Here is a 288,358-nt window from a genome sequence, read left to right on the forward strand (position 1 = left end):
TGTGTTTATATTGTCAGGAGTATCCAGTGCGGTGTTGTGTAATTTCTATGTGTGATTACTAGGATATAGGATAAATTCCAAAAGAAAAGAAAGGAAAAGAAGATTAGATTATTAAGTCATTTTTAATAAAAACAGCATAGTTTGGATTCGCTTATAGCTTAATTTGTAATTTTAAAAGAATGCAGCGCTGGCTTTTAAGTTTCTACAATTATCTTTTCATCTCTTTTTATCCTTTTTTTACTAGAGATGGGGCCCAACCCAAAACCTTGGCTCTAAACCCAAGACCCAGGTTCAGAACTGAGTTCAGAGCTCCAACCTCATTCCTGAAGAAGCTTAGTCAGGCCAGCGAGCTCCAGCTCATGTTGCATTCAAATTTCCAAGCCCAGGTTCAGGAGCGTTTGACGCTCAGGAGTTACTTTTGTTGGGTGGAATGGTGCAAGTGGTGATGGCCGTGGGGCATTGGGGTGCCTCCAGCCCTGCAGAGAAGCCAGGTGGGCTGGCAGGGGCCAAACAAAGGGATGTAGCAGGTCAGGAGGACTGTTGTAGGTCAGTGATATAAGGAAATACTCACTGAAGGTATCCTGGGGCCAGCTTTGGTCCGGTCCAAACCCATGCAAGGCAAACAATGGCTGCACTGGACTGAGCAATGGCTTTTGGGAGGTGGCAAGCCCTTGCCATGGCTTGGAGGAACACGTGCTTCCAAAAAGGACTAGAGGTTTGTGGGGTTTTTGGTGTGTATGAGCTTGCTTCTAAAGGTACTGCTTTGGGCCTCGTAAAAAAGTCACAGGACAAAATTTTGCTTTCAGTAGACGTTTGAACTGCTGCTTATGGGGGAAAAAAAAAGTATTTTTCCTACAGGTTTTGATATGTTTCTCCTTTTTTATGTAAACTCCATAAGCGTTGGCAAACAACGTGTGCTTTTCTTTACTCACCAGCACATTCCCATTCCAATAGGCTAACTGGGCTCTCTCCTTTATATTGCTGAGTGAAATCACATGGAACAAAAATAATCATATTTAAGCAGTTTGAAGTATATTTTTTCCATGGTTTACCTTTACCATCTCCTAGTAAAATATAATTTCTTCTTTAACAGCAGATGAAAAAAAACCACCATTATAACTTTAAAGCATGAGATTATAAAAGACCGCAGCTAGTTTAGATCTCACAGTTAGAAGTTAATTCTAAGTCACTGGAATTGAAAACATCAGTTTACAACATTTACTGGCTTGCTATAAAAATGTATTCCCCTGTGTTATGTTAAACATGAGAAACTACACCTCAGTGTGTCCATTATTTATATATTTATTCATATCTTGCTGCTTCTGATTCAGCTGTGTAACTGTATGCAAAACAGATAATTACTGGGGAACAGAATAATTTGTATTTTGAGGGGAATAAATACCCTGAAGGATTTGCTTTTGGGGAAAGAACACACTGCAAAGAAATTACATAGATTTTGTAAACAGATATGAAAACAAACAAAACAAAAAGGTGAGGAAATATTTTGGGCTTGGCAACTTTGACACTACTGTGTTTGTGGCAGGGGAAGTAATTTTTCTTTCTAAATACCCAAATCCACACTGTAAAATTGAACGTGAGGCCCATTATTCAAAACGGTTATGCAGAAAACAGGGTTTAATGGCAACCCTACCCAAATACCAGCACGATGCTAAGGGGCTGTCTGCTCTTCGTGGAGCAGTGGCATTGGGATAAACATGTTGGTCCACCACCTAGGTAGAAACGTGCTGCTTAAGAAATACCTGCACCGAACGTGCCTCCCACGTGGCAATTGTTTTAAGGAAAATGCCATTTTCCTCTCCTCTTCCCAGCATGTGGGGACCCTTATGCTCACCCTGATGCGGTGCTGGTAGGGAGACATCCCTGGATGGGCGATGGGAGCTGGGCTTCCCGCAGGGGTAAGCACCACAGACCACCTCTCCTCTGCCTTTATTCTCTGATTTAGCACCAGACTGTAGAAGAGATTCTGGAGATACTAATTCAGCATTGCCTTACAGAATTACTACTGGAAATGTGGCTGAATAACGGCATCACCGTTCATCTCCCTCTGATTAGTGCAAGCATTTCCCTGTTCCATTTCTGTCAGGAAATGGGAGTCTCCCAAACCTCTCTGCAGTGAGTGTTTAATAGGTAAGTCCATGCCAAAAATGATTGTCTGGTCACCTTAGAACTACCCAAATCTCCCCAAATCCTGGGTGGTGCAGAGGGGTGTCGAACCTGTCCCATGGAGCACCCAAAGGGATCCGTTGTTCAGCATCCAAGTGACGGCTGGGACACGAGCGGGCTGCTTCAAGAGTTTGTGTTTGCCTAGCGAAGTGACATTGCGCATGCCTGCGTTAACACTGCAGCTGGCTATCCGTTCATTTTGGATGTTTGGAAGGTCCTTTTGTTGTCATTGTGTCATGGTCTCTGGCATATGCACCCCATGACACTTGGGAGAGGTGGGAAGGGCGACCAGCTGCGAGCAGCAGGGCTGGGAATTGGGTGCAGGGGAGCAAAATGACATGACTTGGGGCACTTGAGAAATCAGTGGCAGGAAATGGGGCGAACCCCAGTTTCCTAATTCCCTGGCTAGAACAGAGAGATGGTTTCTGTGACAGGCTGCTGCATGGGCTGTGCCTTTCTACCATCAAGAAAAAAAATATCTTTAACCTGAAGACACTCTTCAGACAAATACAGTTATGTGTAGCAGTGCACAAAAGGCAGTTTAACACAGTGTTAAAGGAAATTGAAGTGAAAAATCTCTGTCTTAAGATTGCAGCCTTAACACTTTCGCCAGGGCTGATCATAAGTTTTTCTTTTCTTTTTTTTTCTTTCCTTTTGGTGGAGAAGTTTTCTAAGGTATTTTTCAAACTTTCCAGTTTAGCAATGTGTTGGCTCAAATTGAAAAGAGAACTAGGCACTGGGTCACAGGCAGAAGAATTAGGTTTGTGCTAGTGGTGGGGGCAGGTTGCTGACACAGCTACAATCAGACAAAACATTTAAAACTTCTGGCTTTGTACTTCTCAAATGCCTCTTTTAGAAAATCGCTTAAGTTGTTATTAACATCCACCACCCACCTTCCCTTTCTGGTCTTGACATTGTGTAATAATAGATAATGTTGACATATGTTCCCTGCTGGTCAGAAATACTATACTTCTGTGAAAGGTAACATTTTCAAGCAATGACAAAATGTATTTTACTTGGACAGAACATTAGTTATTGGACTAATCTCACAATGTGGGATGTGGGGTAAAAGTTTTAACATTTTAGTTGTGGGAGAAAGTTTGTTGGGACAGTAAAAGCATCAGTATGGGGTGTGTTTAGTTTTCTCCATTTCTAGAGGTACTGGCTTGGTATCAAACTCTTGCGTCCATAGGAATTTAAAAGAAACATTTGCAGTATGTATGAGGAACAGCTGTCTGTGTACTCCCAGCAACTTTTCAAAATGACTATTTGGACATTTTTTTTCTAGGAAGGATTAGAGAACTAAGGAGTATGTATGTGTGTGTCCCACAAGCTCTGAATAGTTTTATTTTTTTTAGTAGATCAGTTTTTAAATGTTGAGTATCTGTAAAAAGATCTGCATTTATTTATCTAATTCCCACTAAGTGAAGCTGTCTGAAAATAGAAAAAAGAGGAAGAGACAGCAAAATCTTCCAAACAAATATGTTGTGAAAAAACTACTTTTGAAAGTAATCTAGGGTGAGATTCTATAAAAATGTGTCTGCTTCGCACGCCACCAAACTCAGCACAAGACTGCGCAAGCTTGGAGAAATCAAGTTTTATTTTAAGTCTTGCATAGATCTCTGTGCTGTGGAAGCTGGAAATATTTTTTTTTATTGAATCTGATCTTTCTACGTGCTACAACAGAATCCAGAAATAATTGCGGGGGGTCCTGTCATTTCGTGGATAAACATCTTCTCTTGCAGTGGGCTCCCTACGATTTGTTTTTTCCCCCTGCACTAAGAAGTGGGCTGAGCAGCCCGTTAGAACCAGTGAAGTTTTAGGGAACAGCCCTTTATCCAGCATCCGCCTGCTGTGGGCCCAGCTCTGACACACTAGTCTATGGGGACCAGGAGCTTTAATCTACACGGCCCTTGCCCCAGGCCATGAGCCGTGGCTCTGGGGAGATCCTGGGGCTTCCTGAGCGAAACCTTTCAGCTGCGGTGAGCTGCTGCCGTGCGGGTCTGGGATGGGGTCTCCCATGGAGCGGGGTGGCTGTGGGGTCCCCCACAAGCTCCCCATCCATCTTCCTTCACCCATCAGGAGCATCCTGTTTGTTTTCAACCTCTCCTTGTGTGTGTGTCGGGCTGCCTTGGGTTGGCTCTGTTCTCAGTTACACCCATTGATGTCAGTGGGTTGCGTTGGTGGAATCAGGAGAAAAATTTGGCTTCTTGTCTTTTTATTCCCCCCCCCCCCCCCCTTTTTTTTTTTTTTTTTTCTTTTCTCACTGCTCAGCCCAAGCCCAGCCCGCTGCCTGGCTTGTCCCGGGCTCCTGCTGCCGCTGGGGTGAGAGCTTCTCCTCTGCAGCTCCTGCTGCTTGGCACGGCTTTGCTGCTTCAGATCCAATCTCGGCTCAAAACATATCTGTTCTGCTTTCTGCTTCCTCCCTCCCTCTTTGCTTGCTGTAAAGCATTTTATTATCCAGACTTTATGGAAGGCTCTATACAAAACGAAGTTGTGAGGTTATTTGTTTTGGTGCAGCCAATCCAATAGTGTAAGCTACTTCCCTCCTTTAATCTTCTCTTTAGATAATACATAGGCTTTTATGTCCATTAATTGTCAGAAATAAATGCTTCTTTAGCTATTACTTCCTGAAACAGAACAGTGATCTCTCTTACATACAGCTGTTTATATTATGCATAGCATAGCCCTGTCACAAGAATACATTATAAGTTTTTGTAAGATCTTGCACTCGTGTTTAGCATAATTTCCAGTTTAACTTTCCTTTTTCCAAAAAGGAGAGAAAGTATCCAGTGGGCTACTGAACAGCAGTGCCTGCTGTCCGTCGGTCCATGTGGCTCGGGAGTAATCCCTGCTGAAGCGAGCAAGCATGAGAAGAAATAGAAGAGTGATAGGAGCAGTGGGTAAGGTTAGTGGAGTTTCACATTGCTGCTGTAGGACCTAATCATTATTAATTATTTGCTTAGTAGTAGAGACTTCACATCCCAGCTGAGATTAAGACCAAATGGTGCCAGATGTAGTGCAAACACCTATTAAGTCATGGTCCCTTTATCAAACAATTTACGGTCTAAATAGACAAGACAGAGAAAAGATGGGAGACGAACAAAGAGGTGTCGACACTGGAGACAGGAAATTGGAGGAACGGGGCATTAGGGATAGGGAGAGAAATGAAAACCACAATGTAATTTCTGGAGATAATTAGGGGAAGACCTACAACTGGGGTAAGAGCATAGACATACCTCTTTGGAAACCTACTGTGCCAGCTGAAAATGCTCCTGCCCGTCACCGCTGCCCGCAGAGCTCTGGAGGGGAAGAGGTGGTGTAGATGCTCATTATCCACTTCCACCACAGCAACCTGGGCTGTGTTACCCTGCTGACAGAGAACCCTTGAACTAACCCAGCTGGGTATTTCTGAGTTGGGCTAGGGGATGTTTACATGCACCCTCTTTTGCTGGCCTTGCCGGATGGTGAGCAAGGGATGCGGAGGATGGGTACTACTGTTTCAGCTAGCACAGCTAGATCTGGAAGAAGACAGGTCCATAGCCCTGGGCGCTGCTCCTCTCCCTCCTGGCTTGGTTGGTACCTTTCTGAGCCCCTTGGTGTCCCAGCACCACCAGCCCAGGCTCACACACGCTCACATCTACTTACACCTACTTACACAATTTAATTTGCACCACCTTACAAATCACCTCTGAATTTGGCCCCCAGTTCAGTTCACCACTAAAATAAACAGATCTGTGTGATTGGCTACAAATGGTCCAACCGCTTAGGTCTGCTACATGGAGTTGGTTGCTTTGATTCATGTCCATTTTCAAGTTTAGCTCTGTGCAGCAGAAAAGAGCTGACAACTTTAAAAGTTCCTTAAATTCTCAAAATGGTATACAAATGTTAGCTATCTAGCAACAAAGTATTCAAGATGCTTTGCTTATGTCTTCATGAATAACTTTCTGAAATGGGTTGTGACATACTTGTACCATTATTTTGTATGGCAGTTGAAGAAAAAAAATCTTGGAAGGATGTTTGTTTTTATTTTTCTTCTTCTGACCACTCTGTTTGGAAGAACTGCCAAGTTTGACTCTAAACTTGCAAGCACAGGAACTTTTTTTCTTTGAAACTTGGGTCTATAATGTCTGGAGCTGCTTTTGGTTGAAAGCAATTGTTATGTTCCTGACTCTTGTGATCAATTGAAATCAATTTCTTACAGAAGGTTAACAGAGAAGGTCCAAACAAATGAATCCATGTGCATTTATCTGACAGTATTTCATATACAAATAACGAAAGCAGTACATTATCAATTCTCCGTAGTAAGAAGAATTCTTCATGTTTTTATAAAAAGTACTTAAGAGCTGACTTTGAAGAAAGACTTTGAAAACTTGCCAAACCTTCTTTGTATTTTGAAAGTCCACATCAAGAAAGTAGTAAATAGTCATTGAGCGTAGGAAAAAGGAAACTATTAGCATTGTTTTCTTTGAAAGATAAAAAGAAAAATGCAGTGCAAAACTTCATAATCTCTGAAATGTGTATTTGTTATTTGAATCAATTTAAAACAATTGTCACTATTAAGTTCATGTTAGCCTGCCTACTGAACTGTATAAAGTGGTTCTATATCTGCTAGTTTCATATATATGGGTTCCCCCCTTTCCTCATCTCCTTCTAGTTTTACAGGCTTAAGCATTTCCATTTAACTGCAGAGTTAAGAATTGTGTGAAGGCTCTGCTTAAAAAAATCTACTTCAGCTCCCCAAACTTCTTCAGGATTTTTTAACCTATATTCATTCCTCTAATGTAAGGATATCTATCCTTGATTTCCATAAAGTGATAGTTCCTCAGATTCCCCTTTCTGGGGCCCCATTGCCATCGTGCAACAGTTCTGTGTAATGTGTTAAGATATCCTACTTTTTTTAAAAAATACATTTTTTGTTGTTTTTATTTTCAGATAGCTCCTGGGCCAGGCTTTCTGTTGTTGTTAGTGTGATTTGTGCAGCACCATTTAAAAATTGCTGCTCATCACCAGGAGAGATGAGACCAGGTGCTTTCCACAGGGTGAAAAAATAAAGAGAATCATGTCAGAGCAAGTTAGCCATGTGTTTGGGTGAAACTCTGTACAGGCTCACACCGTGTACCAACTTTGAACAGGTATAGCACAAGAACCTTGGTTGCAAGAACCTTGGTATTGTTTTCATGCGTAACCAAGTAGCCAACTTGCCTTTTACAACCACTGCTGCAGGTTGTACTTATGCACATATTAATTGCAAAGCCATTAAGCTGTCCCGTGTGTGAAGCAGTACTATGAGGCAATGCCTGTTCACTTCGTCTTTAATAAGTTCAGTTTACGTTCAGCTAAAAGGGGATCTAAGCTCCGTGTAACTTGTGAGAAACAGAAGTGGAAATTGGTATGTGAAGAAACATATGTCTGCCATGTAGAAATGGGATGTTTTCCCCTGTTTGCCATAGAAGTGTCTGCAGGTTGTAAAATAGGTGGGGTAAAGAGCTTGAATGGTTGTGCAGGTATACTGGTGTGTTTGGTAGCCAGCTAAAAATGCTAACCTTTCATGAGGGATCGTGTCTTTATATAGCAAATGTATATTTGTGGATGAGATAAAGGTGGGATTACAGTAAGGATTTTTTTTTTTTTTGGCAGGAGTTTCTATAATTGTATTTCTTAAGAAGATAGTTTGTGGATCAAACGATCATCTGAGATTTTCAGAGTTTGCAAAGACTTTCAGATTTACCCATTCATCATCTCTTGTCTCCATCTAATTATTACAAATCTGTTGCATCTCAATATTTGTTGCTGCTGGATATTGACTCATCTCCTGCTCTAGCTTTGTTCAAAGTATCTATCCCATTTTACAATAAACAATCAGGAAAACAAAATAGATTAAATTGTGATAAATGCCAAATGCATGAAAATATCCTGCTGAAAAGTATGAAAATTTTTCATGTTTCCCTACCTCCATTTTTTTCATTGATAAAATGGACCTAATCACATTCACATCTCTTATGGCTTTTTTGTAATGAAGAGGCCAAGCCTGGACCTCCTGATGGCCTGTTCATGACCTTCCTCCCTGTAGGGAGGTGGTGAGTGGAATTTGGTGGGACGAGGGTTTGTTCAACTAGCTTTTTCATGGGGGGGAGTTTGTTACCTGTGGACAGGACAGGGCTAAGGGTTTGACCTCACATCTCTGGCCCCAGAAAAATGCTTTTTGGATTGGCAGAATTGATGCAATGAATATGGGAGGATGCAGGAGTTACTTCAGGCTTCCAGTGGAAGATGTATTTTCTCCATCACCACCCTCATCACCTTCCTTCTCCAGATCCTCTAATGTAGCTCTTTGTGGCTCTTTGAGATACAGCATTCGGGGCAGCACAGACATCCAGCCTGATGGCATTCTTCATATGCTAAGACTCCCAAAATATAAACTGTTAATAGCATCTTCTCTGTTTGCAGAGAGGGCCTGCAGTTCGTGTTTGTTTACGCTCTGTGAAATGGCAGTGTCCTCACATGCACACTGATGACATTCCAGCTTGATTACTTTCCTAATGAAGATACCCTGTTAATACAAGTCTTGCAGTGAAAGCACACTTTTCCCCCCAAAGTTCTCTTCTCAGCTTGTTAACAAATCTTCCTTGAAAGTAAGAGTGAAATTTTAGACGATCTTTTTTCTAATCACCAGCATCAAACAGGCACCCCCACAGCAGATGAAGAGGAATGTCACATTTGTCCTCATGCCTAGTCATTGCAGATGACTATTCAGCATTTCAGTTACAGTTTTTTCTTTTGTAAGGGTGCTCGAAGAATCTGTTTCAAGAACCTTTCCCATACTGTCATTTCGATGGTGATGTTAGGATCTATCAGACAGCTGAGTAAATGTTTTATTTTTTCATTGGTGTGGGTTCTGTGATGTTTATCAAGCAGAACATAGCTTGAAAGACACAGATTTTGAAGTCGCTGGGAATTTGACTGATTTCAATGAGGCTAGGTCTCCATCACAAGTCGGTTAGCATTGCCAGTTTCGTGGGGCTGGGTAGGAACAGTTTGGATGTTCATGCAAAACAACAACAAAAACCCCCATGTTTTTTTAGCAATGGCACTTGCCCATTTCTGCATTCCTGCTAAAAATTGTCTACTTGTAGTTCTTTTAAGGATGACTTTTGATCTAGTTGCATATTTAGTAATAACGTCAAATGTTCTTTATTCTGCTAAAATGCAAAATGAATACTGCATTATTGTAGCCAGTATTATTCCTGCAATGAAGCAGAATTTCATCAGGTTAAACTTTTCTGTTAGAAAGATTGAATAAGGCAGAGGGCCAAATTCTCTCCTGTTGCATGAGTGTTGAGCTAGACGACTCACTAACATCAAAGAAATCGGGATTTACACTAGTGTAGTCAAACCCAGAGTTTCTTGCACAGATTTTCTTGTATGTTTTTCTTAACTTTCAAAATATTGGCCCATAATAATCCTTCTGTCCCTAAAGATGCGCAAACTGCAATCCCAGTGGCAGTCATTCCATAGCAGGTGAAGGAGGTGTGGTTTGTATTGCTTGTGTGAATCCTAAGATAACTGCAGTCTGAATGACTTACAGTGCACAGACGGGCTCATTAATACATAAACTACTGTAACTGTGCCTTGTGCTTCCTAGAAGCTTGCTGCGTGCGTTTTTAAGGCAAATCCCAAGTTATTCAGCAAAAATATACTCATTGGTGCTTTGCTTTGGTTTCCAGTTGCAAAAATGTGCTTTTTCAAAATCCAGTATGTAAGCGCAGAAGAAATGTGTAGGGGGTGCATGTCTTTGGGAAAGGGGGTCACATCTAAGCCCTACGCGGGGTGTCACCATGTGGTGCATCCAGCCACCATCCTGAGCATCCTCTGAGTTATGGGGTGAGAGCATCTCATTGCCGGCCCCCACCCCACCCCGCAGCCTCTGGGACATTCCTGCAGCCTCTTTCCAGCGAAATCCCACGCCGGCAGGGTGACTCACATCAGAAGACATTCCAGAAAGAAGAATAATTATGCCGTTGCTGGAATTGATGTAATGGTGTTTTTCAGGATGCTTTAATAGACATGAGTGATGTTTTGGCAGGCAGTCGAAATAACCCTAGATATCTGATTGCATTACTGACTGCTACCAAGGGCATCTCTGGGGAAAGGGACATTACTTAAGGTACTTTCTCTGTATTTTTAATATGCTGGAGCTAACTTTTAGCCCAGCATAGGGTTCTTTTTCAGAAGACAGGCAGATTGGAGAGCTTAACCAAGACATATAACAAACCAAACTCTAAACATATACAGATTCCAAGAGACAGGCCTGTGTAAACAACATCATAATTCCCTGGGTTATGTGCTGTTTAAAATAACATTCAGTTATGCATTCACCTCAGAAGATTGCCACTTAACAGTGTTGTTTCTTTTTGTAATCTTTATTGTTTAGGTTTATTATGGCTCTCATTTTTTTCCCCCTTTAGAAAACATAAACAATTTCCTTCTTTGCCCCACAAGTGGGACACCCGTGTCCTGGCAGCGCTTCGTCTGTGCGGTGGCCAGCCGAAAAGATAATGAATGAGGACTATGGTGAGCCTCTCTTTCCCAAAAATAAGTTTATTCTCCCTGTCTGTATGTGTTTTAATACCGTGTTCCTTAGGATGGTGTTTCTTGTTATTAATGATTACTACCAGTTGGAAGCGCACTCTTGTTTAAGACCCACGCGGTCCCACTGAGGGCTCGTTGCCTTCATTTAAGCTATATATTAAAAAGAAAGTAATAAAAAAAAGCCCTTCACTCTGATGTCCCTGGGTTGTTTTGTAAAGCCCCGTCGTTTAGCTGCTCTCCGCAGGTAAATAGGTCTTTTTCTTGGTCTGGCACGTTGATAAGCCTTCACACTTGGCTGGGCTCGAGGTGCGTTTGTGCAAAGGCAGATTGTTTTAGTTAACATAATCAGTGAACTCACTGTTCTACCTGGATGTCTGGGAGAATTGCCAAGAGATTTCCCAACATTTCAATCAGAGGCAGGGGCTATAAAGCTGTCGGTTTACTTGTAGGCCAATTTGCCTTTGCCATGGTTAGAACGTTGTGCTCATTTATAAAGAAATCAGCCCAGGTCTTTTGGGGTAATATTTTATGCTGTTTTCAATTTTAAGAAGAATGATTTCTTTTTCTCTCTTTCTTCTTCTTTTTTTGTTTTTTAATATTTTAAAGATACGTTTTTAAAAAGCATTTCCTGACACAGAAAAATGCCCCACTTTAAGAGTCATGACACAATAGTAATTTAAAAAAAAATAATTAATTATTATTCCATTTTTGTTCACAGCAGTGGAGCCGAGCTCCTTTCACATATTGCACCAGCCTCAAGTAAATCTGTTCTTAAACAAAGAAATGGAGCTACTCAGGTCAAATGTTCAGGGTGATCTTGGTCTGTGTAGTAATTACAATCAGAGATATGTTAAACTACCTGAAAATAATTCACTTCCACAGGAAAAAAGTATACCTACAAGTTTATGGTTTGCAGGTCATTGTCATCTACCCTACTTCCACCTGCTGTAATAAATTCCAGTGAAATATCTACTACTGAGTACTGAACTTAAAGATTTTTTTTTTTTCCCCAAGCCTTCAATATTTACCACCTTGTGCCAGATTACATCATGTAACCTTCAACAATGTTGTGACATCTTTTTAGTTGACGGGATGCAGAGGAGCAGGGGACCACATCCACTTGATATTTCTTTGATGTTCCCCACAGGAAGTTTTTCAATATTTGGTCAATTGGATGTTTTTCAAGCATTTCATTGTGGTCAGGACCTAGGACAACCATCTGCTATTTTTGCAAGCTGGCAACGAGAAAGGTGGACCTGCTTGTTCTGCTCTGCAATGCTCTGCAGGGACGAGCTGTAGGGAGCGGCAGGGGACGATGCTGAGTGCGTGGTCCTGTGTGAGCTTGCAGGACAGGTACGTGGTGCCATCAAACACGTTTTGCAAAAGCACTCTCAGTCGGTTCATCATTTTGAAGTCTTGGGCTCCTGAGGGTTAACATGCCTAGAGCGTGTTGGTGCAATGAAGGTGGATGATGGTGATGCCAGGAGTTAGGAGAGACGGGTTGGGAGAGCTGGGTGTAAAACCAGGTTGAGCATCACCTGTCACGGGAGGATTTCTCTTCTATCAGGGGTATCTCAAGGCTTGACAAATTCACTTCTCAGAGGCTTCAGACAGCTGATTTATTTGCCAGGACAGGTGGAGAGCTGCCCAGGCTTATCGCTGAGCAAAGTGGCATGGGAAGAGGCACGTTAAAGAAGTTCTGTCTCTGATTGCAACAACAGGAGTGCGACTGTTACAGCGTCGCAAATTAGCAGTTTTAAACCAGCTCCCAAACACTGAAATTAAAAGCACTTAATACAGGAATCATATTCTCTAGCTAAGGCACAACGGGACTCTGGTGAATTTAGTTTATAATGTTTCTGTGTTGTAACAGAAATTTGTCTTTTTGAGGCAATCAGGGGAGCCGCATTACAGCGGGACTTGCAAAGACTCATGTTTGTGTCTAGTGAGTGCAAGTGCATTAACTCTTTCATGTGAACTTCTCTGTGAGTACCATGATTTCTTCTACGCTGAATTCACTGGACCTCTGAAAAATAATGTTCAGTTTGAGGTGGATAGGGCATAGGTTACAAAATCTGTCTTGTGCTCATTTCTTAAGGAGAAAAAAGGTTCTTGTCATGGAATTATATAAGTAAAAACATATTAAGACCATCGCCTCTCAGGGTAATTTTTTAAGACTTTAACAAATAAGCAACAGCCAACCTCTGGTGATGTGGCTCTGCTAACACCCACAATCCACGAACGCTTAAATCAAGAATGCAATTTTTGAAAGATTATTGTTCTCAAGAGGAAATAAACCAGTTTTACATTAATTCTTGTTTTTCTACCCAAGATAATATTGGGTAGACATGTCAGCCTTTTTTCCCTTTCTTGCAAACATTGGCAAACACACCACAACATCATGTATTGTAATGAGACAGCAGAGAAGACGACTGCCATGCTCATTACTGTTTCATTACTTGGTGATCATGAGAGCTTTTTTCCATCAGTGCCTGATTTCTATATTATCAGGAAAAGGGCAAGGTCTTTGATGTTTTGTAACATTCTTTAGCTGTACTGGAAAACTACTTGTTTTCTTCCTTTTCAAGGATAAATCAGTGCTTTACAATTGATCTATAGAAGATCTTTCAGATTTAACCTTAGGTTATATATAAAATATTAATTATGGCCATTATAGGGGCTATGCCTTTTTAGAAAACTCTATGGGTGTTAGCCTTTATGTCCTAGACAAATTCCAATTTGGGTAATTAAATTTTGCCTGCATTCATTTTCCGTGCAATTTTAATTGGATAGAATATTTTTCACTTCCAGTGCAAAGTGGTAGCGCATTGTCCTGTGCTGTGAAAGAGTTAATACGTGCTGAGCTAGAGGTTGCTGTGCTTCAGTAGTAAGTGAATCTACTATGTATGTTTGAAGAAACCAGCACAGAAAAATGCCAAAGCCTCTTGAAAAAAGGTACAAAATTTGTCAGATGTTTTGGCATGCTGCAAAAATTTAAAATTACATTAGTGGCATCCAAGTTATCACACACATATCCTAAAAAGCAGATTTTCGTAGTGTTCAAATATTCAGTATGCGGCTCATCAGATTGCATTAAGCACGGCTACAAAAGGGAAAGGAATCAATACATATGTAAATGTGACTCTGGTTTAGAAAGCTATTCTTGGTTTTACTGTTGCCATGCTAAAAGACATTGTAAACTGCAACAGACCCATTTCCTAAGGGTTGGCTTCCCTCTGCCACCGGAGCAAGTGGAGCATGCGGCTGGCCAGAAGATGCGCGCAGTGAAACGAGGGCTGGTGTTAATCATTTACAGAAGATCTTGTTCCATGTTGAGGAGGTGCCTGGAGATTAAACTTGTCTGAGAGGTTTCCCTGGACTTTGGAAATCGCATAAATTGTTTAAACATTTATTATGGCTTACATATCATAGATATCCAGCTTTGGGTTTTGGATTAGGCAGTAAGTATTGTCACCAGCACTGGGCTTTGTCTAATTTAAGAAATCTAAGTCAGTTAGCTGAGGCTGTGAGGTCCATTAGCACATTTTTCTCCATCTGCAGGAAATTTTACAGGCCATCTAGCATTATACTTTTCAGTTTTCTACTCTCGAAGATAAAAACCGATTGAAAATGCTCACAAAGTCAGAACATACACGTATAAAAAAGAGCAGGCAAATAACATTTTCACTAAGCAGTGGTCCTTGAAGTTGTTTACATTCATATATATCAATAAATTCAAAAGCCGGGTGTTCTTCTTCATTCTCTCCTTTGTACAATGTATTTGTTTCCTTTGAAAAGAGTTGGCACTGGAGAGAATAATGATTGAAATCCCAAAGGTGACAGAATTTGACCCTGACAAGGGCTGAGAAGTTTGGCTAATCACAGCAAAGGAGTGAGACCTGTGAAGTGCTCAGGGGACAACAGTCACCCCAAGGGTGAAGTGCAGAAGGCTGCTGCAAGGGTGGGAGCTGCTCCTGGTAACCCCGAAAGATGTTAATCGCTCCGAGATGGCATCTCCTCCCTTCAAATTTGCTCACCCTGACGCAGGGTATGGAAACCTGGCAAAGGCGAGTAACACGAGGGGAATTTTGGATCGGTTTGCTAACAGATGCCTGGGGGGGATCAGAAAGGCCATGTGGACAGACATAAGGATTTAAACCGTTTAGGAGATAAACAGGCAGTAAAGAGAAGGCAGAGGTGAGAGAGAGCAGAGACCTGCTTTGCCATCGGTGTGGGGAGCAGAGGCTGCCTGGGTTAGGTCGCTGGCGTTAGGGAGAAACCGTCCTAAGTCATGAAGGAGCCTCAATGCCTGACTGAGGGATTTGCTCCCAAGTCCTTCAACAAAGCGTGTGTCCACAGTGCGGTTTCAAAGATGAATTCACATGAAAATTCAAAGTATTTTGTAGAATCGAAATCTCAGAAAAGAAATTCCTGTGCACTAAATACAGACAGGTGATCAACAGGGAAATCTATTCACAAAAATGTGATCAGAGAGTATTCTGCCTTTTAAATTCTGTGTTGAATAGCTGCAGTGGAGTTTCGGTTTGTTTATGCTGAGGATCCCAAGAGAATCCTCCAGAATATTTGAGGATAATCTGTGGGGATTTTTGCTCCCATCTGTGGCTTTCCTCTTGGAATTTAGTTTTCATGCTGTAATCTGAGCATCACTTTAGGTCATTCAGAAACATTTATTATCTTATTAAATGGAACTACCTTCACTGTTCCTGCATCAAGTTTTATGGGAATAAGCCCACAAAGCATAATGAGTGATACTGTGCTTTGTAGGTTAAAGTAATGCAAATGCAACTTTTAACCTTGTGTTTAATAGAGTAGCAAGTGTTCTCGTTTTATGGGTTTTTGGTATGTGTTCTTGCATGTTTAGCTCTGCTTTATGGCACATGCCACCACACCAGTGAAATGTCATGATGTGGCACATGCCGCCCAGTTCCCCAAGAGCATCCATGAGATGGCTTGGTATGGAAAGCAGCTGTACAAAGCTGTACACAGCTGGCCCTTCAGTCTTAATCTTGCCATATTGAATGAATGAGGAGATCGGCAGTCCTTTTGGCAGTGCTGTTTCATTCAGCCTTTCAGTTGACTCTGGAAAGCCAGCAGCAAGTTGGTCTGCGTTGTCCCCAGGTTACCACAAGTATGGCAAACGATTAGAAACAGGAATGCTCAGTGTACAGTACAGAGAAAGGGAAATTCCACATCCTTAGGGTACATCCATCTTGGGCATGTTGAGATTTTGGTTGGGAACCCTGGTGCTGTGCTATTGAGGCACCCCAGGACCCTGTGCTGTACCTACATTGTTGCTGTAAGCATCTTGCCCGTCAAGGAGGACCCATCTGTCTCTGGCACCATTAACTTGATATGGGGATGGTTGAGATAGCTGCTGTTGGTAAAGGATGAGTACTTTGAACAGTATTGTCTCACTACCTTGTTCTTAGCTCTACAAGTCTGGGGACTTGCAAATTCAGAGATCTTTAATAAAATACCTTCAGAGAAACTGGAGGTAAAGAAAAATTATGCTGTGGACCCCCTAGTGCAATAACTGCTTGGTCACTTGGATATTTAACAGTGATTTAAAAGCATTAATGAATTGGAGCCTCAATTACATCCTCAAGGGCAAGGAAGTATTATCAATGCATCTCCCTTTCCTCCCCACACAATTTGCAGATGGAGTGAAGGTGGAACAGCAAGGAGGGGGCTGATGATTTCTCATCTGATGCTTTTACCACTGGGATATATTTCCTCTTCTCTCTCTTTCCCCTTCCCCCTATCCCAAATGACTGAAAATAACACTTTCTGAGTATCCTTTGATACACTGATGCAGAGTGTCTGGAAAGCCAAAGTTTTTGATTTGAAGTAATAGCCACTGAGAATTCATTGAATATAGCACTTATTCTTCTTTGCAACCCCTTTTTTCTGCATCACATCTCCAAGTTTGTAATCTTTCAGCTATTATATGACTCCGTTATGACTCTATCCAATGATTAATGGGGGATTAATAACTTTGTCCAGTGAATGTTGGTGTAAAGGAGTGACTGCTGCTGACCGTGCCCCTATTAATGGTATGTTTCCATTGGTTTGGAGAGCAAATTATTGTGCTCTTCACCTACGCAGAAACAGCTGTTCCATGAAAAGACAGAGCAAAACTGTATCTTTAGGAACAATCTGTTTTCTGTCTGTAATTAATATGTTCCGGATTGTTTGGCTACTTTGGTCGGTGTATCACAAACTAGACTATTATGCTCAAAGCTAGTTTTGGGACATCCAGTAATAGCTCCTTTTAAAAGCATTAAAATCAACCCCTGTAAATCACTGTGGGTTTGAGTAACTATCTAGCTTTGCCTAAACCATGCCAGGTTTCTGTAACGAGCTGATGAGCTATCACTGGGTAAAAAAATGTATCCTTGGTTCACACCTCTCTGGTGTAAATCCTGTTCCAATTTTAAAAGCACCTTGTTATAACAGTGTTGGACAGAGGAATTCTTGAGGCTAAGTGACATTTACAGCCTATGATACTAGTGTATCTGCACTGTGTATCCATCAACATTTGGCATTTAAGAAAATCTGCTCATCCTCGCATCGCCTGTTAAACACTCACTCTATTAACAAAAAACCAAAGAAACACAAAAAAAAAAAAAAAAAAGAAAGAAAAAAGAAGAACTCTTTGCATTGGAGTTTTTAATGGGCAAAAAAGGGGTAGGTTGACCACAATGCCATGAAATCAGCCCCAAATGACCTCAGGCACACCTGGAAGCAAAAGGTGGGTTAAAATGACATTTTATTTTTTGTCCACCAGTTAATGCTGGAATAACTCGCGCTCTTCAGAGTGCACAGCTGTATTATCCCGGGGCAGTTTTTGGCTCGGTGTGAATTTACACATCTGTCAGATCGCTTGGAGATCCATAGGCAAAATGTAGCGCTCGGGAACATTGTGTGGATTTGGGATGTTTCCTGTAGGACCTGGAAAGCACAGACCAAAAGGCTCGCCTTCTCACCACAGCCAGCACTCCTCGCTGCCTGTCACCCTCTGTGCTCCAAGGAGCAGGACAAAAGCATTTCTCTCCACAGGTGATATTAGGCTCTGCTTCAGAACTTCATTCTGAAATCAAATCCACATTTTTTAGTTCAAAACTGCATTCTTAGTTTAAAACCTCTTGTGCATTTCCTCCAGTTTATTCCAAATAGTGGTCCCCAAGTGGTGTTTGAATTCGCGTGAAGGACTATAGGTTTGTCTAATTTGGTTTTGAGGAAGCACAAGATGAGCATCAGACTATGACTGCTGGAAGCTAATCCAGGGCTTTGGCCAAGATCAGGTTTTGTGGTTTCCCCCCCACCTCTCATTTCCTATATTGTTTCAGCCATTTCTGTGTCATCTTTTCTTCCTGGGTTGCCTTGCTGTGGTTGTTCAGCTCCCTGGTTTTCTGTGTCTTCAAAACCAAGGGCATTTCCCATGTCTTCTCAAGGTGCTTTGCTTTGTATGATTCTGATTTCTACTCCAGAGCTCTTCATACCCTCCCAGTGCTGTGGTGTGGCCTGAGCTGAAGCTCTGAAACCACATGATTCCTGCACCTGCCTCTGCTACCAGCTTGCCAGGTGGCCTTTAGAATATTTTCATTTATTCACTATACAGTGGTTTTACACCACTCTGGTCTCTAACTTGCATTAAGATTGCTGCCATGTATTTTAGTGCATAATGCATTTTGAGATGTGGTTTGTGTGCTGCTAGGTAAAATATAGTTGTACCATTCATATGACAAATCGTTTTTTAATTCATGACCCTGGGAAAAGTGAAACAAACACAGATTTTCTCTAATTTTTAGAAAGTGAGAGTGAGCATGGCTTAGCAGAAAGGCTTTTTCTTGTTTGCAGAGCTGCCTTGCAGCATTCGGGGCTGTGTTGTACGTGTTGGTGGAGCGAGATGCAAGGCAGACATGCTCACTTTGATAGGGTTTGGGGGAGGCTGGGCGGTGGCGTAGCTCACAGTGGAGCTGGCACAGCTTCCAGGCCTGGGGTTAAGTTGCTCAGTTTGGTTCAATTGGTAATTAATAAAAGCAATGGCCAATTTGACTTTATACCATGTGTCTGTCTGTGTGGAACCTGGCACACGCAAACCCTTTTTCTACCAAGCAAGATGGTCAGTGTATTTTTTTGATGTGCATGCGTTTTTTTCTGAGAACTTGGACATGTGTGAAGTTTTGGGGAAGGGGAAGAAGCCTCCTGGCCCCTGACATGGGTTTGAAACTCTGGTTACATGCAACTTCCCAAATGTTTAAGTGCCAGTGTAGGCTCACCTCCTACAGCTTCCACCTTCCTGCTAGACAGCTCCACCAGAATTTCAGGGCAGCACCTCAGCAGTTGGGTCACCTCGTAAACCCAGAAGGGGCCACGAACATTTTGGTGCAGGGCTTCCCCCCGCCACCCCTCCACAGAGGAACATCTGCTCCTTAGCATGCTGCTCATTTCCATGGCAGGACTCCAGTTGCTCTTCCAATGCAGAGCTCAGCAATAGTAGCGCTGGTGTCTGAGCTCTGGAACAAACCAAGTGGTTTGCATGTGCTTTTGTGTGCCATGAGTTATTTCTACTGTGTGCTTATTTATAATAATGGGCATTCATTATTATGAGAGCGCCTTTTTGCTCAGGAATCATCACAGTACACGCTGTAAATGCATCTTACAATAGTTTGCATTTGACAGTATATTATGGACTCATAATATGTATTTATTTGTGTGTATAAAACTGTAATACCGAATACATAGTAAAAAAAAACACAACCCAAAACCAAAAAACCCCACCAAACCCTTAGGAAATTGCGTGAACAGTAGTTCCATTTAAAATATCATATCTTGGCCAATTTTGTTATGTCCAAATATCCTAGTCACATTGTAGACTAACAGCCTGCCAAATTTCACTTAAAAGCCCAGCCAATTTTTAAGTTACAGAAGCACAAAGAGCAGTGGAATGTTCTTTTTTAGGACTCCTCTAACTTAAACAAAAATTATAAGGTTTTTATTGTTTTGCTTAAATCCAAGAGAAAAAAAATATTTGCCTCAGCCTGGATCACACTGCAAAATTCAGCATTTGGCTGTCTACACAACCAGAGTATGCTACTTAAAACAAGTTGATTTGCCTTGCTAGCAGTTCAAAGCCCGTGTAAAAGTATATCTATTAGTAAATATGAGTCAGTCAGAGGAATTTTTATTAATGGAATCTAGCTTTATTTTTTATTTATTTCTTCTCAGCCCTCCTCAAAGCAAAGCAGTTCTCTCATTGGGCTATTAGCTGGAGATATTTTCCCCACTGACTGCTGTTCTGGATTGGGGTCTTTACAGATGCTTTATCTTGCTTTTTTTCAGATTGTAACAGGATATGCTCTCTCACAGTGCAATAAAGTTTAAAATAATCTAGAGTGAGAAATAGTGACTGATTTTTGCTCCAATCAGTGGTGCTCAGGAACTACCATTAAAATGTCTTAAAGGAAAAAAAATAATATTTAAATTGTGGACATAACCCCAAATGTTGCATGAAAGAATTGGTGTTTGGTATTTTTTTATTTTAACTAAGGTTTTGTTATCGGAAAAAAAAAAGGACCCACTTTTAAGATTTCTCATCTACATACTTAAAATCATTTTCCACTGGCATCAAAGGAACAAATGCATGGATTCATTAGAATAATTACAGAAAAAAAAGAGAAAAATGGAGTCAGTGCATTAAAAATCTCCATTTTAGCTCTGTATAGTGCCTGCCACGTGGGGGGAAAACAGTTAATTAGTACAGCAAAAGACAGCACCGAGCAAATGTGCTGCGTGACAAAGGTGGTAGAACTCGTCAAAGATTCGCATTGAACGAGTAAGTTATGACCATCCCTATAAGATGGCTTGAAAAAACACGCAGAAAAAATAAACACTTATATATATGTATGCATATATAAAAGCCCCCCCCAGCAATCCCCCATCACTTGGTGAGAATATTTCCAAAAGGTTACGGTTGTAAAAGAGTATTTATTTCTCCTGCGCAGCCGGCTGGCTTCTCCGTCTCCCCTCTCCGCGCCGCCTCCAGCCCTACGCCGGGCTGCCTGCTCTTTATTCCCAGCGCAGCTTTTAGCCCGCGTGGCCAATCGGGGCGGCAGCGCCGGCCCAGGACCACGCTTGGTGCTGAGCTCCAAATGTGATTCCAGCCCTGACAGGGGGATTATAGGAAACAGATGACTTACGCTTCTAATTTGTGGCCTTAAATTGCAAACAGAATTTCAGGAGTCGAGCAGAGTAATAAATGGCAATAGAGAAAGCCACACACAGCCAAATCAGTATGTGGTGGTTGTAGGTTAAACTAAATAGGAAGAGACAGGTTATGATGGTTTAGTGTATTACAGAGAAGAAAGTCTTAAATTACTAGTGCTGAGAGGTATTGCACTATGGCAGACAGTATTGCATTGTGTAGTCTACAGATATCACAAGCAGAACAATAAAAAAGCAGGTTTAGCATAAAACCTGTTGCTGGACAAATCTTTTTTTTTTTCCCCTTAGAAATGGAAGCAGTGTTTTATGTTTGTTTTGACCTTAACTATATGCTTGCCCCTTAACATCTGTTTTCTACTGTTGCAGTTTTTCACACCAAATTAACTGTCAGGTCTTCAGATAAAATAAGTTAAAAATACTTCCAAATTATTTTTTGTTGACTTTCAGGACTAGAAGAGCATCCTGTTACTCTTCCTGCCCTGGATTGCAGTACTTATCTCTCACAGGCATAAAGTATATGCTGTTCAACATTTTCAAGCGATTAAAAATTAGAATGGCAGATTTGAAACTTTTTCCCCCCTTTTTTTCTTGCTGACGGCATCTCTGCCAGCCACCGTTTTTTTGTGTCATGGCATCAGAGTACGTTTCAGAGGAGGTTTTTGCGCTTTCACGCTGGATCTGCTGATTTCTTTTGTTATCATTTGTAGCTTCTAGTTCTGAAAAGCTTTGGCGTGTTTATTTAATGATGATTTGTATCAAAAGCTTGCTCCATGGTGTTAATTGGTGCATGCTCCTTGTAAGCCTTAAATTATAAAGATATATTCTTAGAACCTAGAGCGGTTTTAGATCTCATATGCTGATGACTAACGTGGGATTTGCTTTTTTTTTCTTCCCCCCCACCCCTCCCATCTCAGTACAAGAGGGAAGGAGAGATGAGGAATATGCTTGAAGGTCTGGAGGAATAGCTGGTACCAGAAAGGCATATGTCAATTGTTAGTATTTCTTAAGCCTCTTAATTTGAAGATATATTTTAAAAAATGGGATAAGTCTTTTCTTTAGCAATATGTGATCTCTGGAGTTTCTGGAAGCTGTTAGAAAAACATTCCCATTACACACCAAGTAACACGGTGGTATTATCCCACCACCCAGATAATGCTGCCCTAAAATGACAACTGGCCAGACCTGCAAATAGCATTAACCCAAGATTTAAAACAAGAGAGGAAAAATAAACCTTTGGCTCCCCGGTACTTTGCATTGCAGTGCCATACAGGGCGTTAATCTGTGCAACCTGTAGGCTCCATCTTGGTGATATCCCGGTCGGAGAAACCCTTTTGCCTTTCGGGGCATCGTAGCGGGGTCCAACATTGACATTTCATTCCAGGCAGCAGAGCCTGCCTGCGTTTGAATGAACATAACTGTTATTATTGCAAAATGATTATTGTTTTAAGCAGGTCTTTTGATTATCATTGAGAATGACTGGCTAAATACATTTTGATTAATCACTTGCAAAAATTATGCTTGTTAGAGCTGTTTTATATTCTCTGTCGCTGTGTTCTCACTGTAGGTTATAGTCATTTCTTTACAGCTGAAGATTTTTTCCCTTTAAGTCACCTGGTGAGAAAGGAAAACAAATCTTAGTTGAAAGCTTTTGTCTGCGAGACAGACTCCTCTTTTCATCCCTATGTCCTTTAAAAAAATGCTCAATTATTGTCTGTGCCATAGAGGAAAGAATGGGGCCTACACAGGACCTGAACCTTTTCAGACAGGAGATGGCTTTTGTTTTTGCACCCCATCAACACTGCTCACCTAATTAAATCTGATATCTCTGGCTGAAGCAAAATGATTTGTTAATAGTTCTTTGGGAATTTCCTTAATGAGTTTAGATGTCTTTTGTATGGTACATGTGGGGGTATTTTGCAAATGGAGCTGAAAAAAAAAAAAATGGGGCGAAGAGAGAGAAGAAAAAGCACCAAACCAAGGAGCAAGGTGTGGGCTGCCGGCGGGTCCTGGTGGGCTGCAGCCAGTCATTAGCCAGGGACACGCGGCAGAGATGCTCAGGAAGAGCCCTCCCCATCCCGCACAGCCAGGGACATCTGTCAGGGACTCAGATATTACACCTTGATCAGGCTGAGACAGTGACACCATTTTCTTTAACAAACACCAGCAGCTTTTCTTTCTCCTTTATTTTAACATTTCTCAGGGGTTGGATTCCCTTTCTTCTCCTGCTCTGCTGAGAGTAAAAGGAGCTTGTTAACTTGCTTAGATATTTTGACTGCTGATGCACTTTGGCCACTTGCCTGTGGTAACAGTGTCAAAGCATTACTTGGGATAATTGCTATATTTGCAGTCTGAAGAGTGCTCTGACTTAGTGTTCAAGCTGCTGAATAAAAAAGAAATTGTCATTTTGGAAGAAATCTGTGAATTACCCTCCAAGTTAAAAAAGCACACAATTTTCAAAATGTCTTTTCCCCTTGTATTCAAGCATAATGTTATTCAGATAATTAACATTTTAATAAATTGCTTAAAATATGAGATAGCAGCTTAAAAGCCTTTGGTTTCAGTAGGGTTTTGTTTTGTTTTTATTTTTAGCTTTGGGGATTAACCACTATGGGGCTCTATTTCTTCATTCTGCGCATACCCAAAAGTACCCACCGGTCCATAAAAACACCCTACGCTTCTAGCTTGGGCTTTTCAGAGGATGCAGGATCCAGCCCATAGGTTTCGCCAAGTTTACTAGTCTTCCTAGTTTCACACTTTGAACTAGTACTGTAAAATATCAGCGTTCTTGTAATTACGAAATAACTGAGATATTAAAAATATTAGTTACATTGTCAATTGCGTCTCAAGTCATACTGCGTATGGATAGCCTATGACAATTTTTTGATAGCCCCTCATTTAGTAAAGATGTGAATAATTTATAAATGCTCTTATGACATCCATTTTCCGAGTGGAAATTGAGACTATAATAGAATTTAATTGTATGAATATGCTATAAGAAATGGTACCTTTAAACTATATTTGTTATGCATCATACCTTTCTGATATGTTTGTGCATCCCACTTGTGCAATCTTTTTCTTTGGAAGATTAGGGGAGATATGGTAAGCAAGCTTTCATCTAGGAAAAGATCCAGATTTCTTGCAAACTCACTGAATGCCCTCAAGCTTCCTCTGATCCATCTTTAGCAAGGGCACCCAGCAGGATCATGTCTGGTAGCAGCAAGGGGTTGGAGTCCAAGGACCATGGACCATGGACCATGGACCATGGAGTGAGGTCAAGAGTGCCATCAGCAACTCAGGGCAAGCAGAGGAAGACATGCTCCAAGCAAAAGTTGATTCTTGTGGCCCCCTTTTTCAAGTTGCCCAAAAGCTTCGAAATATCAAATAAACAAAAAGAAAAGGTGTTTTCTGGTAGTCCACATCGTGTTTCAAATCCTGCTCTTCTGGATTCATTCTTTCAAAATTGGACTGGATCTACTGTCTCATAGCCCCTAGGCAATATATAGTAGGCTAAATCTGTCTGAAAAGCCATTGTTTAATATGATCTAGAGGACACCCAATGGGAGAAACAAACTATTAAAGGCTCGAATGAACTTTTCCAATGCCCATTCTCAGACCAAAGTTAATCAGCCTAGCAGCTGCTGGCATTAGCTGCCCTGCCGCTGTTCCTCCCTTACCTGTGCTAGGGTTCAATCCTGTTGCATCTGCCTCCTGTCATTTTATGGCATACTGATAAACAGCTATTGATTGATTCGAAATTACATAGGTTGGAAGCCAGGACAGTGCTTGGCTCCAGGAAATCTTGCGAGGAAGCACCTAGTAAAATTACTCATCCTGCGTTTTTCTGTTGCTCGCAGGCTTCGATGCTCAGCCGCTCTAATGCGAAGTGAAGTGTACTTTGTTCTTCTGCCTCCAGACACCTTGTGTGGCCACCCGATGCACTCTGATGTGCATTTCACCTGGCATTTGGGAGTATTTATTTAACATGGGCATGATTACTTCTCTTATGGTGTTAATTCTGAAAAATGCTGAGCTTTTCAAAAAAGTGTTGATCGCTCTACTGACGGGCAAGGTGGCAAAGGGGAACAGTACTGGGCATGGTACAGGGTCCCAGCTGAGGTGACCTGAGGCTGTTGTTGGAGAGGGTTTAACGCGCATGACAAATTTGCTGCTAACAAAATTGTTCAGGGGACAGATTTTACTCTAGGTTATGTGGATTTAAATTTGCAACAGTTCCAGAGGCTCCATTTGCTACTGGAAATTTCAAAGGTGGGTTAGGTCAGAATGTGGCTGCCTGTGTCTTGGGGTGCGTTCTGCTCAGTGAGGGAAATCCTGTCCAAACTCTTCCTTTATTTAATTCTTCCTTTATAAATTACCTCTATGTTTTTGGAAGAGCTCTCTTTTTCCAATTGGCCATCCTGTGCATTTTCAAATTTCTTTTGAATTAAAAAACCCCAAACAAACAAAACCCTAAACCCAATCCCCTAAAATCCACTAAAAAAAAAAAAAAGAACACCCCCCTTAAAAAAAAGAAATTCCAAAAGTTAAATAGTATGAAAAAACAGCTCCTTTCTGTTAGGGTAGGATCACCAGGGCTGGGATAAGCCCCTTGCAATATTATACATATTTGAAACATGAGAGCTATTGTTTTGAAGCTTTACTATGTTATTGTCCTGCTTGTCTGAGTAAGAAGCGTATATCTCTGGTGGATGGAGGTTAGCTAAGTAAGTCATGCATAGATGGAATTTATTAAGTTTGCATGGTAGTGACAGCTGTGAGTGGGAACAGTAACTCTGAATGTGCCAAGGGCTGAGAAAGGGAAGGAATTTTCTTATGTGTCTTAAAGGAAAACGGCGGGGTAATTGTGAAAGCTTTTCTAATCACTCCATCTCATTACCAAGGGGGAAAGTCATCGAAATGATTTTTAAAGTGTAATAGTCTGGCAGGGGGCTGTCTTTGGACAATCTCACCAGGCAGATGAGGACAGGGAAGAGTCGGGTTCTGTTAAGAACCATTGAAAATCAGACAATTTAATACAGATCCATTCCAATAGCGTTATAAATATACATCAGTGCAACGTAGCAACTGGTTAAGTTATCTGTTAAATTGACTAAAAATGTTTTTTAAATATAGAATTCACCCCCAAATCGCTTCCTAGCCATCTGATCTTCAGGAGCTTCTTGTGGAAACACTTTTTTTAAAAATTTTTTTTTTATTCCTGTTCTGCCTCCTGAGATGAAATTCACCTTTGCTGTTGGATCATTAAAATGGCAGCTGTCACTTAGAGGGAGACAAATTCCAGTTGCTGGGACTGATCCTGGCAGTGCTGTGTGTATGAGTGACACACGGCTTGCCGGGACTGCCTGGAGAAAGGTTGGCCTGGCCTGCGAGAGCCAGGGGTGGGCACACTGCGCGCCACCCCCCGCAGGCCGAAACACCAGGAAAGGGGGAAATAACTATCAATGACCCACCTGATATTAAGTCACCACATCCTCCTGCTTTATTGCTCTGCATGTGGTGGATCAGGGCAAGCAACAGAACCTGTCTGGGGCAGGTATGCTCCAGTCCCGAAATAGTGAGAGGAGATGTCTCCTGCCTCCCAGTGCTGTGGGGAGTGGTTATGGATCAGAGTATACCAACATGGCCTTTTGATGTCCCTTTGAAACCCAAGACCCTTCTTGTGGGGCTACCAAAATGAGAGGTGATGCCTTTGGACGTCCTCTGCCCCTGCTTTTGGTGCCCTCCCTCCCCTCGCCCTAACCTCACTGCACCCTGAATCCCATCCCTATATGTTGTATATATCAAACACGCCACAGGATGGGCCCTGTCAATACATTTTCATTTGCTATAGGTATAACACTGACCAGCAGGACACAATACCTGCCCTGTTTTATTAATAGGGCTGCTTTTTCCTTCTGTTTAATACTGTATGTATTTTTAAAATAGCCCCCATCTTCATAGCTTTCAGCACCATCCAGATTTTTTTCAGGCAGATTCAAATTAATTTTAATTTTAGAGATCTCTTTAGGTGGCATCTTTTAATTTTCACCTTTCTGGGGCTTTTGTTGCAGCCTAAAAATGAGCTTACAGTAGGTTAAATCCATGTTCTTAATGAAGCACTTTTTGCTCTCTATTTTTCTGTTGTTAGACCACATAGGATATGTTCTGTTGATGTGTGGGGACTTACGATTAGATGAGAATTTACCTCTGAGGAAGCTCAGATTATCACACATAAAGCATCAGAAATAGAAAAATGATGTGCACAACCATGAAAAAAAACAATGGATCTTATCTTTATTTTTTTTCCTAATCACCCTCCAGCATCACTACAGCAGTTAAGTTGCCTCAGGGCTCGCTAGGATTTATAGTTTATTATAACATTGATAAGAGCAGCTGAGCGAACAGCGAACTGGATGTTCGGCAAATATTAGTTTGAATTCACGGCAGAATTTTGATCCGATGTGTTCTCAATTCTCCTGTATTTACACAGTTCACTGCAAAATTGCAGTGCATCTACTGCTTCAACAGACTTTGTGTGTGTGTGTGCGTGAGAGCTTTTTCCCCGAGTAGGTGCCTGAACTAACCCGCGTAGATCAAACAGCTCACGTTGTGGCTGAAAACACAGTTTGAAGTTGATGTTCTGTCCGTCACATGAATTACATATTTCAGTTAATAATTTATGCAAATGGTGAATTTTATGTTTAGCTTTTGTGGGCTTGAGTTTTGAATAGCATCCAGGCTCATAGTTTGATGGTGAAATTAGGGAATAATTGGGAATGTCAAATCATTGTTTTTGGGATCTGTCAGAGAATCGTTTAGATAAAACTGTTCCCTGTGAATTGTTTCCTTGCCTTTTATTTTGACACTTGATGCCACATCACTAAGGGATTACCCTGAGGAGCTTTCCCTTGATTTGCAGGGGAGTAAAATCAGCTCCCCAACGTGAAGCCCAGAACTGAGTGGGAACACCAGTGCTACCTTAATGCTACCTAATGGATGTCACCTCCATGGATTTATGAATCCCATTGCATCTAAATAATGGAGCAGAAATGATGCAATACCCTTCACCCCTTGTTCTCTGTGCCTTGCCAGCGCTGGGGTCTGAAAGCAGCTTCCCATAATCCAAATTTGCTATTCAATGGGAGTTTTGGTATTCATATTTTTTCCAAGCAAATTCATAGTTAAGAAATCCTGGATTAGACTGTTTTAAAAAAAGAGATGAAATAACACAAAAACTAACCCCAAGTTTTAATTACACATCTTTTTTTTTTTTTTTTTTTTTTTAAAGCAACAAATGGAAACCCAGTGTAAATCCCACCATGAGATGAGCAGCTACAATAGGTTGTAAAAATACCACATTACTTGTAATGAGACCATTAGTTTGCAGTGTCTGGCTGTCAGTAGGTAGGCAGAAGATTGTGCCAGGTCTGATGTACGCCATGAGCTCACATGCGGACATGACCCACTGCCCAGCCTGCCAGAGAGGTCTCTGCTCCCCAAGGTGCCACACCTGGGGCTCACATGTGCATGGCAAGGAAACCTCCATCACCTTCCTGAGAGCTGTTTGTAAGCTCATTAGAATAAATAAATAAATACACGTAGAAAAAAACCAACAAAACAAACCCCAAATCCCAGCTGATCAGATCTCGCTGGATAATTTAGAAAAAATGCTTATATTCTACCCATCATAGCAGAGGGGAGGATTTTCTTTCAGGATTTTCCAGATGAAGGAAGTCTGTTGGTGCTGTGAACAAAAGAAGGAAGAAGCAGACCCACCCCCCCTGTTCATGCTTCTCCTAGTTAAATCAGTTATCCGTGTTTTACCAGCCTTTATCAGAGTTTGTACACTTGCACCAATTAAATTATTTTTTCTTCAGGGGCGCTCGCAAGGCACTTACATAAATTCTCTTAATTTCTGAGTAATGCAGTCCTGACAATCACTTAAGACAGTATAGTTGATACTGCTGTCAGGGAAGAGTCTTTTTCAAAAGAATGTTTTTATAGAATATCACTGTGACACTTCGCTTAGATGAATGTCTTTAGCAGAATTTGATTAATGTAATGTAATAAAAGAGATGCACACTAAAGTGTCTGTACATGTCTTGTTAAGTATGTTTGATTCATTATATGTAGTTCTCCTCACTTCTTTTCTCTTTCCTCAGTTCATTTTTTATCATTTCAATAATATATCTATAAATATGAAAAAGTTGGCACTTTCTTTGACATATATAGCTATTAATTCATAACTCTAAAAAATTGTATCTTTCAACTTGTCACTTTAAAGCTTGTACAGTTTATTACAGTAAGTAACCTGTGTTGGAAATTAGATTTTGAACTTTAGCAAGGAGATAAATAAGCTTGTGGACATAGAAGTTATGGAGAAGATACCTAGATATAGTGCTAGAATAAAATTGCATGAAAAGATCACTTACTTGAAGATGATAATTCCAGAGCTCCCTGAGGATCACATTAAGATGGTGTGTTGGAAATGGGCTTCAGCTTGGATTCCAATAACTTTAATTCCTAGAAATACCATTTTTCAGTTAATGTTTTTCCTTGGGTGGGTGTGTTTGTCTCATTCTGTAGGCCAATAACACATTTAAGCAGCATGCCAGTTCACCAAATAGATGACATTTACTTTAGAAAAGACTTCTGAAAATTCATTTAGGTTAAGCTTTTTCTGTCCTTTTGCAGCATCAATCAGTCTGAGGAAGAGAAAAACCTGGAAAATTTTAATATCTTTGTTACACAGCATACAATGACATCTAAAGTGGACTGGGCTAGTTATTTTCTAGTTGGCCAACTAAGTCACAGGGAAGCAAGGATGGTCCTTAACTTCTTTACTTTGTTTTGCTTTCATAGAAAAATAGCCACTCTGCTGCTTTTCTGGTTAGTTTTTTGTCTATGTCTTTTTCAGAGCATGTCTGACAAGTCCAGTCCAACCTTTGACTGTGTTGGGTTTGGGACTGCAGAGTTTGCTTGCACTGAGGATTCTGCAGCTGGTGTGTCTTTGTGTGAATGCTTCTCACGGCTCATCTGGACTTTGGATGCTTTCTTAAGTGAGTTAAGCAGAGCAGGAGCTCCTGAGCTGGATGCAGCTGGTGGCACATCTCAGCAGGACATCATCAGCCCTCCTGGTGTGACTACATGGAGGTCTACAGGGGCAAAGCTTGGACGAGCAAGCCATGAGGAGGAGAATGGGGGGAAGGATGCAACCACTCTGTAAAATTACCTCCATCCACCTGCCAGCAGGATTATTTCATTTGGTTATGGCAGGGTATGGGGTGCTGATCACTGGAGCTCATCAGGCAGAGCGCGCAAGGAGCTCTCACCGCTGACACCCTGAGCACAGACCACATGAAACAGGGGGTGGGTGGAAGCATGTGCCCTGGGGCCTGGCAAGGGATGGAAGGTGGGTTTGTTGGCAGTAGAAAATACAGAAGTCGGGGCAGCCCAGGGGCGATGGGAAACCACACAGTGTAACTGCTGTGCAGGTTTACAAATCACAAAGTGCCTGAGGATTATACAGTGAGATGTGGTGGGTAAAGATGTGTGAAATCAAAGGTCCCAAGTGAGGACAGATGGACCAGCTGCAGGAAAAAGGGAGGCGAGGAAGGTGGAGATGCAACAGAAGACGCGCCGTTTGGTATGCGGCATAGGCATGTTTGGCAGAGCAGGGGCTTTATTACTAACGTTTTGCCTTGGTTTCTGTTAGACCAGGGCATGTGGTGTTGATAACGTGTAGCCTCAGTGTGAGTCTGCTAATCAAGTGTACATAGTAAACAGGATCGAAAAGGAGGCAGGGGGATTCACTTTTGAGAAGTGTTCGAGCTTCAGTGTTTTCTGAAGCTTTGAGGAAGCACAAGCAATTCCCTGGAAGCCACAGCCAGTTGCTGTGGGTTTGCAGGCACCCCTGCAAAGAGAACTGAGTATTCACAAAACAAAGGTAGGGTCCTGGGACGAACACCGGACCGGTGGCACGTACACCAGCAGAGATAATGTTTGTGATGTGGAGAAAAGATGGCAGTGTTAGGTACCACCCCACTGGAAAATGCTGGCCAGTAAACTGGGGGGTGTGTCACATGCAAGAGCTGGGATAGCTACTCCAAAGCTGGTCCTCCATGATGCAGCCGCATCTCAGATGCTGAACTTTCTGTCTCCTGTGCAGGGAAGATGGTCCTGTCAGACATGCACAGGGAAGAGGTGAACTCTGTTTGCTCATAACTCTCTTATTTATAACAGTCGTTAACCAGCAGGTAAAGAAAGCCCAGCAGGCTTTTCACCTTGAACAAGCTGTATCTCAGGGGAGACAAACCAGCTGTATTGATTCCTGTCAGTACACTTGTCTTTGGGGAATCACTTGTTTTATAAAAACAGATTGCCAGATCTCTACAGCAGAAGGAAAAGGGAGAAATAACAGGTTTTGAATGAAAATGAACAAAACTTTTAGGAGTGAAGAGCTCCTATCAGTGATAATCTGCAACATCTGAGCATGAGCAGCTGGGATAGGCACCTGAAAAAATAAGTGAGCAGCAAGAGAGAAGACCACTGCTATAAGAAATAAACTTCATTAACTTGCTCACTTCAGTGTGAAAACATCTCACCTCCAAGCTAACTCTTTTGGGAGATGACAAGTATCCTGGTGTCTCTGGGGTGTTTTCACCAGGGAAATTCATCTTGCCCTTTGGGTGCCACAAACCCTCCCTGCTCCTCCCTTCATCTGGGTTTCAGTTCCTGATGCTGATGCTCCTGTCCCACACAGATGTACAAACGCTGGATGCCAGCAGGTGATTTACTGCCTGTTTCGTGCCTAAAGCTGCTGTGACTCACTACATCTCTGCCCTGCACCTATCCTGCCCAAGGGGCTCAACTCTGCAGCAGCCACTTTGAGTGTGCTGGGTTGCCCGCAGGGGCGAGGAGGCACTGCAGGCAGTGGGTTTGCTACAGGAGAAGGCCAGCACTGAATATTACCTTCTCCTGACTTGTGGTAATGATCTGGAGGCGAGTACCCAACATCCAGAAAAATTTACTCTTGAATGTACAAAGATTTTTTCCACTCCTCTTGAAACCATTGCACTTTAATATGAGCATGTGTGTAAGTGCAGTGGCATGTTTGAGGTCCTAGGGCTGCTCAGGAAGGGCTTCACCCAACAGCTGCTCTTATTGTCATCTTGAATATACTACTGTAAAGCGGTAGAGACCCAGAGGAGCAACCTCAGCTATAGAAACTGAGGGACCCTCTCATTGCAGCGACTTGGGATGTACATGCTGGGGATGAAATGACCAGTTTCTACTCCCACACCTCAGGATTGCTACCTGGAGGCAAAGCTATACATGACTACCATGAATAACAGAGAATAGGTGACTAGAATGCCTGCTCACCCTAGGAGGCAGACTATTACTGGTCTCAGTAGATGTAAACATGCAAGCCGCACGTGTCTCGCCAATTTAGACAGCTTGGCTTATGGAATGTCATGAACCTCCTTCATGTGCCCCCAGGTGTGTGTGGTAGAGGAAATCCTTGACACTTAGCATTGCTGAGGCTTCCCGGCCCAGGTGTGCTGCTGGCACAGGTGGGGCTGTTCCTGCATCAGCACGGGTGCCTTCACTTGGGTCTGATTGCAGGGAGGTGACTAGCAGAAGAGCTGAGCTCTGTTGCTTTTTGGGCCAAGGAAAAAGGAAAAAAAGAAGCAAGCAAGCATTTTCATTTTTAAGGTTCAAACAGCTACCGGAGGTACATCAACCAAAGTTACGGTAGCTTTTTTATTTCTTTCTGTTTAAAAACTAAATGGTGAAACTTGAATTTTTTTTTTGTGCTGTGAAAGCCTTGGAGTGGTTGGTCTTGTGGATGTTTAGTATTTGAGCTCTGGTCTTGCTGTTTGCTTTGGTTTCTTCAAGCAAATCTCTTGAATGTGTTCTTAGATAAAATAAGCAAATAAGTTTGTCTCAAAGGAGTTAGTGCATTTACTTGTGTGATTATAGTAAGCATGTGCTTAATTGTTCTTTTGTTACTAGCCAATATACATAGATAGCTGACCTGGATAGTCTTGGTGAACTGATTTTTCTTCTTTCTGTGTGTTTGTGAGCGAGAACCCCTCTGTTTATGTATTAGCTAGTGAGGCTTATAAGGGGGAAAGAAATAATTAATGAAAAACTGCTGTAGGTGTAGAGTGTTTGTGTGCAGTTAAAGTTGAAGGCATTACAACTGGTTTTCAGTGCTGTTTTCTAGCAAGACAAGTGACTTTCCTTCTGGAAGGTGCCTGTTCCCCAAGCAGAGTAAGAAGAAGAGTGTGGAAAATGTCTGTGCCTGGTTCACTCAAGCCCCATAAATGCAATGAGTCAGGTATTTCGCCTTTACATGCTGAGCAGCAAGCTACTAGAAATATGCTTAAAAACGGGTAAGTTGGAAAAATAAAACCTTTCTGATCATTGATCCTGGAAGTACAGAGAGCTGATCTGATCCCATACTGGAAGGGGATGGCCAGCTGCATGTCTGCAGGGAAGGGGATGGAGAGCCATCTTGCTGCCTGGGGCTGAGGAGCAGGTTACCCAGCACCAGGACGACGAACAGTTTGAAAATGAGGAAGGGGTGTCACAGGGTATAAAATTTCTTCTGGGAAGAAGGGTGTGTGTTGTGGTGAGAGCACAAGGAGGTCAGGCAAGAAAACTGTAAACACCTCTCTGACTGGGCTGTTTCCTTCCCTGTTCCCTCTGCAGCGCTGCCCTCCCCTGTTATCCCCAGCAAGAAGAGAAGTGAGAATTAAAACATGGTGTGTTTGGGGGTGTCAGTGTCCCTGCTGCACCTGCTGAAGTGCTGAACTGCAGGTGTTTGTGGCCACGTTTGTGCTGCTGCTCCTGCAAGGGAAGGGCTGCAGCCCCACGAGCCGTGCATAGGGTGGCTGCACCACAGCTGGGGTGCTGGAGAAGCCTTGGGTGCTGCAGGGATGTTCATCAGGTCACACCAGGGAGACAGCTGAATGCTAAGTCTTTTTATGTGCTTGCTTGCTGTAGCCCCCAGTTCATTCCTCTGCAATCCCTTTCCTCCCCGCAAATGAAAATCCATGGTTTATCAAACCTTGTTTTCTCGAAGTGCCTCTACTGCCTTTCTAAGTTTAGTCTTCTCTCTTAATTGCGTGTCAAGTTGGGGAAAGGTGGTGGGGGGTGGGAATTGGTTAATTGATTAGTAATTTACTCTCCGGTGATATGCTTATTTAAGAAATCTACTGGAGTTATATATGTCAAATGATTCATATAAAAACAACATCAAGTGAATCATATATAAAAGTGACATAATTGCTATTAAACTTAGAAGCCATATGTGTGGCTGAGGAAATTACTTTACTGGCTTTAGCAACTCTTTCATATTTCTTCCCAAAGCCAGTTATGCTCTTGTGAACAGAGGAGGCATGTCTATGTGCAGGAAAATAGCCCCTATGTGTGTTATTTGGAGATCTGTTAATTCAAGGAAGTAGGTGCATATTCCAACAGTGCAGGAAAAAACCCAAAATTTGAGTGTTGGGAAGCTGAGAAAGGGGTCTGTCGCTTTTTCCCATCAGCAAGATTAAACGGCAGCTCTTGCAATATGCACCATCTGAGATTTTATTGCTCTCTGTTATTTTTAGTACTAGGAGGGAGATTAAATGACATCCGGGATTATTTCAGATAGTGTTAAACTTTTTACTGCTCGTTTCTGCCATCAGGCTCAGGCTGACCCAGTTGGATGGGTCATTGGAGAAGGTGGGCTCTCCTCTGTGAGCACCCAGACAATTAATTCCTCTACATATACATTGTCTTATAGGAAAATCGAGTGTAGCAACAGCATAAGCAAATATAGCTATTAACACAGCTCGTCTTTTATTTGATATTACTTGGTTTTCAGAAGCCTGTTGTGTGCTGAACTTCATACATGCAAACAATATTTTACGTGTGGCTCAGGATCCATATAGATGCATCAGATCACAGGCTTGTGTGGCTTTCCTGGGTGTTTTGGAAGCTTATTTTTATTTATCTCTTTAAAACTACTAAACTGATTTAACATTTTGCATTTCTTTATCAGGAGGAGATTTGGAAAAAAAAAAAAAAGGCCTCTTTTTGAGTCTGTAGTTACTTCAAATCTTTCCATTAAAGTTAGCTTCATACAGCTGACTTGATGCTTGTTACTGATGGTTTCTTCATTTTTATTCCTTTTTATAGGGTGGTGCCTTTTACATTAGTCACAGCCCTAGACATGTTGACATATGCAGTAAGGAAGGCTTTAGGTGGTGGTGTTGATGAATAGCTGTTGTAGCACTCTTCTGCAGTTAATCTTGGGATGAAGGAAAAATTCTCGTCTTCTGCAGGTTTCAGAGGTCTTGCTTGTCTTCGGGGTGGGTTTTGTAGGTTCATGAGCATGCCTGCCAGCTGCTGCTGGCGCAGTTTTAACTCTGGACATTAGCAAGTCCTCCCTGATGAAGAGGAGGGGTCAGTAGGCAGCTATTCAGCTTTGACAGGGGGCCTGTGTCATTGGCACTGAAGGATGGAGCCTCTATTGTAGCTTACGTGATGTGAAGAAAGCCCCCCAGTATTTTCTGTAATTAGCTGCTGATAAATCAACTTCTAGAAGACACACATTAAAGGCTGCCCCACTGGCATGTCATTATAAGCTGTATTTGGTTATGTTTGGAATAACATGCCTTGTATTTTGTGCACCCTGTCTGTCCCACAGTCTGCCCTCACGTGCGTGGCACTCGGCAGCGAGCCTAAGCGTGCACCGCTTCCACCGCAAGTGCCTGGGCTATCCTGGCACAAGCAAGTCAGTCTGGAAAGTGAGGGTTACACTGTCCCGAACCCGCTCTTTCCCGGCTGCTTGTCTGTCTAATCTTGCTCTGAAGTCACCGATGTAAGAGGAACGAGCTTGGGTTAGAGCGGCCAGCACAAAACTTCTGCGATGGGAATAACAATTTAGTCTGTAAAGACGCAGCGCTGGCGGAGCCCTGCAGCTCTGACTCAGCCACCCTCTTGTTTTCAGCCCCTGCATGGGAAACCCAAGCCCTTCTCTTTGCCTGTGCCCGCTGGCCCCTTCTTTCCCCTCAGCCTTTCACCAAACGCAGGTTGGGAGCTGGTTTCTGAGGCTGTTATCTAGGGGATGCGGGTTGTTTGGGTAGGACTGTCACTGAAGGTGTTGGCGAACATAAAGGGCTTTTGTTTCAAAAAGTAAATGCAGTTGGTTTGCTTAATTATTAAAAACAAGAAAGGAAAGGGATCTCAGGCTAGGTAGGGAGCTGCAAAGCGACCCATGTTTCTACAAGAATATTCTGACTTGTAAACTGTCTAAATAGGAACATGTCTGAATGGAGAATTGGTATCAGCGGTCAAGGTTTTTCTTTTTTTTTTGATTTTGGGAGCTCTTACTCATTTTCGTCTGAATTCAGGTTCACAGCTGAGTCATTCCTTCTGCTCTTCTTCCCCCGGTGACTTTTCCATGCTGTTTCATTTTTCCCAGATAGATGTTACTGGAGCAAGACTATGCTAACCGCACCGCAAGCAGTGAAAACAGTGTGTGATTTGCTTTGGAAGAGGAGAACACGCTCCATGTGTGTTTCTGCCACCTGTACCGCAGCCACACAAATGGTCTGTGCTTCAGAGAAGCATCTCAGGATAAGGTGTGGGAGAGGCAGAGGCCATTAGTATTGCTGGATTTACCACTAGCTCCAGCTAAAGAGGAAATAACAAACAAGTGTGTTGTAATCTTCACTCCAGTGCTTGGTTCAGCAGCGCAGAAGGTTGAACAGGGGCTGAAAGAACTGGTGTCAGGAGCTGTTCTTGCATGCTTTATATTTTCACCTCGTTTGGTATTGACACAGCACGAGGTAGCATGAAGAGAGATGGAGAGAAAAAAATGTTTCAGAAGAGGAAAGGGGCCCCCATATAATGAAAAGTTCAACCGAAATAAGTGGGGGTAAAAAAAAATAAAAATTTTCATGCCAGATTTCTTGCCACTTTCAAGCTAATCCTTTCAGTTCACTTCAATACAGTCACTGAAGTAGCTTAGAAAAAGAGAGAAAAAGATCTTTGATATGCTAGATCAACCAAAGTTTAAAAAAAAATATCTCTTTGTATATGCCATTTATAATGCAAATCTCAAGTTGGCATTTTAGGCTCACTTACTGCTGTTACTGAAGTACCTTGGAATACAAAGGCTGGAGATGGAGGGAGATCCCAAATGACAGAGCGCCTTTGATAGTTCAATAATAAATTAAAAAAAAAAAAAACATTTTCTCATTTCTGTAAATACCTTCTACTTCTGCAGTGTGTGTGAGAGACAGGGAAAAAGGGAATAGTACTAGCACAGAGGCTGAAGTTACTGGTCTGAATCTCCTGGGAATTTGAATTCAGCTTTGCCGGTGTGTCCCCAGAAAGGATTTGACCCTGGCTGGTGTATCCTGTGACTTTCTGACTTTCCTCCTACCAGGGAGAAAGCGTACGTGCTGACTCCGTTTGCTTAGTCAGTGAGCAACTGGTTAAGTATTCTTTTGGAAAGAAGCCTAATTTCTAAGAGTCGCCTTCCCAAATACATAACCTGATTTCTTTCCCTTGTGTTCCCAGCATTTAAGCACTGATTAAATGTCACCAAAGGCAATAGGAGAAATGCTCATGACGGCCAGCCTATTTTAAATAGCATGGGCATGCTTAAAGCAATAAGTGATTTTGCCTCTGTTACACAGTGTGTTTAATGCATATTTAAATTAATCTGTAGACAACTTTGAGCAAGCTGGATCTGGAAATGAGTTATCTTTCTAATTGGGGATATTTTGGGATTCACCCTGCTGAATTTCACGCAACCGCTCCATGAAAGGTGACTATCAGATAGGTTTGCTGTGGCCTCCTGTCCTATGCGTGCCCTGCGGTGGGAGTGGGGATGCTGAGATGACCCTGTTTTCCTTCTGAATCCTGGTATTTTGCTGTTGTAAGGGCTGTGGGGTAACTCTCTGGTCTGCAGTTCGTAACCCAACCTCATGCTCTGTTTCCAAACCTTGTTTTCCCTTGGTGACATGTAATAACAGCAGAGGCAGGTTTCTTTATGATAATTTACAACTTGATTTGCTGGAAACTCTTGTCTCACCACAGACCTACAGTGCAAGGCATTGATTTAAGGAACTGGCCAAGCCCATACAATTTCCCCAAATGCTGTGCTCTTTAGAATTGCTTTACAACCATTTCCTGCTACTGCTGCTCTCTGGAGCATCTGCATGTTGATATTTGTGTCATGTGCAAGTCAGTAGCCCCTTTGCAGGGTTGTGACACGCTCAGCATATCTCAGCTAGCATAAAGTGGATTTGTCCTACTTGGTTAATTAAGTACTGTTTTATAGTACAGACGTTATTGTGAATAAAGAAACAAAGTTGAGAAGTAAGTAAAATGGACCTTGATGCAAGAATTAGTCTCCATTTCTACCCTCCTCTTGGTGCCGATGTCCTCTGTGTCCACTGAGGAACTCCTATGGCATAAGAGTTGAAACATGCTTCAGGGGAGCAGCGAAGAAAATGCATCTTCTGGGAGTCAAAGTGCCAAGATCATGTTTTCTTTTCATCTATTTATTTTTTTCCAAGTGTTGTGTGGTTTGTTTTTTTTTTAATCTCCAAATATCACTTAAATCGTGACTATAGTGTATGACACTGTATTCGCTGAAAGTGCTAGTCTTTTATTTTGGGGAGTTTGGAAATGTTTTGTTGAATCTGGGTAATGATGGGTGAGGGGAAAAAAAAAAAAAAAGAATAACGTGTGTCCTTTAACTGAGCTGTTACTGATTATCTGAGTCCAATGTACAGATTAAGGACCTGATCTAAAGACCACTGGGGTCAATTGACTGAAGTGGACTTTGAATCAAGTCTTATGAGCATTCAGCATATGCTGTAACGGAGGGTGATGGAGACGAGCAAAGCACATTTGCCAAGAAGCCTGAAATTCTAAAGCAGAGTTGGTTTTCTGGCTTGCATTGAAAAACCCTAAAATGATTGCATAAGGGCTATTTTTAATATGTAATGTGAGAAACATTCAGCTGGGAGCACAGACTATTAGTAGCATCTCAAGAATGTGACTTTTCAGGTGTAGGAACGGGCATTTCAGAATTTCTTTCTTTTTGGACAAAAGGGTGTTTCATCAAACTTTCTGCTTTTGAAAATTCTGTGATCTAAGTCCACTAGATTACATGTTTTCCCACCCGATGGTAGTTTTATTGCCTATTTCAGGCTGCTACGGAAAAACTTGAGGAGAAAAATACAAATGAAATATGCCCAAGCATGCAAGTCAATGATCTGTGTGTTAAGCCTATTGGCACATACTGGACAATTTTATTGCATGACCTACTAGTTAAAAACATCAAAAATATAAGTCAAGTCATTTGAAGAACTGCTGTTTAGTGAGTTAGAATGAATGAAGTCTTTATTGAGTACATGCTTCCAGATTCATCACTGATTCTGTTCTAGTCGTGCCCTATCCTAGTCTTAACTGCCCCAGGCAGTCTTTTTGAGGCCACTTGACCTGCCAGTCATATTTCAGAAAGTACTGATATGGTACTTGCTGATTTAGTTTAGATTCCAAGCAGGCTAGCTGCTGGATTACAGACTAATGACCCATCAGATGCTAAAGGCAAAAGCTTAAAGTGCACTAGTGAATTAAGCCTCAGTGTTGTCTGAAGGGAAGAATTTATTATGTCATTAAACTTGATTCAATAAGTTTCATTTCTTTAGATGCGTTGCACTAAGCGAGAAGCAAGGAATTAGTGTGACCGAGAGATACCATTTTGATTCTATTCAGGTAAAGCATTGATAGTCAAGTATGGCATCAAGGGATGCCATTTCATAGAATTTTGGCTATATTGACAGAAACAATAGGTTGAGAAAACTCTGCATAGCTAATTAATCAACCATGGACTCCTCAAACTAGGTTCACTTGAATATATGCTTCAGTTGGTAAATACATAGGAAAGTGAGGCTTGCCTGATTTGATGAGACCCTCGGTGAGGTTTCAGGGGCTTTCCAACAAATATCAAAGCCTCGGTGGTGTAAAGATATTAGTAGTAAGTTATAGTTGGCACTGGGATTTAATGCAGAACTTAATACGAGCACATAACTTGATGAGTCAAATGGGGATTGCAGCTTGCCTCTCAGAAGACTGTTCCAGTGATCTGAAGGAAAAATCCTGCATAATGCAAAGATCACTTTAAAACATAAAAAAAAATAAATAAACATTTGGTGTTTTATCTATCTGCATATGTCTCCTAGTTGTGTTACAGCAACAGAAAAAGTGTTTATAAATAATAACAAAGATACTTCAGGAAAATCTTAGGATTTCTGCCTGTAGCTTTTGTCACATCTCTTGCAGTGTCTGATGAAGTTCTCTTGAGCTCTTCAAGACGTTTTTGTGTTGTAGAGGTGGTCACGTTAACAGAAGAGAAGTAAAAGGCTAGAAGCAATCAGTGGTTTTACTTAAATTCTTTTATATCAGGCAGTAGGATGGTAAAAGTGTATGTTTTTGAGTTTCAAAATTGATTTAAATGTGGTTAGATTATATTTCTAATAAATTATGTACTTCATTACAAATGTTACATTGCACTGAAACATTGTGAACTGTATATATTTATATGACAGCAGGTCTGGGATTAGGATTTTTTTATTAGAAGATTTTAATCACTTTAATACAATTCATAATCAAAGGGAGTATTAAATATTCTGGTTTTAAAATTAAAATTGACCTAATGGGCTGCTTGTCTCTTCCTTTAACGGAGACTATTCTTTCCTAAAATGTGATGGCTTTTCCTTGTGAGTTAAAGAAGTGGTAAAGGTCACTCTGATTTATGTCTATACACAGCTCTACTTCTTTCTTTAACACACTGGAAAGGCAAAATTCACTGCTGTGCTAAAACTACTTTCCATTGTGATCGGAATGATTAAATCCCAGAGCTATGTGTGTCTATACACATACTTTGGAATTCATATTTATCTTTAGGCTTCTAATGAGAACCATATATAATTCAACTGACCACTGCAAGATCTTAATCTACTGGATGGGCTTCTGAAGAACCAAAGCCTGGAAAGTCGTACAGCTCCAGGAGATTCAGAACATCCAAAATGTTTTTCACCTTCCACTCCTGTTAGAATGCTTAGTTAGTGTGATAATACAAAGTAGGTGGCTCATGGTGTCTCAGACCAGCATGAAACTCAGCTTTACCTGGTTTACGGGGGGCTGTTTTGTTTTTGTGCCTTTTTTTTTGTGTGTGTGTGTGTGTTTTGAATTGGACAGTCTGCTAGGAATGAAGGAAAATGCTATACTTCAGGATGTACCAGGCCAGCTTACATCAGCACAGACTTCCAATACTTAAGTTTTTGCGTTTGGGACTGGAATGGGCTCTTTAACAGCCTAACTATTGCAAAAATTTTCTGAAGACTTGATTTAGTGTTTATAAAAATAATCTTTGGAGTCTCAGAAGCTGCTGTGTAGCAGATTTGTGTTGGACTCAGCTTTTCTGCCATCCTTTGTGGTGGCATTTTTGTCAAAGGCCCAGACTGAGGTGACCCACGGTGCTCTGTGTGGGCATCCTCAGCCTTGGTTGTCTTGCCCCTTCTCCACTGAAAATGTCAGGAAGCTCTGAACTGGCACTATGAAAATGAAACAGGCTTTAGCATTGTGCTAAAAAGGCAAAATATGGTGCTTAAATATGAAAGGGTGTATATTTATCTTCAGGCATCATCTGTGGCATCTTATACTGGTTGCAAGTCAATGTTACCCCCAGCTGGTGCAGTAGGACCCTGTTTCTCAAAATGAACTTTCCATTCTGCTGCTTCTGGCCCAGTAAGGGGAAAAACCAGCTTGCTGGAGTTTGAATTGCAGAGATATTTCAAATTTATGGGACCTCCCAGATACTCAATCTCTTTGTAAGTGGCCAACGAGCAGCTCCTCCCAGGAAGGAGGGGTAGCGCTGGCTGGGGAGGAGAAGGGTGAAGAATGAAAGAGGGGAATGTGGAGTGGCCTCAGCATGCTGCTTCTTCACCTTTTGTGAGGCAAAACTGTTGCACAGTCCTATAGCTGGTATGGGGAAGGCCATAAAAGCATTAGAAACTGTCCTTCCCTCAGAAAATCTGTTTTTCAAAAACATCATGCATTTCCCTCTTTGGTGCTGAATACGGGTGTAAAAATGGGGACCTGAAGCCAATGAGACCAAACTTGGCTTCTGATGAGTGACTCCACGTAGTCTTGACACAATCTCTGTCTGTCTTCCCTAGCTGTGTAACAGGGATAATATTTAACTAGCCCGTGGTGGTGGTAAGTGATTATTGCTTCTGTAGTAGCATGTTTTATTATCGATCCCATGTCTGCTCCTTGCTGACTTGGGCAACACGTACTTGCCTGCTGTATTGTGTGGCTGAGTAAGTGTCATCAAATGGCTTCCTCCGCGTGGCAGAGGTGACAAACCAGGCTTGGAAGCTGGGGTAGTAGAGTATTAGGACAGAAGGTATGCAGAGAGCTTTTTCACCAGCTTTTGGCTGCGTGTGCATGTTTGCTAAACTTTCCTCGGGAATAGTTGCAATCTCAAGCTGCTTTAAAAGTGAGAGCCCAAAATACTGGCTTTGTCCATGGACAATATGTGTGTGTGGGCTGAGACAAGAGGGCAGCACTGCCTGAGGGCCACCTGAGACTCTTCTTTGTCTCCTCAAAGCCTGTCTCACTTGAAACTATATTTGGAAATTTTAACCCAGGCTTAAAACTTTCCATAGCATCACAAACACTCATTAATTTCTTTTCTTTGACTACTAAACACATCCTACAAAAGAAATAAACTGAAAGAGAAGAGGAGAATGTCTTTCCAGGTTACTGCCATCGTGGCTCTGTAGATCAGATTCTGTTGGGCTACGCAAACAGAGTAAAAAATTCCTGCTGGCGAGTATGAATTTCATTTCTGTGTGCCAGTTACGTCGTCTTTTTATGGTATTTCTTCAGCCTTTTCAGAAGATACTCTTCCAAAAATACTTTCAGGTTTGGAGTGCTTTGTAAATGTTAGCTTGCAGGAAAGGAGGTGAGATTTAAGCAATTCTCCCATTTTACAGAACATGAAACTGAGGCATGAGGAACCACAGCCGGTCAAATTTCTTTTGTTATATTGTCTGATAACAAAGAGGTCTCATTCTGGAAATTAAATTTGCATCCTGTTTGTACAGGACAGAGTATGGATTGCCTTGGCCTCCCCTTTATAATAGGTGTTGTCCTCCCCCCCTCCCCCCCTTTTTTTTTTTTTTTTGTGGAACTAACACATTTTTTTGTTAAAGGCATATTTTATTTATGTGTACATGGCATTTGTTTAGCAAAGTGTGCATATATAGGATTTGCTATTGTTTACTGTAGTCCTTGGTTCTTGTTTCTGATTATTTCTTTGGGTTTTTTTCAAATATATTGAGATACTTAATTCGAGCTTATCTAGATTTACAAACCTGGAGAGTCAATTTAAAGGAAAAGAAATAAAAAAACATTCATGTGTCAGGTGGGTTTTCTCTCCCAGCTGTAGTGTATAGGTTTACCACTAGATCTTAGCAATGGGAGGTGATCTAACCACAAAGACAACAAACTAAAATGACAAAATGTCTTGTCCTGTTTTTTGCAGTGGATGACTTTCATTTCAAAAAAGGACTTTCAGTTACCTATTTCATAATGCTTCACTGGGTTCCAGGTATTTCAGGTAGATTAATAGCTTGATGTAGCATGCCCGCTGTGAAATCAGTGATGTGGTAGTTACCTTGTATGCAATAGGTACAAGGTACAAACTTCATATTCCTGTTTTTCTCTTACTGGCATTCTCTCTTCCACCTTTTGCTAAATTTTAAACACACATTGCAGCTGTAGTAAGGTTATTATTGGGTTTGCTTGAAAAACTAGTATAAACCAGTCACTGAAAAGGGGAACAGATAGTTATGTTGGAGGCTAGGTTGAAACATCAAGGAGTTCTTGACAGTTCCAAGCATTTTGCTTCTGATTTGTTTTAGTAAAATATCCATTAATCAGATATAAAGGTGGAATATGATGTGTACTGTGTTTACCTACCTATTGACCTTAAACATTTTTGCCACTCCTATTGCCTTTGTTTGTTTCTCGGCTCATGCTCCCTCACGAATGGTAGTGTGGAAATATATCTGGCAGACTGATTGATAACATAAGGGCGTTATGCTCTCAGGAGAGGAATGTCTGGAGGTTTGGAGATATGGCCTCCCACCCACATGTTGGCTTGGGCTCAACGATATAGCTGTAAGCCTACATGAATTTTGAATTCAAGAGTGCATTTGGACCTGGGACTAACATACACTGAGCAAGTATTGTGTAGTGCCTGAGGGTCTTGGTCTTGGAGACCCCTGTGAGATGGTAAGTGTGGCTTCCCCTTACAGAGAAATTAAGGGGTGGAGAGTGTCATATTTCTAGATGAATTTGGGTAGATAAATGATTTTGTAATTTAGATTAGTAACCTAAATACTTACGTAAAATATGGCCCTCAAAAGGATTTGAGTGACTTCTGTTGGTGCATCAAATTACAAACAGAGCAGTCAAGTTTTCTGACCCTGGGCTGGTCAGCTAACTTTCCCTGGCTGTCCCTTTTCTCTCCCTCTTGCTCCTTTGGGCAGTAAAGCAACACTGGAAATCATTTTAGAAAGTAATGTTCATAGGAGGATATTCCCATTTAAGTTCATGAGATCAAATGCTGGTTTTGATTACAAAAGTGTAAACCTATTGCCCTCCACAGGGTTGTGTTGATGTAATACAGCCATAAAAGAGCACAATTTGTTTAGCCTAGCAACAATGAAGACTAAGAGGGGTCATGATTTCTCTGTGTTTTAAAAAAAAAAAAAAGTAAACAACTGGAAGGGTTGAGTGGTCTCAGTTAAATTGCAATATTGGCATAAGAACAAACTAATATCAAAGAGCTGTAAATAAAATCGGACCCTAGATTAGGGGACCTCAAACTATCCAAGGAGTGAAGTTCTGGAAAAAACTTCTGATGGAAATTATGGGGTTAACAAAGTTCACCGGTTTTAAGATGAAGTTAAATAGTTTGAGGAGCATTGTATGATGAGCTTTCTTGGGATAGCAAGGGACAGGGCTCTGTATCCCAGAACTGAATGATTTCCTGTTTTTCTGTAAGCAAAACTTGGCCTATCTGCTCTGTAGTGCCTCCGCCTAAGAAGACATGTTTATATGAGCTGAGTAGGACCGAGGGTGTCCAAGCTGCATTTCCAAAATAGGATGATGTATTTGCTTTCTTCATAGACAGCTGTCCTCCTTTAGTATAGGTACGCTGTAGGGTAACTGATGAACTGAAATGATCTGAGCCCTGTGTGTTTCCCTGGGTAGGCAGGTGGGTTACCCTGCGCGTCTCCCTTTGGCAGGGTTGCCCAGCTCCGGATGAGGCCAGGAAGCCATCTCTCCCTGTCCTGTGGTGGTGGTGACCCCCTGGCTCCTGCTGCTTGCCCCGTGATGGCAAAGTTCCTATGTGTGGGGCTGGGGCACCGTATCCACATACATGCCCTGCTGGGGACCTGGGGATAAATTAGAGACGGTTTCAACTTTAAATTTCCTTGCTCTCTTGGGGGTGAAATATAATCCTTGCCCTCGCTCTAACATATCCTTTGTGGTTTAATTTAAATGGTGATTTTTATGGTGACATGTGATGTTCATCTGCTAACCTTTTACCCAATATGTTCAATTTAAAGAAGCATCAAAGCTCTGAACGTGCCTCTATCTATAGATACAGAAGCATGCTATAAGGTAGTTTACCACCTTAGATTGGTACCTAAGAGCTTGTAAACAAATTTATGAATTTGTCATGATGATTATAGTGTTGGCAAACACAATGGTTGATCATGTTATAAATGTTTATCAACACCCGCACTCACCCACCTGCTAAGAGGTGCTACGCTTTAATGAAATTGTTTGAATATCAAGGCTGGTTGCTAAGATACAATGTTCTTGTTACCAGGGATGTGATGCTTACAGATTTCTGTTATCAAATAATGATTAGAGATGTGCTAACCTCAAGGTGCTTGGTGCAGTGAAAGGTTTACTGAGCCACAAATTAGTAAACTGTCTGCCTGAGCAGACACTTACAGAAGGAGCACATGTGCATCAAACTTACCGAGCTGACGTTTTTAAAGAAGACAAGATCTGGCAGTGTAGATGTTCCTGTATATGATGAAAGACTGTCATAGGAAATGTTTACATGATCTGTTGCCTAGCACAATGTCTTCGTGCCATTTTTCTCCCAACTTAGAATTGTGTTGAAATCTCCAAGTCAAATAACTGCTTTCTTCTTGCTTACTAAAATGTCTCCCGGCACTCACCTCTTGAAACTACACCACGGCTTGCAAATGCTGATTTCTATTTTCTGTAGGCCACACAAAGAAGGGAAACAAAGATGTGTAACAAAATGGCCAGCATGTGGGTCTGGTGGGCAAAAGATCGCATTTCTGCATACTGTGCTGGATTCAGGGTCAAAAGCTTTATTGATGTTAAAAACACAACTGGATTTTAAAGAAGACAAACATCAAATATTGATGATCTTTTCTTTTTAATGTAGGTGCTCCCAGTGCTCTGATTTGCTAATGCACTTTGTAATAAGGTATAAATATTGTACTTCATTTTATTCTTTTTAACAACTGCATTTCAGTGTTATTAACCATCAAAGAAAATAACGGTGATGCACAATATAGGTGGTCAAAAGGATTTTGCTTGCTGAAGTGCTAAGTAATCTTTAAGTGTAATTGTTGATCTCATTATTGAATTAGGGTTCAAGCTGTATTTACAGTATCTACATTAGTGCAAATTTGAGTTTAAAACCAATTCAGCTGAAATAATCTAAATCATAAGCAGGGTTCATGCTTGCCTGTGGGACTCCATATTTGTTGATTCATAATTGTTTGTTTCAGTGTAAAGGGATGTTATTTCCTCATGTAAGCGTCCTTCTGTAGCTACTCCACAAGATGCTCCTATTACTATAACTACAAATCTGTTGACAGTTAAATTCAGCTTGGTGCAGTTCTAGCAGATAGGTAGACAACTTTACAGTTACAGAATTGCAACCCCCCCCCCAAAAAAAAAAAAAACAAAAAACAAACAACAACCCAAACCCCAGCAATAATTTACTACAGTTATAATTCATGATATTAAGCTTACCCCTTGGATGTAAAATTTGTACTTTATAAAATGATACAAGGCTGCATCTTACAACAGGCTCTTAACATAACCCATGTTCTACCTACGCTGTGTGGGATGTTAAGACAAATAATCGCCTTCAGCAGATGCCTTTGTCATAATGAGTGTGATAGTTTAATATTTATGGAAGAACTGCTGATTTTCAATGCCTGCTTTAAAACCCCAAGAATAATTTTGCCAGCTCGAAGGACTGCATGCAGATGAAATGTGCATGGAGTATTTGCACGGAGTGTACAGACCTTCCTATGCCACTTGCAAATGATGGGAGTGGGTCTGTTGCAGGAGATAACCTGCACAGGGGTTCCCTCTCCTGCTGCCTGCCCTGTTTTATGTAGGGAGCAGCAGGGGGCTGGTAGAAGAGGCTGATCATCATCAGTTAGGTAGAGTCGATGAAGTGATTCAGAATTACTAATTTCTGTTGCTTAAGCTGAGGTAGGAGAACCTGAAATCTGGCCTCTATGGGAATGGATTTGCATCACGGCTTGTGTTCACCTTCTGGGACAGCTGATCCCCTTCCCCTGCTCTCCCACCTGTTCCCCTGCCTCACCAAGCTGGTTCTCACAGAGATTTGGCCCTGCATTGAATTTTATGACTATGCTATAGTATTTCTGACATCTTTCCTTTTGTTGTAGTGTATATTAGCTAAAAAAAAATTAAGAAACATTCTCTAAAATGAAGTCATAAAACACCCATTCCTTCTATCACTAGTGATCAGCAAGCTGGGACTGCAGCTGTGGCCACCACAGAAATAGGGGTGTGCAGAAACACCTTGAAATAACATCAAAGCACAGATGCTCTCCTGGCCATTTATGACAATATGGACATTTTATCTGCTGAGTTGCCTGTGAGGTGGGAGGAAAGATGGATTTCTTCCCTCCTTTTTTTTTTTTTTTCTTTTTTTCTTTAAATTTGTTGTAATGAGTGATTTATATCACATTAGATTATGCTGGGATATACTGTGTCAGGTGGCATGACCTGATATAACCCAACTTAATGCAACACACATGTTTAGATTGTATTACATGTGAAGAAAAATTCCCTGAGAAGCTGTCAGGAGCAGGTGATTTCTGCAAGTGGAAAATATTTGCACAGTGATATTTTATATGAGACAAAATTCAAAGGTGTATAAAACTTTAGGGTGGATTATAGGAAACTTAGCCCCATTGACTTTGCTGGGACTAAAACTTTTAAATGCCATGGTTCCCTTTGGAAATATGATTTAATGTCTGATGTTGAGTTGGAAATTTTGCAAATCTTGCTTTCATTATAGCTAGCTTTGAGCTGGTGGAGCTGCAGTGGTGGAAGAGGGCTGCAAGTGAGATCCACATCAACTGACCAGCAGCTAGCAATACAGCGGGATGCAAAGAATTCACAGAGGCAAGTCTGGATTATTATTTTCCTTTTAAAATCTTGCATGCTTGATCAGTTCCCCTTTTGGAAATAAACTTGATAGGAATGTGGGCCGAAGTGCAAGGTTTACATTTCACTCTGAGATGACTATGTTGAGGTACCCAGCTCTAAATTTGGAGGCTCATATGGAGTTTTTTTTTTTTTAATTTGGTGTCAGAAATAGGAGCCTAAATTTAGGCTGCGAAGTTCATTTAGGAATCTAAATATAAATGTTCTGCTTTTTAAAAGTGCTGAGCACCCTGCAGCTCCCACAGACTCCATTGAGCGCCTTGGTGTAGGATGTTGCTCCCAGATGCACCCCATCCCGGGGGGAGGCCTGTGCATCTGTGTAACGTACGTTAGTATGTTGCTTCAAGTGTACAAAAGCTTGCAGTGCCCAGGATTCAAAAGTCAGAAAATGCCTGTGTGACCTTAATTGTATACATATGTAGTGGCCTTCTCATGTGTATACATTGTGATACGGTTTGATCACGTACTTCGCCGTATGTGATGGGGTAAATGTTTGGAAGTGTGATGTGAGGGAGACAGAGGTTACAGCAAGACAGATGTTTCTGTGAAAAAGAGGGAGAAACAAAAAGCCTGTGGTTTGAGAAGCCAAACATCAACGCTCCAAACTTTTTCATGTGGGTTTTTTTGCGGACAAGCTGTGTTCTTTGTGAGTTTAAAACCAAAGCCAAAGCACATCGCTCTTCCCTTGCGGGATGACTTTTACCTGTAGCCCAGTTGCTGTTGGTATGTTGCTGGGGAGGTCCCTGGCTCGGGGGGCTGGGGCAGTTCTACCCCCCCCGGCTTCTCAGACTTTTCTCATACCCAGCATTTCACCTGATTCTGATCAAATTTTCTCCTCTCCTCTTTATTCTTTTTTTTTTTTTTTAGCAAGCTTTTAGTTACGCTCTACCCAGATTGCGTCCACCTCCCCCAGCCCCTCCTTTGTTCAATTTCTGGCTGAGGAGCATTGATAGTTTGACTGTGGGTTTGTTCTGGGTACCCAGCCCTGCGCTGGAGCCAGGAGCAGCATCTGTGGGTGATAATTTCTTTTACTCCTGTAGCCCTAAGCTGCCTGCAAAACTCTCCCATGCTGTGTAGATGGCTTTTGAAAGCCCTGAGAAAGCGTAGGTTTGGCCTGTGAGAAAACATATCAGCTTTTAGAAGATTTTTTTTTTTAAAAGATAATTAAAATAGTCTCTCACAAACTTGAGATGTACAGAACAACAACCTGGACAAGAGCTACCCTTGCTTCCACTGAATCTCAAGTTCCTGCTCTACATAGTGGTAAGATCTTTGGCAAGGATGAGTCTTGCTGTTATTCTGGGCAAGGCAATGCGTTTCCTCTCCCCAGCCCAGCTCTCATCAAAGAAATGCCTCAACTTTTTTGAGCTAAAGTGTCTCCAAAGCATCTGTCTCTAAAACAGATACCTGGCATAGAAATGCCAGCTCAAACAGTTAAAATTGGCTAGTCAAAAAGTGACTGAAACCAACTTATTAATAAGAAGAGATTTTGGGCAAATGATGATATGTACCGCTGCCAGTGCCAGTAATGCTGGTATTTACTTTTGTGGTCTTCTGCAGCACGAGTGTTACGTACAAAAAGCTGTGTTTAAACAGGATCATCCTTGTTACAACACATTGTCAAGGGCTACTACTCCATTCTGAGCATATGGCAGGGCTGTATCTGGGAGAAGCGGGTATAGCTGGTATATAGCTGGTAAACGCCAACAGCTGAGAGCAGACCACCGTCACTACCCCAGGCATGTCTGCAGTCAGGTTGCAGAACCAGAAGTTACCTGTTTTGAAAGCTCCAACTTCTCCTTCCCTGCCCAGGGAAGCGGAATAGATGGGAGCAGATGTCAGGAGCCTCAAATTTGGATCTGATAAGGACTTGGATCAAAATATCAAACAAAAATATTTTAGGGAAAGTTTCAGGGAGGAAATGAGCTATATGGGGAGCATGGCTTGCCAGGCTTTTTAAAAATAAAACATTCTCGCTCTCTGTTTAGCTCTCCCACAGTTTGAAACACTTGTGGTGATTGAGCCTAGCAGCCCTTGTCAGTCTACAGTACATCATTCCCCTTCGGTTGGCTGGGAACATCTCTCCTGTAAGGGCAAAATAAAGCTGCTCATTTTGCACACATGCTTTTAAAACTATAGGCGAGGAATTCCTAAATATAAAACAAGGGCACCTTGGACTGAATGATCTCTGACTCAGGCTGTTATCGCCCTTTCCCCTTGCAGCCACACATGTGCTCTTCCTGCCTTTCCTTAGGCACACCTGTGGCTTGCTGACAACGTGCTCGATCGCATCTGCGCGCTGCTCGGATCTGTAACACTGTTAAACCTCACTCGCTCCCATGCTCAGGAGCGTTTTCCTCCAGTTAAATACCAAAACACAACAACATATCTGCAAAGGCATCAGGAACGTGCACAGTGTGTGGGTAGGCGAGAGGGGCCTTCTGATGTCTTTACAGACCAGTGCATTAGCCCAAGTCCTTTGTTCACAGGGGAGGTAAAAGTTTTGGGGGTTAGTGAGCACGCTCAGGATCTCCTGTGTATTTTACTTGGAGAACTACACAAGCAAACAGCCTTGTGGTGTTCTTGCAGTGGCGTGGCCAGGAGGAAGGCTTGTAGGACTTTAAAATTACTATTCGTATGGCACCAAAAAATACATAATGCGGAATAGCGTTCTGCACCCTTCTTTTTGTTGGCACTTTCAGTAAAATAAAAATAATTGACTAAAAATAAACTTAATATTAACTGCCTGTAATCTGAGGTATGGGCAGGCTTTTCTGGTATTTTTTGACTTGCAATTGCCTGGGTTGGGAAGACAGGATGCTTTTCAATGCATAGATTAGGAAAGAGAAGGAGAATAGCAGACCTTCATCAAAGGACCGTGAGCTACAGTAATCAAAAACTAAAGCAAATGGTGCAACTTAATTTGGGAAAGGTGCTGTAGAGGTTTTTGCCAATTAACAAGCAGTAATACAAGTTCCTATAAGTCTTAATATGTTAGTTTCTGAAAGGATGCAAAGTAAGTTTTCTGTTTCGTGGCAGGATTTTTGGTTACTTCTCTTTTATTACTTGATAATGAATTGTAGTGTGGCTGGTTCCCATTTACTGTAAAGAAGTAACCAACAACCCTTCACTTGATGGGCTAGGTGGCCTTCTCAGGGGTGAAGAGAGTGCTATTTTGGCTATGTTCAGCCTGTGAATACATGATAGAAATGTGTATTTATCAAAATGCAATGCAAAACCTACTTGGCTGATATCCATCCACCCCTTTTGTATAACAAAGTTTGAATACTGCATCCCAAATTAAGATGTAACATGGTTTATTGAGGTAGGTGATTTCACTCTTCTTTATAATACCATAACATCCAAACGTGGCATAATGTCTGCCAACAGTCCCCATAAAATATTTTTTAGGGGTATGGTTTATAGGAAACAACTGAGTTGGAATGAGCATATTGCAGAGCTTTGTTTTGTATACTAATTATCTACATCAATGGATGTGCAGAGTGGCTCAGAGCGCTGTACCTGCTGTGCTGAACAACTTGCTCATAGTCATGGAGTATATGCTTCCTGTGGGCACCTGCCTATTCTGTGCATCGCATCACATTGAGTTATGTCACGTTATGTCACATCACAGATGAGATGTGACCCAGTGTAACCTGACACAGTGCAGTGCCAGCACTGCAGTGGATCAAAACTCAAGAAAACCTAGCAGTTGTGTTTATCAAGGGCAGTAAAATACAGGCAGGCTGCCCGTGAACCTGCAGGTACTCTAATTTTCCTGTTAGCCTGGCTATTTGTAGATAGTTTGGCATATCTCTCTGGGACATAAATACCAGAATTTCTCTGCTTGTGTTTATTTATGATACTTGTCATTTGGGAAACAATAATCTTCCTACTTCTTAATCTGAATTGAACCACAGTGAGTACACCAATAAAACACGTCACAACAAACAAAGGAAATTCTCCCTGTATTAATAATAAACTCCTTTAAGATTTATCATTCTCTCCCTCTTTCTTCCCTTTGTGCAATGCAGTCTAAAGCAACTGCTACATTTATAGATGTCTGATAAAATTTTAATAGAAGAACCCATTACCTTTTGAATCTGGAGTAAAGAGACTATATCAAAAACAGGAGTGTTGAGCCTGAGCTAAATATAACTTCTTAACTGAGAGCAGCAGCGCGTGAGCTTTATAATGCTGATGGATTTACTTTTTTTTGCCACAAGCAGGGGGACAGGGAGTCTTGTAGCAGGTGAGGTGTCGCAGAGCAAGAGCAAGAGATGTTCCAGCTGCTGTGCAATGAGATTTCCAGTAAGAGCTGGTGGAGGCTGTATGAGACCCACTGTGGTGGGTGCCTCCTTGAAACCATGAACTCTGAGACTTTGCTTCCTTAGTTTTGATGGTGGGTGGGTTTAAAGTCTGAACAACACTTGTGTCCTTGCTAGAGATGGGGTCTGTGATTCGTTAAGATGTACTTTGAGTCAAGACCTCAATAAAGGGTTTAACAGTCAAATCCAGAATGACGTGGGGAAGGAAGTGCTGTTACCTTGTGCTCCATGGGAGCTTCCCAGGAGCTGACTCCTGGATGCTCTGCTCACCTGGCATTTAGTCCCTGCATAACCATTTTGCTAGGGAGGACTTCAGTTTTTGTAGAGATATTGAAATTTGGGTTTGCTTTTTGAATTTTATTTTCTATACTTAGTGATGTTTCTGCTAATTTTTTTCCTAACACTTAGATCTTTAGCAGAATTTTTTAATGCTTCTGACACTAAATGAAAATTAATGACATATTTAAAATATATGTGCACACACATAGATATGCACACCTCATAAACCAGGACATTTTCAGTGTCATTTAGAGCAGAATCTCTTTTTCCATGGGAGGAGGAGCTGCAGCTCAAAACAGTTCTTAGATGTGTATGTTACTGCTGATTACGGCTAAGCAAGTAGATGAGAGTGCCTTTGGCACTGGGAACTTACACTGTCCCATTGCTCTTATGGTTCATAAGCTAAAAATTAGAACTATGCTCTTTGATGCTCGCATTCCACCTCCCCGACCCCCACCTGCCTTTGACTAGAAATGTGCTATTTGCTGAGAGTGGTGTATTAGCAAAAAAATCCAGATATTTCTCTAGCAGGATGGAGCTCTAATGTCTTGGTGAGAACATAAAAGTCAAATGAGGGTCTCATCTGAACCTGTATTTGTAACAGAAGGAAGAGCTTATTATTGAGCTAATACTCAATGTTGTAACTAAAGTTGCATGATGCGGCAGGGTTCAGACAGAAGCTGATGACCTCTATTATGACACATCCAGTTTAGAACCAGATGGAATAGAGTAAAATGTATTTAAAAATACTTCAGAAACATATGTAGCTACCAGAATCTAAAGTCCTAAATGCATATAGCCTCTATTTCCCCATCAAAAGATGAAGTCAGTAAATACAGTAGCATCCTCTCTTTCCTTGAGCTGAGCTGCATTTAAACAGAGCTTCATTTCCACAATTCAGTGTCCAATATGCAATCTGATCACACCTCCACTTTTGTGAGTTGTAGCCATGGCCTTAAATTAAATTACAAATCCTACATTGGACTGACGTAAATCTGATTTTGGCCTGAACTTGAAGTGTTTGAAATACCAAATCACTATTCCCTGATCCCTAATGAGAAGTAATCAAAGAATTTAACCAGTAGTACAAACACTTACACATCACTACAGATGTAGCCAAATTGACTCAAAGTACTTTCTTTCTCTATGAAAAAATTGTGCGCAAATATACCTTACTGACACTGGCTACTCCAGTAGAATCGCTAAACAGGACGGAAAAACTTTTCTGGTTTAATTGTCAAAAAAAGAATCCTGATAACCTTTTCCCCCCCTTCCCTTCTACAAATATTTTTTCTTTTTTTCCCCCACTACTATGTTATATACCGTGCCACTTACACGTAAATAACAAACTGTGATAAAGACATTGCCCAACCTGCCTGAATGTAAGTCAGACAGTCCCTAACCTGGTGCACCTGCTGTGTTCCAGACACCCATGAACTGGTTGAGGCTCCTTTCTCTGGCCTGTTGCTAAAAAGCTGGCTTGGCAGCTCACTGCCCCAAATGATCACAATTTTTTTGACTGCCAAACTTCCTTGTTGTCTCCTTAAATTTTCCACAGCAGTTCAAAACATCAACACATTAGGGCAATTACAATATTATGGAGTGATGGGTATGGTGGTACCAACACAGACTACAAAGGATGACTAAAACCCAGTAGTGTTTGTATCCTTCTGCAGGGAAGCATTGATGAAACTTGCCTTGGTGGGAATGTGAAAAAGTATGTCCTGAATAGTAGCTTAAGGTGATGTAAAGTGAAGAAAGCAGTCTTCTCTAATGAACTGAAGCCATTGCCTTTTGACTCTATGGAGAATATAGGTTATTCCAGCCTCCCTGCCCCTTTTTTTCTGTTTTTTGGTGGTGGTGTTTTTAGATTGTGTGGTGTGTGTGTTTGGTGTGGGTTTGATTTGTGGGTTTTTTTGTTTGTTTGGTTGGGTTTTTTTGTTAGTGGTAGGAAACCTCTGCCTTTTTTTGGAGTGGGTGTGGATGAGAAAACAGTTGTCATTAATGATTCTCTAAGCAATTTTTTTGTTTAAATTCCTGAGCAAATGGCATATAATGCCAGCTGCTCTGGTAATTGTATAGTGGGATTTAGGATACTTCAATAAGGTGACCAGACTTTAAGTCATTCTCTGACTGCTGGAGCACAGAGTAAGATGTAATTTTACACCTGATATTTAAGATAATCTATCTACGTCATGCATGTCATCTTTCTCTAACATGTATTTTACTGCCTGGGAAGGCTTTGTCTCTTTCCTAGGCTGGAAGCTTATGTTCCTGGGCCAGTAAAGTGCTGTGAATTATGCTTTGTTTAATACACCTATTTAAAATGTACAGCTATTGTATGAGGAAAAAGTGATGGTGGATGATATGAGTAACACTGCAGGTGCTGACTGATATATGCTCTTAAGGTCTTACTATAAATTGTGCTGATTGACACCGATGGAGATCCTCTTGTATGCACTCCACGTGTATAAGATGCATTTAAGTAGGGAAGGTTACAATAATCTTAATTAATTTTAGAAGTTATTATTTATTATTTTATACCTGGCTATAAATGTTGGTCTCTGCAAGGACATAGGCTGCCATCCATTAAAGCATCTGTTAGCTGTTAGAGCAACACATGAAAGGTATCAGCAATGCTTTGACCATCATTTTGGCAAGGAGACTTATTTTTACCTCTGCTGTTAAGTAACAAGCTATACTGGTCAGTGTTGATTGAATTTCGGAATTTACATGATGAATCAGGAGTTTTATGTCCCTCCTTGTAGAATGGGTGAGGCTGATGCACCTTGGTGGTTGATTCTCTGGTTGGTTTTTTTATGGATCTTCTCCTTGGCTATCTGACTACAGGTGGTGGAAGAATGTCTCTGCAATTATAGATCCTGTGATTCAGGAGTTAAATAAACAGACCACAGGCCAGTGAATCACAGGTTCCCTGCCTGTGCACGTATCTTTCCTTAAGCACTTGCAAAATCTGAAGTCATGAGGCTCCAAATGAAAAAGTTCAGAAAAAAAGTTTCTGTTCCTTCTTTCTAAATGTCCTGAACTTTGCCATCCAACTTCCCTTGAAATAAAACTCATGGTCTTGTAATTTGTTGTGGATTCTTTGTAATGACTTTGCTTTTGCTAAGGGACAGCCCATGTGACTTGCAAGATGTCCACGGGGGTTTGTAAGAGAAGGTATGTAGAGTTCTCTGTGCTGCATGGGGAGAGTTGTAGGAAATATGTTCACTACTAAGATGTCTGACCTGGGGACAGGGCATTCGGATCCCTTTAGCATCAGCTTTCTGAGCGCTTCCAGCAAGGAACAACTTTAGGTCTTTGAAGATAATTAGATTTCTAAAAATACAGGTTCCTGCCAGGTGAGATTTTTGAGATTTCAGAAGTTTTGGATCTAGAAAAAGATTTGAGTTTAAGGGGTCTATCTGGGCTTTACCCCTAGAAATCCCAAACTCTGACCCCTAGGCTCTGCATCCTGCTGCCACCTAACCTTTGGCCAGACCTAGATTCCTTAGTTACGAAGTATGTGTTGATAAACTGTAAGTGTTTTTGCAGAACTCCAAAATTGCTCAAGCACAGCAGGCAACACAGAACAGGGCTTCCCCTGCCTCCCTCCTGCCTTGTCTGCTTGTCGTGTCAGCCAGGCAGGACTTCTCGGAAACGATGAGTGGGGCGAAGGGAAGCAGGTGGGGATGCTGAGGTTCAAGTCCTTCCTTCTGAAGATGTTCTCTCTGGCTGGTGTGGCTACTCCATGGGGTAGGATGTGCCCATAAACACATACATTTGGAAAACGTTATGAAAGCACGGTTTCTGTGTAGAAGGAAAACCTGGTATCTGCTCCAAGTGATGCTTTAAGTATTTGTAGGAACAAACAAGGGGTGGGCCCTGCATGCACGTTGAATGGAGACGAATGTGCTCCAGGAACCAGCTCCTGCCTTTCCATGTGGTCACTTGGAAGCGGCTGATACTACCTTCTACAAAGCAAAGTGGTTGATGTATTGCATACAGAATATATGAAGACATAAAAGTGAGATCTGTCTGCCAGCTTTTACAATTGCTGCTCTTGGTGTTGTCTGACCTCCTGAAGACCCAGTTTTTCCCACATGTTTCCTCGTATTGGCAGCAGTATGCTGACACTTGGGTGGAAACGGAGACCTAGGGAAAGGAAGGGTTATATTGACAAAGTAGCAAGAAATTTTGCTCTTTAAGCTTTTCTCACCACTCTTCCTTTGTTGAGTTAGGAAGATGTCAAATGACATGAAAATTAAGAAATGGGGGAATTTTATTTATTTATTTAATTTTATTATATTCAAACCACCGCTTTGCAGGAGCTGCAGGGTCGTGAAGTTCATGTCAGATTCATTCTCTTGAGTCCAGTAGAAGTATCAGCTCACCTATACGTGGAATGAGCTTGGTAGCTCTGGACAAGTGTCTCTTGCAAAAGCCACCCCACAACATCACTAAGCATTTAGCTGTTGCTGATTGTTAGTGAGAGGTGAAGGAAGGAAAAGTGCTTTGTCAGAGACCAGCGAGTGTATGAAGTTATACAGGGAACTTTCTGCTGTGATAATCTTCTCTGGAGATAAATATGGGAGATTTTTCTTTGTAATGTTCATGGCAGTTTCTCGATTAACAAGGAAGCTCACTTAATTTAGGAGAGCTGGGGGGAGGAGAAGAAATGAAAATGAGGAAGTTCTTAGTACAGTACCAGAAAAAAAAAAAAGCACATATTAACGATAATTGAAATTCACCTCCGTGAGGGCAATGAATCATCAGAAACAGCCTGTGGAAAACAAGGTTGTGCAACCTTGACCAGTGTGTGTCACTGACTGGTGGAATTTTTAGAAAAGCAGCAGTTTGGGCTCATCGCTGTGGTTCGTGATTGCACACACCTGTTCAGCACAGAGGTTTTGCAACCAAATTAAAAAAAAGGAAGCTGAACTTGCTGCTTCTCCTGAGCAGTGCAAAAAAGCAGAAAACCACAGCTGTTCTAGCTGTTAACAGATATCAGCAGCATACCCCCTGTTACATAATTGAGGATAACGTTTTTGAAGCATATGGGCTGAAGGTATTGTAAACTCATTAAAACTTTAGGTGGGAAACATTCTAGCACATTTCTAGGTTTGATATCTGTAACAAATGTTTACAATTAGAGCTCCTATAAGCAGTTTATGAAATATTAAATGAAGGAAAACCTTGACGATCAAGTAGAATGACAGGAATTTGTGCCCGGTGACATGCAAGTTGCAAGCTGAATTGTGAAAGATTGCTGCCCGTTGGTTTGATAACTACTCACTTTGGGTGGCTTGAGATTCAGGATGCAGTTATTTTGGCATGTATATAATCTGAGAGAAATACAGTTTTCAGAAAGCTTTGAGATGTGCTTTCTGGAGTTACTACCCACTGTTTGCAAACTTCCAGCATCTGACTGTAGAAAAGCTGTGGAAAATTAAATGGTTACAAAGTGGGTCTTGAGAGCCTCTGTAGTTCCACTAATCTGATGGTTAAGACTGAAGAGGGCAGAGGTGGTTCTTGCTGTAATTGCACTTACAGTAGTAGTGCAGAGAAGAATTTGGCCCGTTTCTGAAAGCTTCTTTGTCAAGACAAATTAAATAATATTACAACGCTTAGAGGCTTAACATACGGGCTTTAGTGAGCATAGGTGGTTAACATCTGAAAACAGCTAATGGTTTCAGGGATGCAGCTGCTGGTAATGTGGTTTCTGATGTTATACAGCCATCTTATTGATTTGGGAGACTTGACTGATAATGGACTGTGGACCTCGGGTTACAGGTCAGCAGTTCAAAACCAAGTCAGATCAGTGAACAAATCTGGGCAGAGTGCAGAATTCTAAAGGTTGGGAAATACTTAGTCCATGTGTTTTCTACTGAATTTACCAGCAAAGCTACCAGCTAAAGCCAAAGAAGAACATAGTGTTTGTTTTGCAGAAGCGATGAAGTTTGTCAGGTGGTAGCAACTTCTGGTACCATTTTTGCTGTCCTAAGGCACAATCATGAGTGATTCAATGTTTATGGGGAAGTGGATACACATCCTGTAGTTCTCGGGAATATTGCTTCTCCAGACAAGGCTGAAGGCAATGTGTTTCAGCCAGTTTTCTGTCCCCTGGCTTGCAGTTCTCTGCCTAGGGTGGTCCTGCAGGTACTTGGTACCAAGGGGACCAGAGCAGCAATGTGCATAAGCTGACAGAGCACCCTACAAAGGGTTAGGGCAAATCTGAGTCTATATGTTACCCTGTGCACCTGTACCCTGCTCTACTCCCCGTGACACCGGTCAGCATATGTAGCGCAGTGATTTGAATTCACTGTAACTGCTTTCAGTGGCATAGGAAATTTAGTTTAAGCTGTATTTCATTTGGTTGGCATCAAAGTGACTAGAGGGCTATGGGCTGGCACAATACAGCTTATATGAAAAACATGCTCTTGATGATTTATTATTAAGGACCAAGTTTTTCTTTTATGACTAAAACTTGGCTTAAGACTTGGCTTTTAGCTGGCTGGCTGGCGCATTCCCCCAGAATGAGATGTGGGCTATCCTAAAAACCAGTTAGCTGGGCCTCTTAAAACACGCACTTGTTAATGAACATCATGATGATTTTGTAGCATAGCTATAGCTCCAAAAACTGTAATTTAAGCAGCGGGCTTAAGAAAAAAAAATAATAATTTCTAGGATCTGACATCCTCTCATGACTGAAACAAATTTTGCCTAGTCCAGAACTTTATCCTCGTTGTTCTGAGGAAATTCAGAGCAGGACCTGACCATCAGGTGCTGCATAGTTGCTTTCACAGGTGACCCAAACAGAGCGGGATGTTGTCTGTTATGTATGGACTATACAAAAACTTAGCTATATTTATCCACTAGTACAAGGAAACTGGAGATTTACTTCCCATCTGCCTGTGTGTTTTTTTTTTTTTTGCCAAATCCTTAACATGATTAAAAATATTTTTTTTAATGCAATCAGATGCTCTTTAGGAAAAGGAATGTGTTCAAAGGCTCTCCATACTGGATAACTTCTGTGAAGCTATCTCTTTTTTTTTTTTTTCTCTTTTTTCTCCCTGCTTTGCTTACAGTTAAGATTTAAAATTATGTATTGCATATTGTTGCTATTCAAACTATTTGGAAAGTATCGGGTTGCGGAGAAAGAAATGGGAAGTTGTTGGCTTGGTTAGGAGCTTACGAATTATTCATCTTGCTTATTTTAAGGAAATACCCTGTTCACTCTAAATGCAACAAATATTTGAAATGGATTCAAGTTATTCATCAGAAAGCTTTTCCTCTGCATGAATTTCAGATCTATAACTTCAGCATAATTAGAGGTTAACCTGATCCTTTTGTTTTAATACCAGTTCAAAACAACGTAGCGCAACTCTTTGTAAAGCCAGTAAAAACCCCCAATGTTAATAATATTCTGATCGCTTTGGTAAATCTCTGGTATTCATAACAATTGAGTATATCAAGTTCATATGTGGCATTAATTATACTTCAGCATTACGGATAAAGAACAGCTGAAAGGGAAAGATTTACTGGGGTGCTAGATAACCTATGGAATACTTGTGAAAATTTGGCCACGTGTGCAGGGATTTTTGCACACCATCTGAACCCTGGTCTTCCTAAAGTCCTGTATGGCTGCACAAATTAATTGCCAGGAGAAACTAGTTATAAAGTTTACCTGATCACTGGTACCGACTGCCCTTGAGACCTGTGTTCCCAAAGTTGCCTTGTTGCCAAAATCCTAGCTGATGTAGAGGTTGCTTCTCTTTTGTTTTAGCTCGCATTGTCCATCCACAGCGTATGGGGGAAGAATGGTGAGCTTTTTTTGTTTAGTTGCAACTTGATGTGCTGTTTTAATCAAGGGGTCTCACTCATCCCGATGTAGAGCGTATAAGCAACACTATGGTACAAGTTTGTTCTGGAAGATAGTAGCAGTGTGTGTGGAAAATGAGCACTGGATCTCCAGTTAATCAGGTTATTTCAGACTAGTTAAGCACATTTCTGAAATCAGTATTTGTTTGCATTTGTTTATGTATTTCATTCTAAGATGCTCTGTGATGCTTTCATCATGTTAAAGTGTGTTGGGAGGGGTGGATAATTGATGTGTTTTGCGGAAAACATGTCTGTTCACTAAATCAAATTAGAAAATACTTAATTTTTAATTATAAATTATTATTTATAATAATTTTAAATCTATAAATTTATAAATAAAAAAATCTATAATTTTTACTCTACAAGGACATCAAGGCAAGGGCTGGTTTTTACTGGTAATGGTAATGAAAAAGTTGAACTATTGAAATGTTTTGAGCTCTATGTAAATATGTAGAATGGGTTTACATGGCATTTTTTATTAGTGAAATAGTCCTCCCTTCGTTAAAAGCACTTTACCAGAAAGGAGCAAGGCAGAGGGTAAAACTTGCTAGGCATTTTAATTATCCCAAGTTTTCCGTGAAATTTCTCATCTTGTGGTGTGGGTGTTTTCTTTAATAACCTCCCAAATACCTGTAAGGTTTGAAAGTGGTAAAACTCCCTGTAGGGTTACAGAAATCCATTCCAGTCTCACCTTTGGAAGTGAAAGGTCAGTGCAAAAACATTGACTTTTCATGCATGCCATAGCGGAGACTTTTGCCTCGTTGTTCGTGTTTCTTGCTTTTGAACAAACACATCCACTTACGTCTCCCAGATTTTTGTGGTAGCTGAACACTCCTGCTTAAGGTGGAAAGTGCTCATAGATGCTTGTATGACAAGGCAGTTGGTGTTAGGGTGAGTCTTTGAGATGGGTGCTTTCCAAGGTTGTCTGCAGCTCTGAGCACTCGAGTGAGGTGTGTTCACAACAGCTTCAGATTTTGCAGTGCTATATGTGCTGCGCTTCCCACAGAAGCCAAGGGCAGAGATGAATTAATAATTTCTGAAAATTAGATTGCAGATATCTAGGGTCAGATGCCTACAGTAAAGAAAAAACCTAGCCCTTAATTTTCAGGTATGTGTTTCCACAGATATAAGAAGGAGCAACTGTGGTTTTCTGAAGAATATTTCAAACTCTTTGAAATATTTGATTGAAAGATACTGCTTAATTGTGAAATACTGGCAATTCCTGTAAATTCAGGGCTGTGGGAGAGCCGTTGCCCATTATCTGGCTAATGTGGGCATTCGTCACACTGTTCTTTTAATAGGTGTATTTGTGAAACCAGAGTAGGGCTTGCGTGATCTCTTCTGATGATACAAGATACTCAGTTTCACAGCAAACTGTGACACTAAGGGATTGGAAAAAATCTTTCTAAGTTATACTGAGATTCTCACGAATCATCCTTTTGTCTGTCCCAAAAATGTGGGTGCCTTTGCCTCAGTGCCGAACACTGCTGCGACTGTGTAGTCTCTGTTTCTCTATAAGAAGACAGAAACCATCTGGTCTCAAACACAGCCCCCTTTGAAAATACATATCCTATTATGTTAGCTCTGAAACAGTATGAGCAGCTATGCCTCTGAAAAGGAGATGGTATCTTAATATGTAGAAAACTTTTTTTTTATTCCCCCTTTTTTTTTTTTTTTTTTTTCCTGGGGGGATGGGGAGAAATGGTAAGATTATGATTATTTTCCCCCACCCCCCAGTCCTGGATTTGCCTGGTAAAAGAAATTGCTTCCAAAGAGACCATGCAGAGTGCCATGCTTGCAGGGTGACTTATTGTCTTGCCTTGCAGGGAGTGCAGAGTGGTCCCCTGTGACACCCTGGGGACCATGCTCCAGTTTGCCTGGGGGGAAACCCAAACCCATCCTGGCCTTTGGGTTGGCCCCTTTCTCTTCTCATCTGTGCCAAGCAGCTTGGGCGCAGGAGGGCAGCAGGCTGTGTGGCTTCTGGCCACCTGTACACTCTTCCTCTTTCTCTCCTTCCTTCTCTCCCCCATGCCCCGCCCCCCCCCCCCCCCCCCGATAACTCATGAGGTCCTTGTTGCTTGTGTCCGTTTGCCTCTCTTATCAGAAAAGCCACTGTGCTGCAAGAGACCTGGCCCAGGCATCTTCTGCACCCCTATGCTTTGAGAAAAGGTCAAATGGGCAACTAATCTGATTTGGTTTCTATTCCGTACTCACAACTCTTCAGCAAGAAAATGGGGGTGGGGTGGGGCAGGGAGACATATAGGTGGGTGGAGGGGAAGGTCCGTGGACCCTATGCGATGCTGCAGTGAGCCTGGTGCTCTCAGGCTGGGAAGAGTTTACTCCTGATTTACAGCAGTGAGTAGAGAATTAGATTCACTCAACCTCCCACCTCCCCTTCTCCTGAGTGGTGTTCATAGGAGTAGCAAATTATGCTGGCTTAATTTTTTTTTTTTTATGTGCTATAACTCCCCTTTAACAAGACAGTGAGCCAAATGGCTGTGCAAAGGTTTCTAAATGCAAATTTGGTGATATAATTAGGCCTTCACTATTGTTTTCTACTTTTAAAACAGCCTAGGTTGTTTGTTGGGGTTTTTTTTTGGCTGTTTTATTTTTTTTCTACTTATTTGTCTTTTTGATCTAAAGGTGCAGGGTTTTACTTTAGCTTCTGTAATAGGTCTTCTGCTGATAGATCTCCAAATTCAGTCTGAGAAATCTGTCACTGTGCTACTTGGGAAGCTGATGTTCTTAGCTGCGCAGAGCTTAAAAAAATGCCCAACAAAACAACCCCAACAAGCACAACTCAACCCCCTCACTTTGAGTCCTTCATTTGGTTGTGACAGGCAGCTCGAGAGCAGCACTCATGTTTCTTCCCTCTGAGGATGTGAAGTGCATGCAGCCAGTAACATATACTAGGTAACCATTATGTTTAAGTCAACACAAGAGCACACCAGGAATGTTGCTGATGCTTTAAGAATGCACCCAATTAATTTAAAAGTAGTTCTGTGGGTATTAGTCACTAAACTAATCCTGAAAGCAATTGCTAATTTCTTTTAAAAGGAGATAAAAACAAAGCAGAGCTGCTCTGTTTAGGTGGGAGAGCTGCCTAATTTTCAGGGCAGGTAAGGTAGATTAATAACAGACCACTCATAAGAAGGTTTCAGATCTTACTGTCAGAGGGTAATAATTAATGATCAAATGTTAATGGAGATGCTGGGCTGTTGATGCCATTAATTCAGCTCAGTGGAGCCAGTCGTGCCCAGGACCTGCCACAGCTGTCACTGCATTCGCTTAATTATTCCAGTGCCTTCAGGCTCTTTTTCCCTTTCTCCTGCTAACTGCAGGACAGTATGTTTTCATTGAAGCAGAATTATGAAGAAAACCCTGATTCCTGGGCACTGCCCGGCCGGCTTCACGTGCAGACCTACAGGCAACAAAGACGACCACAAAGTTAAATGAATAACCTCCTCCATCCCCTCAGAGAAGTCTGGTTTTCTCCAGGAAGAAGCAGGACGTGGCTGGGAAGGAGCTTGGGGTGGGAGGACTGCAAGGCTGGGGTGCTGGGGGCATCACCCCCATCAGGGATCCCACCACTGGCCTTGGGGCTCCCAAGTGCTGGGCCATACTGGTAGTTTCTATACTTCTACAGGGTGGTAGGTGGTTCCTACCGTTTAGACATTCCTGTGGGCTGGTAGGTAGTTTTGGTGCTCCTGAGGACTGTAGTGGTGAAGCATCAACCAGTTTTTGGTTGGAGAGGGAAGTTAAATAGGGCAAGACGAGCTAAAAGCCGGTGAAGTCCAAAATATTTGGACACGAGTAATCCTCAGAGCAACAGTCAAGGCCAGAGGATCTCAGACTAAAGGTGAAAACTGGAATGGTTAAACAAATATTATCATCAGACTTTAGGATAGAGAAATAGGAGTTTTTCCATATTTCACTCTCTACAGTCCTGCTGAAACTTGAGAAAAATCCTAACCCAGTCTTTCAAGCAATGTTTTAAACTGTCTTTTGAATACCTTGGCTCTTTTTCTGATGCAAAACCCTCCAATGTTTCTCCCAATTCTTCTTAAAGGACTTGCTAATAATTTTAATTGTCCTGCCTTTGCACACACACACACAGAGGGGAGGGGGGAAAAAAAAAAAAGGAAGAAAGGTGTTTTTTTTCTTGAATTTCCAGTTCTGAAGAGTGCTACATTTTCAAACCAGTCCAGTGTGTCTTGAGCTGTGAGGCTGGAATGCTTCTTGACTCGCTTCCAAACTGAAGTGCTTAAAAAAATGTGAAGCACTACAACAATTTTAAATCACTCTATACACTGCACATGGTGATTTAAAATAATTGAAGCTCTTCAAATTTTTATATGCCCTTGAATTTGGAAGTGATCAAGGTTCTGAGCATGTGCAGTACACAATGATTTAAAATTATTGGAGCTCTTCAAATTTATCATAAGTGCTTCAGCTTGAAAGTGATAGGGAATCTGGACTTCAGCAGTGTAAAGTGATTTAAAATTATCAGAGCACTACAGATGTTTTATAGGTGCTTTAATTTGGAACTGATCTCTGTTCTGGACTATAGCAATGTATAGCATATTACTTTTAAAATCACTGAAGCAGTTTCATATTTTTCCAAACAGGTTTTCTTAAAGTCAAACATCTTTAATAATTTTAAAATACATTATGTTGCAAGTGGCACCCTTTTAATAGAATACTTTGCACTTCATAATGATAGCAGAAACGATTGCAGTTTGGTTGCAATCTGCTTCTGTGACTTTTTTTTTTTTTTAAGGGATCAAAGGTTCACGTATGGATGCTTACTGCTTCACCTTTCTAATGCATCTGCTGTGGATGCCATGCAAACCTCGTGCTGGAGTTTGGCACAGAACTTCTGTGCCCACAGCCTATGAGGAATGCGGGTTCTGTCCATGTGTGATCAAATTAGGTAATAGCATGTGCAAATGGGTATTTAGTCATGTAATTGCCCAGTTTGGGGGTGCAAATGCCCATCTGCTGTTCCTAGTTTGACTGGTGTCTTGGTGGTTTCTTCTTAGATATTTCAGGTTACTTTAAGGAAATGAGAATAAAATATTCTTGAGTAACAAATATAAAATCTGAAATACAAAAATAGGAACTTTTCTTAAGAATTATTACTGAATTCAATTGAGATCAAAGAATGAGGACTACACTAGTACCTGGAAGTAGCATGAGCTTATTTTTTCAAAGTAAAAACATACCCTAATATATATTTCAAATTATGTTTGAAGCTGTAAGTGTAAGCTTTGATTAGATGCTGGGAAGAATATACTTAAACATCCCTTACTGTTTGGTCCTGAAGTTTTTGTTTAACTCTTTTATGTATCTTATAGCCATATTTACACTGGAGCTGAGCCTTTGCTGCTGGGATGAAGATAGGCTTTCTGGGTACATCCATAGTTCATCTCTGAAGCCTTCAGGATGTGTGCTGTGTGTTACAAGGAGGAAGGCTCCTATGATATCCTTGCAGACCTGGGTAAACTTCCCTTATGCGTAAATTAGCCAAAAGCCTGGGCATGGGCAACTGGATTTCAGGTCAACATCACACTTGTGCAAACTACTTTCTTTGGGATAGCCGTTGGCAGCATTTCTGAAGTTGTTTCTGTGAGGGCCATGATTATGGACGATGTGGTCCAGAATTTAAAGAAGAAAGTATGTGCTAGATGTCATGGATGTGGCCGGTTGGGATGGTGGACTTGAGGGGCTTGGGTGCTGGCTGCCTGGCATCACCCTTGGCGTAAACCAGTTGTGTTGAGGCAGGAGCACGGATGTTTTGGAAGGTGAGGGCACGGACTTGATCTGATGTTTGCTCTGGAGCATACAGCCCTCCAGCATCACAAGGCTGCCAGGAATGGGAGTCTTGAAGGGTTCAGTGGCACCCAGATCTTTTCATAGCTTTTGCCTCTGGTCTTAAGGAGCTGTGTTGCATGGTGGGTTACTATCCACAAGCCTTGTTTGTTGAAGATGCAACAGATATTTCTAGAAACTAAGGCATGCTGGGTCTGAGCCAAGGACTAATGCAGTCAGTGAGCCCTGTGACTTTAGCATGGTGAGTGCTCACTGCGTGGTCCTTGTCCTCCTTTTTCTGCCGCCCATATATTCCCTGATTTTTATTTAAGGCTACAGCCACGGAGGCAAAATCCCAGTGTTTTTCTACTGACTTTCCATCCTTGGCAAATATTTTAGTTTTGATTAAAGGGGAAGGAAAAAAAAAAGTAGAGTAAATGAAAAATTAACTTGCACACTCACAGAAAAGAACAACCTCCACTTGAATTAGAAATTTCTAACACAGAGGAGTTGTTTGACCTGTGCTCTACTTCTCTGACTCTCCAAGTCACTGTGAGAGTAGAAATTTAACAGGATTAGGAATGAAAGAATCTAATAATAGCAAGTATTTTACATTTAGGATTATGATGGGAGATACCATCATTAACCTCTAGCCCTAGGACTTGTTCTAACACCATTAACATCCTGACCTAGGGCTTAACACCATCCTATTTTCTGTGGTTGGTGAAATACTTGGCTTTGTCTTAAATTTTCTTTTTCTTATTAAAAAAGCAAGTCTAACAGTTAGTGTTTGTTTAATGTTGTAAGGTCTTTCTCTTTTGATGTTTCTCTTTTGGGATAAGAAGCTTATGATGAGAAAGGGGGAACAGTAGTCATCGTTTTCAGGTTTAGGTGGGGGATATTTAAATGCAGGAGGTTTAGCGAGGTGGCCTATTTCTGCTGCAGATCAATGGTGGTGAGCGCCTGACTGCCCTTTGTACTTGGAAAATCTCTTGCCAGATGCGTGAAGGCAGGAACATAAAATCATACATGAGCAGCAAAGTGATTTGCTTTATATTAAAAAAGTCCAGTGTATTTCAAGTTTCCAAAATGTCTGATTTGGGTTTGACTGACTATGAGTTTTGGAGCCAAGCCAGTGTTTTGGGTGAGGGCGGGCTTTCGTTCCAGTTTAAGCTTAATCTTGGGGGGTAAAAGCTGAACCCCCTTGTGTAGACGTAGAGTGCATCTGCTCTGTCTGCTTTTAAAGGGTAAGAAAGTTGGGGGGTGTGTGTGTGAAAGGGGGAGCAGGGGAAGCCAGGACGGTAATACAGTGTATTCACCTGCTGTATTCTGCAGCATCTCTTGGGTATAATTTCTGATAAAAATAAATTTTAACTTCAACTGTGTCACATGGCATTAGCAGGTAAAGGAAATGGTTTAAGAGAAGGTTGTGTAGTTTACGCTCTATCACTATTTCAGCATTTCAAAACAACAAATTTAAAAGTTATCTATGAAGTTCACAGATATGAAGAAAATTAACAGTCATATTGTAATAACCCTCTTGTGCTTTTCCACTGATTACTGGGTTTCACATAACAGGACTATTAAAGTCTCCTCTGTGGCAGAAGGTATTAGGACTCCTTTAATGGTACCAAGTGCCAAGATTTTGCTTCCTACCTGAAACGTGGTGCAACAGACCAGTATCATGCCCTTTCTTCCTTACTTCTGTCAAACAGTAGCTCGGAGATAAAAGACACTCTTACAAGTTAAACCCATCATACACGGTACACTAGAGTTGGTCCCACATTGTTATCTGTCATGGGCCACGTTCACGTCTGCTTGACTCGGTCTAACTCGTGTTTGAAGTAATATGAATCCATGCAGCTTAAGAACCTAACTCGACGCGGTGTCCTTTTGTTGATCTCTAGAAATTGCTACAAAGATTATTTTGTTAACCTCAAGATTATTGGCTGCATACTTAGGGCGCCTTTTTTTTTTTTTTTTTCTTTTGGAAGGGGGGGTTGACCCACTTCTCCCCACCTTGTGAGTACAGTCATGACAGTCACTAGAACAGACTATTAGCTCCTCAGGCACGTAATGCTGTGAATAACGTGTACTTTAAACTAGATCCTGCATAGAAAAGATACAAAAGGAGTTTTAATACACAAATCATATTTAATGGCCTTTGTCAAAAAATAGTGAAAACTCAACTTCTCCCCCCTGTAGTCCTATTCCATTACAAAGTGTATGAGAAATTACAGTTTTTAAGAAACAGAGGAAAGTGAGAAATTTTTGCAGCAAAAAGTGAACTATGATATATTGACACTACAAATCCTTAATTAAATGGGTTTTTTTAAAAGCTCACGTAACGGATTTTTTTGAAATAATTTTTTGGCTGTTCAAAGGGTTTGCTCTTTGTTGCTTTCCTAGTTGAAAGGACACATTACTTGGCCGTTACTTTTTTTTTCTTTTTTAACAAAAAGAGTCTTAAAATAATATGGGGTACATTATTTTTATTTGCAGCGGTAATAGATTTGCACTTTTAATTTGACTGTGTTAAATGTTATGGAAGAAACAGGTCACGTTAGGGTGAACTGTCTTTATTGTTATCCTAATACATTTAAAGGGAGACATTCAAGTCATACTAATTTGTGTGATAATAACACCCTCATCTGGGCGGTCCCAAGCCAGGGAAATCACTTCATCTTATTCAGCCTTTTGCTGAGTTATATTACATGTATTACCATGCATTAGTACATTATGTAAATGTGCTGTCCTTTGAATGACAGTTTATTATAGTGGCACTGGCTAGCGCCTCATAGGTAGAGTTGTGTGGACATCTTAAAGCAGGTTTTCTTCTTCAAAATATGCATATATTTTGAATCTGAAAAATGGAAAGTAATTATATGAAAATGACAATTTTTCCACTGGGGGAAAAACTGTCAGTTGTTATTAAGAGGACTCCAAAGATCTATGACAATTAGTTTTGTTTTTCCAAGTTGAGTTGTGTTTTGAGTTGGTCTCAGTTAGTCTCAAATCACTTGCTGTGGTTTGGGTTCCCTGAGTGAAGGGAATTGGACAAGTGAGGAAATTCGGTCGCTGGAGCCATTTTGGCTCTGTCTTTTTGCATGGTGAATGTGTATTTTCTGATGCAGAAAGGGAGAAGCAGCTCCATCCTTGCAAGTGTGTGCATGTGGTAGGTATGGAGGCAAGTAGCTGAAGTTCCCCTTGAAAGCCCAGCTTGGTAAGGCTCTTGCTGGATGCTGCTTCCTAATGTATTAAAAATAATGGTGCAATGGTAATGGGCAAGCATGGTGGTGTTGCTGCTTGGGTGGCTGGAGGGACTGTCTGACTAGAAATACCCATGGTTCTGGTAACCGTGGCGCTCCTGGAAGACTACTATCGCAGTTGTGCTTCTGGCAAAGCATTTCCACCTGGCTTAGCAGGGCTTGCTCATAGAATGAATTATTGTGAGATGGAGCCAGCATATTTTCTTTTTTTGGTTTGTGGTGTGTAATTTACTGTGGTGTTTCTACTTTTTCCCTAATTTGGTTTTTCATAAACAAAAATTTCAAAGGATGCTTGTCATTTTATCTCCAAAGGAAATCAGTTCTGTAGCTTAATTTATTAAACCCAAACAAAATCATTAAAGCCAACAACACACACACACCCCCCACACCCCAACCAGAAACCCTAACCCCCTTCATATGTTGTAGGTGTAACATTTAACAATTGATGTTCTGATGAATGTATATTGAATTATGCTTTGATGGAACTTAAATAAAGTTGCTCACTGTTTTACAGTGTTTTTTACCATATATTGTTATTTTAAGATTCTTCCAGAGGCTGAGTATATGATATATATATATATATATACACACTAGGCTAAGAACGTTTTAAATACATGCTTAAAAGAGAGAAAACCATTGAATTTACAGAATATTAAAGTATTTATAAAGTTTAACATGAAAAGAATCTCAAATTTTCCTAATTTCTTTCTAGGATACATTTCTATTTAAATAAACTAAACATAATGGCCCAGGGAATGAGCAGTCTCTTAAAAGTCCTAAATATATATATATATGAGAGTGACAAACCCAAGTCAAGAAACTGACTACTGGATTAACTACCTATCTGACATTGCGATCTGGGTTATAGAGGGCATATCCATGGCCTGTTGGAGATACGAAGTTGTGCATCTGGAGGCCTTGAGGTGCAAGAGGAACTGGTTGATCACTCCATGTAGCATTACTGTTGTGGTGGGGTTTCGCAGGGACAGAAGCTTCTGCCCACACAACTGCGTTTCTGGAGTTCTACTATGAATGTGCTATGCTTTTCCCATTTTTTTTTTTCCTTTACAGAAAGAAAAAAAAAATTAAACAGATTTTGTCTTACCCACTTGGGCCAGGCACTTGTAAGTGCAGAGGAAGGTGGAGGATAAGCCAGTCATGCCCTGCCTTATTCTGCTGTGCCCCGTAGGCTTCACATCTCTCTCTGGCTCCTCTGTGTATGCATGTGTCACAGCAAAAAGTCTATGAAAAAGCTATGCATGGAGCGTTTGCCTCTTGAATTTTTGTGCTTTTGTTGATTTGTCGCATAAATGTTATATAAATGTAGCTTTTTATGTGTTAATATTACATACTGTCGAGGTGCTTGTAGTCCCCTCAGCATTCAGAAGCGCTATTTAAAAATTAACTAAAAAGCAGGTTCCACTATTTTATGGCATTACCTGGTTTAACGTGAGCACATGAATTATTAACTGTCTGTCTTGTTAAGTACCAGATCAGTGGATTTTGCTGTAGATGGGGAAGAAAAAAAGCATGCAATGTAAAAGTACTCTGTGAAACAGTTGTAAAATAAAAAAGAAAAAACAAACCAACCCCAAACCAAGTTGAAAATGAATGTAAAGCATGGGCCTTGCATGGCTTCTTGTGAGACACTGGGAAATTTCCACAAACTGGTTGAGCCATTGTTGCCAAGGTGCTCATCAAATAAAAATCACAGAACTTTGCATGTTTGCAAACTTTTTTTGATGGTAAGAAACTTGAGCTGAATAAGTTACGCATAACAACTGCTGTGAAAGTCTGTGAACTATTTTTCTGACCTATCTGTAGAAATTACTTTATTCCAGCGTGTCCATTGACAGTGGTTAGAATTGCTTTTGTGAACAGCTGTGGTGCTCAGTGCTTGTTACATCCTCCCCCTCAACAGAGGTGAGGAGCTTGGTTTTCTCATCAGGTGGTAGCAGTGCCTGGAAAACTTGCAGACATCAGTGTCTTTTATAAAGAAATAATTTTTTAAAATCTACAACATGAAGCAATCTTTTTTTTCTTTTTGTCGTTGCTTACTTTAGAATAACAGATGTCAGCCTAAAAGTCAAGAAACGAAAGGACACAAAAATCTATTTATAACCAGATTCCTTCTTAGGTAGATTCAAATTGTGGTCATAATATGAATGAATGTAAGTTTATCACAAAACTACTGTACTTCAGTACCAAAGGTGAAGTCTAGTAGTTTATGACTGGCAAAATCTTTGGTATGCACTGGAAAACACCAGGCATTTCTACTTTTCTCATGATGCTTTGGCATAGGGGCACCAAGGGAATGATAACTTTCTGCTTTCTGAAAATGAAATGCCAGCATTGTTCCAGGAAGCTAAATATATTTTTAATGTTTTGAAAAACCTAAGTTTAAAAGCCCCATTTTACACAATTGAACTGGTACGTTTGACTTGAGCAAATATTTACCTAAAGAGCTGCTGGAACAGGATTGTTCAGAGATAAATGAGAAGAGTTTCTGAAGGGTCATTCCCTGTCACTCCTCAGCTCAGTTGCTGTCCTTTCGCTTTATTTTCTGTTGAGCAAGCCCTTGCACTGATTAGTGCCTGCGCACATGAATGCCTGGTGAATTGATACTCTTTATGGTAACAATACTACTTGCCTGGGTTTATCTGCTGTTGTATTAGCTTTTCTGTCTTTCACAACCCCCCTCTATTATTTCTTCTTCTTATTTTTTTTTTTTTAAATTGTCAGAGAATGCCAGCTCTAGCAGAAATGGTGGCTTCTTCCTCCTGTACTGTTAAGAAATCACAGGGATCCAAAACCTGTGCCACTCCCCTCCCCCCCCCCCAAGATATTGAAATGCATTCGTTACTGGTAGTAAGTATTTATCTAGCGCGTAAACTTACTAGCAGTGCCCTCCCCTCCTCCCCCTGAAAGTACAGTTTAGGTACTTAAAAGGGTCTTGTATTGGATAGATGGTTGTTTAAGGAGCCTAGTCTCCTCTCATATTCAGGAGCGTTGTTTTGGATGAGACTGTGCTGTACCATTCCCTTGAAAAGCAGAGATGCAGCTCACAAGCTGCAGTATTTGCTCATCAGCTACCTGGGAGATAGGGTGTAGCTGACTTGTGAAAGGCAGGAAAGAAACCTGAGGTCAAAGTATTAACTCTTGTTCTCAACAATATATGTAGTATTTGTTGTGATCTGCCCCCTCCACAATTTTTCTTCCTGTTTGACCCGTAATTTTCTCATGGAGAAGCTTCACTTTTCCTTCTCCCTAATTATCCTTGACCTACAGCTCATGAATGGGGCTCCTGATTGTCCAGCTGATCTCAGACCTCTCTGAGTGTGCAGTCATACATCATTCCCAGTGATCTGGAACAAACAAGGCCACTCTCTATCCCCACGTGAAGTTCTGCGTTTAAATCACACCATATGAAATCTATATCTCAGTGAGGTCTTCAGGCTGCAGAACTGTGAACTCCCACAGCGGACTGAAGTGTCCCACAAATTGTGGCAAATTTCCCACAAAGTCCTGCAAATTGCAGCAAAATTCATGGGAAAAGAGGCAGGAAATGATTTTTCCTGCCTGGGGAGAGCTGTTGTAGATGTCTGATCTGCAGGTTCTCACAAAAGTTAGAGGAAAAATACATTTTTAATATTGCACTATGGAATATCTCTCTTTTCCTATTTCACACCTAGGGGAAAGCACTAAAAATTTAGTACGTGTTACAGACATTGCTTTTCACTGGTGTGATATAGCAAGCACCACAGGTATATGTATTAGTACAATGTAATACAGGGACACTGGCTGACGTGACTGTTGCTGAACGTACACTCCTGTTTTACCTACTACTTGCCGACTCCCTGAAGTGGCAGTACTTGAACCAGTGCCATTTCAAATATTAGTAGACAGCCACGTATTCTTTCATGCTTCAGTTATAAAAGGAGTATATAAATTATTTAATTGGGAGAAAGTATTGCATTAATATATTTACACTTCTAATGCATTTACAGAAACATGCTCCTCCCTTGTGAGAATAATAAAACATTGGTGTAAAGTTGCACCGGAGACATGACTGCGGATTGCAAGGAGTTATATACAGGAAAGCAGCCCCTTTTCATCCTCTCATAGAGGGTGGTTGCTGCGTTTTCAGGCAAGATACAGCTGCCTGCTGTACCCTTGCTGGAGCTCTGCCAGAGCCTACTTTTCCCTGATGAAACATGTGGTTGTTATACATCAGTCTATTTTGCCTCGCTGCTCCCTTCATCTCAAGGGCAACTGCTCTCTACAGATCACTTGTACTGTCCCAAACAGAGTTTGGGATAATTACCCCACTGGTGCGATGTGTCTTAATCTGATTGCCAATGTCAAATCAAAGGAATGTGTTTCCCTAAAAGTCTTCTAATTTAAGTGTACTGAAGATTTTGCACTAGTCTAGTTAACTAGCACCCAGGCTTGTGATCTGCTTAGGCTTATGTTTCACAGGTACAGCTAGAATTCTGAAATATTTAAAACCATATGCCTGTTTGCCTCAAAGAAGAGGCCCTGTTTTTTAAATTTCATTTAATCCTTTCTGGATTTACACTTCAAGGCAATGCATTCCTAGCTGCTGTAGAAGTGCTGAAATTAGAGTCCAGATTAACCACAGAATTTAAGAATAGCATCAACGCTGAAAGTAGTTTTGAATGAGATGTGGGTGTTTATTAGGAATGCTCTGCTGCACAAAAACCTCCTCCCAAGTTGGACAGAGACTGAGTTATTGCTGGAGTGAGCCAGAAGGATCAGGGAATACTGTAGGCTCATGTGCATCCAGTGCCTGCGGTTGCAGTTCAGATGCTGGAAGAGAAATGTGAGTAGGAAACAGCCACTCTGGATAGAGTAGACGTTGGTGTGGTCCAACTAGATGTTGGTGTAGTCCAGGCTGTTCTGTGGAGCTGGTGGAGTTGCCTAGTGGGGTTACGTGAGTGTGGGCAGCGGGCAGACAGTGACGCCTTCCAGACATGCTTTCTCACCTTCCTGTGATTGCAGGTTGTGGGTTTCAGGAGATAGAGAGGTACCTTTAACGAAAGTATTGAGCTGCTCCTGGCACAGGGTTTGGTAAAAAGTACATCTGTTTGATCAGGAAGTGTTTCTTAGATCTAGGTTTGCGATTTGGATCAAAGGTGGGAAAAGGGAGATTAAGGGAGAGGGCTGGTGAAGACCAGATTAGTTTCCACAGCACTTGGCTCCGCAGGGCTCTTGATCAGGAGAGGTTTGCTGCCCTGGCCCAGCGGTGTGGGAATGGAGGCCACCACCATGCTTTGTGCTTTTGCTGCCATGGATTTGCAGAACTGCTCTGGTAGGATTTAGAGAAGGTTGTCGGTCTTACGCTTTCTCCTGCATTTCTTGTTCTGTTCTTTACTTTTTTTTATGGCTGGACCCAGGCAGGCAAACGAGAAGCATGCTTCGTGCATACTGGTGGCTGCAGGAAAACACTGCCACCTTTAATTCAACCTCCAGACACAATAAACTCGCCTTCATCTAGATGGAACTCCATCATACCCTTGCTGTCTAAGCTAGGGCTCATTGTGAGACACAAAGGCAAAGCCCCTCTTGAGTCAGTGTGGACTCACTGCACAGTGTTGGACGATGCTACCTTGACCTAGAGTCGCTCTGTCGACAAAGCCCATTCATGTTAGTACTGAACCTGAGAGGGGACCTGCCAACAGCTCTGTTTTTTGAGCTGTTTGCTCAAAATTTTGTAGGTTTTACTGCTTGCATTATTTTAATCACCTCTATATAGTACCAAGAAGTACATGTATTTACTAAAAACATTAATGAAAACTCCTCCTTGGAGAAAAAAAACCACCACCACCAAACCACAAACAAAAACCCCAGGCAAACCCTCTCTCCCAAGCCTGAAGTTAACTGAAAATGCTTTTGATGCCGCCTTTTTTAATAGAATAAAGATGTGCACTGTAAGTGCAACAGGCTTTGTAACAGTATGACCCTCTGTCCCTTTACTGTTCCTAAGAGCACAGCAGCCTTCAGCTCACTGCTCCTGGCTTCCTGAAAGGTGTTACAGCTTTGCCTCAGAGGTCTCGTATCCAGGATAACAATGATTTACCTTATTTACTCGAAGCTGACCTCCCCTTTAGTATACTGCTCCTTCACTTAGTCAGCTCGATGAGTGCCAGATATTGTTCTCTTGCAGGAAGTTCTTCCTGGAATTCTGCAGCAAACCAAAGGCTCAGGCAGTTGGAAAAAGAAAATAAGGTCAACTTTCCCTTAGGACTAGAGAATACAAGAAATACACTGACACCATTTGAGACCTCCTTCCCAGAAAAATAGAAGCCACAAATACAGCCAGATTACACAGCCTGATTTGAGTATGTAACCATTTCTTACCATTCCATTTTTCCAAGATGAGTTTTGTCTAACCTGTGCTTAAAACAAAGATAAAAATGATCTGTTTCTAGGAAAAAGTTGTTCAGAGAGTGCTCTCTGATCTTAATATGTAGAAATGTTACTATGTGCTGGGTAATACGCAGTACAATCAAGCCTTTGTGAAAACAGGGGCACAGCAGATAACTTGTGCAAGGCAGAGTAGCAGTATTTATTTGCGTGATGAATTGCACTGTTAATCTAACTTCAAATAAGCAAATACTTCTGGCAGGTCTTAGCTAACATCCTCCTGGCTGGCTGGGGAAAATGTGAAGCATCCCTAAACAGTTCTGTAGCATGAGCAATGCTTAACATACATTGGTGACAGGACTGAGGCACATATATTTTTTAGGATGCTAATGGTTCCTTTCACACCTCTTAATCCCAGTTTCCAGAAATTATGAATCATAGTTTCTGATAAAACAGCAAACTGAAACAGTGAGGAAAAAGAAGTTGTCCATCCTTCCCATGAAATGTCACTGAGCATTGGTTTGTCAGACATGTCTCCTTTTCATATATATCTTTACTTTCTGAAATAGGGCCTGGAGAAAGCTTTGGGTCTGCTTTTTAAGATGCAGAGATTATTGAAAAATTGCAGACCGGTGATAAAAAAAAAGCCGATGACGAGGACAGGAATACTATAGAGCCTGGGCAATAAAAAGTGACAGAGCTGAAAAGTTACCAAGGAATGTTTTAGAGAAACAAAGGATGTGGTCTTAGGGTCTCCAGAGAGCACAGTTATTTTATTATATTCTGTTCCTATTATCACTTTTGGTTTGTTCCAAGGAGATTTTCAGTAACTTAAGAAATAGATTTTGGGGCCAGCTACCCCTCAGATACATGCACACAGCTCCCCTTGACTTGAACAGGGGCTCTGTGGGGGCATCTAGAAGAAAATGCCACCTTTGGTGTGTGGCTTTCTGTAGCTGGTGTATAGCACCAAGTATATACACCCCCAAAAAATGCAAGTATCCAAAAGTGACTGCTTTAACCTCTTGTTAACATGAAAGACTCCTAAGGCTGTGGGGATGCGTTAGTTGTGAGGTATTGAGCAACAAATACATTCTGAGGCTGTTTCTAACTCCTATGCGTCATAATCATAACTTTTTTTTTTTAATTCATTGGACCAGCAAGCACACGCAGTCACTGTAAAACAACCACTAGATCCCATATGAGGTACCATCCCAGTTTTACAGTAAAATTCCTGTTTTATGGATTCCTTTCTGAATCTCCCGTTCTCCTTGTGGTATTCTCCAAAGAATATGGACTTTTCTTTAAAACATAAGAAATTGCTGCCCTGTAAATAGTGTTTTGCTTTAGTCCTGACTTTATCTTTGGTCTCACCGATCATTGTTTTATTTCTATTTTACATGCTTCTCATTAAGGGTTGCTATTTTAGGGTCGTCTTAAAATATAGATTTTATTGTGTTCAGCTAATTACACAGCACTTCTTCAGATGTGAGAATGCATCTTATTTACAAAACCCCCCTCTGATCAGGCAGTAGTTAAAATACATGTACAGGATATTACAATTTGAAGTGTGCAAGGCATTTGTGTTTTAATTAAAATCTTAGAGGAGAAACTTGTTCACGTGAATGACTAGCTGGATTTTTAGCAGGTTGTATAAATGGTGACAAATTACATCTTTGTATTCAGGAAGAGTGTGGAGTTACTTGGTGAAAATCACTACATATGTTAAATCTTTTCAGTGTCTGCTATAAATATTAAAGATATGTGGGTATGAAATTATATGAGTGCAAAAGACCCAAGAGTAATTAAAATACTTGATCTGCTTCTGTTTGCTACAAAAAAAACCCCAGTCTGATTTTCAGACTATCTTTAAAACAACAACAACTGGGGGGAGGGGGGAAGTGAGGAGAAGAGATGATACAACTATATTAGTTGTGATTTCCTCTTACAGTATCAATATTTATGGTTCAAAGCAGTTAAGGAAAATCCTTGCAAATCTGAAGGGCAGCACTTGGTTCATAGCCTGGTTTAAGTGGTGAGATACCTGCAACACCTTCGATAAATTTACTATGGAGTTACTCTACAGCATGGTTTGCTCTGTTTTTTCTCTACATCTACTCTATGTGTCTATTTATTTTATGCAAGAATCTGTCTTGCTGAAAAATATTTAAAATATTCCACCTCAAATCAGAAATGCTGCTGAAGGTGGTTCTTGTGGGTGATACGTTAATGTTTTGGGGCTGTGAGGGTCAGTGACATCCTATTTATTTGAACTAGAGCACTGGCAAACTGCGTGTTTCCCACCAAGAAATGATTGCATATCCATGCGTTTGGTGGAGTTACAGAAATTAAAACTGCTGGCAAGAAACTGGCTTTTGAGAAAATGGAGAGTTTTTAAATTCAGTGAAATCTGCAGAGGACACTGTATAATTGCTGGTGAACCTCTCATGCTTGGAAAAATACCCTAATATGTCTGTCTAGAGTACAAGTGCTCATCTTCAAAAATGACACCTCTATTAAATTAACTTGTTTCTGCCAGCCTCTTGTTTACTTAAGGCTGCTTTCACTGTTTCATAAAATGCCAATAATGGAGACTACTTACGTCATCTCCTTTGACATGTGCTCTTTGATGTGTTTTTATCCCATATGTACGAGAAAGGATTTAGGTCTTGTGATTAGCTCAAACGACTTGAGTTTTGCCTTTTGCTTGCAAGTGGTCATGACCTCCAGCTTCAATGGTGCTGAATGTTTTCAGTGGCAAGTTGAAAAGAAATGCAGGAGCAGGTACATACTTGCTGGGGATTCAGTTTATGTACATACCTGTACATGCACCTATCGATGAATATAGATATGTATATATTTATAAAATATGTATAACTATATAAGCTGCTTTTAGTTTATCTAACAAAGTGGTTGTGATGATATCTCAGCAAATGTCCCTAAAGATTAAATTAATCCTTACAAAGCTGTTGGAGGTCTTCAGACAAAAAGTGATATGACTGTTAACAAATGAAATGGAGATTAAAGGTTTTATTTTTAGGCGTGAATTTAATAAGAATTTCCACTGGAAAGCTTTTATGGGAGTTGCTCCCAGGATTTTTGGACACCTTAAGGCAGCAAATCTCTATTGCCTTAAGTGGTTCTTGAACAATTCTTACTTTATTGAAGTACTGTATGCCCCATGTGCAGACTTAGCTGTGTGCACGTGGACATTTACTTCGCTTATAACACATTATTTTTCTGACTTCAGTCTGCTATCTCAGCTTCTCCAGGCTTCCTCTAGTCTGATGGCGTGATTTTAGTGGTGACAAAAATTCAAGCCAATGCTTTGTCTGGGTCCTATAAAATCTTAGGTGATGGTGGTGATATTTGTTGTTATTACGATGATGATGATGAATGCCCCCGAATGTTTAAGATCAAACCGAAAGTCAACAGGTATGGTCTTTCCTAATTAATGTATGTGCCCTCACATTGAGGGGAAATGTGTTTGCCAAAATAAGTGTCAAGCTTTGATGCTGTACCTCCCTCTGCGGGCAATGGAGGGAGGGAGGGCTGCAGCTACCATGTGCACACCCAGTACACATGTAAAATGGAGCAAAGAATAATTTTTTTTGGAGCAAAGAATAATTTTTTGACTGTAGAAGGCACTGAACTAATTCCAACACCCAAGGATCCTCCTCAGTTTCCTTTATCTTTTTAACTTGTTAATTTGTTCTCGTAAACCTACTTAGTTATTCTTGTACTTTTTGTATCTGACAATGCAGTTGGCACTCTTATCCTGTGTGTTTTTGGAAAGATTTCTTCTCTTCCCCTATTTAGCAATTTTTCCCCGTGTTCAGAAGCTGCATTAAGGAGGCAAGTGCATTTACCACTTAAGCATTATCTTGGGAACCTACTGTGTCCCTGAAATTCAAACCAATACCTCTAGGAGAAAAAAAAAAAAAAAAAAAAGGATGTTAAGTAGGAAGAACTACTAACCCTACAGTTTTTGATGCACTGGTTCTCCAGGTGTGGCTGTGTGAGGTGGTTTTTAATCAGAGACAAATAACTTCTAAGCATTTCCATAGTGATTTCCATCACTCAAATGCTTGACTCTGCTTCTCTGCTTACTGGTCTTGAGCATTTGCAGACAATTTTGGCAAAGCCCCTTTCCTACGCTGGCTCCTCTATGAACATCTCGCTCACAGACATCATGCAAAAGAGGAAAAAATTCGTGCCTGGTTTTGTTTGTTGTGGTTTTGGTCCCATCGTGCTGAGCTGAGGCATGAAGCTCATTGTGTTTTGAGCGCCTGGAGAAACGAAGCTGCTACTGCAGGGAAATCCGGGAGCTTCCTCTTCCTGCTGGTCAGCCTTTTTCTTCCCAAGGTTGGCCACTTTCCCAATGGGCTGCTAAAAGCCCAAAGCTTACTGGCTGAAATCCTGGCCTAATTAAAATCCATGCCAAGCCTCCCATTGACTTCAAGGCTCTCGCCCAGCGCGCCATCGCGTCCAATGGTCGTCTCACTCTCTTGTTTATGGGACTGTTCCGATGGGTTTTCTAGGGCGATGCTCAAACAACTCACAGCTCCCTTCCCCGGTGGAGAGCCAGCCAGCTCCAAACAGAGTTCATCATCAGCCAGCGTTTTATCAGTTTGAGCACAGTATCTTTGTAAATCAGGCCAAAACAAGACCCAGATCCTCAGCAGCTCCTTCATAACTGCAGGCTGGAAGTGTGAACTTCTCTGGTTTTATTGTGTTTTGCTTATGCAGAGTGACTGGGAGATCCCTGTGCTATGCCTCCTGTCATGTAATTACACACATGCAAGATCTAGCAATGGGAATATGTCAGAGAGCCAGTGGAAATGGTAAGACCCAAGGAAAGGATTTAGGCTGTAAAGTACAAGATGCCCCTTTGACAGAGCAAAAAAAAACCCCACCCCACTTATCAAATGGTACTGTACAGATGCAATGTTCACGCTGTTGTAAGAATATTTTTTAGTCTCTGGAGATGTTGCTGTGAGAAGTAGAAAAAATTCAGCTTTTATAAATCGATTATTAATAACTGAAAAGGTCTTTCTTTGGGGTTAATAGAGCTCCTACTACTTTTCCTTTAGGTTTTGTAATATGTTAAGGTAGGGTGGTTTTTTTGTTTTGTTTAGCTTTTCTTTTTTTTTTTTTTTTAGGAAAATTGGGCTTTTCTTTTGATTAAGTCATCTACTTGAACTTGTTTGGTGCCATGTGCCATAAAAACAAAGGCAAATATAAACATAAACTGAATGATTATGCAAGCTAAAAGAATCCCAAAATAAAATATTCAGACTTGATTTGCAAGTGGCTCACTTTGTGGTCTCTCTGACCTCAAACACAACAGAAAAACACATTACTGAAAACCGCTAAAAAGTAAATAGCACTCTTGGCTAGTAATGGTGAGGGACTGAATCCTGCCTGTGCCCTGAGCATCTCCTCTGACCTCCACCGGTCCCTGGCCAGGTCGTCTCCCCAGCGCATCTCGTGTGCTCAGCCATGCCACTCCCTTCCTCTTGCACTGCTGCCTGTCCAAGAAAATATGTTGTAAACCATTTTGGAAATATTTATTTCTGTTTTAAGCCCTCAGTGTTTGTTTTGTACAACTGTTCTTGCAGAGAAGTTTAAGAGCACATGGAGGAGTACGAGGTAGTTGATGTGAAAGGGTCTGGGCTGCATCGTGAGAGTGGCTGTGTGCTGGCCAGGTTCATGGTTTGCTTATGAGGGAGCTAGGGGTCAGATCCTGCGTCCCTCAAGGGTGCGGATCTTACATGCAATTTCTGGACTTTAAGATGTGTAGTAGTAGTGACACAGGCTACCATCACATTTGGGAGCTGGTGTGCCCTTTTGTTTCTGGGTAGGAAAGCATGAAATCGCTTTAATTCATCATTTACTTTTGGTACTACAAGATGAATCTGCATATGCCAGAGCTTTTGTTTTGCAGAGTAATTTTTGAACCTTGTAAAGCAGTGAGCGAGAAGAAGGGACGCTGCACAGCATACAGGAATCCCCCTGAACACCTCTTATCTCCTTTTTTTTTTTTTAAAAAAAAAAAAGGCGAGTGAGAGAAATGATTTCATAGATTTAATACACAGTTCAAAGTCTCCTGCAGGACTTCTCATACTATGCATGTTTTTCATTGTTCTTTTAATGAGTAAATGACCCGTTAATGTGCATAAGAACATATCAGAAGCACATGGCAGTGAAGAAGCTTGGGTGGTAGTAGATTTGATCAAAGATTTTCAAATCTGACCCCAAGTATTTGATGAAGAAGATTAACGTGGAGACAACTTACCAAACAAATACAGCATTAAGAGCCAAGAGACAAGCTAAGGGAATTGAAGGCTCCAGATTGCCCACATAAAGAATATCGTTAAACATAAAGAAAACAAAGCCAGGATAAATGTCTGGGGATGTTGGAGTCCCACAGAACAGGACTTCTGCTGCTGATTGATTCTTTTTTTTTAATGCTGTTTTTAATATGGCATGTAAGATATATATTCCCCCCACCCTCCCCCCCCCCCAAAAAAAAAAAAAAAAAGTTGTGCCTGTGACCTGGGTTCTAACAGTGTTACTCTAAGCATTTTAAAAGATTTCTGGAGCAGAATTGGTTAATTAGTGCTTTGTGTTACATATGACCCAACCAGAGATAAAAAGGTTTAAAGGTCTCTTGTAACCCTGCAATGCCATTTGTAACACAAAAATAACCCCCTTTCATTACTGGCATGCCACTGTAGCAGGCAGGTTATTTTTTCCCTTCGCTGCAATGAGGGCAGCTTTCGCATCAGAAGAATTCTTGGCAAATTAATGCGCTACCTCTTGGGCTAATTAAATTAGAAAGGATCAAAAATACAGAGCAGCTTTTGTGGTGGACACAATGTTGTGCTTCATGCATCTTGCTCAGAGAGGAATTTCTGCCATTTAGCCCCTTTTTGCCTCTAGCAGCGTTCTGGACTCTCTAACACAGTCAAGTTCCTAATTTGCCTCAATGAGAGAGAATTATTAACTGATAATAAGAAAAGGAGCATTCACAGCTCCAGGCTGGGCTGTGTGGAAAAGGGTGAGCTACACAGCACCTGAAGCGCATGCAATTTTTATTAATTCCTGCCTAAAACAACGCATTCAGGAGTAAAATTGCTGTGCAAATGACAAAAACAATTATGATTTTGATTCTTCAGTTCTGAAAATATGAACTGCTTTATCTCAAATATGACTAGATTAAACTAGTAATAAGTTCACCTCTCCTTGAGTCTACATGAACAGTTTTGGTTGTAGCAAGTGCATTTCATTTTGAAGTTGGTTCCACTTAAATTGATTGCTCTTGTCTGTAGAAATATGTTTTGAAAGCACAAGAGGTGTAGTTTTTCATTTAAGCTAGCAACGTAAACGGTAAAACTGCTTTTACTCATTGCAAATAGCAATTGTGCTGTTTAGAGGGAATGATCTATACAATAAAAGGTATTAAACTGTATCTAGGATAACGCAAAACAGTGAAGCAAGAATGCGCATAGACAGACGTAAGCTTATAGTAGGCTCTTTTTTTTTTTTTCTTCTCCTCCTGAAAGACATTTCTTGTTAGCACAGAGATATGTTTTCTAACAGACATCATTGTCGGAGTCGGACTGGATCGTGATCTTCTTCAAAATGCAATTAATGGACACGACCAAACAGGCACATGGGGCCTTACTCTGCCTGCACTTAGGCAGGGGAAACGTTTATTAAAGCTAATGGGAGCTGGCTGGATAGGGAAAACAGGATGAAGACCCTCCATATAAAGCTTTTTTTTTTTTTTTTTTGGTCCAAGAACCACTAAACTTTCTCTGCTTTCAAGATATTGAAACTTCTGCTGGTTTTTCCTATGCAGATACTGACCATAGAAAACCAGTGTGTTTTTGCCCTAATGGTTCCACTTGCTGCCATACTGGAGTCTACTGAACTTTCAAGTATCATCTGTATCTGCTTTATTTTTTATTTCAACCATACGTGCTTTTATATGTGTCTGAAAAAAATAAATTCAAAGATCTTGAAATAGTAAGGAGAGCATTTATGCAAGTTACAGCAGCCCCAGGGTAACAGGATCCCGTCCACTAATGATGCACATGGAGTTTGTGACTAGACAGGCTTGGCTTTTTTCTTTTTCAGAAAAGTAAAAGTGTGCTGTTGAAATAGTTTGTATTTCATTGGCATACTCGGCATCTCCTAAAAAAAAAAAATAATTTTTTTTCATATATTTAATTTGGAGGGGAAAAAAGCATATAGTAACATGTGAAAATCTGGAGTTTTGGTAATTTTTTGCAAATGCTTGAAATGTGTACCAGTGTGTGGCACACGCATCTTGTGCGACTTGTGATGACAGACTCTATCCGCATTGACATTAAATAATGCCTAGAGGCCCTGGTGAGATCAGGTCCACGCTGTGCTGTGCACAGGGTAACCACATGGATGTAGAGGCAGTCCCTGCCCTAGAGAATTGTAATCTAAATAGATGTGGGAGAGAAAAAAGTTAGAGGGAGAAGGAGGACCAAGGGAGAGACAGGCTTGCCTACAGCAGAGCAGCAGCAGGGTTGGGAGTGGGATAGTGCCTGTGCACCCTGGTACCTAGCCCTGCCGCCTGTGCTCTGCTTTGCTTCTGCTGCTCACCTAAAAGCCCTAAAAATCAGGAGGCAGACGGGTGGGGAAGAAGTGAGAATTGAAGAATTTAAAAATTTGTCTCCCATATTCCTGCTTCTTCAGAAACAGCAGCTTGAAGGGAGAGAAATGAACACACACAATCCAAAAAATGGTGCAGAAGGCTTATTTCAATTATTTTGAAATAAAATAATCTTGATATGTGTAAAGGTGGGAGATGACACGTAGTTAATTTTGATTTTTTTTATATTAGCATTATAGTACTGATTAAGTAGCCCTATTATAGAGCCTTTAAGATTGCCAAGAATCTGGAGGTCCGTGCTATTGTTGTAACAGCATTGGGCTGTGTGTTTATTTTTGTGAAAAGGCTGGGGCTGGAGGGGGGGATGAAAATGAGGTGGTGTGCAGCACTTAGGCTCAGAACTTGGAGGCTAAAGACATATTTCAGTGAGAAATGGCATGTTGGTACCTGAGCCTGTGGACGTGCTAGGAGGATGCTGATCTGCTGGTGATGTCGGGCCACTGTAAGCAGTTGCTGCGTTCATGCAAAAACTCTGCCAAAATCTCAGATTATAAAATAATTCTGTTGTTATTTTTAAAGATTTTAGATGAGCTGGGTCACAGGCTGATTGGATGAATCACAAAAAAAATTTAAAATGTTCTTTCTGTGTGCTTGAGAACAGGCATAAATTGAATTTTATAGTGCAACTTTTGAGATGGGAAGCACATGAAGTCAAACTCTGGGACAAGTAGAAAAGTTTCTAGTAGTAGACACCTTTCTGTGGCTGAATTAGCAATTTGTAGGTAACACAGGAGCTGCTTTTCACCACACCAAAATTGGTTGTTGATGTGGCTTACCCGTTTGCTGTCAAAGGAGATGGCTTCAAAGATTTCTGGCTGCTTAGTGAGGGATCAGTGAGGCTTGTGTGATGCGCTGTGGTGGAGTATAGGCATGGATAGGAGGCAGAATGAAACTATAAAAAAAATCACCTCTTAACTAGAACTGGAAAGTATTTTTATCAAGTTATTCATGAGTGGGAATGATCTCTTACAAGTCTGTAGAAGTCTTTTGAAATATTATTTCCTGTACGCTTGTTAGAACAATCTGGTAAAAAGAAAAGATGATTATGCTTATTATTCAGGAAAGAGAAAAACTTGGGTATTCCAAGCAAACCTGGAAGTTTTGTATTAGTTAATCATTATGAAAATTCCTGAACTTGCATTTATAGATTTATATGAAATTGTTTTGTGGAAGCATCATTTTCAGTTTCTAGACCCTTACCAAGAAAATTGGGAAACTTGGACAAAGTGGTGGCCTGACCGTAGTTCATTTTTGGAGCCAGCTAAGGCTCCCTTGGCAGGAGTTTCCACAGCCCATGGATGATAAAGAGACTTTCTGTCCAGGTGACTCCCAGTTAGTACAAGACTGGACGTGAAAATCATGTCATGAAATATCCCACATGCATGCAGAAAAATGAAAACCCGGCTAGGTTCTGATTGCTTTTTACAGTTTCTGATGTGAAATGAAGCTTTTGGTAAAGAAACCATCCATGAATTTTAAAGGGATAGAGAACCCACAGTACCGGTCCTGCATTTCCAGGTCTTCTGTTTGCGGTGTTGTCCCATCTTGTGCTCGGTTCTCGCTGTAGGAATAGCTTCTGGCTCCTGCGGTGGCTGTGATATTTCATTAGCAGGGCTTCAGTGATTTAAATAAAATACCACCTGCATCATGTTATCATGCACACAAAAAATACCACTGGCTGCCTTTACCTTTCTTCTGTCCGAAGTCACTAGAGGAGTGAGGCTCACGAGTTTAAGCCCTTCGGTGCTTAGGCACGTGCCTGAGGTCTTAAACGCATTGCTTGTTCTGCTGCTCCTCTGTTATTTAATGGGAGCCATAGGGGATTATGCAGCTTTCAGACCCGTGCAAGCAGCCGGGCTTGTGTAGAGGGAGGTGCAACAAACCTGTAAAAGCTGCGCATGTCTTTCTGCTGCAAACATATCACTTTATGTGTAAGATATTGTCTCTACATATGGAAAACAATAATAGTTTATGCTAGATAAACTGAAGTTCAGCTGCTGCTACAACTGCATTTTCCAGTTAATAAATGGCAGCGAGGTGTGCAAGGTCGTAAATCCGCCTTTGCTCAGGTCAGCCCTGCAAGGGGAGCTGTGGTTGGACTCTCAGCCAGGACCAAAGGGAAGCCCCCCTCGCAGCACTGTAGTGAGCCTGCCTTCTCCTCTTCTCGAGAGGTCACATCCCTACCCCAAACATATGTGCGCTTTTCTTGAGCAAATTTTGTTGATGTCTGTTTGCTAAACGAATGTCGTCCTAGATACACAAACTGTTGCATGCTTTTAAAGCAAAACCAGTTTGGTGCTGATGATTCACTCCATGCAGCTCTGCCCAGGCAGAGCGATTCTCTTCTGATTTTTTTTTTCCCTTTTCTTTCTTTCTTTCTTTTTTTTTTTTAATCCCATGAATTTTCATTTCCTGACAGTTGGAAGATTTCTGAGCCGTATTGTTTTCAGTGGGGACTCTGTCTTTTTTCTAACATGTTAAAGTATGGCATTTAGTTACTGGCTTGGTATATTGGACATGTAGACTTAAATTCATGTTTTCCTTAACTTGGAGGTTGGGAATGAAAAAAATGCACTCTGCACCTAAAAGGCTGGCTCTTGTTTTGGGTATGTGTTACTTGAGAGCCCTTTATCCTGTCTGTGTGGAGGAACTGAGGACTCTGAATCTTGGAAAAGAAGAAGAAAAATAAATAATCAAAATATGACAGCTTTTTCAGCTTTTTTTTTAACAAAAAAAAAAAATTGGAAGTTTTGTTTTGTTTCTAGTCAAAAGGCATTTTGAGATTATGTAAATTGCTGTAAAGGGAAACTCATTCCACAGATCTGCTTCTGGATCCTACTGAGAGTTCAGGATTTTGTAAGGACTTTGCATCTGTGTCTGAACTTGAAGTAGTGGTGTTCCAGCAAGGCGCTGGTGGGGAATGCTGTCACTTTGAGGACAAAAATTTTACACAAAGACATTATGTCACTGCTGCTTTTGCTCAGTGGTATCCGTTTGGGAAGACATACAGTTTGCAAATAATTCCATTTCTAGAGGAACAAAAGCTCCAGAGAAAAAGTTGGTGTCCTGATTCCACATTTTGGATTATTTTTTACTCTCTCTCTCTCTCTCTCTCTCTGAAATTGCTAATAACAGATGCTTGAATTCTAGTCAAGTGAAAAATTCCAATTGATTTCAAAAGAAGTTGGATTGAATCCTAGCATCAGTTTGGCACCTATGAAAACACAAACATATGCAAGGGCTTCACTTTCAACTGCACTCAAAAATAATATTAAAAAAAATTAACACCAAAATTCTGAAATTATTTAGCAGAAAAATCTTCAAAATTTACAGACATTTCTGGTAGGAAATTTAAGATATTTAACAGTTTTGGATGAAAACTTGAATAAAGGCCATGTCATCTATTTGTCAGAGGCATTGCCTTTGATCTCATCATCTCACATTCTGTGGGTTTTATGTTCAGGAATACTTGGTTCTGAGGACACCATACTTTGGCTCGGAATTCCCGTGTATATATTTGATTTGGGTTTACTCTTGGGGTGTTCTGTTCTAGTTGGGCTTGAGCATATGGTTTGATTTTAAGTTAAGTGACACCATTTCTTACAAATGCACATTACTCATTCACCATGCAAGTTCAATAAAATTATGGCATCTTTTATTTTTTTTATTTAAAGCTGACAAAGAAGTCATACTTAAAACCAATCTAGGAAATTACTTCATTGTCAAAATTATTTCCTCTGATCATTTCCATGCTTTAATTTTATATTATTCTTTCTGTAGCTGTGGTGGAGGACTTTTACCGCTGGAATGAATGGGAAAATGACATCATAGTAAAATGTCATGTTTTTTCAGCTCTTAAATGGCTGAACTACAATTAATCAAAATTGGTGTGATTTTTATGAAGTGATATGACCAATAATTTAGGATTTTAATTGGTACGTGAAATGTCTCTCTTTTTAAAGGCATAAACATTTAGGAATATTTTGGGGTGGAGGGTTTGTTTGTTTTTTGGGTGTTTGGGTTTTTTTCTTTTAAGAGTACAAACCTTAATATTATTATGCATTGCTAACAGGGAACGTAGCCTGCATGGTGTGAAACGGTAAATGTAACACGGTTAAAATATGCATATTTTTCTTTGCACTGTCTGAGAGGGTTGTGTAATTCCTTGCAAAAGATAGCTTATTTCATTTTAAGTTGCACTAAGCAGTGTATAGGATGGCAGCCTGCCAATTAGTGATCCATTTTCTCAGAAACTTAGTTTGAGGCCATGCCAACCAGTCACATACATCTTATCTTCAGCATCATAGTGCAGTCTCGTAATTTGTGCAAAATTATGTTTGACATTAAATTATAAACCCTTAGTGTAATAATAAAAAAAATAAATAACCCTAAAAGCAAATTAAAAATTATGTTTTCACTGGAGCAGGTTATAAGCCCACTAGAAATGTGATCTGTAGTCATCAGTCTATGGGCAAAATTCCATTTCTCAAGAGGTTTTTTTTATTGTTGTGTGTGGTTTTTTTTCCCTCTATACTGAGCAAAAAAAAGTTGCAATTCAGAAAAATAAGTTTAGTTTGTGCAGGGAGATTATATTTTATTTGAGGTGATGAATAAGATCTTTTCTAAATTTACAAAACAGTCAGATGTGATGCAGGAGGGTGTATCTCTGCCACGTTCCTACCTTTCATGAAAGGCTTAGCTTGCTTATTTGAAAATGTGGCTTCTTTCAGGGATAGTGAAGAGGTAAAGCAAATGCTATCTGGATGCTGTCCCGCAACCAAAATCTTGTGGTGTGACCCACTGCAGTGGTCCCGTGTCGCCAGCTGTGGGTTTTGGGAGGCAAAGCTTCCTTGTGCCCCATAGATGTGACGCAGTACCTTGCTGCTTCATGTCTCTTAAAGGCTCACAGGTGACCATCAGCTTGCAGAGGCTGAGCAAGAGAAGACAGACTGGCTGAACATCAAGCTAACTGGAGGGTTCAAAACTATTTTATTTTTTGATTTTTTTTTTTTTTTTTGGTAATCCATGATAAATCTGGTAAATTACTGCAAGGTACTTGACGACATCTTTACATACAAATATTATTTTTGCACCTCGCCTCAAAAATATGATTTCCAAGAGAATTGTGGAGGATTACTTATTTTCAGAACCATTTTAAAATAAAGAAGACTTCTACTAAACAACATCAAGTCTCCCCACTTAGCTGAAATCCTAGGCCAAGTTCGACTATTTACTGGTTTGCTGGTATCATCTGTCACGAGGAGTTCGTGAGGCTGACAGTATTAAAATCTTGGCGATGTTTCTGTACATAATTCTACAAATGTTGGCCATATAAGTAAAAGAGATAATTAGTGAGAATATTTCTGAACAGTCTAAGATCGTTTGCATGTAAAATTCTTCTCATTAACTGGAATTCAAGCTTCAGTGTAAAAGGTTTTAGGAATACTTCTGTGCCCAAACATATGAAAATAATCGAAAAACACTTAAAATCTGACTTCAACTTGCTTTACAGAGTGGACTTCACTTTGAACTTACAGCCTGGATAATTACTTGACACCTCTAAGCTCATACTTACACCGTCTGCTCACAAAGCCAGTGAGATGTTCATGTTCATTTAGTGGTATAATGGGCTGAGAAGAGCTTATCCACTTTTAATTTGGATATTATCTCTTTATTTATATGGCCTAGAACACCAAGGTTGGGAGTTTACCTGTTTAAACACCCGAACTTGGCCCATTGCTCTCCTCTTCCTGCCTGGTTGTTCCCACCAATCCCGAAGGAAGACGGTGGGCTGGGATAAGCTCCACTCTCGAGTGACAAGCATGGGGCAGCAGAGGTTTTCACGGTCATGGTGCTTCTGAGTCCATGTCTCTGCCTCCACCAGGTAGCACACGCTACCACGCTGCATCCAAGATAAGACTTCAAAGTGATTGCCAGGTAACTCCAAATGCTTTCATATCTTCTAGTGCCAAATTAATTCTAGCATTTGAAATTAATTTCCTAGTGTGTTTTGGGCAGGAAGAGGTGAATTAATTACTGCGGGCACCATGATACCATCCAAAGTCTACAGTTTGTCGTTGGTTCAGATTAGCATGAAACCAGTTGTAATTGGGTTCCGCTTCTTTATCATTCAAGAGCTCTTTTACATGACAACAGGATATAGGCATCTCCAAGGGATACCTTTGGCACTTCCAGTGCTCTAATTTCTTTGCACACCCTTGTTCATTATTGAATCTTGGAACCAAAGCAGGATATGGAGAGGTCTGTCCGTCTGCTTTATTTCACCTAAGCAAACTCTACGCTCCCTTGTTAGCACAGGAAGCATTTACAAAAGTTGTTTAAAGAGCAGTTGCTCTTCTTCACCGGGGATGCTAGTCTTTGCTCTGAATTTAAATCAGGTTTGTGACGCAGAAGGGAAATGTAAGGCTTCTGAGCTGTGTTTATGAGCTGAGCACTGTTGATGGGCTTCACGGTGCCTCAGCAGAAGGAGATCTCATTGGACTGGCTGTGCATTTATGCAGCTATATAGCCCCATATTGCTCTTCATCATTAAAATTGTGTACAGAAGACAAAATGAGGAGGCTTAAAAATACATGACATTGTTATGAATGATGTCAAGTAAAAGTAATAGTATTCCTGAAACTAGACATCCTAGAGCCATATTGGTGAAGAAAGCACGTCCTGTGTCTATGGGAAAGAATTTAACGAATACAGATTGTAGGTCAACAAGTGGTGGCTACACTGTCTGTACTTGTTTTTATTGTTGCCGTTACGTTTCCTGTGTGTTTTGCTATGAAGCCTCATTCTCTTTATCTGCCTTGACAGATGGAATCAGTAAATGTTACATTATCAAGTTTTATCTAAAAATGTCTTCCATTGATAGCGCTTTTATATCGTGTCATAATAGCTCTTTGTACCAAAGCACTGAGAGCTGGGAAAATCCTAGCTAGTGAGTAAGCTTGCATTTTAAAAGTAATAAAAAAGTTCTTTGTTCTATAGCATCCTATTTTTAGAGTGAACTTAATTAAAGTGAGTAAGGAATTTCAAAATATGGAATAAGAAAAAATGGGTCATTATTAATTATTATGTATATAATAAATCCAGGGGCTGTGGTCTTTTTTTCCTTCACAATGCATGTATGTCTGCTGCTTCCTTACAGGCATTTTTCATTACCAAGTGACTCTATTTCCCTTCTCTAAGGCTCTGGCTTAGCAACTTGCTGAACTGAGTGTCTAGCGGTAAGCAGACAAGGAGGACGTTTTTGGGGTTCTTTCTAGACATTGTCAGGAGCATTTCCATGCTGAATTAAGCATAATGACAAGTCATAATCCAGTTTCACTAATGCATCTCTGCAGCCGCTTTTCTTCCAGCCCTTCAGCACCTTCTCCCTTTCACCTGCTCTCTGTCAGTCGGCAGTCGAGGAACACGTGTTTCTGTAAATGGGGAGGTAATGCTCTCAAGATCACAGAGAATAGTAATGTCCCCAGCTCATATCATTTGCCACTGGTATTCATATTCCCTAATCAATATAATTCAGCTTGGTTTTCTCTCCCCATCCCCTTTTTCTCCCTTGGACTCTTTCAGAGTCAGCATTCCTCTTGCCAGCTGCTTTGTCTTTCCTGTTTTCTTTTTCCCAACACCCCCAGTTCCTGAGCTCCCTTGGGACCTCTCTGACTTGGTGTCTTTCTTGTAGATACTCGGTCCTGTTGTGAGTTCCCTTCTGCCAAATCACCACTACTGCTGCTGCCCTGCGCGTAAAACAATGTGCTCTGGGGTCAGGCACAAAAAACTGGCTCATCCATGTCATCTGGGTCCCCCTTTGCTTCTGAGTCCCTGGGGAAGCAAGTGCCCAGGTAAAGCCGTGCAGAACTGCCTTGGTGCAAACAGCTTGTCTGCAGTTACTGGCCTTGGAAGAGATCATATTTACTACTCCAGCTTGTACCATGCTTCCTACTCCTGTGTGAGACAAAAACACTGAAAAAAGTTGGAGTTTTAAAGATTTTTTTTTTAAAGTTCCTAACTAGGAAATGAAAATGCATTTCTACGTTTTTAGCTAGTTTTAAAAATTCAGGGTTTGATTGCCACTTTGAGAAATGGGAAAACACCGGGATTTAAGTGGTTCCTCTCTCCCCTTCTCTCAAACTGTCTGTACATTTCAGTTGAAATTCAGTAATGTTTGAACTTTCTGCAAAGATTTCCTAAATAATTTGTTTTAACTATGCTATGCTGGTAAGAGATTACCATTACAATTCTTCTGGTTATACAGGGATTACTGAACTGCCAGGACTGGACTGGTTTGTGCTATTCAATATCCTGGTTTTACACTCATAATTCTAGGATTGTTCCCTGTGACATCCTGTCAAATGACTTCAGTTTGGACTCTTGTACATGATGCCCCTTGGGTTTCTCTGAGTGCCTACAAATGGACAGGAAATGTTCAGCAGTGATTAAAGCCCATCAATATACTCTGTCAAGTAGCTGCTGTATTTAAAACTACAGGTGGATAGATCTTAGCAGTGGAAAAATGGGCTGAGTTAATCATGGTGTTTATTTTTAGGCTGGATAGGAGTACTGCAAATTACTACAACAGATTAATACAATGGAATGCATTTATAAGAATGAAAAAGGAAGTGAAGAATAACTCCTAGTAGTTTGTATTTTGCCTCATAAAACTCTGGTTTATTTTAATTTTATGTATAACTACTATATGACTATGAAAGTGTAAAAAAAAGTAAAGACAAGACAGACAAGAAAAATTAAGATTTTACTGCAGTCCAGCATTGGCTTTTTTCACTTGACTGTTGGGTTTTCCATTTGTGACATGCAGTTGTAATGGAATAACAAGTAGAGGGATTATTATTACCAGTTTTCTGGTAACAGGTGAAGGGTAATATTTTCATAGGCCAAAATTTCTGTTAGTGGCAAATATCAGTCTTGAACTATTGATTTGAGTCTTCAGGTTTGTAACTGACAGCTTCACAGAAAGGACTTTTAATCTGCTTTTAGGTGGCATTAGAAGGAATTCTTCTGAAGTCACCCATAGAAAACAGTTGAGTATTGGGGGAAAGAATAAAAGCAAAACTTGGAACTGGTTGGTTTTCCCTTCAAAAACATGCACAAATCTCTTGGTAAATCCAGTGCCTGAAGGTCATGCTTTGCACATACAGTCATGTCAGCCCAGTAACAGGCATGTTGCCTACTCTAATGAAGTGCATTAATGAAAGAATTTTTGTACCATGGTGGCAGATTTTGTTTACTTGGTTCTTCATGGGTGGACTGTAAGACTCCAAATCTGTAGTGGGTGGTGGTGGTGGTCTCGAGGAAGATCACTTTCAGAATTAAAAACACTACCTCAGGGGCCATGTCTTTCATTCACTTGTCTCTGCTTTTGGGTCAAGGGGGAGCAACGTACTGTGGAAAAAAACCCAACCCCTTGCTTTGAATGGTCTCTTCAGGAATGAGTTAGCCACAGCCCTTACTCTTCTTATGCTATTTCTCATTTTGGAGTTTTTAACACAAATGGTAAGTTGGTTAAAAAGTAAAACCTTGCTGTATTTCGTGTTTCTAGAGCCTGTTGCTGCAGTCTCCTACAGCAATGTGTGTTGCCTCTCTGCTGGAGTGATGTTGGGGGAGAATTGAAGCTAGCACTGTATTTGGAGGTCGATGGTTGAGCTTGAAACCCCTAAACTTTCAAACTGCTGTTAGTGGCGTTCTTTTTTTGGAGAGTGGGAGGACAAAGTGATTGTAGACAAGTTATAAAACTGGAGCCAAATTTGAAAAGTCCTTAAGTTTGAGGGAGGTGACTTCAGGTGCTGGTTTATTTTAGATACAGTGGCTGGTGACAGGCAAGATTTAGATCTGTGGTCACTCACAGTCTTAAAATATGTAGTCAGGGCTCAGATTTGGTCTGGTGATTTAAACCTCTTTTTTTCTTTTCCATTTGTTACACATGCATAAAACTTCTACATGCTTTACTAAGACCCATATGCATGCCATAAATACCTGCTGCAAACATTCCCTGCTGCCTGTAGACACCAATATTAAGCTTGTCAGCCTATTACTCCGATCTAGGCTTCACGATGACTGCTCAGATACATTTAATTAAAATGATAGACTAGAGTTCAACCAAGAAGTGTTGTTATAATTTCATTCCGTAAGGGAAGAAACAAGATTAAAATCCAGAAGGGACTTCCCCCGCACCCCCCCTTCCCATTTCTCCAGAATTATCATTAGCCATGAGATTATCTTAAGGGTTTCATGTAGATGCGTAAGCCAAAAGTGTGCTGTGAACACCTACCCTTGAATGGAATGAATCTATCATTCATTCAAACAAACAAAACCCCTTCTGAGCCTAATATCCTTAGTGTCATCGTTAATTATAATATGCAATCATAATCATTTTGGAGGTAGACCTGGGGTTAATTTGGCCAATCAACTGCTGATCGCTAACAGTGGCCTATTCAAGTGTATGAAAATGATCCCCTGTAGTTCTTACATGTATGACGGAAGTAATATATTGTGTTCTTTTTCCTACAGGCTGCGTGCCAAGGTATTAGTTTTCCCTGCAACTCTGATTCACAATAACTGTATACTTCTTAGCTTTATCTTTTTTTTTTTTTTTTTTTTTTTTTTTTATGAACAGGTGGATAGGAAATCATTTTGGCATAAAATAAATAGGGAGAGGTGCCGCAATGGATTGTCTCTGTGTCAAGGGCTTGCTGCCAGACTTTTTTTACCTTTTTTCCCCCAGTTTTCTTTTTATATCAGGCTTTGAAACAATATGAGGGTTTCTTTTGTCAGAAGTAGAATGAAGAAGGGGTCTTTTGTGGCATTCAGTTGTGTCATTCTCCTTCTACCTGCACTGACACCATGCTGCTCCCCAGGAGCTTTGCTTCACTTGACAGTAGCCTGGTAAAACTGATCTTAGTGAAACCCCAGAAGTAGGAGAAGACATGGCAAAATCTTAAATCAGTTCTGCTTTTGTGCTTAAGCATCCATATGGTAGCTAGGGCCTGTTATATTTATGTATATGCTCATGTACTTACAAAATGAAGGGGGATGTTGATTGAAAAATAAAATCAAAAGCAACATCTTTTTCTGTTTTGTAGCTATGCAAAGTACACCATAGTAAAGGCAACAGTTTCAAACGGTGAAACTTTAAAATATTTTCACAGTACTTAGGATAGACATGCCTGTAGGATGTATGCTAATTACGTTAACTGTATGTCTATTGATTTGATCCCCTTTAGTGGCACCCCAAAATCAGTTGTTTGGATATGAAGTTATAGATGGAAATAAGTGGATATATTTGGTTCCTTTCCACTGACAAATAAATAAGTGGTGACCAAAATGACTTTAATAAAACAACTGATTCTCTAGGTAGTGGGAGGCTGGATAAAATTAGTTGTGTACAGCAAATATTTTTTTCCCTATATCTGAGGAAGGGTTTCCCCAAATCCAGGCAACCAATCACATGCTTGGTTTTTAAATACAGTGAACTGAACTGGCTCAAAATAATGGAAGGAAAAGACCAAAATGATATCTGAAAGAGCATATTAATTCTTTCTCTTTCCTGTTTAAGGATTGTTGTCCGAGAGAATGGGAGAATGAGTGGATGCTGTAACTGAAAGTAAAGCTCAGGAAGGAACGAAGTGATAGCATGATGGAAGATGAAAAAAGACATAGTTGGAGGATATTTCAATTTTAAAACATTAATGCCCATGTCCTAGCTTCAAGGAAATATGCATAGACATAAATGTCTAACGTTAATGAAAGAAAAGAGTTGATTCACTCATAGGCAGTAGTAACGCAACTTATTTTATAATAGCAAGAGCCAAGCATATGGTATTCATCATTAGCAGTAGCAACAGCAGCAGTTTCTGCCGGGCCGTGGCTGGATAACGCCACTCCAGCCGCAAGCCCTGCCTGGCCGGGCTCCCCACCTGCCTGCTGGTGGCACTGTCCTGGCACCGCTCTACTGGGTGCCCACCGCTCCAGCCGCCTGCTCTCTCAGAGATCCCTGCCCTGCCGGCTGCTCTTGTGCCTTCGGCTGTTTGGTCCTTGTGGTCTCCTCAATGAAACAAGCTCCCTAATTAATAGTGTTTTACTTTTGTTTGCCTCTTTCTCATACTAGTGTTTATGAGCTCTATTAATCAACAACACTATTGGGTCTCTGAAGAAATGCTATATGATGAAAAGAGCTTTTTCTTTATTTTAACTGCCTCCTCTCTTAGTGATTGCCTGGGCAGCTTGGAGACTTGAATCAAAACCTGAAGCTGTCAGCTCACCGAAGTAGTGAGTAGCTTTTAAAATGTTTTTACTGTTCATCATCATCATTACGCTTACATAGTACAACAGCAGCTAAGCATTGGTTTGATAGGTGCAGTGATCATCTGTACTTCTCCACGGCGTTCAAAATGCTCCTCTAAAATACGAACGCCTGGCAGTACATCAGGATTGAGGCAGATGTTTAATATCCATGTTACTAAATGGTAGGATGTTGGTAAGACTAATGGTAAGAGGCACAGCCTGGCCCAAGTGGCTAAACCCAGGTGTGTTATGCTGTGAGAGACCTCTCCTAGCTGGGTGGCAGCCCTGCTGGGTCCCTGTCCCACCAGCCCATGCTACTAGAGTAGCCGAGCGCTTAGTCCTGCAGAACTTCAGTTCACTGCTCGATGACCTTGGGCGTGCTCTCTGCAGTTATTGCAGTGTTAAATTACACTCGAGGTGAGAGGAAGTTTATATGGCTGCTCGTATTCAGATATCAAGATGGATGGCAAAACTTTTGTTGTCTTGTGATGGATTTTGGAGGGAGAACACTTGAGCTCTGTGCATTATTAAATTTGTAGACATTTAGAAATGGGAAATGAGGCACGTGTAGATTGCTACTCTTTTATGCGCCTCTAACAGTGAGCATAAACTATGGAAAAAAGGTGTTGCAGTATCTAGTTGGTGTTGTTCGTCTATTGAAACCATTATTACCTCTTAACAGTCTCCTTTGCAACCTTTATCCTTACTAAAGTCAGTTATTCCTCAACATCAAGCCTCCCTGTGTTCATTTCTGTATTAATTTAAACTGAGTGTGACGAATCTAGCAATGGGCTGGTGCGTGAGCGCTCTATTGTTGTTGTCCTTAAAATTCCAATTCAGCCAGTAGTTTCTTTTTACCAAATCCCTTGATATTGTGTAAAATATTATGTTATGCTGTTACTAGATTGTGTCAAATCATGAAAATAATTGGAAGCTACCATTCATCTCAGAATATTTTAATTAGTGGATATCTTTATCTGTCTTAAATTACTAACAATTTCCTTCTTGAAGCTGGGAAAGTATGGAGGACCTCATTAGCTCTGTGTCTATATTATTGCACTTTAGAAATTCTATTAATAGTAGTTTGCTACTGAAACAAGAGTTTTGCTTTCAGTACACTTACATTCCAGCCTCCCTCCATCCCCTCTCTCCCCTCACCCTGGCCCCTGCCATCACCCAGTTTTCCATATGAAATATAAAGCTTCTGACTTTACTTTTACTTTAAAGGCTGGTCCATAATGATTATATGACTATGTGACAACTAATATATGTATTTTGTATTCTCTGCAGTAAAGGCAACATCAGTTTTGTTCTGTGAATATGTACAAGTTTATTACTTTTATGAAATATTGGATGAATGCAAAGATGAGAAGTTCAGTAGTTTAGTAAGAAAGCCAAAATCCAAACAATGCTTCAAAGACTTAAAATAAATCTTTATGTTGGTGTTGACAAAGATGTGGATAATTCAACTGAAGTAGTACCATTTGAGATGGATTTTCCATTGAGAGATGATTTCAAAAGCACAATTACATTCATATTTGGTCAAAATGCTATTCTGTCTGAGGCCACCTGAATGCAGAGCAAACTGAATCCTCTTGGGCTAAATTAAAGCACCAGCCTCTACCTCTGGGATCCCTTTGGCTTCCAAGGAAGCTTCTCACTCACACATAAGCTTACAGAGGAGCTGATGGTAGTTTAGGCCTTTATTATTTATTCCATAGTACAACTCATCCAAAATCCTTTGTGAGGTGGAAGAATGTCTATACTTCTGCTTTTGACCACTTTGCTCACTTGAACTTGGGTGCCCGCTTGGCTGGGCTAAGCTACTAGCCCTTGCCCGACCAAGGCCTGGAAGTCATTTATGCAACAAATTAATAGTCTAGGGCAAATTTTAGTGGTGATGGTGTTTGGGTTTGGGTATTTTTTTTGTTTTCTAAATGATAGGTCATTTCTCCTTCATTTCCCTTGGATCTTTTTGTTTTTTCAATATTTGTAAAAAAACCTGAACTGAACAGACTTGAGTTTTTTGAAAAGGAGGATGTGCTTGGTGCAGCTTCTGTGTTCAGGTGATGTTGACCATCCATCTAGGACATCTCTTGTCCTGTGAGCCACCAGGTAGGGTGGTACCTTCTACCTGTCAGGCCCCCAGCTGGCAACAAAGCAGGAGCAAGCTAATTAAGATAATCAATTAAACTGGAGCAGGGAAAACGGCTGGAAAGTGTGGAAGTGAGAAGTATAGGAAGGAGAAGAGGGAGTTCACTTGCAATTCTAAGGATACGACTTCTCATCCCTTCTTGCAGCCTTTGGATGAAGGTGTCATGTTTACACTGAGTTTGCTCCTTCTGAGTCTGCAGTCCCTGCCAGCATCCTGGGGAGAGTAAGAGGAGGGTGGTGAGGCTGACACGAGCTGGAGGGCAGGTGGGCTTCAGTTTGCCCTGCTCTTGCCCCTCTGGGAGGAGGGGGTGTGTCACCCTTGACTTTCGTATAGCTGGCTGCATGGGAGGGGATGAGCACTTTAGGGATTTGGTAGGAGCAGGCAGATTTTACCAATTTATGTTGCCAAGCTACATACCACAAATGTGTCTGTAAGCCCTGAGAAATAAATATGACTGCAGCTTTGTTTATAAGTGGCATAAAAACAACAGAGACAGCCAGTCAACCAGCTTTTATAAATTATAATTTCTAACTGAAAACATAATGTGAGGTCAAGGCTGCTGCTCTGATTTCCAGGAATTTTTTTTTTTTTAATCACTGATTTTTACCTCTTCTACCCTCATGCACTTTTCCCCTTGTTCCAATGTACAGAGCAAAAATGAATGAGGAATAAGGAGTACAATCCACAAAGAGTAGAAGATGATGATTTGCAATTAATCTACTGAGTATTTTAGCTTTTTGAGCAACTTCAGAGTTTCCTGAGGTAAAAGGTGTGCAGCTCTTTAGCTTCTGTTGCTGTATTTTGGGACTTCAGCTGGAGATGTGTTTGTGAACAGCCAAAATGGCCTTTGCAGCACATGGGGGAACACAGATTTTTAAATTAGGTGTTTAAAATAAAACAAACAAAAAACAGTAACAGTTCTAGTACCGCTGTAAAATTCTCCCAAAGTCAAAGATGTAATGCTTCCATTACCGACGTTGGTAGTAGATGGAGGAATTTGCACAAACTTTTGCCAATTAGTCTCAACTGTTTATTTAAATTGAACAATATTTGCTTTTGTTGTTTGTCATGCAGATGTCCTCCCTTAGATTTTTTTTTTTAAAGCTTTTAAGGCTTTTATTGCTGCCTAATCCCTTTAAATGTACTGTATATCACATTTATGAAATGTATTGGTACCAGAAAGACGCAGACGACTTTGTTTTTAAACAAAGACCCCAGGATAAGGGGCAATGTTTTTCCCCTCACAGGTGATGGAGTACGTACAAAGAATGCAGCGGATAATGGCAGTCCTGTCCTCTGAACAGATGGTGATGGTCCTGTTGCTAGGATAAGGCCTGAAGAATTTAGTTTTTAATTCCACATTATTTGCCTCAGTGCCATGAATATCCCTAGGTTTCCTCAGGCAAAAATACAACAAATACACAGAAAGAGAAAGAGAAGTGACATGCGGATAGAAAAGGAGACAGAGCACGGGAAAGGACTGGAGCCAGGTCAATAGAAGCTTTTGGGAAAATGTCTGCTCAGCTGTCTGCAATCACCTGGGTTTGAAAGGCAGGCAGGAAGGAAGATTGGTTTGGCTTGAGAAGGAGGCCTTTGATGCTTTAGATACCACAGAGAGAAATACGCATTTCTTCCCATTAGAAGTCTGTTGACTTTCCTAATTAAGATAAACATGTTTCTGAAGAAGTTAGCTCTCACAGTACTACATTTGTAAAAACAACCATGCTTTTAAAATATATACACAGACAAGAACATGTGCCAAGAACTAGTGCTGGTGTGGTCTTACAAATCACTTTACAGGAATATTTTTAAAACATTGCTTTATTTAAAAGTGAGCGAATTTCATTCCCTCCAGTCAATTAAATATCTAATTTCAACTCAAGTAGATAATAACCAAAGTATTTTTATATAAATGAATGAACAGTTAGAAAACTGTTAAACACACAGCCCTCAAGCATGAAAAATATATTCGTTTAACTGTTTTATTCTTTTATCGCTAATTTACTACAGAGATTTTGCACTTACATCATTTTAGTTTGTGGCACTGGGGGAAAGAAATCTTATTTCAAAAAGACTGATTCAGGTTGAAATTCTCAAGGATCCCTGTGCCACCTGCACTAATCCAGCAACTGCATTATGTGTGTGGTGAACAGTGCTGATAGACAGTCGTGATTTTTCCACAACAGCTGTTTTAAGAAAGAAGCCTCTGAAAACTTCCAGTGACCCAGTCCCTATAACAAAGCACATGCAAAATGTCAAAAAACATGTTGAATTCATAAAAAGACACAGTGCCTGTACAAAGGTGCAATGCCTGATATTTGAGGGATTAATGGTAATCTTCTACCCTTTCTAGGTGCCTGTACAAAGCCAGACAGTATCAAGTGATTTAAAGGAGCCCCTGTATCATTTACTGCCATTGTCAGACGCTCTGCGATCGATGAACGTCTTGATTGTTGATTCCACCTCCACAGTGGTTCTGCTAACTGGGATGTGATCCACGCCATCTGCCTCGTGATCTATCACACAACAATGTAGTGAAAAAAGAGATCACGTGATGCAAACATCCTATGTTTTGTGTCTGAAAATAAGTTGAGAAAAATTTAGGTCAGAGTATATGGGACAGAAAACAAACTGTGTGCCAAGATACACCATACATGTTGTTTATGTGTGTGTATACATATGTATAATTCATGCTTTTATCCTTAAACATCAACAAAAGTTTGTTATCAACAACAAAGCAAGCTATGCTTCAGTAAAAGTTTCAAAATTGGCTCAGTTGGAACAGACTTTTGCAGGTCTTTAAACAGTTGCTGTTTTTATTATGTGTCCAAAAGTATTCATAAGTAATATACGATGGATCAGAATTTATTGACATTCAGCTGCCTGCATGCCGTGTTATCTCGGAACCTCATAATCTCCAAACAGGCAAGCAAACACATTTTCCTCTCACTAATGTGTTCTTCCTTCTCCAATAGCCCCTCGTACTCCTTCATTTTTTTACCTCAATCTCTATGGTGAGCTTGGTGATCGGTTCATTGACTTTCTTCTCCCACCACCTTTGGCGTCTTGAAAAAAAATCCAACAGTCAGTTTTGTTTTCTTTCCTAGTGCCTATAGAAGCTACCTGGCTGTTCTCGGTTCTCATTCTGCCCGGGCACAGTTGCTTGTTCTGCCACATTCTGGGAATTGGCAGGCTTCTGCTTTACATGAGATACCCACGAGAGATGTCCCAAATGCAGATGGCATCTAACTGTCTGGGGGATGTCACTCAAAAGGTTAGATGTCTTGGTGAGGCTGCCGAGTAGATGTATTCTTCATTCTATTGTGCAAAACGATGAGGTGAGTTTGGTTCACAGTCGTTCATGTGTAACTAACTAACTAACTAATAATACCTCTGAAACTTGACCAGAGATGAAAGAAACCATTTCCTTCAGAGAGCTGGAAAAGTGGTTTCCCGTGCCGTGTGCTTTATGATACACACAGAAGTCTTTGTGGTTCATGTTGTTTATCCTTCATACTGTACGGAATTAGCTACATGCCTTAAAATGAGAGAATGTGTCACTTCTGACATGACTCTTCTTTTCTTTTTCTCCCCCTGCCCCCCCCCCCCCCCCCCCTTTTAAAATACCTGCTGTTCTTTTAGAAGCCTGCTACGAATAAAGATACGTGTGCTTATTCTGCTCAATTCCTGGCTCATAAAGTATCATACACTGTTATCTTTTCAGATTATCAGAATGGAATCCAGATTGGAAAATACTTTATTTCTTAATCTTACCAGGATTTGGCTTGAATTTCCTTAAAAATAAGCTGAGTTTGCTTTGCTTTCTAATCTCAGACCATTTTTTTCATACAAAAGCAAAAGGTGCCAGTGGCACGGCTACCTCATGTGATGAAACACACAGATTTCTCTTCTACTTATTTTATTTCTTGCATTCATCATTCATATTTAATGCCACAGGCATTTGACTTCTTAATTCCCTATATTGAATTGAAGAGGCATGCACAGCATACGCTCCAGTTTAATGGCTTGTAATTCTTCTTCATTGATGACATACTTTTCCACCTGAAAAACTTGGGGTACAAAACTTTCTCTCACGTCTGCAATGTAGTCAGAATCCTTAACAAGGTGGTGATGGTTGAAGAGCTTAATGCCTGGGAAGTGTAAGGTGCTAACCTTAAATGCCTCTTGGTTTGAGAGAATGTTGGCCTAAGGGGTTTTCTGTCAAGATTATATATATACATTTTTTTTTTCTTCTGTAGTTGAGCCTCAGCTGTTGACTTTTCTCCTGTTGACTCTAGAATGTGCCTCTTTGCTTTGCCATTCTCCCTGTGTGAGCCAAATTTCAAGCAATACACAACTCTCCTACCCTAAGCTAATTAGCATTAATCTACTGAATAGGTTTGCCAATAATATTTTCAACAAAAAGATTTCATGGACTTCAGCAGGACTAGCAGATCGTATGAATGATAAATTACTGTATCTGATGTCAGTATTTTGAACTAAGATATGATGGTCTCGTCATTACCCTGACCCTTCCTATTTATTTGCATCTCATAGGAGTGTTGCAATTAGGGTTGGTTATTTGTAAAAACTTAAGATTTTGGAATAAAATATTCTGCAGAACGAAGAAGCATTTAAGGCCGTTATAATAACACTGCACCTTTCCAGGTTTTCAGAACACTTTAGAAACATTTACCAACCCTCATAGCCCTGAAGCCTGGGTAGTCTTATCTTTTATTGATTTCCCAGATGGGTAGACTGAGACATTGAGGAGTTATGGTTTGCTAACTGTGAACACTCTGATAGCCAAATGCAATGTCTCCAGGAAAACAAAAAGTGACACTGAATTTCCCCTCTAACTATTACAGAGAAACCTTCTGGAAAGTTTCTCTCTGACACCTTCAGGATAACAGAGGAAAAGAGCACAGAGAGACATGAAGTTGCCTGGTTATTCAGGGAGAGCACGCCTGGATGAAAACAGGAGAATACGGAGGTGTTTCAGAATTCAACTCTGCTCCATAGTAGAGGAGGAGTATCTTTTCATTCAAAACTTTCTCAAAGCGCATGTCCTTCATGGAAATAGGTGGAGTGTGGATGGATGGGGAGAAGATTTTCAGAAGAGGAGGGCTAGGGAGGAGAACGGGTCCAGTTTGGTTCCCTGTGTAGGCTTGAAGCTAGGCACTAGCTGATGAGAGCTGTGAAGAGTGAATGTACAGCTTTTTGAACAGTGTTAAAACCTCTGCTGTCTTAGTAGTGTGTTTATTGGGCTCCTCTTTCTCTCCTGGTGTGAGATTCTGTGAAACCATTTACTGCCTGGCGGTGACCTCTCTGTATATGGCTGCTTCGTGTCTGTGACTCCAGTGCAGCCAAACCACAGCTGTCCTGCTGTGAAAAGGCTTTATTTGTTTTCAGGTGCGTAGTGAAGAGGAGGAGGAGAGGTGGATGTTTTCCAGGTACTGGTATTTTTCAACGTAACGTTAATTTTTCAGGAAGCTCCAAGAAGTGAAAGAAGCTCTACTTGAGTGAGTGTGGTGGTCACGAGAAAATGAAAATTTTTCTGTTGATGAATGGTGATTCAACCTTAGTTTTCATAATAGCCTTGAAGTTTTCCTTTGGACTATATCCTAAAATATTAAAAAACCCAACAAAACTATATAAGTTGCAAAAGATCTTTGAACATCTCGGTACCGAAGTACTTATGTCTGGGAGGGTTTTGGGGATCATGTAGCTCATGTCCCAAGGCAGGAGCAGCTCTACATAAAATGCACTTCAGTTGTCAGGTGTTTTTTTCCCTTGGAAATTTTCTGTTATTTTATAACTTCCCAACAGTTCTGCTCCCCGCACCAAAGATCTTAATATATTTAGTGTTCTGATTTCTCTTTAGTAGTTAGAAATGTCTCAGAAAGTGGTTATTAATAAATCATTAAAGGTTTGCATCTCATTTAATTTTCTTGCTGCTCTACTACTCTGTATTTTCAACCATAGTACAAAGTCATTCTGAAAATATAAAGAGAACTTTTTTTACAGTGGTGTTGAATCTAAATGATGAGGACAAACCTGGAGATTTGCTCTTTACCTGTAATACTTTTTATTATTCAAGTTATTTGCTTAGATAAAAGATTTCTTAGCCTGATCTTGTTTTATCTGGCATCTAGGAAGAAGAAATAATCGTGTATGCAGGGCTTTACAAACTGCATTTCTTTAAGAGAACATGGAGTCACTTCACCAATAGGGCTTTCTAGGGAATAGGGAATAGCAAGGTTGAATATAACGCTTGATAACTACAGATATTTTCAGTAGCACCAAAGGAGGTATGGGAAGTGATGAAAAAACTTATGAAAGGTAAACGGACTATAACTCATACTAAGTATCTCCCCTTGTGCAGAAGCTCTTTTTAAATTACTCAGATAAATGAGCTCATTTATGGAATATTTTGTACTGCATGAACTTATATGGGCACCTGTCATGTATATATATTTTTAATACTGAACTCATATAGATGGCTTAAAGTCCCCCTTGCCCTTTAGTAAATTTAAATCTCCCACAAAGCTGCTGAACAGTAGTCATAAAGAAACATTTATGGTTCAACATAATTTCCCTTCATTTCTTTTTCTCTTTCTTTAAAAAAAAAAAAAGGCAGTTTAAAAGTAATAAAGCACTTCCTTCTGTAAATCTTTGATCTTTTTTCTTCCTAAGGGAAGATTAATTTGTAAATATGCTAATGGATTTGTATAATATGAAACCTTCATAAGAAAAACTACATTAGTTCATATGAATGAACACATCTATCTTATTCAATTTATAAACTAATGGCTGAGAGCATCAACACTGCATTCTGCTTGGTCTCATGTCCAAAATCACTGCTTGTATTTCTAAGACAACATAGAATTTTATAAAAAAATTGTTAAATATGGCTAATTTTGTTGCTCCTGACTTCCTTTTTTTTCCTTTTTCTTTCCTTTAGTTGCAGTAGTGAGATGTGCTGCTGTTTCAGCCAGATGAATACCCTGCTCTGAAGAAATTAAATGTGATGGTCGTTGTGGTATGTGGGCGTAAGGTACTCAGCCGCATGCCCTCCTAATGAATCTCATTGGCTTACAGCAAGGAGCTGAGCATGTCAGCACAGTGATCACTCAGGTGGACAGTCCCAGAAGCTGCAGGACCAAGGCTGCCATGGTAGCTAAGTGTTCATCCAGGTTGCTCACATGAGCTGAGAAGTTGAGAAGTTGACCCTAGCCAGCACCTTGCTAAGGATAATGATGCTGCTGCTTTTCCTTCCAGCTACAAGGCTTGGAGGACTTGGATCCCACCAGTGTCTCTCTAGTTGCCCAACCACTGTGGCTGCAGTGCGGGAAAAACACATCTCTCCCCATGGCAGGAGCAGAAGGGATGGGATATGGGCAAGGTCTTCATGGGGCAGATTCACCCCAGTGGAGGTACAGTGAAAAGTGGTTCACTGGAACTTGCTTTTATTTATTTACTTATGTCCTGGGTGCCTTCAGGCATTGCAGAGTTCCCCCCCTTCCCTTTTGTTCCCCAGGCCCACAGTTCACCTCCTTCCTTATTTTTTCCTTTCTTTGATTTATTCTGATGCTTAGCTGAGAAGCCAGGGAGGGCCTGGAAGTGAGGCTATGGAACCTCTACCACATTTTCTCCAGAGAGACATGGGAGTGGTGATGGAGAGGACATGGAGAGGATGGGTAGAGCCTACTGTGTCTACCTCTTTCTTTCTGCCAGTGTCTCTTTGAGGTTTAATTTTCCCCATACTTTTTCTCTCCTGGTTTCTCTTCTCCTCTTTCCTTTCCTCAACCAAATGATATTAAGAGAAACTTGGCACTGTGTTAAATCAAGCGGATCTAAAACCCAGAGTCTGTGTGTTGCTCTGGCAGGGCTGTGCTGTGTGATTGTACAGTCACCCTCTGGCACACGAGCCTGCAGGGGAACACCGCTCTTAGCCATGGGTTCATCTCTCTGCCTCTCCACAAGGAAGGAAGCCACGTGTTTTGGTTTTATTCCCTTAAATATAACAGTATATCTTTTCACAAAAAGTGTGTGGGGAGGATTTAAATAGATTTTGAAGTTAGCCCTAATTCTGATCCAATTTTGCCTGCAGAATGAAGCTTAGCGCTGGAGGACTCTTAAGCGCTGACCCTGAACCTCTAAGCTTTCTACAGCTATTTTTCAGCATTGTAGGCCTGGTTTATTAAGGTAAGGATAGATATCTTGAACTTCAAGCCAGCATAGTCAATGAAGGACTTGTTTGATGTGCTTGCGTACGCAGTGCTGAGGAGGCACGTCATTAGCGGCTTCAGTGGTGATGTTTTCCCAAGGGCTGACAGATTTGTGTCCAGCTGTATCGCATGGCTTTCATCCTGCTAGCCATAAACAAAAGGTGAGCATTTCTCCGGGCACAGACCTTACCAAGATGCCTACCCACCCTCGCCTGACTGCTTCGCTCGTTTGATGCTATCATGCTCTGGATAAGAATAGAATTGTAATGTGTACCTTCAGGCTGGAGAAGAAGGAGCACGAGGAGGCGATCCACAGCTGATTTCTAATGGGGGTGGGTGGGAAGGAAGTGTCAAAAGCTGCTCAGAATAGATGAATATTATAAAGAGGCCTGAAAAGATCAGAAATAAGAGAGATTCAGATCTCTCTCTTTTATTTTTTTTTTCTTTTCCTCTCCAGGAAATTCTTTCCAGTGCTTCTCAATAATAGTGGGGATAGAGGGCGAGCAGAGCAAAACTGGTGGGAGAGACATAGCGGTTGTAATGAACAGAGCTTCAGACATGAGCTTGCAATGTGATATAGTCTTTAAAGTCTTTCTTTAAAAGAAAAGGCGGGGGGTGGAGGGAGGTTTAGGCTTTTCTCTAGCAAAGTTTTCTTCTTAACAGTCAAAAATAATAGAAAGTAGACATAGAAGAGATCTGTTAATTGATCTTGTCCATATCTTGCCCAACACAGGGTTATTCCCTGCAGCATATTTACTAGTGCTGAGTTCAGCTTTGTTTTTAAAACCTCCGCAGTGACAGTCTCCCCAGGGAAGTGGTGAAAGCCTGACTCTACAGCCACTACATCTCCCTGTCGATCTGCTTTGCAGAGGGAAACTCTCACAACAAGGAAATATTTTCTGACGTTCAGCCTACCTCCCCCCCCCCCCCCCCGTTTTTTTTTTTTTAATTCTGTCTTATTAATTCAATTTATACTCTTCCGTATCGTGCACAATAATGTCCTTCCAGGAGCACACCATGAGTTAGCTTGTAACACCAAAAAGCTGAATTCTTGAGAAAGAAGAGCTTTGCCTCACATTGATATCCTCTCAACCAAAGTACATGCATGATTTAACTACCTGACCCACCGCTGGCCCATAGATGGTTGTTAAAGAACTACCTTGACTGCAGGTAGAAGTTTTGAGTTGGCTACCTGCATTTTCTCTGCCTCTAAATTTGAGATATTCTGCATGAAACAGATACCAGAAATCAGTAGTATGAATCCTTAGGATTTTTAAAATTTATTTTCTGATCTGGATCCTTTTTCTTGCTTCACATTATCAACAGATGCCTGTCTGAAAAGCCTGTCCTTTTTCATTGCCTTTTCTTCCTTTCCTAATCTTAGCACTAGATTGTGATTTGGTCAGGGTCCTATTTAAATAGTTTTGGGGTTGCCAACATGGTGTGTTCTGATATTCAGATCTCATAATCCAATTTTGAAATTAAAGAGCTTGGGGCAAAAACACTCGCACAACTGAAATGCATGTTTTTGAGCACTGAGCCAGTGTTTTCTTAAAAAAAATATACCAAATCTCCTCTTTCTCTTCCCAATTAATATAACAAACATCATGCACAAAATCTTCCTTTTTAACTTGTGCCCTATATGAACACGAAGGACAGCAGAAATTTAAGCTGGAATACCATTTCAGGCGAGGTATCTGAAATTCCAACTGAATGCAAAAAATATGCAGAACAGCAACTGATTTATTGTGCCTCATTTGCTGTCTTAACAGAATGATGTTCTCTGTATTCCCAAAAATAAAAGCAACAGCAAGGAAAAAATAAGTCACACACACACACCCTTCCCCCAGGTTTTACTCCCCTCTGCCCAAGTCATTATTTTAAGTTTCTCGGTATTAAATCTAAAGGTTCATCAACTCACATCTTTACAGCTCTGTCTTTCTGTATACAGGACCCTGTCTGCCTGTTTCCTCTATTGCACTATTTTGTTTGTACTACTGTAATCATTTTGCTGGCCCAGATCTGTGTGGGTGTGCTGGCAGCTTTACAACAAAGTTACATGGGAACTGAGTTAAGGTTGAATATTTATTAGAAGAAGCCATCTGGCGTCAGGCTGTCTGTAGAGGGGGGGTTATTTCTTTAGTAGTCTCTCCTTTTTCTTTCTAGCTCTTCCTCCCTCTCCCTCCGTTTCTCATTTATGTGCCACATATATGTGAAAAGTGGAACACACATCTTGACATATTGATTTGATTCTTGATATTTATAGCAATTAACCCTGCTCATGTGATTATCCTCGTCCCCTCGCTCCATACCTCTCTCTCCCCCTCTTTCCCCCTGGTGGGGGATGTTTGGGGCTGGTTCCAGTGCTGGCAGCCCCACGGGTGCTGCAGGGCTCCCGCTCGTGCTGCTTCCCATAGGCTCTGGGCAGCTATAGCTTTGCTTAAACATCCCTCTTCTGCTTCTTCTACACTTTCCCTCCTCCAGCTCTTGAGCTCATAAAAGAGTGCTGCACTCCGAAAACTCCCGACTCACCATATTAAACAAACTAGCCAGCAGAAGGGTGTCCGTGCTATTTCACCATTTGTATGACATAGCCAGGCTTCAAAGTGCAGCACTAAATTGCCAAAAGATGTTTACTTTACTTGTTTAAGAGCTCCTCGTAATTCAATTGTTCTCTCTCCTGCAGTAGAAACACACATGCATCCTGAGAGCCGTGCTCTTGTGAGCTCCCACTAGTTATTTACCCACGGGGTTTCCTCCGTTGTTTTTTGCAGTGGTTGACTTTTTTTTTGGTGGTGTGTTGTTTTTTTTTTTTTTTTTTTTTTTTTTTCCAGGGGCTTACGGCTCAAGGTAATTTGTTTTTTCTGGGGTGCTCAACTGTAAAGACCTTGAAAGATACAGCTGTCTGGCTGCTTTTTGTTTTTCTTTCCCCAATGATAGACATTTAATGGTTTTTCCAAAAGAATTTTTTTCCTTTTTTCTTTTTTTTTTCTTTCCCAAACACACATGAAGTTGGACATCCAAAATTGATGGTCACCTTGGAAAACCTTGACCTATTTTTTTCTAGCAGCCCAGGGAAGCTGATGTAGTCTAGCTGGCAACCCTTTCCCACCGTTCCTGACTTTTGTAAGTTAATATTCCGACCTTGCAGCCTTGCGTAACCTCCTTATTCGTCGGTGTGGTGGTTTTGGTGGTGATGCCAGGTGGGAGAAGGGGAGCGCTGGGCAGCAGAGATTCTTTCCGCTGACAGAAACAGTGAGTCACCGCTGTCCTGTGATTATTCCCTGGCCTTTTTGCAAAAGACTGCCTGCAGGGATGAAAGGAAAGTCCTTTCTCCATGACCTATGCTGGGGGTTAGCAGCCGACCAAGCTCCAGCAAAGCATAAACACGTGGGCTGATTTTGAGCAGCATAAAGCAGGGAACAAGAGCTAGGAGCCATGGTGTATTGAAGGACACAAACTGGCAGAGATGGTTCCTAGCTTCAGCCTCTCACTACTTTTCCAGCAGCTGCTGCCCCATGATACCACTGGCTGGATGATTGGCAGCATGTTATCACCTCCCCCAGGTAGTGTCTCTTGGCTTGTCACGTCTTTCTGTAGGTTTAATCCGGGAAAGAAAAAAATAAGGATTTTTCCATGCAGTGTGCTAGGGTGGTTGAATAACCATGTTGCTTGTGGGAAAGGGATGGGGACTGGACCAAGGAGGTGGCCTGATGTGGGAGCAATGCAAGGAGAAGGTTGCTGTGAGGTGTGGGCGATAAAGGAGGCTGGAAAGAGTAGCTGCTGAGCTGACCTTCCTCTTTTCTAATGTTAAATGAAAGAGGTTGCTCACGTAACTAGCCCACAGTTATTCTTCCATCCATAGTGCATGAAGAGCAAGGCAAGTCCTCTGGTGAGCACCAGTGATCTTAGCCTCTGATGCTCTAGCAAAACGAGAGAGGAAGAAGGTGAATCACTTAGGCTCTGTTTTACATGCCCTATGCACAATGAAGCGAGCCAGCCCTGGATCTGAAGTTTACCAAGACTTTTGTTGCCCAGCAGACTGGAAGAGTTGTTTAAGTCACTGGGCAAGAGATGTTGACTTTATTACTGCTCTTATTCTGTTTGTCCTTTGGCAGGATGCTTAAGTCACCTTGTCTCACTTGTAAAAGCGTAACAATAATTACCTTCTCCTAGAAGTATTGCAAATCAAAGACTGCTGTTGGTAGTAAAATAGTCCGAGATGCTTAGAAAAAAATGTTGTGCCAAGGTGTATAGCTTAGTCTCCTTTGTCAGCCCCAGATGTCTGGCAGCTATGCTATTCCACTGATACAAAATATTTTATGTATAAAAGAACAGGCTGAACTGTTAGTTACTAGTTTGAACAAAATAATAAAAGGAGTTTTGATTTCAGTTTTGCTTTAAAGCTTGTTGCACTTATCAGCTTTCCAAGCTCTCTGGACAGGCAGTGTAGGTATTAATCTCCAGTGAAGTATGCCAGCACTCACCCCAGGTTGGTGTTACACAGGCCAGACCAGATAACACCGGAGCAAGGACGGTCATGGAGCAGCAGCTTCTGCCAAGGACGAGAAACCAGCCATGAGCCAGGATGAGCATTCAGGATGGAGCAGGACATGGGAGAACATCGGTCCCAGATTGAGTAGGTTAAGCAGTGAGTACTGTCACCAATTAGAATAACCATAAAAAGCCAGACATTCCTTGCTGAAATAACTCATACCAGATCCTGAGCACTGCGTTACCTTTCAGCAGAGCTCTGAGAGGGAGCCGTGGCCTCTGCAACATATCAATCTGATCTGGAAAAAGGGACAGAGAAAGCTTGTTCCCATCTCCTTTCCTAGACCACTCCATCTCATTAGTGTTACTCCTTGTGATGGCCCTTCTGAGGCTCTTTCCCCACCTCTAAACCCTACTCAGCTTTTCAGAAATACCTTTTCTGGTGTCCCCCTCCCTTTCTGTTAGCACAGATGCTCCCAGACTATAATTCTTCTGGCTGATTTGGGGGTGACTCATGAAGCTGGCAGCTTCATCTTCTAGATCTCCCGTCCTATTAAAATACAAAATTTGGCCCACTGTGCTCCAGACATGGATTTGGGAACTCCTCCAGAGCAGAGGTAAGGGGAGCTAGAAATGCAAACCAAGAAAGCAGGACCACCTGAGGTCCTCTACCTGTCTCCTTGGAGAAGCTTCCTTAGTCCTTTGCTTGAAAAAAATTACACTCGGGGAAAAACCAGAGCAGCTAACCTACCTAACGTGTAAGCACGAGGTAAGGGAGCCTGTGTTTCAATGTGTGCGTTCAAGCTGGCAAGTAGCTTGTTTTTCAGTACCAGAAGTGAGTAAATACTTTAGATTTGCCCGTTCTCATCTTTCCGGGTAGTCATTTAAAAAGTTTCAGTTCAGCATTTTTTTTTTTTTTTTGTATTTGACAGTTGTGATTAAATTTACCTGTAGCCAAATTTATTACACGAGTTTTTAAACATACACATGTAAAAGTGCTGGCGTGTACTTGAATGAAAAATACAAGTTAAATAATGATAACAAAGTAAAATACAGGCTTCAAAATAATACGAATCCAAGCACTGTGATTTATCTTGGAAGAGGAGATGAGTATCTGAATTGTAGTAGGAACACGTGGCTCCTGTGGTTGAGCAAACTCATCCTCCCAGCCCAACAGTTATTCAGAGAAAGAGCCAAGTGACACAATTTAAGTAACAGCTATGCTAAAATCCTCATTGGTTTAGTATTTTTGCAAAAGGAGCATGAAGAAATGACAAAAATGCAGGGTTTTTGAATTTTTAAGTATGAAGTGCATCGATACCAAATCCAGTATATACAGTATCCATATTCTGTTCTGGTGAATATTTTTTTACAGCAGTGAAACATCCTTAGGACCCTAAAATTAAACTTTTCAGACATCAGTGAGGACATGACCATTCACTCATTCTGCAGGCTTCTGCAACACAACTGTCTTTGAATATTTTTTTTCTTTGGGGGAAAGTGTCTTGTGTAAATTTTTTTTTAGTCTCTATCAACTGCTTTAAAATTTAGTCACTATTCACAATAGCCACCTCTCTAACCCACGGCTTCAGGATGCAAGCAGGGGAAAAAAGCACTGCGCATCAGGGGTGCGCTTGTGCTACCCGGTGTGGCTGCTCACACGTGTGTGCACACACACACAGGGTCTCTCTGCCTTCTTTGTGGCAATGAACAGGGGATGCTTTTATTTGGGAGAGGGGTTTATTAGGTGTTTTCCAGTATTGCCAAAACAGGCGTGCTTCAGATAAGATACTTGCGTTAGAGGGATTTATGCTGCTTCCCCAGTTACTCGGAGAAACCCAGCTGCTCGAATCTGTCTGCACCAGGACCCAGATACTTTACTTACGAAATAGCATGTGGTTTTAAACCCCAAACTCTTCTCTCTTCTGCTCGCTTAGTAAAAAAAAATATTTTTTATTGTTGATTCTTGACTTTTTCTTTTCAGACACAATTCCTCTAGGCTGTTTTTATTTCAACAAAAGGGGGGTGGGGTGGGGATAGGCTCAGCTAGTTATTCTGTGGCTTTTTGGTGAGGAATTAAGAAATATTCTAACAGTTTAATAATGATAATCTCCAAATAGTTCATAACGGCATTAAGGGTAATTAATGACATTTGAACAGTAAGAGAACTTAATCCTTAGGGAAATGTGATATCCACAATTTTATTTACATCTACAGTTGTTTCAAAGCTAAAGAGGGGGGGGAAATATTCTGTTTTTAAAATGGTTTCATACTTGCACTGTTTCAGATTTTATCTTAATTTATTATAAGCAAATAAAAAGAATAGAGTTTTTGCTAATAATAAAAACTGCATTCCATATTAGATCCAGTATCAGGTTAAAAATAAAGAGGAACTCTCATGTTTCCTGTGGGATTAAAATTTTCTGAAAATTATAAATCACCAGTGATACTGTGGTTTAGAAAGAAGGATATCTTCTTCTAAAAGACCCACATATTTACATTTAAAAAATATTTTTCAGAGCCTTTAGAGCCATTAAAAGAACTTAAATAATTTTGATGATAAATTCTATGTACTGTAGCTTTTATGTTTTAGTAGCACTTTTTATTTTTTCTTCACATAGCTGACCTCGCTAAACTTTTGAAAAATGCTGTTACATCCTTTTACGTTTTCACAATTTTACAATGAGGGGAAAAATAACTCCTATGATAGTTTTCAAGATAATACTTGAACTAGCCTGATTCAGATGTTTAGGTTTTGAAAATCAACAGAAGGAAAAGGGTTTAGTTGACCTTGGGTTTTGAGAATAAATAGGATAACACCTGATTCAAGACAGGAAGCTTTAGCTGGGGTAAATATACAGAGCAAACCAGAGTGTGTCAATCCAGTTTAGCATTTGAATGCAGCCTCTGCTCTTTTGGTTATGCTCTTGAGCCTGTTTCTACTTTTGGCTTTTACATTCCACAGAACTTCTGTAAAATCAGCAGGGACAGTGCTAATAAATTTATAATGTTGTTTTGTATTTCTGAACATAGTACCTCAGTAATTAAGTGAAATATTTATGATGAATATAAAACAATGCAAATTCATTTGTTTGCCTGAAAGCTAGCTTGTTATTTATTTAGATTTATCTTTGAATGATTCTTTAAATTGAATCATGGTATGAATGAGAGTGATATTTAATGCAGAGAAAATTTGCTGTAGTGTATTGATGCATTACGCTGTATTATCTAGTGTTAAAGCTATGCAGAGAATGATTAAAAACCCCCAGAAAACAAAAAAAACAACTTTGACCTAACAAGCATTCTTCAGTTGTGTGGTGTGGGGTTTTTTTGGTTTGTGTTTTTTTTTTTTTTTTTTTTTTTTCCGGGTAGAAATTCCACAAGCTAAATAATTTCCCAACAGCTGAAGCCTTTAATAAACCTTACGCTTAATCATAGTTGGACGCATATATGCAAACTGGATCTTGAATTATAGGACAGGTAGGAGTAGGTTCACCATAATGTGAGTTAATTTTTGTCTTAGCTGGCTGTATTTTGCTTCATGGGCTACTACTTCCAGTAGTTTTTTGTCATTTACAGTTTTCAATCCTCTAGCCAATTCTAATCCAATGAATGTAGTGACCTATGAAAGGAAATGTCTATGCAAAGAGTCCCTGTGTTGATGATTATGAACTAAATTGTTTACTTCAGCTGGACTTTTTTCTCCTTCCCTCAGTAAAAATTATTTTCCAAAAATAACTTCCTTGACAAATGTATTAAATTTGTTGCTCTCCTCATCTTTGTTTGACAGTCATCATGTTTATGTCATGCCTAAGGAATGGTTATCTTAATGTAAAAACCAGCAAATATATTTTAGTTTAAAAAGGATATTTTATTTCGAGGTTATTAAATGATAGTGTTGTATATCCACTAACAACAGTAGCTATATATAGTATTTTATGTAAATCTTGGATGGACTGCTAATGGTAAAAATATCTTGAGACTCATAGGTAGGAAGACTTTTAAGTTTTTAGAAACATTTAGCAGTGTATGGTATGCACATATTTTCTGTTTCTTGTTTGATCTTGCTTTTGCCAAAACAACTCTGAGCAATCAATGTTGACCGTCTCTTAGGTGAGTTGACAAAGTACGGCTTCCATAAGGTTCTATCTTACTGCTGAGTCTACAGCCAATACCTGGTTGCTTGGTGAAAATACAGCCATTATTTGGAAGGTTTATTTGGTGAAGCGTGCCATTCCTAAGCCTGATCATCCTCTTATGTTTATTTTATAAGCATACAAATAGATTTAAAAATAGCTTTTCTTCATTGTTACATGAAGGGCTCTAGGTTGCTGTGTTCAGACCGAGAGCAGGGTTCCTGGAGATTAGTACTACAGCAGAGTTTCTGCTGTATGGTCTTATGTTGTCACCAAATGTGCTGCCACTGGAGCACGGGTACTGTGATACATGAGCAGCTGGGGACACAGGGACGAGCTGTGTGTGACAGCGCTGAGCTGCAACGCGTGCAGCCCAAGGTGAAGGTAAGGATTTGCAGGTTGGCATTTCTGTTTGTTTGTTGGCTTCCCAATAACTCCAGAGGAGATTAACGGAAGACTAGGGAAAGTGCAGGCCCTCTCTGGGAGGGAACAGATGACCTGGGTGCCCGGGGTATGTAGAAGGCAGAGGTACTCAATGACTTTTTTGCCTTGGTCTTCACCTGCCAGCGCTCCATCCACACCACCCAAGTCACAGAAGGCAAAGGCAGGGACTGAGAGAATGAAGAACTGCCCACGCATAGGAGGAGATCAGGTCTGAGACCATCTAAGGAACCTGAAGGTGCACAGGTCCATGGACCTGATGAGATGCATCCATGGGTTCTGAGGGCACTGGCAGGTGAAGTTGCTAAGCTATTGTCCATCATATTTGAGAAGCTGTGGCAGTCGGGTGGAGTTCCCACCTACTGGAAAAGGAGAAACATGACCCCCACTTTTAAAAAAGGGAAAAAAGGAAGAACTGAGGACTTACAGGCCAGTTATTCTCATCTCTGTGCCTGGCCAGATCATGGATCAGATCCTCCTGGAAACTATGCTCATAGAAAGCTAAATAGAAAACTAAAATAGAAAGCTCATAGAAAACTAAAGCACATAGAAAACAGAGAGGTGATTGGTGACAGCCAGCATGGCTTCACTAAGAGCAAATCATGACTGACAGATTTGGTGGTCTTCTACAACAATGTTATAGTGTTGGTGGATAAGGGAAGAGCAACTGATGGCATCTACCTAGACTTGTGCAAAGCATTTGACACTGTCCTGCACAACACCCCTGTCTCCAGACTGGAAAGATGTGGGTTTTGGGGGTGGTGGATAAGGAATTGGCTGGATGGTCACACTCAAAGAGTTGTGGTCAGTGGCTCAGTGTCCAAGGGGAGACCAGCAATGGGTGGCATTTCTCAGGGGTTGGGACTGTGACTGGTGCTGTTGCCAATCTTTGTTGGTGACATGGCCAGTGGGATTGAGAGCACCCTGAGCAAGTTTGCTGATGACACCAAGATGTGTGGTGTGGTTGACACGCTGGAAGGAAGGGATGTCATCCAGAAGGACATTGACAATCTTGAGAGGTGATCCCATGCGAACCTTATGAAGTTCTACAAGGCCAAGTGCAAGGTCCTGCATGTGGGTTGGGGCAATCCCAAGCACAAATACAGGCTGGGTGGAGAATGGGTTGAGAGCAGCCCTGAGGAGAAGGGCTTGGGGGTGTTGGTGGACAAGAAGCTTAATGTGACCCAGAAATGTGCATTTGCATCCTAGAAAGCCAACCATACCCTGGGCTGGATCTAAAGCAGTGGGGCCAGCAGGGCGAGGGAGAGGATTCTCCCTCGCCACCCTGCTCTTGTGAGACCCGCCCCCGCAGCACTGCGTCCAGCTCTGGGGCCCTTGATGTAAGAAGGACATGGACCTTTTGGAGCGAGCCCAGAGGAAGCCAAGATGGTCAGAGGGCTGGAGCACCTCTCCTGTGAAGACAGGCTGGGAGAGTTGGGGCTGTTCAGACTGGAGAAAAGCAGGCTTCGGGGGGGGGTGCCTTAAAGCAGCTCCCAGTACCTGAGGGAGAGCTACAAGAAAGCTGGGGAGGGGCTTCTTACAGGGACATGTCATGACAAGACAAGGGGGAATGGCTTTAAGCTGAAAGAGGGCAGATGCAGGTCAGATATCAGGAAGAACCTCTCCCCATGAGGGCGGCGAGGCGGTGGGCCAGGCTGCCCAGAGCAGCTGTGGGTGCCCCATCCCTGGCAGTGCTCCAGGCCAGGCTGGATGGGGCTGGGAGCAGCCTGGGCTGGGTGGCGTCCCTGCCCGGGGCCATTAAGGTCCCTTCCAACCCAAACCATTCCATGATTCTATGAACGTTAGCAAGGTGTTACGAGATACCAAGCCAGAGATGTGCTGTTCTGGTCAGGAGCTGAAAAAGGAGTTTTGAATGACTCTATTGACAACTTTAAGAAAGTTTTGGACATTTTTTTTTTTTTTCCTTTCTTTTGTCTTTTAGAGAAAAGACACAGCTTAGAATTAACTCCTGTATTTGCTTTTGTCATTGAATGTTTTATTTTTACACTGACACCTTAATTTTGGTAATTTTTTCTATTAATATATGTATCACACATGGACTAACAATGGCATAAAATATAGCCATTAACTCTAAGATTTAACAGGGTAAATTTGCAATAAATCAACCATGCCTGCTGCTTACTTTCTGGGCTCTTAGAAAACTATTTGAAGCATGCTGTAAACATAGAGGAGGGCTCAGTAAGTTTAGTCGGCTTGAGATGTGCTACTGTGTGTATAAGAATGTAAAGAAACTATAAGAATGTTGTTTAGAGTCTTTTGCTGCCACATGCACTTTTTGGAAAACAATTTGCTTTTGGAAATGCAAATCAGGCACTAGGATTTGATGCCATAGTAGGGCTGTGAAGCCAAAGAGTAGACCTCCAATAGTACAGAAATACTAAGCACGAAGAAAGGGAAAGGAGTGCTGTGCTCGTTTATTACCGCAGAAATCGAACTTGTGTTTATGCCTCAGTTAAAATTCAGACATGATGGGCAGTCCCTGTCACTCCTCCTGTTCCTATGTCAAAAGGTCCTGCTGGGCTTTCCTTCTTTTCAGACATTCCCAGAAAGATGTTGAAGCTGTCACCTTCAGTAAGTACGGTGATGCTTCTCTTTTCTTTCCAGCTTCAGTGGCATGAAATTTTCAGCTCTCCTCATTTTTAAAATATTAAAATTTATTTCTCCTGGTGGATTCCCCATGTGGAGAGATTTAAAGAAATATATGAAGCACATTCATAACAAAGAACAAGCAAACATTCCCACTCTCTCAATTACTTTTGATTAAAAAAAAAAAAAAGTAGTATTTTTTAGCAAATCTCATAATTTGGAGGGCTGCCGCAAGGCTCAGAGCCCCGAGCTGGCAGTGCTGTGGGAGTAACGGGGTGTGCTGTGGAAGGGCATGGCAGGGGGTGTCCTGCAATCGTCTTGATTAAACTTCAAGAAAGGAGGCTAAAAAAATCCTCTTTGAAGGGGTATTTTGGTTGATGTTATATTTCCTGATATTCCCGCATTACATGTAGAGTAGAGTCAAAAGTGTATTCAAAACTCTCAAAATAGAACTCCAAATACTCAAAATAGGACTCCAGTAGTACAAATAGCATTCAAAGCAGGGTGTGTAGAAGCAGCCCGTGCTCAGCTCCTGGCCGTTCCCGTGGTGGTGGGGCTGCGATGGCAGCAAGGCTCCAGCCCATGTTGCCAACCCTTAAAGATGTGCTGCTCCTCTGAGCATCCCAGCCTTGCTCCAGATCGCAAGCTCACTGTGGCATCTGCGGCCACAGCTATGGTTAGACTTCCTAGCCATTTTGCCACTTTAAGTAATAATGCTTTTATGTTGGGTTGGAGCAGACGTATTAAGTTTTTAGCCTTGGCTTGCTGATGACATTTTAGAAAAGTAGTTGGAAAAGGCCCATGAGAAGTTGAAAGTGCATGTACTCTAAGGAAAAAAATAATATTAAAAATATATTCGTTTACACTAATGATCTGAAACATTATAATCTCAGAAGGGCTTTCACTTTTTCACTGTTGAACCCTGCAGTATGTTTTTAGTAAGGGGATTACTAGCTATGCCCCCTGCCCCTCTCAAAAAAAAAAAAAAAAAAAAAAAAGAAAAGAAAAAAAAAAAAAAGAAACCACCAACCAAAACCCAACAAAAAACGCAAAAAGCCCAAACCCACATTAATGTTAGTAGTATAATTGCCCGAGTCCTAGGATGTGTTTCTCTGCTGTGGTTGACAGTGCTGGGGAAATAACTGGCTAAGTGATTCTTGGGTTTTAAACCACAAAAACCTGATAGTGAGTCCAATATTCACTTTTCAAACTTGGGAGGAACATGATTTTGACCTCGGAAAAGGCACAATGCCTGCACTCCTTAATATCCCCATAGATATTTTTTCCTTTGAGAAGCTCTGTAGGAATACCATGGTATGCCTGTAATAATGATTCCTTTTATCTTTTTTTTTTTTTCTTTTTTTTTTTCTTTTCTTTTTTTTCCTTGGCGTTTCAGCAGTTTCAGGTCATGGCCTAAACCTGGTAGCCCTCCAGAGCAGTCTCTGAGTCTGCCCATAATAAAATGTAATGTACATGATGGAAAGCAGACCCCAGCTTTGCTCCAATAGATAACAGTACTCTCTACCTTTGTAGAGATGATAATTATTAGGATTTTATGGTACGCAAGGTAACTTTTGGTTAGGAGAAGATTTAAGATCACTAGAATGTTTAGTTTTTGGGTGGTTGCTAGGTTTTAATATGTGCATATCTTTATTGGATGCTGTAAAGATGGCAGTGAGCTTACCTAACTGTGAAGATCAAGTGGGCGCTCTGAAGCATGAGGATATGGCCCAAACCCGCCAGGGTTTAGAGTGGAGGAATAGAGTATTTTGGGCAGGTTCTTGGAGGTACAAGTAAACTGGGGAAGCATGCAGCAGACTGAAAAAACACTGCTGTGCAAGGAGGCAGGTTCCAAGTGGTATCTTAGTAGCATGCAAATAGGTATTATAATTTTGGAAACGTGCTTGCAGACCACAAGACATAAACCCAATACAAGTGATAGACTACATTTAGGGCAAGTATTGAAGTCATGGTAATAGTGAAGAATGGTAAAGAAGTAAAAATGAGAAAAACTCACAAAAAAATTTTACTTAGAAAGCCAGACAGATATTTTCACTGTTCTTATTGGCTTTCTGAAAGCCACTTGTACTAACAGAGTTTTACCTCCATGTATTTAACTGGCAATCAGATACCATGCCAGTATAAAAAATTTGCTTTGATTATGAAATGAAAATAATTTTTAATGGAAATTGAAGTCATTTAGGTCTCAACCCTGCAAAGAGTTTTATGCTTTTGTTTAATTGGTGTTAATGTCTCTAAGTAGTCCCATGATGAATCCTATTGTTGAAAATGGTACTGCTCAACCTAGGGTACAGCTAAGCATATTAATATGTCTTTGCAGGGTTAAGGCTTGGTTTGCAGTTATATAGATTCATTTTCACTAGAGATCTCAAAAAGAGAAGCTTGAATTCAGAGTTAAACATACATTTTGCTTTCACTGTTTTATTGCCTCAGTTATTAAGAAAAAGGGTAGATGTATTAACCTGTTGCTTCATATACTAAGCCATGCACAGTGCTTGCTCCTGTAAGAAAATGTTTTAAATCCTTGTCATTCTGCTGGCTTGATTTCCACCCTCTCATAGCCTGTCATTCACACCAACTGAAGTATTTCCACTATTCCTCAGAGAAAAGCAAAGCCAAAGCAAATTAGTCAGAGTAGCCACCTGCTTGTATAGCTTAGACCATCTTATCAAAGAACAAGAGCACTACAGTGATGGAACACTCGGTTCAAATAGCAAATAACACATATCAAATATTGAGGGGAACAGTGTCTCAGTGTTTTGAGAGAGAGTAATCCTTGCTTATCAGTTGGTTATCATAAAATGGTCAAATATTCTGAATTTAAGATCACACACTGCGTTTGTTGTAACTTAATACTTTTCCCAAATAAAAATAAATGAGGCAGGAAGATGTTTGTCCCATTAGCAATGTGTAAGTGAAAGTCTGCAAACAATTAGGTATCTAGGATACATTAAACTGATTTTAAATTATTAAAATATTAATAAGAGACACTAAAGACTTGGGTTTTTTCCAGTTAAGAAATTATTTTCTGATTCTGTATTAGTGAAAAATTTGCGTGTGCTGATGCTGAAAAGCCCATGAATTAAATAAATTTCCAGTTTACAAAATAGGATTTATTTTCCTGGAAGAACATATATATTTGATGCACATGTACACACCTATTTTTATCATCACTTTCAAAATTTTGGATTTGTATTACAGATTTTCTTAAAATTCAGTTTAAGTGACTTCTTTCATAGGAGTTCTGAGATCACAAACACGAGGTTGAGAAGCCTTGGGTTAAGGTGTGCGTCCATGTGTATGTATGCGTGCGTTACGCCAGATTAAGAGCAGTACATCCCCTGCCTGGTCCCCTATCTGCCTGTGCTCAGTTGTGAACACAAGGAGATATATTAACTTGTTTACATTTAAAAAATGCACTCCTTGCCTGTTTTGGTACATGATGAAGGATGGAGAAAGCTTTATCTTAAGTGAGAAATAATTTTCATCCTTTTTTCTCAGAATCTCAGCCGCATTTTTACTAACCATCAATGCTGATTATTTTTTAACTACTTTCTTCTCTCTCCTTTCCCCCAACAGAAGCATGTCAACCAAATCCACAGGAGTTATTCAGAATGGACCCTTTCAAATATTAACATACATTCAAAATGAAGCAAAAAGCTTCCTTAGTGCCTGGCCTGCTTTTACAAAACTGGTGTTAAGCCAGTGCCATGAGGAGGTTTGAAGAGGTCAACACCTTCTAGTCATCTTCCTGTGCTGACTATTGTCCCACTGTGACCTTTCTGATGGACCTCCCCCAGGTCTCCTCTGTGGTCAAGAAAATAATTTTCCTTACAAAACGTTAGGCCTGCCGCTGCCCTTGCTGCCAAACTGTGAAGGCTTCCTTGGGTTTTCATGGGGGTATTATTGATCCAACACGGTGTTGGATGGTACAGAACAAGAAATGTACATCTCTGTGCTGCAAGAGACTACTGCAACTGAAAGAAGGAGAAATCTTATCCCTTTCCTCTTGTGTTTTTTGCCTCCCAACATAGGTGAAGATGACATAGCTGGTGTCTTCCTCAATTGAAAGCAAAACACTAGTGGAATGAAAAGCACATCTGCCAGTGATGGTCAAGGTAAATGTAACATTGCAAATATTGACAAGAGAGGGGAGACTGTCCTGTATTTGTGGACAGGTGAAGTCACAGAGACAAAAGTCGTATCACTAGCTTTGGTTAAGGTATTTGGATGAACCCGGCTGAATGAAAGGTGTGATACTCCAGTGGTGAGGACAAATAACCTTTCCTACCACTTCTGGTTGGTGCATAGAGATTTCTTTTTATGTAGGTAGCTGACTTCATCTCAAGTGTGACTTCATCTGTTATGTTTACTTTTATTTCCTTCCTAGTTGTTACAATGAGACTAATGTGATATATTGTAAGCATGAAGCATGTTAGATCTGGACTTCACCCTCCATTAGCTTACTTTAAAATACAGCTCTGTGCTTTTCTTCTAAGCCTCCAATTCAAGGTGAAAGTCTTGGTTCTTGCACTTCAGGCGTTAACAAGAATTCCATAGGCAGTATAGGATAAGTCACCTGAGAAGTGTTTGTCATAGTGGCCATTGTTTTCCATGGTTTCTGCAATCACAAAAAAAAATTCAAGAATGTCCTTGTTTTTCAGTTTTTGCTTTCTCAAAGTAGTAAAAATAGTACTCCTTTCATCTACTCCAGAGGGGCATTGCAAAGACAAACATCTTGAGTCTTGCTGACTACTAAGGTTATTTTTGCATGCAAATAACCATAGTGTGTCTTCAGAGGAAATTTCTGTAAAGGCCTGTGAAAGGGCTTTATCTTATCTGACCACTGCTCTCCTATCACATACTACCCATCTATCCTACTCTACTTTTGCTGGCCACGAAGTACACACAGTGATTTATTTTTTTTTTCAAGTCTGTCTGCTTGACCAATGTCAGTTTGTTGGTACTTTTGTGCTAGAAGCTTTCACCAAGGGCTGAGATTAATGCTTGGCAAGGGAAGGTGGAGGATTTGAAGAGCAGTCCCCTGGTGAGATGACTTCCTTGTGTGGAGAGTGAAAATCAGGAATCCATTTTGCAGGAAAGTTACACTGACTTAAGGAAAACACGGGGAGAAAAAAAGCAATCACCTCTGGGCAATGAAGATAGGAAGAGAAAGGGAATGAGATGCTTTGAGTGGGAGGGATAAAATGTAAAATATCAGGGTCAGTACCATTAAGTCTTCCCAGACTTTGTTTTTAACTAAGCATATCAAAGGCTGTGTCTTCTCCAGCACAACATGTGCTCCTTCCTTCCTTCCCTGACTTGGTATTTAGCCTTTGCTTGTGCTGGTGAATCAGACAGGTCACGCCGGTGCACTGCTCCAGCCTGTCTTGCGCACAGTGTGGCACCAAATTGATGGCTGCTTCTCGCCCTGTGACTCCCAGCTCCTCTGGGCTTTAGCACAGCAAGTTCCCTCTGATCTGAATGTCTTCAGCTGTTGTCCTCCGCATAGGGGGGCCTCATGCTTGGCAGCCACTGCTGGATCAGGCCCATGCAACTGCTACCACAGCTCATCTTCTCCAGGTTATTGGAGTCTGAGGGTGAAGTCAAAGATCTTTGATCCTGATGAAGCTGCAGCGCATGTGACAAATGCATTGGCAGCTGGAAGGCAGAGGGACCAGGAGAGGTTTCATCAGGAAAGGAGTCGAGCACTGTAGAAGAAAATACTTGCGCTGCTGGTTCTGAGAGAAAAACACTCTCAAAAAAAAAAAAAAAATCCCCAACCAAACCCAATTTTGAGGTTGATTTATATTTCTATTATAGGCTTATCCTGTTAGTTTGTTCTTAGAGAAAAGCTGTTCCCTGAGGTACAATTCATCCTTTTTAGAAACTCTCTTCCCCCAAGAAACTTGCAAGAGTGGAAAGAACAAAAGTTGGGGCTGTGTTTGACTAGCAAAAGCGATGCAGCAGCTGTATTCAAGGCTGCGTGCAACTCTTCTGGGCTGCAACTAGTCAGCGTAAATAGTTGAGAAACTGATGTCCCTCGAAGAGAGGGACTTATGAGAGCTGTAATGGTCATTTTCAAGGTTTCCCAAGTAGCAGTGTTCCTCCCAGATTCTGTTAAGGTGGTGTTTTGAGGGTTAAAAAAAAAGATTAGGAGTTATCTCTAACCATCAGATCTTTTTGTTCTGTTGTTTACATGAGTGTCATGGGGAAGGTGGAGGACAGTAAGGTTAGTGGGGACTGGAGGAGTGCAAAAGACATGAAAGACAAAGTCAAGCCAAGGGCTTGCAGGATGCAGGAGTCCTTTGCATCCATGAAGACATGCTGCTGAGTCAGGTCTGTGGCTACGTGCACACCCAAGAAATACACATGTGCTGATAGAAAACAGATTTAAAAGGTAATCGTGAAATTGCTTTAGAGCTCTGGATGTGTTTGGAAGTTTGTGACTGGTTGTCAGTGATGTCATAACCATATTTATTATAGCTCATAAATGGATGGGTCTGACTGTTTTCCTTATTTTAATGTATAAATTGCAGTTTATAATGGCAATAAAACACTCCAGGCTGTGCATTTCAGGGTGATTATTGCATTTCTCAGGTGGTTAAAGTTACTCTAACTGCCTTTCAGCTCAGATTTCAATAGTATTTGCCCAGTGTTCAGGCCATTTTTACTTGTATTTTTATGTACAAACCTCAAATTAAAGTGTTTTATTGCTTTTTAATTAAAATGTTGAAGTGTAAAGAAGGAATGGTCACAGGCAGATAGAAAGTTGCAGTAGTAGGTGTTTTGATGTTAGAGGGGAATGTATGAGAAGGTGGATAGAGAGAGGAGACGCTGCAGAGCCTGTCACCGTATTTGGGTATTTCACAGGTACCCACTACTGGTTCCAGTAAACACGTGTTGAATAGAAACCTTTGTGAGCCAAAGGCGTTGGTGTCTACCTTGTAAAATCTAGAACTGAGAAATTATGGACTAAACAGCTGCAAACCCTTTATTATGTGCTCAGCCTCAATGTGCCCTTCTGGTTGAGACTGAGATGTGCTGATGTGGTAGCTGGTGATGCCTCAGCTTATGGTGTTCCTGATTTTTAAGACGGAGGAAAAAAATGCTCTGGTCTCCTGTGCTCTCAGTCTTGGAGACACTGACCACCTTATGTGTGGCTGATTGTATCAGGCAGGCTCCATATCCAGTGGCAATGGTGGGCTTTTAATGGAACGTACTTATTCTGAAAAATAATTTCCTCAGTATGTGAGTGAATTAATTCACCAGTTTGGCCCATGTGCAGGGTGAAAGGTCTGCTCATTGAAATCCTTTTGGATGATGTCATGTCTAAATGTCTGCTTGCTACAGCAAAGCACCAAAGTCCTTGTGTTACGTATATTTGTTGACTGGTGGCGGCTCTCTCTGTGTGAAGGGAAAAACCATCCCATAAAGCAGTAGGAATGCTCCCTGTTGTCATGGGGCTGGTGGATCCACAGCGATGTTGTTCCTCCACACCTTTCTTGACACAACATTGCTTTTTCTCTTACACTGGGACAGCCCCAAGTCCTAGACCAACCCACTGGTGAAATGCCCTCTTGCTGGAGGTGCCTACCACCCTGTGCAGCAGTGAGGCCCCTTCATAACTTGGTCCCAAGCCTCTGAGAGGGCACTGGAGATGAGTGACACAGCATCCATGAGGCTTCTGATCCTTCCTAAGACCCTGATGCTCACAAAAGTTATGGCTGCACATCAGGTTGTGGTCACATCTCAATCTGTAGAAGCATTCTTCTTGAGGCAGGGCCACAAAGCAACGCTTTGTTGGGTATCTTGTTATTTGCAGTCATATAGGTCTTTCCATGGTTGGCGTGGGGTTGGATAGCTGTACACACAGGCCTAGCTCTTTAACTAGGGTTATCTCTTGTGCGACATCTTTACAGAAACTAGTGTCAGAGGCCTCTCTAGTTCATGTTTTGTGGGTACCATTTTAAATAAACTAGAAAAGAAAAGTATGCTTCTACACAGATGCCCCTAACAGATAAGGGCATGCATATATTATAAGCTTCATGGAAGAAAGTTAAATTAGGGGTTGAGGCTTTCAGTAAGGAGAAAAAACCCAACCCCCTAAACCCAACCCAAAACCAACTGGTTGGGGTGTCTAATTTTACACAAAAAACATACACAAAATAATTTTTTCAAAGTAGTTTTTTTCCATTGTTTCCCCCATCTTTATTTCTATTTCTCCTGTGCAAAATATCCCTCTTGCATACCTCCCATTTCTTCCCATACAAGAATGGAAGAAATGCTTAATGGGAAGCAAAGCACATTAGGAATATTAAGGAAAAATTACAGTATATACACAATGAAATGAAATGCATCTTTTGTGAATAAATCCCCCCAGAAATCTTATATTTCCAGGCATCCACTCACATACCTTCATGTAACAACTTATACATTCGTAAAACATTCATTGAAAGCAGCTCTGCAGTTTTATAGAAAACAACATGCCAGGGATGCAAGAATCTTGCCAGTTCTGTGAAAAATGACACCAATTAAAGCTTAAATTGCTTGTTTTCTCATAAGGTACATATTTTCATAACTTTGAAATCAAATAATTGCTGCTTTTATATTAAATACAATAAAACAAAAAGGATGCTAGTTTAGAGGAACTGCTACAAGCATTTTAATATAATTTTCCCACCATTTAAAGTCACAAAATATGGAAAACAAGTCAAGTATGCAAAGTTCCAAGGAGATAGAGAAACTCCTTCAGATTATTACATCATTTGTCTTTTGTGTCAGGAAATGTGTATGTGATTTCATTGTTTGATTAAATGCCAAAAAAAGGCATATTGCTCTTATCTAACTGATTACAGATTTTATTCATCTGAAAAAGTATTTGTTCGTACTTTGACATTAGAAGGCAATATTTTTTTTAATGGTCCAAACAAGCATTTTCAAAAAAATATAATCCTAACTTCCCAGGCTTGCTTTTTATTTTGTATTAACAATGCACTGTACTAAAATTTCCCATACTGGAACACAGTCCCTAGTGGTTTTCAAGCTATAAACTGAGTAAACAGTCCCTTTCTTATTGAGTGTCTGTGTGAACGCATGTTGTTTCTGGAATACATCATATTCATTTGCAGAAACCCTGTGTATGGATCTTTAACACTTTTTTTTTTTTCTTCTCCTTTTTCCGAGGTACCTAAAATAATAGCTTTTTAAGACAGTATTACAGTCATATAACTTGTTGGGGAAAAGCACACTATGGCTCATAATCTGAATTAAACATGTGTCATTGTGGGTAAGTTTCATTTAAAATACCTATATCTGCTAATTATTCAATATGCTAATGCTATGCTGCTGTACTATCTCTGAATTATGTTAGCATGTTTTTGGCAATGTTGCACTAAGTAGACTACAAGAAAATGAACTAAAAATATTTCCATATTGAGTTCCCTTTTTTTTTGTAGGCGCATATAAAGGTGGCACTTAAAAGTGACATTTTTTGGACTCTCACCATATCAGGGTTGACAAACTTAGCTTTGCATGCTGAAGAATCCTTTAAAAAAATACATAAATAATCTGAGGACAAACACGAAGCTTCATCTGGGGACTTCAAGGTCAGTTACCATTGGCCTGGCCTCCATTAACCCCCACAGGAAATCTTCCAGGATCCTTATTTTATCTTGAGTGGGTGTTCCCAAACTATCAGTCTTTTATTTTTTTTTCCACCAAAATAGAGACACAGTTTCCTTTAAAAGACATGAATTTCATCTGGTAGAACATTTTAAAAATGTTTACAAGTCACAGAGAAATTTGCAAAGAGAATGGTGATATTTTAAATTGCTATGTTAACAAAACTCTGCCTAAATTTGGAAGAAGGAAAAAGAAGATTTAAAAACTTACTAAGCGATTAATAGTAAGATATTAAAAGACAGCTAAGAGTTCTCAGTCGCTAGGGAAAATAAACTGGTATGGTCTAATGAGATCCCTACAGTCTTGTGATCAATCCAAAGTGATAAGAATGTAGTACCAATGGGTTAACTAATTATATGTATATATTTAAAAAGTCTCTCAGTAGTCTGAATCATGTCCAGTACGAATAATGAACATTACATGATGTACTATTAACCCGTTAGTACTACGCTTTTGGTGTGCTGTGGTGATGAAGAACTCTCAACAGGAGTAAACTGCCTGAGATATGTGTCTTTTTAATAAAGTGGGTAATTTTTTTGTTGGGGAGGGAGAGTATATCTTATTTATGGTGTCATTTTAAACTCAAGTTACAACGTCTTAGATTTAAGAGACAGGCCAGTAATGCAGGCAAGGGTGTCTCCTGCAAGGAGACAGAGATTAATGCCATGTGTGCTGATGATTCTCCACCACAATTTAGGATTCTGGTGGCGCCATGACGCCCCTGTTTTTTATGGTGGTTTGCCAAGAGAAAATTACTTAAACCAATTGTGAATGCATTCCTGTTATACTTTTACACAACCACATTTATGTACATAAATAGCGTAATGAGTATTTCTTAAATGATCTCTTGTTCCAGATTCACCTACTTTGCATAAAATGTCAAGCGCAGGAAGGAGGGAAGTTGGGGGTTTGTTTGTATTTTTGTCTTTTTCTTTTTTTCCCTAAATGAGAAAGGTTTTCACATGGGAATATACTTTTTTTTAGTTCCCCTTCCTTCTTCATGACAATTGACCACAATTGAAGTAGATACTTCTTAACATACTGTAATGCGAGAATTTTCTTCAGCTGGAGGGTGTTTTGTTCCCTAAATTGAAATCTGTTCTACGTTACTGCACAAAATGTGAACATGAAGATTAGGATGGATACCTTTGCCAGGTAAAAACTGGTACAGAGAGAGCTTGAAGGCCGTCAAAAGCATAATAAGCTTCTAAGACTTTACAGGTCTAGGTTGATAAAGGCTGGAATGTTCCAAGCTGAGGAAATGACATCCTCACATTGAGGAGAGTTTACACCAGGCAAGCAGAGTATTTTAAAACATTTTGGCTGCCTTCAGAACTGTTTTAATCAATTCATTTGTGTATGAGTGTAGGTATTTTTGCAGCATTCTTCTTTTTGGTTTCAGAATTTTGTAAAGGAGGCATTTATCCTTTTTACCCCAACCTATGAAGAGGAGTTTGTGGAGTTGTGTATTTTATGGTGTTATTTTTGTGAAGCTGCTGTAGGTCAATAAAGCAAGATTTATTAGCGGCTTTTAGAAATGCTGGTATTCTAATAATTGCTATATTTTTAGGAGTGAGTCTCTTTTTGTTGCCTGAACCACTTAATCTGTCTCCATGAGTTTGCTGCTTGGTTATGTTCCTATTTGAAGGCAATTCTCAACTGCAAGTGTGTTCATGCTGGGTGACGGAGCCCACAGAGCTGGTCTGTCCCTTGGAGGGTTTTGAATACTCAAAATGAAACGAAGCATCTAGCTTGATATTTAATGGGAGGAAGGCTGAAGGATGGTGGGCTTGGAGGCCACCTCTGCTTCTGGTTTGCTGGACTCTGAAAGATTTGTAATTCTTTTAAGTTAGTGGTTTCCTACTGTGACTATGAGAACTATGGTAATCAAGCCTGAAGCTTTTGAATGACAGTGTCACCATGTTTAAATATTAATCTGGCTGGAGTGGGTAGAGATATACTGCTGTAGCTGGGGAGGATAATACACATATAGAGAAGGTCTTTGTCCAAGGCTAAAAAGAACACCCTGTCTTAGTCCCTAGACACGGACAGTTCTTGGTCTGGTGAGTGGGGTGGAGGGGTCTGATAAATAATCTTTAATGGGAATTATAGTTTTGGTAAGAACTATGCCAACTAGTGTGCTGAAGAGAGAGAGGCGGTTGGGTACGGTCTTGCAGCTATCGCAACGAACAGGAGGCAGCTCATGCAAAACTTGTACAAAGCAGTTGATCTAACCATATTGCTATTTTTATGGTGTTCATGGCCAAGAGATGTTTACTAAGCAGACCTCTCTTCTCCACACAAGAAAGGTGGTCTCCAGTATATCTTTGTGTTCTTTAACATAATCTCTAATTTCCAAAGCAAAATAATTGAGTTTAAATTATTACCTATAGCATTTGAAAAGTAATTTCCTCTTGATGTGCAATTAAGGTCAGTGTTTACATATAACTTTGATGTCATAACAACATAGATTTTTACTGCTACATGTGGTTCCTGCAGTTAATACATCCAGTTGTATCAATACTGGCTGTTATACTGGTGCAAATACATGGGGTGGTCTTGGCAATACACTTTCTCTGGAAGTTGGAGAGATCGTCTGGCAAAAGTGGAGAAGGGCTAGAAGATTAAATAGCTTGGCAACTATGGTGGAAGAAGAGGTTTTCTGGCAACTGAGGGGGAATCATTGGCCCTGGAAATGAAGAGGACCTAGCAGTGTGGAAGGAGAGAGAGAGAGGACTTTGGAAAAGAGACGGAAGGGCCGAGTACACAGGACAGAAAGGTCAAGAGGAAGATTGGCAGGAGAGCAAAAGAGTTTGCCTCCAGAGAGAAGCAGAAAGGGATGACTTCTTAAAATAGAAAGTCCAAAGAGTATCATCAAAGGATTCAGCTGTGGGAAACCTGTCTAGCTAGAGAGGCAGCAAGTCTGAGATGTTTATTATTTTTAATTTTTTGGAATGCTGCAAGATGTAAACCAGTCAATTTCATTAAAAAAACAAGTTTAGCTTCAGACTCACAAATTTGCCTTTCAAATTTTCTCCAGAAAACTTCTGGTGCAGTTCAAAAAGTCCCAAACTCGAACCCCATGTTATCTTGGGGTCTCACCATGTCTGGGTCATAAGCTGCCCAGCTATTTGAAACACAGCTGAAAATGGGGGTAGCGGGCTACTTTGCAGCCATATGAAGCCTTGTAATAAGGAAATGTTATACTTACATATGAAATATCAAGCATATATTAGGCCAGTCTGACTCTTGTCACTGGGTGAAATTTTCAGACTTATTCATATTGAACTGCTCAGGTACCTTTATGATCACCTGTCATACACGTGTTGGTACTTACATTAGCTTCCAAGGTCAGGGCTTTTGCCGTTAAAATTTTGCACCAACAAGTAATATCTATTGCTTTTTATGAGTGCATGAGACAAGACAGCGTACATCAGCTGCTGTTGGAGAAATGTTATGGGATGTAATTACGCTTGATAGCTTGATTATTGCTTTGTGGCTTCTTGCTTTTATAAAATCGGTTTCTGTCAGCTTTGAAGTATGTTACCTCAAGACCTGAACATGGGAGGTATGTGCAAAGTCAGCTATACAAAAGTCTTCACTTAATGAACATGTTTACTTTACTTTTGTGCTTCTATAAATGATTTATAATGTAAATTTCTGAGGTCTAGGGTCCTTTTCCCAGAGGAGATGTAGTTCTTGTACAGGAATTCAAAAAGTTAATAAATTGCTGCTTCTGCTTCTGGCGGTACAGCTGGATATGATATGATATTAAGTGATAGGATGTGTGTTTTTCACTTGAGGAGATCAGTAATGTCAATGACTATTATAGAAAAACAGAGCTGTAGACTTTTTCAAGTGGCTGCTCTCTGGACTACCTTACTCAAAGAGACTTTCAGTTTTTGGCTGTTAAGTGTATGGACAGGACATGTGTATGGTAAAGGATGAGTGTTTATGGGAGTTATTCCCACTGCTACCATGAAGCATTGTACTGTGGGCCTCTACCTTGTGCCCTGGTTTAAAAAGAAACTAGAAAAAAAATAATTTAATGCACAAAATATTTAATACCTGTTGTATTACCGTTGTAGCCCCATAAAAATATATTACAGTTTTTATCTGTTTCACTTCTGTAATAAAAAGTTATAATTTTTTCTACGAGATATATTTAAGTCTTAAGCTTTGTGATGGGAGTTTTGTTATTTCAACACTGGTATGTAAGAAGGAGAAGAAATTCAAAGTGTCCTTGGAAGGAAACTTCTGTTCACTGGTGATTTCTAGCTGTCTCAAAGTCAGTCCTGTGTGCTGGGCTGATTATAATGCAGTATTTCAGAGGAAGGGAGAGGCAAAATATTTTGATTTAATTTAACCGAATTTAACAGAAGCAAATGTTAATACTGGAGACTGGTGTGTATCAGAGTTTCTAACAGCTGGACAAGAACTGTGTTGCAGAACAATAATCCTACCTAGATTGCTTTCAGTGGGATCAAAGCCCACGTTTGCTTAATTTGTCTAGGTTTTCTAGTTAAACATGAAGCTTTGTGCACTGCCTGCCTGCTAGCTGCCTCTACGCCCGCTGGAAACGATGCCCTATAGCTGAAACATCCATGACACAGTCACATGAATGTACCCCTCAAAGGGAGCCAGCAGCCCACAAAGCCTTTCGTCAGAAAGCTGGTGGTGAACGTTTAACGTGACAGCGTATTTTGCCCAGGTGACAAACGTAAGCATTCATGATTTCTCCTGTGAGGAGCAGGGCTTTCAGGAAGGGCTCTGGGACAGCAATATGAATCGAGCTGTACTGTCGTGCTCAGCTGATACAGCTGTTTATTGTACAGCCTCTCCTTTGTGCTTGGACTACTGCCACATATGATTTAAGCATGTTTGGAGTCCTGGTGGGTGCAAGAGCCTTGCTGGGTTGTGTCTACTGGGACCAGTGACAGAAGAGGGCATCAGTCTGACTCTCCAGTTGGCAAATTCATGCAATGCAAAAAATAAGGGAATTAAAAGCTAATGCTCTTAAAACAGGCAGCCTGACACATAGCGGAGATGGGGCATTGAGCCTGGGTATGTCAGGAACATAATTTTAACACAACAAGACACATGTAACCAGGCATGACACATTGGCTTGCTGACATGTGAACCAGTGCATCTGAAACAAAGGCAGTTTGCTGAAAATCATATAGATTCCCCTTACCCTTAAAAAAATTCAGTTTACAAGATTTCATGATTAACAGGCTTTCTAGAATATTTACAACTTTCTGAAAAGTGAGCTTTTTTTTTTTTAAAAAAAAAAAACTTAAGTGGAACACACACATTGCCTTTGAAATGTAGCCATAGGAAGGTCATATATTTAGGTGTTACATATTAAAATATTGATTTCTTTTTAAATATAAAACCCCTGCTTACAATAAATACAATGTGAGTCATAACCTTTATCATAAAAATATTTCAGTGTTCCCTAGTAAAGGGTCATTAACATTGCTAAACTGTAGAATTTGATCATTAGTGGAGGATACTACATTTTGTTTTTAATAAGGCAGTGATTTATACAGGAACTTATTAAGAAGTAAGATATGGCTCATTTCTGATCTCTGACATGCTTAAAAGATGTTGCAAATTAAGGGATTGATCCTGTAGATCGCTGAGCTGATATGAAGAAATGTCAATAAACAAAATTCACACTCTGTCACTGGCCTTTACCTTGCACTTCAACAGACTTGTGAGAGGGGAAATTGAGATGGTAAAGCTTTCCTGATCCCAGCCATTTCAGGGTCTGTGTGTTTGTGTGCTAGATGAGAAGCCAAGCATACAATTATTATTTTTTTTCTTCTTTCTTTTCCTTTTTTCTTTTTTTTTTTCATGGTTTTTTTTTTTTTTTTTTTTCATTCTGGACAAATGGTTGAGTGTTTTTCTGTGAAATAGAGAAAACCCCATCAGCAGGCGTGCATTAGGACATTCTCTTGTGCAGTGTCCGTGAGGAGTGGCTTTGCACAGTCTTGTGTACTTGATGTGCATGGCCAGGCTGCTTGTCTGTTGCCAGCCCTTGTGCAGGGGCATCTGGGCAGCTGTGAACACTGGGGAGGGCTGATGGCAAGCAGAGGTGGAGAGGAGAACACTGCTATGAAGCCTAGCTACAGTAAGGAGATGGTGTCTATCAGATACTGGCTCTTGGGCTTCTTATAGCGAGGGTTGGAGCTCATGAGCCTCATCAATGGGAAAAGTGTCTGATATTCAGCCACACGGTGGCAAGGGGAGTTCACATGTATGGTTTTATTTGCCCAAATAACTTAGGGTGAGCTTAATTAATTAATTAAAATAAGCCAGGGTGCACTGTGTCATTTTTCCTGGAGCTGTTCAACCAGAAGGTGTGTGCTGGGGTAGTCTTGGCTCCCATCAGTATCTCCAGTGCTTGCAGAAGCCAGTCCCTAAGGCAGTGACAAGCAATACAGTGTCCTCTGCAAGTGTGACACAGACACCTGCCTGGGATGCGGGTCTACCTGCATGGCTGGGATCCTCCGAGACGGACATTGCTGCGGTCTCTGGGCTGAAGGATGCTTGGGGGGGCAGTAGCAGAGCCAAGGGCACCAAAAGGAGAGGAGTGCCACATGGCAATTAAAATAACTGCTGGAAATGGGGAGCTTCTAGGGGAAAATAGCTTGCCTTCGTATAAGTCCCTTTATGCGTGCAAATCTGTGGACAGTGTGATGAAAATGTGTTGTTGTATGTTACCCAAGCAAATTTCATGAGGGGGGAGAAAAATTTTTCTTTGCCAAAATGATTCTGTTACACACGCACTACTTGTTAATGTGGGTGAGTTTAGTTTTTTTTATTTTTAAATTTTTTTAGGTAGTGCATGTTTCTCATTATTTTAATTGGGAAAAGCTTGATAAAAGAGAATGTACACTTCACATGTCAAAGAACATGCTAAAGCTTTTTTATTCATGTGTGAAACCTGTTTATATGCCACTTTATATGATTTTCTTTTTAAATTTTGTTAGCTGAATTTTAGTGCTCTTTAAAGTAAAAGTGATAGCAACCAGGTGCACTATGGGGTAGATGACATAACCCTGCCAACACACCTACATGAATAACTCCCATGTTCCCAGTCTCTGCCGTTTGTGCGGGATCAGGCAGTTATTTTGTGCTGTGGATACATCAAAGGCTCTCAGGCAGACATGACCACCAGCCTGATTTTGAGCCTGCATACTCTATTTCATTCCTCTAAAGAGAAATACTGATTTAAAAAAACCCAAAAAACCCAAACCAACCAAAACATCGTTCTTCTCAGATTTTACATTTTTGTTTACTTAATTTTTCTCTAATATTTTTCAATTCTGATGAGAATTAAAATAAAACTAAACAATAAACTAAGCATCCCCTACTTCACCTTTTCTGGCTCAACCGACTGAAGCCTTCCCATGGCTGTTCAAAGAGCATATGGAGGGAATGCCACTTGTCTGTTAAACAATCGACAGTAAACATACGTATTTATGAGGATAGCGAGAGGCACAAACTGCATCCCATGCAGCCGCTGCTGCCTGTACGTACACAAACCTGTTACTGCTTAAAGATTTAAACATTTTCTATGGGTATTTTTTTTTAAACACCTCAACACGGTGAAGCAAAGACATTTGCAACCTGCCTTTAAGAAAAGAAAGAAAGAAAAAGCTTTTTATTATTTCTCTTCAAGCCTTTGATCCTGACTTTCCAGTCATGGGAACGAGGAGAAGTCGTCTTCCGTGAACTGTGAGTAGGAAGCTGAGAGGGAATCGGCAGATGAGTTTGAACGTTAGGCCTTGTTTATATTGGGGATTAAGTCATTTGTGGTCAGTAACCAATGCAGCTGGGCTGCTGCATGCTCCCGGTTCACATCAGATGACATTACTGGAGTGAGAACTGGGGGCATGCTCAGCTGCTGGAAGGGGTGGTTTCTGCCCCTGCTGCCTGCGCGGGGGCATTTCGCTCCCTGCCGGATCGGGGTAAATCCAGACCGGAGACAACCTTGTGTTTTCCGTCCTTGTGTTTCCAACATGTCAGGTTGGAGCAGCGCTCCTTGGGCAAATGGAAATCTTCAGAGGAAAAGAAGGTTCTGAAGAGATTGATCAAAACCATAATTTTATGGGTGTAGCAATAAACAGCCAAGCCAAGGCTGAGCTGCAGAAAAGAGCCGCTCAGAGCGGCTGCTACTTGGCATTTCTCAAGGTCCTAAAGAAGACAATAATCAGAAGATAGGGAAGCGAAGGGGGAAAAAAAATGCTTAAATTGCTGCAATGTTCTGTCTGTGTGAACACTTCAAACATCTGTCTGCATTTTGAAATATCCTGGGTTGTGCTCTGAAAGTATTAAGACTTTTTCCAAAGGTGATTTTATTGTCAACTACTATTAAGCAAGATTTATTTTTTTTTTTTCTAGAAGCCACATGGTTAACATCTTTCTGTGCTTCTAAATATAAACTTGCTTCCCACTAGTATTATCCAGGTCTCATTCCTTCTCTATTTCTCTTCCCTTTTTTCTTCTCCTCTCCTCTCCTCTCCTCTCCCTCTTTCTCTTTCTGTCACTGTGCGCATTTGATGAGGCTCTGAGTTACAACTGGACGCTGCAAGGATGGATTCCTTTTGTGATCTGTGCTGAGTTATACTAAAACTTTCTGTAAAGTTTTACTTTCGTGGAGTGCTATATAGTGACTTTTTATGTGTCTAAGAAATGGAAACATTTTGTCTCGTATAAAAAAAAAAAAAAGAAATATTTTTATACTGTGCTCCATTCACAGACCACATCAGAGGTATTCTAAGAATAGAATAGATCAAATATATTTTATGGAAATATAATGAGAAAAGGATGTGTTCCCAAAACTCACTCTGAACAAAGGAATGCAACATAGTCAGGAATACTTTAATGCGCCTAACAATTTTCTCATGTGAAAGGCTGAAGGAACAGTCTTGGTTTGAAGAAATCTTCCAATTCTCCCCAGGCACCCTGAACTTGAAATCAGAACTAGAAAAGCTATATATTACAAAAAAGAAAATGTATGGAAAAAGTGACTGAGGGCATTAACCATAAAAGACATTTTGAAAAGAAAAATAACATCAATATGAAACATTTTGTCATGTTTCATTTCATTGATCATATATTTATTTTATGTGCTCTGGAGCGCTGAAGCTTAGATGTAACTACATTTCAGGGGCTTCATATTAGACCTGTCATTCTCTTTGTGGTGAAAACTAAATAGTGAGGAAAAAATAAAATAGATTGCAATTATTAGATTTGGGTTGGATTCCATCGGATGTGCTTAGAAACTTCAGAAATTGAACTTAGAAAATGAGACATAACATTAACAGCTATTAAAGACACTGCCTGCACGACAGATAGAGAAGTAGGAGGGACACCTTCCATGTAAAATAATGCATCTTTCTCACAGTAAAGCAATATGTTCACCTTAAATAGGCTTGTAATTAAAACTGCCAGTGTTGATTAGATCAACTGTGTAGCAAAGATGCATTTGTATTAGTTCTAATTAAATCTATTTTAAACAAGTTGAAGTTACAGATTGTTTTTTTCTGCTCCCTGATACAATGGCATGTATTCCAGCTGCTGTATATAGCTCCCAAGTAGCACGGATCTCTGTTTAAAGGGCTCAGCCTCTTCTGTAGCTGGTTTAGGATCCCAAGTTAGTTCTGCCTCACGTTTGGACTTCTTTCCTAGGCAAAACCTGCAATTATTTAAAATAGGGTTGTTACAGGAGCACGATGGATGGGATCAGGCTACTGTTAGCATCATCAGAAATTTTTTTAGCATTGTTAATGAAAATGAAAGCATTTGTCATAACTTGGGCTCTTGAGTTATTGGTCCTAATATGTTTTCCAATAAATATAAAGTTGGCTTAGAAGTTAGTAGCAGGCAGAAGTGGGGTAGGGAAAGGCACAAACTTGGGGAACTCTGGCAGCCCTTAGCATGTTCTCACAGCTTTCTCCTGTGCTGGGTGGCATTTCTCACACTAGGCATCTTTGAAGATTGCTGGTATAAAGCCCAACGAGATACAGCACTGTGTTTTCAAAACTCCCTGTTGGAGTCTGACACCCTGTTAGAGCTGAAAGATATACCCTCCTTGAATTGACTGCAATGAAGATTTGGCCCTGAGTGGGTATTTTCAGATATATCGAGCAATGCAATCGATGAATGGTAACAAAGTCTTAGCGTAGCGGTAATATATGCAATGGCGTTTTATGCGCTTCAGGTCTCTGGACAGGCTTTCAAAGGTGTAACTCTATGGGAATAACAACAACCTTTCTCTTGGCTCCTCATCCATCCTCTCAGCACAGAGGCGATCATTGGTGCAAAGCGGTTGGAGCCTTTTGGCTCCTCCCTAGCGCTGAACCATGCTGTTGGGCCTTCTCCTTCTCACAGTCCTGGTGGCTGCCAAGACCATTTTCTCCTAGACAGGATGTGTCTGGAGCACAGAGCTCCATTACTGGCGAGGTCCCTGGGGTGGGGGTGATGGCCAGAGATGCTGGCTCACCTCTGGGCACAAAGTGGCTCTGCTGCTCAGGAGCAATCCTTGACTCCCAGTAGCTGAGCAGGTCAGGATTGATGCTCGTGGCTCTGTGCATGCCACCTTTCTTTTTGAAACAACCTGAGTATGCTCGAAACCTCCAGGAACTCAGAGTGCTGTGTTTCGGCTTGTAACACAACTGGAAAAAATAAGTTGCGCTATGTTCTCATATTGATTTTCCTTCTCTTGGTGCAACATTTTCAATTTAAATGGCAGCAGACTGAGGCACAAAATTGGAAAAAATGTTCTGAGCTACACAACTGGGAAAAGAGCCTGATTTTCTGATTTTGTGTCCATGTTATCCAATTAAATTTTGTCACTGTCCTGTGATTTCATGTCCAGTGCGGTATTGCTTTCACAGAAGAGCTAATTATGGAATAAGATAAGTATGAAAGTGCTTCTGTTTAATTAATATTATATAGTATATCCAGGAAGACTATTTTTTCCCTAAAATTGTTTTAATTAACATGAAAGAAAAGCTTTTGCTGACTTTTTATTGTCACAAGATAGAGAGAAAATTATTTCATGCGAACGTTGGACTATATTTAGCTTCTATCTCTCTATCTACAACAGAAAAATTGAAAATTATTTTATGTTAGATTGTATTGCTTCTTTTAATTTCATAAGGGTTTCCTTCAAGTACCATTAAATAATGATATAATCTTTGGAATATTAGTTAACAGATGATAAATATTTAATTTTTGTTGTTTGGTTTTGTGTTTTGTCCTTTTTATATTTCTTAGCTGAGGAAGGAATCTTCCACCTTCCAGAAACCTGATATTTTGGACCAGATCCCTCTCTGAACAGGTTGTATGCTGCCCTTTTCAAAATATAGCTATCAGAAGATGCCCTTCAGCAGATGTGTTAAGAGGACTTGGTGAGCTTAACATGTTTCGCCTGCTTAATTTAATTTGGAAAAATTCAACCAGAAAATGAAGTTATTAACAGGTTGGTACATTCAGAGATAAGATGATGTCACAGGAAAGCAGTCAAGTGGGTTGCTTGTCAAAATATAAAATATGTATCTGTCAGAAGCAAATGATAGGTAAGCTGTGGCTGGGTGTAGGATGCAGTGAAAATAGCGTGCTAAAAATTGAAACCGAATCCCACCAGTCTGGAGCACAAGCTTTTAGTAACTATTGTGGTGATCAGAAATACAACAATTCTGGGGACATGAACTGCACTGCTTAAACACAGTACACGTAATTTCTTGGCACCAGTAGCCAGAAGCTTGTACATCGGTATTAGACCTCAAGCAAACAGGAGAGACCTCAAACGTGTGGCTATTTCAACAGATGTCTTTGGAACTGGGACGCCCCATTAGCTTGGTTATGCCAAAATGAGGATTAATAAATCTTTCCTGGAGTGACTTGAGGACCTTCAAGGCCTTAAAATGAGAAAATGGAGTCTGTCTAGCCAACGTGATGAGCCTTTTTCTATTAGAGAGGTTTAGATCAAAGAAAGAAGTCTCTAGTGTGTTCTCTAGGAACACGTACGTGTCACGTCAGTCACAAGCCTCTTCCTGCCTTCTGGCTTACTATATAAAATAGCTGGCACCAGGAGTTTAAAGTTAATAAACTCGGGAATTTTAAACGGCAATTTGGAGTCTCCTATGAGCAAAACAGAATAGGCTACTTAGCAAGGAATGCAGTCAAACTCTCAAATACCATGATGCTAAAATGAAAGAAACGCCATTATAATAAATGTCAGTATTGTGTTATCATTGAAGTTGGGAAAATGATCCCACTAATGTGGAACTTCATTCACTATGAGTTGCAAAACGGAGCTTTAAGACTGTAAACTCCTGGGGACAGCCCATGAAATCTCTCAGTTTGCTCAGGATCTTCCATGATGCAGAGTTTAATTGTCATTGGGAACTCTCAGGACTAGCAGAATACAAATAATAGAACTCCTAAATAAAATGCTGCTCTTATATTTAAATGTCAGAAGGGACTAGTGTGACCTCTTGATCTATGAGCCATAGGGCTTTGTTCAGTAATACCACCATGATATTTCTAATTTATGCTTCAGCTTACACAGTTCCTAAAGCCTCAGCTCGAGAAATAGTCCTCAGGAAATATAAGTTTTAATGTTGTTCTTATGTTAACTTTTTTTCCCTTGTATTTAAAATATTTCCTATTGAAATTTCTTTAGCTTTAACTTTTAACCTTTGGATTTTATTCTTCTTTTTATGCTTGAATAAACTTACATCAAAACCCTTCTCTTTTATAAATAAAACAGGTGGAGTTTAAATCTGTAAGGTGGGTTTTTAAAAATTTTAGTGTGTTTGGTCATTTAAGTTTTCTTTTTTTATTTTCCTAAGTCTTTTTCCCAGGAATTTTACCATATTTATTACTGTGTGAATGCCAGAAATGAACGTTGGTTTTGGTTTTTTTTGTAATGACTTCCCCAGTGCTGTACACAGAGGAGACAGCACATCTCTGCTGCTGTGTATTATCCTCCATTTTCTGTACTCAAGGATCATATTCATACTTGGGGACTTCATGCTGTTGGCATTATATGTGCTGTGTTTCCTCCGTGTCATGCTAATTTTTTATTCAGCAATAAATGTACTGGTGATATAGAATGAACTATATCATTTGCTGTATGCATTAATAGTGATATCATATGTAATATTATTGCTGCCACACGTAAGTTTATAACACAGATGTGTATCAACTTTTAAAGTTGAACATATCCTTTTTTTTGGTTAAAATCTGGAAATAAATTGCACATCTCCCAGCATGAGCAACTTGGTTTTAGACTTGTGTAATGACAATGCCCTCGTAATTGAAAGAAAAAAGAAAAAGGAAATTTGGGAGACTATCAGTCTACATGTGGTATACTTTTTTTCCTAAATTGAAAATAATAAAAAAAAAAATCCAATGACACATTTGGGCTGAAAAACTGTTTGCTGCACATGTTTTATATATGTGGGTTTATTACAGAGATCATGTGTCTTAATTAGGTAATTTATATTGTGTTATCCAAAGAAGATGTTCTTGTTCAATTGAACACACAATAAAAGTTTCAAGAAAACTTGTTAATCCTGTATTTACAGAGATCAGTGCATGGATACGGAATAGCAACAACTACAAATCTCTCTATGCTGGTACAGTTACCTGCTAGATTATATTCCCTGGAGAATCAGTTTGTTACATATGTACATGCAGTATAGGTAAGGGTGAGCTGTATTTTTAGTAGGACCTTTTCTTTTTAATTCTCTTCCTGAAACTAAACTTATTAGCTTTACCCACCAGACAACTTTAAAGGCAAAAGCAAAAATTTAATGATAAATTAAACTACCCCCAGGGAGGAAAGCTCAGTTATTGTATTATCCTGGGAAGTCTGGCCCTCTTTGAGCTGTGCTCTTTCAAGGGGGTAATGGCAACTTGAATTGGAGATCTCCTGACTTTTTTTCTTCCTTCCCACAAAACGCCGATATTTCCTAAGCCAATGTTCTGTTTCCTTGTACTGATCTGATACTGTTCACCCAGAAACTGAATCTAGTTATCACTGGTTACGCTAATTGAGATCTCTTAGTTTCTCTTCCTCTTTGTCATTAAGCTGGATTTGAGTTTCACATACCCTTGCAATTACTTTGAAATTCCAAGTCTCCTTGCAACTACTTTGAGAAATCTGAAAGCTAAATGATTCCCAAGTCAAAAATATGATGTTCCCTAGTTGAAAGGCAAAAAGCAATATTGTTATATTTGTATTCTGATGAAATTCATTATGTACAATATAATTTGTGTCTCCATAACAATCTACTCTTCTTCAATTAGGGATTAAGCCAGATACTGTATTTCTTCCAGATCTTTGTAGTAACTTTTTTTTTTTTTCATTGAGAATACAGAAGGAATTTGAAATGTGTGTCACTGGCAGTAAAATACAAGTTTACAGGGTTTTTCTTCTGTTTATGGTAAATCAACTACAGAACAGGAACCCATGGCATTAGTCCAGGAAACTGAGATTGTGAAGTTAGGAAGTAGAAAGACGCACAGAAAATCATGTTTATAAATCTTGATGAACATCTTCCTTGCTATGCAGTGAGGACCTGCTTCAGCTGTCTTTGAAGTCAACGGGAAACGTCCCACCAGCTCCCAGCAGGAGTTGGCTCAGACCCTGATGGTTCACATTGATGCCCCATTTGGGGTGGGATACAGCGGGATGCAGTGCATGCAGAGGACTGTAGCTGATGGGATCCATCCAAGGGCCTTGGATGCATTGGAAAATGAAGGTGAAGAAATGAAGTTAATTATCACACCTCATCAGACCCCTTTTTATATTCATGGGAACCCAAGAGCACTAAAAATGGTGCTATGTGGATGGCCAACTTGTTGATGTGTTACGAGCCCTAGCTGCTGTCCACAGCTCCGTTCCTCTGAACAGTATTTGAAGTGTAGCCTGGGAGAGATCTGTTGTAATTTGCTCTCCTCCTTTCTGTATTTATAAGCCTACAATATTGTAAGTTTTTACTGTGGGTGGACAAGCAACATCCACTCATATCAAAGAAGATACAAGTACAGATAAATATAACTTTATACATTCATTTTTATATAACTTATGCAAATGTATGCGCAAGTTAGTCACAGTCTCCAGGCTGGCAGCAGATAGATGATGTGGCCATTGTTGTAGCTTCGTTCAGACACCTGTGTTGCTGGATGATCCTGCTTCCTGTAAAAAGAACTTTGCATGCGTGTGTTTGCTTTGTGTCTGCTAAAGCAAGGTTTGGCTGGAAAAAAATAAGTGTATGGGACAGAGAGGGCACAGTCCCAGCAGTAGTTCACCTCTCTTACCAAGGTAGGGCTCAGACAAATTGCTCCTTGTGGTGGTTGTTTGGTTTTGTTTTATTATTTTTTTTAAAATTTTATTTTTATTTTTTTTTTGTTTTCTCTTGAAGGCATTCGCAAGAACTGTTGAAGTCTGGAAACTTGAGGAATGAACCCCAAGGGGTTGGCATGTGTGTGGACTGTGGCCCTCACTGGCATCTACCACCTTGCTCAATGCCCCAGCCCACCTCCAGTGACAGCGGGATTGTTGGTCTTTGCCTTTTGAATAAAACCAGTGTTGTTCTCCCCATCGCATTGCTGGTTGCTCCAGTAATGGCCTGTTTTACCTAGCGTTTGCTGTTAAGTACTAACTGACCATCTTAAAAAGAAAATCCAAGTATACAGACACACAGCAGCTTAGTGTCCTTGTCTTATAGGAACCTATCTGCTGTTCTCCAAAGACTAAACAAAACAAAAAGGCCAATTTTGGTATGCCAGGTTCAATGGTCCAAATTAATATTTGTAATTTTCATTCTTATATTAACCATCCACTAATAACTTGGTCCCTACTGATTAGATTGTAGGTTTTAGTGTTTGAATTTTAATAATTCTGATTAATGGTAGGGTATTTATTATATCGCTTTGTATGTGCGTTCACTCTTCCATCATGAGATCTCAAAGCACTCTATTAAATAGCACCAAATCTTTGTAAAGTATAGGAATTTTAGCCTATTGAGTTTAAAATATCAGATAAGGGTAGTAATGAGAACGAACAGTTTTCTCAAAGTTCATTTCAGAGCCTTGCACTGATTCTCTGCAATATTTAAACAGTGGAAGAAATTAAGCTCCAGAAAACTTGATTCCCACTTCTAACCACTAAATTATGAATCTCTTTACCTCCCCATTCTGAATTTCAAGTAATCTTTGACAAATTTGTATTTGGGAGTCTTTAAATATGAATAGTGATATCTATATCAATATTTTTAATATGCACTATTAAAAGACACAAATCTACATTTGCAAAGCTTTGATGTGCTTACAAAACCGAACTTTTAAATGAAAGTATGTTTTTAAATCATGTCTGTATCACAGAAAACTATTAAGACTAGTCTCACAAAGATCTGCATGTTCCTGGAGCAATGACTCACATGTCCCTGCAGTGGTGCCCTGGGAGCATCATAGATATCTGATGGAACAGACCTGCTCAGCATCTCACAGGTTGGTTCTCAAACCATTTTCATTGTGTTTCCTCCTTTTTGTGAATTCTGTGGTTTGGTTTGGTTTTTTTTTAAATCTTTGTTCCTGTATATGTGTGTGTGTGTTCTTTATATAAATATTTTTGTGTGATTTTTATGGCACTGCAACTGTGAACTGTGAAGATTACCACCTGGAGAACGTGTGCTAAATTCTCATCAGATCTTCATGGTGGACACTTATCTCTCTGATAATGTTGCCTTTCAAATCCAGACACATCAACTACTGTAGATAGCATTGTACTTTTCAGAAAAGTTACACAGGTCTTTTCCTCCTTTCCCATCACTGCACAGCAAGGTGAGAGCTGGTCATTCACATGTATTTCCTACTTCTAAAGGATTTTCATATTTCAGCCTTGTTAGACAGTTCAAACTGAAACGTTAACACTCTTTCTTTTCCATTTGGACATTTTGAGACTCTTACTTAGCTAGTTTAAAAATAATAAATTTGTGACCTTTAGTTGACATCATAAGCTTGCATTTTTAAGGCTGTGCTTATATTTTGAGGTTGCTGGCTGGGAAAATCAAGACTAGCTGAACTGATGGTGATTCTGAATGCTTACCTCCTTTTAATGTTTGTTTGTTTTTTCCTCCCTCTTAGGAGTTTTAGTCTAAAGGTGTGTGTTTGAGTTGCGCTCTGACCAGGTTGCTGAAGGCAAAGGTACTGACAGAGAAGCAGAAATGGTTGGAAAAGCAGTATCGGTAGTATCAGTCTCCCTTTCTCTTCTGCCCTAACCACCAACAGCTGGAGAACAGGCAGCAGAAAGGCAAGAGGATCATGTCTCATGGATGTGTGAGTACAGGCTTGAAACTTGGCAGAGTTTTCAGGAGAAAGGTACAGGTTTCTGTTGCCTTTATTTGAATTTCTGTAATTATATGGAATGGAAGTTTTTAAATGCTAGTGCAAACCTTTGTAAAATACATGAATTTTAGTTATTAAGTTTATGTATGGAATAAATGTAGTAATTTTTTATTATTATTATTATTATTATTATTACTACTACTACTACTACTACTTTATGACTACTTTTACCAAAGAGGTGAACAATGCAGCTAAGCAGCAACAGGTCTAGAACCTAGGTGAGGGGGACAGGAAAAGTGGAGGGAAGAGAAAGGGATGTTATTAGGTGACCAGGGAGATTTCAAACTTTCCCTCTATGACTTCAGGCCCTGGGAACACTGGATTCTGCCCTTTTCAGCAGAAGTGCCATGCAGGGCAGAAATATATGACAGTATGTTCATTGCAGGTTATGGCTCTAAATAGTGATGGGACAGCGCCCATATCTTTCTGGTCTCTGGTCATATGTGGTTGTATAGTGTTTGCTGTCCTTCAGAAGACAAGAAGTGTCTCACAGCCACCTCTATTTCACCCGCTCTTGCATCTGCTGAAACATCTGGTGGTGGCTAGTGTTGGAGACATGACAGTAGACGTGTTGGGGAACCAGTCTGGCTCAGGATAAGAGTGTTTATGTTTCTCTGTGCTGCATTGGGAGATCTGAAGTCTTTCATGATCTGACCTTTAGGAAGTTGAAATGCTCAGAGCAGGGTTGTCATTGAGCAAACAGCATTTCCTGCTTAAAACTCGGGGAGACATGTTTTTATTTTGCTTGTATGTTTATAACCAGTGATTAAATATTGAGTGTTTTTAAAACTTTCACCTTAGACCATCAGCTTTTTATTATTAAAAATACCATGCTTTTTTCCTCAGTGGTACACTTTTGTAGAATGCGGTCATGTGGGAATAGTGTTGACTAATAATTATTTACTTGGTTGGACTGGTTAGTTTTCCTCCAAACGAGGTACTTTATTTTAGCAGTGCCATCTTCTCTTAAATAGTTATTTAGAGAAAAACTGCAGAAGATAGCAACTTTGCAGAGGAGGAAAAAAAAAACCCCAACAAAAAACACCAAACCAAAAAAACCAACCACACTCAAGTTGGAAGGGCTTAGAATAAATTATTGCATGTCATTCTGTGGGAAAATCTTCCCGTACGAATGCTGTGTTGTTCACAATGTGAGTGCCAGATCCACTCAGCTCTGTTTTGCACTTCTGTCACCCTTATCACTCATGAGACGATACTCTTCTACTGTAAGTGCTACCCCCAGTGGCATGTATTCATTTATAGGACTTGCATACTTATGCTTAAGTCAGACACCCAAGAGGCACAGGATGAATTGACAGTATAGGCAGATGCTTTCAGCAAAGAAACCAGGATGTTAAAAGAGCTTTAGCGTGGTTATTGTTTTGCCAGGCAAATTCATGTACTTGTCATCAAGGTGTTCGGGAGTATTTCAGCCTCGTTGTACAAGCTGAATACAAGAGCTGTAATCAAGAGTTACATCATTTGGTGAGACAAGACCTTGAGGAATACAGCAAAGGGAAATGTGCATAATTAGAACAGTTCAGTTACAAGGGAAAGGGGCTTTGATAGTGTTAGAAATGCGGCTGAAACACACAGTCTCCATTGCCCTGTCATCAGGCATTAGATGGTAGATGTCAGTGGGCCGGGGAGACCTCACAATCCAGTCAAGGAGTGTGGGGGTCTGTCTTCCAACCTTCCCAACCCTCAGCAGCCCATCTAAGGTGACCATCTGCAAAGCCACAAGCCATCTCCTCTCTGCTGACAAACAGAGATGGAAAAAAAAGGGTCACTAACTAAAAGCTTAATTTGAAGAAAGCAGTTTGTCTTGATGGTTGGTCAAAGAATGTTGAGAAATAACAGCACGACTAATTTTCCCTCCTCCTCAAAATTCCCATAAAGGAAGAGCTTGACATGAAGAGGGGCCAGACGTGATAGCCATGGTGACAGGGAACCCATCATAGGTCGCTGAATGCGTTAGGGCCAATGCACTTCCCATGGTGCTTTCCACACTAGCAGTTTTGCCAGAATCCTTCCTAGAAATTTCACGTGCATGGAGGCGGGGGGGAGTTCTCTAGTGACACACGTTCTGAGTATGCAACATCCAGCCTGCTTTATTTAGATTTTTCACAAAATATTTATCACTGCCATAGTGATAACTAACCTAAAAAAAGAGGCGACGTTTCAAAGCAATTTGACCTTCTGTAGACCCTATCTGGAGACATCTCTATTCTTACACGTATATTATTGGCAAATGTTTTGAATTTTTGAGTTTGTAGAGGAAAATGTTCAACATCTCCGGGATTCTCGAGCCATGGGAGACTGCTTTCCACCCAACAGTAAGTACGTTACCAGACAATACTTAATTTTTAGGCGTCAAATATGTTGTAACTATCCCTGCGCCTTAGCATGCAGTGAATTAATAAAGTTGCTACTTTTTGTCTTTTCTTTATTCTATTTATTATATGCCAAAGCTGGCAGTTGTGACAGTTAAGTGGGTGATTTCCAAGAAACACCATTCAGTGAGTGCTGGAGGAAGGGTCTTGGGTGCAGCTGTGGAGCTGATGCTCCTCCAGGTCCTTAACACCAGCTGGCTTCGCTGGGGTTTGTTTTTTGGGTGAGACTCTAGCTGGAGCTCTACCTCCCAAAGCAAGCGCTGCAGCAGGATTCTGCAAGGGAGCAATTCTGAAAATGACTGATTTAATGATAACGTGAAAGTCATGGTTAGACATATTTTAATTGAGGCTGCTGGCTGAGCGCTGCTGGGTGCTGTGGAACGTGAGCAGCACTATGAATATCAGGAATGCTAATAATGGGGTCCCATTTCTAACTTGGGAACAAGTTTCATTGCGTGCACATAACTTCCATGGGCAGGCATTCCTCTTGTCTTGCTGGATGTGGGGTGTGGCTCTGTGTGAATAACCCCGGTCCTTTAAAAGAGTACTGGAAGACAGTCAAAGAATTGTTTCTTTGCCAATAATCATAGTGTGGGGAGGTGCCAGGCTCAGGTTTTAATCCTGCAAATGACTCCAGTGCAGTGAACGAAGTAAATATAGTGTGCAATTGGAGATCTAGGTCTTTGTTGGTTTTGGGGGGGTTGTTGGTTGCTTGGGTGTTTTTGTTGTTTGTTTGGATTTTTTTGGTCTTTTTTTTTTTTTTTTTTTTCTTTTTAAAGAGCTTAATTAATTTATCAGTGTTTTCCCTGGAAATGTTTGACAATTCATAATGTTGCTGGTTAATAAGGCACTAATTGACTCCCAGGTGTTTAGTATGGAGGGTTAAAGCCAATAGTATGGGTCAGAGGAAAAGTATCAAAAGACTGCAAGTATAAGCATCTGCACATTTGATTTTGTTTGCTCCAGATTCCTGGCTATCACTATCTTAGGATACCTAAGAGGGTCGCAGTTGTCATAAGCATGTCTTAAGTGGGTGCTTCAGAATTGTCCTAGGATGGTATTAAGCCAATCTAACAGCTTCCTCGAGTGAAGTATGCGCAGCGGAAGAGGGAGAGAGGGAGGAGGAATGCGTGGTATTCCTCTTCGTCTTTCTGGCACAATTGTCCTGATGGTACTGTTTCAGCTGGTGTAATCAAGAGCAGCCCCTGGCTATGCTGCAGCACGTGAAGCTGCCGTTTTCTGACCCTTATATGGCACACGACTGCGGCGGGACTGGCGGGGTTTGCAGCTCCTTTTCCTCCCTGCTCCCTTCAGCTGCAACGAGCACAAATTTGATGTGTTTAGGAATCTGCTCTTATATTTTAAAACTCCATGCAAATATGGTAATAATAACTTAACTGACATTTGCTTTTGCTTCTGTGTAGTATGTCTTTAATATGATTACTACCCTTAACATTTAAAGGAACTTTGACAGTTATGTAATCCCTTCAACATTTAAGTACAACAGGAATTTATTATTAAGTGCAGTGGCTGGAAATGGAGCACTTTTTTCATTCACACTATAAACAGTTATGTTGGATTAGTAATCCTGCTTGTCAGAGTTTTCACTGTTTAATATTAATCAGTAAGTTTATGAAAGGTGCAACCAAAGGCAGAAATGAACAGTCAAGAAGTAAACCTTGGTTCCATAAAATCAGATGCTATTTAATACTTACGTTCACGTTTCATCCAGTGACCATTAGACTAAGGGGAAAGGAAGTGCTGCGTTATGGTAATGGTACCTCTAACTAACTTTTCATAAACATATATTTAGTTTCTCGCTATGTAAATGCAATAGCAGGTAGTGATAAAAGCCAAGACTTCTGAGAATGTTTTTAGGTTGTTTTGTAAAGAGCATGTTTTTCAGACTGCTGTATAGATTGGGTATGATACAGCCTAGCAAAACACATAATGATCAAATATTACATGACAAAATTAATAGCATCTCCTTTTGGTACTTATCCACTATTAAAATGATGTGCAAATCACTTCACCTGAATATTTCTACCTAATTTGTGAGTTGTTATCTTTGAGCTACATAATTAATTTTTGCATCTTGCAAACTGTGTTGCACTACAGAGTTTTTTTTATCACTTCTGAATATCTAGTACATGTTCATGCAACACCTACAGAGAAGCCAGGTCTTTTGGCTGCAGATGTCATCCTGCAAGATCTTTAGATGATCAAAGTGAAAATGACACCATTGTAACATAAGATGTCTTGAAACAGTGCATAATAAATTACCATGATTGGTTAATGAACATACATGATTAATGGAATAGAATATAGACATATAATAAAGGTTTTTCTTGTAAGTGTCAGTCATCTTCCATGTTCAAGTGCTTCCAGATATATCCCTTATACACCTAACATAATAGTTGATGTGTATCCATATGTATATAGTAATATACACTAGAGAAATCAAATTGTGGTGTATGACCTTCCTATTAAACGTGCAATTAAATTTTAATAGCATATTTGGCATATTTCTATACCTAGGTTTGTTTCAAGTTAATTTCCCCCCCCTTTTTTTTCTCCCCCCCCCCCCCCCCCCAGTCCTGCTTGTTATAGTTTTGTTTTGGATTTAAAAAAAAAATTAAAAAAAACTTCATGAACAACATTAGTCTCCGTTAAACTATGTATATCTGTCACTGATCACTTTTAAAGCAATGTGGCATTAGTTTTTAAAATTATCACGTCTAAATTTAGTATTTGCTTATGGTAGGGTCAAAAGTGTCACAAAATGTGCATCACTGCCTCATTATCAATCACTGGGATATTTTTGGAGAAGCCATTTGATTTGCATCGTCGGACCTCCTACCTAGCATCACAGAAGGCTCTGCATCAATAAAATTAACTTTTGTCACTCAAACCAAATTGGGCTGAGGCGCTCTTGCCAGAACAGCTAATGTGCATGCAAGGAGGACGGCTGATCGCGGAAACATTCAAACCTTCTTTGGAAAGGCGGAATAAATTAATTAATCTGCTTCTGGGTGATGTCCCAGAGCTTTCCTTATGTCTCAAATGAAACTCAACAGGAAGGCAATAGATCACACCCACCCACAGCCAGTAAAACGGTAAGGCTGTGATCCAACCAGAGGTGTAGAGTGATGGCAATGGGGTGGACTAGACTTGTGCTTGCACCATCCCAGCGTGCAAAGCACTGCTCAGCTGTGCCTCACCTGCAGGAGCCTCGGAGCTGTGATTTAATGTGCAGCCGCTCTTTGCTAAGTTCCCTGTTGCTCTGGAGGAAGTTGCTGCGGCTCTTTGCAGAGCTCGACGTACCTCTCATCTCCTGCCAGCTCTGCAGAGCAGAGCAGTTCCTAGCGGCAGGAGCACCGCCCTCATCGCCTCCTCCCTCGCCTGCTGAGCGGGAGCTGCTCTCCTTCCAACATCTGGAGGTCTGGTCTGCAGCACGGGGTGCCTGGGGTTCACATGCTCCCCTTCTCCCATGGATCCAGTTCCAGCCATGCTGGGAGCCTTTTCCAGTGAAGCCCAGCATGGCTGGTTGTCCTTGCTACCCGCAGGCCACCACAGCAAGGCAATAAAAAGACAAGAACTCATCCCAGCCTTCCTACAATGTCTATGATTTTTTTGCTGGAGGTTGTATTAGCCAATATCAAGGGAGAGGGATGTGTCATGCCTGGCTGTTTCCTGCCTTGCAGCACATCCATGCAAGAGATGAAGTTGATTTTTCTTGGGCCTTTTGGCAAAAGAAATAATTCTGCTAAGTTTTACCGACTCTGATAGAATTTGTGTAGTTTGAAGATAGAAAGTGAGGGTTTTTTCTCGAACATCCACATCTTTTTTTATAAATGCCAGCTCATCATCAGTTATTTTTTTTCCCCACCCTCCTCTCCCAAATTTGTTTCAGGTGCTTTGCATGATACTGTAATTATACATATTATCTGCTAAAGACATGTGCTTGGTACATCCAGTCCTCCTTCCTTCTGTGAAGCCATCAGTAGCCCATTGATATATCCCTCATCCATATTTACTGAAAGATTTTGGTATTCACTGAATTTGTGATGAAGAACAGTAGGAGTTTTGTGCGTTCCTGGGGTTTTTGTTTGTTTGTTTGGGACTTAAGCTGTTCCATGGCTGCAGTTGGCCACAGGAGTCACCTGGTCCTTTTTTTTTCCTCTTTCCTCGCTGGTGGATATAACACAACAAAGCCTGCAAAGAACTGAAGAAACCTCTGAGCTTTTTATCCCCTCAGGAAAAGGTAGCAATTTATGGAGAGACTGCAAAAAAGCAGGATTAGGGGATTTTAGAAAATGTAAGCCTTTTCCTTTTTGGGTTGCGTAGGCCTTTCCTGAGACATCAGTCCTAATGAAAATGTGCTACTGTAGCGTAGATGGATGTAAAGTTTAAACTTAAGTTTGAACAAAGTCAGTACGTGTGCACTCTAATGTGCTTGGGGATGGATGCTGTCAAATCTCTGTCTTAGTCATTTAAATGATTGTTTCAGTATTGTCTGTGGTACAAATATTTAGACTTTGATCTACTTATAAAGCCAGATAGTTCTTGAAAATTTTCATAAGTATTTCCCCATTTCCTGAGCTAAGGAAAGGATTTTTCAAAGCTTAAGTCAGCTTGTTTTATCTCAGATGAAATAATGTGATTTTAGTGTACCTGGTGAGACCACAAAAATATGTGCATTTCAATGTGAGAATACCTGAAATGCTCAGTTTTTGCAAACATTTCTGAAAAGGGAAAATCCAAACAGGATGAAAGAATTTCTTTTAAACCCTTAGGCAAATGGAATATATAGGTTTGCACTGTATTTTTTATAATATTATTCAAATTCTAATTAACAAGTGAGAGTGGCCACATGCAAATTCAAATGGAATTTTATTATATTTTACCAAAGGAATGTTATGGGACATGAAACAAACTGTTATTAAAAATATTAGCAGAACACTAACTGTTATTAACGCTAATTGGCTTCTCTTTGCTCCTATGATAGTGTGGGTGCTTGTATAAGTCGGTTGGAAAGAAATAGATAAATATGTAGGAATTGTACTCTGTTGGGTGAGAAATAGCTTCAAGAGGCTGAGCCGTTTCATGGCAAATCTGGGCCAAAATATTAAGAATAACAACATTTTGTAAAGCAGCTATCATCCTTTCAGTGTTTAAAACAATCAAGCTTCAGTTTGACATTAAAAAAAAAATGTTACTTTTTCAATCTTTTTGAAATTTAAAATCAGTTGTTAAATTAACTACAAGAAGAAAAATGGGGTAGTCAATTTATTAAAGGCTTGGAGAGAAAAAAAAAGTATTGAAAAGAAACCTGATTCCTCAAACAATTCTGGTGTCACTAGACTTTTTATTATTAAAAAAAAAACAAAACGTTTTATGGAAAAAAAAATCCATTTGGTTTAACCTTCTAAAACTCACTGTTTTATCATAAAGTACACCCCACATATTCATAGCTATTCATTTTAAATGTAAATGCCTTTTCAGTTGGGACTATCACGCAAGACCAGTTGTTTGAGTTGCATCAGGTGTGGACCTGCACCAGACGGCGGCGGCTGGAGGAGATGCCGGGTGCTGGGAGCTGCTGTAGGTGGTGGGGGGGATGGTGCTGGTACTGGGGGACAGCTCACCACCACAAGGAGACTGAGCTGGGACCATCTGAGTGATGGGGGGAATCCCAGAATATGTGGCTTCTTTCCTTGGATGAAAGAAAGGCTTTTGCAACAGCAGCTCAATTTCCGGACCTGTCAGAGTGGTGTTTTTGTTGATATGTTGAAAAGCATGATTTGGGTCATCATCTTTCCAGTTACCGCTGGCCTCTGACATGCCATGGTCCTGGCATAGGTCGTTATGTCTAATCATGGGGTGTGCTCTACTCTGATGTCAACTTCTAGCCAAGCTTCAAAGCTGATTTAGTGGCATCATCTTGAAACAGATTTTACAGCTGAAAGTCAATAAAATTTGAAAAGCCTAGTGCAGAAGACAATATTAAGTAGTATGAGAGGAAGCTATCAAAGCGTCTCTATAGAAATAGAAAAGCCATCCGATTCTTTAAAAGAAACAACCCTTTCCTTTCCCTTCACTGCTTACCACTTATAAACACAAGATAAGCAATTTCTGATGTTTACATACAATTTTTTTCCTTTAAATTTATTCCTTTGCAATGACTACATAGCTTCTCTGTCCAACAGACAATTGCAATATCACCTAAATTCTGTTTCTTCCAGGTTAAAAATATTGGTAGGTACCAATTCAGGGCATGTTTATTCAAAGGTTAGAAAGTACACAGAACTGGTGTCTAGTGTAGACTTTATTTTAGGAGCAAACATAAACACGAAGAAACTATAATCCTGGTGTAATGTAGGAATCTAATTAAGACTAATGAGGCAACATTAAATTTAATGTATGATGCATTTTATATGCCTTACCATTAGAGCTGCAGCAAGCTGTTCATCAGAGCATCGAACTTTGGTGAATAAGCCCCTCCAGGCATTGTTAAACAACCTGGGCTCAGACCTTCTCCTGCCCGTTAGGTTGTGTTGGGCTGGCAAAGATCTAGATATAAATGGAAATTTGGCGGGGAGGTGGAGAGGGAAAAAAAGGGGGAGGGCACAAGAAGTTGTGACCATCTTTGAAGGGCTCTGAGAGCTGATAAAAGGGAAGAGAAACATGTGGCTGAGACGGACCCTCGAGGAGGTACCAGGCAGGGCCAGAGGGGAGGTGGGCGAGGGGCAATGCGTGAACTACTGTTTCAGAGGCACCCATAGCAATGGGAATGTAAAAAGGCTGGGGTTTAAGTGACACAGCAGATCAAGAATAATAATCATGGTGGTCATCACTTAAGAACTTATTAATGATAAGGTTTGTTGTAGATTTTTTCTTTTTTTTTTTTTTTTTTTAATTCACTGACTTTGGTAATTTTCTTACTTGTATTTAACTACGCAGAAAAATATAGCTCCAGGTTTAGATTTTACTCTCCAAATTCCTTCCCTTCAGTACAAAAGAAGATTCTTTCCATAATACAAACAAAACTTTTAACAATGGTTTATCAAACAGCATTTCATAGACTGTTGAAGAAACAGATGCTCAGTATATAGTCATGGTGCATGAGCAGTGGCTTTGCAGGGTAGTTCTTGAAGGTGAGGGATTTGGATGGCTCTGGGATAAACCAAGGGCCACTGTTGGCCTGAAAGGGCAGGGAAAAATACACGGTGCCATGAGGTTAAAGACTGGTTGAAGAAAGGCTGGCTCCTAAGGAATGGAGAGGTTTTTGGAGGAACATATAATGGGTTGAATTCATGGATTGACCACATGAACTGACTCTATGGCGGTCAGAGCGCATGGGTTGGGAGTGCAGACTGAGCTGCAGCTTGGACAAATTCATGGGCTCTGGTGTTGGTGATTGCCAGCTGGTGTCGGTGATTGCCAGCTGCTGTCAGATGGGGCCAAGCATGCGAAGAGGAGGAGGTAAGGACGAGTCAGTGGGGGTGGGGAGGGTTGGTGTCAAAGGGCACTTCAACCCTGCTGCTCTGAAAGCTGAGTTTTAGCCTACTACATCCTGAAAATTCATTCCAGTTTATATTATTGCATGTGTTAGTGATGGCTTGAGTGTATGAGACTTTGAAGTATTTCATCTACACATGAAATTGGATTTTTTTTTTTTTTTTCCTGTGGAATATAGCCATGGAAACCTGTAGTCTGTGCTGGAAAATAAATGACTGGAGAAGTTCCTTGGTGACTAACTTGCTACAAGACGTTACTATAAGTGCAAACATGAAGTTATACTTTTAACAACAAACAAATGCCATGTGCTAGTTTTGCATTAGAGATTCAGCAGTAAAGGTGGCCCGAGGCAGAAGGTACTGTCAGGATGGCTGGCAATGGTGTGGTGGGAAAACTGAAGGTACATATTGCACAGGTTTGGGCTGGGGGAATGAGTTATTCCTTGCAGGCACATCAGAGAGCACCATGAAAGCTCAGCTGAGGGCAGAAAGGAAAACAATGCCGCCGGAGGGGTTTCGGCGGGGTGGGAAGGAGCGATGCGGTGAGCGACATGTTCACAAGTGTTTCGGTATTGACCTAACTCAGCTGCCATTGAAGTGTGTGTGTGGGGGACAACTTCAATGCAAGCAGATGTAGGCTGATGCTGAGAGTTTTTACAGTCCCCTGGTGTGTGTGTAACATGCTGGGACCACCCGATCGTACCTAACCCGTGCTGCCAGAGACACGGAGAGAAAAAGCACATGTGAGGGGGGTCGCTTTCCTGCTCTAACCTGCTCTGCTCTTTTCTTTCCCTAAGGGCTTGCCTCTCTGCATCTACCTGGACAAACTTGAATGCGTGCTTATGCTGTTGGCATTTGCTCTCTGTTCAATGCTGAGCAGAAGATAGATGGAGGATGCATTTTAACTGGGAGCTGTGAAGGTTTATGAAAGCAGACAGCTGCTGTGAACCCTCCATTCCTCATCCTCTCATGCACCATGCTCATCTCTTCATAGAAAAATCCAGGAGCAAACTGTAGAAAGTGTGGATTTATAGCAATAAATGAAGTGAGTTCATGAATTTATTTTCATTTTACTTTCCCTTTTCTAACTTCCTTCTTCAGTGTTTCAGCTGGAGAAGGGTTTTGTTAATGCCAAACCATGCCTTTCTTGTGCCTGAGCTAGAAGCATGTGTGCTTTTCCTAGAGTGTGTGTGGGTCATAGTTTTTCCCTGTAGGATTTCACTTTTTCTTTGAGGATGTGTCATGCTTTTTGCTCAGCTTTTGCTAGCTGGATGGTCTTTTCTGGGCCTTTTATCTTTGGGTCCTGTAGACTGTGGTGCTGGGATGTCCTCCCAGCTCTGGCTCACCAGCATGCTGACTTGCACACTGGTGCACAGGGCAGCGTGTGCCCCACTAGGGTTTGTAATGCACAGACTCAAGCAGACATTGCAACCAAAGCTAACTTGGCTAAAGGCACTTGCAAGGCTGCTAAAACCCCATCATTTGGTGTTCAACCTTACTCTAGGGGAAGTGCAACAGATAATTCTACTTGCCTTTCCTGGTCATGTATGAGTGTTGTTTGTATTTAGGTTGAATTCCTTTAAGGAGCTAAGCATCCCTTTTTTTCTCAGGATGCTGCTGCAAATGGCTTTTCCTTTAGAAATGGATTTCCAACCTCCTTTGCAGCCAGCTCCCTTCTGCTCTCCCTCTGAAACATGGCATTACCGCAGCTTGGGATTTCTGTTTAGGATGTTAGCACAAACAAACAAGGATGGCATAAATGTCAGAATAAAACCAAAGCATTTGATCTGATAGAAAACCACCCAGATGAGTCTTGAATAAGAATCATAGATTGCATGTGGACCTGGTGGCTGTCAGAAGCCCTTTGTTACGTGCACTGCCCATGTGGCTGCTGTGCAGTGGGAACGGCTAACTGGGGCAGTGCTCTTCCTGCTGGGGTGTGGGTTGTGTTCTCAAAATCCATCTGGCTGTTGCTTGTTTCCTCATCACAAGTAGTCGAGGTGGTTTTTACATAAGTAGCCCTCTGAATGAGGGAAATAGGTGATTCTTGTCCAAAAGTGTGGCAGGGCTTTATACCCTTCAACCGCTGTGGCTGTGCTCAGCTTCTGTAGGCACTGAGCTGGCAGAGCTAAGGGTTAGCTTTTATCTGCTCCCTTTAACCTCCTCCCTCCTTAGGGAGCCTTGCTTTTAAAAAAGTAAATCGCAAGCGATGATCTGGCAGAGACTGATACTTCCCACCTCTTCAATAGGTAAATTGCCCTTTTAGAAGAGTGATCTGTGCTCCTGTCCTCATTTTTCATATCTCACTTAAAAAAAAAAAAAAAAGAAAAAAGGAAAAAAAAAAAAAGAAAAGAAAAAAATAATCTTGCAGGGACTTTGACTTAAGGAAAGACACTTTAGAGTCTTTTCCTAATATCATTCTGAAGTTAAAAAAACAATTTGACTTCAAGGGAGATAGGGCCCAATTTTTTAAAAACTTAATAGGATTAGTCATGGGAACTATTTTTAGCAAAAGTTCAACTTTATCCATGTATTTTAATGTGGGAAAAGTGTGTCCTTTTCCCTCTGCTAATGTTTGATGTATTCCAGCCCTCCTGCGAGTGTGTTTGAGTATCTTAGGGGCTCTGGAGTGGAGGAGAACTTCCTCTCGGATTCTCTCTGTTTTCTTTCGTGAAAATGACATTCCTAAGCTGTTTCACTTTCTGACAGGAAATGGAACCTTGCCAAAAATGATTAAAGTCCAAGAAAGCATAACAGTTCCAAAGCTGCAGCAGTTCTTTAGGAGTCCCGAGTTTGACATTGTGTCAAACAAATGTGAAATATTGTTTAATAAATTTGAATAATACAGGGAAAGGGAAAAATGGTTCTTGGCTTCTAATGCTGGTGCTCTTTATTGAGTCTGTAAAGGACTGCCTAGCTCTAATAAATTGAAATATATACATAAATATACTTGTGCATGGATAACTGTTTAATATTGTAATATATAATGAACAGCACACATGCACCCCCCACATGCAGACATTGATTTATACATATGTACCACCATATATTTATATATATATGTATATTGATATGTGCGTGTAGACCCACTCACAGGTTTGTATATGTTTATATGTGAAATTACCATTTTCAGGCAACTCCTGTGCCTGCTTCATATAAGAAATACCACAAGTATTATTTATAAGGTGCGACGTGACATTATGACTTTATAAAAATACTAATCTAATGCTAGATAATATACAATTTGTTAACAGTTTCTCAATGGTTTTTAATTCAGTGTTTGTTTAAAGGCTGTATTGTGCAGTCCTTACTCATGCTGAGCAACACCTTATCGTGTAATTCCAGCATTATCGGAAGGGCTGTGTGAGGCTCACTAAAGCACTGAGAATTACACTGCACCCAACAGCCTGGCGCTGCCATGTCTTCACATCTAACAGCTCCTCCTGCCAGAAGGGTTACCAGCCACTGGAAGTCTGACAGTACTCAATAATAGGTTATTGACACAAGGGCTCTATCAAAACAAGCCGGACTTCTAAGAAGTTCCTGTGCTGCCAAACCCAAGCATGAAGAAATCCTGTCAGTCTCCTCAGATTACTTCTCAGACCCCCCAAAAACCCAAAACCCCTCCGCATCTGCAAGTTGGTTTCCAGTTTCTTTTGGATTTTGATTGTACCAGGTTCACTGAAATCACATTTTCAAGTTGCTTTCTGACCACTAGGCCAGCAACTTCTTCTTTTTCTTCTCGATTTTAATAGGAAGGCTGAGTTACATCATCACCAGACTCCAGGAGCTCTGAATTTAAAAATTATTCTAATGACTCAAGGCTCAATAAAATCAGGACAGTTGGCAACTTTGCTAGAAAACATGAAAAGTTGCTTTGTTGGTTCTTGCAAGAAAACTCCACATGTTTCCCCTCCATCAGATACATTGCTTCTCCTCCAAAATACATCAAATATTCAAGAACCTATAAAAAATAAAAATATTCCACTGACATGGTCTTAAAGAGAAGACATTCTTTAAGCGAGATGCATTTCAAAGGAAGGGTTACTATTTTTCATTCCTTGTACGGGACCCTAGTGTTATTTGTTTAAAGGCAGTCACCTTTATCAGTTTTCTAATGGTATCTGAGGTTTCACATCCATAAAGTTGAACCTGGACCGTTCGGACCGTCATTCAACAAGGACAGCGATTCACGGCTACTTTTCAGACAAGCTAAATTGATCAGACAAGTCAGTCAATGTCATTGAGCACTATTTGTCACTTCATAAGCAGCTACAATCTGCTGTTCTATAAATGCAGAAGGACCGTCGAATAAATCACATCAACCAGTGGGAGTAGATAGTATCCCTTCATCCATAATTGGTGCGGTCCTCTCCTGTCACATTCGTTCATTCCCTGCGATTCCGGCGCGGATTGACACTGACAAAGAAAGAGCAGCCGCTGTCAAAGGCACTGGAGTCTGTCTGCTACTCGGCTCTCCCTGCTAATAGATATCTATCATAATATTGCATTAACATCACAAAAAATCAGACTTATAACTCCACTATCTGGGTATATCGATGACATATGTGGGGGTCTCTCCTAGGTTACGGGGAAAGCTGATTGATGCAAAAGGAAAGCTTCTGATTAAAACCACTTACCAAATCCATCAGCGGTAGGAATATTTACTGCTGTGCGTGCTGCTGCTAATTTCATGGGCAAAAAAAACAAAAATCAGAAGAAAAAAAGAAAAAAAAGAGGGGAATGCAATGACTTGTTGTAAATAGCTCTTCTGGAAATTTGTTAATTGTTATTCTTTGCTGCTACAGGGATACTTTATTGACTTTATCCCTATGAAGTGAGTGTTTGGTTATATAGTTACTAAAATAATTAAGGAAGTGGAACGCTTTGAAAAAATATTAATGACTGTTTAACACAGAAAAAAGCACCCCCCCAGCTCTTATTTGGTACCAGGTTTGGCAAAAAAGTGTTTCCTGAGTGAACAAATGAAATTAGCATTAAGTATTTATTGCAAAGTTGTGCCAGGCTACAAACTTTTTTCCTGAAGAAATGCTGGACAGTTTCTACCAGGAATATGTTAGATTAATCAGGTTGCTTGGCCCTGGAGAGAAATCACAGTGGAATACCCAAACTGCTGTGTAGTCACATGTAAATCTCTCTGACAACCTGGAGGCACGGATCATTTGTTCAGTGTTGAGTTCCAACAACATGCTCGTGGAGGAAAATACCTTGTTTGCTTATAATAAGATTGTGGCTGAATATTAGTTGCTGAGAACAGGAGCACTGGGATCTTGGGTCGCCAGGATGAAGATCTGGATCCTTTCTCTTTGTTTTTGGGGAGAAAAAGTCTTAAGTCAGTTTGTTTATGTGTAAACAAAGCTTCCCATTGCCCGTCCTGTGGGAAAGTAGTGAAATGTTTGCTTTTTAAAGGTGCCTTGTGTAAATGTCATGTTCCTGGCTGGAGTCTTTGCTGGGCCCAAAGGCAAAGCATAATATCAAACAATTTTTACAGTTTTTAGTCTGGGATGTCTTTTGACCTGAGTGCACAGATGATGAGCAATTTTCCTTTCTGTGTTGGCTCCTTCACCTCCTGGTGCATAAGAAGTTGTCCTGAAAGCATGCCAGAAACCTAATAGGTTAGCAGTAGAAATGATTTTATCTATGAAAGACTTAATTTTGTTAATATTCATATAAATCCCGCTATAAATACAGCCAGTGTTCAAAAGAAAGTGCAAAGCAGGAGATCATAAAAGTATTCCTTGCTAAATACAAGACTTTGACATGTTTTTAAATGAATGTAATAGAAATATTAGACCTAAAACTAAAATGTGGGAAAAATCAGCGTGCAGTGGGGAACTGAACGGCGTCCAGAGGAGGCAGCTTACATAGAGGCACACTCATTGTCAACATCTGATACTGAAAAGGTCAATAGTTAATTAAATAATCCATCACCTTAGGATAGAGAGCAGTCCTCACTTCTGACAATCAATGACAGAAATATTAAAAGGTCAGAAAATGAGTTACTATGTATTGTGTTTTCTTACTGTGCATTATAAAGATGTGACTTGGTGTGAGCGGCACAGGCATGAAGACAGGTGGGAAGAAATATTAGCTGTTGCCCAAATATTTTCTTAAATGCTCTTTTACCAGCCTTCTGCATGCATGGGATTCTGAAATGGATCTTGGAGATGTAGTAAACTTTTAGAATGCCAATTTAAGACTGCATCAGAGAATTTATAACACCCTTTGTTTAACAGTTAGGGTGTTTTGGGGAGGATCTTTCTCGTGTTGCTTGAGGTTATACTTGAATAAACGGAGGTAGTGTCCCGATATTCCAGTTTTGTTTAGATAGGGGTAGAGTTGCTTTTAGGAGCTCGAGAGGCAGTTTTCTCTGCCTGTGTTTTGTAGGCTCAATGAGAATGTGTTTAGCGGAGTAAATGGAGCTCACCCGCTGGCTCCAGTGTCTGCCCTGCACACAGGCTGCTGCTTGCGCTGTACTGCCAATGTGCAGCATGCACCTGGTTCCAGGTTTATTCTGATAAATAATTGCATTACTTAATGTAGGGTCGTGCTTGGGACACTGAGTGTTTATGTGTACTTGAAGTTAAATACAATAATGGTGTGGCCACAAATAGTTTTTGCTTTGCTGCCTGTTATAGGCTCTCCTTTTGCAGAAATGTTTCCCTCCCTGGTTGCAGGGCTATTCCTGTGCTGGGTTTGTCACACGATGAACATCAGCGACTCGGTGCTCTTTTCCATTCCTTTCTCAAGACAGTTGATTTTTTTTTTTTCATTTTCTGAATGGCAATTGTGCTTTACATCTGGGGGGAAACCACTGGCTCCTGGTTCTGTGCCCACCGCAGCTGTAGATGGCTTCTTTGAGCGCTGCCTCCAGCAGCCCCGCTGCCCTTGCTGTGCTTGCCCTGCTCCATGCACATGCCTCTGTGTGTGCCTGCAGAGCTGGGAGGGACCCTCCTGCCTAAGGGAAGGGCTATGAACGCGCCATGACAGGGGTCTGCTTCCCTCTTCTCATTACTATACAGCGTGGAGCCGATGCATATTTATTAATACTCTCTCTGTTTATAAATTTTCTATATTTTATTTTCCTGGTATGTAGCTTTTACCCTGAGAGTATGAAAGTCACAGTGCTGAATTCTGGCAAGTGTTATATGACTATTTTATCTCTCACTATAAAGCGTTTTGAAAGACTTTCTCTGAGAGGCAATATAAAAATAAATTGAATTGAACTATGGCTTCACCTTCCCACTTTTTTAGTGCAGAAACCTTTAGAGCAAAAACCGCAATATAACGACAAAGGAGGAGATTAAGACTGTGTCATGAAAGAGGTGACGCTGGATGACAGGTCCGACCCTGTGTGAGCAGTTTGGGTTTGCAATCGGCTGTGTATTAATTAGATTTTAAGCATGTTCACAACTGGGAGAAAGCCTGTTTGTATTTTTAGTGGGAAGGTTAAAGCTGTGAGAAAGGTATTAGATATTATCTGCTGTGGTGTATTTATATATACAAAGGTCTACCTGATGGTTGTGCAAACATCTGTTCTGTTCTTACCCAACACTGCACGGTTCATTAAAACTTACCCTGTTGGCCTCTGAAAGGCCAGTTCTGGAAGCACATAATCTTACTTACAGAGTCCACAATGGCAATAATTTGTCTTTTAAAGAAAATAGTCTTAGCTTAGGGTAATGAGTTTTTTGGTGGGTGTCCACCTCCCCCACCCCCCAAAATATGATTTTATGTTTTACAATGCAGACTCAATAAATTACATTAATAAATGACTGCTGGTTCATGAGAAGTGCTGTATTTTGACAATATCAGCCAACCTTTCCATTTGTTTAAGCATGAAAAGTGGGGAGCCAAAATAAAGCTGTTACAGAAGAAATCTCAAGAACATTTATGAAACTCTGCTCTAGCTTCATTTATTAGGAGTTGAAGCATAGTCTTAATTTGTCATGCAGAATTCCAGGGGAGTGAGTAATTTCTAGAGCTTCTCTAAATGCCAGGACTTAATATTTTTCTGTAGCAATTTGTTTGTAAACATGGAGTAAATTGTATAGGTTGCAATGTGACAAAAAGGTTTCTAGGATTTGTCATCTTCTGCTAGCAGCTGTTGAGTTTATTTTATAGCATCTCATGGGGTTTTTCAGATAAACGCATTGTTGATGGCAAGCAAAAGCACCCTGATGTTCTCTGATGGTGGGCACACACAAAGTTTAGCTGCAGTAAGCTGTTTGTAAGCACTGGGGATTTGGGATTTGATCTCCAGTGGATCAGCTCCCCTGGGTTGCTGCAGTTCCCACCAGGGTGTCCATGTGTCACCTTCAGAGGAACCCACACTGAACAGGAGGCAAACTCTAGGCAAGATGTTAATCTCCCTTCTGGTAAGGATGCTTCCAGCGTAATTTTTCTGATGTGAAGAAAGGAAGCACGGCTTCCCAAGGAGGATTTTTAAGAGAATGGAGCTCATTAATTTTACTTGCCAAGTTTGTTAGCATTGCAGGAACCCAGGATATTTGTTCCCACTCTCCCACCCCTCTTTCTTATCTTGTGACATACTGTATTAGTGGGATTTGGTCTTTTATGTAGTGGTCTGAGGCTATGTTTATGTTAGAGAGCAGTGGAGCAGTAGGGATGGAGCTGAGGAGGAGAGCAGCTGATGCTGAGGACCTCAAATCTACCCTGTTTATGTTTTAGGGTTAGCCTTGGACTGAGGCCAGTATGGTCCCATGGACTTGGCCCCCTGTTAGCGATCAGATTGCCCTGGTGTGCACCTGCATTTTAGTGTCCTTCAAAAGGCACCCAGTGCATGGTTTCCAGAAAGCTCTTCACAGCGGCTCCTGGTGTGGTGAGTAGAAGGGACTGGAAGGTATCTTTCAGAAGTTCATTCTGGACTGAAGCAAATACGCTTGCAGAAACACACACTTGAATGTTAAACAGTGTTTTGTGCCACAGCATGATGAATCATGTTCTATGAACTCTTCAAAATTTATCATTTCTAGCACGTTTGCTGAAGATCTCTCCCACGCTTCCATGCCCTAATTCACTCTTTACGTAGTAGGCAGGTGAACATCTCCGTGAGTGCCACTAGTGTTGTCACTGCATCCCTAGGCTCAACGCTGAGCACACCAGCAATCCCGGAAAGCAATGTCAATGCACAGGGACTGTGTTTGAGGCATGTATTGCCTTGGGCGGGACGTGAGCCTGCCTCCCCTAGACCTGTGCGCTCTCATATCCTTTCAGAGATTTTGTCATGGCTTTGACTAACACGGCAGCAGCTACTTGCCTGAACCAGTACATCAGTTCTCATGGTCTTCTGCTCCCCAGATCGATTACACCATGTCAGACAAACACAGCAGAAGTCATCGTCTAAGGGGAAAACCCACTCATTTCTCACTGCATTCCCAACCACTTCAGAACCTCTGCCAGCACATGTTAACTCTGATAACATTTTAAGATACTTCTTTAATGAAATAGAGGCCTTGCAAGCAAGGCCACATTATCTGAAGTTTTCCCATCCCTCATTTAAATCCAACATAATTAGTACAACTACAGACTGTTGTTATACATGCTGAAGTATAATGGCTGCTATTATAGCAGCTTGCAGGAGCAGAGATATATGATATTGAATGATATGTCAAGGAAAAATAAACATGTTTCATTTCTTCATTAGATAATGTTTATTTATAGCACAATATATATCTACCTCCACTGTACCATTAAAGTTTTGACTGCTTTTTAACTATAAAATTTGATATTGTTGTGGCAGCTGCACTACTCAAATGATTGCTATAGTACAGCTGTTATCAAAGAGTAAGATTTATAGCTACACTACATGGTGTAAAGATATGTGCATATTTACTTTGTGTTTTACTACTTGTGTCCTATATTTTAATGACACAAGGTGAGATGAAATAGTGAAATAATAAACTCTTTTGCTGCTGCAAAAGCAAATAGCACAATTTGTTTAAAGTTTGGTGTTTAACTTTCTATTGTGCCAACAATAAAAAGCATTCTTTGCTCTGCTCTTTTGCTTTACTTCAATATAGTTTACAAGTTAGTAGTAATCTTAGAAGGTTTTTTTGTTTTGTTTTGTTCTGTTTTTACTTTTCAGAGAGGTGCTCTGGAACTGAGGTGAGAACCACAAGCTTGATGAAACATGCCAAGCTGTGTTATAATTCAGGTAAAGATCAGTATTTTAACCCTTGGTTAGATTGTTAGAGCACAATGAGGGACAACTTCCCACATGGTTGCTTTTCTGGGAGAATTATTAGATGAGTGTGTGAAAAGGACACCAATATCCACTTTCATGAGGCTGCTGTTCCACATGGCCAGATTGCAACAGCTGCCTGAGCCCTACACCAGGTATGAGAAGGACGCTCGGAAGATCTTTGGGTAAAGGGAAGGGATGACAACGTCTGTCGAGATCAATGGCCAGATCCTGACCACCAGTACAAACTCATTTATAGCCACTGCTAGGCTCTCTTGCTGAAACTTTGAGCTGACTCATGGGGCTGGTCCTCACAGGATGAAAGGTTTATAACCATAGCACAAAGCATTTGCAGGGAGGTACCTTTGGTTGCTGTTTAAATTTTGTTGATGACTAATGTCTTTTTATATATCCTTCCTATGGTCCACTAACTGGATCTCACTCAACAAGGACTCTCTATCCAAAGGGCCTGCAAGCAGAATTAGGTTATTTCACAAAAGCTGAGGAATTTCAGCAGAAATAAAGTGACTTGGGTTGAGAGAAACATATAGTCCTTTGTATAAGATGAGAATTTTAAACTCAAGCGTTCTCTGAAACTTCACAACCAGAAGGAAACAAAAGGCAAAATTACACTACAGAGGAATGGTGGGTGATAGACTTCACATTCTTAATTACTTTCTGTGGTGTGCTTCGGCTACCTTTTCTTGGTCCATGCTGAGTCCAGCCATGTCCGTGGCAAATTCAACCATGTTGAACTAGTTGTGAGTGGGGGAAGAAGGGGCACCAGCTGCCTCTTAAAATAACCCAGTAAAGTGATATTCCTTGATGTTGGTTTACTTTCACTTGAGTCAAATCACACGTTGCGTTTCCTACCAAACCGTTCTCTGTGTTACATCTATTGCATTTATTTTTTTGTTGCACTTCTTGTTTTGTTTGAAACAGTAAAACATTAACTACTGTAACTTATCTGCTCTCCTTTGAGCATACTTCTGCCTGTTGCCTTGAATTTTTCCTATGCCTATACCATGTACGCATGCCTTTCCATTGTATTTTTAAAATATTTGAATGAAATTAAGAGAGTGTTTGAGATATACGCAGCTGAAATGGAAGAGGTCTGTGGTGCTTTGCTCTATGCAAAGACGTGACTCCATTGAGCTGCTGCTGAGTGCTGGGCAACCTGATGTTAACAGGCTTTTGCTGAAGATCGAGTCTGCACATCATGGGACAGGAACGTAAGGACTCTGCCAGGTTTTAATGCATCGTACCGGCTATTTTGACTTGGTAAGCAAAGTAACTCATCATGTTATGGTACATTCTGTTTTGTTAGCTTGATGTACCGTTTTCTGCCTTTGAGTACACACACACACACTTTGAAAGCTATGTAAAAATCTTGTGAAAATAGGCTTTCTCATGAGGTCTCCTTTCCTTCCTGGATTTTCTCATGTCATAAATCCAAGAATAGCCTTTTGTCTTGATATTTTGGTATTTCTTTTTTTTCTGGCACAGAACAAAAGGCGAGGACAAATTAAAAATAATAATAATAAAAAATAGACCTTAACTTCACATCTTGTAAAAGATTTGGCTCGAGGTTTTGCTTCAGATTTGAGAAAAGCTTCAGGTTTCTTATTATTTTACCCAGTCATCCTTACCATGAACTTATTTTGCCTTAGGGTGATGGCTTGTAGAATTTACTTAAGCATTACTTCTTATCAAAACTTTGTCCAACAACTTGGTCATCACTGGAGTCCCTAAGCACAGAGAGTACAGGAAACTTACAGGCTCAGTTAATAGGCAAATTACTGCTAATTAGGCAAACAAGCTACCAGTAAAGTAGGTCTGGCAAGTGAGTTGATGTTAGGTAAAATAAATGTGATAATTAATATACTGGAAATTTGGATGGGTCATCAGGATAGAAAATACATTGGTTTAGCTATGCTTGATCAATAGCTGCTGTCTTTGTGCATTTTGGTTGAAGCTCTACCAATTCACCCACCTCTGGCACCAGGCAAACACAGCACTTATGTGAAAAATACACTGCCCAGGCTGGACAGATGTGCTAGACAGGACCTGTCCTACCAGGTTCAACACGCTGCTACAGAGGTAGGTCTGTCCCAGCATAGGGCACCCCTCCACAGGTATGGAGACCAGTACTTTAGATGAATTTACATTAAAAGAGCTAAGTGTTGATTTTCAGTGCTTCCACTACTTTTTTTTTTTGTCCCGTTCTACCCTGCCAGGTATTACTGAAGATCAGATTTTGCAGTTACAGAGTAACCGCATCCTAATCCTGAGGTTTCCTGCTAATCAGAAACAATTTTTCTGTTATCATTTGTACTACTTTAATTCATTTTGTCTTAACTCCTTACATACATTTAACAGAAGATAGATGCCTAGAAATTTTCACCTCTGTTTGTATGGGGAGCTTTTGCATTGACCAGACATTAGCAGGAACTTTAATTATAACGTTACAGAAATATTCTTTGAGCATGTTAAACGCATGTCTATTTGAGGTTCAGGAAACAGAAATGAAAACCAGTAGCTCTGCTATAAAGACTTCTGCATCATCTGTTGAGTCCATTTTCCTTATTTAAAAAAGACAGAAAAAAAGAACAGTAAAAAAGATAGAAAATAAGTAGCAGAAAAACACACTGAAATAACACACCCACTAAAATAATGAAGCTATAAACACAAGGAAAATTTGTGGTAAGGCTACAAAAATACTTTACCTCAGTTCCCTTGGGGCTAGTCTTTACAAGACACATGGCCCTTTCCACTTTACGAGAAGAATCCAAGACGTTAAGCTGTATTTCCAAGGCTGGGCAATACTTTAAGAAAATATTGTAAGACAGCTATGTCTGGTCTAACCCAGGTCCCTGAGCCTATGTTCAAAAGAGCTTTATAAGCAAATGCTGGAGCATATGCTTGACTTGAAGTATATCTATTGTCCAACTACTGATGTACACTGTCCCAGTAGCTGATGTATTATAGAGCTGATCCCTTAATGAGAGACCATCCCAGAGCAGTCAATTGAAAACTCAAGTGTTGGGAACCTCAGCTGTGTGACTGTCTTTTGAGACCAAACAAAACCAAAATGCATAAAGAAATAATTTGTTTATCTTTTCTCAGGCACGGTGTCAGTGTTTTGTGCTTTGCAAATATGTTGCTACTCTGACTGAGATCTCCATCTTTCCCTCAACTATATCTTAGCTTCTCAATAATTTTTTCCAAGGAATAAAAGAAGCCCACCTCTTGCTCCCACATTCTGGTGAGGTGATGCAGTAATATTCATAGAATTATGGCTGATTCTGGTTTGTATCTGCTGAAGCTGTAGTGATAAAGGCTTAATGGCCGGACAAAGATAGCTCTGTCTTAATAATATTTATGCTGTTGTTGTCTTCTAGGTCTTAGAAATCCTTTCCAGTGTCAGACAAAATTAGTATTTCTTGCGACTGAAGTCAATGAAACTATTTGTGTGAGCAAATACTGTCGATTATGAACTGCAATTGTATATTTTAGTGATTATGGCCATATTTTGACCATAAGTACTCCGACATCTCAGCAAGTGCCAGATTTTCAGCAGGGTTGGAAACTCAGTGCCTTTGATTCTAAATCTTGTGGCCAGGTTTTTTTACTGAGACGAACACCCAAAATGCACTCAGCGCACTAAGCTCCGTGCCGAAAAGGGAAGGCAGGCCGTGGGGAAATCCGGCTCCGTGCACTTGGCAGCCTCACAGCTGATGGAACGACCGGCTGACGGTGTTATTCCTCCACAGACTTCCACCAGCAGTGCAAGGGGTAGAGATGGTCTGCAGTACACCCAAGCCACACGCAGTTTTGTCTTTCAGGACAGCAAAGTAATGACTGCGTATGTGGGTGGCATAAAAAGAAATTCAGAATGTTTTTAAGGCAGTCCCCCTGTGCCACATTAGACAGGACTGTAGTGTTAGCTGATAAAGTGAATCTCATCATCCCTTTGAACAAAAAGCTTCTGTGGCAGGCTCGTTGCAGATGCATAATGCTAGATTTTTGTTTGAAACCACAAAGAGGGGGCTGGACACAGCTGTAGAGGTGATATAGCACTGATTTCACAAGGCCTCAGTCTCCCCCTCGGTGTGACAGGGACTATGTTGTACCAACAGTGTCATGGTCCTCCTCATCCTCTCTCCCATGTCCTCCTTCCCCCTCAAAACGTTTTGCCTTTTTACGACCAAATGGCAGGGATGAACCTTTTTAACTAATTTTGACTATGGCAGTCGTTCTCCTTAGAGATTCAAATTGGAAGTTGTTTTGCCTTTTTAATCACCTTCTAATGACAGTGAGCAAAGCCATTACTAAGTTGAATTGAAATGATTTTCCTTCATTATGTTATGGTTGCATAAGAGAGGAGAAAAGCTTTCAAATTGTGTCTGTGGACTCTTACATTAGTGACAATATTGAATACACAGTATTATGAAAAAACATTTATAACCTCTTAAATTTACTCTTACTATATCTGGCATTTGCTGCCTATATGCTGGTGTCCATATGTGCGTGCTATAGATCAGCGTGCCTGTGTTGTATGGAAGGAGGAAAAGGGCTGACCAACTAAATTCATCAGAAATGAATATGATTCCATACCAGTCTGCTTCAGTGCATTTCTTGGTGTCCAGAAACACTCTCCTTTCCCTCAGGGCCTCGAAGCCTGCTGTATGTTTTCCAGAGCTCCATTCCTACCCTGAAAGAGGAGTGGAAGTGCCTAGAAATTTGCCTTTTCAAGGCTGGTTTGGGAAATATTTTCGGTTTTGCCTTCAATTGTCTAGAAATTTTCTCTTCATCCTGTTTTTTGGTTATTTCTTTTGTTGGGTTCCCCCCCACCTTTTTTTTTTTTTTTTTTTTCCTTCCTTCCATAGGTTAAGTAGGATGGGAGGAGGTCTGTCTCAGAGACAGGCAAGTGTCCTTTCCACCCAGCAGCAGGTAAGATGATCCGTTGCTTGACAATGCAGAGGGTTATCCAGTATCACGCAGGTCATGGGGCCACACATCCAACTTGTAAAGTTTCTCATCTCTTCTTTCACACTGGAGGGGGAGGGAGCTGGAGTCCATTGCCACTTCCACACTGTAGGACTTTTACCAGAGATTTAAAAGATGTAGCTTCTGTACCTCTACAACAAAGCCCAATGAAACTGCTAAATCCTATCTCAGAGATGTCTCCTAAAAAAAAAAAAAAAAAATCACGTTTGCGTCCGTGTTTTGATCTGTTGTTCAATGGTCTGCAGCTTTCTTAATAGGCATCTGAAGATAATTTAAAATCTTGATAATTTTCAGTAGGTGCTGGAAGCAAGTGTCAGTTGTCAATATCTGTTTCTTGGTTATGTGCAAATACTTCATTTCTGCTCATACAAAATTCCTAACAGTTTTTTAGGTGAGTCAGCATGCTAATGCCTTAAATTATCATTAAAAAAAAAAAAAAGGAATTATTTATTTTTCCACAATAATTAACATTTATGAATAAGCACATAATTTTCTAAATATCTCGTGTGTTTTCTTATTCCAAATGTGCTGGTAGTCAGTGTGATGGAATTTAAACTGGTTCTGCCAGAACATTTACATGTTCTCGGTCATGTGAGTTGTAGAGAGCATGTGAGCTGGAATTTGAAGTAAGGATAGCTTAATACATCACAGGATACACCTTTACAGAGGTATTAATTCACTGCAGGTTTACTCTACATGGAATCTTTGTATTTTTATGACATGTACTGTTGGTTGTAATGCCATACTGGGTATCATGTATAACATCAAAGAGCTAAGTAAGTATAAAGGTATGCTGTATTTCTTTAGTTCACGTCAGCAAAATCCTTTTCAACCTTGGATACCTCCTACTGAAAACCTTTAGCTCTTACTGCATTTTTGTTTGCAGCATTCCTGTCCAAAAATAATATTTGTAACAGGAAAATAGAATGACGAGGCTTTTTTTTTTTTTTTTTTTTTTTTTTTTTACTGTAGTTTTAACTTATTTAGCTCTTAGGTGTCCTTGGAAAGTGGAAAAAAAGTCTACCAAATAAAGCTAAGTTCTGAAGGTATCATCAGCTTGCTTTAAACCCTGTCATGAAATTGTTTTTCTTTAAATCAGACTGCTTCCCAAAGGCACCATGAAATTTTCCCCCACTGACATAACGTCCCACAGCAGATTTGCTGAAGTCTTCAGAGATTACTCCTGTGCCAGGACTTCAGGCTCTGCTAAGCACATCGACAAAGGTTTTTGTGGACAGGTCCAAGCAAGACAGATAAAAGACAGGTGTGACATGGAAGCCCTGTAGATGTTTTCACATCTGAAAAGTACATGAACCCGGGGTAATGGGCCCTCCTGAGAAGGAGGGCTTGGTCTCTTGAGCTTAGTGGCATCCTATGTAGCTGCGCAACTTCTAAGCAGTTTGAAATACGAGTAGCCTGAGTGTCTGTCTCCTTTAGAAAAGTTGCTTAAATAAAGGATTTTGCATGTGGAAGCTCTGTTGAGCTGAGGTGTTCGTTTATGGGACAGGTGGGGCTGGGCCTGGGTCAGACCGGTGTATTCTTTGTTCCCTTTGGAGATGACCCTGTAATTCCCTTACCAGAGGAATGATCGGGCTGCCCTCCCCAGAAGAAGACAAAGGGAATGATTGTCCAACCTTTGCATGTACTGATGGGTAGCTATCATTAGATGGAAAAACGTGTTAGGAACTGGAAGGGTTTGACAAAATAGTTTAAAATAGTGGTTGCATATGAAACCAGCTGCTGCAGATATTAGCTTTTGCAGTAATTTAATTATAATAATCTTTACATTCTCTATAGTCTTGCTTTTAGCAAGGCAAATTACTTTTATAAATTTATTTTTGTACAGTGCATCTGAGAAGTGCCTGTCTCTGAGGTGGACAGATGCTAATCAGTACACAAAGTACTGCATCACGTGTTTCAGCTCGGGACTCAGAAATGTCATAGGACCCACAGTATCCTTGAACAGACAGGACCTCAGCTTCAGATGTGTCACTCAAAAGACAGGTTGTATATGACACATAGGTTGCTTTATACCACTGTATAATTTGGTGCGCTTATGCAAAGAAGTGTATGTGGGATCGATGGCATATGGTATATTAAGAAAGAATAACACCAGATTTTTTAAAAAATGCATTCACCCATTAAATGGTGTAAATTAAAGTAAGCTGTCAAAATGACAGCACAATAATGCCATCTTTGCAATATCACATACTGCAGCATAGTTAAATCATATCACTTTTGTGGAAGAATTACAGATGAGATCCAAGAAAAAATTGCTTTCGAAATGCAATTCTTTGTTAGTTAAGAATCATCACTGCTAGCCAGGATCCCCTATAAACACATAAAGCACAGAGTAACCATAATAAATCATGATAATTTATATCACAGCTAATTCTGGGGAAGTAGCATCAGGGGTTATACTTCAGATACACTTCATATTACTCAAACTGTAATTATTTTCATTAAAATATAAAATTGCTTACAGACGATTTACTTGAAACACACAGCATTGCGCATTTAACCATGTACACAACAGGGCCACAAGAGTTCAAAACAAATAAAGTCAAGTGTTAAATAACAGCACTCATACTTTTTAATTGCATATCTTTGTAGACACAATCAATGTACTTTTAATATTCCTTTTTTAGTGAAATGTTGGACTAGCTTTTTCAATCATCATCATGTTGATTAAAAGTCAATGTCAAAATAAACTTGAGAAAATACTGTTAGGTGCTTGTAAATACAGCCTCTCTAATGGTTTCTCTGTGTCAAGAGGGCAAATTTTATTTCAGGAGAAAAAAAGGAAATGCTTCAAGTTTGTGAGAAGGCGAGCAGTGGAAGGTTGAAGAGTTTGAATGATTTCAAGTGTAATAATTTATAATGCCACTTGCTCTCTAGTGCCTTTCTTTGACAATCTCAGTGAGTTCTACAAATGGTAATTAATTACGGTCTCTAACACCTCTGCAAGGTATGTATGGTGCAGTATGAGGTGCGGAGCAGAGCAACCCTAGGAACCCCTGAAATATACAGGGGCTGCAGGAGAGCTTCCCTCTGCCACCATTAGTCTTGAACAGCCTGTGATAATATGTAGAATCAGTGCCTAATATTTACATATTAGGTTTGATTTATTGCTGGTTATCTGATTTCACTTTTTATATGATCATCAGAGCAGCAGAGATGCTAATCTGAGAGCAGTGCTTTACTGATTTGCACCTACTCTACCCCACAGACGTGCTGTGCAGCTGACAGTGGGGTTTTGCCTGCCTTTATATATACTTTTTTTAAAAAAACAGGTCAATGAAATCCACTTACCAGAGCTGGAGTTGCACTATTTGTCTCTTCTTTTGCCTTTTAAACCTTTATTCCTTGAAACAAATCCATGGAAACTCTCTCTCTGCATCCTTTCTAATAGGGGGGAATTTGGATGGAAGTGTGGTAAGGCAGAACAGAGCTCTGTGGCTGTCCTGGAAAAGGAAAGGTAAGTTTAATCAGCATACCTGTTGCTCACTTGGTGAAAGTACTCTTTCCTGAAGCTTCTACAAGTTGCACTAACTTAAATGCTTGTGCAAGCCTAATCAAGATCCAGAGTCTTAATACAGTGATGGAGCCTATTTTGGGGCTCTTGATCTAAACAGAACCAAGGCAACTTAAATACATCTCTTTTTATCAAATCTAGGGTCAGATCCTGAGAAAAAAAATGTCACCCAAAAATGCTTTCCTGCAGGGTCATCCCCCGTGCAGTGCGAAGGATGGGTTTGGCCACAGGAATGAGTCGAAATCGGGGAGTTAATGAGGTCTTTGCCTGTTTGCTGCTGAAGTTCCATGACAACAGCGGGTGATGCAGAGATTTCCAGAGAAAGAAAGGAAGAGTTGAGCTTTCGGTTGTGCTAACAGCCCCTGTAGTCAGTGTCAATACATAGAACTTGACTCTAGCCCATATTTTCAATAGTTTCACTAGAAAATAGTTCTGAAAATCTCCCGTAGCACACCTCTCTATGGCAGGTCTTTGCCCATCACTGCAGATACCGTCAAGACCCTGGAAATCTGCTGTGGCACAGCTGGATTTTTTGTGTGTCTATAACAACATTCTCTCTTCAGAAGGGTTGAAAGGCCCAGGCAGGTTGGCTGAAAACTCTTCTGGTGAAGGCATTTTTCCAGATGCCTCTTCCAGCAGTTGGTTTCCATGGCTATCCCAGGTGAGCCTTGAGTTCCTTCTGACCCCTAGACTGTGCTTCCTACATTTTGTGGTGCTTTTGGTGTCTTTGGCAAATTTGGCCTCTAATTTACATTTATTCTAAGACAACTCCATCCTAAATCAGGCAGGAACGAATCTGCAAAGCGCTGCAATACCACAGTCATTTTTGCCTTATTTCTGCTTAAGTGGAACAGTCCAAGTTAATTCTGTGATGCCAGTCACGGAGGAACCAGTTGTCTCAGTCTTTATTGTATGTCCTCACAAACTGGTGAGCGCTAGTAGTGTTGCACTTAGGGAACTAAGACACAGAGATTAGGGCTAAGTCTCAGGGCTTAGTTTTCCCAGCACTAAACTTTTTGACGTCTAACTGATGTCAGCAGACAAAGCTGTTTTCCCATGCCTGTTTCACAACGTTTTGGGGAGTGGAGAATGACATTCAGCAGTCTCCCTAGGAAGTGCAGAGAAAAAATGATCTTTAGGCAAGAAAGGTGATGCAAATTCTCTGGCTTTATGAATAAGGCATTTTTATGGAAGTGAAAAAGACGTGTACAGATTTAGCAGTGAAAGAAGGGGTTTGAACTCTAGCATTAAGGCAGGACACTTGGTTGCTGTCACTGTTTCCTGACTGTATGATAGTGAGCTTGAGCTGAAAACCCTTCCTGTGCCACATCCCAGGAGGGAGAGTCGAGCTGAGCACTGTGGTGCTGGTGGTGCTTGTGCCCAGCAACTGTGGTTCTGCCCCAATGAAAAGGACCTTTGTGGAGACTGCAAACATCCCTACATAGGGATGACAGCTTTCCTAGGGGAACTTGCAAGTCTTAGCAAGGTCTAAATCCAAAATATAAGACTAAATATCCTCACAATCTTTAATGAATCTCCCAAGCATAAAGACTCCTGGCAGAACAAAGCAGACCCACACCTCCTATACTGCCTATGAACTTGATTGGCAAGCAGATGCTAAATATAAAATAAATATCCTTCCTACTTTTTCTGTTCCTACCATTTTCCCCCTTGGATTATATTCCTCATTTTATGCAGCTAGCAGTGGCATTGCTAAAGACATCCTAATCCTTTAGTGTGTGCTGGTATATTCCATACATGAACTTTGGATCCTGTGACGGACTGGGACCATCCCTTTTTAGGCATTAAAGGACATTTTGTCCTGTCACTTAAATGTAAACAAACTGTGCATTACTTTATCCCATCCACCATTTGTTATTTTTAGAACCTGCACAATGAGATACTAAAATAGAAAAAAATAGGTAAAGGATTGGAAAGAAGCTGAATTATTTGAGATTGTATGAGATACTAGCAATCTCCACAGGAATGTAACTTTTTTAGTTCAAGTTGACATTTAAATTGCATTTTGTGCTGGAGAGAGAAGTCAGTGGGAGAAGAGGAATATCAAATGAAATAGTGGCACATGTGGTGAGTCACATTTGCTATTATTTTGTAAGTATTATAAAAATATATCAGTTTTTATTGGAATTGACAGAAAATTATTAAAAATTTGAGATAAAGTTTTCCTTTGGTAAACTGTACCTTACAGATGGCGCATCAGAGAAAATTCTCTTCTTGTTAAGAAATCAAAACAGTTCAGGGAACACAGCGGCATCAATATAATAATAGTTGACAGGTACAGTGGCTGTGAACAAACACCCATATCATGGTATCTGAGATACCATATTTTCCACACTAAAATTAAACTATGAGGTATCTTTGACAATGCTATGTTAATTATAAGCCAGCATTTGCTTCAGTTTGGCTTAATATTGCTTTAATTCCCTTACTAGCAGGTCTTTTCTGGAGTTTGCCAGGGATGTCTGGTTAGAAACCTTCTTTCCAGAGATGCCTCCAAACCTGCCCCAAGCAGAGCTCCAGAAACTGCTGAGGGTAAGCTGGACACAGACAGGAGAGGCAAGTGAAATGCAACCCTGTTGTAACTCTGCTGCTTGACCCATGTGTTTGTGGGGACAGCTGTGTTCTTGATTTTTCCCTGCATTTAAACTCAAATTATGTCCTGTGTTTAATGTGACAATAGCCAGGAAGGATAAAGCATTTTTAAAACTAACTGTGTGGATTTGGGACAAAAGGATTTTTATGGTGATAATTTGCTACTTCAGTATGAAACCGGAGTGATAGTAAAATTGACAAACTTCTGACATAAAATACTGGCAAAAAAGTAATTGGTCTATAGTTACATTTGTCAAAACTCCTTGATTTAATTGGCGTTTAAAGTAATAGCTGCAATTTACATTACAATATATTGCATTTTCATACACAATAGAGAATTAGACAAAATATCATGAATCAATGAGTGTCACTTCAAGTACGGTAATTAATTGTATAATAAATTCATATTTGTGGTATTAGACAATTTCGAGGTTAATGCATGGGGTTTTTTCCCCATAAGGCTTAAATCATACATGTCTGTTCTCCTGCTGACTCCCAGCCTTCCCAACTTCTGCAGGTGTTTTTGTGGGGAACCACTTCTTTAGCTTTATTTTGACCCAAAAAACTTAGAACAATACAGAAACTACATGATTTATTGAAGGAAGGATTCTGTTTCTACGTGGGTTCAGGCATTAAGGCTTATGACTTGGCTGTCACTGTTAGGCTTCCCAGGGTGTTCAGAGCAATGCTAGAACTGCTTTGGCTTTCTAAGAAAAACAGTAATTCCAAAAATAAAAGAAGCGGTTTTCTACCCCCTTTTCTCTGTCTCTTGCCATGCCATTACTGGGGGAAAACCTCCATTTGTTCTGCACAGCAGAGATAATTGCATTCTGATAGTCTTAATGAATCAGTTTATAGAGAAATGTTAGCGCTCTGACAGTTGAGAACAGGCTGAAGCACACGTGTAGCGAAGAGACTGAAAGCTGTGCTGCATATATATGAGTGCACAAGCAGCATCCAGACTAATTCTTCTTAAACTCCTTAAATTGTAGCCTGTGATGCGCAGGAAACCTTGCAGTTGCTCTCTACTTGCAAATGTGAGGGGGAAGGAAAATTAGCATAGATAAAAGTAAACCTAAAAGATATGTATCTGTGCTGGTATGCAGCATTACAGGGTCAGTGAAATCATTCAGAGCACTGGGCTTAGATTCAGCACATTCAGAAGGTAAAATGTTGAAGTCGGGGAGAAACAGAGAAGTGAGAAACTGTGCAGTAGGAAGAAAACAGAAATACTGAATAAAAACCAAAGCTTTTTGAGATTACTACTTCCAGTGAGGAGGAGGATCATGAGAGCATGGGGAAAAAAAGGCCTGCAGATCCCTATTTTTGGTGATGCTAATCGCCACTGTGTTATCTCCTGGAGCTGCCTCCTTCCCCACGCTCCCACAAGCCTTCACTTGCATTTTTATGCTACACGTAGGGTCTCGGAGCACCCAAAGGTGTCGGAACGCTGCCTCCCACAGCAGTGGCTTTCTGGTCCGGGCAGGACAAATGGCTGGGGTACCATCAACTCTTCCCAGCCAGTCCCTCTTGAATATCATGTATCAGCCTTCAAAAACAAAATATCATGGACAAAGAAACCACCAAACATGCCGTAAGTTCCCTGAATGGCTCAAATATAGTTGCTGTCTTTACTAAGTGATATTTTTTTTTAGTGAAAGATTCTCCATTACTGTGAAATGGCACCAGAGAAATCAGAAGGCTGGATTTTTCTCACCAATTTCACAAATATAAGTCAGGGGTTATTGATCAGGTGGGAAGAAGGTGCCAGATCCAAAGTATATTCAAGGCAATGAGATGCCTTCCATTGACTTAAGTGAATTTTGGACCAAACATTTGTGAGTACAGGCTGAAATGCAGCACAATGTAGAGGAGAAATGTCAAGTTTGATTGCTGCTGGAAACATAAGAAAGCAGTGCTGCTGATCCAGCGGCTGAGGCAGGAGCTGAGAAGATTAGCATGGAGATGACAAGCTACTCTGGCTCAGTAAGCCCATCTGAGGTTTCTTCTTGTGCCTTTCCCCAGACCCCCAAATCTCCTCTGTTATGCTGCCTCTACAGAAGCTGCATATTTATGAAAGAAAAAGAGCATTATCATAGTCTTCTGCAGCAAGTAGAGATCTAGTGAAACTGAAAAAGTAAGGAGGGGAGGGGGGACGCAGCAAGAAAAAGCAACCCAAACCACCTTTCTCACAGCTACCTAGTGTGTGGATGCTGCAGAGCAGGGCTCAAGCAGATCAGAAATGGATCAAATCCAGAAAGGTTTGCTAAAGCTCAGATAAAATGGGATAAGGATCTGACTCACCACTTCCTCTGGTTTTTGAAAAAAAATTGAGCTCTATGGCCAGGGCTTTGCAAATCCAATCCAACCCCTTTTCCCACCCGCGTGTCGGCTCTGCCATGAAGCGAGCTGTTCTCATGACTCACAGGGATGGTTGACCACCATTCTCAACTGTGTTCCTTCTTACACATTTGGTACAAAGAAGAAGAAAAAAATTATCCATATTCCAGTTTTATGAAGACACAAGCACATACACAGTAATGCTTGATCTGAAGCCAGCTAATGGAGAGGATATGTTGAAACCACCAGGCATATTGTTATGAGGAGAACAATAGATATTGGCAACATTGTTTGATCCATGTGCCAAGGGTAAAATTAAAGCCGTATGTTCACCCTGTCAGACACAGATTGTGGATGGATGTTTACGTAAACAAAGGGTCTGTTAAACTGTGTTATCATTTTCTTCCTTCGGCTCTCAAACTTCTAGGCCAGGTACACCAATAAACTGTTTTCTAGAAGAGCCAGGAACAACCACATCAACAGGAATAGTTACACGAAACCTTGGTTGATTACCATGTGGATATATTATAATGTCTTTTCTTCCCTTAACCTCTTAGAATAGCAGCAATTGGAGCCAACCCCTTTATTCTTGCAAGGAAAAAATCCTCTATAAAGTGCCTACAGATTTTTCAAGAGAGCCTGGGGACCAAATAAGAAATAAGCTGTAGGAAAAGTTTTCTTATTTTCTACCTGTGTTACCCAGCATCCCTACCTCTTCACTGTTGCTTGTGGCATTGTTAAAGCAATTGGTGGAAAATGAATCTGGAAAATTTCCCAGAGTGTACAGCTGCCCTTTTAACTTACACCTCACCAACCCACCCTAAGTCAAGTAACCGACATGTGGTGTGCTTTCCTCTGGGAGCTGCAGAAGCACAAATACAGCTGTGCATATCTGGCACACTGGGTTTTTGATTTCATATTTGCTTGCTGGCCAGATAGCAGCTAGGTTTCAGGGAAGAATCACCCATTACTGTCTTAAAGAAAAAGAATAAGAGAGGAAAAAACCAAAAATCATTCAATGATTTATTGTACTTGTCTCCTTGCCATTATCCAAACCTTCTAATGGAAAAATGTTACAAGTTGCTTGTGCGTTACCACACGGTGTACACAGAGCCCTTTTGGGGAATCATGGTTATTGCTGGAATTAATGGAGTTTTATAAAAATTGTTGGTAGTTCTGGGTGCATTGCAAAATTTTCACTTTTTTTTGGTTTGATGGACAGGTTGCCTGTCCATAGAATTACCAAAAATTCTCAATCTAAGGAGTAACAGAGAAACCCTGATGTATTTGCTTTTATTTTTTTTTTTTTTTCCAGTGGCTGCTATACTTTAATAACATTCAGGTGTGGCCATGCTGGTTCAGAACATCAGTCTGGGACTACACAGACCTCTAGCTATATCAACACAAAAATTCCTGACTGATGTAAACCAGAATTAGATATTTATTAATTACTACAACTTTAATCTCATTGTGAGAAATACTGAAGTCAAAGAGGCATTATTAAAAAGCTTGTAGCAACAAATATTCTCAGTAATATCAGCAGATGCTCTGCTTTAGAAAATGCATACAGTAATTTTCAAAGTTACCTCTGTCTTGCTCTTTGGCACTGATGTTTTTGGCAGAGATTGCCCACAAAAGAGACTGCTAGATCGTGGAGGTCCTACCAACAAGAGTGCTTTGAAAACAGACGATCACAGGTAGTGAAAAGATAGATCATCCTCATTTTATTCCAATAGTTAGTGGGAGGACTGATCACTAAACTGGTCTGATTCAGCTCTTCTCAATCACTTGCAGAGATGAGAAAGTTGTTGGGAAGATATCACTGGAGGCTCTGGGATTTTCTTCTGAAGTCATTCTGAATTAGCTGCTAATGGGGAGCTTTCTTTGATAGCTCTTTTATAATTAAATGCAGCTGGATGGAAATCAACCACAAAGGGAACTCAAGTTTGTTTATCATTACTTCTGACTTTGTTAGCAGATGTTTTCTGAGTACCATGGTAGCTTGTTTAATTTGTCTCCATGTAATGTGAAGCAGGTAAACTTTGATTAATAAACTGACAAGTACATTTCTTAATTTATTTTAGAGGTTTCCATCTATGTCTGTTATAACACATGTGCCAAATCCCAAAAGAAAGAAAATAACTGTTTGTGTTTGATTTTTACTGTTATTTTGAAGTCGAAGGCCAGACGAAAACGTGCTTGTTGGTAACATAGCCTTCACCTTGTAAAGGATACAAGCACTGGCAAACTTTTGCCATGTGTGAAAACTGCACACATTGCATTCCCGCCAGGCTGTTCTGTGTTAATTTATGAACAAGCAGTCACCTTAGTTTACAGGTTATTTGTTTTTATATTAATTAATTTGGAAATAGCCTTTACTTTTGGGCTTAGTGTATGCTCACCCTGGCTAACTGTGGTGGATGATTGTATGTCCACAGTAACGCGTATGTCACCAGGATGAAATTTTATACTTGATATTGCCAGTAAACAGTTACCTTACAAGACTGTGTAAGTATTCAAATATAAATGATTGAACTTGAATGCTTAGATGTCGTATTCTGCAGTGAAACATCTACATCTATGTGTGAAAATCCTGGCCGTAGCCCTTATGCTGTGCAGATCGAGAATCCAGTGTGTTAGCTCAATTAACTAAAAATCCTGTAGTGTTCCAAACAAAATTTTAAATTAAAGAGATGGTCCACTTCCTGCAAAGTGTTTCAGATTAACAACTTGGGGTAGTTACTAAAATTGCACAGGAAATACATGCACAGCAGTTGGTTCCCATACATAAGATGAACAATTTCTTTCTTATCTTCGTTTCTGTATTGCGTGTTTTCCTTCCTTCTCTCTCTCATTTATCCATTTCTAATCTGAGAAAAAAATATTTTTGCTTCTGTCTAGTCTGATCTCCTATATTGCAGAGCTAACCCCACCTCAATTTGTAGCGTTTATTCACTCCTTTTTTTTATCTGCCCTTTCCAACTGCATGGAGTTGGACATCTGCTGCACACAGTGATGTGAAGTGAGGAGGGTCAGGCATTCGTAGCGGTCCCAGCATTAAGCCAAGGCTGCCCTCCTTGCCCTGCCTGTGTTGAGGCCACCTCCCCGGGCTCTGCACACCCGATTTGGGCACTAGCTGTCACAGACTGGGTTTAAGGAGGTATGGAGGGTTTAGCAATGCATGACTGGGGGGAAAACCAGCACTGGCTTCACAGGTACATGGGTGTCAGGGTGTCAGGCAGAGCTGGGACCACCTCGTGTTCAGGTGAAGCAAAACTGCAGTGCCTCAGCCCAACTGTTGGTCTGTACTGTGATCCCTGATGGATATTTCTAGTCTCCAGAAGAAAACAGCATCTTTTCTGGGTACTTGGTGTCTCTCTCATTCTTGGTACTTGACCTACAGGGTTCACAGTTCTTCATACTTTTTTATAAACAGCCCATGTTTTGTTCCTTATTCTGTAGCTTATCAAGTTGATTTTTAATAATTACTTGGTACCTTTTTTTTTTTAGTTTAAATGAACTTAAAGAGTCAGGAATAAAACTGATGAATCTTGCCTTTTAGTGCAAACTTATTGGAATTAATCTTTCACAACTAAAAAACCCTGTTACTTCACCTGCTAACAAAAATATATTTTCTTATGAGGTTCTTTGAGCTTTTGAAGACTATTGCAGCTCTTTGATAGCAAAGTGAAATACAAGGCTGGAGCAAATTAATGAGAGGGAGAACCTTTTTGAAAGCAAAATCGAATCTAATTCAAGCAGACTTTGTCCTGCCTGGTAGTTGTTTGGTGCAGTCAGCTGTGAACCAGCGCTAGCCCGGTGCCTCCTGCCAATACTGAGTGCCAGAGAGGCAGCAACTAATTGCTGGGTGATTCCAGTTTCTGTGGCTTGGACACCTGGGATACATGGCCCTGAGAGGAGAGGGCAACCTGACCACTGGGACGCTGGCACGCGCTGCTGTCTTACTGCAGTAATGGGATCTATGGGGCTGAGCTAATATTTTAACTGCAGGGAAACACAGGCTATACTGGAAGATGACTTGTGGAAAAAAAGAAAACTGTTCCTGAGTCATACTTTTTGAGAGCAGAACGAGGCACCAGATAGTAAATACTAGTTTTTTTTCATTCTGCCTTTACGTTTCTGTGATGTGGTAGCATTGTAAACTCTCCTCACAAACCCCGGAGTTAAGGGATTATTAGAACCCACCAGGTTTTCTGTATATTCATGACACAAGAAGCAGATTAAAAAAGGATATATTATTTGATCATCAGCTTCCTGCATATGGAAATCCTAGGTCACCTTGCTGTTCCTTGATGTCTAAAGCCTGCTTTTAGGTTTCTGCGAAGAAAACGTGTGTTTTGCTACAGTTTTTAAGGACAAAGACGGTGAAACTGAATGGTGCTGCGACATGGCAAGAAGTCGTGTGCTGAGCCCACAGGTCAGCAGGGAGGGTCACCATGAGCCGGTCAGGTGGTGACTGCTGAGACTGTTTTGTTTTCAGCATTTTCACACATATTTATTCAATAAGGCTTTTGTTTTACTGAAACTGAGAAACACTATACAGCATTATCCTGATTTTGAAGTGACAGTGCCAAGGGGACTTCAGTAAAGGATTTGAAGGCAATTGAATCTGAAAAGTAAAGCTTTGTGATTGCTTAGTTATTTTTGAAGCAATGCTTACATTTAAGATTTATGTACAAAACCCAGACTGTATCAATAGCAGTGAAGTGGTTTCAGGCCAAGCCTTTTTCAAAGAAACTTATGAACAGAAGGTCATTTCAGAGTTTTCTTCTTTCACAAAGAGACAAACACAAATCCTACCTCACTGTATTTGTATAATATATAATACATTATTATGCTGCTGCATTTAGTAAGTGCTTGTACTTCCACGAAAATATCTGGAGCTTTATTCTTGATAATAGTGTACTGCCAACTGCAAGCAAAAGCAGTTGTTATCCTCAGAGTTTCAGTGACCTATTAGGAAGATATAAATTGTGACAAGATTTTTTTTTTCTCTCTGTAAACTTCTGAAGCCTCATCTTACAGTCTCTAAACCCCATCTTAAAAATACATAATACAGAGACTTTGTTGAATCCTCTGATGATGCTATGATATTGAACCATCTTTATAGAATTATGCTGGTGAATATAAAGTATCGTTGTTTTCAGTATCTTTCATGAAAGCTGTTTTGACCTTCAGATTAGAGGATCCATATGGATTTCCAAATGAAAAAGTTTGAGCTCCTGTTTATAAACTAGAGCTCCAGTTTGGCACGCAGACATCAGATGCACTTCCACTTGAAAAAACACAATTGTACCAGGGTGTATCCCGTCTGAATTTTTCTCCCGGGTAAGCTCTTATAAATGAGTGCATCGTGCATAATGAGGACGGGAGGTTAGCTGCTTCCAATGAATTCCTTTTCAAAGTGCGAGAAAGATGCAGAGCAGCAAGGAGGAGAAACCCATTGGTATTTGAGCTCTGTAGGATGAAGAGGTTTGCTGCTGGGGGAAGATCAAGAGGAGGCAGTAGGAATATTTTGGGCACTTCTGAAGGAGAGATGGAGACCATCTGGTAGAGAGGATGCTTAAAGGAAGAATGCCAGGACAGAGATAAAAGTAAAGGGAAAGGAAACAGTGACTGAGTAACATCAAAGAGTAAGGCAGACTACAGAGCAGAAATGAAGAAGTAGCAGTGACCCAACATAGGCAAATCATAATACAAATGGTGGCACTGGGCAACGGATCCATATGATTCTGTGACGGCTCAGGGGAAAAGCTCAGTGTTTTAATTTCAGGAAAGTCTCCAGAAAAGTGGTGTTGACATCTTTGGAAGGCTTATAATTTAAAACTGATGCAGTAAGCAGGGCTCCTGCTGTTTCAGAAATACTGTCCTGGAGTCTAATCCAGATACTGTCACTGTAGCAGAATTTGAAATGGAGAGACGCCAAGAAGAATGTTTCTTCCCTCATCAGCATCAGCATCTTTTCTTTTGAATGATTTTAAGGGTATTAGAAGTTTCCATTGAATTGGTTCCTAAGGCTCGTGTCCTGAAGCAACAGTTGGTGTGTGGTCCTTCTCTGTGTTGAGCTTGAGCTGATCTCATGTGAAAAAAGGAGATGCTGGTTTTGCTTTGCTTCTGCTGAAGGAGAATAGCTATTGGCCAGTCGCCTTCCCCTGCCAAAGCCTGGAAAATGTTTCTGTCACTGGAATTCCACCAAGGGTGAAACTGTGGCAGTCCCCACCGTTTCTTTACATTAAGTAGCACACAATAATAATAATAATAAATTCCTTGTGCCTTGGTTCTCCTAAGCATTTCTTCTCACCAGCCCTAAAGGAAAAGAACTGGGGCAGGTAACAAGTGTAATTGTGAAGACTGTGCTTCTGCCTCTCTCCACCTTCCTTCTTCCCATCTGCCTTTAGGAGGCTTTCTGCATCCTAAAGGAACTGTGCTTTTGAGGCTAAATACCTTTGTGGCTTCAAGATCAGGGCCTAAAATAATCTTTTGGATGTTTTTTTTGTGTTGTGTTTTTTTTTTTTTTTTTGTCAAAACAGGTGTGTTTCTTTTTACTGAAGTCAGTCCAAGGCAAGAAAAAGAAGAAAGTAATTCCAAAGAGTGATTAATCCCATCTTAAAACAAGTGTGTAAGACAGGTAGGATAAGTCTCTCTCTGAAAATGCCAATCTGTCACCACTATCTATAGAAGGAGCCTTCACGAGTAGCTTGGAGTAGGTGTTTGACTTTTACACAGTTAAATTTAGATGAGATGATTGCCACTTTTTAAGTCAGTCAAAGTGTTTGTTTATCAATGATTAACCATAATAGACAGAAAAGTTGTGAGAGATAACAAAAGTAAAATTATAATGCCATTGATAGAGATATCACCTAATAAGAAATAGCAGTAATGACAATTGCAGATGGTTAACATTTACATTCCCCATTGTTTTTATTTTACCGTTAAATCTTCCCAGATTTTAGATCTCGTTTGATCTGAAGAAGGAAAAATTTGACTCTGCTTTGGTGTAAGCAAAAACTGCTGAAATATTTGGTAGGATAAAGAAGTGATTTGTCCTGGAAATGTCAATTCTTATATGTAGGGTCATTAATCCGTGAAACGAATTTGCAAACATTTATAAGTTCCCTTTAGTGCTGTTGGTGTTTTACTTGACGTGCTCCTGACTGTTCTCTAAATGAAGACTGCACTCCGAAGATCCTGCAAGGCATGCGCTGGCAGTTTGCGGGGCTTGGTCTTGCATGCGTCTTGACCCAATGTATACAGTCAGCTCCACAGAAATAAACAAACTTGTCATTGAAGAGAATTAATCATATTTCAGGCTGTTACCCAAGGGTTTTATTGTGTACTATGCTTTCACCAGTCATAACTATATTGCAAAAGTAAATAGATAAAATCACTTTTCCTATACAAAAATTAATTCTTGACCATGGCCTAGTATTCAGAGTGGATAAAGCTTGCAGAAAAACAGTGGATGCTCAGAAGTTTCAGAATATTGGGACACTGAGAATTTTAAACAAAGTTGGTAAAAGCATGTGGAATATATGGACGGGAAATCCTGTGGTAGTTTTGATTTTACACAGGAAAAAAAAGATTAGTTGCTTAGGTTCATAAATCTATTGTGTGTGGTATTCCAATAGAGATTTTCATGATCTTAGCTTTCCTCATTCTTTAAAATGTTGCTTTCAAGTACAGATGGGTCCATACCGCAAATTTGGGATCCAGATTTGGATTTGGACCTGACATTCACCAGAGGGTAGGCGTATTTCAACCTAGCATCGGAGGTCAGGCTCTGGTGGGACTAATGGCCTACTGCAAAGGTCTGGATTGAGTCAATTTCCCCCATATTTCAAGGCATAGGTATGGAAAATAGAAGGAATGGATTTGACCTGATCTCTGACTTTAAGGTATTTAAATTTTGAAATTAAAGACTTTTAATGAAGTGGGAGACTACGGTTATTGTTGTGCCTGAAGGATGAAATGGCGTATAGGGATTCAACGCGCTAGGTGCTGTTGGAGATTGCAACAAGAGACAGGAACTGCCTAAAATTATTTCCAACCTAAATACTTGTCTAAGGTCAGTATTTTGTACTGTATGACAAAGTACTCAGATCCCTGATTTGTAATACAGCGCTTTTACCAGAATATGGTTGTCTAATTCTTGACCTGCTTCTCTAATAGGATATAATACCTTCATAAAACCGTACACCTAGATGCAAAGACTTAGACTGCAAATGCTCCGAGTTCCTCTTTAGGCTACGAATCCCTCATATATTCTGAGATTAATGGCTTCTAATCTGTTTTTAAATGTTCCATGTGTATAGTGAAGGCGTAACTATCAAAACACTGTAAAATCATAAAGTCTGTGTAGCTATAAATTACTGTTTTCAAAATGAGCTGGAGGTCTCCAACTTATTTCTAAGTGCAAAATCTTAGATAATATAAAACTGCTCAGAAATGACTAGAAACAAGTTTCCTGGCTTTTGCCAAGCAGAAGATAATTGTGGGTCAGCCCATGGACTCTGTAGCAGTGTCCGTACTGGTGACACTGAAACTAGTCCTAAACAGTCCAGATTGAATGGATGGAAAGCGTTTCAGGTCAGAGCTCAACTGAAAGCACCCAGGCTTTTCGTATATTTCTCTGATATGCCTCTTATTTTTCGTTTGTCAAATTCTGAACTACTTGGTGTGAGAAAGATATTGACAGTGAATTCAACTGATGGCAGCGTACTGGTTTGATGATGGATGGGTTAAGAAAAAGATTGAAGAAGGTACTGACTTGTAGTATTTCCTTAGGCCAAATAGGTACCCGGTATTTCAGAAAGCAGGTAAAAAGAGAACTTTCAACTCACAATTATTTGAGTTAAATACGAATGCAACAGTTACTTTCAAAGAAGAAAGAGATACGTGATTTAAAAGATCATTAGGATTGTCTTCTGTGGGGCACAGAAAAAACCTTTACAGAAGTTATTGGCTGTTTGGGGTTATACTAAAATAAAAATTTGGAGAAGTGCCTCATTTGAATTTATACTCCCTTTGTGGTCCATCAAAAAGGATTCATCTCCTATTCAAATGACTAGTCAATATGTTAGTCAGATCAAATACCACTAATAAGATGCTAAAAATGCTTCTGAGGAACAGGGGGATTTCTTTAACAAGCCATAAAGTGCTTTTTAATCCATTTCTGACTTGTTAAGTTCTTTGTGATTCTCACAACTGTTCCATCGTGACGCAGTTCCATTTCTTTTTGCAGATGGAAAAAATCAAGGTGTAAATCAAGGGCAGCACGTAGATTCTGCTTTTTTTCTCCGAGTCTTTGCAAAGCCACTGTGGTCCTTGCTGTACTTTCCCACCTCACATCTATTTAAAACTGGTGCTGGTGAGTGTTTTCACTTGATAAATCTATGTTTAATGAGATTGCCAAATCACAGAGCCTAAGTTTTGTTGAAGATTCAAAACAAAATAAAAGGATGAAACCTTGTTGCCTCACTCTTGCAGAGGTAGGAGACTTTGAAAAGAAGTGCTCCTGGCACCCTGAGATTGGGAAAACCTGGCTTCTCGGCTGCTCTGCAAACAGTGCTCTCCTTTGCTTTGAAGAGCTATCTGCTGAGTTATCTCCCTAAGAAAAGCAGCCTAATGTTGCAGTTTTACTGCAGACACAGCCTCAGCTGCATGGGGCCCAGGGACGTAGGAGTTCTCCAGATATATCTTTCTAACAGTGGAAAGAAATGCTGAATAGATGAAGATATTATGAAGAGGCTGATGAGAGGGTGTTTTTTTGCAAAATTCTTCTGTAGTTTAGCTTTGAGTTTAAAGAATGATCCTTAACGTTTGCTTGATACCCGGGATGCATTTCCCATCCTGGTGATGTCAGCAGCAAAACCCTTCAGCCTGTTTTGTTTTAGTTGAAGTTTCATACCCCTCACTTTAATTTTCTGTCTTTAAAAAAAACCAAACAACCAAACCAAACCCTAAACATATCTATTTTTAGGATCTGAGCTACAATTAGAAACCAAATGCCTAATTAAAAAAAAAAAAAAAAAAAAAAGGGTGGGTGGGTGGGGAAAGCTTTTTTGATAGGATTGTTCTCCTTCTTGACTTTGCTCACCTCTGAAGAGATCAGAGTAAGTCAAAATTCATAATCCACTACCAAGCCTTTGGAGGTAACCCTGAAAATGCTGTATGAAATCCCCCTTATGGCTTTTTTTTTATCTGCTGAAAGCACAGTGCATCGGCCCATCCCTATAATTTCTGATTGATTGAATTTGTACTGATGCTTTAATGTATTGTACAAGTTTATCTCTAATTTCTGTGTGAAATATGGGGCACCATCCTATAACATACTTTATTCAATAAAAGTTAATGAGTTCATTCATGAAAATAAGTTTTGTGGGATTAGATCTGTGAATACCAACCATTTGGGACTGAGAAAATAAATAGTAACATTTAATAAATATACAGTGCACTAAGACTATATTTATTAGTCTTCTGACATTTTTATCTGGCTCCTATAAAGAAATCTTTGGAGCTAGGACAGCAACTGGTGCAGGTAAATTTCCTACGTTGTGAAAGGATCTGGTATTTAGTTTATGGGAAGCAGGCCTGAGCAGATGTGAAAAGTTCAAATAAAGGAAGGCCAGATTAAAAGCACTTTTGTGGCTGGAAAATCAAAACAGATGTTATTATTCAACCACAAAAATATCTATTCACACTTAAGTAGCATTAGGTGTCTGATCAGTTACATTTTTTTCTTAGTGAAAATAACACAATGATGATAAAATTATATAGGCTGATAAAATGCTTTAAAATGTTACCAGTGGACTGAATACTTTGGTCTCCTAGCTAATGGGAAGAGGTAGAACCAAAGTAGATCTTGCAAGACTGGTAGAAATAAGAGTAAATCTGTTTTTGAAGGGAGAATCAAGAAAGGAAGATACAGACACTGGAGGAGGAACAAAAGGGAATGGAACCTCCTCTCTGAACTCCTGACGCACATCAGAGAAACCATGATTTAAGATGAGTGTGTTTTACAGCTCTCCGTAATCTTTTCTGGAGACCCATATGGAAAGGTTGATGTTGGCAGAAGATGACAGGTGCTAGAGGTCCTCAGAAGCCCTTGACAACAAGCAAATGTTTGCAGGGTGTGAATGCTGGCAAGTAGTTTTAGAAATTATTTGTAATTAAAAGAAAACTCAATCTAGGTTCAGAAAAATGCACATTAAAGAAAACACCTAAAATAAGTGGAATAGCACAGGAGAACTGAAATGGGTATCTTTGTCTGTAAAAGCCAGCTCATGTTGACAACGGAAAGAATCTTTTTCTGGAAGGTTGACATGGTTTGCAGGGACTTGTTTGTTGGCCTGGCATGTTTCTGCCCTTGATAGAGAGCTTTTCTGCTCTCGCTTGCTGGGAGTTGGAGGTAAATGAAGAGGAGCTCATGTTGACTTGCTGGGGCTGGCAGGCCTTCTAAAATGTGTCAGATAAATTGGGGAGCTGCTGGCCATTGCCTCCTTGTTCAGAGGGAAATGGAATCTAAGACATTAATACCTCAAGAATGGCAAAAGAGGTCAAAGCTGCAGTTGATTTGGGTTGCAATTGTTTGAGTCCCTGCATGAATACCAAGGGTTTACATGTTTGGGAGGATGTTGTGTAACAACAGAAATGTCTCCTGTCTGCACTTTCATTCAGTAATTGATCATTGCTGGCTTGCTTCCTCGTCTTTGGCATCCCCAGGTCTGATCTCCACTGACCTCCAAACTTACCTCTAGGCTACCCTTTCAGATCTGCTGCTTTTCCAAAGATGAAACTGCCCTGCAGAAGTGTCTGAACCCCTTGGCATGGGCAGTACACGGGAGGTGGAGAACTGAGATGTCCAGGAGACATGAGGTCTCTCCCCAGCCCTCCTGTTTTCCTGTAGCATTTCTGGGAAAAAGTCACATAAATCTGACCTGAAGAACTGGACTTGTCTGCAGTGCAGAAATGAAAGTGGTATAGCCAAAGGACAGCTATTTTACCATGTATTTAGGACTAGTAGCTGTGCTGTGAACCTATAGCTCATTTATTCCCTGCCTGCACGTCCCTAAGACCCATTTTTGCTGTGCAGTGTCCTCTCTCACATATTATGATTATAGGGCGTTACCTCTCAGTTTAATCTAAAGATTGCTGCAGCTAATTTGGGCTCTTCCCTGGTCCTACAGCTCTGTGGTTAGTAGCAGTTAATGATAACTGCTCTCAGTTTCTAGGTAATTTTAGAGAAAAAAAAAGGTTATAGCTTTTTTTTTTGGGGGGGGGGGAGGCTTACATTATTTATATATTATATATATATATATATATATATATAAAGGATTATATATATTATGTAGACACACAGGTCTTCTCCGCTTTTCCTTTACTTATTAAAAACTGCAGCAATGTTGGACGCCACATCTTTTGGAAAAGTGACTGCTTAGCCATGATTCATATATTTATTAGCTAGTTGTTCTTGGGAAGAATGTAAAACTGAAAAACGCCACTGAAAACGTGATTCTAAAGGTGAAGTTCTGGTTGGCTTTCAGGCAGTGTCAGGCTCCTAAAAGCTAAAACCAGAAGGTTTTTAAAGGTCTGAAGTTCCTATTAAAGTCTGTGTTTTAGTAACCTAAATCCAATTGAAATACAGTGTAATTAAGACTTCCAAGACACTTGGGGTTTATTTCTAAGAATCACTTAGATGACCTATTTCAGTATTTTCAAGAGAATATGTAATTTTAAAATTATGAATGTGGGACATTTCTTATCAGGGACCTTGGCAAGCCCTCTCTAAAAATGCATTTTCTTTAAGAAAAAAGGTACCTTTTGTGGCATCAAGACACAGCTAATATTATTGCCTCTTCTCACTTGAAAAGGTCCTTCCCATTCTCAAGGAGACTGAGACTGTTGTTTGGATAGGCCTGTGAAGGTGGGAAAAACATGACGTCAGAAGAGGAGAAGGGACCCTTTGTCTTTGCCTTCTTTCCTAATGTGGATGCTAAGTATCTCACTGATGCAAAAGGGTCGGAGAGAGCAAAATGTGTAAATAATTTAATAGGGAAAAGAATTGTAAGACAGCAATTCACCAGAGTAAGGACAATAGAGTACAAAATGCCATAAAAGATAATAGGCTTATATGAATTGGCATGTGTTAGTGATTATGCAACCATTCGTTTCCCACAGATTTCTTTTTATAGGAAACTTCGGAAAATCCCTAAAGAACTGACCGAGTCATTTAACCACAACAGGTTTCTTTTCAACATGGCTAGGAGTGGGCGATAAATATTTTCACATATTTATGCACTCATGGCTCGTTTTCAACTGCTGGAAGCGGTGGCGCAGAAGAAGACAGAGGATGGTGGCTCAGCCCCGTGCCGAGTGGGTCCTCCTCCTGCCACCCGCCGTGTGGGACCAGGCGGCAGCGATCCAGATGGGAACAGAGTCGCGTGATCAGGAGCTTCGAGGTTTCATCCATGCCTGATGCGACAGGCACTGGGGAGGCTGAGGAGAGGGATTTCTGCTCCAGAGAGTGTTTCCAGCTCTGGGCTGGATGCAAATCCCTCTGGCTTGCAGAGAGCAGCTGAGCTCTCCTCGGTCACTGGCAAAAGTAGTAATTTGCTTCCTTGCTGTTATAGACTGTTTAAATACTTGTATTTCTGACAGCAGTTTTCCTTTGCCACTGGGCTAAGGTAAACAAGAGCTTGATCCACACTTCTGAGTTTCTTAAAGATTTTTAAATAATTTTTAAACAGGTTATTTTCCTTGCAGACTTCAGAGCAGTTGCAGCCTCAAAAATAATCCCTGTTGCTTCAAGATGTGCCGCCGGAGGACTCGCCCCCCACCAGGCTGTTCCAGGGAGGCCCTGACTGACCCAGTATCCTCATGTGCGTACCATGTATCTCAGAGTCTCCTGCTAAAGCATCTCTGACCTGCGCAGCTGCCAGGGAGGTGTGGGGGCTGTTCCCTACTGGCAACTCCTTTCCCTGCTTCGCTCCCCTTCCTGGGGCTGCTCTGCTGATGTTGGCAGTGCTTGCCCTGGGAACAGGGAACCTGCTCGTTGCACTTTCTCGTTGCATATGCTCCTCTACAGCTTCACCTCGTGTCAGCACTGCTCAGTTAATACGTTTAACACAGTGCATTGCGCAGGAGCTGGCTACATGCTTTCCTCTGCTTTGCTTTGCTCTGCTCAGCCCTGTGCAGCAAATGTGCCCAAGCCACAGTGGTGGCGACCGCTGTCCTGCAAGGAGAAGATGGGCAGGTTTATGGGGTTTCTTGGAGCTTGGCACACCTGTGGCACCAAAATATGGCATCCTGGCTCAAAGCAGGTAAAAGGGGGTTTAATTATGCATGTTTCATAAGAACCTTCGAGTATAAACTTGCTGGTATCATTCAAATGATCTTAGGTCTGTGCAAAGTGTTATTCTTTCTCCTATATAAGTAACAGTATGAAAGGGGAATGAACGAAAGACTTTGAACTCCTAATCACTTTAAAGGGTTGAAAAATACAGCCAGTTGAGTATCCTGGGTCTCCCTCGTGGTTCAGCTTTCAAATCCAGAATTCTGATGTCTGACAGATGTCATAAATCAAAGCCATCCATCAGGTTACAGACATCTCTGACTATCAAATAGTTTATTAAAAAAAAAAAAAAAAGGAACAAAGGAAAGCTGCCCATTAATTCCTACAAGTGGTTAAAAATGGTCATGAAAAGCATTCGCAAATGTTTATCTTAGCTTGTTAGATGGACACAATTTTGATTAAGCCATCATTTTTTTCTTTTAACTACATTACTAAGTCAGCTATGAATAGTAATGTTTTAATTTTTAAAATACGTTGACTCCCTTCTCAGTTTCAGCCCTTTCAAGTCATATTTTTGAACTGCAGTGTACATACTAGGATAGAGAAAAAACATGACGGTGAAGGGATTTTAATACAAAGAGAGTCCAACCATCCCCTTCTCAAAACAGCAATAGTCTCACCAAATCCTTCCCCAATGTTAAACCAGCAACAGGAGCAGGTTGCCACCGTCTGCACAGTGAGGACAGGCTCACCTGGTGGCTGCTGGTCACTGGCAACCGTTCAGACTTGGGAGCTTTGCACGAGTTTGCTTCACCCGCAGTATCTGAGCTGATGGTGGTTGCATAAAGTATGTTTAGGAAAAGCAGTCAGCTCCAGTTGGCTCAAGACAGAGCTTCTAAAAGGGGAAATTTCTTGATAGTCACATAATAAATTTGGAAAAGCTGTCATCGGTGAAAGTCATGCATGATGGTTCTCTCCTTGGTTTGATTAAAAATGGTTCATGGTTTCAGGTTCTTTGGAATTGGTCACTGAGAATTAGTGCTACCTTTTTTTTTTCCTATTTTATTTTTGCTTCCACCCCTTGCTTTCCCTTGAACCTTTTCATGTTTTGTACCTTTGTTTCCAGTCTCCTATTGCAGGAGTATTGGCTCAGTGAGAGCCCCACTACGCTGGCGTCTTCAGTAATCTCACAGAGCCAAGCAGTAGTCGTCCCCAGTTTTTGCCCTCACTATTTTCTAACTTCAGCCTTTCATAATGTGTCAATCAGTTTTACTTGGCCTGTGCCAACACATCTGAAAAACACAGTTCATTTTACCAGGAAGGCTGATACAGCAAACTCTTCTTTTGACTCAGGTTTAGGATGCCTTTAGCTGGTAGCATCAGTCAGCACAGGATGCGCATTTGTTAGGCTGGAGGTGAGTGCTTGGCCAAACTGGCCGCTCGGCTGGATCTGGTGCGTTTGCTGCTCAGAGTGTGTTTAGGCCCAACCAAACTGCAATTCACTTTCAAAACATTTGAATTCAAGTGATGCTTCTGTGGGCTGTGCTGTGTCTGGTTTTAGTAAGCTGCCCCGTATGGGAGGAGATGCTTCTCAGTAACCTGCTGGTGGAAGCGTGGCTCTCCCTCCTCCCACGCGCCACTGCACAGCAATTTCTGTGCATGCCCTCACTTGCCAGGATGCAAAGTTTTAAAGACTTCTGCAAATATTTCTGAAATAGTTTTGCAGTTGGAAAACACAAATACAAGGTAAACTCTGAGCTGGCCATCATATACTTTATTAAACAGGGCATGAACACCAGTCAGAGTTAGTCTTGCGGCAGCGTGCTGACTGAATCAGTGAATGTCTGTGATTTTGAAGTAGTGTTAATCTAAGGCAATGAGTTCTGAATAATGTTTATTAACTATATTTTAATGACTTGTCAGTTTTCTAAAACACATGCTGCAGTATTTTAGAAATCACTTAGTAAATGTAGTTTTAATTCTTTTCCCATATTCATGGGCTGCTACTTACTTAAAAAAAAAAAAAAAAAGAGATTAGAAGGTTCAGATTTAGAGCAGCAAATTGCTGTGCTAATCTGCAGGTATTTCTCTTCTTGATATGGCCACTAATGTCTAATCTTAGCAACACAGGCCTAATCATTGTGCTTTTTCATTAGAGCTGCAATGGACTGTGTGCCAGGGACTTGAACTCTGGTGAGCAAGCTGCTCCGAGCTTGCAAGCTTTCATATGAAAATGTACTGTGTGTATTACAGACCAAATCTAAAAAGAACCTGTTAAATTCATGCAAAAGTTGGAGAGTTCACAATATCAGCTCTGGTAGGAACAACATGCCTTTGAACCTCTGGGCAGTTTGGTGGTTAGGGCTGGCCAGAAACAAGAAGTCTGTGTCATGAAAAAATTTCAAGTCTTTTAATTTGTTTCCGTTTCTCAGGAGAGAGAAAATAAAACCTTGGGATTTTTTTTTTTTTTTTTTTTTGCCTGCAAAGTCGAAGTGTTATGGAGCAAGGCTATGGAGAGCATCTTCCTTGCTGGACGCCATCTTCAATGTGGGCATTTCAAAGATGGGATTGGAACCTGGACCTCCTGCCAGCCCCAGATGTGTGACCATCAGGCTACGGGTGAGTCAGAATTGATGTTCTCTTCTGTCCTGTTATCCAAAAGCCTCATTTCAGACTTAAAATAAAAATATCCAGCCAATGACATTTTTTTGGGAAACAGGTACCTCTTTGCGAAAGATTCAATGCTGTTCTGATTTTTGATGAATAAAATTTTGATGAACTTTTTTTTTTTTTTTCTGGAGGTTGTAACGGTCATGACTGGTCTGAGATCTCAGTATTATGATGTGCTGTTATGTGACTTACTGTCCCTCTTCCTGAAGCACGTAACTGGGTTTGGTACAGAGCTCAGTAATAGAGACAGTTATTTCTTTCCTTATGAGATGGGGTGTTGCTCTTGAGCAGAAAGGGTGCCTGGAAATTCTCACCTAGAGGTAAGGACTACCTCCAGGGAGTTATTTCCCAGGTGTTGCTGAGCATGGAAGCCTCGATAACTGCCTCTTTTCAGGTTTTTCTCTTACTTGAGTTTTGTTTTCCTATATCCCTCCATTCTTTCCAATATTTCTGTGTGTCTGCAGCCAAGTGACCATGCAGACTGCTCCCAGCCCACTCAGAGCTGATTCATCTCTCCTTAGGACAACCTTCTATACCTATGTAGTTTTCCTTTGTCTTCATAGTCTCCTAACTTTTTGGTAATCTTTCTTCTTACTTATTTCAAATATCCACTAATTTTGATCCTTACAGAGAAACTTATTTCTCAGTTCTTTTGGTCACCAGATTGAACTTGCAGTTTGAAATCAGTGGTCATTTGACCACAGACTTTAGAGACGGTTAAGCTCTTGAGGACCAAAAGAATGAATACAGAGCAGAAGAAGCCTTGATTTAATATTGTGAACCTCATATGCATAACCCTCTGCTTTCTGTTTTTCTGCTTGGACCTATGGCCCACTGCGTAAAGCATTTAGTGTGGGGGGGGGGCAAAGAAAGACAACGCCGTCACTTTCCAGAACAGACTTCAAAGGAAAACTCGCTTTTCCCATTGCTTTTTATCTTCCTTCTATTCCTAGTGCTTACTTTCTGCCCGCCCCCCCCCCGCCGTTCCAATTTTTGCCCACTTTTAATTTCTCTACTAACTTTAATTAGGCTCATGAGCTTGATCACCAGGTGGGTTTTCCCCAAGCTTCCACAGCAATGCTTTCCATCAGCAGCAGACTTGCAGGGGAATTTTGTTAAGCTGCAGATAGGAGCCTAATGTTATCGGATATGGAGTGCTTCATCGCTGTTTTTTATATCTAGTGAATTTGCCAGGTAGCATTATATATTTAATTATTTTTAAGCAGACAGGCTCAAGAGCCCCTGATCGGCAGGGTACCAGAGGGCAAATGAGAGATGAGGGATGTGGCGTAAGCCAGGGGAATGATTCATATCTCTGAAGTTAACCAAATGCTCGTGTGTCTCGGGGAAGTAGCTCTGCGGCTTCCAACTGTCTCTTCTGAGGAAAATGCAGTGTAGGAAAAGAGGAGAGAGAGAAAAAAAAATAAATAAAAAAATCCCTGGATTTGCTTCTGGAGAATCTAAGCACATGTGAAGTTCACTGCTAGGAAGGAAGATTGGCACACACCTTTCGGGCGTTTTGTGCATGGTTTTCCTAGGCAGGTTCTTACAGCATAAGCTTTTCCTGTCTCAAATGCTAAGTAGCATAAAATATGAGCTATCAGGGTGAATTGCAACTTTTGTAGCCTTTGCTTTGTGATCATTTGCATATTCAGAATCTGCCTTGGGTTTTCTTGTTTTTATTCTTCTTCTTTTAAGACTACATTTACCTGCAGAAGGGCTTAGTTCTGAGTGCACAAAATAATCATTTTCTCTGCAGTTGACTTTAATCCTAGCAAAAGAATTAACACTTAGAGCAGAAAACCTTCTTTGGGTCCTACAGGGCATTAGAACATCTCAGGTACTGGCTGCTGGTTTAATAAAAGGATAGGATTTCCATTTACTTCAGGCAGGCTTAATGTATTGTTCTTGTAGTGAGACAGTCAGAATGAGTCAGGAGCCAAAGAATACACTTTATAGACACAAATAATCGTAAATTCAGAATGTCACCTTTAGGCAGAGGCATTTTTATTATTGTTAGTGGAGCTGCTGAGTAGGTTTGATGTTTTATTCTCTTGAGTACTAAATGTTCCAGAGTACCACAGCCCTATCTTTATCAGGCTCACAAGGAGGGAGCACAGCCAAACTTGCTTCCTATACTTCTCTATGATTGATAGCAGATGGCATGCTTTAAAATAAACCTATCCATTAGCAGTCCTCAGTGTTTTTACTCAAGGCATTTACAACTGTCTCAACCAGAAAACACATTCGCTCCACAAGCTAGTTTCAGTCTGCAACAGCTGTACAGGTGCAAATCTTTCATTAACTCTTAAACCGTGGTGAAATAAATGCTGCACTATATTTTATTTTTAGTGGAGAGGTTGTTCTTCAGAGAAGGAGCGGATTCTAGTCTCCCTCTGCATGTGGTGGAGGTTTGTGCTAATAAACTGATGTTAAGATAGGGCTTTGGTGGTTGGTTTGTGGTTTGGTTTGGGTTTTTTTCTAGTCCCCTGTAAATTTTTAGGATGTTATATTGCCACGAGATAAACGTGACTGGTTGTAGCTGGATACTCTAAGTGGGCAAATAGCAATACTGGAGGAACTGTAACTCAGGGTTGGGGGTTGGCACCTGGGGGTGGCAGCCATCTCCTGTCCCTGTGGTGTCACCCTGGGTGACAGCAGTCACTATAACCCGATGGAGGAGAGGTGGGATGTGTCCCCCACCTCTGCTCGCATGGTGGCTGCTTTTCTCTCTGGTTTATCGGTGAGATGCAGAGACACACACACTCACGTGCCCACACACATATACATATTCAACCTCATTCTGAGCTCGTTGCTGGCAGGATATTCCATAAATAAATCGCTAAAATCTCCTCTTATATTCCATGTATTTTGCCTAGATTTCTATGCAATAGTCATAAAGGACATTAAAATTTACTCGGCAGCCTTTCCAATACAATGAACTCCCAAGCACCTCCCCAAACATTAGTATACGAGCAGCTAGAGCTTAAAATATTAGTAGCAAATCTTTGATATTAGCATTTAGCATTAATATTAGACAAGACCTTAAAATATTAGAGCCAGATAAAACAGTATTAACAGGGGTATAGGAGTCATTAAGCAGAATAACCGATGCTGAAACTTTAACATGCAAACCAGTGTAGATGATAGGAACTTCACAGTGACAAGAGGATCCTTTCATTTAAAAGGAGGTTGGAGAGACGAAGGTTAGGGATGTGAAAGCTGGTATATAAAACAACACAGTGGGAAAAGTTATATAGAATGTGCCATCTCGTTAGTGGCGATCATGTCCTATGTTTTTTTTCTTAAGTTGAAAAGATAAAACAAGAAGACAGGCAATATTCTGTCACAAATAAATGGAAATTGGGGCATTTTTTGTATAAATCCAAAGTAGCAGGAGGAAAATACAAATGTGCTCTCAGCACTGTAAGTCCATGTAGGGTAATGGAGGTGCTAAGATGATTTAGCATGACGGACCACTGCTCCCATGCCCTTTTTATGACATGACAAGCAAAGTTGTGGGGACTTGAGCTTGATCCCATCGAGCTGGGGGTTACTGCCAACCTGGAAGGACCTGGCTCTGCAGTGGGAGTGGGGATGAGCCCCTGTTACAGCTCATGTTGGCTCTGCCCCATAAGCACCTGGAGGATTTGGTGCTAAATGAAATGGGGAGGGGGGGAAAAACAAGGCCAGCTGTAGACTTAAGAAGTTTAAGAGCATCAGTACTTGCTTCTAGCTAATCTCTCTTGATGACTTCTGTAAGCAGGCGAGGCTAGCCGTTGCTGTTAATTATTCAAAGCCCCGCACCGGTTTCATGGCTGAGTGGTGTAAGAGGATGTGCAGTGTCCCCATTTCTCAGCCTGGCTAGGGGAAAGGCATGAGATGGGGCTTCCCCTGCTGTCACTGAGTGACACCCCATTTTTCCCATAGGAAAGGTGAGCCTGGGAGAGGCTGTAGCTGACCCCAGTCCTGGGCCACCCCGGCACCGTGAGACCTCACCTGTTTCTAAAGGGTCGGATGAGCTGAATGCAGGGAAGGCTTCAGCGTGGTCATATTGCATCTTAAAACAATAAGATGCTGACTTTTTTTGAAGGATCAGGTCTGCGTTCTTGCATGTAGATTAATAATCCAAAAGATAAGGGGTTTCATTCATTAGTGCTTCATCACAGCAAGAAACAGAGAGGAAGGCATGCATCCTGAGATCCATGTTGTGTCCGCCATAACGTCAAATTGCCCAGACACCACAGTTTCAAGGCTGTATATATTTTCCCTATTTAATGTTGACATTAAGGCAAGATTGGAATAGGGATGGTGATGGGGTTTAGATACGTATTCTTTTTGTTTGCTGTCCCAAGGAGTCTGTCAAAGCACTTTAGTACATCAGACAGTATGATGTAAATGCTATCAGAAGAAACAGAAAAATATTCACAGAAAAATATCTGCTCCAATCAGGTCTCTTGGATCTCTTCTAGAGACAACCCTTGATAAAGAACTGGTATTTGGAATAGGTGTCTGTCTACACCCAGCCTATGTACCTGCCATTATAGAACAGAATCACAGAATGGTCTGGGTTGGAAGGGACCTTAAAGGTCATCTAGTTCAAGCCCCCCTGCCCCAGGCAGGGACCCCCCCAGCCCAGGCTGCTCCCAGCCCCATCCAGCCTGGCCTGGAGCACTGCCAGGGATGGGGCACCCACAGCTGCTCTGGGCAGCCTGGCCCACCGCCTCGCCACCCTCATGGGGAGAGGTCCTTCCTGATCTCTGACCTGCATCTGCCCTCTCTGCGCTCAAAGCCACCCCCGTGCCCTGTCACATGTGCCCCTGTAAGAAGCCCCCCCCCAGCTTTCCTGTCGGCCCTTTCAGGTGCTGGGAGCTGCTCTAAGGCCCCCCTGGAGCCTGCTCTTCTCCAGGCAGAACAGCCCCAGCTCTCCCAGCCCGGCTTCCCAGGAGAGGGGCTCCAGCCCTCTGAGAATCTTTCTGGCCCTCCTCTGGGCTCACTGCATTATATATCATCATATGTATCTCATCTTTTAGTTTAATTCTAGCAAATAGCATATATCTCATTATAGCTTTTGGAATCACTGATGGATTTTTTCTGTCAGATTGGCTTTTTGTTTGGTGTTCAGGACTGCTCACACCCACACAGACAGGTCCTTTAGCTTGAAGGAGTAAGTCTAAAACACTTATTAAAGATGGCTATCCTGTCTGTTGCTTTTGGTCTGCTGGCATTATGGGGGAACATGTACCTAATCTATTCCTGAAGTGATTAGGAGCTTTCTGAAGAAATAGAAATAACCTGGCATAAAATAATTTCTACAATATGCAGAATCTGATATGTTTGGTTGCCACTGACCTCACCATGGTTATTTCCAGGAGTCAAGGTGCACAGGTGCCTAAATATCTGCAGACATTAGCACATATGTTCCTCCCAAAAGGCAGGGAAACATTTTCTTATTTAAATGGGAGTCACATTCACTCTCAAAGTTAAGCATATTCTTAAGCACTATATGAGCTGGGGCCAAAGAACACAGTTTATTATGATACCACAGGTTACTGCAAATTATGTAGGGCTTTTATAGTAATAGTTTCATTTAGTAAAGAAAAAGAAAAATCCTTTTATTGCCCCTTCAAACCCTTTATTTATTAATGGCCTAGAAAGATGTGATGTTGTTATTAAGAAAAGAACAAATTTTGCCTGGACACAATCCAGCACACTTGGAACTGGTGTTGTTCTGTAATAGCCACTTTTTCTGAACTGGGCAGTAAGTCCCAGTCCCATCCACGAGCTGGTAAATGTTGAAGGGTAGCCAAGGGGGGCAGGGAAGGGGGGAGGCTGGAGAGGGGCTACACTTAATCCCCAATAGATTTGGCCTTTCTGTGAATAAGGTGGATTTCTGATGCTGGTCTCCATGCCATTCATAGCAGTGTTGCCAGTAGTAAATTTGTGCTTGCTCTGAAGAACCCCCCATGCCCCCTACTTCCTTGCCAAAACTAAATCAAGTGAAATAAATCATATTTTAGGAAGCTAATTATACAGCCAAGTAACGGAAAGGTATTGAAAAGCTGTTTTATGCCTAATGTTAAATGAATTTACATTGGCAGTAAGGAACATATATATGGAAAATAAATATAATAACATGGCAAAATTGTAAGCAATGGAATTTAAACAAAAATGTAATTGCAAGCATGGGGAATGGTATTCAGACTTACTTCAGAACTAACACTCTGTGCATTCATTGCACACAAACTTCCACAGTTTAAATCTGTTCTGAGTGAAATTAGCTGGTTTATCATTTTATGGTATTTCTTGGAAGACTAAAATGCCAGAATATATTCCCCCCTCAACTGTATTACTAAACATGTACATCAGTCCCTTCGCCACTCCCTCTGCTTTAAGGGGAGAACAGCTCGAGTCTGGGGGGTGATGTCAGCTGAAAAAGCAGGTACAAGCTAAACAGAAGCAATCCATTAAGAGAAGGGAGAGGCAGAGGGGGAAAAAAAACACAATCCCCTACAACTTTCAGAGAAGATTTTAAAAGTTTCCTGATGGATCAGCATCCTTGAGATTAAACATTCCCATATGTAAGTTGACATTTTAAAATGTAAGTCTTATGAAAGATAAGAAGGAAATGGTGAGAAATGCAACCTTAAATATTTTGAAGCATGACTTCCTGTATTATGTGGCAGTTGGCAAAACTTTCAGGGGAAAGATGCACGCCTCAAAATCCACGCGGTGCAGTGCACGGATTTGCCTAAAAGTTTCCTCCTGTTGCTTACTAGTTTCATGTTCGAAATCTTCCACACCTTCGGCGTAGAGTCGCAGTATCCCTTCAACGTTGGTTTTTAATCTCACAGACAGATGTTTTAGATCAATCGCTCAAAACGGAACAGTTTAGCAGTCAGAAAACACTGTCAGAAAAGATTTGTTGTAAGGAAGACAAAACCGTGAAATAAAATTGAACTTCTATCCCCATTTGGATGGGAACTGCGCTTGGCTGGGAATCCCAAGAGGATGAACACAGTGGCCTATCATGTGTTGAAAAAACAAACAGATGACAGTACTCTGCAGTAATCAAGTAAACGCTGCTTCTGAGAAATAGTATGATCACTATTGTTCAGTGCTGCAGGATGTAAAAAAAAAAAAAAAAAATAATTATTGAAGAAAGGAAGGTGGCCTCGTGACTGAGGCGAGGGAAGATGGGACAAGCTGTTGCCAATGTCCCCGAGTTCCTGCCGGCTCTGGACAGCCCACAGTTTTCTTGTGGTAAAGGTGTGACATACACAAGTCTTAGCAGAGCAGCTGGACTTTATTTTCTGGCGTTGTTCAGAATCAGGAATGATTAACACACTAGCGGTAGTGGGTGTCAGTATTTCCTGGCTGCAAGAGCTCTGCTAATGGTATTTCTGAAAACCCAATGCGAAGAAGGCAGCGACACTCGTAATGACCATCAGCTCCTCGCATCCAGCTGCTAAAACAGAGGTGGCTCTTTAAGGTGCTTGAGGGGGACAACCCCAACTGCCCAGCCCAACTCTAGCATCTTTCTAGATAGCTTAGAGCAGAAATATTAAAATATACTTTCTTCCGCTGCCCCCCCCCCCCGCCCCCCCGAAAGCTTGGTTTAGTTCTGTGTCCTGTGATGGCCTGTTTGTATGCTGAGCTGGAGCTCTGCTTGGCAGCATCTTTAGGTCTGAGCATATTGCAATGTGGTACCTATTTTGAAATGGCAAATGTTCTTGCCTAGGACCATATCTCTGCACCACTTTGACTCTTTATCCCGCTTGTTTGTGCCTGGGCATGCCACGTACTTTTCACTTGCCTTGTACTTCATTTTGGGAGGTTTTGCAGAGTGGTGCCTTTGCCTGCTCGCCTCCCTCCGTATCCTCCATGCTGGATGAGTTTGCATTGTGTGGTGTTTTCCTCTTCATTTATTGCAAACAAATCTGGTCTCTGCCATTTGTTTACTCTTATACTCTGTCTTTATGCCTTGGTATGCATTTTTAATTAGATGCGCTTCAGTTCTTTCACTGCTTGTTAACACTTTCGTATGGTAAGTACAGTCTCCACCAGCCCTGCAAGCGTTCTCTGCACTTAGGAAATTCGGATTTGTTTCACCTACCCATGGTTATCATTTGATACAGAGACTTGTTCCCTAGCTGGCCTGTCTGCTGGGTCCACTAAAGTGGCATCGTGGACTTTTAAGGTTGTTCCCCTACACAGCTGGGATAATCCAAGTGCACTTATTCTGCTTAAAAGTGTTCTGCATACAGAGAAATAGTGTTTCGGTTATTTGTCTGGGCTGTTTCCGGACTTCAGCAGCTCCAGTTTGGATGCCTGACACTGAGAAGTCCTGGACAAAGCCCGCAGTGTGTGCGGATCAACTGCCTGCATTGTGAAAAGTCCTTCTGCACACGCAGAGCGGTCCTAGGGATCAGGAATGTGCCGTGTTAGCCGTGAATGCATTGGCCATCAGTCCTGTGAATGGAGGATGGATGTGTCTGGGGGGGAATACTGGAGCCCTAAACACACGACAACTTTCAAAAAAGGCATCTTTCCTGACTGCCAGTATTGTTAAAGAATGAAATTACTCTTAAAAAAAAAAAATAGCGTGAGTCCGTTGGCGCTTCCACTGTTTTTTTCTGCCTCTGCATCTGACTCATGCCATGAGCAAAGGACTTCATCCTTTCTAGCTCCCTTCTATGCCATCAGCTTTCTGGAGATGATCTGGGAACCAGGATGGGAAAACTTGACCCCACACCACCCTTTTCTTCCAGTCTACCCACCCTGCTGCAGCATTTGCTCGTCTTGTACTCTCTCCTGTGTTACCAGAAAGAGTATGTTCTCCAGGGTTTCATATCCTCTGAGGGACTGCTAGGCTAAAAAGTGACTAAAATGGCTCTTTCTATCTCAGACAGTCTTCCCTGAATCTGCTTTCTGGCTGAGGGTGAGGTTGTCAAAGGTCACTAGCCACTTCAGCGTGCAGAGAGATCGATATCTGCCGAAGCCAGTGCCTAGATTTGCCTCTGCTCCCTTGCCCATGCTGTATTTCATGGTGAGGAGCCAAGAAACATTTCTCCTCCATTTCAAGGAGAAGGGGGGTGGGGGGGTGGTAAAAAAAAAATAAAAGAAAGGAAAAAAAAAGTCTTGTCTCCATACTTACTCCCACCAGGAGGGCATTTTGCTTGGCCTCTGCTCTGCTTTTGGTTATAAATTTGCATGGCATGTTGTTTGCTTTGGCTGCTGTGGTGGTGGGGCAGTTACTGGCACAGTGGCACCGTGGTCGGCTCCTTTGCCAGAGGATGGGTTGGGGCAGGTCCTCCTGGCGGCATGTGGAATGGAGATGCTCAGTTTCTGGCAGGCTTCAGAAGGTGAAGTGCTCTCCTCGAGGATTTGCAGTGTTGGGATGTCGAGGGCTGCCTTTTGGGCCCAAATGGCACTGTTTCAGGGCGGGAGCATGCTGGTGGCAGGAGCGGGGCTCAGCGCTGAGCCTGCGAAAAAGCATCACTCTGTGGTGCAACCTCACGTTGGCAGGGAGATGAAGTGTGTGGACTAATAAGTCTTTTCCACTTTAATTTCTACTCTAAAATGACTCTTTGTTACTGTTCTCAGACTTGGCGCCAACCGTCGCTTACACCACACACCAGATCTTTCTTTCTCTTCTGCCCTTAGCTTCGCAGAGAAGCCTTTAAAGCAAACAAACACAAAACTGTGAGAAACTGAGGGAAGATATGGACTGGCCCACTCGTTAGTGCTGGAATGTGGAAACTATGAAGACATATTTTTTTATTACCAATGCTGGAAAGCGCAGTCACTGAGTGGGCTGGAATACAATTTATACTACATGCAGTAGTTAAAAAAACTGCAAAAATGGGTGTAACCCTGGGCTGTGGTACAACTGGCCTTTCAGCCCCCACTTGAGATTTGTCCATCCCAGGGGAAAACTGTGGTTTGGAATGAGAGCACACATTTAATTTTACTCAGAGAACTTATTGGAGTTGGCACTTCAAGAAAGAATCTGAAGTATATTTTTTGTCATGATTAGTGGCCCCCTCACCACTACGTTTGATTATGTTGGAAGCGGAAAAGTTAAATTCTTATGAAATGATGATTTACAATCTGTGATTATCCAGGTAGGGTGCGTGGATTGCGCCAGCTTGGTCATGGGACTCCAATCTCATCCTAGTTCATTGCTGTGAGAAAATAAAACTAAAATGTAAAAAAGCTGAAAACACATCCTCTGATTGCTCAGGGAATTTTCTTAGTCATACGTTATCTGTCCTAGTAGTTTCAGTTATTTTGTCTCCACTAAAACCCAAAGCAAAACAGTGCTCTGACACTTTCCCCTTGATTTTGGATCTGTAGCAGCCAAATTTATTTTTATCTCGTGTCATCTTTTCCCCTATGGTTATGCAAATCCTCAGGATAGGGGGCAAGGGGAAGAGCTAATTCTAAAGCAAGTAAATTCCAGTGGAAGGTTTCTTCCGTCGCTCTGAGCAGGACTATCCTGGGTGCTGTGGTAGAGATGTGGCTACTTCCAAATAGCGCAGGGGTAGGTGCCAAGTGGGGAAGCTGAATATTTTCCTTGTAGACACATAACTTTGCCCACAGGACTGGAGTCTCTTGCCTTAATGCTCTGCTAAGCTTCTCTGGAAGTACAAAGCTGGTTCTTAGGAAACACATGTTAGGGAAATGTATCTCTAGACAACCAGCTGCCGAATAAACCTTTTGCATGGAAAGGGTCTGGTGGTGGGTGAAGTGTGGGGCTCATGAGAAATATCTTGGAGAAAATATGGGGCATCAGCGCTGCATTTCTTCTCCCAGCCAGCTTTTGCTGCTTTGATTAACACTTGCAATATTTTGTTACACTTTTATTTTCTTCTTCTTTCTCATATTTCATTTTTTCCCTGGCTGGGAAATGATTTTGAAATAGTGAATTCTATTTTCGTTTAAATTTATCTAGTTTCTTTCCCCCTCTCCACTAATACAGAAACTTTTCCTTAAACCTATGCTTAAGTCTAATGTACAGTCGTAGATACTCAATGGATTTCCAGGCTAAAAATCCAGCAGGAATAATAGTGGGATCTGCTCTGTGAGCAAACACGAGTGTGCCAGTGTGTGTGGCAGGGTGTAAGACCTGTAGCTACAGGCTGCTTTTTATGTTTTACAAAAACCATTGAAGATAATCAGAATATATGGCACGTGTAACAGCTTCCTACCAGCGCCACGCTTTTATTCAGTGTGCTGGTGCTGGGTTATTCGATGCAATTTGTGGTCAATGTCTGGAATCACATTCAGCTCCTGTTTGCTCTTCCTTTGAGTACCATTGTAGTGCTCGTTACTGCAACGAATTAACCATAGTCAGTAATCTTCTGTGGGACCTAAAGTTTCTGTATCCAGCCAAACATATGAGCTTCTCGTTGCATGATATGTCAAGAGGCTGTAAACGCATCTTTAAATGCTGCTTAATCTGGGATGAGTTTAAATATCCATTTGGGCTTTTCTCTGTTTTGGGAATGGAGGGATGAGGATGTGAATATTTATGAAAGTAAAGTCGTTTAGGTGCAAGGTCCCAGGTTTGGAAAACTCAACCCATAAAATACGTGCAGTAAGGATGTTTGTGGTTGTATAAGATAACAAAATTCACAAGTCATTTGGATTAATCTCTCAAGTTACTACAGGGGCATATTGTCTTCACATTCATGTAGCCTGATTAAGTTGTGTATGAATTTATGTCCCAGTCTTGCAACCTAATAAACCAACACAGTTTAAAATGCCTGACAAGGGCTATAGGGTTTGGAGCATAAATTCTGTCCCCTCCTTTTGTGAGGCACCACACAAATGCCTGACCCTCCTTGGAAAGAGCCGGGTACGTCCCATGTCAGTCTGCAAATGAACTACACATCTGAATGCCAAAATGAGTAGAATAAATCATTTGCTTCAAATATGCGTTCGAATGCTCTCAACCTAGGCGCTCTTTTTCAAATGTTCAGTTCATGTGTGAATTCTCTGGAAGTAAAGTTTTTGTTCAAACATTTGGACTCCTTGTGATCTGGCTAGAAATTAGAGCACATCAAGCCTCATACATAATCAGAAAATGCCATGTGAAAACGAGGACTGCTGGGAGCAGCATCTTTGTTAAATTCCAGCTAGACCAAACTTGTTCTTTGCTGCTTGAGCACTGAGCTCACTGGTCTTATGACTATGTGTGCAGTCTGAATTGATTTCTGAGCCCAGCTAAGGGAAAGAGTTAAGCCTGTTCTCCCTTTCTAGTTGGCAGAAAGTTTGCAGTTTAAAATTACATACTGACTCTGGTGTAGAGACACAAGAAATTATAGAGCAGACACTGTCCAGGACAACGTATAATTTAAAATGTACTAAAGAATGTATACCACATGGCAAAGTAAGTGAAGTGCTTCTTCAAATATAAGTGTTTTGCATAGAAAGGCTGTAATTATCCACTCCTAGGGAAATGTTTGCATTCATTCTAAATCAATATTTACTATTCATCTCTTGTGTTCAACAAAACAAGGATTTAACATTTTTTTGTTTTAATGAGGTACTAAGACTACAATAATACTACAATGTAATTGTCTTGATACAAAATATTGCTAAATTGTGTTGCTATTTCAGGATCGAATAGTTTTTAAAAGGAGGGGGTATCCCTATTTGTGAAATGTTACTGCAGTAGCACACGATTCAAACTCAGCCAAGCAGGGAGACTCACCAGTTTCAAAGAGACGTTAAGCCGTCTCTCTGTTAAGGCCCTTAACTAGGATCATTCGGGTGAGTCCTCTGTCTTCCCCCTGAAAGTAGAAACCTCTTTATAATGATTCCTTTTCAGCTGGCATCACAACAACAACAACAACAACGATGCGAATTATTTTCCTGGTTTTAAAAGGTTGCTTTTCACTTCCCACCACCCCCCCCCCCCCAGCATCTTTCAGCTAGGCAGCAGAAGCTGAGAGCGGGCGGTAATTGGGCTGCAACCGTCTCCACATGCCGTTCAAACCTGTTGATGCAAATGGAGTTGCCTGAACTTGGTCCCCCTGGAAAAACTGGGGGAAAGGGGTCAGGTTTGTAGGGTATTACAGGAGCTCTGTCCTTTGTCTTTTTCAAGGAACTAATCTACCTTTAAAAAGTTTGATATGATGCTCGGGAAGGATGTAGCAGAGGAAAAAGTCCTATAATCACTGAGGGAGGATCAGTCCTTCCTGCAGCAAGATCTCGGTGGAAGGAGAGCATCTGAGAATGGTCAGGGTCATCGTGGGGAATGGCACATTCACTCACAGGCTGTGCCACTGCTATATCGTGGTTAGGAGGATGTCCTTGCATCAAGCATCCTTCTGTTGGATTTACCTGGCATGTCTTAAAAGGTATTACTCAAACTCCTCTAACTTCAAAAAAACCCAGCCCCAACAAATATGCATTTTTGGCACTGATGTGGCTCCATGTGAATCAAATCAGATAACTGGAAACACTTTAGTTGGAAAATCCTTTAAAATCCTTTTTTTTTCTTTTTTCTTTTTTTTAATGTCTACTTTTTATTCTTACATGCTGCCCACCATATTCCAGGCTCTGGCCCACCCTTCCCAACACTAAATGCCTCGGCTTCTGCTGCTAAAATCCACAGTACAAGCGTAGGCTTTTGAGTGAATTTCAGTCTCGTACTCAAGCAGATAGCCCTGTATTTTTTCCTCTGAGTCTGAAGTAATTCTTGTTCTCCTAGAAAAATCATGCACATAAATAGGGTGAATAGCCCTGAGAGAAGAGCGGTCTCTTTCCCTAGCAAATATTATTGTAACTGGTGTTTTAATTCTCCAGATATCACTCTCAGTGTACGGGGTAACAAAAGGCTGTATAGTGCCTAATCATTCAGCAGTGATCCAGGAAAAAAGCAGAAGGTTAAGAGCAAGTTCCTAAAGTCTGTAAAATCAATGGGACACTAGAAAGGGAACTGAAGTGTACCAGAAGGGACCGCTTGAGGGTCATTAAAAAAAGCAGAAACTGTTTATGAACAGAGCTTTTACCCGAAGAACTGGAGGGGGCCAGCAAAACCATTCTGCCGCACTCCAGTTAAATGTCTAATAGTGGAGACATTTTCTACACAGCCCATAAAGGATAATGAGGATGGCTCTGATAGCTTTCAAGAAAGTTGTTGTCAGTGTTCACAAAAACATGATCTGAGCGTGCTCTTTCAGAACATACAGCCCATGGTGATTGTATGTAGACAGTGCAAGGGAAGACAGTAACCCAAGAGTGCGCGTTTCACCCCTGTAATATGCCTTATCTATTATGCATGAAGAAAATTACATCAACCTAACAACACGACGCAAACAGTGGCAGCAACGAAGCTTAGTGCTACACCTACCAGTTTGGTATCTCGCCTTGCGGTGATGTGGGGTGTGCGGAGAGGTGGCAACGTTGGATGATGTTACATACAACAGACTAGATGCATGTCTCTCCAGAATAAATGAGAAATAAGGTTTTGAGCTGAAGCTTATTGAAATCAATCACCGTCAGCAAAGTTTGGATTAGAACCTAATAGCTTTCTGCTCAGTCTCTGCGCTGGGAAAGCAACCCGCTGAAAGCCTGAAACATGGCAGTGGGAATTGGGATGTTTGCTCTCCTCCTATCTCTGACCCTGATCCTCTGTGCGATTTTGGGTGAGTCACAGTAAAGCTGTGACTGTTTTTCCCAAAGAGTAAAATTAGTACAATCAAACTTGCATATCTTACTGGTGTACTCTAAAAAGGATTTGTAAAAAAAAAAAAAAATAAAAAAAATTGAGATGCTAATGGTATGGTGTTTTAGAAGTTCAGGGTGTTATTTGTCATCTTAAAAATAGGGAGCTGCTCTGTTTTTAGACTGCAGAGCAGTTCTGTTGGGGGAAGAATATCAGAAACTTTTCTAGTAAAAATTAGCTTGGAGTTTTTTGTACTTCAGAGGAAACAAACCTTTTTTTCTAGAAACATTTACAGGGATGAACCGAATATGAGTCAGTCTAACAGTGGTAAAGGCAAATTGTGAAACTTTTGTGTCATTGCTCTGTGATTCCAGCTATCTTCAATTAATCAAAAAAAATGCAGGAAATTCAGGTGGAAGGAATGCATGGAAATTGAAGTCAAAGAGAAGTATTTGTTGTGGCCTTGGCAAAGTGAGTTTTCTAAGATGAAGTAGCTTTTAAGCAATTGGCATCTGCTGTGTGCAATTACGAGTGACACGCAGCCCCAGACAGAGGGCTCCGGCAGCCAGTGGCCGTCTGGATTTTGGTCTTTACCAAGGGTACGCTCTGTCCTGGGTTTCACCTGGCCGGCGAGACAGCCCCATGTTGCACTGTCAACCTTGAGTCATTGGTGGGGAAAGCCGTGAGCCAGTTCCACTGAATCTGTCAGGCCCAAAGCTTCCTGCAGTCACTGGAAAGATCATTACTGAAGATGTTGACCTCTGGATTGATGCATCACCCCCAGTTTTACAAAATGAGGTACGTTACTTGGATAAAATCCACTTTTGAGCTGTAAGTGACTTGATATGCACCAGTCACTGTTGGGACATATGGCTTGGGGGCCTTAGCATCTGAAATTACACATAGAAAATCAGCTCTTAAAGGGAGAATTTTCTCAACAGGCTTCCATATTTTTTGTAAAAAAAGCAAATAAATTTTCATTAGAAGAGATGAGGTATCAGACCCAACCACAGAGACTAATTCTCTGAAGTAATCTACTTTTAAAACTGAAACTATAGTTTGTGAAATTCAAAGAATCAAAAGTCAAAACCAACTGCCAGTTTCTGTCTACTCTGTATCTAAAAATGGGTCAACCTCATTTAGTCTATTTAAAAAAATGTGTATCCATACTGCTTGTATGCCAAGTTCAGCATGATGGAAATGAAAATGGTTGAGGTATAAACCCTTGGAAAACAGGGTTTATAATGGAAACAGTAATTGACTCTTAACTACCGTATCAAAAATACAATACTATAATACAAAGCCTAGCTCTTGGGATCCCAGCTCTGCTTCTAACCTCAGGTTGGCAGACAAACACCTTACCACAAAGCTAACTAATGTTTATAGGTTTGGGGTTTTTATTGTTAGTTTTTTGGGGTTTTTTCTTTGCAAAAGGAGCATGGCAAGTGAAGAAGATTTATAGGAGCAAAGCAGAGTTGGCCAACAGTTCAAAAGTTCTCTCTTGCACTTTTTTTTAAATTTATTTTTCCCAATCACTCGTTTCTTTCAACTCATAAGACCAAAAGAAGATGCCATACTTCTCTGGATGAATGCTCTATTTTGGCTGATGATTTTATTCATGAAGTTTGAATCCTAATCTAGCCTTCACCTCAGCTTTACAAATAGCTTGGCTGTTCCTTCAAAGGTCAGAAAATTGGTGATCCTGAATGGATAAGACAAAAAAGACCAATATCTTTACAGCTGTTGACTTTTCCCTTCTCTGCATGACTGTAACAGAGAGGAAAGGCAAAGCAGTTCTGGGAACAGAGCAAAGCAAATCTTCCATTGATCTCATTAAAGATGCTTACCAAAGCCTTTGCCAGGTCTGAGGCAGGCTGCTACTTTTGCTGCTAATTACAGTTGTCATGAAATCTTGCCATTTTGGGTTATGTGGAAAGTACCTGTCCTACTTGAAATTCTCATTAAAGGTTGTGAAATGGGGAAGATCAGGAAATTTATCAGGAGAAGTAGAGCTCAGCCATGGTTGATAGACCCATGCATGGACATGTGAAATAAACTTGAATACTATGAGATCTGCATGCATTACCAAAAAAAAAAAAAAAAAAAAAAAAAAGAGAGAGAAATTCTACTAAGGTTGCTGAGCTTGCGGTACTTTAAAAAAATTCTTACTACTTTATGCATCTGTAGTTTATCAGGTTCATATTTTCATAGGCAATGAAGAAAAGCAGAAGACACAGCAGGAACATTTTCTGTCCATAAGCGGTTTTAGTTCAGCTACAGATTAAAGAAGGAATTGTAATTGCATTGCTTTTCCCTAGGTATTGAAGGTGATATATAACCATAAGCTCTGATTTTTATCTCAGTGAAATGCACCTTCTGCCGGCATCACTTGCTGCCCTCAGCCCACTGCAATACCTGTAGTAGCGATTGCAACTCTACCAGCTGGCTGCACAGGCTGAGCAGCTCAAAGCTCTGTCGATGACCACTATTAGTGCATATATGTATATTTGAAATTGAGAAAATAGGTCATGTGTATTATGATAGTATAATTTACCTATTCTTAGGCAAGTTTCCCAGTAACATCGCTTTTGGTTTTTTTTACCTTTAACTTCTGAACGCCTTTCGTTGCAGACTATCCTGTTGATGTAAAGAGGATCTGGGGCCTAACAGAGAAAATTGTTGTTAAAGCTTTTTTTTTCCTGGAATGGAGAAAATTTACCTTTACTGGCATCCATGTCTTTACTCAACAACTCCATTTGAAAATGATTGGGAAATTGCCAGTGCAAATACCAAATAAAGACTCCAAGAACTGGCCCTTTATGATGAGTGATTTATGATTTATACTTTAAACTATATAAGTTTTGCATTTCTATTTGGATTTTGAAAAACAAGCCATGAAAAAGCAACAATAGCTTAGTAAAATGTATACAGTTGTGGAATGCTAGCACAGTTTTTGGCAAAGGATCAAATAATGATAAGGCTTGACTCTATAGGGATATTAACATTTTTAAAGCAATCAATGTGGAATAAATCTGCAAATGTATATTTAAATTATAAAAAAACCCAGCATGAATATGCATTTTGTAGCTAACTGCTCCTTGTTGTTTTGGGCACTTGATCTGCTCTAGTACAATTTTTAAGGAGGAAAAACCTGATTGGAGCACAAGCTACATTTCAAGTCCTATTTTAGGTGGTTTGCAGTCATGGATTTCCCTATTTTTCTTATCATTTTTCTTTGATCTTCTTTTTTAAGAGTGTTATCCAACTCAGCTTGGCACGGTTCAAGTGCACAACGGCAACCTTTTCCATGACCCAAAAGTCAGGGCCACTCTGTAGGTTGGCAGTTTGCAAATAAAACATATCCTTAATGAAGTGTGGAAGCTCCTGTTCTTTTCCTTCCTCAGGAGACGTGCCTTAATCTCTGGCTCAGAGCCTTGTCAAATGCTGCAGTAAAGAACTGGCAAGCTCAATGCTGCTAATGGATTGAAATCTCCACCAGGTTGTTCATTTCTTGAGTTTTTTTTTTTTTTTTTCTTTCTTCTATCTTTTTTTTTTTCTTCTTCCCCTAAATACTGCAGCAACTAAAGCATTGCTCCACTCCTCAGTCTTCTGTAATGATTGGTTAGGGACTCAGTGACAACTCTACAGTACACGTAAGAGAAATGTAAATTATGCCACTAAAATGTACCAAGGATTTGGTTGCTTATGTAGGTCAATTATTAATGGAAAAAATAAGATAAAACCAGGGGCTGTTCTGTGTATTTGAAGTTATTCCCGAAGATATAAAAGTGCGGTATTTATGCTTATAACTTGTGACAGGTTCTCTAAGTCATAGGCATTTTGTCTCTTCTGTAGTAGAAGCTGAAAATTATCAGATTTATTTATTTATTTGTTTTTTCCCAGAAGGTAACCATAAGCCAAAGAATCACATTTGAATAGCTCAAAAACACTAAAATGCAGTACTGGAAATTATGACAGTCGCTTGTGGTTTTTTTTTCAGGTTATAATTGACTAATATTGAGATAAGGGTAGCTCTCACTAGTTCTGGCATAAATTGAAAAAAACCCTGCATTTTTTTTCAAAATTTAGTACGTGGGTATGCTATGCAATTTCATGTTACCTTTTCGGGGTTTCATGCAGCTGAAGAAAATAACTTGTCAGAATTTAACTCTTTACAAAGGAATTTGGAGAGGGGTCTGGATGACCCAGTCAGGTTGCAAAAAGGCTATGAACATTTGCGGTGTGGTTTTAAATAACCTGTATTGCAACCTGTTGTTGTCCCGAGCTTGCAAACTTTTACATCAGGAGGGAAAAAAAAAAAAAGGAAAAAAGGAGAAGAAAGGAAAAAAAAGGATTATTCAATCACTTGTGCTAGGGGCAGGAATTTGTAGTGTTCCTTTAGTCACTGTTAACCTGGTTCTGTCAATGTCAATAACTCCGTGACATCCTGGGAGGAGGAAAAACTGTGGGCTGATGGGTAGAAAAAGCAGTTTGGTGCTAAAATGTGATCAAATAATATATGTGAGTTAGCGCTCTGCGTTCTGAGTCACTGTGCTGGAGAGCTACTGGTATGGGTGTGCTCCTTTGAGAGAGAAGGACTCCTTGGGAGAAAGTAGGTTAGCCCTCAGTCCTGCTGGCGGATGGAGGAGAATGAAAAGGGATGTTTTCGTACTCCTGCCCTTTTAGATCCACGCTGTAGCACATTACTGGAGGGACCTTGATGCAGTTTATCTACCGAGCAGATGGGAAGTCAGGATCTTTCAGCAATGCTTTTGGCAGATCAAAATGACTGCACGCTGCATCCGAGCTGATGTTTTCCATAGAGTTTCCGTGCATCTATGGGAACTACTGAAATACTGGAATAACTATTCTTCTTAAAATATTTCCATCATCAAGGAATTGATATGACCTGCAATGACCTCATGTCCCATTATTTCTGCCCCTTAAAGGATTTCATTAAGGGAAGTGTGTGAACAGAGTCCAGCCATGCACCATTGCACATAGATGGTCTAGAACCTCTGCAGCACCTCAGCAGCTGCCTGTGCTGCAGGTTACGTAAAAATACTTCTGAGTTGCTTTGCAATCTGTAAAAACCTGTTAGGCTGAGGAAGGGAAATAGAAAATAATGTAGGAATTGACCAAGCTGTGAAGTTATGTCAGTTCAGTGATTTTTTGGGGCGGGGGGAGGGGGGAAGAAAGAAAAAAGTAATGTTTGACTGTCTTTTCTGAGAAGACTGAATTTTTATATTAAAGACTTGTGTTTCTGGAATTACTTGCAAGAAGAGTGAAAGGACACCGGAGTCCCAGGGAGGAAAAGCAAGCTTGTGGAGGAGCTCAGAGGATGCAGAGGAGCTGAAGCTCAGAGGCAGGAATGGTGGGAGCTGTCTGGAGTGGGAGGGCATGAGTGCAGGGATTAAAACCTGTTTGTTAAAGTTTTGCAAGAACGGACTAAAAAAATTAAATCTAATGTGAAGTGAGAGGAAAGGATTTTGCTGGAATCTGGCTGCCTTGTCTTGCTGCTGGATTTTGGATGAGTGATTTTGGACCTCAAAGCGCAATCTGTGGACTGTGTTCCGGGGAAGGGTATCGACATGGAGTTTTTCTCCTCTGTCTGCACAGACCTTGATTAGTCGTAAGGGCCCAAAGTGACAAAGACACATGCTAATGTAAGGCCTCCAGTTGTAAATCAATATTTGAAATAAATGGTTTTAACTGTTCATTATGGAAACTTCATTCTGAGAATAATTATAAGTCTAAAAGTGAAAGTGAGATTTAAGTTCTGTGTTGATCTGCAGAGATTTGGCAAGCAGCATACATACTTAATCAGTCACACTGTAGCTTCTGTGCTTAAGATGGAGCTTGCAGCTTGTTTGTTCTGAGAAGTACAGTATATTCATTCATCATGTTTATTCAAATTGGGGCAACTGAGGAGCAATAACAACCTGATTCTGCAAAATTATCTCCAGTGGTTTAGAGAACGTACCTGCCAATGTGAGAATCAGTAAATCTGATGATGGCATCTTTACAAAGAGTTCAGCAGCCCCGTTTTATCCTGTGTAAACCAACAGTTTGCAGCACAAGCTCCCACGACTACCTTGTCCACAACAGCCAGCATTTGCAACTCCTCTTTATCTCGTTAAACTTCTGTTATGTTTATGTCGCTAAATGTGAACTTTCATTGAAATTGGGGCTGTATGCAAGATACACTAGAAAGCACTGTGCTAATCGCTGCTAAATTATTTCAGACGTTACTTTTTTTGTCTTGAGGGAAAGCAAAGTATTATTATTACCACTGCTTTTGCAGAGCAATACATTTGCTTGATGACTTAGAGCTACATACCTCTGTCTTTCTTACTGAATTTCTTTACCTTTTATTAAGGTACTTTACCTTTTAGAACGTATGGTTACCAATTGAGTAGCACATACACTGGCTGTAGGAATAGTTATTGTTTTTCTCTGTTCTTATATAGGTCCCATTACCAGTTTCTCCTGTACTTCCTCCTCCTCAGAATTAAAAAACCTAGAAATAACAATAACAATCTTGCTCTTTCTCTCCCTTCCAAGTAGGTAGGAGAAAATTGCTTGATTAGATTATAGGGTCTGTATATGTGTGTAAAGAATTTCTTGTGGGAAATCTATATTAGAGCCAAAACGTTTAATGGTAATTAATGTTCCCACGTTTAATAACAAAAGAATTAATAGTGAGCAGCCACTTACCATAAAGTGTTTCCTTGACATTTCTTACTAAAAATAAAAATTCTGAGCACGCAGCATAGATTTTGGGAAAGAAGAAAAAGAAAGAATAGGTAAAGAAAACATCTCACTGTAATTTAAACCATTATTTTTCTGACAGCTTTTTATCTCCTGTCTGTAAGAAATAAACATATTAAATTTTTTATTAAAATACTTAGGCTTTGTGAGAATATTTTTTCCCAGTGCAATAATAAATATTTATTCCTGCCAGAAACAAAGAAGTTTGTCTATGAGGCTTTTATTGATGCTTGGCCAAAGGTATGAGTTTCTTAACCTGATAAATACAGCTCTTACACACTTGCTTTCTCTTCTTCAGTAGAAATTTTGACATAGAAGTAACATTCTTATAGAGACCAGGTCATCCACTGGTATCGATCATCTGCCTTCCTGTCGTCTGAGGCACTGACACCTTTTGGTTATAGTTTATGAAGGATGAAGTGCACTATATCACTTAAAGAATAGCTCCAAAACACAGAGTCAAACCACAGCCACAGTAAATTTCCAAATAAATAACAAAGGCTTACAGCAAGTTCTTCAGACATACGGGCTGGACACTGGATGTGGCCAGAGAAGGAGTTTAACATGACCTAGTGAGCTCTTGCAAAATCCTCCTTCTGTTGCCTCTGCTATGCCTATCCCCTGTTGTGTTCAGTTGGCATTGCTTTAAATATCACCTCCTACCCGTCAGCATGGCGGGGGCAGCGTGTCTGGATGAAATGGTAGGAGACTGGTGTTAGGCACTCAGATCAGAAAGGGGATTGCATCCATTTGGGAAAAAGATCTTGGCCAAAGTGTCCAGTACAGAGTGAAATTCCATCCTTTTGAAGAAAAAAAAAAGTGCATAAAAGAAAAATACTGTCAGATGTCCATGTACTATTAACACAGAATAATTTATACTGAATTCTGCTCTTACTGTTTTGGTAGATCTGTATGTGCTCTGCCTATGATCTGGATGTGGCTAGGGTTTCTGTGTCTGTGCTTCTGGCAAATGTGGTCAATATTTAACCCAGACTGTATTTTTGTGCTTACCATCTGCTTAATTCTGAATGTCAGATCCACAACTGGCCTGCTAGTTATTTCTATTCAGCTATTTTGAACTCGGCTCAGTGCAGCAGATAGGGAAGGATGTACTGGTTATGTGAAAATGTCAGCTGAGCTGAATCTCCTCCCAAAAGCTAAATCCAAATCTTTCTTTATGAAAATAAGACAAGGGGATGGTTCTCCTACATTTTTCTTGCATTGTTTTCTCCTACCGTGTGCTTTCTTGGCTTCATTGCAATTAGGAAGAAAAAGGAAATACAATAGTAAAGGCTCAGCCTGTAAGAGTTCTCAGTCTGGCTGGAATACGAAGTCAATGGGCACACCACACTAAACCCTTACTAAGTAACTTTCAGTAAGACTTTATGTTTTCAGCTGTGGAAAAACTTTGATATGTGACTCTTGCTGGGAAATGTTTAGCTAAAGGGTGCTATTAGATCTCAGTCCTGACCATACCACCCTTCCAGCCTTTCTTACACGGTCGGGCTACACAGATGCTTGTTGGAACATGTCTGGAGTGTCTAATAAGAAGAAAACTGGGAATGTTTTTAATGACTCATTGCAACTTAGAAATCTGGATGTAGTGAAGGAATACTGGGAAAATGGCTTACAGTTATTTCTTGTAAAAGAAATTACTTAACGCTCTGTTATTTGTACACTTCACAGGTCTGATTCAGTCTTGCAGTTTTGATGTCTCAAGCAAATGTCAGCACCTTTACCGACAAACACATCGACAAGTGGATTAGATAAGCACGTGGGCTGGAGAAGGCATCTGCTTCTGGTCTTCTAATGTACGTCAAGGACCTGTGTCTGGAGGTAGGAGAATGCTGCAGGATGGGAGGGAGACCCCCCAAAGGGTATTTCTTTGATGCCTGTGTCTTCGGTCATATTGGAAGGCAAATGTAACGATCTAGCCTTTAACTCGCGGGGGTTTACCAGTCTCTTGAGGCAGCAGTTCTTTGCAATATGGGTACCTTACCATAGAGGTTAGAAGTGTTTTGTGGCTCCAGAACTTCCTCTGGATCAAACACATGGCCAGTTTATGTTGTGGGGAGTTGGGGAAAAGGTACAGGAAGCAGGGCTTGCTTTGGTGTGATCTGACTTGTAAGCTACAGTGCGTTTGCAAAGCGTGGCCCCCAACGTTGAGGTCGAGGAGTGCTGCAGTAGGATTAGAAAGAGGTTTTCCATTAGTCTCATTGGGTGGCAAGCATGAGTGGAGCCTTTGAAAAGGGTGCTGCATGTGCTCCCTCTTACTAAAAGGTAGCTCTGCCTGCCAGACCACTGTTGGGAGAGCATAGGTGATGTCTCCCTGCTTCCAGCACCTGAACACCCTTTGGGCAGGTTTTTTGTTTCCTCATTCTCATGCAATCCTTCTTAGAAGCAAGTCAAGTGAAATATGCAGTGTAGGTGAATAAAGCTGTATTACACAGAGTCTGCATGCTGCCCAGAAGCAGTTATCCAAACCCTACCTGTCAGAAATCAAAATGTTAAGGAATGTATGATTGTAAACCATTTATTGTTTATGAATTCACAGTCCTCTTGGATGTCCCTGGGTGCTGGATTTTGCTTATGGATCTCTGAACTAGCTGAAGGAAATGTAAAATCAAATGTAGAGAGACAGCTCCCTCTTGAATACATATCTACAGAGGCTCAGGAACACTTGTTATGCTAGCAAGCGTGTGGAATAAATTGCGCTCAAGAAATTTGCTCTAGATCCACCTATTTTGGACAATGGGCTTTGTGTGCAAAGTTAAAGCCCCTCCTCGGGGAGCTGCTGTCACCATGGTGCAGACAGGTGGATCTGGAGATGCACGGTCTTGCAGAGTGGCAGAGGACCAGCAGATCAATATTTAATGTGAAGGCTGCTGCAGCCCCTCACATGCATAATTTATTCCTGCTTTTGGGTACAGATGGACCTGAATCAAGCCGTGCATCCAGACTACAGGGGTATTAGAAGCAGGTCCAAGTATTGCAGATTGTCCTCACCTTCAAAATGGGGGCAATTCAAAAGCCAGCATTCAACCATTTCCCTCCCCTCTCCTTTGCACGACACAGAAAGAAAGGCTTCGGGGAGGTCTTTGAAATTTGTGTCAAATTACACTGACTTTCTCTCATTGAGGGCACATAACACTGTTTGTATTTCAGAACAGAATTAGGGCCCTAGAAAGAATTAAGCATTTCTGAGTTTAATTAAGTGCACTAACAACGTATGAGCAAAGTCAGTCTCGTAAAACAGAACTTTATTGTACAAATTGACAAAAAATAAAAGCCCTTTGGGATTAAATAAAAATTAAAAAAAAAATATCTGAAAAACACATTATGGTGAGTAACCTAGCCACCTTAGCTCATTTCAGTGAGTGAATATCTCTGCTTGAGATTTTTTTTTCCCCCTGACAAATGATTAAATACCAGTGATACGATAGCATGCAATGCTAGCATAACAAGGTATGAGCAAGAGGGATTTGCTTTTGACTAGTTAAGAAATAAGCTTACTAATTCAGAAATTTATTATAAGATTAGCCTTTAATACCTGATAATCACCTTCGTCAAGGAAAATTTCGTCTCTTCAAAAGGCAAATGAAATTTATAGATGGGTCTTGAGCCAGACTTGTGGGCGGTAGACAACATTCACGAGAGGTCCAGCCTTTCTTTTTTGAGCAAGGGAAAAGATAGGTTTTTAACAGGCAGGGTATAGCATGCAGCACAGCATAACACAGTAGAAGAGAAACAAGACAGGCATGGAAAAATCTCAGATGCCTTAGAATTATTAATATTTTTGCAGAAAACAAGTTTGATCTCTGACAAACTGTCCATTAATTTTGATGGAGATACTTTGATACTTTTAAGGTCTCATGTTTGTATTTTAGTGGGGCTATTATGGTTAAATACACAAGTAAAAATGTATTCTTTTACTTTATTTTTTTTTTTTACAAGTAAAAACATACAGACAAGCATTCCCATTGCAAAGGTGATGTTGTCATACAGATATAAGAACATCAGTATTTGCTGGAGTCTTGTTATTATCTACATTTCAGTAGGCCATCTGGACTTCAGCTAAGAAAGGGTTCCCAATGTGTTAGGCTCATGCAAACATCTGGTAAAAAAAAGGCCTTTCCACCCAGGACATTTAGCTCAAACCAACAAAAAAGGCAAAGTATAGGAGAGGAAAAAAGAAGGATAGAGGGAAAAAAAAAAGAAGAAAACTTTCTGCGGTCCCACAACCTTTTACAAACAGATGGAAGTCTGTCTCCTGACTCCCAGCTTAGTCCCATTGTCAACAGAGGATACTGCGTAATTGTTGAGCACAAGTATATACCCAAGTCACTCATGCAACATCACTGTGAACAGGTACAAGAGTAGCGTGAGCCGGGCCGTATACCAGAAACTACTGTGAAGACAAATACCAGTATAAACATTTGCTTCGTTGCTGTCATTAGATTTCAGGTTCAAAAGCTACAGGCAAATGGCAACATTTTATGTGTGGATGTTGAATTTGCTACAAAATTCTCCTCTCTGTGTACCAGGCAGCCACGTCAGTTTGCTTGTTCTTATATTTCTCTGTAAAGACAGGATGAAACACAGATTTAAGAATCAGCACTTGTGGAAATGAGAACAGCAAAATAAACATTGTACCGTGAGATGCAGAGCTGCTGAAGCTTCATTGCCTGTGGATTTGGGTCTTTCACCCCCCTACTCTCCCACCAGGTACTAACGGCTTCACCTTCTGGCACTACCTCCAGTCCCCTCCATACAGCCCACAGAGCGTGCCTCAGTTTCCCTTGAGCTGCTGTTTGCACGAGAGACTGGGAGCTCTCCAGGCGCAGGCATGTGCCTCTTGGCCAAGGCCAAGCCAGCAGAAATGTTACTGCAGAGCCTCACATTGCAGCTTTTCCCGCAGCACAGGCACTCCTTTCCATCCCCTCCCTGTCTCCAGCTGCCAATGTTTGCAGAAGTTACAGGAATTTAATTATCTTCAGGACTTCTACCTCTCTATTGAATTGGATTGAAATAAGCCAATGAATTTGCAAATGGCTAAGGAATAAAAGGTCTGGCAGACGTGGCCAACATATAAGCTTCGTTTCTGCAGGACAGTTGTCCAAAAATTTGAACTCGGAAAAGTGTAGGATTTTGAAAAGTATAAAAGCATTTGAACTGTAACAAAGATTGTCTGGTTATGGAGTGAAAGAGCATAAATAATGGGATTAAGTAGAGAGGAAAGCAAAGGTCAGAGGTCAGTCCACTCCTTGGATGACATGGAGGAAGAGATTAGAAGTTTCCATGATTGAGAATATAGCCTTCCCAAAATGAGGTAGTAGTTTCAAAGACCAAACATTAGACAAAAGCTTGTTTATTCATTTTATTAAAGAGGCCTTGGGCTCAGGGTTCTCATTTGTTTGCTTACTATGGGTTTCTATACACTGGAGCAGGATCCACAAGTGGGAAAGAAAGTCTGCCCCCGGACCTTCGAGTACAGGGCACCCAGAGCTGAAGGTCTTTGTGGGGCTGGGACCAGAAGTGACCTCTGCAGAAGTGACAGGCAAATAGCTCTGTAGAAATCCATGGGCTTCATTACACCACAGAAGTCAGAGAAGCAAATGAATTCCCTTTTCTTTTAGGTGGCAATTTCAAGGCGAAGTGTGAGTGTTCTTACACAAAGATACAGGCAAGAGGCCTTTGGAAATTATTCAGCAAAGTTATAGAGCTTCCTGAACTTGAGCCAGGCAAAAATACTAGGACCTGAACCAAAAGGAAATATTTTATAGCTTGAATGCCTTTTACTAATCGCTTTTTCTCTTTGGAAATGCTTTTTTCCTCTTGTAGCGTAGATGAAAAGATTAGAGTATGATAACGATGCAGTGGAACAGTCGTGTTTGGCCAGGTGATAACTAAGCTTTGGATATCCTGGTTTTGGCTTTCAAGCAAACGTGGGCTTGTACATGTGTGTTATAGCTACAGTTATGCATGCAAATACACCCTTTTTCTCTCTTTTTGTGCTGTTTGTGTGTGTATATATCTATTTGTGATATGCTAAATTAATTAGAAGCCCGCTCTTCCTAGGCACAAAGGGATTGCTGGATTCAGAGACTGACAAGGTGAGAGCTCAATTCTCAGCATATTAATTTTAAAACTCTTCACAGATGTTATTACAGGTATTCCAGTTTAAATTTTTATTCTCTCCATGCTGGGTGCCTTCAGCCCCACTCCTTGCATGAGGCTGGAATAAGCAGGATTGGTGGGGGGCTGATGCCCTCACCTCCCACTACAGCGCCACAACAATTTTCTTCCAGCCCACAAGTTGTTACAAGTAGTCAGTCACAGCAGCCTTCTCTGTGATTGTACCTGCATTATTTATTAGCCAACGGACGTAGGTCTGTCCCTTTTTTCAACCCAGCGTTAGTGACTGTGTATTCAGGGTCAATTCACTCACCTCTCCCGCGCTGTGCAGGGCGAGGAGAGGCAGGGATTTTCCATGCCTGTTCCCTGACTGGCTCTCAGCTCACTTCCACTTCAGCGTTTTAGGGGCTTGTACGAACCTAGGTGTTTCTTAGGCATTTGTGTGACAAAATGTAAGCGTTCCTTGCAAAGAGGCAGATGCACTTGCAGAGTGGTGTGGTGCCCCAAAGCAGATGGGCTACATTGTGCAGAGGGGTTTTGTTACAGAATTGGTAGCTCAAAAATCAGTGCATGTCATATGATGGTATTAATAGGGAAAACCAGCTAGATGACGATCAGAGCACATAAAGCTGCAAAGCAATCTGTTTGTAAGCCCCGTGCTTACAAAACAGTCCACAGACTTCGACAATGGAGCTAATTTTCTTTTTAATAATGCTAATAGCAATTCCTAATAATGACCTGATCTAATTTAGATTTGCATTTCATCTTTTCAATGCTATACTATTACAAATGGCCAAGGAACCTTGCCCTTAAAAATGGTGATAATATCCTGATGACCTGGGACTGCTGTTGGAGAAAGGATTTTGCCTGAAAGGGTTTCAGGAAGTTACAAAACTCCTTTACATGGCCTGTTGGATCTGTGTATGATTTCCAACATTACACAAAATAAATACCAGGAGACTGGTGTGGTTTATACAAGAGTTTATAGAGAAAAAATCCACCCACCAGCTCCCTTGCTGAGGATTACAACCAGGTCTCTGCTGCCAAGTTCTCTGTTTAGGTAAAGCATGAGAAAATCTGCCATTTTTTTTGAGTCACAAAAGGGGTGCTACAGGGGGGCAGTGAGAAGCTGACAGCTCTTGCCGCTTAAAAGGCAGCTGTTCCTTCTCAGGTACTATTATTAATAAACCCTAAGGTAATGTTTGCTCTGAAATATGTCTAATTGAAATAATTTACCCTAACCCTCAGAGAATTATGAAACTGTTTTCATCATGTTCACACACAGCAAAATAATTATGAGATGCCATATGGAAAAGACATCATGTGGTATATGTATTTCTGAATGTATACTTTTTGAAATGGTTCCCACAGATAAATCATATAGCTAATTTACAAAGAGGAGGTGGATAGTAGTTCTTAAGTATGCAGTTTAAGTTTAAAATGGTTTCAGGCTGGGTAAATTTACAGTGGTGATGACATGCAGTAATTGCACTGATCACAGGATGTATATCATAGAAGATGTCGATATGCCATTAAGTTGCACTGCTTAAAGTGGAGCAGGGAAATTCTGCTGGTGACTCCCCTCAGTTGCAGTGTGCCACCCCTCCAAGCCTCTGCAGGCTCTGCGCGGTCCTGAGCTCATTTTGCAGCTGAAGCGTACCCGACTGAATTGCTGGAGATGCTCCCCCATCATCACGGAGTCTCTGAGATGTTTCTGGTTTGTGCCTGGAAAGCTCTAAGCTGACACCTAAGCAAAGGGAATAGGCTCCCTCCATAGATTTATTTTGAGCAAAACCCATGAGAGAAGATTTCTTAAGCTGCTGTTCCCCGCTGTCCATCCCTTGAGGTTTTCCAAAAGGTTTTATTCCTAATCTCATCTGTAGTCACCAGCATTGTCATGTATATGTACGATAACACCTCTGTATTTTTATGTATGTGGGTTTCGTTACAGACAGTAGCAGAAGAATTCTGTAGGGCACTTCTTGGTCTTTTTCCAGGAATAATTGTGGTAGATGATGAGACATCTGAGGTTCTCTTCCTGATAGTTAAGAAGTTTTAAAGGTGCTTTTTGAATAAGGAACTCGTATTAGCATTTCTAGAAATCTGGCTGGAGATCAGGCTTTCTTGTCAGACTTCTGGTAGTTCTTGTTTCCAGATGGATGGAAGGAAAAGAAGAGAATGGCTTATTGCAGCCTTTCTGTTCCATGTCCGATTTGAAACCAGCAAGTAGAGATGAGGGAAAGAACCCTTGTTCTATCTAGTCCGTTCCATTTATTCCTAAACTCTGTTCAAAAAAAGGGTCATCTCTAATTTGAGCAGTTCAGGCTAGCCTGTGTTTTGTCTGAATTAGCTCATCAATCACTTTTGCAATTATTTCTGCAATGACTGGTGAAATATTTGGAAGATCTGGGATCCACAAATAATTCACTCCCAGCCCTTGAATCTGCAAGAGCTATAGGCATGTGCTGCAGCTGTGTTGTTTATCCCCCAGTAATGATATCATTACCCTGTGTTACCACTCTAGGTAGTGTATTTGTCAACAGCCAGTAACTGATGAGCACAAGGAAAATATTTACCCAACTTCTATGCTGTGGCATTACCCCAGTAATGCCATTTCAGGAAGATCGTGCTGTATTTCTGAGATTTATGCTACAGAAGCTGAAAAAGCTCTGGCATTTGTGTGCATGCCACACCAGTCCTCACATAACTGCCTTTGACAGTAATTACAGTAATTCTGTTTTTTAAAGGAAAAATAAATAAAAAAAAAAAAAAAAAGAAAATAAGGAAAAAAGTGATACTCCTCGCCAATATCTAAAGGTGGGAGTTTTCCAATACCCTCGCTGTGTGAGGAGCACTAGGGACATCCATATTTGATGACTCCTTAATCTTCCCAGTAGTAACCACATATGCTAATATTTACTCATTCTGCCTGCACAGATACAGTATCTGAGTGCTGCTGGTACATTAACGTGCAAGTGTTTAAACTGGGCTTCTCTGCAATGTATCACCCCTGGGAACTGCCTGCACCGGAGAGGTAGCCTTGTGTCCTCCTCCTCTCTGTCATTCCTGCTTTTGGTGAGAAATGTGATGATCTTTCTCTATTTCTGATGTTGCACAGACGAAAAGGCATGTTCCCCTTTTAGCAACTTCCAGTCATTTGTTTTTACGATCACTGAAGGTGTATTGCATTTTGTGCTGTTGAAGTGCCCTAAACCAAAAGTCACGGGGTATTTTTTCCTGCGAGTTACAGTAGATTCTTATTTCACTACAGTATCTGAAAGCATGAAACAGAGATTTATGATACTCGTGTTTTCCACTTCAGTTCGTGTAATGTGGGGAAGGTAAAGTGTCTTGGCTGCACAGTATCCCTTTTTCTTTTTTCTTTTTTTTTTTTTCTCTTTGGAGCAGTGTATGCTGTGCGATTAGAGGATAGTGAGAAGGTCGCTGACCAAACTTTATCTTCCACACAGTTTCCCACAGCATGTATTCCTCCTAGGGTACATTTTCTCAGCTCAGGTTATTTCCAGAAATATTCTCAAACCATAAGAACAGTCCTTGCAGTAAAACATTTCATTCCCACTTTTTATCCTTTATCTAGCAGCACAGTGTTGACAGCATTTATGTTTCTTCTATTGACTGGGCCAAGAACAACAGGATTAATGAGGTTGTCTCTTCATGAGTGCATTATATTTTTTTCCTCTGACCTTTCAAACATGGGAATCTTCTGTTTGCAATATTTCTTAAGCAAGGAAAACCCCTTCTTGCCGAAGCTCGTTCTGACAGGGGCCGGCTGGGTGGGAGCCCAGGTTCCCGTGCACCTCCGGGTGCCCAGTGCAAGGAAGCGCGGCGTGCAGGCATCCTCCTCGCCGCTCCCGACGTACGGGCTGAAAGGAAGTTGTGAAAAATCAAAGGAGGGAATATTTTGGTTTCCTCGTTTTTTAAGGAGTTGGCTGGGGGACGTAGGATATTTTAAGGACTTTCTTAAGCTGTGAAATTCTGATGATAAATCTTACATGGCTGCCTACAGATTATCGTACTGCAGGAACTGCTCAGGAGATGAGTGGACACTGCTCTGCTATTTTTTTTTATTTGGTTGGTTTTGTTTGTTTGGGTTTTTTGGCTGCTTTTTTGTTTGCTTTTTTTGTTCCCCCCCCTAAGAATTACATATGTTGAGGCTAGACAAGCAGGGCAAGGAGGAGTCACTGGAATTGCAGCCTTCCACAGAACACTTTTGCACTTTATCTTTCCTATTCCTGATTATTTTTGATGCTGGGTAACTGGAAAGCAATCAAGATAGGATCATTTCTAAGTGCAGCAGGACAGGGAACGTGAAGAATTTTCCCAAGGATGGGAGCACAAATATCTTTAAACACAACAAATAACTTTGCACATATGACATCTTTTAGCCAGCCTCTTCAAAATATATCAATTAGATAAGCTAAACATAATTAAATTTTTGCATAAGATTGTTAAGGGTGACTTATTCCCATTTTTCATCTGGGGATATGGAGGGACAGAGAGCTGGAAAAAATCCCACTAGCCCAAAAGTTATCTACATAGGCAGGTCTCTAAGCTATTAATTTCCCTTCTAAGTTATTTATTTCCCCTCTTGGTGGGGAAAGAAGCACCACAGATTTGTGCAATCACATCTTGCATCTTATGGGGCAGCAAACCCCTTGTGGAGGAAAAGGGACTTTAGTGCCAGCCCTTTGACCTGCTCCTTCCAGCCCATGGTAAGAGGTGGAGAAATTTGCCTGATATTTTGGGGGAAGGGGAAGTAGAAGAGGTACTATATATATGTACTTAGAGGTATATGTGTGTGCATATGTACCTAAACATATCCAGTATGTCGCAAAAAGTAATCTAAATGTAGTTATAAAAGCAAGTGGAAACACAAAGGCTTGCAACACTTCCAGAATGTGTTTTCCATCGGTGTGTCGTTCTGCTGCACGTAAGAAATCCTTTTGCTATGTAGGAAAAGCAACTCTTACCTGCTACTTGAGGGGAAAATACAGCGTCCGGGGACTGTCTTGCTGAGCACTCCAGTGCTGGCTTTGCTTTGTGTCCATGGTGCAGAGGGCCAGGACGTGGGGCTGAGCTCTGGGCAGCGATCCAGGAGGGCCAGAGCTCAAGCACCGGGTTTAGGCTTTAAGCAAGCTCGAGACCTCTGTGTGTGGATTCAAGTCATTCTGGGACTGTGAGAGTGAGCTGAACTAGATGTTTGGTCGTAGCCAAATTCATCCATGTCAGCCCTAGGAAGAGAACAGAAATAAATATTTCTGGCCTCCTGCTTTAATGATTTCAATAATTCCACGTATTCGGGACAGGCTGCTTTTTGCAGTGCTTTAAGTTGAAAAAGTCATCAGAGAGGCTAAGAGAATTTTGAGCAACTCCTCAGAGAAATATTTCATGAGATTTTGAAATATTTTCTCCTGAAAATAGTAACGCTTATATAGTAAAGAAGTCAATTCGGCCGTGTATTGTCCTCAGGCACTAGCAATAGTCACTACTTGCAAGTACCAGGAGACGGTTTCAAGTTTTAAACATGAGTGTATTACATCTCTTAAATTTGGCCTTCTTGGAGTTTATGGATTTGGAGTTTGTTGCTTGAACTCCTGTTTCTTCCTTTGAGGATTTCTGTTGTAGTTGAACTTAAATAATCAGAAAGAGCACTTAATGAGTCAGTATTTGTCAGCTGTTAGGGCAGTTAAACATAATTATGATGGAGAAATTATTGTGTTCTTCTTTCCTCTTCTAATAATGTATGTAGAGACCTAATTCTGCTGAGTTTTACTGTTTAGCAAGAATAACTTGGGTAAAGCTTAAGAACCTGCAGTGCGCTTTCTGTTCCTTTAAGCAATTAAGCTCCCTGTCATACACTAGTAAGATATTCTCATAAAGCCCCAAGTGAAAATAATTTTTGGGTTGTAACCCTCAAGACTTTGAGATTTTAAAATCCTGACACTTCAGGATTAAAAAAAAACAACTCCATATATCTATCAGTGAACAGTGAATGCATGTTTGTGTAGTTTGCCTTATTTGCATTTGTTGGTAATTAATTAAAAAAACATGAGTTTAATTAACCTTGGAGTTAGGGGATTCATTAAAATAAAAACAAAAAGCATTTCAGTTAAAAATGTGAAGTAACACATTCAGTGGAGTTTGCTGGTGCAGCTTAAGGATTTGCAGAGAAATGCCGGCAGCAGTAAAACTTTGGGGACTATCACACTGCACACAGAAGAGAGTTGCAGGAGAAGGAGAATGGGTGTATGTCTTTGTCAGCAGATAAATTTCCCTTTGTAGATACTTGAATTGAAAAAATAACATTTGCCCTCAGTTTCTTTCTGGTCTGAGTCTGTGGCTATGGAAAAATGACATCCACAGAAGTCCAAAGGAAAGGATTGCAGCATAACTGAAAGTAAGGCTTTTAAAATAAGGGACAGAATTAGAGGAAAAAAAATATTAAAGGGAAGAGATATCTCTCATGTAAAACTCAAGGCTAAATTGTACTTACCTGACCTGTTTATATTATCATAAGTGCTTTCTCTTTTTGGTCTCTTTTAGTCACAACTCACTGTCTTTAACGTATTTTTTTTCCCCCTTTGAGAACAGGGTAAGTGTTTTGCCTTTTATGAAAAGACATGTTATTAGAACAATGTTGAAAGTAATAATAGAAAAAAAATTCCAAGTTCATAATTAAGCCTGATGTTTATTAAACATTTTTTCTGTAGCCTGCTCTCCTTGGTTCTGCCGCTTTTGCAGGACTGGGTTTGTCCAACCAGCAGAAGAGAACCAGCAGCAGAAATCTTGAAGTTTTTGTGGTCTGTGTTATGAAAATTGTCCCTGGGGTATTTCTGTTTGTGCAGTGGAATAGAAATGACACCTTCCCACCTTCTCACAGCGAAGGGGTTTAGCAAAGATCTCCCAAAGCAGCTCCCATATGGGTCAGGCTTGTTGCCTACATGGACCTACACGTTCTGCTGTGCACCAGCTACGGCAGCTTGGGATGGGCGCAGGACCTAATGGCACCGCCAGTTCTGTAAGGTTCTGTGCTCTTTGGGTTGGAGAGCAACTGCCAAATGGCTAACTTTCACCAAACTGCCTCAAAATTCAAATTTTCTACTTTACTCTTCCCTCAAAATATTTAATTTGGGGAGGACACAATTATAAAAATGGAATATAATACTTGCTAAAAACATTCTTAATTGTATTAACCACCCTCATTTTCTTGTGAAATGAATACAAAATCTCAGTAATGAATACAGAATGCATACCAGCGACGCTCTATTAATTTGCCTAGAGGTGTGTTTTGAGGGTGGCTTGGCACCCATGTAGAGGATGCTGGTGAACAGCTTAGGTATGTGCAAAGGACCAGATTAAAAACAAAACAAAACAAAACAAAAAAACCCAAACCAAAAACCAGAAAAGTATGTTGCATCTTTGAGATGAGAAACCATCTGTGGGTGCCCGTTCCTGCACCTCTGGACAGGAGGATCCCACATTAGCAAAACACCTGCGCCAGCCACAGTGCTGGGGAAGGTGGCCCTTGCATGGGGAACAGATGCTCTGCAGCTGAAGCCTTTCAGAGGAGACACCTTTAGAGCCTCTTGCCTTATGGGGTAACCGAGTTGTACGTAAATAGTCTTCAAAGGGAGTATTGTCTGTTTTAGGAAAAAAAAAAAAAAAAAAGGGAAAACGAAGTGGGGTTTTGTGTGTGGGTAAAGTAAATACGGTTAGAAATACATGACTTGTTAAAAACTTTTTGAGGACCCCACACTCACAAAATCTTTTAGGTCATGTGTTTGCTTTCTGAAACATTTGGTAAGTAACAAGTGCCAGGGGACTATATGCACTCCATCTGGAATTAGCAGATTCCTCTTTGTTCAATTGTTCTTAAATTTGGAACCAGCCGACTTGCTTAAAAGTATTTTGATTTTCTTTTAAATAAATGCGGGAAATAAACATAGTCCAGGACCTTCAGAGAGGTACATTATTAGTCTTCTCCCTGGCTCCATGAGCCATGCAAGTCTTAAAGGGGCATTTGTCACTTTTGATGTTCGTTATTGGTTTATGGTAACAATTTGTTTGGAGTGGCCCATCATTTTTGTTTCCTTTTTATAAATAGTATCAAAGAAATCAGAGCTGGAAAAAGAACTATTAAGTCATTGAATCCACTCCACTGCCAATGCAGTCCAGTTCCCTACAGTGCATTTTTTCCATGTCTTTGTCCAGGTTAAACTTGGAATTAAGTTTAAGAGCCTGTAGGTCTGATGAGAGGTACAAGAGCAAGTGGAGATTTTGCGCTTTTCTTCTTTCCTTACTAGACAGATATCTCATTTTTGTCTCCACCTTCCTTACATAAAGTAATGACATGTCAAAAGATCAAGTAGATACTTTGTCTTTGCAGGTGTTGTAGATTACTACCTCATCCCCGTAAAAAATTAATTTTTGCTCAGGGAAAGCAAAAAAGGAAGAGAAAAGCAACACTTCTCTTATCTTCCCTGATGTCCTGTAACACCAAAGAGTGGAGCAAAACACCTGCTATGAAGAGGGATTGTGTTTCCTTGAAGACCTTTAAAAACTTTTTTAGAGAAAGCTTCTTTTAAAAGAGACATGGAACTTTACAAATACATTTGTGCAAATACTTTAAAGAATTGAAAAAGCACCCTGGCATCACCCAAAATTGCACCAAATTTGTGATACAGAATTCAGCTGGAGGACTATGTGACACTGAAAATGTTTTCAGTGAAAAGCTTGCAAACTGAAGCTCAGAGAAGTTGTCAACTTTTATTACATTTAGCATATGAAGAATTATTAAGAGGTGCAGGTCTGTAGATTTGGGATCACAGCCTAAGATATTCAGCCTGTATGTGTTGGTCTGCTTCCCTGGCTTGGAATGGAACGACGCCTGTTTACAATAGCTGGGGATGGATGATCCCTGTCTACACCGACTGCAGAGAAAGCTTAGGGAGACTTGCTTTCCTAAGCCAGAGCTGGCCTTCGTGAACTGTGCCTTACCATGCATTACAGAGCAGGATCAAGGTCTTTATCTAGTTCACGGTTGCTCAGAATTTTGTTTCGTTCAACGTTTGTTCAAAATATAAGCAAACATTTTATTTCTGCTCCAAGCTTTCCTAAGAGTGGAAGTAGTGCAGCACAAGCAGATACATAATTTCTCCATGGCTGCAAGGTCTTTTCATTTGGTTTAGATACACATCTGTAACCATTTTACCAAGTCATGTATTCATATATACTGTAAGTCAAAGGAGCTTAAGTTCTCACTTTCTTGCATTGAGTTGCAATCATTCTGTTTTGCAGGTTGCTTCCTATGCATTGTGTTTCAGCAGCCTAAGGGCTTCTCTAAATCATTATTCTGTTCTTTCCTAGCAAGAAGGAACCGAAACTATAGTCAAAGATTAGCACGGGCTGGGCAAAACCTAATCATAATCTCTTCTACCTCTTTTCCTATTCCAGTCAATCCCTATTCCGAGGATCAAACCTGTATTTCTCTGTGGGCTTGAAGAAGGTATATCAGCATGATTAAGTGTCAGCATCACTCAGCTGGATCTGTTTAAGATACCAGTGTTTGGGCTTGGCCCATGACAGTACCAATTCATCCTTTTTAAATCTAAGCCTGTCAGTATGGGCTCAGGAGTTGCATCAAAGCTTCATGGAGAGTAAGTTGTGTGCATGCCGCTTAGATTAGGACATTTTAATTCTTAAAGCAAATGGGCTCTCAGCTTTAAGGAATATAGTACCATGGACTCCTGGCTGTAACTTGTGGGTGTAATTATATATATAATACATATATATATTTGTGTTAGGAAATATTTAGTAGAGTCTTGTGATTTGAAAAGAGAGTGATTTGCTTCCTTCAGTATCTGCAACCTGAGTATATATACCTGCTGAGGAAGGTGTTGGTAGTTGTGAAAATTTTCTGAATTTCAAGGAGTTTTTGATGGCAAGAAACAAAGAAAAATTCACTTTTGTTCCCATAGAAATTATTTAAAACTTTGCCATTAACATGTATGAGAGGACAGACCCTCAGATTGCTATATAAATGAGAGACCGGTGGTGTCTTTTCGTTTCTGGTTATTATATACAGATTCTGAACAAGCAACTTTTTTTATGAGACTGAACTCATTATTTGCAACTTGTAAATCTTTTCGACAACATGTATGTTCATACTTCACATTTTATAGTCCCCTTTTAGCAGACTACAGGAGTTTCCATCATTTCATTTGTAAAAGTCACTGATAGGTGGGCAAAATCTTAGTAAAGGAAGATGAAACAGAGAAAGCAAATGGAAATATTGGATGGTAGATGAAGGAAATTGAACTTTTGAAATAAAAGAAAAGGTTATCAAGGTTTCACTCTCATGAACTGTGGCTTCTTTAAACGGGCTTGAAGGCAAGCCATTCTGGCAGGTCAGGTTATCGCATTGTGCTATAGTTAGAACTACTGACTGGTTCTGTGCGGTTGTTTGTTGAGATGACTAAGTTGTCATTTTTAATTAGCTTTATGCTCTTCTCAAAGGCTAATTACTTTACTTTTTATCAAGATTATTTGATTGGTAATGACAAGGGTGCCATGGTTATGTATTTTTAGAGAATTCCCCAACCTGCACAATTATACAATTTTCTGTTCCCCCTGGATTCTTTGTGCAGTAAAGCCTTTAGTAAAAATAATGGTTAAGAAAAATATGTATTTGCTATTGATATTGACAGAAGAAAGTATATCTTGATTTTTTTTTTTGTGTGTGTGTGACAGGAAGGTCATTCCTAATGTACATAGTCACTGTGAAAAAAATTACGCCTAGTTTACCTCCCTGCGAGTGACACTGATGCTGCTCTATTATCATGGCTGTAGTTACTCAAGCAAACTGAATTTGAGATCTTTCTTTTTTCCTCTTATTTCTCTAGAGCTGTGCATCTCCCCTGGTCATCACGGAAATCTGGACTGACTTCACCACATACTTATTTCGAACTGTACAAGTTACACCATTGGACACTGACTGTCGGAGAATGTTTACTACCATGCTTACCAGAATTTGGTTGAAGAGCCCTTGAGATAAGTATGAGAGGTTCATACCATGAGATAAGTATGAGATTTCACAGGTGAAATCTCTCTTTTCTTTAGTCATCTATAGACTGTTATAAACTATTCTTGTTTGAAACAGCAGCAACCCAATAGGTGATGCTTCATGAAGGCTTCCTCGAGAGGGGTTGCAGCAACGGGGGACATAAATACTTCTCTGATGTTTTTCAGAAATACAGTTATACCCAGAGAATCATTACTTTACTCCTGTTCTGCAACACATAAATACACGTCAGATGTGTGGTAAACCAAATTCTCTCAGGAGCTTGTCCTAAAAGAGGAAAAGACACAATGATTTAGAGCCTACATCTGCAGCTCTTGCAGCTGCTTCGGTCCCTGCTGCTGAAGGAGAATTCCCTGCATCAATGGCCTCTTGACGGAGGGGCTTAGAGCAGTTCCTGAAGCACATGCCCAAGGACACCTATGGCTGTTGCTAACCCACTGGGAAGGAGTGGAACGGACAGCCACCGTGCGGCTTGAAGGACAGAGGCTGCTCCTGCCACCAGATGCCCCATCTCGCACCATCTCTGCTGCCACTTTGCAAGTGGAAGAGGACTCCCTGCCGGCTGCGACTCTTGTTGTGTTCTCTAGAATTGATTGAGAGCAGGATTAGAGGAGGTAGCTTCCTAAACCACAGGGAGGGTCAGCACGGTGGGGCGCTGGCACGGCACACCTTTGTACTCAAGCTTGCAGGAGTCACTGGAGGGTGTGCTTAGCTGTGAAGGCCTGCTGGAATGTCTTCAGTCATTGGAGACACGCGTGGGACATCTCTGTAACAAGGCAGCTGAAGATGTGAGGATGTTCTGGAGCAAAGGCTTGCACGACCCCTGTGTTTTGACATTATTCTTCATGGCGATAGATGGGGAATATAGCAGTTCCAGCTACTGCAGCAGTGCAGTGTGATTCCTTGCAGTCTACGTGCAAAAACCACCCTCTTAGTAAGCACCTCGTCTCCTCAGTGAGCTAGTAACACATCTATGACTTCAGTAATTAAAGTAAGTTTTTATTGCTTTTGACTTATGTTAGCACTGGAGAGCAAGGAGAGAGACAAGGAAGGTAGGCTTCGCACTGGGGCCCTGGGAAACAGGCGTGCAGCTCCTGGCTGCTTCTGCTGCAGTGAAAAAAGACAGGACTGGATCCTAAAGGTATTAAATGCCTAAATCCTGTGGAATTCAATGTAAATACTGTGGGGATCTGGGCTGAATCTCTCTATACCTTAGCTCTTCATCTGTCCTACAAGAATAATAATTCTTCTCTCCTCAAAATGGAGTATAATAATAAACATGTTAAGGAAAACAAGGTGCTCAGCTACTGTTGTCTCTGAATGTAAATAAATAAATAATAAAAAATATATATATATATTTAAGCAAGACTATGATTATTTCTTTTTCATGAGTCTTGATTATGTTGCAGTTTCTAATTCTAGAGAAAATGTTTACCCGCTTGTTGATTAATTGATAGTTGTGTTCCCCAGCTGTAATCAGGGCAGTTTCCTCTCCAGAAGTTCACTAACAGCACGGATCAACAAGAAGGTAAGGACACAGCTCAACTTTTAGAAATCAGACTAAAAATACTCTTTTCTCAATACAAAACTGAGCCTTTTCACTTTCAGGCTAACTTTCAGCATCTAGGCTTTCTATGTGGAGCCTTGCTTCCAGTATAAATAAATGATCCCACATTCCGTCATGATAACATATGCTCATGCAGAGCTCAAAATTAGAAGGAATATGAAGTGTTCTATTAATTGCATGAATGTTGATTGTTAAAATCATGTGCTAATTGGTAATATCTGTGTGCAGTAGGTTCCCGCAATATGTGTTAGATTACATTAACTGTGCTTGTGACTCAGATATCAGGCATTATGATTTTTATAGAAGATATTTTTTAAAAAAACTTTGTGTAATTAGGTTCTATAGATTATCAGTGTAGAAAAATTAGTAGAAGATTGTGTAAAGGGCATGTGAAGTTAGAGGCATGAGGAATACGGAACTCTAAAGATGCATCTGCTCCTCTTTCTCATGGTGTGCTTTTCCTCGCATACTCTCCAAAGTAATTCTCACCATGTTTGTCTTGAGGTAATTCCCAGGGAAGCAAGCGCAAGCTCTTTTTCACTACCATGGTGATTACATTATTCGTTTGAAAGTTACTATCTTTTTTTGAGTGGAGTTTCTCACTTTTCAGTCTTTTCCTTTGCATCTCCCCGGCTTTGATCCAGGAAGCATTCAGGTACATTACAGATAAATAAGATTATTGTTGTACTCCCCTATCAGTGGGGAAGTATAGCATACTAAGCAACATGACTCTCCTGTACCAGATGTGCTTCCCTTCCATTCCTAATCCCTAGGGAAAATTTCATACAGATCTGTTTTGTTCATCGATGTTTTAATTTCATTGAGTTCCCTGAGTATTTATTAAAATCAGCAAGGTAGAAGGAACTAAAGCTTGGAGCTAAATATGGTAACTTATGAGTGCTTTTAAGAAATGTAGTGATTATTTCCACTCTCTGTGTGGCTTAACTCAGCTTCTCAGTGGTAGGGGAACAGGGGACATGAATGCATGGGGACGCAGACTGTAATACCTAATATATATTGTATCCCACGGTCCCCTTCTTTACAGCAAAAAATTATTCATGCATTCACCTTTATGCACAAGGTACAGGTTGGCTTTTGCTTCAGCACCTAGGCTGAGAGCACCCAAGCTGGTCCTAGCGCTGCAGCTGCCTGCACAGCACGTCCTGCTCCTCAGCCATTGAGCAAAGGGACTCATCCCTGGTGACTGCTGAAATAAGCTTTTCCTGGTCCTCCCCAGACCAAGCCCCAGTTTGAGCTCCTTTTTCTTTTGATACTGGGGTGGAATGAACTTCTTCAGTTGGGCATGAGGGCTGGGGATCCTAATTCAATCAGACTTTCCACAGTGGTTTCTGCTGAATATTAACTGGCAAACACGCTGAACTGGAGACACTCTTAAAAACCAATGACAATCACTCCCCTAACAAATGATCTTCTATCTAAAGTTTTTTGAGGTTTTATTTTTTTTACCACACTGTGTAAATCCACTTGTATTTTGTGTGGGTTAGTCAGATTTTGAGGCCAGTTCTGTAACGCGTGGGTATTGTGTGCCTACCCACCCCAGACTAAGCTGATGGCAAGGGGTGAGAACAGATCACCTGAGCATCCTGTGGTGCATGAACCATAACCCAGCAGATGCTTTTTGGTGGATGCTGACTTCAAATTGTGTATCAGTTCTTTGAATTAGCACTTTTCTTACAGTGTATTTTGAGGGACTGAAATAATTGAGGGAGGGTCAAAGCCACTTGTACTTGCCCTGGTAAAGATGTCACTGGAGCCCTTCCCTGGTTAATACTTACTACTTTTGGAGACATATCCTTAATTCATGCAAGTTTACGTATTCTCCCAAAGGAAGACTGAAAATAACAATGACTTAAAAAAATGATGTGGAGGAAGACCAGGCAGATTTTTGTGCTGTTTAAAAGACAAAAAGTTTAGACTCTTTAAATGTTTCATGGGTTGCATTGAGAAAAATAATTAGAATGATACTTCTAACTAGCATAATTTTAATTCATTTTACAGTGGACCAATTTGGTAATGATGCAATGAATTAAAACAGGTTGTCTGAGAGGAAAAATGGATGTAGTTTTGGTAAAGAGAGAATTTACAGAAGTGTTAGAAGTCTTGAGCCTTATCAGAGCTATTACTCTAATATCTGTTGATTTACTGATCTTGAAACAAGCAAACCTCATGGGTTCAAGAGCTTAATGTTAAGGCACACTTCATCAGTTGTCCTGAGAAATGCAACAGATTTAAGAGGAAATCAGTTTTCCCCCATCCAAAATGTTGGCACTGAATCAAACAGAGCATAACTATAGTCACAGTTTTAATTAAAAGAAAAACTGACAAATTGCTAACATTCTAGTGTTCAGAAGATGGTTATCTATTACAGAAATATTTTCTTCTAATGTACATGCTCTCATACATGAAATAGTTTTGAAATTTATTTTACTATAATTGTAAACTACAGCACAAATACTTAATCTTACCTACTTAAGTAATGTTTTCCAATTTCTTAGCAACCCTTCCTCCTCCTCTGCCCGCCCTACTCTGACTCACAAAGTGATGCATTGAGAAGGATGAAGAAATTTAGTAGATGAGATGACCAGTGGAAATACGTGGAAAAACTAACAATTAAAAAAAAAATTAACCAGATGAAAATTGCTTACTAATTTTTAAGATAAAAAAGGTAATCTAAAATGACTACCAGCCTTCAAAAGGTTAACTGTGAAATTAAATAACAGGGACAGTGGTCACTGGCTACCTGAGGGAATAAGCTGTTAAATCGCTTACTTCAGTGCACATAATTTACAAAGAGTTTAGCTCCTTGTGTCTGTGCAGAAACTTTGTGTATTCCAGGGACGGTTTTGTTGCCCCCATGCCCATGAGTGTCTGGCCACTTGCAGGAGCATCTGGGGTAAATGGTGTAAGTTTCCAAGGAGTTAAAAGTAAATTGGGTAACAGGGTGAGTTGTTTTACTATGGGGAATGATAAAGATCAGTTTGCTCTAATTTCCTTCAGACAATGAAATATCTACAGGTCTTCATGTCCTGCAAGCAGCAAGCTTGCAGGCGTGGGACTGTGCTCCCAGCTGAACCCCTGGGACAGGAGGAATGAGAAGGAGACAAGGGACAAGGTGGCTGCAGCGTGGTTTCCCCACACAGGGCTGGGGCTCCAGAGCTGCAAAGCTGATCGTGTCAGCAGGGGCAGGCGAGAAGTGCGGAGAGCTGTTTGCTGGGCAGGGTTCTGTGGCGTTGGGCTGGCTTTGTGCAGTCTGGTGCACCCAGGACTGAAGGACGTCACTGATTTTAATGAAGCCAAAGGGGACGCAGGACAATGCTGGATGCATTATTGTGGACTGTTCTTTTCCCATCATTCTTTGTTCCATTGTTTCAAGCTCGCGGGAGCTGGCAGCCTGGGAGGAGATATCACCGCATAGCTTGCTGTCCTCGAGAGCTGCTCCAGAGAACGGCTGAAGTCCACAGAGAGGCTGTGGTGGCCCCAAATGGTCTGATGTCTGGCCTTAAAATCAGGCAGTGACTTTGGTGAGCAAGGCAGGCTTACAGTGATAGCAAGAACAAGGGGCTGCTGCCAGTTGGCTCATCGACGCTCCGAGCGCGCCGGTGGCGCGAGAGCACAGATGTCTGACAGCAGAAACAACATCTTCCCAGCACCGTCTGCACTTGGCGCTGCCGGCACCAGATCTCAGGGCTGCCTCTTCCATAGGTGCCCCTAAAGCGAAAGTCTTGGAAACCAGTGCAGCTACATCAGTGCCTTGCAGGGCCAGAACTGATCCCAAGGGTCACTTCTTGCTTTTCCCACCCATGGGTTGTGCATGCAGTCCACAATGTGAGTGTCAGGGTAGGCTGCTTGTGCCTGACCACACAGTGCCTTTCTCAGGTCATTTTTAAATAATTTTTTTGCTACCTATCAGGACACTGGACTGGCGAAAATTATTTCTCCTCTCCCTTCATGAGCAATGGTTTCCTGCTGTTAATCCAAACCATAAAGAAACCTTAAATATATACTGTGAAAAATGTTATGCCTACTTAAGCAAGATAGTTGCCTGTAATAGTGTGCCATAAAGCAATCTGAAATGTTTATTGTCTGTTTCCCAACTGCAGTTTTATTTCTTTTTAACAGTTTTTGTGCCTACAGGATTTTCTTCACATTGAAAGTTACAAAAGAAGTTTTTCCCTTTCCCTGCAAACACAGTGATTACTAGCACAACAGATCCTCCTGCCAGTGAAGATTCGTACAAGCATTTTTAAAAGCTTCCAGTTTCCTAAACTTTTTCTAGGAAAAAAACATCATTTAAATCAATAGCAAGCCTTGATACGATAGGCTTTAAGGGGCAGACTGACTTCCAAAGGAGCAGATAATGCTAAACAAGACCTCTTTTGTAAACGCTGAAGTAGGAAGTCAGGGAAAGAAAAGAAAAAAAGGAAAGAAAGGAAAGAAGAGAAAAATAATAATAAAAAAAAACAGCCAAGGTTAGGGGGTGGTAAAGATGTTGCTGCTGGATCTAGCTCCAGAGACACAATGTGTATTTCATTGCCATGAATAAACTGTATCCAGGGAACAAGCAAATGAAAAAGTGAGGACAGGAGATATCTTATTTTTGTTGTTTGTTTCCAAAGAGTCCACCCCCACATAGGTCACTTGGAATTCATTTGTCTACATCCTGGACTGCACGTAGGGGAAAAAAAAAATGCCTGGGATCTGAGAAAGAGGAATGCGATAGGGCATGGGAATCACAGCGTCACGGTGGTCACCAGAGCATAGTTTGGCTCGTCTTAAAACAAGCAAGCACCGTTGGACCTCTGTAATACTAGCAAATCGGCCGTGCTATCAGGCTACCTATCAGAGGCTGAATGCTTGAGAAAAAGTGTGTGGGTTTTTAGACGGAGCCTGGGGCGTTGGAGGGCTCTCGGAGCTGCTGCTTTCCTTTTGACATCCAGTACTACTCGGTGACCTCGGCAACAATCCAGTGTACTGTTACAGTTCATTTCAATAATTAAACAGTTCGGGGATGGCAGAGCTTTCTTGTTGTCAATAGAAAATCAGGGCTGCAGTTTGCCTCCCCCCCCCCCCCCCCCCCCCTTCTCCTTTCCCTCTGCTGAAATCAGAAGTGTTTGTTTTTAATTATATTAGCTAGAGACAATTAATTTCACAATCCGAACAAAAAAATGTTTTGCGAGAAGGACTGGCAACTGGTAAATGCAATTATTATTGTAGCACATTTTCAAAGGAAGGGATCCCAGCTCCAACAAAGTCATATGTATAAAATTTCAGTCATATAATATAGTCTCAAACAGCAGATTTACTCTGCAAAAGATGGGAACTGCTCTCCCATCTGGAGCTATGTTCTGTTCATGCCACGTGGACCCATTTGATACCTGCTCCAAAAAAACACCAGCCAGCAAAATAGACCACTGCCCATCAGCTGCCTCAAATAATTGGTTGATATGCCCCTTTAAACTTGCCTTAAGAAGAGATGATTAATACCAGCCCCCTTTTAAGTGCAGCCTTGCAACAACAACTTGAAAAACCCCTCTCTGTGCAAACGGCAGCATTTACATTTTTGCTGTTTGAGCAAAAATGAAAATAATTCAACTTTATGTCAGGGATGTCTTGCAAAATTTCCTACAATTAAAAAACTAGGTTTTGAGGAGCTTGCTGTGCCCTTTTCATTGCCCATCTGGCTCCCACCCAGCTGCTCCCTGGCTGACTCTGTGCTATTCTGCTACCAGCGTGGTGGGAGCTGCTGCTAACTGGTATTGCCGTCTTTTTCTCAGCGTTGGTTTGCAGGATTGCTAGGCCACAGTCTGGCCTCACTTACACTGATTTACTTTTATGGGATTCAGTCAAAATGCTACGGATTTATACCGCTCAGGCGAAGAGCAAAATTTAACTCTTCGGGTCGGGAGTGCTGGAAGCGCTTCAGGTCCGTAGGGAATGCTTTCTGCCAGCCCCGGTGACAGCCGTGCTGGCCCCTGTGCTGATACGCAGCCAGTTCCTACTGTCACACTCCTATTGCCTTGTCCACGCTCGTTTTACACGCCTCACAGAGTTTTTACCTTTTTCCATTTCCTACCAGTGTCATTGACATAAGAACATTAAACCAAAATATACTGAGACATCGCTTCTTTGGGACTGGTGTCTGACATCCTTATTCACAGCGAACAGTACTTCATTTCCCAAATAGCTTAATCCTTTTAGTGGGGCAGCTGCAGAGGGAAGACCAGATCCACAAAAGGGCTTTGACATAGCTATGCTTAAATTGTAGGCCTGGTAGATTACCGTAGCTTGAGATAGGAGTTAGCGAGTCTTTGCAGGGTGTATGGAGAAAGTTAGACATCGCAGACGGGAGAAGCACAGCTCCGGGAATCTAACCAGGAAAATGCATTTATTCAACAGCTAAAGCACCCTGCTGGAAAAGGTGTCCGCCTCTCAGCACCGCTGTGGGTATCTCTTTCCTCACAGTTCATCCCCAGGCAAGGGCTCGCGCCTTGCAGCAGGCAGGAGCCCCCCTCCTCCCATGCAGCATCTTCACTGTGTAAGTACCATCCCAGTTGGTGAGAAACCCAGCTTCGATGTTGTGATTTTCCAGAGGGGATCCAACTCTACAGAGCTGTTGTTTTAACCTAGCAAAAGGCAAGCACTTGCTTTATGTGGGTGTAGTTGAATCCTTGTTGAAGCAGCCCCAGGCAGGGAGCAAAAGCAAGAAGCATGACTTGCTAAGGTATCAGCCGGGCAGCGGCTCAGGTGGGATATGGGTGGTGGTAACCGCTACATCCATCCCTTCTTGAGGCTGTTAAAATATTTCACATCAAAATAGCTAATATACATCTCTAACAAAATCCTGCTAGCTGTCTGGCAAGCTTGAGTGTCAGCACAAAGCCATCTATGGCCTCCAAGCACCAAGTAACAGCTCCACGAGGATTATTTTCTGTATTAAAGGTCTAAACCAGGAGTTTAAATGCAGATCTGGCTTTAAGGCACTAGGCTGCAGGTAAGGTTATCAGCTTGGCCTCTGTAATTCATCCTTTCACATCCAAGTGTGACGAACCTCTCACATAGCAAGCTGGCCTTAGGTGGAAGAGCAGGTAAAAATATTCTCTGCGCACCCAGATTTGTGGAAAGTGGAGAGTTGGCTACCCACAAAGTTGTAGTCACTTGCGATGAAGCTGCTCTTGCTGTCAAGGGGAGCTTCTCAGAAGCTTGTTGAGCCGTGTTGACCTATACCAATGGCAAAGGGATCGGCCTTACTCTTTGACTGTGTTTCTGATTCCTCTGCTTGCTCTTTTTTGAGGGGAGGTAGGTTGGAGAAAACCTTGCAAAGCTGAAATGGAATATGAAGTCTCATTCTTTCCAGGTAAACGCATGCCAAATCTCGCAACGATGTTGGCAGGCTCCCAAAGTTGCAAAATAATGAAAAAAACCTTAAGTTTAGGAGTTTGTGCCCATTTTAGCAACATTCCTTGTAAGTGCAATTAAAGCTGCCACTGATTTGACCTCAGGAAACATGGCAAATATAGACACGCAATGGAGAGCTAAAAAATAACTTAGGGTTTTGAAGTATCATCTTGTATCTGCAATCTTATTTCTAAAAATGAATAAATAAAACAATGGTTATTTAGAGGCTATGGGAGCTCTAGTCTGCACATCTGTGGTAGGTTAGGGCTGGTGAGCCCATCATGAGCTGTAGGGCTCATGCTTAAAAGTAGCTTTGAGCATCTTTTGGGGCTATGCTACACTGGTTTGGTCTACAGGCCTGTTACTTACCACTTGTCAGTGTAGCTTTTGCACACGCCTGGACCACCTGAGAGGTTACGTTCCTAGTGCTTGCACACAGTTGGCCCGCAGCTACCTTACCACAAGGGAGGTCCCAACCTCGTCTGCAGGATGGGACAGTGAAACTGTGTAGAGAGGCATAAAGGTAGTTTAAGGACACTTAGGTCTTGCGGCCATTTGCTGTTGCCATTATTGATGAATACTGTTATTGTAGGGAGAGGCCTTTTAGTGTGGAAGCATTTCTGTCACTCTTTGGTCTCCACTATCATATTTTTTGCAGAAGTTACCCATGACAGATGCAACTTTTCTGGCTCCAGACATAGTGAAAATAGAGCGTAACATATTGCAAAACTTTATGAAAACAAAACAACTGGAATTCCCATACTAACCTTGTTTTAACTATAATAGGCTGAAACCAAGTTTTTGAGCTCTTATCCTCAAGGATATTGCACAGTAAGGTACAAAATCTTAGAGTAAAAGCTAAGAAGCAGTCTGATTCTGGGAGTCACTGCGGTGGCCTTACGACGACCTGCAGAAGAACAATTGCAGTGATTCAGTGTCCAAACCCCTTTCCACCTATAGGCCAAAGGAAGACACTTCCCCTGTTCCCCTGCAATGTTTTTTAGGATACAAAAGAAAATACCAGAAGCACAGAATCCCCTGGTGATACCAGCAGAAATGCTGCTGGGAAATCAGTGGGTAGCACAGCCTGCCAACACTTTTTTTCCTGATACAGCTCTCCAGTTGTATCTTTCTACATATCTCCCAATATGAATCTCCAGGTTCGAACTGTCTGAGCATCTGTTAGAAACTGCAATGCTGAGAAGAAAATTAGTCTCCTTTGGACACAGCATGGACCAAGGAGACTTAAGCCTACTGCCATCGGATTCAGTGGTAGGCTCAGACCCACCGAACTCTGGTTGTCCCTGCAAAGTGACACAGACAAAATAGATTGGGAAAACAGAAGGTTATAGTTAAATGGTTGCTTCTTCGGAAGCCAGGAACTGCAATCCTAATGACATGATTGCAGCACTGAAAAGTGACCTAAGATAATAAAACAGAGGATATTTACCTTGAGGACAGTTGTGTTTTGTTGTATATTTAAGAGAAATAGCATGTTTGGCTGAGATACTTTTAACACATGGGGCTTTTTATTTATTTATTTTATTTATTTATTTTTTAAATATGTAAAGGTTTACAAACAGAGTGACTCATAAGAGCAACGCTCCAATTCCTGTTCGTTAGCTGCCTCAGTAGATGTACACCGAGGTGCTGTGAAGATAGGAGCTGCTGCAAATGTAGTACTACTTGTTAAACAGCAACTTTAACTTTTTGGTGCTTCAGATTTATTGACATTTTCACTTTTTTTGCTGTGCTTTTGGCTGTGATATGTTTTGTGTCAATAAACGAGAGTTTGTTATTGCTTGACAGCTCATAGCTGAGCAATTTATTTAGCCAGGTTAAGGGAAACAACTGAGTAGGGACATAGAAATACGTCTGGAGAGGAACTCCTGATCTTCACGTCCCCCTACTTGCTGCTGCACTTCACTTAATCACTTTGGAAAACTTAGCTAGTTACATCTGGAGATATGTTAGGTTTTCCAATTCCTCCATTCCTGCAGTAAGAATGCATCACAGCCTCAGTTCTCTGTTGTTTGAAGACCTCCTACTTGGCATTGGAAATATATGTATGACTGATTTATATCCACTAGTTTTTTTCTTTTTCCTACTCCTTGTTTTCCAGATTGCTCCTTAGATGGAATAATGTTTCCTCTTTCCTGGTGTTTACAGAACAATAGGTTCACTAACTGTGAATTGTTTTCTTGGAGCTTCAGATAAACTGAAGCTATACTGCAACTAAACTTCACCACACACTTTATTTCAGAGAAAGCTCTACCAGCTCCCTCTACCATGACATTTCCACTTCATTCTGGAAATAATTCACCTGATGCACCCTGCAATCATGCTGCATTTTTTAAAAGGTTAATAGTTGAAAGTTATCAGCTAATAAATTCAGATGTATGTTCTCCTCATTGCCTCCTGCTTGTGTTGGGTGGAATGAAGTTTAAGAAGTTTATGATAGATCACAGTTCATAAAAGTTTTCCTAATTTTTTCAGGTGTCTCTGGCTTTTCTACTTCTGGCTGGAACCAGGGGCAAGAAACTCTTTCCACTGAGTCTAATCGCGGAGACCCTTGTTCAGATGAAGTGTTCACTTGTGTCAAAGGGACTTTAGCCTGAAATGGCAACAGCAGAGATGTCTGCTAGCCTTTCTTTCAAGTCATGGCCTGGAATCTGTGTCTATGTGACACTGGTAGCAGCTTCATCCACCTTATCCCAGGAGGCAGGGTAAAGCAGTAGTTTCAACATTACTGATTTATGTGTATATACATTTTGATGATAAAAATGTGACAATTGTCATGCATGAAACAGAGAATCGCTTTCTTCTTTTCTGTGTATGTCCTCCACGAGGAGTTGGAAAATACATAAAGCTCTTTTCCATAGAAGGGAGCATTTCTGCTTCTGCAGGTGTGGCGCTTCTCCCATTCCCTTCGCCTAAGCTGAGGTGAATGCCTTGCTGTTCTTTCCTGGTGGTGTGGTGTCTCCTGTGTGTCTCTCTAGAAACCAAGGCCAAGGGAAACATCACAGGCAAGAGTAAGAGAAGACTTGGGCTTCTCTGTTGCGGATGCCAAAACCTCTGTCAGCTGTAAAGGGACAGCAAATTCACTTTTCATCCCTCACCAGTAAAAACATGAGAGAACTCAGGCATTTTTGTTCTTTAGATGGAAGAAGTCATTGAAGAGGATAATAGGGCCTTGAGGAGAGACAGCAGAATTTGGTTTAGGATAAGTCCAGTAAACCTCAAACAGGAAATGGAATTTAATAAGGGTGGTTTATCTTTTTATTATGCTTTCCAGATTCCAGAGCTTCGGATAAAAATCTGTTTCGCTATTTGCTTTAGCCAAAATCAGAAAATGTCTTCTAAACCATAGTCATGGTGGTAGAGTCCTGCATTAATTCCTCTTGTGCTAAATTCAAACTGTACTGCATAAATGTCCCTCATCTCAATAGCTGATTTTGGTACATTTGGCCATTGACTTCACAAGAGATAAGACTATTAACTCTGAAAAGAAATTGATTGAGAATAAATGCATATCTTTAAGTGAAAACAAGGCAGCAATAAAACAAAAAGTTGGAATTATAGTGAAACAAAATAGACATTAAAACTGAAGTATCTGAGGCAGAAAAAAAGGAGACTAGACCCAGATGTCAGTTGATATAATTCATCGGAAGAATGTCTGAATATAATGTGGATAGCCTTTTTGTAGCTGCAGTGAAGTCTTTCCAAGGGAGCCATGTCTCTGGTGTTATATTAGTAACTCTTTCCTGGCACAGTGGTTTTCCAAAACTATAGTACTAATACTAGCTAAGGATGTCCTAGGGGCACTCCGTCACCAGTCACTATGGGTCTGAGTTCTATTTGTCCTATATAGAGGGTAAAAGGCTCAAATGTGTTCAAAAAAGGAATGAAAAAGCCTCTATGGTCTATACCTTCAGATCAGGTGAACCAGAGAGGGCTCGGCTGCTTATCAGTTGTATGTGAGACTCAGCCTCTGTTACCATCTTGTCAACTATTACTTTCACTTAGCAGAGCAAGCATGACTACATGGGAAGAATAAGAGGGAAGACTGATGGCCAGAAACTTCATTCTTACCTTGCATGAATTTTGTCTCGTGTTACTTTGTTGAGCATGCTAGGATTGAGATCAGCTAGTTGTACGGTGAGACGAGCATCCCTTCCCTAACATTTAGCACACTGGAAAATGGCAGTAATAGGATCAGTGATACGCTTCCTGCAATACTGACAAAAAATTAATGATGCAGGACCAGGATTCCTTTGCTATCACTTAGGTCCTTTTTAATTGATATTTGAGAAGAACAATGTTATACAGCACTGAATAAATGGACTCACACATTACCACTGTCAAGTATTTACTCTCAGCTCACCTTCAGTCTCTTACTGATTAATGGAAACACAAAATATCAACTCTCTGTGCTCTTGTTTTACTATGATAGTTAATATTCAGCTGCTGCATGGAAAATGGTTCATGGTAAAGACTTTGAATACTTTTGGTTGTCAGTGTCGTTTTCTAACAGGACATATCATTGATTTTACTTGAGGATGTTATGGCAGTCGGGATGTTTACAGTGTGGGATGTGACCTTCAGCTGCCCTGGTAAGTCACCTCTAGCATCCTCAGGTGTTAGCTGTTTGATGCCAAGTGGGTCAAATCTGACTTTCAGGCCTCATAATCTCCTATTTACTCTTTTGCTTTGATTTCTAATTACCTACTAAAAAGATCTACAGGAAAGTAGTCAATGTATTTTGAGTTACTTTAAACCCCCTTGTAAAAAGTTGGCTCCTTAATTCATAATTCCAGGAGAAGGGCAAATCTCCTGCTGACATCTTGAGTCCTACCTTCCATGTTGGTGGACTTTCCCCATACAGAGAAGGATGCAAGTCCATACTCTAGAAAAGACACACCTACAGTTATGAAAGATGCATTATTTAATATGAATTAAATTAATTGTGGGGATAGTGGTATCTCATCTTCCCTCCAAAGGAGGATCCAGCTCTGGATTTCAGTACATCTACAGGCTGCTGAAGCCAGATCACCTTCATTTAAACCTTAACAAGTTCTTGCAACAATCCTTGCAACCCTAGCCACCTTACATTTCCTTGGTTCCTATGTCACTGTGACTGCCACCAGCCCTGCTGAGCATGCAGCCCACAGCTCAGCACCTCTCTGCAGGCAGAGGTCCTCTCCATGTTTGGGGAGTAGCTGACTGGACTGCACAATTGATGTACTTCTCTGGTTTTGGAAGTTTATTTTTTGGTTCTAAATTTGCTGTCTGATAAGACCAGTTGTAGTTTTAAAAACTAATTTGGACAGGAGCTAATATCTGGTTCATATCCTTGAGTAATATAGATTAAGTTACTTACAAATAGGTATTCCCTACTGCTATATAGCAATTTTTTACAATATTTGAAACCACAAACTTAATAGATATATTTGAATTCTAGCACGTGGCTTATTCCTACTGAGCTTCAGAAAGTTTTTTCCCAATTTATTTAACAAAACAACACCCCCAAAAAACAACAACCCCATTACACAACAACAGAAACAAACCGTTGACAAATGTCTGACTTGTACTGGGATATCAGAGACCATAATCTTATCCCCTCTGATATGTGACTATAAATCTAGAAATTTTTGACTGACTCATCAGAGTCCACTAATGACACTGGATGTGGACAGATGTATTATGAAGAGCTAAGCAATTTTTTATATCGATACAGAGGCAGGGGAGATGTGTGCATTGGTTGTTGATAAAATTACTGAAAGCACTGCAATAAAGTTTAGTAAACTTTTTACCTTCCATAATCATGGACTTACCTGGGTCAAAAGCATTAGTCATGGATATTCATTACAAACTGCAAGCTCATAAAAGACGGCATATGGCAGTACTGAATTTCTTGCTATATAAAGTTAAATTCATAGTAATAACATCTGTGCAGAATTTAGAGTCCCAACAATTAAAGTGAGGTCAATGTACTGAGGCAAAGATTGATGGCATTCTGCAAATCTTAAATGACAAGTTAAATAGGTATAAAATAAACAAACAACTTTATTTCTTATTAAAGACCAGACAACCGGGGTGTGAATGCTAAGTGCTCAGTAATGAGGGCCAAGTGGAGTAGTATAATGCTGTGGGTTGTGTTACTGGGTTGTAATTCAGGAGCGAGGGGTGCTATATGGAGCAAGCTCTCGCGTGCCTTTTGTTGCTGATATAATACAAGTAACAACTAATAACCACTGGGCAAGACCCTGAAACCCCAACTAGTGAAATGATTCTCTGCTTAGACTGACTGCTAAAGGTTTATAAATGAGAAGAGGGATCAGGCAATGTTTCTAGGAATATCTGTGGCTTTGCTTCAGCACCTAAATCCTGTTTTCATATTTATGCTCTTTCCTCACTTTTCAACAGTTTTTAAAACAAGCACCAGAGACACAGCACAGTTCTGAATATGTGCTTCTATCGTGCCTTATGTTCTAGGTTTGTTGTGTTTTGTTTTTTTTAATGTGTGATGTCATTTTTCTATAAGCCATGTGTGATTGTTGACTTGATGAAGTTTTCAGCATGTGCCGTAGTATTTGCAGGGGGATAGAGGGTGAAATTGTAAGTGGTGAGTAAAACCAACATAATTGAGGGTGACCCCACAGCAGAGCTCATCCTTTGTGTCAGTTTGTTGCATCTGCACTTGAAATTTAAGAAGCTCAACTTGCTGATGCAGGCAAAAGCAATGGTGAAACCCATCTATTTAAAAAGGTGGAATTTAGTAGGTACTTACCCAAACCTGCAACTAAAACTTAAAGATTTTAAGACAATGTGAATTGAAAAAGATGAAATTATGCCTTTACCTGAAGCCAGTGTAGTTTGTGTTCTTCTAGTGGTGTGTGGCCCTCAGGTCATCATCTACTGTGATTCAGCTGCCATGTCCTCCTCTGTGGCATGCGCTACTCCAGAAAAAGGACCAGCAGCACTCCCAGAGCTGTCATATCCCAGAGATACCTGTTGCTCTTCTACCTGCTCATACTTTCCCACTTCATAGCCAGAGTTTCTGCTCATGATTTTCCACAGTGCTGCACATGAACGCCTGTAGCAACATTTCCAGCTCTGCAGCAGGCTAGGAGGAATGGGAAGAAAGGGGAAAATATTTTTTGCTTAGTTGTGAAGTTGGAGAGAAGGAAACTCGTTCTTGTTTTTTTCCCATGCAGTGGAGAAAACGTGCAAATGAAGTGTGAAACAGAAATTACTCTGAAAACAGACAGGAACAGCAGCATTGAAAGAACAGGGCCATCAAGGGAAATCCAGATCCTGGGCACAACTGAGAGAAATCACAGAAAGCTGGAACCACCACCACCACATTAACAGGGAAGGGCTATATTTCAAATGGAATAATCAATGAAAAATGGGTCTACATTTTTTTTTTTTTTGGTTATTATTCTAGAGAGATAATTTGGAATAGGATGGATGAAGAAAGCTATTATATAATTTGAAAAACATGCTACGCTGCCATTTCTCAACAGCCAAATCCTGCCCTCATGTGTGTCCATTGTATCATGCCGACTGACAGCATTGCATGTGTACTCATGATTTAGTCATAGAGTATTCTGTTTCCAAAGCAGGAAAAAGACTGAAGTACCTCCTTGGAAGGAGAACTTGGGCAAGGAAAATATACTCTACAGCCCAAAAAATAAAACCATGTGTGAACAATGGAAGTGCTGTGTTGGTTATCTTTAAACCGATGCATTTATCAGCGTCAATTTTTTACTGAGGTTATCCTGGCAAGCTCTTTATTACCATCAAGGAAACTCTTGGTTGGCAGCTCTGTGCAGTGGTCATTCACTTAAAAATGAGAATTTAGTATCTTCTGGCATTGTATCAATCTCCCGTAAAACTCCAGCAGAACCTTATATATAACCTAACTCTGAAGATTGCCTCAAAATTTGGAACAATAAGTATGTTTCTCATTTTCAGAGATGAGCCTGATCTATTTTTCCTCTTGTAAAGGATAATGTCTTACTTAGAACCTGTAATGTTTCTGGCCTGCACTCATAGTATCTTGTACAACGTAGGTACTGGATTTTACTAAGCAAGGAGACAGACTTTTCTTAGTTTGGGAGTCATCCAGGGAAAAATAGGTATGCCATGGAAGCATGCAGGAAAGGCAATAGGTGATGATGTTCTTTTGACTGCGCTTCCCAGCCAAGGTCGTATTGTATTTCTTGGATACCGAGGAACTTGGAATTGAGGAATTATCTGATGGATTTACAATTTGGAAATGTTTTACCTCAAAAATCCTGATGTGCCAAAAGAAAGAAGTTAAAAGGAAACATCTTTGTTTTTAGACAGATTCTGCTGGAAGCAGGTTTCTGGAGAGCTCAGCCACCCGCGCGGATCGCTAATGGGGACTTCCCCAGGGCATGGCCTCAAATCCTGCCAGCATTTGGGTTAGCCTCCTCCAAGAAGGATCTCCTGGCTACAGAACTCTTAATATTACTAATACTTAGAGCAATTTTGGTGGCAAAACTGCCCCAGCACCAGGGAACAAGGTAGACCTCGAAACTGTTGACCAAAATAGGGACCACATCTGCCACCCCTTGTGCTGTCCCCATTGCTCTTGTTAGTCATGGGCTGTGGTGAGCTCGTGGGCAGCTGCTGCTGGGCCCCAGAGAGCAGCTTGCAGTGCACAGCTCTTGCGCTTTGTTGTTTCCAAATAAGGGTCTTCAGCCTTTGGTATTTTAGGATAAATTTTGAAATATGATCATTTCTGATCTGCAACAACAAATAAAACCCCACAAATCAACAACTAAGAATTTTCCAAATGACAGATTAAACAAAACAAAACAAAACAAAACAAAATCAACCAGCTACACGTGTAATTGCTAGGACTTTACATATTTATGTTTGGTAAAGAGACAACAACCTTCAGCAAAATAGAGGCATTGTCTCTGTGTATTGCAAATGGCGCGTTCCTCAGTTTCATTCTACTGTCATGCTGTCTCCAGCTGAGTTATCAATTGCACCTTGTTCCCATCCCAAGGAGAATGGCATTTCAGTGGACAGTGAAGCCTGGGCTACATGTGTGTGCTGAGTATTAATTAGTTATTACTCACGGGGATGTTGTTTCAGAGAAGAGAAGGTTTGGCTGTGGCTAGCAGACATGTGTTTAAGGTGGTGTTGAACCAGCAAATTCTAACGCTAAAAATTTCATATGAAGGCATGCACCAGGACTCATTTTAATCTCTTTTCAAAGGTGTCTGTACTCTGACAACCACATACCATCGGCTGGGAGGAGTCTGGCCAGAGCCATACATGATCAGAAATAGAAACCCTGAACTTAGCCAGTAGTGACTGGAAGAGTTTGGGCTGGATGTGGCACAAAAAGGTTTGTGTACTCACAGGTTTGTGGTAGAAAAGTTTGCCAAGGCAAAAAAAAAAAAAACAACCCAACTCACATCAAAAATGTTTTCATGATTAAGCTGGGGGTTTTATGGGTGCTTTTGTTTGTTTTGGTTTTGTTGCTTCTTTCTTCTTTCTGGAAAAGGGAAATAAGAATTTCCAGGTTATTGTTGTTAATAATAATGTAATAATTATACACATTTTATATATGGTTTATTATATAATATTATTTTATGCACATATAGATGTAATCATGCTGCAGTGCCCTGTTTGGGAGATACATTCCTGGCTTCCACGCTACTCAAAATGAGTTCAACCTGTGTGGCCTTGAGCAGAATGGCAGACAGGCATATTTTTTATTGCTGATTCCAACTCTCATAAATTCTTAACTTGCTTAGAATTCGCCAGATTAAATGAAAAGTTACTGTAATTAGGGATTTATTAAAACATGAATCCTTGACCCAATAGAATATAATAACTCATTTGTTTCAAATAAGGCCTATTTAATTGGTCCACCGCTGGCCTAAGCAGCCTGCGCTGAGTCTTGCAGGCCTATCGGTGCAGTGCAGTCACGTGTGTTCTCCAAATCCACTTTCAAAATGCTCTGTGAAATTTTTGATCCCTGAACCACTATGTAGGCAGAAGCCCCTAAACCAAAAATGTGTCATTTTAATTAAAAATTAAAGTGCTGAAAGCCCTTATTATTCCACACTACAAAGCAAAGACTATTAAAATACTCTTTTTATACATAAGGTTCTATTTTAAAGTTTTGTGAACAACCTTCCCACTCCGTATCTTCAAAAACAATAGTTATTGATTTATAATCTTATAAATAACACTGTAAAATCTTGTAACATGGAACTAAAAATAGATATTTAAAAAAAAATATTAAAATTGCTCCCAAATCAAGTCTATATATGGTGCTAGTCAGCAAAGAGCCATTTTGCAGGGGCACATAAACTGCATAAAATACTTTCTATTGAAAATGCAAAGAAATCTGAAACTACACACTGCTGCAAACAATGCTTCCATAATTAAGGAAATACCCATTCCTCCTCCCCATCTGCAAAATAAGCCTTCTCTTTTTCTAATTGGTTGGATATAGAAAGCATATTACTATGTTTGGGTCCTGTTTCCCTTGTATAAGAATAGTCTTGTGAGGAATTCCCAGTAAAACACTGTTGCAGTTGTATAGTATATATATATATATATATATATAAAGCCCACAAAAAACCACACCATAGGAAAGTGTTATCCAATGGCAGATGTTAACTTAAAGTGCACATTGTTTGGAAAAGGAGTTAATTAACAACTTATTAATTGGATAGAAAGTCTGAAACTGCTGTACTTCTAGCAAATACATAATTTTCTTCAAGTATTATTAAAGCGTTTTTGTTGTACCTATTAAAGATTCTTGTCTCTAAGTTAATTTCATTATGCTAATAAGCTATCATCGTTACAGAACCTAAGCTTTGATCCATGTTAATTGTCGTGATCTTCAAAGACAAAGTCACCACTTACTTTAAATGAATTTTACATCTTTTTAAAGAATCACACGGAAATTAGGGGAAGTAATTAATTTTTTATTATGTGTCTCAATATTTTTAAGGGAGGAAGTCAATGGTATTGGCTAGAACTCATTTTAACATTTAACTAGGGAAAACAGCATGAGGCAAAAAAACGTTCAGATGCAAAAGATTAAAGAAAATTTGAAACTGGGACCTAATTTGTCTTGATAAACTTTGGTGTTTAATATGCTGCTTTTGTTCTCAGTGTGAAACTGCAGGGTTTTGATTTGTAAAAACTTTTTGAAGAATTAATTCTTTCTAATTTTTATTCCTTTCTTTGCTTTCCTTTTACTGTAAGACAGTGGAGTTGACCTTCAAACCGTAACACTTTTACATATGTATGAATGTGCAAGGTTAAATCTATTAGTGGTCTGAGATTAGCTGTTATATACACTTGCAAAACGAGTACCTTCTGCAACAAATTTTATCTTTTAGGGAATGATAACAGGCTTACATCAACCCTATGAGTTTTAAGCAAATAGTAGAATATGTGTAGTAAGTAATCTGTTCCTCTTTCCTTTAAGTGTTGGTTATTTTAACCCCTTGATGTTATACAAAGCGCAGTTCTAAATCAATAAGACATTTTTCTATTTGAGATCAGCACCTAAGTGTTAGTATTGTTGACACTGCTATGATTGCCAATTTACAGTTTCCACAAATTCTCCTTTATCTTTTTCAAACCTCTCTCGTAAAAATGCAGTATGAACACCTTGTAAATCAGAAAATAGATAAATAAATAAACAAGGAAGCTAGATTCTGGTGTTTTCCTGACAAGGTTTACCATTAAAAGTTATGCTGTACTGAAACTGCTCTCTGTCATAGTTACAAAGCACAAGCATCCTGTTGCACTTGCGATGAAAGATGGTGCCTTTTTTAAAAGGCAACAGGCAAAAGTAATTTAAGGATAGGAACAGTGATTGAAATCGGAAGACAGATTACCTATTCTCCCTAGTTAGCAGCGTGTAAGTATTGTAAATGCAAGTAAACAGCAAGTTTAAAGTGAACCTACACTGTCGGATTTCTGCTGCAGACAGGTGGTGAGCTCATTGTGAGGATTTTTGAGCATTAATGCTGTTCTCATTTAGACTAACACCAGGCTTGAGTGACCCTCATCTGTACTTAACCTATGACCTGTCAATCCAGAGACATACTTTCAGATCTCAACGTCAGTTTTGTTTTTTGCTTTTCTCTCTCTCTCTCTTTTTTTTTTTTTTTTTTTTTTTTTAAGCATAGATGACTTTAATCATTAAGCAGCTTTCATAACTGGAACATATACATGTGCTATTCAGTGCTCTTTGATTTGTAATCTAGGTTTCTGCCCATATAATCCTCAGGGTCTAAGTGAATTCAGCTGAAGTTCAAAATTCTTTGATTGAGCAGGTAGTAGTGATTGGGCAAAGGATTGCACTGTTTATCTGTGTGACTCTTCACTTTTGTGGCAGGGTTTTTGGTGTGCAAAAAGGTCTACAGACATGGTTTATTACTATCATGATTGTTATGATTATTGTATTTAGGCATTACTTTCATAGCCTGCAGGGAATTTTTTGAGAAAAGATTTTTTTTTCTGATTTTGATATTTTATTCATTTTTTTAGATGCTAATTTTAATTATGTTTGGTTATAAAACATTTGTGCTTCAGTTTTGATGAACTTTTGAAAAAGCACAGGTTATAGTGGGTGTAGGGCATGACCTGAAGGCATAAGCTACCCTGTTGTACAGAGAAGAGCTTTCTCGCCACTTTGATAAATCCAAGGAAGATAGTGGCTGCCAAAGTGCCCTCCCCTTGCCTGAGCAATTGAAAGGCGCAATTGTCCCTAGCACATCTTTTCTTAATAATAATAACACTCCATAAATGTTTATGTAAATACACAATTCAAAAGTACTCTTCTCGGCAGTACTGTGCTTGTCAAGTGAGTCATTTTTTCACCTGGCAGGATGATGTTGTAAGGCTCAGTTGTCTTAACTAATCCTGGCTAAAATGCAAAATTCTGTTTTGTAAGAAAATTTCTGGCCAGCTCTAATCTTAACCTCTTGCATGTCTGTAGCTTCTAAATCGATGTCACAGTTGTAATAGCTTTGAAAACCCATATGTTTGTAAACTAAATAAACCTTGATATTCAAAGGAGATGAAGACAAGAATTACATCTCTTGGCAATGGTGCTCTGAGCTCAGTTTCAGCTCATGTTGGCTCCTCATTTTTATGCCCCTACACTCCGCCAAATCTTCCTTATCTATGCAAACATATTAACACTGACTGTTTGCTAACGCTGTGATGCATCAGCTTCTAATCTTCAGTTTTGACCCTAATGTTACATAATAACTTTGAAACTATATTTATTGATAGTTCACTGGGACTGCCTTTGGTTTCTCAACCCTTTACTGAGAGCTGCCCCTCCCACCCACTGACTATATTAGTTCCTCACTGCTCTCAGCCAACTGGCAGAAAGGCTGCCAGATAGTTTCCTGCTCAAAGATCTTTGTATCCTTTCTGTGTCATGGGCCATAACCCTTCAGCTCCAGCCTTTTCCCCAGGTATATTTTTCCCATTATGTTCAGCTTACGTGGTTTAGTCTTAGCAATGCAGCCCCAGACCTTTGCAAAGTTGCCCCAAACTTCTCCTCATCCTATTTTCCACAGTCTGCCATCAGGCAGGCTTTAGTATCTTCTTAAGACAGACATGTATTATATTAACATATGAAAAACTTCTGCACTAAACTTAATCAAAGTGGCATCCTAAATACTGTCTATAAATACTGATGTTTCTAATACTGCCTGCTAGGACTATTAATGGATAAAGAAGAAATCAAGTTCTATCTGGCCAAAAGTCTTCCTTTAGGAATATCATAGCGTATTCCTTTACAGTATATAATTGCCTTAATTATTTTTTGGCCTTTCCACAAAAGCATAGTTCCGTCTCTCTCCCCATAGTGTCCTAAGAATATGCAAATTTTGTTCATTCCAGCTCTCAAAATAAAAAAAGCCTAAAAAGAATCTCCTTTAGCTATTTAGGAAAGGCTCAAGAAACTTTCCTAAGTGTGGCTGTTATGTATGCCAAGAACTTTCTTATTCATGGAAGATGTCCTCAAGCTCTTTGCTATTGTTCTGAGGTCTTTCCCTCACCCAGTCTGGCTTCTCGGCATTCCCACAGCAGCTCCGTTCCTTACGATGCCCGGGAAGTCAGGATCCCCCATCCTGTCTATGGTCTGGAGCCTTCAAACATGAGAAACCGTGTCAAACTCTTAAACCTTCCAGGCTCCCAGTTATGGAGCTGAAAGCATGAAACGTAGGAATTTTTAGAGTTTCTGTCCTCTTTACATTCAAGTTGCAAGTTGTAGCACAAGGGGATCAAAGAGCTTGTGTTGCTTCTCATGGCTGTAGGTGTCTAGTTAACAGTCTCCAAGAAATCTTGGGAAAGCCAAAGGGCAAAGGTCTCTGGGAGGCTGGCTTTTCCAAACTTCCTGTTTCCAACCTACCTTTAGTCTGATATAGCCAAAAAGGAGCCCAGGAGCCCTGGACATCATGGGCAACAAGCCTACATAGTTTTTAGGATTGGTCTCTACTGCAAAATTAAAATTTTGCAACTTCTCAATTTATTCTCTTTTTTTCCTCCCCAGCTTTTAAAAGCTCCACTTTTAATGCAAAGCAGATCTGGTGTTCTGTGACCACCCTGTGAGCACACCGATCTGTAACTCAGTTATAGGAAATCGTTCCCTTTAAACAAGGTACTGAGAATGTGATCCAAAACAGGATTTCCAGTATTCCATGACCTAGATGACAGCTAGACTGCCCTGCCTATGCTATGCTCCCAAATAAGACTGAAAATAACCCAATTTTCCAATGTGTTAGTGAGAGAATATAGGTTTAATGAAGTTAAAGAGAAGCTTCAGATGCTCAGTGGAGGTGGCCTGCCTAGCTCGATACGGACTGGCTCAGCTTGCTCTGAAATTCAGTCTGTGCAGGGGGTCCATAAGGATTGCACATCCCGGTCGCCTTCACAACTGCACTTTGGCAAAACCTGGGGCTCTTCCATTGGGCAGGTTCTTACACAATTCCAGAACCTAGAGCTTACAATTGTTTGTCTTAAAAACTGTGACTGTATAACCAGCTAACTGGGTGTTACCCCTTTTTTATATCTCAGAATCGTTAATGGTGTTCTGAGAAAAGCTCTTCGATTTTCCTGTTTTCCAGAGCAGTTGCTTATGAAAAAGGAGCTTGACTCGGGACTTGCTATGGGAATGTTATTCAAGCACTGGTTAAGTGCCAGAATGTGTTGGGAAGAAAGAGTTTCCAGAAAAATATCACCCTGATTAAAACCTGATTTTACTGAGTTTTCTTTATGCAAAGGGTTACCAGAATAGTAAGACAAAGTCATTAGTCAGATTTTCCTTCCCTTACTTGATCATTACCAGTGATGCTTTTATTGCTGTTATTTGAATGATTATTGTTACAACAACTCATAAGCAAGCTACTTAGGTACCGCTTTCCTCTAGTCTCATTTCTCACATGATACGTTATATGTCCTGTTGATACCTGTCCTTGTTTGGCAATTTTTCCACTCTCCCCTTTTATTCTTTGTAATAAGTTTAATTGTATATATGAGGAAAAGATGGAAAGAAAGTCATAATGCCAAAGGTTTTTTTGCTACCTATGTTATGCTCTTCATGAAGTCACTGGTGTAACTGTCAACAGAAAACAACCTGTCTGTATGCTAAAGGTAAAAATCGAATCAGCAGAGGACAAGGGAAAATAGTATTTTGATAATTTAAAGGGTTATGTATAAAGTTTCTCTTATAAACCTGTTTGTAAAGGCCATACGTTTAGGTTGGTTCTTTTCAAGAGAAAAATGTGGGCAAATCATGTTTGATACCGGTTTAGTAAGATGTTCAAGAATGGCTGTGGGCGCACTCCCTCTCTAAGTATTGGACTGAACAAACCTCCACCACGGGATTTCTGTGAAACATACCTTTTTTTCCCTCTTAGCCATGGATGTGACTGAAACACCCCACTGTATTCTGTGAGTGCTGTACTACTCTTGGTAGGAGATCATAAGATGTTGGGGTTAACTGTCAGATCCTTTACTCTTCTAAAGACCTTTGCCTTTTAACTAAATGCTTGCTTATCTTTCTAATTTAACATAGTCCCACATTCTTTTTGTAGTAATTTTGGACTATCTGATAACATATAATGGAAAACATGTTTATGTCTTCCACTAGTTCTTGTTGCATATTTCAAATGCTTAGAACAACAATTTTCAGAAGCTTTCATTAAGGTTAATTTAAAAACTACATTAAATACAAACAGATTTTCTCACAAACAAAATGCAATGTGTACTTAACAGACTTCTGTATGTTATATTTGATAAACTACCTCATATAAATGCAAATTCTGACTTTCTGCCAGAACCAGGTGGTACAGAAAATATTTCTATTAAACAAATAATGCTGGGAGAGCAAACTTCAAGTTATGGTATGTTACGCTGAGAAAGAAGATTTTTTTCACTGAGGTCAGGTGTATATTTATGTTATTTCTTCCGAGTGCTTTGCTGCTTCTGCACTAAAGACAATGTAGTACAGCTCTATATAAAAGGCAGGTACATGTATATGTGGGATAAATAGCTATTTTTAACTGTTTGGGGTTTTTTTTTTGGGGGGGGGGGTTAATGTTATGTATAGCTGTTGCTGTGGTTTTTTGCTTTACAGTACAGTGGTACAGGAAGATGCCATGCTATGAGGTGAACTCTGAGTCTGAGCCAGAAGGGTCAAGAGGAAGAGGAACAACTCACAAACCTGGAATCATTAGGTATGATCTGAAAATGAAGCTTCGTGTGCTTTTTGCTGGGTGCCAACTCATCTTACTGCAGTTGGATAATGTTCATTTGGAAAAGGAACATGAAAATTAAAGCTGCCAGAGGCGACTCTAAAGAGCGTATGATGGAAACAAATTGAGTCACCACCAATGTGGCTAACATTGTTGGTGGAAACTGGGACACCCGCATGAACCATTGTTCGCGGTACCTCATCTGGTTTATGTAGCTCGCTGAGTTGAAAGCTGGATCTGCATTAACCTTGTGATTTGAGGGGGATTCATGCAATGTGGTTTCAATTGTCTGTGGATGCTTTCAGTTTGTACTGCACACTGCCAGTAATGATCAGTCCTACTGGTCTCCCACATTCATGATGTTGTCACTGCTCGCCCTGATGAAGCTGTGGTGAGGACTGTTTCCTGATGTGGCCACTTTTAGCGGGCTGCTGCTCTGCTAGGAGAGGGGGGTTTATTCATTCTTCCCTCTGCCCTGATAACAGCTGCTGCATAAAAGTTTTCCCTGACTGCATTTTGCAGTGGAAAAAGGGCTTTTTTGTTTTGCAGGTTGGTTTCTGTCCTGACTTGGTCTGAAGCTGCCTTTGGTGCTACTGTGGAAGTACCTGAGGCTGTGATTTATTCTTTTGAGCTCTGCTCTTCTGAAGGCTGCATAGCATGAGGCTCGCACTGGTTTTAATACCTATTTCCATCCTACTGGTCTCCACAGCTCTTGTCTATGAGCATACTTCTGTGGGCATGGGGGCAATGAGACCTACTAAAATAGCAAGTGATCACTTCAACCACCACCAAATTACAGCCATGCCTGAGGCAAATTACAACAGCTTTCTGACAGTGTCACCATGCTATCTTTGTGACAGAGATAGAGATAATGAGAATTAATTAATCGGTCTTTGATTAGAAAAAAGAGGAGGGGGAAATCCTTCTGTTGTGATTCAACTGCAAAATACATGAAACTGGTGAGGGTTTTATTTGATGTTTCTTCTCAAATATAGGGCAGGCTTTTGTAATGCAGCATTCAGGATTGCATGGCCGCTGTCCTGGCAACCCCTCCAAAGGCACTGCTGATGGAGCGAAGGGGCGAGGGGCCCTGGTTTTATAAGCAAATGGACGTTGAACACCAGTACCATGAGGCTGATGCAGGTGCTGTTACTGTCAGAGTGCAAAAGCGTCCACTTTTTGAAGGTCTTGAGTAAAGTCCTCAGTATGCTCTCCTTGACTAGAGCCAACTCTGTCTTTGCAGTACTGGGGGTGGAGTTCTGTGTTGTACTCTTTAGACCAATGGCTAAATCTTAGAAATGGGTCCCTTATGATAAAACATGAACTACATGGTGCCAGTGTCTGACTGGAATTACAATTATCTAAGTAGATTCATTTGTATCCCTTTCATAGCAGCTTTTCTCTGGGCACAAGCTTTTTCTGTGGGGCATGGAAAGAACAAAATTAATCTTATAAAGAGGAAGGGGGTTACGCTGAAATCGATAGTTACAGAATTAACTGGGTAAATGACTTTTTCTTAATTCTTTCTCTTCTCAGAAGATGCAGTTTTGATGGGTACACAAATTCAATGGCTACCAAAAAGCTGATACCACATGAAATATTTCATCTCAGCTGCGTTGAGCTATTCTAGACTTTAGTATTAGTGAAAACTGAAAGTGTAAAAGTATGTCAGTGTTAGAGTTGAAAAAACCCATATTTTGGTTATTAAATATGAGTAAGTTAAAGGATAATAATGCAATTATGTTTTAAAAATGTTATCATGTTTAGAAAGAGTAGCATGGCTCTCCTGGGCAATTTTTAAATATGAGCCAAATATGTAATTGTATAGCTTGGAGTTAGATAATAAACACAGGGTGTTTGCATTATTTCAGAGAAACAGAGCACTGGATTGCAGAGGCACAAGTAGGTCTGCCACATTGCTGAAATTTTTGATGCAGTCGCAGTGGCTGGATTTATCTGCAAACCCCAGGGCCCAATTCATAGGCCAAGTTCATTTCCTTTTGTGTACCTTCAGTGCTCAGAGCTCTCAGATTTTTACTTTCAGCCAGGCAGAAGCAATCCTATCATTCCTTCTTACCACCAAACTTCCCACTTAACTTCAGCTGCACTTCAGCTGCATTTAGGGGATGCAACCCAAAAGACGCTGCAGCGCCAAGGCACGTGTTCCCAGCCCAGCCATAGCACTTATCTGTAATGACAGTGGTAAAACCTTCTCACATGCAGTTCACAGAAATGAATTGTACCAAGAGCATCTATAAAAGCCGCAGCATCCCTTTAAAGAGAGCATAATGTCATCATTTTTCAGTGGGTATCTTCTCTAAAGGCAAATAATCACTTTTTCCATTAATGATCTGTAAATGATTGGACTGATTTTTTTTTTTTTTCCCTTCATTCAAGTTTCAACAAAGGTTAGGTGCACAGTATTTACAATGTGTATGGGGAAGCTACAGCTTGAATCATGCAGTGTGTCTTCCCGTTGCAAATGGGAGAGACAATACGGTATTTGACTGAATATATTCCTCTGTATCCTGGGGACTATTGTTTTTACTTTTCCCTTTCACCCATGACTCCAGAAATTTGGCTGGTCCTCTAAAGATATGTAGTCTCCTATGGGCTTCTCAAACTCCTCTTTGCTGGACAGAAAGCCTTGATAGCACCAGCTCCTGGTATATATGGGGTCCAGTGAGTAATTTATACACCAAAACCAGTGCCAGCACTGGGGTGCACATTATCTATGTTTTATTAACCACATTAATTCAGAGGTTCCATAGTTGTATGCTGCTTTGATCAGGAAAAGAAATATTTCATCTTCATGTTAATGCAAGATGTAGGTTGCCAACTGAGCTGCTATGCAATCAGGTGACAGCAGATGGATTTCATTATGCTGCATATAACGTTTGTGGCCTAGAAATTTTGGCAAATGAGGAGAAGGGGAAGTTTTCTATGATAAGAAGAACACAGGTAATGGGAAAGAAATCCTGCCTTTACAAGCCTAAGCAAACCTTTTAATGCTGTTCTTTCAGTTTAAAACACACGTATTTTGTCGAAGTCCATCTACCCTATGGACTCCCAGGATTACGGAAACTTAAACTATAAATATATCTATGTGTGTTTGTGCCAGCTATCAGCCTATATAGTTCTTTAACTAGTATGTTTAGCTTCATATACTATTAAACAATATATTAAACAATTGCAGGCAACTGTTTTGCTGAGTGGAATCCAGATGCAGTATCAACACCTGGGTTATCGCTGACTCCTATGGCGGGTACTTGGGTTAACATCCGATATACCCACAACATGCGTGTAGGTGTGTGGCTTTGAGGAACTCCAGCTGCTGCCACTTTCCTTCAGATGCTTCTCATTCTGACTGTGCGATGCCTTTTGCATTTGGGAACTTTCTCCTGCATTTCTTCTACTTATTGACACAGGAATTTCAAACCATGGCATTTAAATTCCAGGTCAGTGTTAAGAATTTAATTTCCAAGCAGTTCCTTTGTGCTGTTTACTTGCAAGGTCCAGGTCATGGTTATTGTAAATTCTTTTCTCATTGTCTGTTTCCAAGGAGTAATCAAAATCATAGTCTTGAAAATGGAGGATTATTTTATCAGGATGTCAGATGTTTCTCTCTAATTTGTCATTGGCCTCTACCAATTAGCAGCAATCTCCTCTGTCAGATACAGCTTGTATCCATCTAGTGACTGTACTGGAGCGCCTTCAACATCTTGAAGAGCAAGGGCCAAGTTTTGAGGGTATTACTTGCTTTATGCTGCCTGACAGCAACTTCCAGAAGTTGGGAACATTGAAATGCATTTAATTACTTTAAGGTTGGCTATTTCGCTATAAAGCTTTACTTTTAATATGTTCTTGCCTGGCCAGTAATTGTATTTGCATACAAGCTCTGACCCCAAACCAAAGTTTTCATTTTAAAGTTTTTTACTTGTGTGTAGTCCCTGCTACAATTTAGGGTATTTATGAATGGTTATACATAAAAGGACTGAAAGTAACTAATTGTAGTAATACCACTAAATACCATGGGTGGCTAGAAAGTGGAAATCCCTTCCCATTACATATTTTCTGTTTTTAGAAAAGAAATTAATCCAACTCTTGGATGAAAGTTTAAAACCACAACATTTTTCATACGAAAGGATTTCCAAAAATATCATGTTTTCAGAAATTCACAATGATTTTTCAAGTTGCTGATAAAAATGAATTTGTTTAAAACTTTTTAGCCAATTAACCAGAAAGCTGTATTTTAATAATGCAGAAAGAAAACTCTTCAAACCAACTACTGTTTTCCCAACAACCTTTTCCTGGAAAGGATATTTTCTATTAGAAAAGCAATTTCAACAGAGAAGTTCTGATATGGTCTACTAATTAGAGCATCTGGTGCACCCAGCTGGCCTAAGGTAAGATCAACTATTGAGTATGTAGCAGCGGATATTTGCCCAACCTGTTGTTTCAGATCATACATAGAAGAGCCTTCAGTGTCTCCAAGAAACCATTCCAGTGCCTGCCCCCAATGTCCTTGCCATGAGCCAGACCCTGTCCTTGTCCAGTCTGTGGCAAAAAGGAGGACTGGGACCTCCCTTTTGGCAGGCACCTATGGATGAGAAAACAGTGCATTTTCCTTTTAACATCTAGCAGAGAGGCACCATGTCATATGTCATTAGGAATTAGCAAGAGGTGAGACCAAGAGCTGCTTAATCACCAGAAATATGAAGACTAACCCAAGCATGCCCTGGGTTCTCTGGAGGAGGTCAGCCAGTGGCAGTGAGGCATAAATGTCTAAGTTCCTTCCAGACATCCTGCCTGCCTCTGCCTTGAGCCTCTAGAAGCAAATGCAAGAGAGTTTTCTACTGGAAAAGTATTTTTTGGCAATCAAAATGTTTGAGGGGAATATTGTAACGGGTAAAATATTATTTCACCACTCCCATTAAACTGTCCTGCTTTGTTTGTTGTCTGTTAAAAATTTACAGATCTGTACTTTTAAAAAAAATATTTTATATTAACAGCATGGGACTGGCAGGGACCCTCTGAGCGCTGGGTTTCATGCCCACATCTCATAATTCCATACATGAGTTAATCAAGCTCCATCTTAAATGGCCTCTGGGGCTGTTGTTTTCTTCCTTCCCCATCCCGGTGCCCTCGCGGGACGGCTGCTGGAGAGCTCACATTGTCAGGTCCCTTCATCAAGCTTTTCCCGAAGCTCATTAACTGCCAGATGATATCCATTCGTACTTGTGTTAATAGCAAATCTTCTCCCCGCTTCTTTTAACCCCATTGGTTTATTTATAGACAGAAATTGCATCTCAGCCATCAGTTTATTGGGCTGAGCATGCCTAGCTATTTTAATCTCCTCTGATAATACAGACTCTCTTCTCTGCTCACCTACAAGTCCTTCTTTGCAGATGTTCCTGTCTGAATTAATCTGAACTGCTACCAGGCAAAGAAAGGTTAACCTGACACATGCTGCCTCTAAGAAACCCATATGGCAACACAGCTCATTCTGTATTTGCTTCCACATCCATAGTTATTCCTTCTTTCTGTACTTATGCCCAGTATTAAACACTGTTTATCCACCTAATGGGTTTGAACTTGCTTGAATCAATCTTTTCTCTTTCTCAAATGTACCTCTTTAAATCTTTATAGGAAATGCCACATGGTGCATTTCAGTTTACTTCGTTTCCCTCTGAATTTCATGCAGTTTCTAGTTCAAGAACAAGTTTGCCATAAAGAATTAATCTGTTATAGAGACAAAAAGACAAATGCATATAAGAAAATACATCTTACACATGTAAAAATGTATGTGTGCATATAAATATAAATATTTATGAAAAGGAGAGCTTTATAGAAAGAGAAGTATATAACAAAAGTATAAGTGATTTTTTCAAGGGAAAAATTGTCATAATGTTACTGGGTCAAACTTGGGACATAATACTATCAGAATGGAGGGAGACTTTGTGGGTCAGACTTCTCTTTATAGGTAAACTTAAAAAAAAAAGAAAAAGATTTGTCCTTATCCACTGAAATAAAAGTTTCTGTTTTGACTCACACTTCTTGCACCTTTGTTTAGTTAAGGCTTGTTACAGTCCAGCAGTAAATGGTTTTACAAAGCCACTTTTTTGCATTGTTAAGCAAGTACACTGTTAATTTGCAAAAATAATGTTCAAAGCTCAGTAAACTTTGGTAAGTATAGCATGTTGTTTAGTCACGTAAATTCTTTTGAACATACTACTTTGATTCAACAGATAAAAATAATTCAGAATTAACTTGCTAGACTCAGACCCTAAATGCACGCACAGTTTCCATGGAAGTCAGCATGTTGTAGGGCAGAATGTAGTCTGTGTGTTTAATTCATCTTAATCACTATTATTAATTCATAAGTACTGTTTCCAGAAATGTATTCAGTTAGTTTTACTTTAGTCAAAATCAATTGTATGTGATTTATTTTGATTGTTCAAGATTACAATTTTGATGTATTTGTTCTCATCCTGTGTGTCAAGCCAGGCAAAGAGGAAATGCACTGTTAAAGAAGAGTCACCTTCTATTTATTTATTTTATTCTTTATTTCCCTTTATCAGGAATGCAGATATTCTTTGGGGAAAACCTAGTTTTGGTGGGCTCTCACAGGGTTGGGTGATGCAGTGAATGATGAAATGCCATTGAGATGTCCAGCTAGACCTGGAAGCATGATGTGGTGGTCATGCCAGGCTGGTGGCCATAGGCAATACTGGTTGTCCTGTAGCTAGACACACATACGGGACAGTCAGCCTGAAATCTGGCTGAGCACCATTTCTATCAAAAGTGGTTCAAATTTGGATCTTACTTTATCCAAACCAGCAACTTTCTGGAGACTGGTTTCAAATAAAGGGTTTAGCTTCTTCTGGACCCCCACCAATTTCTGTGCTACAAGAAACATGATATACTTGTGCAGGCTGGGGGTTTGGGGCAGGCCTGTGATGTTTCAGAAATGGAAATTCACTTGGGACCTGATCCCAACAAGTCTTTAGTGCCTCCAGAGTGAGCACACACTGTGCTGAGCCCTTCTCTAAGCGGGGTCAGGCAAATGGGTGATATATGCTGCAAGGAAGACGTTCCTTATCTTTGGCATGGATGTAACACTCTGTATGTCCATGTGCCTTCTGAATTAGATTTGTAGAGTTTTCCCAATCCACCAGACCCTGCCCCAGGTGTCCGCCTTGCAGCAGCATCCCTTCCTGCAGCACTGGCAGGCACTTGGGTGAGAGCTGAGTGCAGGCAGGACAGCTGGGTGGGGCCCAGGACCTTGCACCAAAATAAAGTGCTGCAAGGTGCACCGGTTCCATTTGGGAACTGGAAAATAAGTATAGCCAGAGACAGCTCTGCTTGGACCTTCCCCATGCAGGTCTTGGACTCACAAGGGGAGGGCTCAAATATATCTATGCCTGCTGCTTGCTTGCAGGAACAGTGACTATAACCGTGTTTTACTTCTACAGGCAGCTTTGCTGGAGATTTGAGTTGGAATCACAGAATCGCGCCCTTGCTTTGCAAATGTAAGTGGCAACTTCAGGTCAGCACAGTGAATGAGAGTTTTGTTTGGCTATTTTTCTTTATCATTACGTTGAGCCCCACTCACACTGTGTCTCCAGTTTGCACTTACTTGTGCTTGTTGCCAGCAGGAAACAACACTAACGAATAACACTGGATGTTAAAGTCCATTCAAATTCATACCGCGATTATAGGTCTTCTGAATACACTCATTAGCTTTCCCACATATCTTTGTCTTTCTCCCAGTCTTTCCAGTTAAGCATTACCATTTTGAAAAAAGCACTCTTATTTTTGTCTGTTTAATGGCATCTCCAGCTAAAAACAAGTCTACTCAGCGGAGAGAAAAAACCCAGTCATTAAACCTGGGATTCGCTGGAGAGGAAGCTCCCTCGCTTTGCATGGTGCAGGGCTGTTGTACAGTGATCTCAGTTAAGCTGAATTCATAAAGCTTTTGTGGAATTAAAACAGCATGCGCTGTACCAAGATGCCTTCACTTCCTGTGCCTTAATGTTAAATCCTATAGTACTGTGGAACTTAAAGATGATTGAGTTATTTTTAAACCACTGGATGTCTTCCAGTCACTCTATTTCACACTGGATTAATTATGTAAGAATACTGACTTGTTCGTCACTAATGTTACAACTTTTAAAAACAACATGCTGTTTAAATTCTAGCTTGGCAACTCTTGCCTGAATCCCCTCAAATTTATGGCACCACACCCATAGCATAATAAAATCTTTAGTGGTCCTTTGTCTTTTAGCTTGCCTTCTATTTTTTCTCAAGGGTGTTTTATGCTGGAAGATGCATACAAAAGTTGTCCAGATGTTATTTGTATCAGAGCAGGGATTTCAGTCCAGCTATCTGTGGTTGCAAATGTTTATTTTAATGGGTTATTGTGCAATCCTTGCTGTGTGGACCTCAGTGGCCTTATATGTATGTTCTCAGCGATGCCAGCACATTGTTTTTAGATACATTATTTTAGGCCAATAGCACTGTTACTGGTCACTGGGGGGAGCAAAAAATGTAACACCTGTAAGAGCACAGACGGTATTTTTGCCAAGCTCCGTGCGGCGGCTGGGTGCGAAGCGCTGGTGGAGGCGGCGGGGCCAGTGGGCGGTGGGTGGGAGCAGGGCACATTTCCACGCGCTGAGACAAAGAGCTCGGCTTGGTCACCGCAGTATGGGCTGGGAGTTTATTTTACCATAGCTGTTGCAACAAACAGAGGGGTGCGTTTATCATACATATTTGGGAATCCAGTAAAATCTTAACTGATGTTTCCTTGATACCAGAGTAAATTGTTTATCTTGTAACTAAAAAACACGCTATGTGTACACCGATTAGGACTGTGGGTTTCAGCTCATTAAAATAAATTTAAAATGCAAGTTTCATTGTGTGTTTTAAAGACTATGAACAATGCTGGAGGAAAATATCTGCAGAGCTCAGAATCTTCCATGGAGCCTGTAAGCTCAGCCAGGTGTTGTGTAGTACTGAAGGTCCATCTGCAGGCTCTGCACTACCTACACGGGTCACCTTGTGACCAGGGTCCTTTATGGCAAGGAGTTTACAGCTAAATTCCCCTGCTAAAAGTTCCCAGACTTGCATTTTCAAGAAACATGAGCAAGCAAGATGATGGCAATTAATGCAATGCAATGACACTCATTTGCACAGGCAAAGAATTGAGCCCATTTAACCTTTAAAAAAAACCAGTGATTATATTTTAATGTTGCTTTATGTATTAAAAGTCACATATTATTTTGTTGGGCTTAATTAATATAGATAAGCTTAAGCCATTATAATGCCATTTGAACCCACATAATTTCCTTTTTGTAGGAATTTGTGCGTAATTTACACTGTTGCATCCAGCGCCCAACGTTCCAAAATCAGGCTTGAAGTAATTAGATTTAAAAAATACAATTGGAATTGTTCTTTGTCTTTTTATTTTTCAGCCTTAACCTCACATTTTGAACTTCTTGATAATAAGGACCAGGGGCTGCTTTTTAAAAGCAAAAGTTGATGGGTTTAAGCATGATCTGATTCCCAGAGCTTGTGCTTTAGTTAGATTGCACTAGTGAAAGGGGTACCATCAGCAAGGCAGGCCTTGTTTGCAGTTCTGCTCAGCCCCACTTGTTTTCAACACTGTTCAGTTACACAGGGTTTTTCCACAAGAAAATTAGTCCAGATGACTACCTTATCCTCAAATCGACGGTATTGTGTCAATCGTGGGCGGCATCGACCCTGCCATGGAAATAGCTTACTTGGGAACCAGTGAAAGCAGTTAACAGATGACCTTTGACAACTCTGGGGCTGGGGTGGACGTTAAATATTTGCATTCATGAGGTCATAGAGTTGGAAGAATATGTGATGTGGCTTTTCTGACGAGACCCCACGTGCCCTGCGCATGATGCATCTCCTGCAGTGCATTGTCCCTCGTGCCAGTCCCCAGAACAAAAGGGCCAAGTATTTAATCTTGGAGCTCCTCCCGTGCCAGGGAAATCCTGGGTACAATTAAGACCAAATCCTTCTCATAGAGCACAGGGTGTTTCACATCAATGAGATCCAGCTCTCCTTCGGTAGCAGGGTGAGAGCTGCGGACCCCGGTGCTCCAGTGGTCGCTCCACCTGCAGGTCGTGGTGCATGAAATCCTGCAGCAATGCCTGGGAAAAAACAAATCCCCATCTCGGGTCTTGGCAGCCAGCTAGGAAATCAATTGCTTCTCATTTATGTTCTGTAGAACGTAAATGTATTTGTACATTTGAAAGCAGCTGCTGATGCTCAGCAGTAAACCGATTTTGTTTTACAAAACCTTTGCTGTTTGGTCTTAAACTAGCGAAGTTTTACATGTATCCAGCACTCCTCTTCACATTTCAGGGAAGATTTTGTTTAGCTGCCTCTGTGACATATGGTAATGCTTAGTGTGTGCTGTATGGCCTGGAGCCATACCACTGCAGCCTGTATGCTCCTCAGATCTCCCAGGCTAAAGGAATCGGGACGAGTCAGTATTTCAATGCAAGAGACCTCCTAGAAAAAGTCAGAGTACAGCATATTGTGTCGGTACGAGGACAAGATGTTCCTCCCTCTGGGCTTAAGCAATTCCCCACGCGGGGCTAAGGTGACTGTGTGCTTTCCCAGCGCTAGCCTTTTGGATGACGTGGATTATAAAATAGACCACTAATGCACTATAAAAGATCTCGCAGGTCTTAGCCATGGGAAAACAGCAAACAATCCCACTTCCCAAGGTAACCCAGAGGAAGTGGTGGTGTGGAGGAAAGCACCATGAGACCTTTTCTCATCTTGTGCTTTTTTTGGGGGGAGGATGTTCCCATTGCCACCTTCCTTTACAGGGTACAGCTAAAGCCTGCTGAAAAATTGCAGCTAGTTTTTCATGCAGACTGCCCCCAGCCTCCCTGGGAAGCTGAGGGAGGTCCAGTGGCACCCCCAGCACAGCCCAGCGTGCTCAGAAACCCACCCATGTCTGTGTATCAGGGTGGGAGAGCAGGGAAGGAGCGTGGCTTGTGGTGAGGAAGAGGGCTACGGGTCTGGCTTTGCAGCCTTTTCTTGGCGATGTTATTAATTCATTCTGGGACCTTAAGAGACTCATTTAACCTCTCTTTGTCTCAGATTCAAACCTCTACAAGCAGTTATTATAACATTTGGCTGCATTACGGCATTGTTGAAAGGCTTAATTAAATTAAGTGTTCTGAGGTCTTTGAATGAAAGGTGCTATCCAAGTGAAAGCTTGTTGATGATGATGACTCTAAATTACGAGGCCAAGTCCTTCACAAGTTTTACTCAGTCCTTGGTTAGACAAAGTTATTTTTAAACACTGTATTTGATGTAGCACTAAAAGTGTTTGGGGAGTGCCATGTGTATAGACATGACATCTGACCCACAGTGGGAGTGATTTGTCAACGGAGGGTTTTAGTGGTAGGAACCAACCACACACCATTCACATGCAGGAAAACATGTGCTGGTCACAAACAATATATATTTTTTTATGTTTATTTGAAAACCTTGGTTGGGAAGAATGGCTAGGACTTTTAGTTATTTCAGGAGAAATGCAGTCTCAGGTGGGAATTGAGAAGGAACAATTTTGCAGGCACCATGGCCAAAAGATGCATGAACAGATGTCTTCTGTCTTCAAACCTGTGAGTACACCACTGGGAGGACAGCTTGCATGTATGTTGGGACTTTCAATAGTTGGTATCTTACCAACAACAAGGAGGCAAAATTTCAGTCTTCTTTTAATTTGTATTCCTTTGTTACCTTATGCAAAAGCTCTTGTGCTTTGGCAGGAGTGCTGTAGCCCTAAAACTCCTCTCCTACCAAGCTTCTCTTCACCTATTTCTTCAGCTCTACCAGAATTCCTGACACACTCATCCTCATCACTTTTTCTTATCTGGCATCTTCTGAATTTGAAAATTTTGAAAAATTGAAAAAAAAAAATAGTTTTCTTAATTGCTTTTATGGGGAAGCATCACTGCCCAGTATTACCTTTCCAGTAATCCCAACAGGCTCCTTTCCACTATCTGTGTTGCCACCTCGAGCAAGCTGTCAATCCTTCCTAGCCTTTTCCACCAGCCTGTTTTCCTTTTTCAGCGTTTCCCTCTACTGTACAAAACCTACCTCACCAAAGTCTCCAGAAACAGAAATGTAGAAATGTAGACTTTATATTTTAAATGGGCCGATTTTTTTTTTTTTTATGGATACTATAGGCATAGGACCACATTTAGGTCTGGAGTCTGGGCTCCAGGCTTTACAGCCTATTCTATAATAAGTGGGAGTCTTTCAATAGACAGGAAGGATGGTATTTTGGTTAAAGCCTTCAGGAGATCAGAATTCAGCTTCTAGCTCTGCATGCTTCCTGTGTGGTTTTGGGAAAGACACTTTGTGCCATAATTCCCCATCTGCAAACTAAAGATGATATTACATCCTGTTTCTCACCTTCTCCCTGCAAGCTCTGTAAAGCTGCAGAGGCAGCAAGCACTGTAGAGCAAATACTGGCACTTCTCTATGCTGCGCTTTCCACGATAGTGTTTCGCTCTCAGCTGAAGACTAATGACTATTGTAGTGGTAATAATAAATAATAATTGTAATCATACATAATACTTTTAGCTTTATTTCCACTTAAGGCTGGTTCTTCCAGACTTCCTGGTAAGTTTATCTTGGGACCAGCCTGAGCTGAGAATAATCATATCAAACTGTGCTAAATAAGGTGGGTTTTTTTCCCTCATATATTTTTTTATTTACTGAAGGAGAATGAACAGTAGACTTAAGACCATCAAACTCATTTCACCTTTGTAATATTTAAACTAATTAGTCTCAGAGATGAAAAACACATTTCTCAGATTCCAGATAATCTTAAACAAAACACTTCATGCTGATTTTATTCTGCTTCTATCTGTGCAAAGATTAAACAAAACCCACAGTTGGTTTCAACTGCCAGGCTCTAAAAAAATCAAGCCACAAAAAGAGAGGGGGAAAATAAATCCAAGGCAAGGTTTCCAGTGCTACGAGTTTGCTCATCCTTAGTTTATCTTCTGCAAATGAGCATGTATAAAACAGTCCACCTACTGTTCTAGTTGCTACGATATAATGCAGTTCCACTGAGTGATCCTGTTAACCTAACCTTCAATTTGCTGGGATTTGAACTCTGAATTACAGCTTACTAACATAGTTTAACAGCTGGTACAAGGGCTTCTTTTGAATTTTTAATCACATGAATTAAAGATTGCTGGAGATGCTTTTCAGACCTCCACTAGCAGTGATCCAATGGACAGAAAGACAAGTATAGGTAGCCCCTAGAGAATTAAGAGCACAAAGGTACTATGGCTTGTGAAGCTATGCTGCACTTTTTGCTTGCCAAATTAGGGCTAGTAGTGCAAATTAGTCCTATGAAGATAAACTCACATTATGGCTCCAAACGGACCCTGAGATGTTCAGCTTGATTTTAAAATCCCCTTTTCAGCTTGCTTTTTAATACACAGTGTGCATCACACGGAACACAGGGTTTGAAGATAAAGCTCAGTTTAGCAAAATGTTTCTTCTGTTCCATGTATAAAGGGAACACAGACATACACAGGCAAGAAAGAGAAAGAAATATATAGAGAGTGAGTGCAACTGATATCTGGAATGCAATGAAAACAAACATGACCGTCTGTGGATGTTTCAGGGTGGATGTAATCATTTGTTGCCTTCACACAGTGTGTGGAATGCATGTGTTTAGATTCTGCACTCTTCGCGTCTCCCGTTATTTATTCCAAGATTTTTCTTATTGAGGATATTTCTCAGGAAAAGAAAGAAAAAAAAAAAAAAGGAAAGAAAAAAATGCAAAAATGTAGTTCAACTGGAAGCTTCTCTACCCTAACACGCCAGCTGATGAGTGCTGTGAGAACTTGGGAAAACAGACCCTGCCTCCCAAGTTCACTAGCCCTGCAAGCTCGAAGATCAGCATAATAAAATTGATGTAGTTGTTTAAACAAAGTAAGTAGGGAGAGGGGAAAAAAAAATTAGGCCAGCAGGAACAAGAAAGCATGTTGCTTCTTAATTATGCTGTGTTCTCTCTCTAATGGATTGGCCTCCCCACACGCTCTAAGTAAAGCAACTGGCATGTGGCATCCTCTGCAGATAGAGGAGCAGTGGCAAGTGTACAGCTGTTCGTGCTGACACACAGGTGTTTGATTTTTGGATTCGTTAGCTAGACAGATTTTTAAGGGTGTACGGGGGAATCATCTGCAGTTGTTGCACAGAAAGTGAGTTGTCCAAGAATACCAGAGTTAATTATTATGTAAATCCCACTCCACAGCCAAGGCTCGAAGCTGGAATCGGAACCGCATCTCCCCTGCTCCCTGCCAGCTCTGGGTCACTGTCGGATTTCCTTGCTCTACCCTTTTCATTACGTGCTGCCTGTGAGCTGGCAGCGGATGGACAACTGCTATAGCGGAGAGGCAGGGAGGTCAAGTGGTGATGAGAGGCAGCGGCAGCCAGGGTGATGGCCATCCCTCTCAGCAGGCATGGCATCTCTGGGAAGGTAGATGTGGCTGTGCCGAGTCACTGAAGAGGTGATGCCGAAGCTATGGGCATGCTTTTCACAGTCCTGGGGGAAAGTGTTAATTAAGATCAGCAGGTAGGGAGAACGTTCAGACAGAGCTTTGGCAGCGTGTGGTGCTTGTGCGAGCAGTACTTACCCCTGCACTTAGAGGTGATCTCTGCATTAATAGTACTGAGCAACGTGGTGGATTTGGGCAGTGTGTGATTGGGGTTGAGTGCATTTGAGTGGAAGCTATGAAAATCACCAGCTCCTACCAAATTCCCTCAGTGGGTAGCCAGTGATTCGTCCTTTTACTTTTGCAAGCCTCTTAATGTAACTGTGCCTCAGTTTCCCCAAATAACAAGTTATTTTATTTCATCAAATGACAAATGTTGTAGAACCACAGGGCAGGGTGCTGTATTTCCTGTACACTACTAATATGTGTAAGCCTTTATATTTCTAATGATCTATTCAGAGCTGTCAAATGAAGCAGAGGCATCAAGGGTGGCTGGGGGGACCTCAATATGAAAGGTTTTGATGTGCTGCAGTGGACAGGCCAGATTCTCCTCCCTGTTCCTTCTGGACTTCTGGTGTGAGTCAGAAGGCTTCTGATGGGTCTGCTTTCAATCTGCACCCAACAGCTCAAGGAGGCAAAACTGCTAAATCTTCCTATTTGGCCATTTTTGAAGAGAATTTCACCTTGCAAGAAATCTTGTATGCTCTGGGACCCTTGGGTTTTGGACTTCTGTCAGTAGCCCTGCCGGGTGTCCGCGCCTCTCTGCCTGCTGCTGCTGTGGTGGGCACTGACCTCTCAAGGTTGCACTGCTCTGGTAAATGGCTGAGCATCGCTTTGACGGGCAGCACCAGAAGAGCAGCAGGAGCAGCACGGCCAGAGTTAATGTTCTCCTGTAATTCAGATTTGAGTGATGAAACCGAAGAATGCGGAGCAGCTGGGAGTGGGTCTCGGAGTGCTGATAGTGGGCAAGCTGGGGAGTATCACATTTCCCTCCTGGGAATAGGCATTTTCCCTCCTAGAGTTAAGTCTTTTGTTTTGTTTGTGCATTCTGCTCTTAGTTTTGCTCCTTTCCCAGTAGTTGACAATGGGAAATAAATCAAATTCATCTCTTCTTGCTTGCAGTTTCCCAGGAAGGAGGAGAGGAGGAACACCTCAGCCTGCTCTCCCGTGTCTCCCAGCCTTGTTCGCTGCTCTCAAAAGCGCTGCGCTCCCTTGCCATGGCAGCCCACCCACCCCACGCCCGGCCCGGCATCGCTGCACAGTTCCCGAGGTCTGGATATTACCATCCTTCACAGCAGCTCTGGTTCCAGCGCTTGCTAAACGTCTGAATTTCCTGCTGGCTCAATGAACAGTTTTCAGCTTGTGGTACATTATCTAGCTACTGGGTGAATGGGACCGAGCGTTCCTGTTTGGCTCTGAGTGCTGTGTTCACCTGAGCTCGCTGGCAGGATGAATAGTTCACCGCAGTTCTAGTGCTAACCCCCTTTGTGAACTAGCAGTGAGCCATGTACCTTATTACAAAGGCCGACAGCTCCCTGGAAACTTAAATCCACTCTTTCTCCTTTCCCTACCATAGGGAGCTATAAAAGAAAAGGACTTGGTTGGTAGGCATGTAATATAACAAAACCCCCTCTGTTGTGGCAAGATCCAGACTCCCCAGTAACAATGAGGATTATGCTCTCGCCTCGAAAATGCAGTTGCTAGTTTTTACTGCGGTACCTTATTATGGATTCCTACAGAGTACATTTATGTCAGGGGCTTGGATATTTAACTTAAGTCAAGTCTGGGTAGAAAAGAGAGCTCTGCATCTTTTGGGTTTGGTGGGGTTTTTTTGATACAGAGTCAAAAGATGCAGCTCGGTATGCTGTTTTGATGTTACCTTCCCCCAAAACACTTCTCAGAAAGCTTTAAATAGCCTGACACTGGCACTGGGCAGGAGCTGGCAGAAGAATAGATTTTTTCATCTGATGCCTAGCCAAGGTTGTTTTCAAGAAGGAGAAGTAGAAGAAGAAGGGGGAAAAAAAACACAGCCCAAACCCCTTTGCATGCCAGTCATTCATTGCCTGCCAGTTCCCATGGTTCTCCTATGGATGGTAGTCACATAACTATTCAAAGTACAGTAAACACTGAGGAAAGTGAAAAGAAACTCATGAAGCAGAGAACAGCGAAGGAAAAGGGTTGGATACGGGATACATGGTGGTAAGAGTCACTTAGGCATCATTTTAGGATGTACCTTGAATGCTTACCTCATTCCCAGCAGCAGCTGTAGGGAAGACCTCATTTCTGCTGAGTGGGGAAAGCAGCTGATGATACAGCAGCATCCATTGTGGGGTAGTGGGGAGGCAGGAACACTTTTCTGGGGTATCAAATGTGGGCAAGAAAGGTGTCTACAAATGTCATTCAGCCACACTTGGGAAGAGTACGTATGGTCCTGTGTGTGGGCAGGTAGTCCCAAAGGACTGTGTTGTTACACTGCTCTCTTCTTTTCTGCTCTTTCAGCATTTGGAGTGGAGTAAGTTTGGGTCTGTTTCTTTTTTTTTTTTTTTTTTTTACATTTTTATTTTTTATTATTAATTTCTGTTTGCTTGTTTCATAAGTCAGGGAAGGAACAGAAAAGAGCGGAGGTGAAGTGTTACAGTTTCCCTCCCACATACCTGATGCACTGACGTGAAATCTTTTTTATTACCTCCAGGCTAAGGGAGCTGTAGGTAGAGATGCTTTTTTATGAGACTGCTCGTTGCAAAGGAGGTATGCGTTGCCTTCTCTGTAAGTAACATATTTAGCTTCTGTGGGACAAAGGAGGTGGTGTAACAGAGAAAACATATTTATCTCATTCAGAACAAACTTTTTATAGAGAGAAAGGGGTTATCGCTATGGATTTCTCTGATACAGTTAAGCACAGGAAAAGTGCTCAGATGGGTCAAAAACTTCTCTCCCTACTAGTGTTATAATGTCTTTTCCGTATTGATTCCCCTTTCTTTGGTAGGTTCCCCTACTTTCTTTAATAAAAAAATCTATTTTCTTTGGCAAGTTGACTGAAACCCTACAGATTTGTTGTTTACATTATGAATTACACAAATAAAACCATGCTGGATTGGATCTGAGGATAACTTTTCACTGTCTCTGAAACAGTGTATCCTGATTAAAAAATAATGTGAAGTCTCACTGCCCTGGGATAGTTCTGGGATGGTTCATTTCTCTCTTGAGTGCCTTGTGCCTGAGCTTTGTACCTAAGAAAGACACCTGGCTCTTTGCCACCGTCATGCCTTTTGGTATTCTAGTTACAGTCCCTGGTGCCCTGTGAGGGTGTCCCCTGCATTCCTATCCATGTCACATTGTCCCCAGGTTTTGCACTCCTGTGTAAAAAGAAAATTGGAAAAATAACTTATTTATAGTATTGAATTATATCTTTATGTATTAGTTTAGAAAAAAAAACAAAACCACCAAAAAGCCCCAGAATCAAACCAGCTGTTCCCTGAAGGCAAAGAAAGATGCCTTTGGAGAAGAGGACTCTGAAGACAAGCAATAGGACCCTCTAGATGGCTGGAAGTATTGACTCTTGTGAAGATTAGGAGAACTGAAAGCCATAGTGAAATGTTATACTTCCCTACAGATACAAAAAGTCTTCGTACTTGAGCAAAGCAGCTTTACAAGTGACGTGTAAAAGACCGTGATAAGCATCTGCGCGTATTTGAGGACTGTCAGACTGCGAGGATTGTGGCGTTCCCCAGGAAGATGGGACCCTTGGTGCTGAGCGATACTTGTCTGTGCAATCAGAAGGTGGATGCTGGGGTGGCCGGGGGTCCACACGGGTTTGCTTGGCACATGCTACGTATTTGTGTAAATAGAAGAGGGTCCCAGGGAGATTGCAATTGTCTCACCAGCTCCCTCACCAGCTTCCAGACCCCTCTCTCGTGCAGCTGCAGCCATGATTCATCTCTGTTCCCATGCTCTCCTCGCCAGTGAGAGTGCAGCAGGCACCTGGTGTGCTAAATAATCCTCAAGCAGTAGGCTCGGAGATTATTAACTCTTCAGTTACCGTATCAGGGTATTTTGCAAAGCACATGCCTAGCAGTGGGATAGTATCCCACAGGAAAGTGGTGAAAGCCCTGGGTTTTATTGAAGCAGTGTAATCGAGGAGCATAATGTTGCAGATCTAATGTACAGGGCAACCTATTTCAGAGAAATGGAAGGGAAAAAATAAAAGGCAGTCCTAAGTGTGTATGGGTCTTCTTCAAACACCTGCAAATATCATTGGAGAGGACAGGTGTGAGATTGAGATAGGAAAGGCTGAAAACCTCTCAGTCCCCATCTCAGCTGTAGGGAGGTAGGGAGAATCACAGTAGCAGAGGAGTGTCTGTGGGAGGTCAGGCTGAACCCTGATAAGCAAAAGGAAGCTGAGGGCTCCCTTTGAATCACTAAAACTGCAGATTAATGCCAGTCTTGGTGCTCCTCAGGTTGATTCCAGTACTGGACATCAAAAAGCTGGGATGGGGAGTGACCAGCCAAGGAGACAAGGAGCCCCATCCACTGCGCACATCTTAGCATCCCTGCAGCCGTTCCCTCCATCACAAGGTTTCCAGTGGTTTTAGAGGCTTCTGCCCTTTTCTGCACTCATTTCAAGGAATGATATGGCTTTATACCATTAAAAAAAGGTACACAAGGAGAAGGAGATTTGGTAATGGCTCTCCTTTGGACCCCTCTCTGACTCTATCCTCCAGCAAATGAGGCATTGGGAGGAAGGCACTCAATGTGCGGTGTTCCCTGTGACTCCATGCTTGTGCACCAGCCCCATGACATGGAGCTTCCTTCACCTACTGATCATTCATGAGGGAATTTGCAGAAGCAAGTGCAGCTGAAGAAAATCTTCTAGCCTACAAAAGTAAATGCTGCGTGCGTGTAAGCGGACAGGCCTCGTGTCTACAATATGCATGGAAAAAAAAACCCCACAAACAAACAAAAGTTGTACATGCTGAGAAAAGAGACGTCTGGTCACCTGGGACCAAATTCTGACTTTGTTCCTGAGCTGATGAATAATTCAGAGGGCCAAACTGATATCCAAGTAGCCGAGCGTGGGTATAGACCTCTCACTCTGCAATGCACCTACTGTGGATAAGTCATTGTGCTGGATGACCGGTGCAATTCCAGGGACACAAAGTGCTGGAGGAAAGACAGGAAATCTGTTTAAACACACACAAAACCCGATGAGTTAGAGTAAGCTTAAAAGAATTTGGCAGAGTGTCTATTGCTGCCATCCATTTCTCCCTCCTTCCCCTTCCCTGGTCCCAGTTTTCTGCCATGCTAACGTGTGCAGAAGAGGTGGCCTCGTCAAGCTTTCAAAAGGCAGCATACTGAAAAGGTCAGAGTAGTATAGTATGACAGAGCATGTAAGTCATTATCATTCTAATATTGCCTTTGTAATGAGAACGAGAGCAGAGCAAATTATTGTGAAATACACTGTAAAACTTGGGAAAACATCATAGTTATATTGCTGCCTAACTTCTCATCGCTAGCTTTAATGACGAGTGGATTCTGTGTGTCTTCATAAACGTGCTCTGTAGCTTGGAGGAGGCTGAAATAAAAAGATTTGTGGCAATTTCCATGGTAACTATTCATTTTTCCCCCCAGCCGCATAAGGAAAACTCGCATTACTGCAAGGTTGGGAGAAACTGAAGCTAACTAAAGAGCTTAGGGGTTTTGTTTGATTTTTTTCTTGCTTTGTTTGCCTGTTTGTTTATTTGTTTTAATTTAAGGTCTGTCAAAACTTTGGCACTCATTCCTGCCATCCCAGTAACATGAAACTGAGGGTAAGGTATTTTTATTTTGTCTAGATCTATTTATCTCATGAAAGTCCCAAATTGTATAATTTTATTGCTGCCAGGTTATTTACCTGTACTATTTGCTAGAGATGCTACTTTTGCAAAGATTTGGGTGACTGATAACTCACAATCCCTTATAGGTCCCTGAGGATAAAACAGTCAAAAAATTGTGATGTTCCCAGTTTGGAGCACTAGCTGGTAGAAGAGCATATAGCCAAATGATGACCAGGTTGGAGAAACACCTATCCTGTGGAGGTAAGTCCCAATTAATTCTGGGTGCTTTTTTGCGAGTGATTGCTGGGCTGGAATAAGCCCTTCAGACCCACTTTCCACCCCCGCAGGGGACAGCTATGCCAAGGGGTTCACCATGACTGGTGGCAACTAACAGAGACACAAGTCTATGTCCTATTGCTGTGAACTGATTCATGTTGCTTCGTGTTACTCTTCTGTATTCTCATTAACATAGAAGAATTATGGCCAAGAAGGCCAGCAGCATCCTGGCCTGTATCAGAGTGTGGCCAGCAGGACCAGGGCAGCGATGGCCCCCCCATACTCGGCACTGGTGCGGCCGCCCCTCGAACCCTGGGGTCAGTTTTGGCCCCTCGCTGCAGGGGGGTGTTGAGGGGCCGGAGCCGGGCAGGGGCTGGGGCACGAGCCTGATGGGGGGCGGCTGGGGGAGCTGGGGGGTTCAGCCTGGAGAGGAGGGGGCTCAGGGGGGCCCTGATCGCTCCCTACAGCTCCCTGGAAGGGGGCTGCAGCCAGGGGTGTCGGGCTCTGCTCCCAGGTAACAAGTGACAGGACCAGAGGGAACGGCCTCAAGCTGCACCAGGGGAGGTTTAGGTTGGATAGTAGGAAAAAAATCTTCTCTGAAAGGGCTGTAAGCATTGGAACAGGCTGCCCAGGGAAGGAATTGCGTCACCAGCCCTGGAGGAATTTAAAAGACGTGTAGATGTGGCACGTAGGTACACGGTTTAGTGGTGGACTTGGCAGTGCTAGGGTAACAGTTGGACTTGATGATCTTAAAGGTCTTCCAAAATAGACATCTGTATGTTTCTATGATTTTATGATTCTGTCTTACTCTGACAAAGTGCACCTTTTATGCATCCAGAGATTTAAATAAAGCAGATTATGGGTTAGTTTCTGTAAACCATTGAAAGCTCCACTTGAATGGGTTTACAAGCTGGCTTTTGTCAGTTTGGTTTTCTTTGATACCTGAGTTTGCAAATTAAAATACAAAATGAAATTAAAGTTATACCAAATGTGCAATACTTCATTTATACCAAGGAAGCTAGCATTTCAGAGGAGTGAACTCTACGCAATTTAGGGCTTTGATCTTCAGGTGGAAGAAGCTGCAGGCAGAAAGTGTGCGTGGTTTTTCAAAACCAAGTTGTGATCACAGGAAACCACCTGTGATATATTCTGGCTCAGGTAGCTCGGAGAGAGAAAGGGAAAGAGGCTCCTTGTGAGGCCATGACTGTGACCCAGGGCAGGCACCAATGCTACCGTGGCACTATTTCTCATGGAGCACTGTGTCTTTAGGATGGTTTGTTTGTGTTTTGCAGTCTTCAGTGGATCTTATGGAGCATATGGACCCTCCAAATATGTACAGGTATATGAGAGTGGCTGTCCTGAGTTGGACTAAAGGTCTATGGTGTGTTGGATTGAAGGTCCCTCAACGCCACTGCAACCTCTGGCAGTGTCCATGAAATCAGAACAAGGGATATCTCCCTGGATTTCTTTTGAAACAGTTTTCTGGAGAATAGTGATTCAAGATGGCTTTTGAACTAAGGTTGGGAAAATCTGGGATTTTGTTTCAGGCTCAGCTGTAGTGAATGTGAGAAAAAGTGTATCTTCACGGTTAATTTTTAGTTTATGCAACAACATTTAATGGGGCTGCTAAACTGTTTGAAAGATGGCACATACAGAAGTGTTTGTGGCTCCTCATCTGGTAAATCTGCTCTGTCCATGGCATGTCATACATTAAAGGACTGGAGCCCCACAGGACACCAGAAATCCCTTGATCTCTAGGTTTTGGTCCATTTGGTTTTGGCAGAGGTTGAGCAGGAACAGAAACCATGTGCAAGTCTGTGGGGGCACTCGGCTTGTGGAGGGGAGGCTGGGGGTTCTGAGAAACCCACCCTCACCCTCCACCTCACCTTGGCAGGTAGCTGAACTCCTCCAGAAAGTCTTTATTCAATGAAGATGAAGCACAGGACTTGTCTCATAACCAGCTCATGGCCTTCAGAGGAAAATTTTGAACTGAAGAGTCTGCCATACCAGATAACTACTTCGCCTCGTATAAATTTGACTAAAGAAGTTCTTGGTACTTCAAAATGTGGGGCTAGAAGGGCATCAAATGTCCAATGAGGAGTGTGTAGTGGTGAAAGAGTTAACTCTAGCATCATTTGTTTTCTGAGAAAGCAGTGGGGGGAAGAAATCTGGACCCAAATTCTGAATTCTGGTTCCAACTAAGCTTCACAGGGTGAGTTTGAATCTTCCCTTTAAAAGGCAAAAACAATACGGTGCCCCAATTATTCTTTTATTTTGCAAAATGTCAAACTGCATGTGATCCATTTAATTTCTACAAGTGTTCCAAACCGGAGAGCTGTCTAGATGTTCCTTTAATTGAGCAATGCCCTGCATAGCAACTATAGATTCAAACACCCCTTAAAAAGCTGCTGTAGACCTAATACACACAAACACACACAGAGCTTCAGTTTGAAACCGGCTCTAAACTAATTTTTTGAGTTAAAACTCTATTTAACCTGTAGTCGTAACTCCTTATTAAATTCTCCTCATCTATTTTTCCTTCAATCCGGCTTATCAAAATGATAATCTTTTTTTAAAAAAAGTTGTCTATAAGATCTTCATGTCATGATGGATCTGTGCTACACGTTCACCTCCCAGAGCTGAGAAAAGGTCACTGGCAGTTCACTCTCTCCTTAAAATTTGAGAGAGTGAATTGCTTTTTAGTACTAAAGTTACATATAGAAGCTGTGAGACATAAAAACAATATTATGCCAGCTTGTCAGAAATTTGCCAAGCAGCTGTCCTTCAGGTTTCTCGTAGATGTGTATATGCATATATACAGCATTTTCCAAACTGTAAAAGGTCTGAAATGCAACTAAAACAACTAATGACAATTTATTCACCAAACAGAGGACAAGGCTAAAAGATTGAAAACCTGGGATTTTTCCCCTACCCCCGTCCTTCCCCTCTGCCTCCTTTTTTTTTTTTTTATTGGCAAGAATGTGGACTTTGTTTGTCATCTTGTGGGCCTACCTATAGCAGTCAAAAGGTGAAATGCCTGAATATTAAGCCATAATCCATCATTGTACACACACTAATTACTTTCTGTCCTCCCCTTCTCTTGTCACCGTGGTCCAAAGCAGGTTTTCTGAGACTGAGTACATTCATCTGAGATGTTAGCTGCTACGCTCCACCGAATCCTTGTATGATCTGCCTAGTCTCAGTCCCCCAGAGGAAATTTGTGCATGCATACTGTATGTGAACTTTAGATAAATAAATAAACAGGAGAAACAGCTTCCAGATAATTGAAAGCGAGTGAAGGAGGGAGCAAAAAGAAAACAATTTCTCAGGGGAAAAGCAGGCTGAGGTGGCAGGTATGATTAAAATCCATATGATTTATGAGTAGGTGCATTACTAACGTGACAACCCCTTAGTGTTTGTTTGTTTTGTTGCATTTGACAATAAAGTTTCTTTTTTCACCCACTTTTTTTTTTTTCCTCCCCCCCTCCCCTTTCTTCCTCTCTTTTTTTCCCCGTCTCCTTACTGCAGGTTTTGCTCAGGAGTTAGCCACTCAGGAATTCCTAGTGCCTGACTGAGCAGTAATTTAGCAAGCTCTCTTGTGCTCTTTTCCTGTCAGCATTAACATGTCAATTCATTTTAATAGTCTGGGCATGCGCAGAGGGGATGCATTTTCTCAGTAGGTATCCCATGAGCCCACCCCGTGGTGCAGAAATGTGTTATAGCTTGTCTCAGGCCACAGAGACTTCAGCAGGTTTATTTTCATTATGGCCAAGTGTATTTGTTAAGACAAAGCATGAACAAGGAAAAAGACTATATAAAATGAGACTTTAAAATATTAAATGGGATCTATGTGCCTGATTGGTAATTTATGACCTATGAACAGAATATGTTATAAAAGGCTTTCTTTGCATGATATTATGGCATGGCGTGGTTAAAAAAAAATCTGTGCTGTCACTTCCTCTGGTTTTTTGGAAATTAAATGATATCATGCCACATTAGGAATTATCTGTAATCATGATTAATAGTTGAATTGGCTTTTATATTAAACCAGAATTTGCTTGCCATCTTTCTTATTAAAGAGCCTTCAGATACATTTGTATCTAATGTTTTGCCTCAAGTCTATAAAACCAAGGGCTATGCAGTCCAAGAGCCAATCCTTTGATGACAATATTATCTATCTAAAAAAAAAAAAAAAAAAGTTGAATTTTATATACCTTAAAACTTATGAATAAAATTGCAGATTTATAAAAAGAGAGAAAGAAAAAATTAGAAAAACCACCACTTGACATCTTAAATGATGTCTTTGCAGATGTAACCTAAATTAAGTCAAGGTATTTTGGTTGTATAGTACCTTAGCGTAATTAAAAATTTAAGCACGTTGAGCTGTGGTATCAACATCCATATGGTACAAATACTTTTTCAGCCCAGCTGGACTCAGCTCCATTATCTAAGTGACCTGAAAAAGGTAAGTTCACAGTTTATTTTTAAAGGATTCTCTTCACTGAAGGAAAATGCACGTTGGTGGTAGGTTCTGCCTTTCCTGCTCTCCGGGGGTGCTGCTCTCTGTAGGCACATGGAAGCTGCAATGTCCTCGAACTGTGTGGGAACGTGCTTGCACTGGGGCATGACTGCAGTTGAGTAGGTGGAGAATTATGTCAGGAATCTGAAATCTGGCCTGGGGATTCCCTCTCCTTCCACCATAAAAGGAACGATTTTATTTCCTCAAAAAAGGGCTCCACAAAATACCTTTTTAAGGAACAAGCTCCACACGATGCTGGTAGCAGCACATTTCCCAAAAGTAGCTGGCACAAGACTCCACATAGCAAAACATTATGGCACTGCGCTATAGAAAAGGAAAACAAACCCATGCTTTGAAGCTGAGCTCTGTATGTCCGCCGGTCAGACAGTTGCTCTTTATGGCCTGAATAAGGGAGTGCAACAGCAGAGGAAACACTGAGTCTAAAGGAGCGCTGCAGCTACCGAGCAACAGCACATCTGTTAGGAGTGCGAGCGGTGACGTGGTTCATGTTCAATGTCTGGAGGATAATACAGGAAACCTAAAATTGGTTTCTGGTGAGCCATTCTTACAGCAGCAAAGACGTAGTTCAGAGAAAGGAAACTCTGAGACTGTGCTGACCACCGTGAGAAAAAATGGTATTGGTAAGGAAACGCCAAAAGTTATCTGCTCAGTGAGAGAACTACGACTTTGTCAGTGGCACGATAAAAATGTCCTGGATAATTGTGTACGTGTGTCACCAAGCCACCCATGGTCACAGCCCGTAGACCCTATCGCTCTGGGGAGGGATTTTTTGTCACCGGAGTGTTTGTGGCTGGTGGGTCTCAAAGAGATCCATCTCCTGGTGCTTATAGGAATTTGGGTACCCATGGGCACAGCAGGGGGCCTGTTGTCACTGATACTTAAAGGGCAAACTCAGGGAGAGTTTCAAGCTCATTCATACTACCTGTCCTTAAGAGCCCCATTACAGCTGGAAACAGTGACGTGGACAGCTTTGGAGAAAGTATTTTACCTTTCAGGGTGAAATATAGATAGGCCAAGAGAAGATCAGTCTCAGGCTGGCATACGTGAGTGACGTTAAAATATTTTCAGGCATGTTTTCTAGGAGGTGATGTGCATGAAGAGAGGTTGTCTATCGACGTGGGTGGTTATATGATCCAGTAATTGAACTCAGCCAGATTTTGCTCAAATTTGGCTGATGGCCAGCAGACACAACCATTTTCAGAAAATAAAAAATTAGGTAGAGAGACTTGAATTA

At 40.8% G+C, this 288,358-nt stretch overlaps 2 long non-coding RNA genes across 2 annotated transcripts in view; one reads left to right on the forward strand and one right to left on the reverse strand.

The window, feature by feature from the left end:
- Positions 1 to 5,758, reverse strand: part of LOC129785076 (uncharacterized) — an 18,312-nt gene extending 12,554 nt beyond the window's left edge. Inside the window, exon 1 of the long non-coding RNA XR_008748599.1 lies at positions 5,424 to 5,758. This is a non-coding gene — a long non-coding RNA (uncharacterized LOC129785076). The remainder of the gene's footprint in view (positions 1 to 5,423) is intronic.
- Positions 5,759 to 101,764: 96,006 nt separating this feature from the next.
- LOC114013544 (uncharacterized) lies at positions 101,765 to 237,506 on the forward strand. Its single transcript, XR_008748485.1, has 21 exons — positions 101,765 to 103,136; positions 104,667 to 106,974; positions 107,080 to 107,234; positions 107,912 to 108,006; positions 123,763 to 123,846; positions 128,915 to 129,017; positions 140,705 to 142,222; positions 144,012 to 144,201; positions 144,865 to 145,063; positions 145,826 to 145,951; positions 146,588 to 146,779; positions 165,474 to 165,624; positions 166,891 to 166,959; positions 168,177 to 168,267; positions 171,876 to 176,192; positions 177,985 to 178,084; positions 189,747 to 189,872; positions 194,251 to 194,382; positions 197,283 to 197,414; positions 220,603 to 220,752; positions 235,974 to 237,506. It is a non-coding gene; the product is annotated as an uncharacterized LOC114013544 (long non-coding RNA).
- Positions 237,507 to 288,358: the final 50,852 nt, after the last annotated feature.

This window comes from Falco peregrinus, chromosome 8 (genome assembly GCF_023634155.1).
Source record: "Falco peregrinus isolate bFalPer1 chromosome 8, bFalPer1.pri, whole genome shotgun sequence".
NCBI classification, from domain to species: domain Eukaryota; kingdom Metazoa; phylum Chordata; class Aves; order Falconiformes; family Falconidae; genus Falco; species Falco peregrinus.